Source organism: Myotis nattereri (genome assembly GCF_964212035.1).
Source record: "Myotis nattereri genome assembly, chromosome: 4".
Lineage (NCBI taxonomy): Eukaryota > Metazoa > Chordata > Mammalia > Chiroptera > Vespertilionidae > Myotis > Myotis nattereri.
The window spans coordinates 24,278,650-24,491,336 of record NC_138079.1 but is presented as its reverse complement, the minus strand read 5'-3'; the positions used below and the strand labels follow the sequence as shown (position 1 = coordinate 24,491,336).

General features: G+C 39.8%; 1 protein-coding gene across 3 annotated transcripts; it reads right to left on the bottom strand.

The window, feature by feature from the left end:
* Positions 1 to 41,689: 41,689 nt before the first annotated feature.
* CDH6 (cadherin 6) lies at positions 41,690 to 172,773 on the bottom strand. Of its 3 annotated transcripts, none has more exons than XM_081089708.1 (12): positions 172,633 to 172,773; positions 89,797 to 90,152; positions 68,455 to 68,749; positions 65,040 to 65,159; positions 62,876 to 63,043; positions 60,300 to 60,487; positions 58,168 to 58,421; positions 52,822 to 52,958; positions 50,273 to 50,394; positions 49,124 to 49,241; positions 48,744 to 48,995; positions 41,690 to 43,496 (listed from the first exon to the last, which is right to left on the bottom strand). In XM_081089708.1, exons 2-12 carry the CDS (start codon positions 90,022 to 90,024, stop codon positions 43,006 to 43,008), a joined length of 2,373 nt encoding a protein of 790 aa, XP_080945834.1. In that variant the 5' UTR covers positions 90,025 to 90,152; positions 172,633 to 172,773; the 3' UTR covers positions 41,690 to 43,005. The 3 variants fall into 3 exon arrangements, with proteins under 3 accessions (XP_080945834.1, XP_080945833.1, XP_080945835.1); XM_081089707.1 differs by lacking the exon at positions 172,633 to 172,773 and adding an exon at positions 172,386 to 172,502; XM_081089709.1 differs by having other exon boundaries at positions 42,339 to 43,496; positions 48,640 to 48,995.
* Positions 172,774 to 212,687: the final 39,914 nt, after the last annotated feature.

Here is a 212,687-nt window from a genome sequence, read left to right as displayed (position 1 = left end):
CCTCTCCTCTCCTCTCCTCTCCTCTCCTCTCCTTCCTTCTTTGCCCCCTCCATTCTTCAGGAGAAACATTCATGTGCAACCCTTACTACAACCTTGCCAAGTTAAGTAATTTAGAAAAACCACGGACCAGCGAGGTTGCTTTGCTTGCCTGAGATCACACAGCTAATAGAAGGCAAGGCTGGCTGGGATTCAAATTTATGTCCAAGGCACTAAAGCCCTTCTCTTGAGTAAAATTATTCAGCAGGAGCCTCCTGAGCTACAGGAGCCGGGAAGGCTATTTCCTAGAGAGTTAGTCAGGGACGGTCTTGGTGCCCCAAATCTCTGCCCAATGTGTGACTCAGCAGAAAATTACTTTTTCAGGACAAAAGAAGAAGAAGGAAACCCTCCCATTGGCTCAATGACTGGCAAGTAGAATCAGCCTTCAGGGAGGGCATCTGGGGACACAGGAAGGAAAGGTGGTTGGCTGCCCTGGGACTGGTAAGTGAATTTAGTAGAGGGCCCTTGCAGAGGTGTCCTGCTCAGCCAACAATGGCTGCAGGCACAACAGAAGCCCACAGAGAGTGCTCTAAACAAGAGAGAGAATCTCAGCTCAGCCCTGGGCGGGGAGCACATTCATCGGCTGGAATGGACCAGGCAAGAAGAGGAGGAAAACGAAATGATCCTCATAGCCCCAACCAGCCAGGCCTGTACTTCAGGCCCAGTAACTGATACCACAGTTCCACTGCCCAGAATTCCCAGGCATCGTAACTAAGAGGGGATCAAGTTTACTGTGTGGGTAGCATATAGTTCCCCCTGGCCTTTTTAATAGATCCATAAAGTCCTAGTTAAGGAGCTCCTCCAGGCACCATCATAGTAATATCTGGTCTGGAGGAGCCTTCCCGTGATTGCAGCCCACAGTCAGGGACACCTATGATTTCAGCAAGGTTATGTCTCTTCGGGCGGCTGTAGATTCCGTTAGCCTGGATCGCAAAATGCATTTCACGGTGGGTTCATAAAAGGGACACCGAGTGACTGAGAGGACCGTGTCTTCAAGCGATAGTCTCGCAGCCAGTGTGGCATCTCGTCTCATAAAGCTTTTTCCTCTAGTGTCTCTTGATCAAAGCCAAGGGCTTGACCCCTACAGTGCAGCTCAGGGCAGGCAATTCTGCAGAGGCTGAGACGCTCGGTTCAGCTCTGTGCCTTCAGCTGTGGACTGTGATCAAAGGAAAGCCTTTATGTGGCATTGGGTCGAGTATATCGTTACAATAACTGTCCATCAGTATAACTTTTTTAAACCTGAGGTTTTGATAAAAATTGGACAGTTGACAGTTTGGTGCTATATTTTTGGACAGTGTGTCAGTTGAGGCTAGAACAATGTCCTTTGGTCATAGTAAGTAAACAGAGGAGAATGTGGTACTATTTTATGAAATGGGAGTAGGCAAAAGACGCTCTGTACTTGGATTGATAGCCATTCGACCACGGCCTGGAGGCCAGCAGCAGAAAACCGGAGTTGTTCTTAGGAAATGGTTCTGGGGCTTTTCTGGGACTTGAGAAAAATGACTAATGAAGTCCTGAAAATGTTACTCGGCTGAACATGAGAAGAAGCTCTGGGTGTGTAACTGTCAGAGCAGTTGTTACTGGTTCCCCTCAGTGACCATATACAGCCTGGAGGACGTGCCCACAGATAACACAGTTTTGATCGAAGCAATGTTCTGATGCAACTGCCAGGATGCATTAATTGAGAGATGTACTTGTTTCAGTTTCTAAATAAATGACCGTGTTTTATGAGATAATTGGATATGAGCCAATTACATTTTGGGAGACGTTTGCCAAAAATGGTTTTAGTTGGGCCTTATAATTAATTAACTGGAGGTCCTCTGAATCAGAAAGGTTTGCTTGCTATCAGATGTAATTTGGAGGAATTTGGGCCATAAATCCTTGTCTGTGGGGATTATTCAACTTGAGTCATGGTACTTTAGAGAGGACCCGAAATGGAATCCTTGCCTCTAGCTTGAGTGACAAACATTCATGGACAGGACCAGTGAAGGCAGACAAAATATAAGAGATGACCAACACACACAAAAATATATGTGAGGGAACATTTCCCAGGCCCAACATTACCCAGAGGAAGTGGAATGCCATGTTAGTAAGTCCAGAAGCATCCCAGAGTCACAGATAAATCCAAACTAGAGCAGAATCTAGTTTGGGGAATCAAATAGTAAGGGCTACATATTGTATTTCTATCCATCTTGTTTGCACATTTTTGCTCATTCAAGGTATCTATAACATAGCCTGGGATGGGAGAGTCTTTTCAAGGAAAGGCCTCAGGTAGATGATGGCCTTCCAGAGTTCCAGGCTGTGGTCAACACCCAAAAGGCCATCTTTGTGCTTTGGGATGCTTCCGGGTTCCCCTCTTCCCTGCCTTACATCTTCAGCTCTCCACATTATAGCTCTGACTCAGAAGGAAGTATTAAGCCTCTGTAAGAAACTGCCCCGTGTAAAGCCAGGTGCTTACTTCCTTAGTTCTGCTCGCTGATCTACTGGCTCTCCTGGCCCAGGCTTCTTGTCTGAGTCTAGTTTCCAATGGGAAGCAGTGGGCTGAGAAAGGGAGAGCAAGAGAATGACTCAGAGCCAGGGAAATGTTAAGTGCAGAGACATAAAAAAAATTATGGACATGGAACCATATTTTATATAAGAATTAACACATTAAGCGCCCTGTTAGTCACCCGTGAATGACACTATATTTTCCGTCCAGAAGACAAAATAGGCTGGGCGCTTAATGTGTTAAATATTGTGTATTCATGGTAAATCCGAATCAAGAACTGGCAAAAAATGGTGCCCTGACCGGGAATCAAACCATGACCTCCTGGTTCATAGGTTGATGCTCAACCACTGAGCTATACTGGCTAGGCCCTCTTTCTTTAGCTTGAGAAGTTGTCACCTTCACCCCACAACATAAAAAACTAAACATGGTGTGTTAAATATTATAGGCCTAATGCATATTTGTTTTCAAATGCTTACCATAGCAGTTTTTTTAAATTGGTATCATGCTTTATTAAATTCGCTTTTGAAAACAAATTTTCTAGGGTACAGATATTTTTTTCCTGTCTAATGGGGGGACTGGAAACCTGTGCTGTTACCTGATCATTCAGAAATGCTTCTCAGTGCCAATTATTGATCTCTGTTGTTTGATGACCAAGACTTTACTGCCTATAAAGCATAAGTATACAGAGGATCGATCCAAGCGTTGTCCATCAGAAGAGCATGTCTTGTCTGTTGCAAAATGGTCGGTGTGACCATTTTATCACTAGGTTCCTCAATGCCTTTCTATTAGGATCCACATGACTCATCCACTTGATTTTTGTTTGGGGAATATTTTATTTCTGATGTGAAATTTGAAGTTTTAACTTATTAGAAAATCCTAACTTTGTAATATAATGTATTTCCCTTTCCCCCTTATTACCAGAGCATCACTCAAAACTTAATTATAATAATGGGGTAATCTCGGCCCTGGTAAGATGATTTCTAGAGAGGAACCTGGTTTGAATATGTACTTGCTGAATCCCTGAATGAATGGATTAGTTCCTTTGGACCAACTCAATTCCATTTCTGATATAAATGTCATATTTTATATTGTGTTTCAACTTATAAATTACTTTGGGTTATCTCAGAAGTAGACTGAGAATTAATCTTGAATTCAATCTATAAAACAAAGAAGCACACCGTACTCACTGAAACACAGAAGAACAGGGACAATGAGTTTCTTTGATTTTCGTGGCTTAATGTAATAATGTAATCTACAAGAGCACAATCAATGTGGGTTTCATCTCTAAGGTAGAGCAAGAAGAAAAATCACCATTTCACCATTTTTAATTCAGGGAAATAAGGTCATTGGAGGAACATGGTCTTTGAAGTCAGATTATATAAAAGGCACTAATGTTGTGACCTTGGAAAGCTAAATAGTTTTGAATCGCAGTTCTGTTGTCTATAAAACTGAAGGAACAATGCCAGGTACCTCCGAGGGTATCATATGAGTTAAATGAGATAAAAGATGTGAAGTCCTGCTCATACGATACGACAGAGCCAAGTGTTCAGGGGAATTCAGATCCCTCCCTTTCCTGTGAACAACATCACAAACAGAAATTCAATTATGGAAGAAGAAAGGCCATCAAGGAGCACTCAATTTTCCTTGCCTTTATAAATCAAGAGCAGATTTATGAGCTATATTTTGGTGTGGTTACTGGCAAAAACAAAAACAACAAGCACAAAAATCAGAGACAGAGCCTCATGGTTGTGCTGTGCTATCATGCCTGTAAAAGGTCCCTGGGCAGTTTTCGTTTGGCATTTACGATCCGGAGTTCCTGAGTCCCGTGAGGAAGACCACAAACCACTCACTCTGCTTCAGGTATTGACATTCCTCTGAGGAGCTGATATCGTCTCTAGGATTATTACTCATCATGACTGAAGTTCAATAGATAAATGAGAAGCAGCCAGTCTTCAGCCCTGGAAGTGACTCACTTCTCAAGTAACGCTCTCCCTTCCCTCCAGATCGGCTCAGAGACGCCCTGAAGCAGAGATGCGCATGGTCAGAGTGCCTCTGGGTCTGTCCCAGAAGCCTTTGTGGGTTATCTAATAGTACTGCACGGGCATTTGGCCCAGTGCTTTCTGGAGCTTGTCCTGCAAATTCCTGTAATTTGCACCAGGTCACTTGTTACCCATTTGTGCTGACTGAACAGTTTGAATCACGGGTGTGAAAAGGCAACTGAAGTAATAGTTAGCAGAGACCTTCCAGGAATGTGCGATTGTCATCCTGACCACGTGTAAGCAGGGTCATGAACTACATCAGCTCTTCACTTTGCAGAACACACACACACACACACACACACACACACACACACACAGAAAATATGTTTAAGAATAATTGGTCACTGTGAAAACTGCCTTACAATGAGAATCTGCAAAAAAGCAAAAAAAGCAATAAATAAATAAATAAATCTCGAATGGGTCTCCAGCCTTGTTTGTGGATATTTTTGGTGTTCTTTTTAGACTGATTAGAGCTTCCATGGTTCAGTGTTGCTCTCTACGTATGTTACATGTACGTTGCAAGTGTGGCATTCAGGTGCTTATTTTCCAGTTTAGCATTTCACTAATAGTCTGTTATTTTCCGCCTAGGTTGCTTTGTGACAATCTCATGCAGAATTTCCTCCCATGTGGCCTTTTCTCTTTTAGATTCGTCCTATTATCCACTAAAGAGTGATGAGATAAATAGGTGCCATCAAGTGACTGTAGGGAAGTAAGTGCCCAGCACAACCTTGCAAATACGCAGTTGTTGTCTCACCTGGGGAGCTTTGAAATGTGTCCACACTGGAAACTTTTTAAAGGGCCTGTTAAAAAAAACACTACTTGGTGTTGCATCTAAACAGTTCCCACAGGAGTTTGGTTAAAACTCTACTTGCATGAATATACATGGGTGTTTATAGAAGCAAGAAAGTGAACAGGAAATGGTTTTCCCCTTGGGCATGTCTCATGCAGGGTATGAAGCACAGAAGTGACCAGAAATGCTCGGTTTCTGCAGGGAAGCTGGCCAAGGAGCTCAGAGCTAGAACACCTGGCTGCTGTCTTCACCAGAGGCCGCAGCCACTTCCTGGGCATTCATTGCCGGGAGAAGGAACTGGAAGTCTCACAGGGACCTGGCCCTCTGGAACAGGAGGAGTGACTCTGTGGCTCCCTGGGCAGTATTTAGCATGAGGAACGAGGCAGGCTGCCAGTCTGGACATGGGAAGGTTCTTACGTGGAGTAGCTCGGCAGTGTCATCAAGAGCGTGGGGTGTTCCTCTTTCTGTTTCACTGTCCCCAGCACATCAGCAATGTCTTTTCCTACAGATGGCAGCGGGTATTACATGAGGAAGACTGCTTTTTAAATTTTTACTTTTTACCACGTGTCTATTATTAGTGCGCGTGCTTTCCAGATACCTGTCTCAGGAGATTTTCCCTAGAGTCACGTTGGAGCTCCTGAATTGGGCCTCATGGGCGTGCCTATAAAATCACTAGAAATGGGAATGAGACCATTGTGATCTACTGAGACCAAGATTTCCCAGCCTTGGCACTATTGACTTCTGGACCAGATAATTCTTTGCTGTCGGGGTGACTGTCCTTTCACTGTAGAATATTTAGCAGCATCTCTGGCCTCCACCCACTAGATTCTAGTAGCACCAATACCCTGTTGTGACAACCCACAATGCTTCCAGACATTGCCAAATGTCCCCGGGGTGTGAAGTCACTCCCATGTGAGAACTACCATCCTAGAGTAACTCTTATGCCCCTGGTTTTGCACCAGTAGGAAAGGGACTACAAACCCAAACATCAGTCTGGAGGGCATCCTCTTAATCAGTCTCAAGAGGAACCTGAAAGACAATGGCCATCCCTGAGTCTTCCGGAGAGCAGAGCGGGGGCAGAGGACTCTGGGAGCTGCATGCAGGGAGCAGAGTGGGAGGCAGGCTTGGCTCTGCTGGGATTTGATAGATGCAGTGCAGCTCCGACCTCTGTACACTTCCCATCCTGCTATTCCCCAAATGGCTGGCGTTTGTCCTGTTTTGGTTTGCTGGTTTTATTTTTATTTATTTATTTTTAAATGTTTTTAAAAAATATATTTTATTGGTTTTTTACAGAGAGGAAGGGAGAGGGATAGAGAGTTAGAAACATCGACGAGAGAGAAACATCGATCAGCTGCCTCCTGCATACCCCCTACTGGGCATGTGCCCGCAACCCAGGTACATGCCCTTGACCAGAATCGAACCTGGGACCCTTCAGTCCGCAGGCCGACGCTCTATCCCTGAGCCAAACTGGTTAGAGCTGCTGGTTTTATTTTTGTTTTTTCAGTTATTCTGTTTCTTTTCCTCCACTGTACATCAGATGGAGTGTTTCTTAGCTTAGCTCATCTGGCCCCAAGGAGAAGTAGCACACCAGTCAGGGGATAATCTCTTAGAGATGGTGGACCTCAATCTTGATGTAGCATTTGAATGAGACTGTGGGTGTCCTCCTTGGGGAAGGGATGAGTGTATTCTGCTTGTATATATGGATATGGAGGGAGGCCGTTGGCAGACACTATAAATTGAATTACTGAACATGTATTTCCAACTCCCTTCTCTGTTCCCTGTCTTTACTATAGAGGTTGTAAATGCCCACACTCACCCGCACGGCTAGTGGTAGCCACATAACATAGTCTAGCCAGTGAAGCATAAACAGACGTTAGGGAGGGCACTGCTCTAAGAAAGCATTCGCTTTATTCGTGAAGGAAACAGAGGTAGCCAGCCCCAGACCTTTCTTCCTTTTCCACTTCCTCCTGCCTGGACCACAGATGCAATTCCTGGAACTACAGTCATCCTGCAGATGAGACAACAGGCCCACATGCTAAGCATGACATAGTGGGAAAATAGATGGTAGGTCTGCCATAACCTCATTATTCACCTGATCACTTCTGGATTGCCTGCCTCGGGACTTATCAATAATTGAGTAATTTGTAAGTCAGGTATTTGAGTCATTATAAGTCAGGTATTCTTTCATTCGAAACTGAACACCGACTGATTTATAACATAAAGAAGGTAGAATGAAGGGGAAAGAGTGAAGTGAAAGATAGGGATGCTATTAGCCTTACATTCAGTGGGGTTGAGATTGTGACTTCAGCCTTTGCAATATGGTCTTCAATAGTATCTGATAAGTTCCCACCTACCCTCACTTTTTTAAATCCCAAGATCATTCCCTGACTAAGTATACTATATTAGGCTGATAAATTGTGGGTTTTTGCCTAGAGGAGGGCTGACAGAGCCACAAGCATCAATCAAGTGCACAGCTTTTGAGATTCTAAGTATGCTTTTGAAATTCATTGTCTTGAAATTCAAAGACTTAATTCGCAAGAACCAGCTTTTTGAGAAAGAATATGTCATTGAATTCCAAAAGCTGGGTTTTGAGAATTCAAAGAAAAATCTCTGAAGGAATCAAGGCATAAAAGTAGGTTCCTCTGAAGTGAGGAAAGAGAATTAGAGGTTTAGTGGGAAATCCAGTACTTGGCAATGTGCCTGTGTGGCAGGATAGTAAAAAGCTAGGAAAATGCCTTGGCGAGTAGAATGGCGAAACAGAGAGATAGCTGAACATCCTGCCGAGCATTTACAGCCAGACACAGAAGATCACCTCCCTAGGGATGGCATCTGGGCCTCCATTATATTTCAGCTCCAGGCCCAGAAAAGCAGCAAAACCAGGTGGGCGATGCCAGTACCAGCGGCAATGACTAATGATCCCCTTGCCCTGGTGATGACCAATCAGTAGAGACCACAACGCTGAAAGGGCACACCTGGAAAACTGATGAATATTCTGCTGAAATAATCTCCCGAGACCTCCCCTTAATTCTGCCTGCAAGAGAGAGATAAAAACCCTCAAGACAAAAACCCAGTGCCCACTCCTCCTCCCACCCCTTCTTCCCCCATAGGCACGCATCTCCTAACCTCTAAGGGACTTGCACTTAGGGGAGCAATGGGCAGTGGCAGCTGCTCCTGGCCTAAACTCCCCTCCCCTGAACCCCTCTCCAAAGGCCCCCTTTTTTTCTGACTTCCCAGTGAGCTAAAACAGCCCTCCTTGGCTCATTTCTTTCCTATGACATTTTTAGAGAAACGAAGCAGCCCAGCCTAGGTCCCTCTCCTAGCTTCTATGCTAAGCCCTTCCTCGTTTCACTGTCCCAGCTTTAATAAATCTACCCGCACAATCACCTCAACTTGTATTGTGAAATCTTTCCTGCATGAAATCCAGAGCCCCCACACTACTTGCTGGCCCTATGCAGACCCACTCAGGGCCAGGTCTCTTGTCCGGTAACACCTGTGCTCTGCCCACCACTCTCCACTGCAGTCCTGGGTTGGGAGGGGGCAGGTTGGAAAATGTAAGAGTAGAAAGGACATGCACTCCTCTTTTTAAACAGCAAGCCTCACAGAAGGCCCCTCAACACCTCACAGGGTGTCATAGCCATACAATGGGAATGACTAATGACTAAGGACAGGCCAAGGCAGAGAGGGCCCAAGACAGCTCTGCTGAGTTTCCTGTAACCCATAGTCATAGAAGAGAATCAGAAAACTGTTCATGTGCCTAGAGAGTCTCAGAATGGTTGCAGTGGCTAGTGGATCTGAAGAGAGCTCTTACCAGAGCATGGATGATACAAACCAGGTGGAGTAGGAACCAGGAGGTCATGGCGGTATCTCAATCAGCTTGTTGGGAGTCAACGGAGATGCTGATGACCAGAGATCCGGAGATGCGAAGGAGGACAGAGTTTAACCACAGATAGATGCCTACCTACCCCCAATTCTCCAGCACCACACAACTCCCCCAGAAATGACCTGCCCTCCCAGGAAAATGGATGGGAATGGAGGGATTAAATCTGACTTTATAGAGTTTAAATATGAAATGACCGAGTTTGTCTAATTGACAATCATAAAGATTCTGCTGGCTTATAAATGGGGTCTTTTAGTTACAGAAAATAAAATTAATCCTTTTTATGCCCAACAAGATGGCTTGAGAAAATGGAACCTGCTGCATAAAAAATTGAGGCATAAGTATATTATTTAAAGTCATTAAAAATAAACAAGCAAAGAAATAAAAATGGCAATAATCAAATACTCTAAAGAACAAGAGGTGGGAGAGGAGAGTATGGTTACAAAAAAAGTTAATTAAATCCTCGTTTTTCATTTCTGGAAGACAATAGGCTAAATATAAAATTTGATACATTCAGGAATCTCATATTCATGCTACTTAGTATTTTGAAGGTAACAATATAAGACTTAAAAAAACATTTAAGAGGTTGTTGCTTAGGAGAGGGATTGGGTATAGGTAGGAGACTTTCTTTTTATCATAAACTAGAGGCCTGATGCAAGAAATTTGTGCATGAGGCTAGGCCCTCGAAGCCCCGGCTGCCTCGTGACCCCACAGCCCCGCCCACTGCTTGTAACAGAAGGTCATTCTGCCATCCAGTCTAATTAGCACATTAACTCTTAATTATATAGGACTAGGGGCCAGGTGCACGAAATTCGTGCACTGGGTGTGTGTGGGGGGGGAGTGTCCCTCAGCCCAGCCTTCCCCCTCTCACATACTGGGAGCCCACGGGCGTTGACCCCCATCACCCTCCGATTGCCTGATCGGCCCCTTGCCCAGGCCTGACGCCTCCGCCAGAGGTGTCAGGCTTGGACAGGGGACCCCCATCTCCCCCCGATCACTGGCTCTGGCCCCCGCCCAGGCCTGAGGCCTCTGGTCCAGGAATCATGCCTGGGCAGGGGACCCCCATCTCCCTCTGATCGCTTGCTCCACCCCCCGCCCAAGCCTGATGCCTCTGACCCAGGCTTTAGGCCTGGGCAAGGGGACCATCATATCCCCCCAATCCCCGGCTCCGCCCTCCACCCAGGCCTGATGCCTCAGCCAGAGGAGTTGACCCTCATCACCCTCTGATCACCAATCACCGGATCGGCCCCTTGACCAGGCCTGAGGCCTCCGGCAGAGGTGTCAGGCCTGGGCAGGGGACCCCCAGCTCCCCGCGGTTGCAGGCTCCGCCCCTGCCCAGGCCTAACGCCTCTGGCCTAGGCGTCCGGCCCAGGCAGTGGGGACCTGCAGTGGCAGCGGGGGGCACTGCGATCGTGGGCTTCGCTTTAGGCCCAGGCAAGGGACCCCTAGCTCCTGGGACTGCCAGCTTCGACCGTGCCTAGCTCCCATCGCTGGCTCCACCCCTACTTCCTGCTATCACTGGCCAGGGCGGCAAAGGCGCCTGATTCTCTGATCATGGCTGGGGGGCAGGGCAAAGGCGGCCCCAGGGCCGCCTTTGCCCTGCCCCCCAGCTCTTAGCTCCCCCCTGGGTTTCCGATCACTGTCAGTGGCAGGGGGCTTCTTCCTGCTTTCCCTTTCGCCTCCCTGCATTGTGCCTACATATGCAAATTAGCCGCCATCTTGTTGGCAGTTAACTGCCAATCTTAGTTGGCAGTTAATTTGCATATAGCCCTGATTAGCCAATGAAAACGGTATCGCCGTACGCCAATTACCATTTTTCTCTTTTATTAGTGTAGATTGTTCTTTACTATTTGATTTTTTTCTTACAACATACTGGTGTTACTTTGATATAAATTAAACTAGAAAGAGGATCACCATGAACCTGCGTGTGTTTGTGCTATGTGCTGTAGCCATAAACACTAATAGAATATGTATACTAAGATAAAAGTACCCCTAAGTGTTCTAAGAATATGGTATACCTTGCTCCAGAGGGTAGCTTTGCAGAGCTCTGTAAGAATTCCCGGGCTTTATGGGCAACTGTGGCAACCACCAGACCAATAGGAAGTGGAAACTATGGGGCAAGAGACAGACCGAGGACAAATAACCCATGAAGCTTAGATAGATTTGTCAATATAGTTATTGTGAGAGGTATTTGGGTTTTCTTTTGTGAAATGTACCCAGAGTTTACAGTTTTTACACACACACACACACACACACACACACACACACACACACACTGGGTTTAGCTTGCACTCTAGCCCACTAATCATCATTTTTTTCACTTAGCCCTTGAGTCTCCAGAGCCCAGTGAGATCTCCCTTCCTTGCCCATGTTCTCTCATAGGCAGAGGCAGGGGGTAGAGGGCTTATGACTGAAACTGATGGTCATTTGACTGTGACTTCCGATGGGCGTAAGAAACAGCCCAGCAAATCTTTGTAATGTTGTCGAGCACACCCCTATGCAACAACACTGAGCCCACTTGTTTTGTTTTGTTTGTTTTTAGTCAAAATGTCTTTTGTACTGGCTCTGGCCAACAGGGCCGATGGAGCTGTAAGAGGAGAGATACATTCGGGAGCAGGTGAATTAGTGATATGGATCTGCATCCCCTAATTGCTTCTTTAGGCAACACATGCAAAATAGCATTTTCAGGATGCTACCAATTCATTCTCATAGAGTCTGAAGAGGCAATTAAGGGTTTTATATATTCTATTTTAAAAAAAAATGTTTATTGATTTCAGAGAGGGAAGGAGAGAGAGAGAGAATGAATGAGAGAGAATCATTGATTGGCTACCTCCTGCAGGATTGGGGATGGAGCCAGCAACCCGGCCATAAGCCCCAACCTGAAATTGAACTGTGACCTCCTGGTTCATAGGTTGATGCTCAACCACTGAGCCACTGTGACTGGGCGGGTTTTTTATATTCTTGATCCAAAATCAATTCAAGCTGGTTTATGACTGGTAACAACAATCAGTGGGATTAGTTAAAATTTCCAGGCTGAAAAATTTCCTGAAGTTATTTCATAAACTCTTGAAAATCAGAGAATGAGCTGAGATTTATTTTTTAAAAGTGATTTCAACCCATGACACCAAGGGTATAATCACACTCTTCCATAACTACATCATGGTTCCACCAAAGAAAACTCTCTTCATGCGGCCACAGGTAGGTGAATGGGAGCTCCTGACCTCCGACAGCACTATTGCACTTTCCCAGCAGCAGCATCTGGGAAGCACTGGGGGTAGGTATGTTGCTTTTGCGAGATCACAACACCTGAAAACTGGCATTTGCTTTCTGGCCATTCATCTGGCCAACCCGGAAAGGGCTTACAATTGGGGACAATACAGATAGAGGTTTAATCAAAATCAATCTCCATACAGCCCTAGCCAGTTTGGCTCAGTGGATAGAGTGTCAGTCTGTGGACCGAAGGGTCCCGGTTCGATTCAGGTCAAGGTCAAGGGCACGGGTATGCGGGAGGCACCCAATCGATGTGTGTCTCTCACATCTGTGTTTCTTCTGTCCCTTCTTCTCCCTTCTATTCTCTCTAAATATCAATGGGAAAAATAACCTCAGGTGAGGATTAAAGAAATCAAGCTCCATACACATTTTATACCTACAACAGGGTCATTTCGTTGTAATTCAACATTAGGATGTTTGAGGTGTTGATAGGTAGGAGTTGGAAAATCTGTCATTTAAAAACCGCCAGAAGTTGTCTAGTTCAGTGGAGGCCTCCTTTCTGAACAAGATGGTTGTTTTGTTCTGGGTGAACTGCCCAAATGGCCTGCTTAGTTGACTGAACACAAACACACCTAACCCTCTTCTATCAATCTGAATTTTTTCCTGAAACTCCTGCCATTTAGTGAAAAGCTGTTTCATGAAAAATATTTCCATTAGTTGTAATGAATTTTGTCCTCATCTAAGACTTTCAATTATCTCAGAGAGAAATATATCAATTGGATAATGAAAATATGGTTAAATAGTTAGTAAACAATAATTGTAAAATACATAGAACTTGCACATAAAATGTAATGTAATGAAGGTTTATCACCCGTTTTTTTCTCTGCACCATTTTCTTTACCAGTTTTTCAATGATTTTAGGCCTCATGGTTATCTTGCACGCAAACTATATTTAAAAATAAATTGAAGCACAGGAAAATAATATCTTTCAGGAAAAATGAAGGCTTAACAGGAGAGCACTTTGTGAGACATGGAAATGGGGCAAAGTACAACAGCATGAGGATTAGTGGAAGAGGCCACTGTTTCATTTCTCTTGCTCGGTATAGGTGCACCAAGCAAAACATCCACACATGTGCATGCTTCAGTTTGTTCCGGATGATATTCTCTAACTGGAAGCTGTTGGCCTGAAAGTTGGTGTGTCTTTGCCTGAAGGTATAATTTCAGAATATCACTCCTGTAGCTCATTTTTTAGTGTGTTTTGGGACACAAAAGTTATCATACTGACAAAAAGGAGTGGTAGGCATCCCAAAGATGTCCATGTCCTAATCCCCCAAACCTGTAACTGTGTCATTTTACATGGCAAAATCAACTTTGCAGATGTGATTAAGGATCTTCAGATAAGAGGATTCTTTGGGATTATGGGTGGGGGTTGGGGGTGAGGGCGGAGGGGCAACGTAATCACAATGGTCCATAAGAGAGTGAGGCAGGAGGGTTGGAGAGAGCCTGTGTGATGGTAGCAGAGGTCAGGGTAATGCAAGGGAGAACTTACTGGACAAGGAAGCAGACAGATGGTCTCTAGAAGCTGGGACAGGCAAGGAGATGGATTCTCTCAGAGCCCCTGAAGGAACATGGTCCGGCTGTTCCATTTTAGATTTCTCACCTCAAAAATTGTTACATAGCCTGGCCTGTGTGGCTCAGTGGTTGAGTGTCGACCCATGCACCAAGAAGTCACCGGTTCAATTCCTGGTCAGGGCACATGCCTGGGTTTCTGGCTCAATCCCCAGTAGGGGGTGTGCAGGAGGCAACCTATCAAAGATTCTCATCTCTGATGTTTCTATCTCTCTCTTCCTCTCTCTTTCTCTGAAATAAATAAAAGAATTAAAAAATTTGTTAGATAAATTTGTGTTGTTTTAAGCCACTGAGTGTGTGGTAATTCATTACAGGAACAATAGAAAACTAGTGCAAGTCATTAGTTTTGAAAAGAGTCATTGCAAAGTAGTGCAATTTTCAAGAGCCAGTAGGGCAAACTTGTTGATTTGACAGTCTCTATGAGGTGTAAGTCTGTGCCTACCCTTTATTCTATGCAGTCTCTTCATCATTGGCTAACATCAGCATCCACCACTTGGTTTTGTGATTCACTGAATGTTGTATTTTATTTTTAATTGTGATATAATTGATATATAATGTATTAGTTTTAGGTGCACAGCATAATGATTTGATATATGCATATAATGCAAAATGATTGCCACAAGTTTAGTTAACATCCAAAATTTTTTTTTCTTGTGATAAGAACTTTTAAGATAGACTCTTACAACAGTTTTCAGATGCACAATACAGTATTTTAACTATAGAAATTTATTGACTTCACCGAAAAGTATAAAATTAGGCCTGGCTCCAAGTACCATCTTACCCAGAAGTTTAAAATGCTACATTTCCCCATGATTGTTTTATTTTCCCTCCTCTTTATGCTAGATTTATCTTCAGGGTGGCTCCCCTCATGTGAACAAAATAACCCCAGGCAATTCCAGACCTGACACCCTCGCCACCACCTGAAAAGGAGAGAATTTGCCTTCTTGGAGTTCATGTGGAAGATAAGGAAGATTTCTTTCCTCAAAGCCACAGCAAATATCTCTATGCCTCATGAGCCTTAACTAGATCATGTCTTCTTCTCTAAACAAAATATCAAAACTCAGGGATGGGGAGGAGGGGAGAAGGTGAGGTAGTAGATTGGTTTATGTTCTACATGAAAACAGAAGAGGAATAAATTCCACCCAAATCACTGGCTGAGAATAGGAAAGGAGAAATTGTCTAATGAAAGATTTGGGTGCTGTTGGAGAGATGAGGTGAATCAATACATGTCCTCAATAATAGAGTACAATAAATACATTAAGATAAGCACCAAATACTATGGTGCTATAGTATCAAAAAGGAGAAAGGTTCAACCTTTTGTCAGGAGATAAGAAAAGGTTGTGTTAACTAGTTGTGGCTTGCCTATTTTCTACTTATCCTTAAAAGACCCACCTTAGAGAGGGGAAAAGATTTCCTTCAAAGTAGGAACAGAGCAACAAGAGCAAGGAGGCAGAAAACTGTGGAGTGGTATTATGGTGACGCTAATTAATGTAGCATGACTACAATACAACATGTTGGAGGACAGAGCTGAAAAGGGAAGTTGGAACCTTATGGTGAAGGACTTTCCTTGAATTCCAGCAGGAGTCATATTTAATTTAGAAGCCAGTGGGGAGCCATTGACAAGTTTTGAATAGGGGAAAGATATAATGAAATATGCCCATTGGAAATGTTACTCTGTCAGCAATTCACTGGATGAGTTGCAGCAGAGAGAGACACAAGTTAGGGAGACCAGTTTGGGAGCTGTTTTAGTATTCCCATGAAAACCCACGGAGTAGGTGACAGATAAGAAGTGGAAGGGAATGTTGGACGTGAGAGACTCAGGATGGTAGAATCTTCCTGGCTTGCTAATAAATTAGTTGTAAAGGGTTAAAGGAGGAGGATCAGTGGTGACATAGAGTTCTGATATCACCACCATGAGTAAGAAAATGGTATCATTCATGGGAATGGAGAACTCAAAAACAGAAGGTGTTTTATAGAGGGACAAGCTCCACAAGTAGGGAGCAGTAAAGACTGCCCGTCTTCGTGGCAGCTGATCTCTAGGTGCATGAAAAGCAAAGGGGCCCCTCATCTAGAATTCACCTCTTTTATGAGCAAAAGTTAGCTATGACCTTTTTCTACGGTGTCAGTTCATTAGTTCTTAACATCTCAGAGTCATAACCCAGGGGCAGAATCATGAGCCTTCCAAAGTATTGGGAATGGAGTGGGTTAGAATAACTTCCACTTTCCCCTAAGTAGGTTCATAATTGAAACTCTAGAGCAGTGGTTCTCAACCCTCTGGCCCTTTAAATACAGTTCCTCATGTTGTGACCCAACCATAAAATTATTTTCGTTGCTACTTCATAACTGTAATGTTGCTACTGTTATGAATTGTAATGTAAATATCTGATATGCAGGATGGTCTTAGGCGACCCCTGTGAAAGGGTGGTTCGACCGCCAAAGGGGTCGCAACCCACAGGTTGAGAACCGCTGCTCTAGCGACAGGTAGATGGAGATCCAGATATTATCTTTAGTGCTGATACAACCGAAGGAGAATGAGGCTTACTGTGAGGGTCAGACGAACATACTTAGCTAGCCCCTGAGAATTAAAACAACTCACGATTTACAGTCAGTGCTTGGGATACAGATTTTCTCCTGCAGGGATAGAGCCTTTACATGAAAAACTGACACTGTGCCCTAAAAGAACGGCACTTTCTCTATGTGCAGTCAGGTCCCAGAGAGAAGAGGGCCATCGTGGTCCATTTCTTTCATTTACCAATATGTCTTCCTCTTTCCCCAGGGAGGGCAGAGATGGGCTTGAGGTTTTGTTCCTCATGCAGAACTTGTCTCCCCTTCCTTCAAAGCCTGGTGTCCCTGATCCATGATGACCCTGAACTCTGGTTCTCTCCCACTCTGGCAAGACAGAGCAGCAGAGGAAGCCAGACCAGGCAGATTCCCTGGCTGCTCACATAAGGAGCTTGAACTATTTTAATTTATGACATGCTGTGGTCAGATTGGGGTTTTAGAAGGTTCACTTTTGTGACAAAGTGGAGAGTGGCATGTGGCTAAGTGTCAGACCTATTTTTGATAAAACAGATTTGAGACTGTGGCTTTAGGTCAGCAGTCATTAGGGCTTTCATGAACATCAAACCAGCAGGCTTTCCCTGGAAGCATATCAGGTGCGGGAGCTGAGGAAGCGCTCTCTGGGTGAGCAGACATCTGAAAGAAAGAGTGCCCAGAGCCAGTTGGAAATATGGCTGACACTTTGCTTCCATTTCTCCGTGTTATTTTTTTTTGTCTCTTATTTATCAGTTGGTTCAACATATGGAGGGGAGCGTATTGGTTTGTTAGGGCTGTTGTAACAAAGCATCACAGACTGGGTGGCTCACACAACACAAATTTATTTTCTTATACTTTGGAGGCTAGAAATCTAGATCTAGGTGTCATCGGGACTGGTTTCTTCAGAGGCCTCTCTCCTTGGCTTGTAGAGGGCCGTCTTCTCCCCCTGCCTTTACAGGGTCTTCCCTCTGTAGCTGCCTGTGTCCAAATTTCCTCTTCTTATAAGGATACCAGTGATACTGGATTAGGTCCCACTGCCTAATTTTAATTAATCAACCCATCAAAAGCTCTATCTCCATATACATTGTGAAGTATTGTGGGTTAGGGCTTCAACATATGATTTTTTTTTTTTTGTGGAGGTAGGGGAGGGGGAGGAATCACAATTCAACTTGTAACAGAGCGAATGGTACTTACTGATCCTCTAAAACTCCATCAACAGCCCCTATCCTGTCTCCCTTCTTAAATTCATTCTCATACACTATTTTGAGACAGATTTTTCCCCCCTCACTCTATTTATCTCAATGCCAAGAACCAAGAACATTTTAATCAGGGCACTGTTTAGTTTCGCTGGAGAAAAAGCAGGGCAGTGATGCTCAAAGGCTGGATCCCAGTAGGGGCAGGGCTGCTAGGCTATGCATCACCTGGATCTGGAGAGGTTTTAGACAGGCCTGGTGAGAACCTGACCCCCTGACAGTCGAGATGTCTGTAAGTCTCCCTTCAGAAACAGTGGGGAGCAATGAGGTCATCATTTCTCCATTCCTACGGAATGTGGGATTTGCCAAAATATCCAACGTCAACACTGTGTGTATATTTAGGTTCACAACTAACTATAAGGCCGTAATCCAGGCTTATGTTTCTTCACTAATTTTGTTGTCTGATATTTCACCCACCAAGTTTGAGCTTGAATGGTTTTCCCAAGGAAATGATACCTCTGGAATGATGGCTGATTTTATGGAATTCTGTTATTATCCAACCCGACTGAAGATTGTCATTCAAAGCTTTGTTCTGGGACATAAAACCTTTAGTATCTCCAACAGTGAAAGGAAGAACTGACAGATCCGAGGCAATGAACTACTTTTCTTGATCAGTGTGATGATATTAGGATGCTTAACTTGGATATATTGATTTGTCTTTGAGAGTGCTTTGTGCCACATAAATCTCAGAGAAATATCTGTAAGGAGCTGCCCCAGAAGGCCACTGCTTCCCTCTTCAGCAAAGAGAAGCAAAGCCAGGGAGTCATTTGTCAAAGTTTCCAACAGACTGGTCCATTTATGAACTGACACTGCATGGTTTCCTCTTCTGACATTCATGGGATTTTTAAACAAAGATGCATTTTATGATTAACCTCGGCAGATAGAAGCAAAGATATTTTGTCTCTTTTGACGTATGTCAGCTACCTGAATTTTAAAAATATCACCTTCAAGGAGAATCATATTTAGTCTACCTCAAAAATTCAGTTTACATGCACCATTGTTCAGAGCAATTTCTTACCCCCTGCGTCTAATAGCCAAATGACCACATTTGCTTTGAGGATGTGGTCATGCTTTGGGAGATTTGGCCACTGATGGAAAAGAACATTCTGGAGAGCATGTTTTTACCCACTGCCTTAGTTCATGGAAATCAGGTCTTAAAAATGATAGATGAATTTTACAATAGTGATGAAAAGTTTCATCCTTGTTCTGTATTTTGGAAGAGATAACCTCGGTTTTCTCATTTTTAAGAGCTATAGTGAAAAGAGAATCTTTTCTCTCTTTTGAATTGACTGACCTTGAGCAAATTATTGAATTGAAACTTAAATGTTTTCTTCTGTGAAAGGAGTCTGTGATGTTCATGTTACTAAGTAGGCAGTGTTAGAGGAAGAGGGGAGGTGGTTGAGCACATTGTTTATTTGGGAGCTTGGGCTTGGAGCCAGTTGCTTGGTAAATCTGTTACTTGCTGGTTGGGTGATGCTCAGTGTGTGACTTAATCCCCTAATCCTCAGTTTCCTTTTCTGTGAAGGAGACACAAGACATAATACTCCTTTCTCAAGAAATTGTTTGAAAAGGAAATGAAGTAATTTACAACATAGTGTCTAGCATACCATAAATGTGAGATCATGTTGATGATCTCATCATGATGAAAATAACAAATAACCATTAACTATCTAATTATTTTACTTCCTTCAATATACTAAGACTCAGACAGAAAAAAAGGGAAGGTGAAATCCAGAAAATTCAAACTCTGTCCTGGGCAAAATGGATTGAAATCAGACTCATGTAATTTGAAATATATCTTTTGAATATTCATATTCATATCTACACATACATATATACATACAGATACATATATAGATACTTATATAGAAACTAGAGGCCCAGTGCATGAAATTTGTGCACAAGTAGGGTCCCTAGTGGCTGCCGGCCAGGGGCACCTCCCTTCCCCCAGCCACCTGCCACCACCACTGGCTCCATCCCCTGGTGGAACTCCTGGTCGAACTCCCAGTGGAGGGGACAATTTGCATATTAGGCTGTTATTATATAGGATATAAAATATATCTATTTATACTCAGTTGAAGTTTCATGGAAGTTTTTAGTAACATCTTGAAATGTATTTACCAAGATTTTATAACTATGCTTCCATTTCTAATGCAAAACTATTTTCTAAATAAAAATTTATTTAGTCACAAGTACAAAATTGGAATAAGATTTAATAATCTCCCTTAGCAACTTACTTTAAGATTAAACTGTCCTTTCATGACTGCATTAACTCTTAAATCCTTCCTATAATGTCTTTATGTTTAGGCTTCAGTGGAGAGATGGGCTCACCATTCTCGCATTTATTTAAAAGTATTTCTGGATTTAAAAATATTAAGAGCCTCTGCTTGGAGTTAAAGATAATTGTATTAAGTTCCACTCTTTAATATTGACTGAAAGCAACACAGATTCTAACAAAAGAAACCATTTTTAATGAAGCCCAGAGGCAGACACAACCCCAAACTATGAAGAATTGCTTCTAAATATAGAGACATTTGGCCCCAATTCCAGGAGGATGCCCGAAGGAGATTCAGACTCCACAATCTACGCACACACTGCAGCGCCTTCCAGTAGTGGGTGAGCAGCTCAGGAGGGCTTCACCGGCTATCCCTTCCTAGAAACCATTCATTCCACATCCCACACTGAGGAACTGCAGACCAGATGGTATTGGAAGGAGAAAAACCCAGTAACTTTGTGGGAAACATCCTGGAGCCATGTAATGAATGGGAGTATAATAATACCACTCACAACAATATCAATAATAACACTGGCCGATATCTATTGAGTGCTTACTATGTGCTCAACACTGTTTTAAATGGTCTACATGTACCTACCCAGCTAATCCTCAGAGCAACCCTATGATGAGGGTACTATTATTATCCCAATCTTTTAAAAAAATATATATTTCCTTATTGATTTCAGAGAGGAAAGGAGAAGGAGAGAGAGATAGAAACATCAGTGATGAGGGAGAATCATTGATCGGCTGCCTCCTGAACGCTCCCTACTGGGGATCAAGCCCGCAACCCAGGCATGTCACTTGGCTGGAGTCAAACCTGGGACCCTTCAGGCCGCAGGCTGATGCTCCATCCACTGAGCCAATCCCAATCTTTCTGCTCAGTTGTAAACCCTGTACTCTTAACCTCCATGCCCGCCTGTGCCTCTATGGTGTGCACAGGGTCAGCTTTGATGAGGGGCTCAGTGTCAGTTGAGGAGAGTGAAGATACACGGCCAGTCACTCCACTGAACCTGTGGGTCTTCATCGCAAGCCACCGAAACTGCTGCTCAGGTCCCGAAGGAATGTGGGCCACTGCAAAGGCCCCGCGAGCTGGTGAGTAAGTGTCTGCAATGACCTGCTGGAACTTGGCTCCTGCTACCTTGGCTCTCTCCCCTTTCCTTCCTCCTGTGACTCCTGAGCAGAAAGCGGAACAAGATGGAGCTGCCCTCATTGAAAAATGAGCCACAATTAGAAAGAAACTAGCAGAGACTAATGTCTAAATATTTAAAAGGTAGAAGAAACAGGTGGTGTGAGTGGAGGGGAAAAAAAAGCAGTAAAAAAGGCAAATGGAGAATACATGTCAGAAGATGAATTAAATGGCAAAGTGAATAAAATTTCAAACACTTTTCCACCCAGATAAGAACAGAATTTATGGGAGCTCCATAATATTTTAAAGGTTAAGAAGAAAAACTCACAGCCATCAAAGAAGATTCGAATCTGTGGGTTGAAGGCACATACCATGTCCTTAGGTCATAGGACAGTTATAGTGGTAAAGCTGCTGGATATAAAGAATCCAGAAGCTCATATGGACCCAGCAGTTACAGTGGTACCTCTTGCACAGTAGACAGTCAACTAATATGAATAAACCAAGCCAGAAAATAAAGCAATTCAGCTATATCAGGGGAAAACCAAGTTGGCATTAAATTTCACAGCAATTGTACTAAAAAAGGTTGAGGCAATTACTCCAAAATCTTCAGGGAAAGAAAGTGTGTTCTGAGATTTTTATATTCAGTTATGTCGTTCAAGTATATAGAAAACAAACATTATTTTGACACACAAAAGAACTCAGGAAATATAATACTCTTCAGCTTTCGTTGGCAAAAATATATACTTGATTATGAAATCTAGCCCAGAGGTAAGAGATAAATAAAAATAAAGAGTTCAGGTATAGAAAACTGAGAATACTGATGTGAGGACTGAGACCATTTAAATATAGCAGCGAGACTAAACTCCAGGGAAGGAAGGCATTAGAAGAGAATGCAAAGGTTATAAATTGTAACAACATAGAAATGATGATCTTAGTACAATAATCAGGAGGTCAGAAGGAAGTAGAGATGGGAGGACATGTTCATCTCATTTCCTCTTCTTTCATTATAGAGCTTAAGAGATTCTAACACATGCTGATAATTCGAATTATGAAGGTTTAAGTGTATTATTTTAAAGCATAAAGATAACAGCAGAATAATTTGAAGTAGCAAGTTAACCAACCAAATCTGTATGTGGAGGGGTATGTAAATTTGGGAGGAGAGGTTTATATGATAATTTCCTCGTCTTCCTCAGTGGAAGTTTGTATGTATAGTTTTTTGTGATGTCAGAACTCTACTGTAGGCACAAGCCTTGGAGTCTTTATATCCCCCTGACATTCTCTTTGGAGACCCTTTGACTTCTCCATTTGACTCTCTGATTCTGGGTTTTTATTCAACTCACTGATCTTAAAATTCTTCTTGACATGATCTTAAAGGAGAATCACTTCTTTTAGTTCTGTTCTTGTAAGATGTGTAGGCAGGTTTTTAAAATGGCTCTCATGACCTTTGTGCCCCTTATGCTGCTCTCACGATTATGCGACGTCAGATGGCAAAAGGGAGAATATCTGAATGTGCCTAATCACATGAGCCCTGTAAAAGCAGAGTTTCTCTGGCTGGTGGCAGAAGAGAGATCCACGGCATGAGGACTCACGGCACCATGGGTAGCTTTGAAGATGGGAGGGGCCACATGCCAAGGAATGCAGGTGGTCTCTAGAAGCTGACAGTAGCCTTTGGCTGACAGCCAGCAAGTAATCAGGACTCCAGTCCTACAGCTGCAAGGAACTGGATTCTGCCAACAGCCTGAATGAATGTGTAAGCAGAGCCTCCACATAAGAGCTCAACCCAGCTGACACCTGATTTCAGTCTCAGGAGACCCTGAGCAGAGAGAACGTAGACACACCATGCCAGACTTCTGACCTACAGAGCTAATGAGTGGTGTTGTTTTAATTCACCCAGGCTGTAGTAATTTTTACACCACAACGGAAAACTAATGCACAGACATTGCTCAGTAGCTTAATTTTCCAGAGAAATATCTGATATAAATTCTGGCTGGGAAGAGGCCAGGGACTACTACAGCACTTTTGCAAACAGTGGCTAAGCCAAAATATAACATTAACTCTTTACTCCACATCTGCTAATCATCCTTGTAGTCACAGAAAGAGCTGGTATCCACCGTAGCCTCTACTTTCCGCTCTCCCTTATCCTCACATTCTGTTACATGGCCATCCAAACTATCTCTCTTATTTTTTCTCCTTGAATTGTCTGATTTAGAAAACTCCGTTACTTCTTGATTAAATTAGTGTAATAGCCTCCTAACTCAGGGTTTTACTCAACTCCCTACATTGCTCTTGTTTTGAAGTTTCTGAATCTCTAATTTGATTATGTCACTCTTTTATTTCAACTCCTTCAAGTACATCCTCTAGACCTCAGCAGAAAATTAAAACTCCTTGGCATCGTATTTCCAGCTTGAAGTTCTCCCACACTTATCATTGGCTCATCATACTGAATTACTTGTCTTTGCTACAATGAAGCGTATTTTTTCATCACTCTGTGCTTGGAAGACTACTGCCAATTCTGTCTGGAAAGTTGCTATTCATCCTTAAAACTGAATTCAAACATCTTGCCTTCCAGAAAGTGTTTTATGAGTTAGATACAGACACTTCACCCACATGGTCTCTTCACACTTAGATAGCTGGGTGTCTTAGTAGCGGCTTTCTTCCCTACATCAATGACAGACCACTTTCCCAACAACACAGACTTTAGATTTAGTCTGATGCAGATGTTCAGGTTCAAATGCATAACTCAATATTTATCACTGTATTAGTTGCTTGACCAGCTATGGAGCAGAGATGGGGCAATTTGCATAGGAAACTCAGAGTTGTCTGGGAAAGACGGTTAATCACTCCTCTATCTCTTCTCACTGGAATTTGAGTTTTTGGAGGACTTGGAATTTACAGGCTTGACCTGATGAACGTAATGGGAGGGAAGAACAACAGGATTTTGATATAATGCTGGTTTGAGTCAGAGAGAGATGTGAAAGTCTATTAGGTGCTGCTGAAATGGCCATGAACTGGTTAATCTGGGGTCTGCTCTTGCCCTGAGACGTGGCAATTTGGGAATGGAAAGGGCTGGTAATGCAGGCCTAGAACAGCATGGCCTGCGCTCATTTGGGACCTGATTGTTTCTCTAACCAGCTAATAAACATTTTACAGTCATTCATTTTTTCCTATTTCTAGTGAGTATCTGACAAAATAGATAATTCCATAACATTAAACCAATCTTTAAAAATTCAGGGTTGTATGGGTGAACCTTGAGAACATTATGCTAAGTGAAATAAGTCAGACAGAAAAAGCTAAGAGCCATATGATTTCACTCATATGTGGGGTATAAAACTGAACCTTATGAACACAAACAGCAGTGTGCCGGGGGGTGAGCAGGGAAGGGGGTCCTAATATGAGGTGACAGGAGAAGACTTGACTTTGGGTGGTGCACACATGGTGCTATATACAAACGTTGTAACTTAGAAATCCACACATGAAACCTACATGTTCATATTGACCAATGTCACCCCAATAAAATTTAGTTTAAAAAATTCAGGATCTTATATACTGTATTTCTGTTCATATGTTTTATCATACTTGGTTTTACAGATATAATGTGCATTCTCAAAGGATGATGAACTCTGATAATTAAATATGCTCCTTAATTACAAGTTATTTTGATACTTGAGAAAAATATTTGATACAGATCTGTTGGTAACGTAATTTTGTCTAATCAAATGAACATTCTGAAAGTTATAATAAAACACTGCTTTATCAACACATTTAAGGTATATTGTTTCCCTCCAAATTTGAAAATTATCGAAAAAATAGTCTTTCTCCATAGGAAATATATAAATAAGAAGTAAATATTAAAAAAGCACATTATCAGCCTGGCCGGAGTGGCTCAGTTGATTGAGCATCATCCTGTGCACCAAAAGGTTGCTGGTTTGAATCCCGGCCAGAGCACATGCCTGGGTTGAGGATTCGGTCCCTGGTCAGGGTTTGTAGAGAAGGCAACTGATCTATGTTTCTTTCCCACATAGATCTCTCTCTCTCTCTCTCTCTCTCTCTCTCTCTCTCTCTCCCCCTTCCTGTCTCTAAGCATGTCCTCAGGTGAGGATTTAAAAAAACCCAAATAATCCCCCAAACAAACAAAAAGCACATATCAAATAATAATTACACATATTTAGCTATATCAAATACTATTTTACACCAATAAAATACTTGAATATTTATTTTTTATAATTTTTATTTTTTACTCATTTTATGAATTAATAATTCATATGATAAAGGAAGGACATTAGTAATTTGAACTATTATTCTAGTTTTAAATTTTTACTACAAATGGGAAGAACACCTTTATTTTTTCAAAAGTTCCCAAGTGGATAGAAAAAGACAATAAATATCTAAGTCATTATTTTTTCTTTGAAATTTTTAAAAATATTTTCTTGATTTTGGAGAGAGAGGGGAAGAGAGAGGGAGAGAGAGAGAGAGAGAGAGAGAGAGAGAGAGAGAGAGAGAGAAAGAAACATTGATGTGAGAGAGCAACATTGATCCACCGCCTCCTGCACATCCTGACTGGGGATTGATCCTGCCACCCGGGCATATGGACTTCACTGGGCATCTAACCTCCTGGTGCATGGGATGAAGCCCAACCAACTGAGCCACTCGGGCCGGGCTAGACAACCATTTTTAACGAACAGTGCTCAGCCATCCTCAGCCTGAAAATATTTAACAACTCTTCCAGGATAAATAACAGTTCCATTCTCTTTTTATCTCTAACATGGCTTTGCAAAGAACGTTGTATGGAATAGGTGCATGACAAATGCTTTTAGACCAATAGATATAAGTAGCCAAATTCAGAAAACAATGTTTTCTTTCTTTCTTTCTTTCTTTCTTTTTTTACAAAGAGCTACAAATTCAGAAAGCAATCTTAATCCAAAATCTTTTTAAAAAATAACCTAACTTTTGAAATTAAAATACATATTTTCAAAGCTGCTGGATGAAACTTTCCCTCATCAGTTTTGATTGTGCAGCATTTCCCATGGTCCGCACTCTTCTCCTGAATGTTGTGCTTGTTCAGCACCATTCTCCTCTCCATTATCATGTATTCAGGAGAGATGAGCATTGCCTTTCAGTGTGTACATAACACTTGTCCCCCAGGTATTCAGGCTCTTTTCTCCTGATTAAGAAGCTCAGCTGCAATATTCAACACTTTAAAAAAAATTAATGTCTTTTCCTGAGTCACCATCTAATATTGTACTTTGGGATTTCAAGGTCAATGTGTGTGATAGCTCAACACTGAGCATCTTAACTATGTGGGATCATTGGAAACATGAAAAGAATGCTTTATGTACTTGCTATCTGAAAGTGAATGTGAAAGCATATAAAATTTAAGATACAAAAAGCTTAGGAAAATATTACAATTGATTACTCTTAGACACAGCTTGACATTCCTGAAGAATAAATATTAAAGAGTAACTCTTCTTCAAAGATATGAAAATTCACTCATTCAGGTATTCAATTCATTGGGAACCTACTGGGTATATAATGCAACTGGTACACTGATGGGTAGCAAAGATGCATATCATATCATGTTGTCCATTTCCTAGAGGACTTGACCAACAAAGCAGAAAGAAAGAGGACTGATTATTGTAAAGGATGTTGAAAGTTAATCTTTTTTTAAAAAATATATTTTATTGATTTTTCACAGAGAGGAACGGAGAGGGATAGAGAGCCAGAAACATCGATGAGAGAGATATATCAATCAGCTGCCTCTTGCACACCCCTACTGGGGATGTGCCCATAACCAAGGCACATGCCCTTGACCTGAACCGAACCTGGGAACCTTCAGTCCCCAGGCCGACGCTCTATCCAATGAGCCAAACCAGCTACGGCTGAAAGTTAATTTTTACGCACAGTAACATGACCAGGAAAACCTTTAACAACCTTATCCCCCAACGATACATTATATATTACTCACCAATAGCCAAGGATAATTTAAAAAAGACTCTTCAGTGGAGGAAGTGGACCTAGACTGTATTTGATTGAGGACAGATAATCTGAACACCAATGGTTTAAAAAATTTGCAAGTGAAATGAGATCAGCCTGACATAATAATAAAGGGTATGTTTTCTGAGATAATTACACAAATTTAAAGCAAAAGGTGTCAGTACAATGCAACATTGTGATCCCATGATTAGAGGGGGGATTTTGTATATATGGAGCTACTCATTCTCTAAGGACATAATGAATAGCCCTTGAAACTAAGGGAACTAGAATAATCCAATTGGTTACGGAAGAAAATCATTTAAAAGCTTTTTTCTATGAAGACACGATCTTTCAAGTTGTGAGCTAGATTGTCAAGAGACTGAAATTTTAACACTGCTGAATTATGTCACGGAATTGTTCTGTAAAGTACAGTATTATTATTTTCCCTACATTTTCTATGTAGCTTACAAGTTTGATGGAAAGGTGCATGGCTTTATATCACATTATATCTTTTAGTATTTGAACAAAAAGATGATTCAAACTTTAATCACAGGCTAGAGATTGGAGCTACTACAAGTTCATGGTCTTGAACATCAGCTTGGACCTTAATGTTACCTGGAGGATGCCTGGCAGGTGTGGTTCAGCGGTTGAGCATTGATCCAGGAACCAAAAAGTCACCGGTCAGGGCACATGCCTGGGTTTCGGGCTTGATCCCCAGTAGGTGACATACAGGAGGCAGCCAATGGATGATGTGTTTCTATCTCTCTATCCCTATCCCTTCCTCTCTCTCTCAATAAAAATATATTTAAAAATATGCTATCTGGAGGTGACTGGAGAAATCCTCTTGGTTGAAACTTACTGACTGAAGACAAAAGATACACAAATGCCGACATTTGGGTGCTCCCATGAAACTATTAGTTTCCTTCACCCTATGCTGAGGCCCATTAGCTGACCAAAGAGCTTCTAATTAGCTTTTCAGGACCTCACCATTAGCTATGAACAGACAGCTCATGATCATTAGACATCTGAGGAAGACCTGTAATGTGGCAACAAAGACCAAAGCAAACAGAGAAAATAAATTCAGAAAAAATAGAAGTAAGCATTGGGGAGCGGTAGAAAAAGTTTTTAAAAATTATCTATGACATCAGAGTGATGGAGAGTTTCTATCGTGATATCGAAAAAAAGAAGAGAAAGCTTACAGATATTACTTTACACAGCAGAGAGGAATTTAAGAATCACGTCAGGAAATCTGTGGCTGAATTATGACAGGTATACAGGAAACTAAGCAAATAAACACACACACACACACACACACACAAGCCAATTATTCATTTCAGGAAAAAACAGAGTTGAACAAGAAAGGAAACAAAATTATATACATTATGAGGCTCAACTATGAGCAATATTTACATAAGGTAATAATGTAAACTCAATTAATAATTGTGCTATAACTGTATTGGAAGAACAAGGGAGAAATGTGTGTGTGTGTGTGTGTGTGTGTGTGTGTGTGTGTGTGTGTTGGTGTTGCAGTAAATCCTTACTCTCCATATTGGGAAGTCAGTAGATAATGTTCAAAACTGTAAACCCAAGGAAGAGTAGTGTTAAGTTGAACCATCTGCAATTCTTGATATTAACCACTTTTTACCTACAAAAATGGCAATGTCTTATGATTCAACCTAATATAAGTATTACTTACAAATATGGAAGAACTATCTGGAAGAGTTAAAGGGTGAGTGAATGAGGGTGGAGTGGAAAGTTTTTGCTATAAGCTTTATAGAACTATTTGGTATCTATCTATCTATCTATCTATCGATTGATCGATCTATCTATCTATCTATCTATCATCATCATCATCTATCTAATCTCTATATATAAAGAGTCAGGGTCCATAACATCCAAAATGACAAAATGACCAAATTACTGCTGCTGCTGCAGGTGCCCAGACCCAGAACTGACTGCCGAAGGGGCTGCGAATCAGGCCCGAAGAGAGGCCTGCAGAGAGAAGCAGTGTCTGATCCGTAGCCTCCGTGGCAGCTGTTGCCTCTCTCTTTCACTCCGAGCCTAGCCAGCAGCCATGCCTCTCTTTCTTTCCGGCCTCTGTTGGGGCTGCTGATCAGGCCCGCCTCTCTGATCAGGCCTGTTGAGAGGCCCGGAGATGGTGACTGGTATAGGGACCGACCAATCAGAACCAAATCTGGGTGACGTGTGAGGAGCCAATTGCTGCCTAGGAGACAGAGCTTTTGACACTGTCATAGAAACCAACCAATCAGAACCAAGTCTGGGTGAAGTGTGAGGAGCCAGTGGCTGCCTAGGAGGTAGAGCTTTTGACACTGACTGGCATAGAAACCCCAAATCTGGGTGAAGTGCGAGGAGTCAATGGCTGCTTAGGAGGCAAAGCTTTTGATGCTGATTGGCATAGAAACTGACCAATCAGAACCTAATCTGGGTAAACTGTGAAGGCAGAACCTAAGGTAGGGGCTGAGGAGGGGTTTAAGGGCAACAGCTGTTTGGCATAAGGTGTAAGAGAGCGGTTCAATTTTTCAATGACCGATTTGGCAGTATAGTGCATATGGCTGGCTATCAGTCCAGATATAGGGATTATGTATTTTTGTCTATCAAGAGCATCTCCTCCAGATGAAAAAGGCTCCGCCCCTGCCCCATTTAAGCAATCCTATCCTATATAATCTATCTATACTACTAAAAGAGTAATATGCTAATTAGACTGGGTCGAATGGCCATCTTCCGGATGTTTGATTTCCCTTTGGACAAAGCCATGGTAGTGGGGGCTGAGGCAGAGGCCATTAGGGGCAATCAGGCCAGCAGGGGAGGGCAGTTGGGGGCAAGATCAGGCCGGCAGGAAAGGGCAGTTGGGGGCGAGATCAGGCTGGCAGGGGAGGGCTGTTGGGGGCAACCAGGCTGGCAGGGGAGGGCAGTTGGGGGCGAGAATTGGCTGGCAGGGGAGGGTAGTTGGGGAGAGATCAGGCTGGCAGGGGAGGGCAGTTAGAGGCAACCAAGCTGGCAGGGGAGGGCAGTTAGGGGCGAGATCAGGCCGGCAGGGGAGGGCAGTTGGGGGTGAAATCAGGCCGGCAGGGGAGGGCAGTTGGGGGTGAAATCAGGCTGGCAGGGGAGAGTAGTTGGGGGTGAGATCAGGCTGCCAAGGGAGGGCAGTTAGGGGCTATCAGGCAGGCAGGCAGAGAAGTTAGGGGCGATCAAGCAGGCAGGCAGAGGGGTTAGGAGCAACCAGGCAGTCAGGCAAAGGCAGTTAGGGGTGATCAGGCAGGCAGGCACATGTGCTGTTAGGAGTCAGTGGTCCCAGATTGCGAAGGGGATGTCCGACCATTGGTCGGACATTCCCTAAGGGGTCCCCGATTGGAGAGGGTGCAGGCTAGTCTGAGGGATCCCCCCATGCATAAATTTTGTGCACTGGGCCACTAGTCTATAATAATAAAAGTGTAATATGCTAATTAGACAGGACATCCTTCCAGATGACCTTCCAGACGAAGCCAGGGCTGTGAGGGAAGCCTGGGTCCTGGGTGCCAGAGGGAAGCCAGTGCTGGCAGCTGGGGGAAGGAAGGCCTACTCTTGCACAAATTTTGTGCATTGGGCCTCTAGTTTTAGTTAATATGCATATAAATATTAAATTAATAAAAGAATGAATAAGTGGCTAATTTCCAAATTACCTATGTGAAAAGAGCCAACTTTACTTTAGGGATGATTAGTAGCAGTAATTGATCTGATTGTGCTCACCTTTTCTCCTTTAAGGATTTCTACCTTTTTTAAAAAATGACTTTTAGGAGAACTTTCCCTGAAAAGACAAAAATAGTCTGTTCTAATAGCTCATTTGGAACTCTAATTGGAAATTCGGTTGTGTCTTCTTCCAATTAAGCTAATTAAAGTGGAACTCTGATTGGGCCCTGGGAGAGGAGAGGTTCCCTAGCTGAGACTCATAGAATAACAGCTGACTTTAAAAAGAGAAAAATAGAAGCAAATGCTTAGGAAGCCTGGTGAATCAACTCTAGAGAGATTTTAATGATTTACTTATTGATTGACACATGCAGGGAAAGTAGCCAGAAAAGTTTTGAAAAACAGGTCGGAGCGTGGAGAGCTTCACCTGAGGTTTTAAATTAATGTGTATGAACCACTCCTGGTACTTTAATTGGAAACTTCTACTCCTTTCTAGGGAGAGCACCCGTTTTAATCCCCTTATCATTGGATAGACAAGCCCATGCTTTGAATACAACAGGTAAAGGACGGTGGAAAACGTGTAAAAATATTAGAACTTTCATCTCTCCTGGTCTCTTCCAGAACCTTCCTTGCTAACCGGACTGACCTCTCCACAGCTCCGTGAGCATGCCTTTGTCTGGTTACCTCAATAATTTCGCTTCTATCTCAAAGTCTGGTGTGCATACAAATCACAAGGAAATCTTCCATAAATGCAGATTCCCAAACCCTGCCCTTATTTTCTTTGTAATGTCTTTGAATTCATTATGCACAGCACACATCAGTACCTATTTGCTCTCAGATGACCTACAGGTGAAAAAAGCCAAAATAAAAAAAAAGGAGGGTTTCAGATTATGTTTTCCCCTGAAAATGGTGGCAGAGTAAGTGGAAGCATACTCAGGACCGAACAGGAATTACAGCTAAAATATAGGAAAACCACCCTGAATAAGCAACTGAAAATTAGCTGGAGAGAACCCTGATAGCCAAGGATGGAAAGTGAGGACTGCATATAGACTGGCAGGAAGTGCGGAGGCGTGAGAGGGCGGGCCAGGCTCCCTCAGCAACTGAAGCTTCAGAAAGATATCTCAGATGTGGGGGTTCCCACTGAGGACTCCGGGGTCTAAAAAACTAGCTGGACTCTTCAACCCAGAGCACCAGAAAAGGAGGACTTCAAAATACAGAAGGAAAATTGCAAAAATAAAATCAACAAGAGTCTAAGGGCTCATATAATGATGTAATGTAAACCAGCAAACTGCAACTTGACTCACGTCTATAAGGTAAAGTGTGGGTATATTTTTATGGTTTAATATACTGAAGGTAGAGCCTCCAACTTTGGAATGCTACAGCCCTGATTGTTTCTGGGATCTGGGGATTTGCATTTTAGAGAAACATCCAGGGACTTTGCTGTGGGTTCTAACACTCTTCTGAGGCCCAGCTCAAGTCTCAATGCCCAAATCAACCTGCCCCTCACCTTTTCTGACTTGAGAGCTATCATTTGAATCTTGATGTCATTTTTACCAAATTCCAGTCAGGTAGATATATTTCTTTGGATCCAAAGGGACCTAAACAGTCTAGAGTTCATATGTTTATTGTTTTTCAATACAACTTAATTGTTAAATATATATTCAATTTGATTTAATTTTTGTAACTTTGCAAGATTTTTCATATAAATGTATTCACAAACCAGAAAACACTTTGTCACAATCCTCTTGATTTACGATAAAGAAAAATGTATCTTATGCATAAAATAGGAAAGTTCTCAACACATAAGAGAGGTTCAAAGGTCGAAGACTGGCTCAACCTTAGTATGTTTATTTTATATGTTTTCATACTATAAATGAGCACTTGTATAATGCTTGACATAGTAAAGCATAAGAAGACTGTTATAAATTAGCATTACATTGGAAATAGTGACATTCTGAGGTAACTTTCAGCTCTTTTTGAATCTCTGCGAAAGCCGTAAGTCAGGAATGAAGCAGGTGTCTCTCCTAAGCTTTTGATCCTGATACTCTGAGGATGAGACATAATGACAGTAACATAAAATATTTCAGATCAATAACCTTCAGCCTCCCCATTTTGTAATGGCTGAAAGGATGGACAGGGAAGGTGAAAAGAATTATTGTGTTTTCTTCCGGAATCCATCTGCTCTTCTGGCTCCCTCAGCAGCTCAGCTGTAAACTCAGACATGCCTCATCTTCCTTCAAACCCTAACTCTTCATGTTACCTCAGCCCCTGAGAACCGAGCTGGAATATCAGTGAAAGGTTGTAGAAGGAAACCCTAAAGTTGAGTTTCTGTTGCTCATAGGAATCAGGGTTTAAAACAGAAATTATGTTAAGTTATAGAAAAATACAGAAAATACATTAGTTTATTAACAAAGATTTGTAGCTACTGCTCTGCCATACCACCTAACTGGACAGTAGGGTTTTCCAGGGATAATACAGACACCATGTCATGGGGTGGGCACCTGGATTCAGTGGGAGCTCATGGCCAGAGCAGGTCTCCCTTCCTCCTCCTCCTTTAATCACGGAGTCTGAATTGCCTGTAGAGCAACAGGAAGTTCTAATTCCTTTCCTTTCTCTCTCCATCCTACAAAGGGCTTACCACAGTTTGATATTTGAAATATCAATGTTGTCAATATTATTACATAATTGATTAGAGCTTTTGCAGTTTTGGGTGGAGTTTCATATTTCTTGGGAATAATTTTCCTTGTGACACTGTTCCAATTTTATAATAGGAATCAGTTGGGTAATTAGGGTTAATAGGCAGAATTTTGCTTTTCAGATTCTTTTTTTTTTTTTTTTTAAATTCATGGAGCATTTGGCCTAATCTTATAGAGAGGAATATCTTAGCGCCTGCAGCCATCAGCAGAGTCCAACCTCATCTGAATTTGAATAAAGGAAAAAAGAATCCTTTTTCCCCCTTCCAATATTTCTCTCAAACGGATGAGATAGGATGGTGCATACACAGGGGGAAATGTGGGGATCAGTGGCAAGACTGAGTTAGAAGAAGTGAGTTTAATTCTAATTCCTGTGATGGGATCTAAGGAGAAATGACCTCACTTGGTGAGATGGGAGTGCTACAGCCTATTGCATGGGGCTTCTGTGAGAGTTATATGAAGTTGTAGATATGATGGTTATTTCAAAAGTGTTGTATAAAAGTAAGGCATTATTATCAGGTGGCCAAGCAAAATTAAAAGCTTTGATAAAACCCATCCTTTACTCACTGCAAGGAGACATTTTCTTACCAATGTGCAAACAAGACATATTTGCCATTGAAAGTGAAGTTTCTGAGACTAGATGGCTCAGGAAGCAATAAAGATGATCAAATATGTCAAGGGAGACATTTTAAAAAAGGGATAAGTATATTATAGCAGAAGTAGGAGACAATCTACTTCTTTTAAAGAGCCATATCTATTCATAGCATATTTGGAAAAGTATTGAATTCAGGAATATGAGACCTCGAAAAGTGATCTAAAGAGTCAGGGTGTCATTCAGTATAAAATGTTTAGTCAGGCAAACTAAGATTAATAACAGGAGATTAAATCATGGCCGTCCTTGAGGGAAGGATATGCACAGCGAAGGGTGCATGTCTGTGTATTCCTATCACCTTGATCCATGCCTTGCCCATAGTAGTTTCTCAAATGACTTTTGCAGAATGAATGTAAAGGCTGAGGAGTATACCTGAGAAGAGATACATCAGCCAAGCTGATATTATATCTGAATTGTTCAAACAGAGATACGTGCTGGTTGGTTCTGATTTATGAAATAAAAGTGTGAGCTAATTACAATGGCAGACAGAGCCTTTTAGCTTTCTTAATTATTCCAAATTTTTGACAATCTCAGGATCAGAATGCTCTCCCCAAATATCGGTGGTGAGTAGTCAACGACACTTAGGATGAAAGAAAACAGGTTTCACAGGAGAACAGAATCTCTTTGGTTTGGGATGGCAAATAGGTCAGCATTGTTCTGTTGTGATGGCTGCTGGGATTCTAAGGCTAGGGGATCTGTGAGTCAATTGATTAGCAATATCAGCCGTGGGTGCCCGAGTCAGGGATGGTACACAAACACTTTCTCAAAGGGGTTTCCGATTTGAACGTTGAATTTGTAAATGACCTCCTACGTCCTTTTCTGATAACAGCCTCATGATTATTATGCGACCTGGCTTATTATGGTGGCTAAAATTGGGAGGAATTGGGAAAGGTATTGCAAGATTGACAGACTGAAACTATGCTCACCAGACACAATGTGTTTGTGTGTGAATATCTCCCAGCCCACGTCCAGTTAGTTTGGGCCACATGACTGAGTTCTGGCCAATGAGATGTGAGCAGAAGTGGTATCAACCATGTATGGGCCTGCCCCTTAGAAACATCCTATATGATCAGCATCAGCTCTCCTCCGCTGCCACAATAAACCTTGGGGCATTGTGCTCCAAATGCAAAGCTGCAAGGGGAGAAAGGCCCACAACCACCCTGAACTTCAAAGGATCGAGGCACAAGCCTCATGGAGATGCTAGATTTTGTACTGTTGCAGCAGTAGAGCGAATGACCGTAATACATACCAATAATTACTATGGGTAGTGGTTTGTTATCGTGATGGGAAATGTTTGCACCAATCTGCTTCCTGAACTGCGCCTTTGAGACAGTGCATTGCACTGCCTGCCTATGTCACCATTAGGTCAGGGAGGTTTCCTAGATCCTGTGGGCTCTGCTTGCCCTGGGCTGGTGCAGAGCAGGGGGTGGGGTGGGACCATGTACTTATCCTTCAGAAAGTGTATTTCTAATAGCATCCTTCCTTTCCATGGATTTCTGTACATGACCAAGTTAACTTTAAACCAAACAGCAGAAAACAAAAGTAAAAACAAAACAACATCAAAACCTAGCTGCTCGCCCTAACCGGTTTGGCTCAATGGATAGAGCGTCGGCCTGTGGACTGAAAGGTCCCAGGTTCGATTCCAGTCAAGGGCATGTACCTTGGTTGCGGGCACATCCCCAGCAGGAGGTGTACAGGAGGCAGCTGATCAATGTTTCTCTCTCATTGATGTTTCTGACTCTCTATCCTGTCTCTTCCTCTCTGTAAAAAAATCAATAAAATATATTAACAACAACAACAACAAAAACCTAGCTGCTCTGGCATTGGTGAGCCTTTGTTTCTGGTGCTACGTGATTTTCCAAGCTGAGACGCCTCCAGGGACCTCAGCTGAGATCAATGGCATTGCTTAAACATTCCTCTCTTTTCTGTCTTTCTCCAGCTATTCTTCTTGATTTCTAATCTTCCTTTATCTCAATTTTGCTAATTCCTAATCCTCCCATACAGCCCTCCACTGGGGCAGACATAGTTTCTCTAACCTATCCACACTGTCATCTGTACCTCTCTGAAGACACCTCCAGGCCACCTCCTGAAGGTTACTATAGTTATGTAATCACAGTATTTACAGTACACTTATGGCGGCCCTTCCTCCTAGACTAGTGGTCGGCAAACTTCGGCCCCTTGAGTGTGGCTCTTCCACAAAATACCACGTGCAGGTGAGCACGTACAGTGCGATTGAAACTGCGTGGCCACACTCAAGGGGCCAAAGAGCTGCACGTGGCTCACAAGCCGCAGTTTGCCGACCATTGAGACCATGAGCTTTTGGAGAGGAGGGAAAATACAGCTATCTGGCTCCCGTGGAATATTCTACAGCACACAGCAAAGTGCCTACGCTGTATTGAACACATGAATGAATAAACAAAAATCTCCTTTGCAAAACTATGAATTCTCCCAGTTTAAAAATTATGAAATAGCCTCTGTAGAAATAGGAGGCACCTTAAAAAAAGGCCAAGCATGTAAAATATTATAGCTCTGAATATACAAAAACATTGTATTTACTCATAGTATCAGAATGCTGGATGGATTTTATTATTTCCCTCTGGTTTGGTTCTTGCTTTTCCTTTTCCTTTTTTAAATCTGAGGTCCATAGACAATTGCTTTTATGGGAGTAAAATAAAGGATGGAGATTTGGGATTGACAAAAATATAGAACTGTTCCCCCCCTCCTTTTTTTAAAAATATAAAGCAGTTACCATGAGGATAAACGGGTTTCTTCTCAATGCAGCAATTCCATAAATAATAGAGGAGTTTTTGTCCCACCAGTGAGAAGTTTGCAGGGCAGTGCCCACAACATATATATTTCTGGCTGGGAGAAGCTATGGTTTTACAAGCTAATTATTATATAACAAGTTGGCTTTCGTTAGCTATCTGGGAAGTTAAAACAGCAGGTTCAGAAAGATGAAGTGTGCATTCAGGTGTACATTTTAAAAACTCTGATTACAAACAACAGTTTGAGAGAATGGAAAAAAAAACAAGTTAGAAAAAAACAGTTTATTAAGTAATATCATATAAATAACTTGTTACAAAAATTGATCTGCAAAAGGCATATTTATTCTTTGTGAGAAATCACTTTTTAAATTGCATTCTTTGCAAATGTATACGTCTAAGAGAACAAAGGGAAATCAGAGAAGCCGTTTCAAGGAGCGTGTACTTGCCATTGGATTACAAGAGGCCTGGCCACAGTGAGCTGGAAGGTAGTGGTCTCACCCCTTCCTTCTGATACAGAAAACTTGCTCATGTAACCTGTGACGTCTGACCCTCTCCCTAACTAGGAATGTTGATGAGAGCTGAGCAGCGATTGTTTCCATCCGGTGTTCTCACTGCCGAAGACACGAGCAATACTGAGAAAAATGATATGAACCGAGCACTCCAGCCAGTAAATCTTCAAGGGTGGCATCGGCTTCACTTTGTACTTGGGAGTGTTTTTAATTAAAAACAATCAATACCCGAAAGCTTTGATTTTTCTGGGTTGAAAAATCACAAATCACAGTAGGAGAAAGCCAAATTGCCTTAGCTCGATACTACCGAAGACGCATGTAGCATTTATTATAAGGCCTATTCTTATGCAGCGTACTTTCAAAGCAATGAAAATAATCACAAACAAAAGAGTACAGTGGTTTGGAAGCGTTCCTATGTTTCTTCCGAGAAGATCAGTTTTACGTTTGCTACACGGCATTCCCCCTGGATGCCTAGTAATTCTATACATTTGATTCCTTAATAAACACTAAACTAACAGATCATAGAAAACTAAAAGCTCATCGAAGGTGCCTCTAGACATATTTACATGAATAGCACAGTCTCGCAGGAAAGACCAAGATCTCATTATAGTGGAAAGCTTTTTCCACAACGCTGGGTCCACGCCTCATTTGTCAAATTAACCCCATTTGAAGAGAAATTTGAGTTTGTGGTCCATGGGTTTTCAAAAAAAGAAAAAAGGAAAAGAAAAAGAATTAAGTAATTCATAAAAGCTCTTTTGAAATTAATCTAATAACCCAGTGGCTCTTCAGCTAAGTGCCTGGGTCCTGACTGAGACAGTGGGTAAAAGGCTCTGTTTCCATCTGACCTCCTTTTGGCACTTTCATCTATCTGCTGGCTCTGGTCGGGCTAATGTTCCCCCCAAATTAAAAAATGAAAATGCATCATAAATAAGGTATTACAAAATGGGGAGTAGATTAAAGATTGTCTCAGCAATGCTTAAATTAAATTGACGATGCAGAGACCGTAAACGTGTGGCTTTAAAAATGAGCTATTTCTTTATTAACTTTTAACAAGCGTGCAAGTCATTGTATTTCTTTTCTAAGAGGGTATTAAATATGGTCAGGGTCTGATATATTTTAGTAGGGAATTATCCCTTCAGAAAATTATTCCATAAAGATGCCAGAGGGAGATTCAAAATGCTGCACTCTAATAGCACTGAACTTTTCAGGAGACCATACGGGGATCCTGTATTCTCTGGAAAAGAAAGCTGCCTGTCAGACCTTACAAAATAGTTCATCCTCCGGAAGATCCACACACAACGCCTTGATCTTTCCTCTCTTACACTCTGATAAAGAAGGCTGACTTGTAGTGTTAATGTAAACGCAGTAGATTTTTCATCCCTTGTCACAATTCAAAAAAGATTTCATCTAGATAAAAACATAAAAGACAAAATTACACCAAAATGACCCTTTTCAGAGGATGCCTTGCAAAATAGTGGGGTCATGACTTTCTAGAGTGTTCTTCCAAAGTAATTACACTACTTCAAAATTAGTGACTAAGATATAGTAATTTATTCGGTGGTGAATTTCCTGGGGAAAATACACTTAGCTATACCTGATTTAAATATTTGGTTTGTTCTCAGGATTCCACTCTGTTCTCCTTTCAGCTGCATAGTCTTTTTGGTCCTTAAGTATATAGAACTGAGGAATGCCCAATCATAGTGTATGCATTATTATCTCCAGTAAAACATGCATTTCAAGACGAAACATTTGATATAAGGCCTTGTTCAGCAAGGATAACTAAAATTTATGTACTTGACAATGAAAATAATGGAAACATGCTGAAGTTAATTTGGATCCAAAAAGTTGAGATGCTTCTAGGATAAAGATTCAACTTTAAGAACTTTTTCATAACTTTTTGGGAGTGAAAATGAAAACTCAACCACAAGTTTTTATACTGTGTTAAAATTGAATAGAAAATAGAGTTGCCCTAGCTGGATAGAGCATCGGCCTATGGCCTGAAGGGTCTTGGGTTTGATTCTGGTCAAGGGCACATGCCTGGGTTATGGGCTAGATCCCCAGGGCAGGAGGTGTGCAGGAGGCAGTCAATCAATGATTCTCTCTCATCATTGATGTTTCTATCTTTCTCTCCCTTCCTCTCTGAAATCAATAAAAAAACATATAAAAAACAAGCAAACAAAAAAGAAAATAAAATCAATTTAAATCTGAACCTCCCTTTAAGCACCTAAACTGTAAAGCTAAAAAAAGCTCTGTAAAAAAATTATTTACTGTGCCTAGATCCCCTCTCTTATGGTTCTATGGAGCCATCTTTTCTTCTCCCCCATTAGATTTAGTTTTTTTTATTTGGGGACAAATATATTCTAGGCCTTTCAGGAGGAAGTGGCCATGAAGTGAAGGGGCTTTAAATGTATGCACAATGGCTGAATGTATTTAAAATGTCAGCTTACTCCAGTGAACATCTTTGTGGTTTAAAGAAATTCTTGGGGGTTGGGGGCTCAGAAAGACCTCAAAGTTCCTGGAACAACCTATAAAAGCAATCTGCTTATATTAACTGAATTTTAGTTTCTTAGTAATTAAAGCAAATATTAAAATTTTATCTCTTTCTATTTTCATACTTCTCATCACAAACATCTAATATCAGGACAGAGACAATGTGAAAAGTGAGCTGAAAAATCTTAATTTTTTTTCTCCAGTGATCAGTTGTGCTGCCCTGGTCCTTGACCTGATGCTTTGGTGGGAAGGAAGTTAGACCTGGGTGAAATAATGGAATGGTGATTCTTATTGTTTCCATGATGTCAAAGAGTCTTAATGGTAGGAAAATAGTACTCTGCTCTGATGCTAACAGGACCCTACTGCTAAATATTCAGCTCCAGTCTCAAATTATCCAATTTCTTAGACATTCACTTCATCATCAGCTTCTGTGGTAAGAGATTAAATAGTTATTTCAATATTTAGTCATATTCACCTGATCTTGGTACACTGACTGTATCATCTTTAGGATGGGATAAAATATCTGCCCAATTACATCTCAAAGACTCTCACTTATGAGGAAAGAGTAAACCTTACCCTTAAATATTGGAAGTTGCTAGTGTCAGCCCTCAGACTTTCCAATTAATGCCAAAAGTTCAAAAGGAAGACTTCTGCTGATAGTTTTCTTTTTATAGAACTTTCTTGATTCAATTTGTTACATGACATAAAACATTATGATAGGAACTCTTTAATTTTACAGTAAGTCATGTGATTAAGGTGCTGGTCTATTGCTATAGATAACTAATTCTTATTAACTTTACTAAGCTACCTTTTTCCATTGCTTACCTATGACTATGATATGTGTCACTTCATTACAAGGAAACCCTCCTGTAGTATTTTGTTTGCATTCCTATGTGTGTGTAACTAGGAAAAGAAAACCATAAAAGCAGGAAATAACCTAAGCGTGAAATACTTGTTAGTATACAGGGAAGTACTTTACTAAATAGGAAAACATTCAGGAAACACAAGGAATAACATGGTTGTAAAAAATTTTCCCTCTAAATGGGTAATCCAAAACACTACATTTCTCTAATTTTAAAGTTGCCATCTTTACTTCCTGGGTAATATCTCTATTTAAAACTTAACTAAATGACAGTGTGTTTCCAAATAAAAATTATGTGCTGATATGACATTATCCCCAAATGGATATGACACTAAGATTATCTGTAGAAAATTAGCATTAATTGAAAATAAATCTCTAAGATTAATAATTGAAGTCAGCATATTCTAAAGATATATATATATATATATATATATATATATATATATATATATATACAGAGCCTGTTTTGTTTTTAAGTTTTCAAAATAAGGATGTTTTTATTACAGTACTTTGGAAATTTCTGATGACTGCCCATGAAGATTCTAATGATAAAAGTCATTAGAACATCCACATGAAATAAATGATTTGAACCTGCCAAAAGGAATAGTTCAGTTCGGTTAGGTCTTCTGGATAATAACTATGATGCTAATTGCATAATTAGAGAAATAATAGATTTGGATGGATTGTACATTATCTTCTGTCATCATTTGAGACCATTACTTTATCATTGTTCAAAGACAAAGAGAGCAGAGTTGCCATGGAAATAAAGTTAAAAACAATGAAAAAATATTAATGCTTTTGAAAGCCAACTATCATTTTAATTATAATCTTAAACACTCTTGTTGTAGGGAATCCAACTTTTCCCTTTGTAAGCATTTTCCAAGCATGTCATATGTAGGTTTTCACCATGATTTCAACGTTCATCTACATCTATCACGTTATATAGATATATAGGTGTTTCTGGATGTGAAGGACAGGGTGTCAGGTTCAAGTGTGACTAGCTCTTACCACCCCATTAAACTCTGAGAGTGGGATTTAAGTTTTATTTAATCTACCTTTACTAATGCAACTTAATTTAGTAAGACGTATCTGGAGAACATGAATTATTGTACCTCACACTGCTACTTTCAAGTATATATTAGAATAATACTGACAACAACTACAGACAAGAAGTTAAAATTTATCTCAGAAAAGTTCCTTCAAGAACTTTTTAAACAATTAGACTTACTTGTAATTAACCTACTGACGGTTGGAAAAAATTCAAGTGATCTGTGGTACATTTGGTGGCCCAGATTTTAAAATATGCTAAATATCTCCTTTGTTAATATTATTAGCTATTTTCAATTTTCCCTTCTAGGGTACAAGGGCAAACTTTTACATGGCTAATATATAACAAATTATGAGTTAGTGGTAAGGAATGAGGTCTTACTTATTTTTATTTTTTTGGTTGTTTTTGAATGTCGCTATTTAATTTGCTCCTATTCCTTCAGAGGAATGAGAATCTCAAAACATTGGTGGATATCATGCTTAGAATAGTCACAGGTGTCAGAAAAAGTTCTTGAAGAACAAACAGGATGGGCAAATGTCATCTTAAATTCATTGCGACAGAAATACACACCCATATATATATATAGTTCGTTGTCTCCTTGTGAGCTGATATACCGGGAACTACTTCACGGTCGTTCCTCATATCTTTTACTAAAACTATATTTTATCCTTAAAGAACAGTCCTTCATCCCGTTAGCATCGAAAGGTGGAGTCAGAGCAGTCAGCTGACCTGAGTCGACGGGTGGAGTACAAAAGGCCAGGCCGGTGGGATGAACATGGTCCAAGCTTCCCCCAGGGGACGCGGGGGCACGTCCTGCTCTCCATCCTCTCCTCCAGCACGGTGCCTGCGGGGCCCACGTGGTTAACTGGATGCACTAAAAAATAAACATTTGCCTCTCGGAAGCTCATAAAAGTGTACTAGAAAAGGGTCTCTGCCATCGGAGCCACACGCCTGCAGCCATGGACTTGTTGAACCGGGCGGGACAGGGCACCCTCCAGGGAGCAGCGGGTCCCTGGGAAGAAACAGCCAGGTCACACAGTTCAGCATCCTACCGTCCGATGGAAAAGGCAAGGATTAGGAGTCCTTGTCGCTGTCGGCCCCTCCGTACAGGTCTGCGAGCTTTTTGAAGCGAGGGCCCCAGTCACTAAGGTAATCGTAGTCCTGGTCTCCATCCGTGGTCACCGACTCCAGCGAGCTCAGGGAGTCGGCCACCGAGCCGGTGCCCTCGTAGGCGTAGGTGGCCAGGGAGTCGTAGGGCGGGGCCGTGGGGTCCGTGTCATTTTCCTTCAGCCTTTGGTTAATGAAATCGCGGACGTCGGTGTTGTCTCGGGCGGCCGGAGTCCGTCGGGGTAGGAAAAGGGCTTCGGGCACAATGTCCCGGCGCAATTTGCTGTCCTCGATGGCCTCAGGGTTCCGCAGGGTGCCGATATCGAAGGCCTGGGTGTCCTCCTCGCCGCCCCCCTCGTCGTTGTAACTGACAACATTGTCTCTGATGTCCTCTTTGGAAATGATCAGAGGCTCCTTTTTCCGCTGCCGCCGCAGAGCTGCGAACAGCGCCACGGTCACTGGAAGCAGAAACAAAACAGCAAGGGAAGGGGAGGTTAATGTGCCACCCAGTGCCAGCCCGGAGGGAAGCCCGGGCGCCCAGGGCAAGTTTTAAAAGTCCTCTAGGCAAGTGCAGACTCAACTTTTACCTCTGTATGCGCGCATTTGCCTTCGTGCAGGATCAAAGCAGGACCCCAGAGAAACGGAGGAAATATTTGAAAGAAGGGCACCATTTAAGCAGAGGATAAAACATTGCCAGGTTTTGTCAGTAGGTCCTTTTTGCTTTGAAATTACGAACTGGTTTCAAGGGAAGGGAATAGAGAAAATGCTAGTAGAAAAAGAAAGCTCAGCCGGAGTGGGAGTACGGCAGGGAGAGTGCAAATTATGCTGAACACCCAAAACGATCCGAGTCTGCTTAGAAGCACAAGGCTGGCACCTTCCTTCCCTACGTGTGGAAGGGCTTGCATAACTCCACATCTAAAATAACTTTTGCACTGTGCTTTCTTTTTTGTTTTCCTGAGAAGAGTGTAAAATTGGTTTCAAACCCAAAGTAGAGATGTGACTATTTGCATACCTCTCCCACATCTGAGGCAACATTACAGATAATACCTGGAGAGACCCAGATACAATTCCGAAAGCCACTTTGGATTTCAGCCCATTTGAAGGGGTCAGGTCATACACATGCCAGATTATTTCTGTTCAAGCGAAACAAAATGCACACATTTACGTGGGGATGAAAAAGAAAATCTTTCAAAGATTCATGTTCTGCAAGCTTATTGCCTGGATATTCAGTCTTTTGATTTTTTTTCCTCCTAAGTCAAATTAGAGATGAAGGAAGAGTTGTGTTTAAATAGCTCCTGATGTTTCTTCCCAGCTGGCTGGCTAGAACACAGCTGGCTACCTGTAGAGACACACATCTGCAAATGGACATATGGGTGGGAAAATAAAAACATAGCAACAGCGTAGAGAGACAACAGCTACCCAGGGCAGAACACACCTTGTTAAACTGGGTTTGTGCAGGGGACTTTATTACAGGAAGTACCAATAACATATCTTTATTCTGTCATCCATAACATGGTCCCATTTTTAAATAAGCCATGAAAATTGAATTATCTCATTAAGAACACAAACAGCAGTGTGGTGGTTGCCAGAGGGCGGGGGGTGGGGGAAGAAAGGTGTCCTAATATGAGGTGACAGGAGAAGATTTGACTTTGGGTAGTGAGCACATGGTCCTATATGCAGATTTTGTAAATTAGTAATCCACACATGAAACCTATATGTTCATGTTGGCTAATGTCACCCCAATAAAATAAAATAAAAATAAAATAAAAGAAGGATTGATGAATATTTGTATCTACCTATATAGTAATGGATACATGCACACATTGTGTCTATACATTAACATTTTAGATGTTAGTAGTATTGATAATTGGTTACCTATTGAGAGGGTTCTATGTGTCCAGCACTGGGCTAAGTGTTTTACATACTGATCTCATTTAATTATCATAATAGCCTACAAAATAGGTACCATCATTATTAATTCCATTTTACATAGAGGAAGTTACATAGAGATGTTACATGTACAAGCAGTTGAAATCCAGGTCAGCCAGACTACAAAGCCCATACTGAACCATGCTTTGACACATGTTTGGATTATAGACCATTTCTCAAGGCTATACAATTTTGCCTTTTTCAAATGTGTGGTTGTATACATTGTCTTTTGCTGCCAGAGAGTATTCTGATGCCTCATTTGTCATGTCCATTAAGGGTATTTATTTATTCATTCATTCAATAAATATTTATGTAGTGCCTACTCTGTGTCAGGTTCAGGTCTTGGCACTATCAATAAAAAAATTGATCAAGGCCTAATAAGGTGGGCAGGTGGTGGTGGTAGAGGAGACAGAAAATAAACAATGTGCATAACAAATATGGAAAGTACTAAAAAGGTGATAAGTAGAGTCAGGAGGATGGGAGTGCTTCCATGCATGTTTGAGGGGCTATTTGTTTTGGGGGTAGATTGCATCATTGAGAAAGTGACATTCGAGCAAAGACATGAGGAGTTATCCAAGGAGCTCTCTGGTGAAGAGATAGAGGTAGAAGGCCCTGGAGAGAGAGTGTGCCTGGAGTGTTTGAGGAACAGCTAGGAGACCCTGTGGCTGGAGCAGCGGGAGCCAGGAGAGGAGAGCAGTAGGGAAGGGCCACCTCATGTGGGGTTATGGGTGCTTCTGTATGCCTTCACTTTACTATGGAGTCTGGGTAGGTAGAAATTGCAGGGCTGTGGGCAAAGGGATGCTCACAATCTACCTTTCTATACTGCCTTGCAGTGTGACCAGTGACATGGATTTGCAAAACAGAGGTTGTGAGTAAGAGCAGCCGTTGGGATTAGAGAATAGCATCAAGCTAACTCACTCTCAAAAAATTGAACTCTGATATCCATGGGTTTCTTCCATTATTGAAGGCAGGCATTTATCACTTCCTAATTCTCCCCCAGCTTAAGCTACCTACATCTTTTATTTTAGTTCTATGTGTACCTAAAAGTGCAGCTGTCTAGGAGAGAGAGGGCATATCCAGTCATTCAAAGGCATTTATTCACTGCCTAATTCTCCTACAGCTACCACTGCCTAGATCTTTTCTTAGTAGCCTGAGGCACATCTGAACAGAATTTCTTGATAGTATAACTGTCAAGAAGAGAGAGCTTTCCAAAGCTAACTTTTATAAATGGAAAACGTGTGATCTAAGCACACGGAGCAAAAAAGTTCTGAGAGAGTAATTGACCAAGGACATGCCCTTCCCAGTCACTGAGCCTCCCCCTTCCCTTACTCCTGTGGGCAGAAGACAGCAATAAAATTATTTTGGAGGAGGAGACCAGTGGACAAAATTGTGCTCAAACCTCACCATGTAACTTAGAAAGTAGCAAGGCATTGGGATCAGGTTTACTTAAAGGATTTGACTTGTCTAACTCCGTTTCCTTCTCTGAAAAGAGAAGCAATATCATAATGACCAATGTTGTTGTCAGGAATGAGTTAATTTATGTGAATGTTTTGCAAACTCTAAAGGACCATAGAGGCACGAAATGTAGCGGTTGTTTTACTGTTTGTTTTTGTAAATAAAACAATAGTTGCCACCTGACCCACTTTCTTGACTGCAGATCCCCTCCTATTTGGCTTTCCTTCTCTTATAAACTCTCAGGTTTACTTCCACTTTCTTCCTCTGTCGCTTCACTTCTGGCTCTCTTTCTGCTACAGTGGTCGGCAAACTGTGGCTCGCGAGCCACATGCGGCTCTTTGGCCCCTTGAGTGTGGCTCTTCCACAAAATACCACGTGCGGGCGCGCATGTACAGTGCGATTGAAACTTTGTGGCCCAACTTTGTGGCCCATGCGCAGAAGTCGGTATTTTGTGGAAGAGCCACACTCAAGGGGCCAAAGAGCCGCATGTGGTTCGCGAGCCGCAGTTTGCTGACCGCTGGCCTAGAAGTTACCTTGCATTCCGTAACTTCACAAAGAAAGCAGAGTGCCACGTGGAAGCACAAGGCTCATGGGGACAAGACCTGAGTTTGGAACTTGGTTCTGTTACCTGTTAGCTGTGTGACTGCACATCTTGGAGCTTCAGTTTTCACATTGAAGATGCAGATGAATATATTGCCAGATGGGGCAGAGGTTTAAGTGAGAAAAAAAGCATTTGGAAAGTATCTTGCTCAGTGTCTAGCTCATGAAGTGAGCCTAGTTAAAGGTTAAATCCCATTTTTCTTCTTTTTTAATGAGTATAGAGTGCTGAAGAGATTAGACAAGATGTGGGAGGCACTGAGGCAAATTAGAAGTAATGAGGAGAGAGCGAATTTAGTGGAGGGAAGGTATGGAAAGGGAGGGTAAAGGGGGCTGGTCAGGAGGAAGAAAGGGGAGGAGAAAATGGGTAGGTGATGAGGGAAAGGAAGAATCACCTCTAGAGATGAGAATCGCTCTCCTTCCATAGGCCATAATAGAGTCCATGCCCATCCAGTCTACCTGCCCATCCAGCCCTTCTAAAAATAACTTCTTTTAAGAAGTAAAAAATTAGAACTATTCATATTCTTCTCTTCCAAAACAGTTTTTACAGGCTCACCATTAGGAGCGCTGATTTGTCTTTGCATACTGTCGTTTTTATTTATCCTCATATCTTAAAATACTTTCCCCAAAGATTAGATGACAAAGAGAATCACAGCACAGTTCTGTAGCTGAGTTTCAAGGCTTCTGTTATAATTAGCAAAGCTGATCTGGAATGTGAAGCTCTTGAGCAGAGATCCCTAGGCATTCTCATTCTCTTCTCAGAGAAATGTAGGTCTTACTTTGCTCTTCTCAAAGTCACTGAACTACCCCCCCCCCACCCCGCCCCCCACCACTCCCCTGGGTAATCCAGGTTAACTCTAAGTTCTTACTTTTCTTTTCCCATTGTGTCGCAAGCTATACAAATCTAAGTTTTATTTTTGGAAGTGTTGCATTAGCTAATATTTTATTTCTTAGTTCACAACAGTCAAGGTGCTGCTGGATCACTTTGAGCTCAGCTTATGTGCTTAATCTGTTGGTCGGGGGTAAAAAATTTCATTTGAATTATTGTTACACCTTGATTTTTGCTTTTCTTACATTTATATCTTTTAGGTCCCAGGTTTATTTCCTTGGCCACAGAAGTTCTTTATTATCAAGATTCTGAGAAATAATAGATATTATGCATGGCAATTATAGAGCAATACTAAGAAGGTTGTTATTTAAGTGAGTTTAGGTTTGCTGGGCTAGAGAAAATTTATTTGCTTTTTGTTTTCCTGTATGAGAGAGAAAAAGTCATTGCATTCTTCTTTCCAGTTTCCCATTGATTTTTACGCTTGACCTTCATAGAATGGGCCTTCATCAGATACTCCGTGTCAGATGACTTTCATTCTTTAAAATTTAACAATATTTGTCAGGTTAAATATTAACCAACAAATGAAACGAAGAGGGTATATTTATGCTGCCCTCATATCCCTCTGAGATTCAGTCCCAGTCTGATAGGTAAGAGATTCTTTGGTGCAGTGGTTCCCTAGGTAGGTAAAAACATGGGTAAGTTCCACATCTGCTCATTCCCCAAAGCCATAGTCAAGCAAAAGCTAGTTCATGGTGGAACAACACAGATTCTCAGCATATAACTCTACTCACCTAGATTAGGCTGTATGCCTTAAGTGGGGAGGTGGCTAGAGTGTCACAGTAAGAGAGTGTGCCCCTCAGCATGGGGAGAGAGGATGCAGGGAGAAGCAGTTTACCTAGTAGGATCACGATGCATAGCAGGATGGCCACCAGAGCCCCCGTGCTCAGGCCCGTGGGGTGGACGAGGGCCTCCGCGTGGCAGGACTGCATGTTCCCATGGTGGTCACATGCACAGACCCGGACAGTCACTGTCCCCGTGCTGCTTTGCACTGGGTGGTCGTTGTCTGAAATGACCACAGGCAGGAGATAGGTGCTCATCTCGTGTCTATTGTAGCCATTTTTCCGCGTTAAGATTCCCGCTGTGTTGTCTGCAACAGGAAAGCAAATTGGTGACTGCATGTGGATACCGCCTCATGTGGTGGATCAATTGGGAGGGGACTAGAGGGATATAGGTACAGGGGTAAGTATAGAGATAAAGTCACGTGGCCTCATTTACCTTTGTTGTCATGGATGGTAAAGTTGGAACCACTGGCTGCTTCCGGGGCCAAATAGAAGGAGAATTGGTGCCCACTCTGAGGGTCATCCTTGTCAACAGCTCGGAGGGTCTGAATCAACTGAAACCCAAACCACAAAGCTGTCAGAAAGTTTTGTAACTTAACGTGTTTCCTACAGTGTTGCAGTAAATTGCTCAAGTTTTAATTTAAAAAATGATAGCCTCTATAAAGTTTACAATGAGTCCACTCTATGCAAAGAACTGATGGGTTGGAAATAGCTATAGCTAATCCTGGTGGTGAGGCTGTCCTGTAGGAAGTTAGCAGCAAGCCTGGCCTTCTCCCACTAGATACCAGTAGCACCCTCTTCCTTGTGATGTCAAAAATGTCCCAGACATTGCTAAATGCTCCCTGAGGGACAAAAGTCACCTGGGTGGAGAAACATCAGCTCTAGGGTGATACAAAGCTATACAATATCACAGTGATCTGTGACAACATTGTAAGTTAAGAACATGGAGGCAACCGGTGGCCAGCCTGCTGAGAAATGCAATCTGGGCATATACAAAAGCCATCAACTTGCAAAAAAAGTTGAAAAGAAAATTGGTACATAAAACACATAACTTCAGCTGCCCACGTTAGCATGCATTTTAAAAGTGCACTTCTATTTTGACAAACTGAAACATAATTTCTATATCACTGGCAGAAAAGACCTATTTCAGATGGGGACATGTGTAAGGCACTCATGAATGTGTATTACTTGTACAGATGGGCAATGTAAGTGAGTGGAACTATGCATCATAGGAGTTTGTAAAATATGTTCTAGCGATTACTTTCCAATATGTATGGTAATTAAAACTATCTGCTTACCAATAAAGATTTTTCCAATAAAGCTGTGACTAATCTACTTTAATGAAACCTTAAGGCTGATTTGGAATCAGCATCAGACTTTGAGACTGATGAACTTCCAGTTCTTAAAAAGTGTTTGTTCTCTTTGCAAGTTAAACATTCATCCTGGTTCTTACCTATAGTATTAATTTTGTTAGCATTCGCTTCATAGATAATTCAAAACTGGCCCTTGGTTCTGTTTATCATCTGAATTATTAGAGGATCTAAATTAACCCAACTAAATTAATTTACTTTCGTATGAAACTCACCTGATCTGCTTTTGCCTTTTCACAGACAAAGGTTTCATAGAATTCAGCAAATTCTGGGGCGTTGTCATTGACATCTAGAACTTTAATATAGAGAGGTACTCGGCTGCTCTGCTTTGGATTATCTGCAACATGACAAAATGAAAGGAAGAGACATTTATATGTTGGTCACCAGTCCCTTTTAGACAATAGTCACTCACTCCTTCTTCCTCATTCATGCACAGACTCCCCAAGACTGCTGTGAGTACCAGAGAGCATTCAGTACCAATGTAGTCACAAAAAAGTAGAATTAGATCGTTTGGTACTTCTGGTCCATTAGGTACACCTGAGGGAGATACCTGGGAGACACAGGTACGTGTGTTGATGGAGTATAATTGGGTAATAAACATCAGAGTACAGAGAAAAGCCACCCTACAGAGGCCCTTTAGAGCCAGATTTTAAAGTTAGCTAAGGAAGCAGGCAGGTGTGGAAATGTGGACAAGGGGTCATGGAGGGGGTGAGGTGGGGGGATGAGTGATTGTTATTATCTTAGTTTTTTAGTGTGAGTGCTAAATAAGAGCTGGGCATTGTGCTAAGCACTTGGCTACATTATCTTCCTTAATACGTGCAAATTTCTGAGACTACTGCCCCCCTTCTATAGGTGAGGAAACGGAGGCACAGAAAGGTCAGGTAATTTGCCCAGAGACAGTAAGGAGTAGAGCTTAGATTCAGATTGGGGTCTGTCTGACTCCAATGCCCAGGCTGTTCATAGTGTACGATAGAGCAGCAAAGCACTCTGATTATCTTCCATGACAATCTCCTGGGTAGTGTAGTAGACAGGTTCCTGGTCTACGAATCAGAAGTCGGAGTCTCTAACCTCAGCTTTCTTCTTTCACTTTGCTCATATGTCTATTTGTTCACTCGCTTGATAAATATTTAGGGAGCATCTAATATCGAATTTGTGCCAGCCACTATTTGGAGTGCTGGAACACATGGGGAACCCAACAAAGATCCTGCTTCCTGAAGCTCTATTCTAGTGCGGGTAGCAAACTGTGAACGTATAAAAATATAATGTGTCAGATGGTAAATGCTATGGAGAAATTAAACAGGGAAAAGGAGTTGGAGAGAGATGGATGTGTTACTTTGAATGGCTTGACCACGGATGGCTTCTCTGATGAGATGCCATTTGTACCGACATGAATGAATAAAGGATTAAACCATGTGAATATTTCTGGCTCTCTGGATAGAGGACATAGCAGGTGCAAAGGCCTTGGAGTAGGAGTAAGTGACCTGGACTTAAGCTCTTGGTTTTGCATAAACAAAGGTAGTTAAGAAGGGCAATTTTTAAGCTCCTTTGTGTCTAACATTTTGCTCTCACTATTCTTCCAAAGTTAGAGATGCTGAAGATAAAGTTTTGAAAGGTCTTTATTACTAGTGATTTCAAATATATCGTAGAAACTGTAAATCTTAAAAAACAGAACATTTTAGGCACAAAGCTTAAAAAATTCCTGATGTTATAGAAAAATGGTTCTTTCTGGTGGGAAATGATTTCATAATTTCAAAGCTTTAAATGTGCCCTATCATTGATATCCACATTAGTCCCTCCACATAAATTCTGAAGAGCTAATACTGCCATAACAAACTGATAATGAGGAGTTTTCATTGCTATCAAAAAACAATGCTTCATTTTACCCATATTGGTTATTTATTTTTCTACTCAATATCCTTCAGCCACTCAAATCTCATAAGTTATGCTGACAAAGAATGCTACTATAATATACCATTCGATATGGAATGTTTCACACCAGACACCCAACTGAGTTAAATTTTTTAAAATAAAATTTTTATACAAAGTGAAAATCCAAAAACTAAAAAATATGCCATAATTTAGTAGAAGCCTATTTTTAAACATTTAAGTAATATTTTTCAAGATCATTTTTTTTATGCACTTAGTCCTACACATTGTGTTTACATTGCGCAATGTTCACTGTGTATAATCATTTTATTTGAAGCCTTCTTTTGGCACTGATTTTCTTTGCCTTAAATTTCATAGCGACTGCCATAAAATTCATCCTAAACACTTTATTGTGCTGCTCATTTGGTGTACCATGGGAAAGTTAAAATTTATATCTCTTAATTCTGTAACAATTGAAAAATAGAAAATTAGAGGATGAATATCCAAGAAATTTTCAAACAGTGCCTACTTTTTAGAATGTATTTGATCCCTCCATCCCCTGCCTCCCCCCCCCCCCCACAATGTCTAACCATTTTAAGCAGCTCATTTTTTTTCCAGCTGTTTCTGCAATATTCTGGTTTATAAGCTTTTTGAAGTCGAATCCAACATGTACCAGTTCAACCCCAGCTGACACAGATGCTTTCCCATTTTATTGTTTCTAACCTGCTGAATTTCCACAGTTGCATTTGTGAATGAACCAACATATGTCTAGAGGAAACATTATTGCAAATCATTTCAGGGCTCTTTCCTTCAATATGTATTGAGCAGGGCATGCTTCACCAGCCCTTGCTGGGACGTTCAGTCAATCAAGGACAGCATGGTATGGGGTTGGACTTACTGATCTCCGTTGCTATCACTGTAATGTTGTGCCACAGCAATGTTTCTCGGTCAAGAAGTTTCGATGTAAAAACGGAACCATTTCCAGAATGAATGTTGAATATTCTGTCCAGATCTGTGTGTCGATCGACAGAATACCTGGAAATGCAGAATAGAATTTATAAAGGCTTTTTTCTTTGTATTTGTTATTCTCACATCCTAAAACTGTTCCCAGAAATCTGTTACATGAATTTTTTTTTTCTAACAGTAGCATATATTTGAATATCTATAGCTTAACATTAAGCAAAATATTCTGAAAAATTAGTTGTTGACAACTGAGGTCTTAATAGTAAACCCACTAGATAAGCTGCATGGTTTTGAATATCATCACTGAAGTTTCTTTTTAAAAATATAATTTGGGCCAAGTTTGTATAGTAATTGTTATAATAACTCAAGTTTTTAGAACCTCAGAACTTTAATGTGTGTGCGTGTTTGCATGAATAATTGGGATTATTGGCTATTTGTTTAATATTTATTTTATTTTGAAAGTTATGTTAAAAGAAGCCAAAGATGGGTAGTGTGGCTGAGGTTAGTGAGGCAGGGTAGGGGTTGAGCTTGGGAAGAGATCCACAGTTGGACTGTGGAAGGATGGGCTGGCCATGTTAAGAAGCTGTGACTTCTTCTAAGAGCGATGTAGCTCTACCGACGGATTTTAAGCAGGAGTGTCATAATCTAAAACACATTTAGCCAAGATCTCTGGTTGAATCGAGGAGAATTGAGGAAATTGGTTGGACGGTTCTGACACAAACTGACAGGAATTTTGAAGAAGAGGATTTGGGGAAGATCATAAGTGCCAGTTGGGACATGTTGAGGAATAAACCCTGAGAAAAGTCTGGATTGAGGTTTCTAGTCTGATGCTCAAGGTGAAAATCTGGGCTGAAAATCTAGATTCCCTATTCAACTCTTCAGGAAGAGAGTGTCCTGGGAAGGGAGAATAACAGCGATGACATAATCACTCAGAGGAAGAACTCTAAAACAGAGATGTGCCAGACTAGGACAGGGCCCACAGCAGTGAGGAACTTGATAGATGTTTAAGGAGAGTTTGGAGAATTCAAAGAACTCCAAGAGTGTGTCTTAGAAACCAAAGAAGGAAGAGTCTTCAACATGGAAACTGACAGAAGACTAGTAGATTTTGAGAACTGTTATCATCTTTATAAATTGATCACTAGTTTTTGGAATAGCTGTGTAAGGGGGAAAAGTAGTACATTCTGTTTTATGGGGGGGGATGTTAAAGAGAAAACTCAGAAGAAAGTTGATATGTTAAGGTCATTAGGAACAAAAACTGCCCATTTTAGCTGGATTCTCAACATTTTTATCATGTTGGGTGATTTAAAAATGTTGGCTCAGAAGAAATACAATTTAAGTAAATGATCTAATTAGTCATACACATGTGAATTTATTATAAATGCTCTAAGAAAAATAAACCCTTATTACTAATGTGTATAATGTCCAATATTCTCTTTCAGTTAATTATTTTGTTTTAAAATATAACTAGTGAATTATAATAAACAAGATATTTTAGCTTAATAAAATCTATTTTTTTCATTTAGCAGGAGTTAAAATAAAACATACATCCAATTATTGCAGGCTGTGCAAGCCTGGTTTTAAAGAGAATGAATGGCCCGCCCAGTGTGGCTCTGTGGTTGAGCATCTGACCTATGAATCAGGAGGTCACGGGTTCAATTCTCTTGTGGGTTAGATCCCCAGTGTGGGGCATGCAGGAAGAAGCCAGTCAATGATTCTCTGTCATCATTGATGTTTCTATCTCTCTCTCCTTACCTCTCTGAAATTAATAAGAAAATATTTTTTAAAAAAGAGAATGAATAAAGATCACAGTGGATCTATATTTATCAAGTTGGGTTAGAATTTTCATTTCAATTTATAGAAACCTAATGTTTTATTATCAAAAGGATTGAAACAGATGAAATAGGTCTTATTTTTCCATTTATGTCATGAATCAACATTTATTAAGAATTTAGGCAATCGCATTGAACTTGCTCGATCACCTTCATTTTTAATCTGAGAATGATAAATATTTACATACTTAATTAAAAATAATTAATAATAAACCAATAAAAAAGAAAATCTCAATATTCATAGATTGTAAGAAATTTAATAATTATTTACAAATATATATTTTTCCTCGTGAAATACATCAAGCTTAAGATGTGTTGCCTATTGCCTTCATAAGCTGTTACAGCAGTAATCTTTTCTTGTTCTCTGCCTCTTTTTATCTTGCTATAGTTTTAAGTTTTACAAGCAATCATATTTTCCCATCAAGCCTTGACATAAAGGGTACAAAGTGAGGAACTTCTAGTCGAAGGCAGCTTTAGGTTTTAAAGAAAAATAACTTATTTTCTTTAAAAGTAAATACCAAAATGTATATATTTTTTCTTTAATTGGGAGATTTAAAAATTAATAGAAAACCTAAAATGTTTATATTGTTTAGAAAAGATGGTTGCATGCAAAGCCTTATTTATTTGTTGTTTTTCTTTCCAAATATTTCCAGTTTATATCCAGGCCATTTACTATCCAGTCCCATTAATTCTAATTATAACTTGATGAGGAACAAGGTAATCAATCCCCCCATGATGGTAGCAGATCATTCTGCTAGATAGTTCTTTTTTTTTCTTTCTAAAACTTTATTATATTCTGTGATAATTCAATAATTTGTCTTCTAATGCATCTTCAAGTCAGGAAGATTTGAGGGTTAGGAAGGAAGTGTGCATGCATGTAACTTTTCACAATATGGATTCACAGTGACATTTTATAAGGCTCTTTCATGGAAATCAAAGGTCATTTGTGATGGTTATTGGATGAAAATTATTTTATGTTATTGAAGAGTTAAAGATTTGTGCCTGCATAATGATACATTAATGTTTGGGGGGAGGATTCTCTAGCATTAGTTGTAGACCTAGCAGTTCAATATATATGGATGTACTTTCCTAATATAAGAATCAATTTTATGCTATAAAAGGAATCAATGGCATATGTACTTATATACCAATATATTTATGTGTATTTCTATCCTTAAATCTATATTTATACATCAAATCCATATCTAGCAAGGGAGGGCTAGCAGAAGGAAACTTCAAAATTAGCTGTCAGCCAACCTAGTTTGGCAATCTCCTTATTTTCACAAAACATAATATAATGCAGTGAGTAAAAATGATATTCGGTATAAAAAGAAAAATAGACATAAAAATTCAGCCTAAATTTCCAGAAGACGTTATCTCTTCCAGTGAAAAACAAGTTGACCTTGTCAAGGAGGTAAGCGATGCTCGTATTTGTCAACCTCAGTATTAGCACTTTTAAATTGGTCTCGACATTGACTTGCTAAGGTTTTTTCCTCACACAATTAGAACAAACTTCAAGTGAGAGAATAGTTGTTCAAGTACTTAAAATTATTTGTGTTATAAGGTGAAAGCCATCATTCATTTTCCTTATTAATAACCCTAATGTAAATGGAGGAGCACTTGGTCCATGGAGCGCTCATGCAGCTACTTTGGGTTGACCACAGTCCAATTCAAGGAGTCTAGATATTCCAGTAAAACGATGAAACAACAGGATTTAAAATTATTCTCTGAAAGTAAGCCAGGCATTTTTGTGTTTTAGATTTGGGACTTGCCACAGGTTTCATGTAAACAAAGGGTTCAAAGGCAATAAAGTTAGAAAATGACTGCCTGAGAGTCTCAAACTCTTATCTGCAACAATATTTTTCCTGCACAGCCAGTGTGATCCTTTTAAAAAGTACTTTTGGATTAGGTAACGCTTCAACTCAAAGCTCTCCAATGGCGTCTTACCTCAATCAGAATAAAATCCAGTCTTTTTTTAAAAAAATATATTTTATTGATTTTTCTCAGAGCGAAGGGAGAGGGATAGAGAGCCAGAAACATCAATGAGAGAGGAACGTCAATCAGCTGCCTCCTGCACACCTCCCACTGGGGATGTGCCCGCAACCAAGGTACATGCCCTTAGCCAGAATCGAACCTGGGACCTTCCAGTCTGCAGGCCGACACTCTACCCACCAAGCCAAACTGGTCAGGGCAAAATCCAGTCTTTACTAGGGCTACAAACCCCTGTAGGACTCCACCAGCCATCCAACCTCCTGGGGCCCCACTCCTATCAGTCTCGGCTTCACTCACACTCTTCCCTCTTCATAGGCCTCCTTGCCATTCCTTCTGCGGGCCCAGCATTCAGACCTTACCCTTGCTTTTTTCTCTTCTTGGAATGTTCTTCCCCTAGATATCAGCATGGTTCATCCCTTCATTTCGTTCAAATATTTACTTAAATTATTTCCTACCAAGGCCAAGCCTGATCACACTATCTAAAATAGTTTCCTGTATATCTGCTGTCTCCATACTGTCTTATTTTACTGCTCACAATTTATTTTTACCTGACATACGACAATATTTAGCGGTTGCTTATTTCTGTCTGCCCCAGTTAGAATGTAAGCTCCATGAGATCGGGACGTGGTATCATTCTGTTTCCCTGATGCCTGGCACATGGCAGGTGCCCTGACGAGAATTTATTCGGGGACACACTGTCAAGACGTCCTCTAGCTTCTCAGTCTGCTTGCTTTCTTTATGGGGAGTCATTTACAAAGTGATATTCTGGTATAGCACTTTTCTCATGTAGTCAACTAAGCTACTGGGTAAAGGCTGGAGGTTGGTTTACTTCCACGCTTTCATGCTAAGGGTCCAGAATCCGGAAGCATCAATGTCTCAAAGAACAATGAGGCTTTTCTTGAAACATGGTTTACAACTAAGGTGTAAAGGAAGCACAGGGAAAATAGAGCTTACACAGTATAAATTGGATTCAGCTCTATTCATTTCCCCAGGATTTCACAGACATATATCATGAAATGGTTCTCATTCTTATCCACTTCTGCAGAAGAAAAAAAATTATGCATCCAAATGGAGCAGAATTCTGTCTCAAAGTGTTACACAATAGGTCTTCCACACTTGAAAAAACACTTTTACAATGCTTTCTCCACACTACTCTGGAGCAAATGTAAGATCTTAAAAAAAAAAATCCCAGGCCATTCGGGGGTGTTACCTTATACCACTTTAATGTAGGAGCTCCTTATAGCTCATTTTATGCCCCCCAATTTTGTTTTTAAAGTTATGCTGCTGATAAAATAATATTTATGTTGAGTAAGGAGATGAAAGGTGCTGTTTAGAATAGTTTTTCAAGAAGATACTACTGTCAACTTGGATAAAAAGGATTCATCTTTTCCAACTTGCAGACATATTTGACTATAAATCCACTGAACCTTATGAAAGATGTGTCTCATAAGTGCTCTTACCTGACAGGGTTCCGGGCAGCATCTGGGTCTTGGGCTGTGACCGAGCCTATTGCCGTGTTTATCTGAGCGTCTTCTCTTATTTGCAAGGTGTAGGCTAGTTTGCTGAAGACGGGCGGCTCATCTACATCTTCCACCATAATTCTCACCGTGGCTGAGTCTTTGAATGGACCCAGGTAGAGAAAGCGGGGTTCAATGTGAGGGTTGGAGGCTTCCACTTTGAGGGTGTACACTTTCTTCTTTTCAAAGTCCAGGAGCTTGGGTGGGAGGGAGAGGGAAAGGGACATATTTAAAGCAGCCAAGACACAGAAAGGCAAGATATGAACTATTTTTTGTGTGAAAATCACTGATGAATGAAGGGGATCATATTGCTTAGAGACATCACCACACAGTGTGATGCTGGGCTAAAGCCATGGGAGTTCACAGGGCTCACAGTCCTGATGAAAGTGGGAGCAGGGTGCAAGGTGCAATGGTCAGAAAAGGGGACCTGGAAGCAGGAGTATGTTAGTCACCCTTTAAAATAAATCCTTCTGTGTGACTAGAGGGAGCCATACCAGGGACAATTTGGTGAATATGTGGTAGATTATTCTAGGTCAGGGGTTGTCACATCTAACTTTAACCAAACACCAAATGAGTGTTTAAAATTTGCCAATATCTGGGCCCCACCCTGGATCATTAAACCGCAATGTGTGGGGTGTGGGGTGTGTGTGGAATGGGAATTTATACTGTTACACATCTGCCCTAGTGATTCTAATGTGCAGCCAGAATTGAGAACCACAGGCTTGCATCACGATTCCCTATTCCTCATTCAGATAAAATAGATTAAAAATGGTGGTGGTTTTTTTTTCTTTTTTCTTGTTGCATGAGGCGATAACATATTCCAAGTGTTATCTTGATAAGGGCATTGGGCTAATTACTTGCCAAAGAAAGTAATGATCAGTGTTGTCAGAGGTCTTTAGGAAAAGCCTCTCTGCTTCTGGAGACACAGTGAACTCGAATGCTTCTTGCTGACTTTTGGTTTTGGATAATAATATGACAAGGCTCACTAGGAACACAATTAATCAAGACGTTCGAGAATGTGATTTAGTCGGCTAGGCAAAATTTCAGTTTGAATCTGATAAGGCACCAGAAAAATTAAAAAGGTTAATGGACACTAATGGGCTTCCTAATTATATTATAGTGTACAACATTGGTCTGAGTGTCACTTAAACATGCTTTATTGTGTTTCCAGTTATTAAGACCTGTACTCCAAAGCTTAAGAAGAAAACATATTCTTGTTATTTACCTTTCCCTATACTTCATTATGCCTGCACATATAACAGTGTGCTAAAGGAGAGAGAAGACATTGATGAAAGAGAAATCAGTAATATAACCAGAATTAATATTATTTTTAGCTTCAAAGCAAAAGGTTATGGGTTTTAATTTTTGTCACACTTCTGTATAGTACTCTGTAATACTAGAAAAATGATGCGGGGATAAATGGTGAATAAATACATAGAGGACAAACAGGAATTCAGAATATACAAGATTTATTATTGTGTTCCAGAGAGAAGCTAAAGAGCGCATAGGAAATTTGTGTTACTTAATTTATTTTTGTGGTCTTTATATCTCCTCTCAATCTAATGAAGTTCATTGTTACCATTGCTTGTATTCCTTTTCTTCAAAGCATGTAACAGAAATCAGAGTCATGCACATTTTATTTATTTATTTGCTTCCTTGCCTCTTTTCTCCCTATACTAGAAGTTCCATGAGAGCAGAGACCAGCCTGTTAAATGGACCATTAAACCTTATGTATCTAGAACAGTGTCTGCCACTGTTTTTTCACATATTGGTTCATTTCTATTATTTATTTTAGATACTTTTTTGTGTATCATTTATGTAGATTATCTACTTCTTTAGGAGGCCCTTCATAAAATTTATTGAAAGCATAAATGAATGAATCCATCAGATTATTGAGGACCCCTAAAGGCCAACCAAAGAGATCTCAACGTACTTAGACTTGGTGTTTTAGAAAACTGATTAGTGAAAGGAAAATCCAGAGGAATGTTCATGTGAGATGCGATTGCCCCCAGTTACTTGGGGCTCAGAGAAACGTAAATGCATTCATTTGTAGGGAATTTACCCAATGGCATTACCTTTTTGACAGTGATAATCCCTTCCTGGGTGTCCTGGTCAGTGATGACATCAAACATGTCCAGCCCCTCCCCCTCGGTAATGCTGTACTGAATCGCAGCATTTTCTCCCACGTCGGCGTCGGTGGCTTTGATCCTGCCAATTGATGTACCCGGTGGAGAAGACTCAGGGGTGGTAAACTGGTATGTACCTATTAATCACCAGAAAAATATAAGTCAGACGCAGACTAATTTGTACGCTATCAGAATAGAAACGAACCCATTTCCCGACAGTTCTTTCAGGCATCACTGTGGATGCAGGCTGATTGGTGCTTTTCTTAAAATAATGAATGGTGCCCTATACCTCTCCATCTTTACTTTCATGATGGTTAAGAATATTTCTTTTGTTCCATCCCTGTCTCTTTGCAAATGGAGAACACTTTTCTCATTCTGTACATAGGCTCCCAAGTTTACGGTGTGATTGTGAGAAAGACTGAGCTGTTAGGGGCGGCTGCACATTTCCAAGCCTCCTGTGTATGTAACCCAGCAGAAAGAGTAGAAAAGAATTTAACCTGAACTGTGACTTTAAGTCAATTACTAGGGCTAGGGTTTTTTTTTTTTTTTCTTGCTGTCATTGCTAATAATAACTGAAGGTGAAAGTAAATTATAGCAATTTAGAGAATGTATCCTAGCAGACATTTACTCAAACATGGAACTGGTCTAGTCGCAGTTAGGCATACAGATCAATAGACTGAGAGATAAAGCTCTTCATTTTTTCTTTTGACTAAATTTTTCGTTTAAGTTTTGTTTATATTATTTTTTCTATGCATAGATTTTACCCATTCTTGAATTTATATTCCTAATTCAAAACCCATATTTCATAGACAGGCACTTTATGTTCTCATGTTGCAAAATTGGTTTAAGGAGACTCTACGTGAATTTCAGTCTAGATCTGCTAGGCCAGCATGCACTAAGGCCCCAAAAGTCAAACAAATAAATTCTCTCATCCAATACATTTTGCCAAGCATTCATGCAAATTGTTTTGAAAAAGAAATTGGACTATGACACACCTAGAATATTGTCCTTGAATAATATTAATCCACTAAGTAATGGGCTCATCCTTGGTAAGATGATAACAGTCCACAGTTTTCTCTGGTGTATTCAACTTCCATTTGGGGTGCCTCCTACCCCTTTCTCTATTCTCCCCTCTCTTGCCTCTGTACATTATTCACTAACGATCACAGGCTATCCAAGGAGAGAGGAGGATGACATAAGGTACCTGTGGCATCAAAGTGCCCATCAGTCCTTTTGTTATCCTTCCCCAGGGCATTTCCATATGGAAAAGGGGTTGTTTGGGTTAAGTTGTTGGTGATCCTGATTTTTTTTTAAAAAAAAGTATTTTATTGATTTTTTACAGAGAGCATGAGAGGGAGGGATAGAGAGTTAGAAACATCAATGAGAGAGAAACATCGATCAGCTTCCTCCTGCACACCTCCTACTGGGGATGTGCCGGCAACCAAGGTACATGCCCTTGACTGGACTTGAACCTGGGACCTTTCAGTCTGCAGTCCGAGGCTCTCTCCACTGAGCCAAACCTGTTAGGGTGATCCTGATATTTTTACTTCAGACTTCTGGGGGATATTTTAGGATTCCTAAATTTTTTCTCCTACTCATTAAATCAGAAATTATTTAGCTACTCTGTTTTTGCATTTAGCTAACTGTGATTAATTAGTGAACAAAAGTAGAGAAAACAGAAAGATTTCCTGTTGGTCCATGTGGATCTCCATTATATAAGAAGCCCCTATTAGCTGACTGGCTTTTTAAAATTCCATGATTGAGTACGTGGGTTTTCTGTTTAATAATGGGCAGCTGATTTCTCCTGGAAGACAAGAGTCAGGTAATTTTCTGAGGAGACCATAGTCAGAAAGGAATTTTGTTCCTGGGAGAAAAATTACATTATAACCAGTACCCACTGAGGTGCTAGTGCTCTGCTGGATACAAGGTGGGCATTTGTGAAGGCTGGTTTTCCTTCTTCTTCCTTCCTACATAATCATGAGAGTTAATAGTTTTGGAGATGGTTTTCGGGATCTCAATTAACCATAATGTAGAAAACTATTTCTGAGTATAAATGGATTAAGTGCACAGTTATTTCCACAGATGTATTTTTAGAAACAGTAAAATGATAAATCCTCCTCTTACGAGGCTTCGTGAGGATTTAAAAGAGATTACATGGCTGATTAAATTCACAAAATATAAAGTCAAATTTTTCCTAACAAATAGCAGCATGCTTGAATGCGTATGTTCTGAGCAAGCAAATTTATGTCTGTGGTTGTCTTTTTAATAAGGAAAAAGGAAACAATGATGTTGCATTTGCAATGACAGCCATATCAGAAATCGCTCGGCTAATTTCCAATTCAGGAACATAAATGTTCACATCTACTGAGTGTAAGCATTGTCAACTCATTCTTAATAAAAGTGTCAGTTCTCACTAAGTTCATTAATTCTGACAATTAATAGCAACAATCGAAAATAAATATCATTCTTCAATTTAGAGTTTTACAAAAGTGCCCTGAAGAAAGTCATCATTCAAATGCTCTTACTCTGGGGAAACCGGGGAGGATTGTCGTTGACATCGGTCAGTGTGATGTTCACTGTGGTGGTCCCAGATAATCCCCCCATCTGGCCGGCCATGTCCTTGGCTTGAATCACCACTTGGTACTGCTCCTTGTTTTCTCGATCCATGTTGAACAAAGCTGTCTTGATGATACCTATGGATATGAAATTCAGAAGTGGAAAGGAATATATTAAAAATACTTTATGGAGTCGTTTATTTATGCAAACACACAGATTTTTCACCCACAATATGCATAGCACTATGCAGATGTCATCGGTGACATAAAAATGATTATAGGTAGCCTTTATACTGAAGGAAGTGAAAACCACATAGGGGAGAGAGATGCATTTAAAAGAATCACCTACAATACAAGAAGAATAAGTCAAATCCTGCAACCATGGAGAATGTAAGTAGTATAAATATTAAGTGTTATAAGATGACACAGCGAAGTGTAACTTGGCGTGTGGCCCAATAGTATACCACCGAAGTTGCTTGATATATTTAGGTGCATTAGGAGGAGATTGTTAAAAGAAAGCCATATACATGAACTGTCACCGGAGTTTCACTTTACTGAATTGGCTAATTGCTCAGCAAATATACCCACCATAATGAATGTTCTCAGGATTTTCTAAACCATGAAACTATGGTTTAACTCCCCCCCCCCGCCCCCACCCCCAGCATCAGTTCTTTCATAATCATCATATTGTGTGATCCAAAAGATTTTAAGATTTCCTAAAGCTGATGTGAACATTAGTTCAGCTGGCCCCAGCAGTGACCAAGATTCTCAAGTTAGGTGAAGTTTACCTCATTGTTAAGTAGTTATAAAATAATGAGTTGGAAGAACTTGTGAAAGTTTGCCTAATTTCTTAGGTAGGGTTCATGCTTAAATTAACAACATTCTTTCAAAAATCACTGGAGAAGACTTTTAACTCTCTCTGGTAGCACATTCCAGTGCGGAACAGCCATGAAACTGAAAAAAAAAAAAAAATCTTTCTTGTTTTTAACAATACCTCAGAAAACAGGTCAGCTTCTTTCCTGCAGTCCTGGCTTCATTGAAAGTGGAGCTGTTATTTCTGTTCTCCAAACAACAGTACTTCTATCTAAATACCTTAGCCTTGTGTTCTTTAAGTTGAATAATTCTAATTTTTTCATCTTCATTGTTTTTAAACTCGACATTTTCTTTCTCCTTGGGCTTCTTTCCAAGTTTATTGCCCCTCTTAACCCATCGATTTCCAACTGAATGTAATAACCTAGGAGGGTTTTGAGTTCTACTAAGAATAATGGAAGCTTGAAAAATGTTTCTAAGAAACTCCACTCCTATTATGACAACAAAAATAAGTGTAGAATTTAAAGACAGTACAAATGATGTTCACTAAAATGATTCATTATAAGATAGGACGTTATTTTGTGGAGAAAGTGCAGAAAAAGGAGGTGTTGAAAAAAAGAATTCCATTAAAGCAATCCACTTTATTAGGGCTATCTCAGTCTGGATGGGGTAGACAATGAGGTAACAACACACAAAACAAAATCTCAGTGGCTAAATGCCATCGAAGTTTGTTTTCTCATGCTCTGAGCAGGCCAGCAGGCAACTATACTCATCATAATACTCAGATTTCTGGGCTGGAGAAGCATCTCAGCATTGGCTCCCATCTGGGGTCACTCTGGCAAGTGGAAGGGCACATGCTGGAGTATACACCAGGTCAAAAGATCCACTTGGAAGTAACTCACATCACTGCCACATTTTATTGGCCCAAATAAATCATATGGCTACATCTAGCTTCAGAGCATGGTAGAGAAATGCAAACCTACCAAATACCTAGAAAAAGAAGAATTGGAATATTTTTAAACAGCCAAATAGCTATCAGAAGGGCTTGATCTTTTAGCTTCATCCCAAACTGGAAGAAAAAAAATAAAGCAATGTGTAATTGTTTCTGAATATGCCATATATAAAAATAGTGGATGAAAGACCCATTGTCATATTTCTTGATTAAAAGAATCTGTGTGTTATGTTTATATTACTGGTATTTGGCAGGCAAATCTAAAAAAATTCAATCACGTGGATTGTTTTTTATTAAAAAATATGCTAGCTTAGCCAAGCATGTCAATTAAAATTACAGATTGTAAAAAGGAGATAAAAATAGAATTCTAACCTGTTTCCGATTCAACTGAGAAATAGGGCTGCCCCTGCAGGATGCTGTAGACAACTTTAGCACTGTTCCCATATGTTGGGTCGTCAGCATCGGTGGCAGTGACTTGGACAACAACTGTGCCTGTAATGACAGAACATGAATTGAAAACACAGTAAGGGCCCACTTCAGATCCCAGATAGGCACACATAAGAGAAAGCATGATCTTGCTTGTGTCCAAAACTATCATGGCAAGGCAGTGGGGAACTTCAATAATATGCGAGGTTAAAAAGGCTTGGATCCCTCACTCTGAAGGAAAGTGACCGCCATTTATAAATACTGTAAGGATTAGGTTAAAGGGAAGCATGGGAATGATCATGACTTTGGATGGAACTGATCGCAATCCATCTCCAAAGGTGGGATTTGATTGGATTCTTGCTATGGCACTTCTTTTAAGTTATCCAGGTCCTAGTCAATCCGAATCTGGCATTACTTTGTCCAGAGGGATTTGTTTAGGAGTTGTCCAATCAGGGGGCCACTCATGATTTTGCTGGAAATTCTGTCATTTCTACTGGACTAGAATGTGCTGCAGAGGAGCCTGAAAATGCAGTCGCTATTTAGTGACATTAGAGATGGCAGCCTGAGAACAAAGCTGAGCAGAACAGAGAATTTAGGGAAAATAGAACTCCAATCAAACCATGTCTAAAGCCTACTTCATTTCTGGCCTTAAGTAATGTGACCACTAAGTACTTATATTGTTTAAAGTAGTTTGAATTGAGTTTTCTGTTACTTGCAAATAAAAGCATCCTAAGTAACAAATCTACCTGATAATTCTAAGAGATTGAAAAGCCTTGAACCTTAAGTGAGGGATTAAATAAAGAATTAATTGAATCAACAGAGGATACACATCTGGTACCTGTAATACCCCAAAATGATCATAATTAAATGTACAAAGAAAACTGTGGTGTTTTAGATCAGCACTCTTATTTTAAGGAACCAGAGTTGCCTAATAACCTTTGAAGTATCCTTAACATCCATAAAATTCCATGCAAATGTTTATGTATATGCTTGCATATATATTTCACTGAAGTTCCATAGATTTTTATCTGATCGCAAAGGGGTCTGTGACGTCAAAAAAAGGGTAAGATCCTCTGATTAAGATCATTTTTGTGGCCGACTTTTAGAATTCCTGGTAGATAAATAGTAAGCACACCTCCAAGGTTCTGTCTATGAACAGGGCAGGGAAGCTACATTTAGGGAATACTAGCATTTTTCCATTGCGTGGGTACTATCTAACTACATGTATTAAACAAATATGCTGCACTGCTAAGGTTGGCTGCTCTGGATGCAGCATGTTGGTGCCTGAGATAGAACACACACCCTTTTAATTCAATGAGGGACTTGGGGAGAATGAGAACATCATGATTTTAGAGTGAGAGCTAATAGCAGAAGTCAACAAACACGTTCTTATTTGACATCAATAAAAATTTAATAGCTTTTACAATACGACTGTCTGGACGTTTTGAGCACTTGTGAGTAGCCAGATGTTGTACTGGGGCTGTGCACTTGTTTTCTCTTTTTGTCTTCACCTTAGAGTTGACATCTATTAATTATTTGTTAGAGATATAAAACTGGAGGGTGAGAGAAATCAAGTCATTTACCTAAACCACACTGCTGTTTGTTAGTAGAGGTAACTTCAAACTTAGGTCTGTGTGATACCAGAGTTCATTTTTACATTCTGCTCTTGTTTCTTTATTTAATTTCTTTAAAATGCTTTTATATATCAGAATAATGCCATGTTAATTTATAATAATGATGAATATCAAGATTCCCATGCCTGTGTGCAAATTAGAAAAAGACCTCCCTTTCTCAAAATATGTTTCTGTTAGCCATTCCCAAATATTTGTACTACATATTTAACTCTATAATGGCTTCAAATGAAACAGAAACAGACTCACAGATACAGAGAACAGACTGACAGCTGTCAGAAGGGAAAGGAGAAGGGGTCTAAATGAAAAAGGTGAAAGGATTATCCCACAAACCTTATAGACAGATAACAGTATGGTGATTACTAGAGGGAAAACAGGGTAGGGGGAGGCAGAGGAGGGTAAAAGGGGGATAAATGGTGATGGAAGGAGATTTGACTTGGGTGGCGAACACACAATACAATATACAGATGATATATTACAGAATTATACTCCTGAAACCTATATAATCTTATTATCCAATGTCACCCCAATAAAGTCAATTAAAAATTATCTCTCTATACAAAAAAGTCAATGGTACCCAGAGAGTTGTTCAGTGACAATTTGCACATCTGCTTACGGTTGTCCTGGGTGGTATTGATGATAAGACTATCCTTTATTAATTCTTTCTGTCTTTTACCACCAAATGGAAAAATATTCTTCCTAACAAATCTTCCCTTTAAAAAGAATTCTAATTCTCCTCTTTACTTGGTGAAAATCTGTGATTTTTTTCAAACAAAACAAAGTGGCTTTAAGTAATGGGATGAGCAACTTCTTCGTGAGAAAAATTTAGATGTTTTACAAGCATTTCCATGGATTAATATTTTTAAAGTCTCGGAACTTTGGACTGAAACAGCTGTGATATATGACTCAGAATTGTAGAAACATTTTTATTATGTAATTCAGCTCTTCTGAATTTGAGACTGAGTGAAAATTAAAATAACCTTACATGAGTAGTTTAATATTTGTCATTGTCTCCCACGAAGTATATTAATGTGGCTAAGAATGATGTCAGTAGGATTTTTTTTCTTAGTTGAAATTCTGTTTACCTTCTCCCAGTCTAAGCAAATTAAATGCACAAATATTAACTTTAAAATTGGTAGAATTGTGCACAAAATATTAATTTACCATATTAATGTAATTTACTAATTTCCACCAATTAGTAAAAGATCTCCCTTAGACATCCTCTGCATATTTTTTATGGATTGAAAATAAGTTTTCTTTGAGTCTCTTCTTTAAATATACAGTCACTTAAAGCAACAGTCATTACTCTTTAGTCTGGACTGTACATACAGGCTTTTGTTTTCCACTGGGGAGATTCTTACTTGGAGCCTTAATGCCAGTAAGTGCTCAGAGAAACAGAGAAGGCTGCTGTTTTCCAGCCCAGGAAATAGAGCAGGAATTTAGGGTGGGAGAAGTAGATGAGATGGCTCTCTTTCTTTTTCCTACTCTCACTCTACCTTCATCTTTAGAGGAAATGCAGTTTTCTTTAAGAGGATAATAAAGTGAGACTAGAATAGTATTAGGAAACACGGGGGTACTTACAAAAGGGACATAAGTAGATGGTTTAAAATTGGTACTTTAGAATTTAGCATCTATATTTATTCAATCAGTAAGTTTCACGCATAGGATTCTTTGTTTAGTTGATGAACTGGAGGAGAAGCATTGCCTGGTTGAGATCATGTCCCACTCACCCACGTCAGACATTTCCGGAACGGTGGCTGTGTAGACCTCCTTGGTGAAGATTGGTTCGTTGTCGTTGATATCATGGATCTTGATGACGAATTCAGACTCGGGCTCTACAGGAATCCCTGTCTTTTTGTTCACAGCTTGAGCTCGAAGGATGTAAGTAGGTTTTTCTTCCCTGTCTAACCTTCTGGTGGCTTGTATATCCCCTGTGTTTTCATTGATAATGAAGAGATCTCCTGCTCCATCTCCTGAAAGGATATATTTAAGTGATCCATCTCCTTTATCCTGGTCTGAATGTAACTAGTATAGAAAAAAAATTAAAGAAAGTAAAAATCAAACGTGATTCTAAACTGTTTGTCTTTATGATGCATGCTTTCATTCAATCCTTTCTAAGGGATGCAGTTCTTTTCTTCTACTGTGACTTCAGTCCCCCATAGTAAATACCATTCATTAATGAACATGTTTCCTTATAGTCATAGAAATTTCCAGAACTGAAACAGAGCTTGGAGAAAATGTAGTAATCCTTATTTTGAAGAAGGGAAAACTAAGAGCCAGAGTAATCACAAGGCTGGCTGGAATGAAACTATTTTTTTCTACAGCTTTTAGATTATATTAATACACTCTCCTCCTCACTTTTATGTATGTGGACACACTAAAGAAGCAATATATTATAAAGAAAAGGATTTTGGGTTTTGAATCAGAGAGACCAGGGTACACTCTGCTTCTATACTGAATTTAGGGGAGCTAGCAAATCTCTTTGAATCTAATATAATGGAGACTATAATCGATTTTCTACATGAAATTTATGTATTTATTTATGAATCAATGAATGAAATCTAACTTGAAGCATTTGAAAAACATCTTAAGTACCGCTATGGACATTGCCTTGAAAACTGCGGACTAGATCATTTACAAGGTTACTTGGAATAAGAACATTTAACACTTAGATTTTAGTTTAATATGGGAAAGGACCACTTACAAAGCAGAGCCGCCTAAAATTGCATAATCTGCCTTAGGAAGTAGTGGGTTCCTGCTCCTGAAGGTAATCAAGCAGTGACTCTAATATGGTTAAAGTCGTGGCAATGGGTCAGGTAAAGGGTTGAATTAAATGAATGTGAAGAGACCTTTGACTTGGAAGAGGATGATTGTAACTTGGAAAGTAGCCCGTGTTACCTAATCCCAAAGAGTATTTCCAAAGAGTTGACTAGAGTATCCCATAGGTCTTCTAATACAACCCTTATTTATAGATTTCCCAAAAGTGCTCTTTACTGAGAACTATTTTCAAACCCGTTATAATATCAGCTACATACAGACAAGTTAGTTTCAGTGGGAAGGCTGCTAATCGCTACCTTATTTCAACTTCATTTAACCAGGGTATGGGCCATGTTACAACAGTTATGGCAACAATAGCAAAAGGTAAACCAGCTCTGTGCCCTCCTGATTAATGCTGTATGGAATGCTCACAGTCTAGACACAAATCTAAAAATAGAATTTCAGGGTAATAAAGGGATCCTAAGAATAATGTAACCCTGCCTTTCTAAAAGTGTATCACATGGAATGCAATTTATATAAAATGCTGACTCAAAAGGGTTCTGTGGTCCAATAAGTTTGGGAAATACTTTATAGTCTGCCTCTTTCTTGGCGTCATCCATTGCCCATTAACATATGAAAGACTGAACACAGTTCAAAATTATATTTGACTTTATTTCATCTAGCTTTCCTGAGTTCTTTTATGTAAAGAAGCCTTTTTGGGAAACATGAGCTAATTGAATCCATCACCGCAGAGTCAAGAAAACTGAAGTTCCCTTTTATGTAGTGTTTTCCAAATCACACAGCTCCCGTGAAAGCGTCAGAAGTATAGAACTAAAGTGCAAGAAGAGGCCTTCTAGACTATTGGGTGCAACCTCCCGGTTTTTAGAGATGGGAAATTGTGTCCAATGCCACACAGCTAACGCTGGTTAATAGCGGGGTTTGAGGAAGAGAATATTATTCATACAATTAGTGGCCTTGAAAGCAGTTTGACAGAAATAATGGAAGATAAATGCGCATGGGGAGGAAATTGCTTAGAAGTGAGACAAACGCAATAAGAAATGTAAAACAAGAGCACTCCATGATTTGTGTAATGTGATATGCTAAGAAAACGTTGAAACCATGATTACACAGAAAGAGCCACTGGGGAACATTTAACTCTCCACCATCAAACTCTAATGACTGAAGTGAGCTCTTAAAAAGCTATTTCATTAGCTCATGAGGAACGCAACCAACATCACTGCCCATTGGGTCCTGGCTCCAGGGCAGCCATGGTTAGCGCCCTGGCACAGTGCTGGAGCCCTGCAGCCGCAGCCCTAAGTATAGGTCTTGCTCATTCTATTTCCTCCCCAAATATAGGATCCTAGCAGTCAATTAACCTCCCTGTGCCAGATTCCTTATCAGTAACACGATGATGATAAGAGCTACAGGACAAGGCTGTCATGAGCATCTAATTAAAGCCTGTATATAAATACCACATTAAATGCTATGTAAATGTGATAAAAGCACATATGAGTTTATAAATGACAAAGCTCCTTCCAAATTTAAGAAATCATTACTATTTTAAACTCTCAGTTCATCATAAGCATGTTTCTGCTCTACTTTTGACTTTGAGAACTTTGTTGTAAGGACTTTGAAAACCCAATTTTGCAAATACACAGTGTCTCTAAGGTGAAATCTGTTATCAACACCAGTATTCTTCTACCAGGTGGCAATTGCCAGTTTCCCATGTGATTTATTATATTCTGCATTCCACTAGATTATAGACTCCCCTTGGCCTGTTCTCACACCCCTCTCGATGGTAATTGTTGCACACTCAGTAGGTGAATACCACATCTGGCCACAAGATTGATTCAGGTAAAAGTAATCAGAAGCTTATTTTTAGCTGTCGGGAGAGACCATTTCGATGACTTATAGAACAAACACCCGAGACGGTTCGGAAGAGCAGCAGAGACACTAAGTAAGAGGGTGAACAGGGATTGCTCTGCCGATCCCAATTCTGATTTACCAATATTTGAAACCCAGTGGGAAAATGCACCTCTTCACTCAGGCGTATGTGATAAAACAATTTAACCTCATCCCCTCCACCTGCAGGGTGTGTGTCTGACGGGGTGCAAGGCAACAGGAACCTCAGAAGCTTTTGTATAATTCTTTCCCCACTTCCCCCAACCCCCCTTACCTTGAACTCCCCCGGGGCCCAGTTCTTTTCTCTCTTCTTGAGGAAAAAAGGAAACATAAGACATCGGTGCTAGTGAAAGGGGTGGTGACAAGCAGACATTAGGGGTTTATTGAGCACTTAGATTTTAATTGGATTTTTTCTTTTGTGATGTCATTCATCACGGCCACTGTAAAGGCAGAAGTTAAACAACAACAAATAAAAGGTTGTAGGCTGCCGGAGGCATGTTCTTACTAATTTCAGTTGAATGTGGCTGTTCCATTAAGCTTAATCATCTGGTTCACTTTCAACGATTCACCATCAAGTAAAAATTACCCGCTTCCCTCAGAAAGGCACATCTCATCTGACGCCGGCGGGACTTTTACTACATACCTGTGGCATTTGGTTTTAGAAGGAGCTCTTGGTCTTATTTGTTTTTCGGTTGATTTATTATTATTATTTTTTTAAGTGCATCACCTTGACAAATTTGGGTTGGGGACGTGGCCCCATGGAGAGTATCACCAAAGCAAATCTTAGTGTCCTCCATCCCCTTTCTCACTTGATTTTAAGATAATTCCATGTATCAAGAATATATGTTCCTAAAGTTGCCAGATAATTTAGCAATTATTACCAAACATTAGGCATATGGTCCAATCTGAGCAATATGAGGGAGGAATACAACTTATTGTCTCAGTTCTTAAATAAATTTCTTTAATAACCAATGAAACCTCAATACAATTATGTCACTTGTATTTGCTGAAAAGAGCCAAGAAGTTATAAGCATATTAAGTACACTGACCATTGTAATTACACTAGGGACTGGGACAGAAGACACCTGTTAAGGGTGAAGAAGCTACAAGATTTTACTGAATCATATTTCAAGTATCACCCCTTTTGCAGAAACTAATGAATAATGTATGGAAAATGATCCATTTTATGGAAACATTGTTCCATAACAAACATGATTTAACTGTCAACCAAGACCATTTAAAAACACTTATTGTCTTGAAGAGGCAACAAATTAAAAACAATACCTGTCTTCTACAAACTTGCAATTTAGGCTCATAAATACTCATATGTAAAAGATACCGAATAAAAGCAGAAATTAGGTAGTTAAGTACTTTAAGTATTAGGAATAAAATAATAAATGAAAAGATGGAGAACAGCATGGAAGGAAGTTATAAGTTGGACAAGGTGGAGTCAGGGAACGTGTTAGATCTTTGATGGTTTCCGAAGAGTTCTTGGAGGAGTTTAGATTTACTAATGGGAGAAAAATGATTTAGCAACCAGATGAGGGCATGGCATGGTTTCAAGGTTCAATGTGGGAGAAAGTCAAAGGACGCCTTGAGTAGGTGCCTGGGCTAATAAAAGTAATAATGTCAGCTAAAATAGAAATACTCTTTCCCTTGAGTTGCAGGATCCCATATTTTCTCACACTGCACTCAGATATGTAAGGTTAGATGCAGCTTCCTTATTATTATTATTATTATTAATCTTCACCTGAGGATATTTTTCCATTCATTTTTGGAGAGAGTAGAAGGGAGGGGGAAAGACACAGAGAGAAAAACATTGATGTGTGAGAGATACATCAATTGTTGGCGCGAGGGTGGGGTGGGGGTGGAGGATAGAACCTGCAACTGAAGTATGTGCCCTTTACCAGAAATGAACCCATGACCCTTCAGTCCATGGGCCAATGCTATCCACTGAGCCAAACCCGCTAGGGCCTTTTTTTTTTTTTTAAATAGCTTATCCCTCAAGCTCTAATCCTATTGAATATTAGGAACTCTAGGTTGAATATTGAGTCAATAATTTAATGCAATTCAATAAAGTCTGTCTGATTCAATAATATAGTCTCTTTAGATAACTCTTTTAAATAAATCCTGGTCTTTCTGGTTTCAGCTTTCTTTGCTTGCCCCTGATCTAGTCTAAGATGACATCTGGGTGTATGAAAAAGAGAGAGCCACATGGCCTGAACCAGAGGGAAATTTGGGGCGTTTGGAACCAAAGGTAGTCCTTGCACTTCCTTTGGCCTGCTAGTCTCTAGCCTGCTAGTCTCTCATCCATTACTTTCCTTAGTGGTGTCTGTGGTTCTGGCAGGTGGAATCATGACCTCAGCTCCTTAAGGTCCCAGGTGACCTGCTCTATTCTCTTCTCCATAGGCCCTCATGTCTGACTATGACTCCTTCATTGTCCTTGGTTGTAGCTAATGAGTTGCTTTGTCCTTGGTAGGGACTGTCTATAGGACCATCCACCTTTTTCTTGCCCTGGAGAAGCTTTGGAAGGCTCCGGGGAGCTAAAATGAGCTTCATCCTCACTACATGATTTCCCCAAAGGGAAAGGAAAAGCCGACTCCCCATTCACCTGTACCCACAAACTTGCCCCTGCTCCCTGGCCCCCTTTAAGGACTTCAGAGACATTGTCTCAGGGCAGTAAAATGACTTCAAATACGCACAGGGTTGTGCGTGTGCACTTATTTAGGAGCCAGAAATGTGAAATGCCTCCCTTGGCTGCAGGAGTACCCCACCACATGTGTTTGGTGACGAGAAGAGCTGATTCCCATTATAAAATCTGAGAGGAAAGCTGGGATGGAAGCGTGGCCTGCAGCCCTGAGCCTGGCACCAATAATTTTTGGTGATGACATTTATACATGACTAGAGGCCTGGTGCATGAAAATTCATGCACTGGAGTGGGGGGTCCCTCAGCCTGGCCTGCCCCTGTCCACAGTCTGGGAGCCCTCAGGGGCGGGAGGCAACCTGGCGATCAGGAGAAGGCAGCACCCCATCACAACTCTGCTGCTGCCACTTCTGGAAGTGTAAGCCTCAGCCGGCCCTGGGCAGCTGCCATCTGAGGTTTGCCTGTGCCTTGGGCCGGCCCTGGGTGGCTGGGGGGCTGAGGGGACTGGGGGACTCTGGAGGCAGGCGTATGGAGGGGCCTGGCCTTGCCGCGTGCCTGCCACCCCAGCAGGGCTGAGGGGACTGGGCGCCGCCATCTTGTGGCTGTGGGTGCTGCCATCTCTGAGTATGTGGCAGTCAATTAGCATGTTCCCTCCTTATTGGCTGTGGGTGCTGCCATCTTTGCAATGTTGTTGAGGGTCAATTAGCATAGTCCCGCTTTATTAGATAGAATCAGTGAGTTTAATTCTAGCTGGCCAGACCCATCTTTTGATTCATTGAAAGGGCTCTAAAAGAATCTGGAAAATCTCCTTTTCTCTGACAAAACCTAGGATTGGGCTATCTCTATATCCTATGTTCTTTTTCTAGTTATGCTATGTTGCCTCTTGTAATGACCTGAAAAATTAATTTCTTCTATACAATGTAAATAATTTTGTGGAAATTTTCCACTTTATAACAGTGGGAATATTTTATCTTTAAAGTGTTCTTTTATATTATTTACTAGAGGCCCGGTGCACAGATTTGTGCACTGGTGGGGTCCCTTGGCCTGGCCTGCGGGGATCGGGCCAAAACTGGCTCTTGGACATTCCCCAAGGGGTTCTGAATTGCGAGAGGGTGGTTGTAGGGCAGCCGTGGGCAAACTACGGCCCGCGGGCCAGATCCCGCCCGTTTGAAATGAATAAAACTAAAAAAAAAAAAAAGACCGTACCCTTTTATGTAATGATGTTTACTTTGAATTTATATTAGTTCACACAAACACTCCATCCATGCTTTTGTTCGGCCCTCCGGTCCAGTTTAAGAACCCATTGTGGCCCTCGAGTCAAAAAGTTTGCCCACCCCTGTTCTAGGGTAACATACCGGGATTGCGCTCCCTCCTCTCTGGTTCTGGGTGTGTCACCCGAGAACCACAGCTGCCAAGTCACCACAGCTCGGCAGCACCTGTGTTGAGCATCTGCCCTTGGTGGTCAGTGTGCATCATAGCTACCGGTCGGACTGTCTGCCCTCTGGTGGTCATTGCATGTCATAGCTACTGGTCGGACAGTCAGACAGTTGGACAGTTACTTAGGCTTTTATATATATAGATCATTTGGGAATTGGTTTGGCTGGGATTTGGGAAAATGGTAATAGCAGGCATTTATTAAGCCTGTAGTATGGGCTAGAAAATGTGCTAAATTTATTATATAGATTAGATATTTTTTTACTCATTATGAATCTCTTCCTAACCCCTCTACACTAAAGAGGAAACTGAGGCAAGATAAAAGTTAAATAACTTTTCAGTATCATACAACCACCGGCAGCAGAATTTGAGTTCAGGCAGTCTGACATTCTAGTCTAGTCTGTTAACTACAACACAAGTATTTTTCTCTCGATGTTTACATCCACTTTTATGAATATTCATTAAAGGCATACTCTGTACCAAACAATATTTTAAGTGCCGAGTTATAGAGATCTAATGCAGAATTTTCCAACCTCTACACCATTGACAGTTTGGGCTGGGTAACTCTTTGTAGAGGTACCTGTCCTACTTATCGGCATTCTTGACCTCTACCTACTAGATACCTGTAGCAGCTTTCAAGTTGTGACAATAAAAAACGTCTCCGTATATTGCCAAATGTCCTTTGAGAGAACAAAATTGTCTCCACTGAGAGCCACTGATGGAATTCTGTATCTATCTACTATCTATCATCTTTCTCTCCTCCCATCTTTTTTTTTTTCTTATTATGTACCTTATAACTTTAAAAATTCATTCAAATTATATCATAAAGAGTTCTGCATTTATAGAGATAACACATGACCCCACTCAATTCCATCTTTTATGTTTTGTTAGATTTAATAGCCACTGAAAAAGACGTGTTATGTGGAGGAGAATTTTTTGAAAAAGTTCTAAAAGTGAAAAAAATTTCAATCTAAACTCAAGAAAAATTTATTCATATCCTTGACATTTATCTTTTACACTCAGTACTTTGAATTTAATGTCAAAAGTAACAAAGTAACTAGTAAGTGAACAAAACTTTAGGTTGTAGTAGATGTAGTAGGCAGAATAATGGGTCTCCCAAAGAGGTTCCTGTACTACTTCTCAGAACCAGGGACTATGATCCCTTAAAGGTAAAAAGGATATACAGGTGTGATTAAGATAAAGCTCTTCAGATCGGGACATAATCACCAGAGTCCTTTTAAGGGAAGGCAGGGAGTCAGAGAAGGAAATGTTCAATGAAGCGGAGAGATTGATTTGAAGATGCTACACTGCCGGCTTCGAACGGGAAGGATGGGCCCACGAATCAAGGAATGCAGGCTCAAAGGGCAAGGGGAGGGATTCTCCTAGCGCCTCCAGAAGGACACCTTGCAGACACCTTGGTTTTGGCCCAGGGAAACCCATGTTAGACTTTTGACTTCTTGAATTGCAAGATCATAAATGTGTACTGTTCTAATTCATTAAATTTGTGTAACTTGTTAACAGCAGAAATAGAAAACGATGACCGTTGTTTCTTATCTCTGGGATTCAAGGTGAACTGAAACTGTATATGGTTTCAGTTCAAGAATCCCAGTGAAGAGGGAAGAAAACTAACCTTTGGGGACACTATGTGTCTGGTACTGCTTAAGTGCCTTGTGTGATAGGTACATCAACTAAGTCTCATAACAACTCCAGGAGACAAGCATTACTTTCTCCCTTTTTTTTTTTTTTTTTTTCAGAGAACCTGAGGCCAGGGAGGTTAAGTAACTGACTGAAAGTTAAGGGCAGAGCCAGGAAGGATGCCAAGATCGGCCTGACTCCAAAGTCTATGCTCGCTCACGTGAGCACATACTGTCGAACAACACTTTCCAGGATGATTACAAAAGTTTCCCGATTCCTTGTATTTATTATGTTAGGCCCCAGGCTAAGTTATTTGTAAATTCTATTGGCACAAATGATACAAGCTGTCATAGAGGTTATTGTTCATTTTGGACTTATCAATTAAACAAATGCCTTTTGGTTTATTCACTGCATGTAGTTATTTCCCCCAAAAGGCATTGTTTACTCCTGCCTTGTGCTTGGCTCTGGATGTCCAAGGTCTTCGGCAGATGAAGACATTAGTCTCAACTCTTGCTTAGTCTAACATTTTCATTTTCAAAATGCCAGCGGTAAATCAAGTTGAGAGCCAGATACCCAGTCAAAAATTGATTTAGCAAGGCACTGTAACTCACCAGTTTTAATCCTGCTTTTTTGCCTCATACTGTAATCTTTTCAGCAATTGACAAAGCTAAGGATACACACTCACACACACACACACACACACACACACACACACTCCCCTTCTTTCTCTCCCTTTCTCTGAAAGTGTTAGCTAGCTAGCTTAATTAGGCAGGTTTAGGTTAGGAATAAAAAAGGGCCTATGGGGGAAGGAATACAGAATGGAGACTTGAAGATGCCAGGGTGTTTATCTTACTTATACAGAGAGTAGAGAAATGGAATAGGCAAATAGAAATATATCTGACCCCTGCAATTAAAAACAGCCATAAACCAAAAGGCATCTCGAGCCTGAGCCATTAGAGTTACCGTAAGTTAGACCAAAAGTAGCCCTGACCTGAGTAGCTGGGAGGGCCATGAGATAAGGCTTTCTCTGCCAACACAACTGGGAGAGCTATAAGATAAATCAACGGTGACTCCAAGCAACAAGATAAGGGGGAGAGAGAATGGGGGACACCACGTGGGCTTTGAGCTTTGAAAGCTAACTCTATGTAGCACAATGACCAATAAGAAGGGGCAGGTTCAGACAAAGAACTGCAGCCTATGTAATGCCTCAAGACAAAGAGAGCAGCGGTCACCCTTCTCAGGGGCCCCTCTGTCCGTCCAGGAGGGACAGAGTCTCAGGCTTAGAATTTAGAATTAGGTTTTAGAGGTAGCGTCTGCCTGCAATAAGGTTTCTGTACTTTTCACCTGTCACCTTTCATCCGTGGCTTCGTTCTTCAAAACCATCGAGACAAGAACCCGGGAACTCAGGGCATTCCAGTTCAATTTTAGCGTTTCATCTCTCTCTATCTCTGACACTACATTTGGAAGAAAATATTTATAGATAAATGCAGACATTTAAGACACAAGAAATCAAGCAGCAGAGTTTTAAAAAATTATGTTTCTCACTGGCTAATGGACTTTTCCTCAAATATGTTTTTCTTCAAAGATAAAAATCATATTAGATATAATAATGTTATGTTGACTCTTACTTGGGCTTTAAAAAGTTAAAGCCATGTCTTCATAAAACAAGTAGTTTACTTGAGGGAGAGACTATTTTTTATTCAAATTCAAAGCTCTCAAGCATCCCATATGTGCTCAGGAAATGATGATTAAATTGAATTCTGTAACCTACTCATACAGTCAAGGAAATAATGGTGAGCATTTCTAGGAGAGAAGATTATGAGTTCATTTATTAGATTTCCTTGCTTGGGAACTAGCATATACATTCTTAAATGATTTGAACAATTCTTTTTTTTTCTTTAAGGGAACTAACTGTGAAACAATCAGTGAAGAGAAATGTGAACGGTCCCAATGGCCAAACTGGGTAAGTGTCCTCACAATGATGAACTTTAGCGCTCCAACCCCTAAGCCTGTGTGCTATCATTTCATGTGCCCACCATATCTGAAATGGCTCTCTGCTATGTTAATATCTTAATAATATGGTTTTAGGGAAGAGTGTCTGATGTAACCATATCAGAAAAGCTGGATTCTGGCTTCCTCAAGTGGAGGCATGCTCCCGTGAATCTCTCTTACATGTGAGAGAGCATGCCCTAAACTGTAGTGCCTGATACAATGTGAGATAACATCATCACTGCTCCTTATCTCATGACCAGTTGTCTGCAGTGAAACTGCTAAAAACGATCCATGCTGCCTCCACCTGCTAGGGGATGTCTTCCCTTGTGCTGTGTGTCCATTCTACCCCCCCCTCCCCCCCCTTAGAAGTTGCTTGATGGTTTGCTTCACACTGCCACATTATCACTGTAAAACTGAAGTCAGTGATGTGTAGACTGCTGAAAAGGAGATAAAACTGAACAAAGTACTGCCACTCAAGTTTGCCCAAGTCACCTAATTTCTTTAATTTTAAAACTACATTTCACTTTAAGAGGCCGGTGGATCGGTAATCACCAAGATCATAGCTTTAACACAGGGTAAATAGTCCCCCCTTTTATTCTTTTTACATAATACACATAGGTGGGAGGATGGATAGAACACTCAAAATACAAATAGGATCAGAAAGTAATTTCTTATAATCCATTCTGCCTTGCTTTTTATTTTTTAATTTTTAAAAAATCTTTTATTTGGAAATAATCTCAAACTTAGAGAAGATGCAAAAAAAAAAAAAAAAAAAAAAAGCTTTACTTGATTTTTAAAAGGGACGCTCTCTTCCTGGAGGGTATTTGGAAGGGGAGCGTGGGGGATGTAGCCCCAGGCTATAGATTAAGGAAGGCAATGAGCCAGATTCTTATGCTTTCCAATTTATGAAAAGAAAACAATAAAAGCATGCTACAGTTTTACATGTCTGTATTTTAAAGCAAATTTTCTTTGCATCTCCTCTTTTATGTTTCTCTTCTGAATTGTACTTAACATAAATAGTAGAAAGAATAAAGATGAGATTATTCTCCAGAGATGATGATTTTTCCTGTGAGAATTAAAATATGTTGATTAGAAGAAAATATAGTTGGTAAAAAAAGAATTAGTCATTATATAGAATTTTTCTCTCCCTGTATTATCACATTTGTCTTGATCGTTGATCTATTGTGAATCATTGCAATCATCGTTCTCAGGCCTTAAATGATTTCTCTTTTACTGAGCACTCTGTACTTTCTTAGGAATTTTAAGAGAAAGAAGTTTGTTTTCTATTGGTTAACTCTGGCTTTTTCTCATTTTGTTTCAAACTTTCTTCTACTGAGACCCCAAATAATGTTTGGCTTTCATTTGTAAAAGTCTTAAAGGAGCCAACTTTTATGATATGATACTACTTGCTATATATTTCCTTTTTGTCTTTCTTGTTAGTTCATGCACATACAACTGTGTTGTCTTTAGTTTCTCTGGTTTGCACTAAGGAAGCTTGAGTTTTATCCTATTGTATTGTAAATTTTTGTGTCACTTTGATGGGAAAATTTCAGAGGTAGTTTCCATGGAAAGACTTTCATAATAAATTTGGTTTATATGTTTACTGTTTATATATTCTTGAACTTTAAAGACTAGATTTTCAGTTGTCAATTCAATGACACAAAGCACCACCAATGATATCCATATCAAACCATTCACGCCAATAAAGTGGGAGGCAGTTTTCAGACAGTATAGCAGATTTTCATCTTTTGTGGTCATTGCAGCTTAATTAAGGAATACTTGGCCGTTTCCAATGTGCGAAATCTGTGCCAGGCACCTTGGAGGATGCAAAGATGAGCAAGATGTGTAGCCTAGGGCCTTGCAGAGTTTACAAAGATATAAGTATTCAAAGGTATAAATTTAATATCTAAAGTACCAATCGAAAGAGCAGTGCTGGGATCCAATATAAAACACTACTCAATTATTGAAGGCCAAAAATTCAACCTTAAACAAGAAATTCATTATTTTGCTCTAAAATGTGAAGCATTCAGGGTAATTAAACAAGTAAATCAAGAGTAGTTTTCCCACAATAAAACTTTGATTCAATAATATAAGGAGATTGTAATGTCATTCCAACTTAATTATGATAACTCCAACTTGAGATATTAGGATGCCTGAAGTACTATAGTCATTTTTTGAATTACCGGGACACTTAACATTTCACAGTAATTTAAATAATATAAACTCTAAATTGTGGTGCAAACTGATGCTTTAAAATGAAATAAATGATAAGCAGCCTTAATAGGAGGATGAAGAAAAGTTACCAAGATTGAACACAAATGCACACTAATGTGATCGTAGTGTGCGTTTTATTTTTTGTTCGGTGGGGATAATAAAGAAAACTTGGTATTTTTATGTATGCTTAGCCTTCAGAATTGCGGTTGATTAATCAATCATATTTGCAGATGCCTTAGCTGCTTTGACACCATCTCCTGACCCATGATGCTTGGCTTCCCTGAAGGAGGCAGAACCTTAGTGGGATGTTCTGGGCACCTTCGGTTCTTCCTTCCCTTCACCTTTTCTTTCTTTGAAGCGCACTTGGTAGCAGGGAGCCATCCTGCCTGGTATTGGTCTTCCCTTAGTTTCCTATGATACACCAGGCCCATTCTAAGCCCTTTCTGTGTATTAACTTATTTAAGCCTCACCTCAATGACTTTATTACTCCCTTCATTTAACAGTTAAAGAAACTGAGGGCAGAGAGGGGTTAAGTAACTTGCTCACCATACCTAGATAGTCAGTGTAGCTGTGGCTCAAACATAGGCAGGCTGCCTCTGCTATTAACTTTGCACTCTGGTGAGTAATTGTTGAATGAATGAAAAGCATTTTCTTTCCAAAGCTATTCGAAAATGCCATAGCTGAGATAACTTCTTCAATTGCCTTCTTAACTCCAATATCTGTTCCCTCTAGTCAGCATTAAATCCCACATCCAGAGTGATATTTCAAGCTTTTTGTTATGCTTTTATTACTGCCCTCAGGTCTGCTGAAATACACCAATGCACCTAAAATATTTATTCATATATTTCACACATGTATACGTTTTAATCTTTTAAAGTGCCTCTCTTTTCTTGTGTACATGCATTCTCTGTGAATGGAAAACTGGAAGAAACTATAAATATTTTTCCAGTGAGATATTTTGGCATGCTGCTTTTCTTCTTATTGCAGGTTGCATAATTTCAAATTTGATGCCTCATATTACCTTTGAGAATACGTGTTACTTTTACTTATTTATCAATAATGGCAATAAGAAAAAAAATCTCTTATTCTCTTCTGGGGAATTCTGTACTTTCCTTCAGCCCCTTCTTCAATTCCCGAGGGAAAGATAGGTTCGGAAAGAATACTGGCATACTTAGCATGCTCATTGGGATTATATTGCATTGTCGTCTTAATAACTGACTGCATGAAGGCTTATAGGAAGGGGGAGTTGCTACCAGCAGTCTACATCTACACAAAAAGAGATGCCTTCTTGAGTTTCCAATGACACATTAAGATCTAAACATAATCCCTAAATTTGATGAAGGTTATAAAAGGCAGAACCCCTATCAAAAACCTGTTTATTTTTGGTAAAAAAAAAAAAAAAAGAACATTAGGAAGATATATTTAATTTTGACTAGAGAGGTACTGCCCTCTAATAGTTAAATTTATAATTCTGGTTATAATATATACTTGTCTTGTCATATTTAAAATAATGTTCTAATGCTGTCATTCATATCAATGGAAATGAAAAAGACTGTGGTTTAAGAACCTATTGACTGTTAATTACACACATATGTTAGGGATTTTTAATTTAATTTTTTTGCAATAAAATTCAGTCAAAATTGTAATTAGGGATTTTGATTTTAAAAGAAATATAAACTAGATGTGGACACTCTGAATATTTGCTATGGCAGATCCATAATATGATAAAAAAAATGAAGAACTCTGGTGCAAATCAAGAATTACACGGTTCAACAGTAGTACAAACAAGTTAAGGCAATCAGTGAAGAACTACTTAACAATGTCCATGGGCTAGATTCTGGGGGATTTGTTATAATGAGCATGTAGAGTCTCTATAACCTTCCAACAACCTCTAGCTCTGTTTGACTGGTAGAGCGTGGAAGTAAAATAGCTCAGTGGGGACAAAAAGAATCTAAACCCTTAACTCTCTTTTATTCACCTTCATCCCTTTATTTTTTTGAACAAATTGAATTATAAGCAGAAAGATATAGGATTCCACAGGCATAATGACTTGGAAGTTGGAGGATTCTGGATTGGGTCATTGTTGGCTTTCTGTACTTTACTCTGTGTGACCCAGGAAGCTGAAAGTTGCCTTTGGGTTTGTGACCAAGGCCAGACATTTTAACTGTTTTGCTCTCTACATGAGCAACTGTGCAGAGAGGGGAGCTCGCGACTCGGGGAATTGCTATTAAACGGGACATTTTCTTAGCATCAGATGGCAAACTGAAGCTTTTGTCACTAAGGCATTGGAATTAGTTGGCTGGTAGTAGAAACAAAATGAGGATTACTACCAATATTAGCAGTTGGGAAGTTACTTCTTGAGACATTTTAAAAAAGGACATCCAACAAGCAAGTGAATGCACGTTCTCTGAAATATACCATCAGTTGAAATATAAAAGTGTTAAATGGCTGAACATTAAATTTAAATGATGAAGAAGAAAGATGTGCTCAAGGCACTTGTCCTGCCTCAGGGAGAAAAGATTGCAGGTCATTGAAGTTTAGAGAAGGTTATCAAGAGAAATAAAAAAAAAAAGAGACTTTTCATCATGATGACCCAAAAGACCAATAAGTACATATCTAATTTTAAAATCCTCACATGTAACTATTTTGAATGTCACTGATGTGTTCTGGAAATTAAAATAAAGCAAAAATAAAAGGAAGACACAAAATATTCACGCAAACATATTTGGGTAGCTCTTTAACAGCAGTCTTTAAAAAAAATTCTTTCTCTCTCTCCTCATGGCCGCCCCACAGCAGGTTCTCAGTAGGTATTTGTGACATTGAATTGAATTCTATCATTGAACACCAAAGTATGTTGTGTGTCTGTTTTTTCCTTGGTGCCTTGCCCTGGCTCTGCGAAGCAGTGGTGTGTGCGAGTGGGGAGATAACTGAACAGACAGAGGCCAACTGCCAGGTTCCGGCAGTGTGAGACTTTGGATTAAAATACCGGACTGCTCTGAGCCTTGGTTTACTCATCTGTAAAACAGGGATATAACTAACATGTGGGCTTTAAGGCTGCTGTGAGGGTTCAATGAGATAATACACCTGAAGCACTTGGCAGCGTGTCTGGAACAAAGTGATGCTCAGTAAAGGCTACTGTGATAAGGCTTTCACCGATGATGCTGTTTGAAGTTAACAGGGGGTTAAATGAGTCTCTGAATCACCCATCCAATTAGCACCAGGAGGTTTCTATTCTTAAGTTTATGCTCTTTTCAGAAAAAAAGAATATAATAAAGCAATATTTTAATTACCGCATCTTTTAAATGGTCTTTCAGAATGTATATAATATGTTGCTTTATGTTGACTGATTTTTGGATCATGTAATTATAGGAACAAATAATTATTCATCCCTCATTATAAAGGTGTATTTGGCTGACAACTTTTATTTTTATGGGCCATTAAAACATTACTGTCCAATCATCCTAAGAATATTGGCTTCGTTGAACTGGGTAAATACTAATTTTAAAGACTCAAGAGAAAGACTTATTAAGAAGACGTGTACATCAGAGTATCAAATAGAAGCCACATTTCCCTGATATTTTAAAAAGCACAGTTACCAGTTTTGGGGAAAGCTCTGCCAAAGAAGACCATCACCAACTTCCAAAAAACTAGCATCAGAAAATATCTATGAAAATCTACGGTTCACCAAAGTCCATGAAAACAGATCTCCTGGTAGGTTACCAAAAGTAGGAGCTTCTCGAACGCTTCTAATGGAGATTAGTTTTAGGTGCACATTGTGTGGAAGAAGAGAACAAAGAACATTGTGAAGGATCAAGTGGAGGAGACAAGAAAATTAAGCTTCGCTGGGGTCTGTTTAATGACAATATGTGAATCTTTTGCCTCATATTGTGCATAGTTGTGAGGTTTAAAAATATATTTATCTATGTTTTAATGCCTGTGCCTCGAACATCTAATCAATACCTGCCTCTGTTCTTCTTTCTTATTGAGCTTAATCTCACACTATAGACTGATTGTCACCAAGGAATTGCTACATTACCTAAAGCTGGCAGGAAGGCATGGTGTTTTTCTGAAAGTGTGAAATTATGATGCTTTCTTCTTATTTTTCTATAAGCCAAAAATAACCTAATTAGATTTTGTATTAAATCGTACACTCTTCCCTGAAAACCTGGACGAGAAAATATGCACCTCTTTCTGTTTCCTGTGCCGGCATTAGTGATTCTAATAGAATCACGGTCTGATTCTGAATAGAAATCTCTGAACCTTTGGCTTTCTCTCCTTTGGCATCCAATTATTTGGGAAGTCCTGGTAATTCTCCCTCTGCTGTGCGAGCTGACACCTTGAAGCGGTTCTTCAACATCATCACCTCCTTCAGGAAGCTCTGCTGAACCCCGCTCCCAGTTGGCCCTCTCTCTTATATTTCCATCAGACGTTTATCACTGAACTTGCCATGTTGTGTTATAATTATTGCCGATAATATTCTCCTAGGGCAACGATTCTCAAATTTTGTCACATATTGGAATCATAAATTCATAAATACTTAATTAAAAACCAAGTCAATCAGAATCTCTGGGGAGGGGAGACCCAGGCAAAGTATTTGTAAAAGCAGCACTTGTCAAATTTGAATGTGCATACAGTTCACCTGGGGCTCTTGTTGAAATGCAGCTTCTCAGGTGGGGCCCAAGAATCTGCATCTCTAATGAGTGCCCAGGTGACATAGATGCTGCTTATGGTAAATCAGCATCCAAATATTCATGTATTTTAGAAAAAAATCACATTCCTTATCTGTATCTGTATCTATCTTAAGCTCACAAACTCTTACCCAGTACAGGACCACTTCTTCCTACCTGGTTACCCCTACCTGCCACCACCATTCTAGGTGATCAGAGTTTGGGTTGTTAATATCTCAGCTGTTCGCAGTAAGTGCCTCCCTGCCTAACCTGCAGAGTCCATGTTTGTGTCTCTGTTCATCGTATGGCCATGAGTGAGATGCTGAGGAGTATTAGACAGGAAAAGGAGGAAGGTCTTACTGCTCTCGCTTGCACTTCAAGTTTTAAGTACGATCTTGTCTATTCACTTTACTGTCATCCAGCCTCCAACTCTGTCTTCTCCTGCTTCTTGGATGCTCATGTGACCCTATCTTTTTTTTCTCTTTGGACTCTCGACAGCCCTTTGCTCCCACACCAATTCTCAAATTTTCCTTGCTCCACAATTGTCACTGTCATCTCTATTGACTTAAACCCAGAATAACTGGAACCAATGAACACAAATACAAATACAAACAAATGTTTATCATGTAAAAACACTTTTCTTCTACTTTAAGTGTTATTTGCTCAACTGCACTACTTTTCCTCAGTTAACGCTTCTACCCATTACCTGTACTATTAATCTTTTCAGTTTTAGGCCTCAAGAAGAGGCTCTAAGTAACTATTTTTTACCAGGGATAAGGTTCAGTTAGCCTTTATATACCTTTACATGGGAATCTGACTATTGTCTAATGGTTCCCAGAGTGTTCACTGAGGTACCTTGGGGTGTAGCAATGAACTCACTGTGGCACCAGAAAAATGTTTAAAAATTTCCAGGGAAATAATGCAACAAACCCTTGTCTCTGTCAGACATCTTGTGAAGTACTAGCTCAGAGTAGTTCACAGTTTCAACAGTAGGTGGTGCTACATTTCTTTTGATGATGTTATGTATTTATGAAGCTGCCTTGCCCCCAGCACTGTAGCAGAAGGCAGGTATATGCAAAAATCAATGTGGAAAAGGAAACGTCCAGCCTGAGAAGTTGTGCAGTGCCCGGAAGGCACACACCTTCCATTAGTAAGTAACTGTGGTTATTTAAGAATGAAATACAATTTTTTTTTCTGTTAACTGATGCGTATGTTTGTCAAACTGTTATTTGTTTTTAGAACATAAATACTTAGTAAATTGTTTGGACCTAACTATTTCTTTTGACCTAAGGACACCGTGAAAAAAATGATTGATACATTAAGGACATTGTGAATTGAGAAAATTTGGAAACTTTGCTATTGCCTGATCTTGAAAAAAAATTTTGTTTTCAAAAGCTTCTTGACCCTATGGATCTGGATAGTCTCATTGGTTTCTGTTTTATTCCATATTTATTAAAAGTGGACCAACTAGTTGCTATATGAGGAACCCAACCCGTTTATTTTATTTTATTTATTTATTTTTGTCTATTTATTTTTTTTCTTATTGTGGCACGAAGCACATTATAGTCTTCCTTTTGTCTATTGATGATACATAACTCCAAAGGCAGATTTGGGAAAATGCCCTATGAATAGTGCACGAATACCTCTCACACACATCAGATGAAGCAAGGCTGCCCACTACTCAATCCCTGCCCTTGACTTTCTTCTCCAACTAGTGCTCTCTTCTGTGTTACAGCTTCCTGGAGGTGGGGGAGGGGCAGGCGAAGGCAAGGCAGGGAAATTTATCTTGCTGCTAATAAAATATCCCAATCCAACCAATCAGATTGAAGCTGTGACTGTAAAGGGATTTGGCCTCTCTCCTTTACATTTCCCACCCATTGAGAGATCCATCAGTTACCTCATTTTACTTTGGAAATGATATAAAAATCAACATTCCACTTCTATGCATTATCAATAAATGTAATAGAGAGCATACAGTGGGTTTTTCACCAATAACAACTTCTTTATGCCCCTACTATGTGCCAGCCACTAGTTCTCATCTCACTTAAACTACACGGCAACTCCAGGAAGCAAGGGATTGCTGTTTTCTAGATGAGAAGCTGAAGCCTGGAAGGTTAATCGCTGGCCCTGGGCCACAGCTCACGACTTTTCCCTGAGGCAATACTACTTCCCGCAATTATAATCCTAGAGCAGATTCCTAGCCGGTTTTGTTCACTGCTGCTCCTAGTGTCCTGAAATAGCCTGCCTTTCTTTAAAAATGCATGGTATTTTTGTTGTACAAGGGCATCACCATTTGAGAGGAAAAAGCAGAAAAGAGAAAGAGGAGGGTCAATTAGACAAAATACTTGAAAAACTTCTATGACAGTAGTTATTTGTATTCTAGAAAGTGCTTTAAAGATGATAGGATTATTAATGTTTCTACAACCATTACCCTAAATTTTAATGCAGCGCTATTCAAATTTCACAAGAGAAACAGAGAGAAGTACAGGCACGCGGACTGTCTTCAGCAGCCGCACAGCGTGTGAATTTCACAGCAAATACAAGGCTAGGCCCTTGGGGATCTGTGTTGATGTTCACCCCTTCACCGAGTACTTCCTCTCCTACTTTATTCCATATTAATTATTCACTTCATTGGAACTAAGCCTGGTTACCTCAGCCCAAGCCATGGCTGGCTCTCCCTCACTGATAGTGGTAAATACTTAAAGAGACTGCTCTGCACATGGCTCTTCAGGGCTATTTGACAACAGATTGAAGTGTGACCACACAGCCCTTGGAATCTGCAAAATTTATGCAATTTGCAGACACTACTATTGATGTCTGAAATCGTAGCTGCAATCATAAACGAAGATGTTTATCATCTCTGTTACACACTCATCCCCAGTTTGTTTACGTACAGGGCGTGTGACGATGATTTTTCTTATCAACACCATATGATGAAACACAGAACTCACAAAGTTCAAACCCTTATCCCTGGCTTTTTATTTTTCACATCTTTACAGTATGCAGATATTCTGCAACACGAATGGAGCTGATGATAAAATGTCAGGGAAACTCAGGCTGACAGCGTAACCAAGCTGTTTCCCTGACTCAGCGCCAGCCCTGGCTCGGGGCGATCAGAAGCAACGCCTCCTCATCCCACTTTCTGGAGTCAGTAAAATGGTCAGATGATATTTGGAAATAGCACCTCCCCATAACCATTTGTCTCTTCTGTGCACCTCGCCATGGCTAAACCACAAGTCTTTGAAATGCCTAGTTCTTGCCAATGAGCTGAGACAAGACAAACTGGCAGCAGCAGTCCCAACAGCCAACCTAAGGCGGTGGAGGGTTTTGAGGGCAAAGGGCTCCATTAGGTCAGAGAATGGCCGGCACTGTAGGTATCAGAGTTAAGAAATAGTTAACTTGAACCCGGCCAAAGAACAAAAGCTCAGAATGTTTGCTTTCAGACGGAGAAAAAGGGACCTGCCTTTCCTTACGGCTTAATCGCTCTGTTCCTATTTTTAATACCTCCAGCTTCATAGAATAAGCTGGGCCATATTTTTCCAGCTACAGTAAAAATTAAAGGATTTATGATAATCCTGTGCGGATGGTTGTGGGTGTTTCATTTCCCACCGGGGCATTTCTCTCTCTTTGTAAGAGTGCTAACATTTCTCAGCTTCTTGCCACAGTCCTCTACCTGAAACGACTCGAGTGGGAAAAGAACTCTTACCAGATAAGCAACAGTTCTTACTGCGTTGAGGACTAGTGCACATCCTCCCCGTCTGTCTGCTAGCAGTTAACTTCTTCAGGCTTTTAAAACCACCATGTCAGAGCACCCCATGGAATCCTACCTTGCCCACATACTGATTACCGGATCCCGTGTATTCCTCCAGGAGAAAGAACTGATTCCACATCCAGCTCCTTTTCGAACGGTTCAGCTCATGCCTGCTGTTTCCAGAGAGCTCCAGGGCCCTTTTCTTTGCTGGGAAACCACTAGTCCTCTTAGATAACGGAGTTGAGAAAGTTGGGTAGGGCTGACCAACCCAAAAGAGTAGCAAGAAGTACCGGTAAGTTCTCATTCTGAGACACGGTCCAGGCTCTGGGCAGCGGGGCGCCTCTCCTTGAAGCTCCTTTTGTTCACTGCACTGTATTCAGCGTCATTCCTCCTTTCTTCCTGAACGTTCTTTGTGTGCCTCTCAGAGGCTATCTGGAAAGAATAATAACATATCAAGTGTTTTTAGAGATGCTTAAAATTCAGTGTTAGAGTAAATAAGCTCTGGCAAAAGAAGACAGACATTTAAATAGCAAGACAACAAGAATAAGTTGGCTATCAGTTTCGAAATGAGGAAAAATGGTCCTTTAGATGTGCTAAATGGAAGGCACAGGGCCAGTAGGAAGCGGCTTGTTTTCCTTCCTCCTCTTCTATCACTTAAAAATCCTAATTTAAGTGATAGCGTTGCTGTAGGTCAACCTGCCAGAGTGGCTGATTTCAGTACTCTGGGCACCTGGGCTGAGATCTAGTGAGAAGAAATGAGTTTGTGTTTCTGATTCTACAGGGTGTCCCCCCAAAATGTATACACACTTTAACGGCCAATGGCTCAATTTTGAAAATGGAATGTATTTTAATAAACAATGCCTTTATAATTATTCAAAATGTGTGTATACATTTTTTGGGACACCCTATATTTGCATATTTACCCTCATGAACAAGTCTAAGGCAAAGAATATTACAGACAGTTTCAATTCAATGGAGAGCGGATAGTGTTGAAATTTTGCTAGAATGTAGTGAGTGTCTGTGATGTGTGGACAAGTCCAGGTAGAGCCTGTTCTACAGTCTCTTGGCTTTGGAGATGAGCTGATAGAACAGTCTGGGCCAAATAAGTTTGAAAAGGCCATACACCTTCTCTTCAGAGTGCATATTAGCATATTGAAGTTTCTGAAGTGAAATTTTGTAATGATGATGGTAAGTCTATATTTAATTCAATATTTCCCATATTTAACCAGGACGGTGCATAGAAGAAGCAACAGGAAAGCCTAGGCTGGGCTGCTTTGGCTCACTGAGAAGTCAGAGCAAAGAGGGCCTTGGAGACAGGTTTAAGGGGGTTAGCCCGGTCTGAGCTGCCGCTGCTCATTGCTCCCCTAGTTACAAGTCTTGTGGGGTCCCTTAGAGCAAAGAAGTGGGGAAGGAAATGGAGTGGGCATGTTCCCCTGGGGGAGAGTGTGTGCCGGGTCCTTCATCCTGAGCATATCCATCTCTCTCTTGCAGGTGGAATCATAGGGGTGCTCTCAATAAAATTTTTATCAGCTTTCTAAATGTGCTTTTTCAGGGTTGTGGTCTCCACTGACTGATTGGCTGGTGCCAGAGCAGGGGGCATTAGTCACTGCAGTTGGTCCTGAGCCACAGAGACACTTTTCTGATCTTGCCGCTTTTCTGGGTCTGGAGCTGAAATGCAACTGAGGCCTAGATGTTATCTTTTTGGCTTTAAAGTCAATCTTCAGCCCTAGCCAGTTTGGCTCAGTAGATAGAGCGTCCGCCTGCAGACCAAAGGGTCCCACGTTCCATTCCGGTCAAGGGCACATACCTTGCTCACAGGCTCCTCCCCGGCCCAGGCCCTAGTCAGGGCGCATACAGGAGGCAACCAATCGATGTGTTTCTCTCACATCGATGTTTCTCTCTGTCTTTCCCTCTCTCTTCCGCTCTCTCTAAAAGACTAATGGAAAAATGTCCTCAGGTGAGGATTAACAAAAAACAAAACAAAAGTCAATATTCATTCCTTAAGGCTTTCCAGTGATATGCATGCAGTGTTCAGGCATATCTCTCTTAGGCATGACATTCCAGTCAAAGTCGTGGCTAATAAAACCGCAATTGGAAGTTGGTCTTATTGAGTTCATGCAAGAAGTGTATTGCCATGAAAATAATAATACTCACTCATTAAGAGTTGCCAAATCTGGAGGGATTAGGTAGGGAGGAAAATATAAATGCTTCAATATTGTTTATGAGGGTGTAATTTTTTTGTTTTGTTTTGTTAATCCTCACCCAAGGATATCCCCCTACCCCCATTGATTTTTAGAGAGAGTAGAAGGGAGGGGCCACACAGAGGAAGAGAAACATCAATGTAAGAGAGACACATTGATTGGTTGCCTGCTGCACACACCCCAACTGGGCATGCACCACCCAGGCTGAGGATTGAGCCTGGATTGAGCCTGCAACTGAGATATATGCCCTTGACCAAAATTGAACCTGAGACCCTTCAGTCTGAGGGCCGATGCTCTAACCACTGAGAAAACCATCTAGAGCTATGAGGATATAATTTACCAAATTGCTGTAGGGTAAAAACAAGTTTTCTTATATATGGAAAACAAAAGATTTTAAAATCAGCAATATTTTGAACAAAATAATAGAATTATAATTATGCTCAGTCCATTCATTCCCACAAAACCAATTTTTGTTTATTCTGATTATTTGCCAGTATTTTTATTAATCCAGTTATTTCTTAGCGTTCTATAAATCATCTAGTTTAAAGATATGACTTGTTTAGAAACCTGTAATTTAGAGGAAGTCAGAGTCCCTTTCATGGACCTTTCCAAGGATGTAACGAACATATTTGCAAATGCATCAGAGCAAAACAATGACTGTCTGTAAATGACACAACTTAGAATGATGTGGTTATAGACCTGATTATTATGCAATTGATAAAGAACTCTGTTTTTCTTTGTAAGATAAAACTCTTCAAGATAACAATTTCTTGGTAAATAATAATTACTGTGAAATGACTCAAAACCCACATTTTTAGGTTTTATACACAATTTCAATATATAAAGAACAAATAGTATGTAAGATTTAAAAATACTACATGTGCGCTCTGAACATCGAAAACAATCATAGACTTCCAATGTGTGGACCACAAACACGTGGAATACGATGCTGGATGCCTCCACAGGGCCATCACTCTTAGCTTGCCCGGTGTCACTGACAGGGCACCTGAGAGTTTTTTTGTTTGAAGTTGGCTTTGAATTTTGCAAGTTCCTTCTTAAGGCAGGCTGAAAATTTTAGGACATCCATTTTAATAAAAATATATGTATATAATAAAGCATAGTTATTATTACTATTATTATTGTTATTTTATTTGGCAAAGCTTTCCATGTAATTTTAAGCATACTAAATAGCCCCAACTAGCTCAAAAACTTCTCTTTATAAGGAGAGAGAACTAATTTTTGAAGCATTCCAGGGGCCCATTGGAATAACTCAAAGTCATTTCTCAGTTAAAAAATATTTCTTAAAATTTAAACTTTGGTAAGGCTGTCAAACAACCAACCAAAAGATTATAATATACATTTTTTTATAAACCCAGGTAAAACAAATACATATTTTATAATAATGACTTTAAAAGATGTTAATATAACTTAAACTGGTTTTAACATTAAATATTTTTTCAAGAACACAGGATCCTGATTAATCTATATAAATATTTCATTTCTTAACCAATAAATATTATACCCTAGTTATGCCATGTGGAGACAGAAAACACACCACATATAATACAGATGAGCACATATCACATAAAGACCATACACATACTCAAAATCATCCAAATTACTAATTTCTGTAGAAAAGGAACAAAATCTTTTTCATTTGCTTTTGACAACTTTTAAGAAGACTGTAGAAGGTTGGCTGTGATCACAAATCTTTTTCCCGTTTAGAAATAACCAGCTTTAGAACAACTTTTTCTTTCTTTTCTTTTTTAAAAAATTCTTTTATTGTTTAAAGTATTACATATATCTCCTTTTTCCCCCATTGACCTCTCCCTGGCTATCCCCATCCCCCCCCAGCACATGCCCTCGCCCCCCTAGTGTCTCTGTCCATTGGTTATGCTTATATGCATGCATACAAGTCCTTTGGTTGATCTTTTACTAGCCCGCCCCCCCCCAACCCCCCCCAACCCCCCCCCCCTTCCCTCTGCGGTTTGACGGTCTAGAACAGTGGTTCTCAACCTTCCTAATGCTAATGCCGCAACCCTTTAATACAGTTCTTCATGTTGTGGTGACCCCCAACCATAAAATTATTTTCGTTGCTACTTCATAACTGTAATTTTGCTACTGTTATGAATTGTAATGTAAATATCTGATATGCAGGATGTATTTTCATTGTTACAAATTGAACATAATTAAAGCATAGTGATTAATCACAAAAACAATATGTAATTATATATGTGTTTTCCGATGGTCTTAGGCAACCCCTGTGAAAGGGTTGTTCAACCCCCAAAGGGGTCGCGACCCACAGGTTGAGAACCACTGGTCTAGAACAACTCATTTTCAATCCTTGTCCTTCAAAACTGCATTGCCATATTTTATAACTTCTATTACCAAACCATACAGTTTCTTTTCAATTTTATTTGAATTCTTAACTTTTAGAAAGGTGTTTTTTTTTTTAGTGACAACTAAAAGTAAGCAATTAGCATTGTTTAGATTGGCAAATACATTTTATGGCTTCTAGAAACATAGGCTCTTTTATTGGCAAATACTCATATCTGTAAGAGACATCTAACAAAGTATAACACATTTATTGATAGCTCTAAAGCTATTTTTTAGCTTTTTTAGTAATAAAAGGCCAAAAGTAGGTGAACTTAAGACTTAGCTAGCAATCAGTATTTACCAGCTGAAAAAAGTTAATTTGTTGCTCAGATGACTAAGGTTTTTTTTTTTCCCTTTAAAATAAGAATTACCTCTTAGAAACTTGCATTTAAAAAAATGGTACCAGTAAGATTTGGTGGCCTTTGAATTGTTTTTGGAACCACAACTCTGGCCCTGTGAAGATTTCATTTGTAAAACCAGGACAGTGGTTTTCTAATATCTCAAGAATTGGGTTGCCACCCAAATGTAGGCAAAGAACTGACCAATTTATTCACTCATTTTTTGGAATGCCCCCCCCGCCCTCCTCCAAAATCTGGGTATATTTTTCTTCCAGGTTCTGTAGCAATTACAGAGAGATGTAGTTTACAGGTAGTACATAGCTTAGGGTCATCCCTAGAGCAAGAGAGACTTGGGTATATGGGACCTCTGTCCATTTCCCTGGGACTGGCAAATCTTACAAAGGGCTGGATTGTTCCTTAAGGCCATAAAGATTTGGACGTAGGGGACCTCAGTCCATTTTCCCTGATGATGGCAGAAAAGATCTAGCTGGAGAATGGTGCTTTATTAAGGTTTCCATTCTCTGGCCAGGCCTCCTGGTTCCCTGGTTTGTATCGGGGCCATGCTGTATTGCAAAACAAGACTAATCTTTTTTTCTTTAAGGTCTGGGAGTCACATTTTTGACCAGTGCTTGAGGATGCATTCTAGGGGAGAGTCCTGAGGAATGGAGGGTTGGTTTCCCGTCTGGAAGAGAAGGGAGAAGACTATAGAAGAAACAGACATCCCCATTTTACATCCCCTGCCTATAGCGGGCTTGAAGGAGTGTCCCCTGCTTCGTGCCCAGGGTTCCAGACTCAGCTAACCTGCCCCCAGTCCTGTGCGAGAGACTGAGTCCCTAAACTCACTGATGGGATCTTTCTCTTCTCAGACCCCTTGCTGCTGGGGTTTGGGTACACACCCCAGTCTTGAGCAAATGAGCTTGCCAGTGCCTCTCTTATCTTTCCCACTCCTCAAGATGTATAAGGAAGCCTAGCCGGGCAGTGCCTGACATCAGGGACAAGGAGCTGACTCCTTGTTGTCTTTTCATTAACTTTGGAAACTCCCAGAAAAGGTGGGGGACCCACTGGAGACAACAGTATGCAGAAGAAGTTGCCATCTTCTGCTCTGGGGCCCTCTTTTGTCCCATTTCAGTTTTCTATGACCCTTCTCTACAATAGGTGACTCTGCTTTCTACAATAAAAACAGACCCCCTACAGGAGTTTCCCAGCATACCCTATTTAGTAATTCTGTGGTTTTGCTCCCCGAAACCAGTAGGTAGATTAATTGGAATAGGTTAGAAAGGCCAGGACCATGTTCTCTTAACAGTTAAATTAAATTCCTTTGCAAACCCATCGGGACTTTTATCTCTTGAGTCATCTCAAACCCTCCTCTGTGCCTCAGTTTCTCTCCCCGGCTTTCTAAGACAGCTGTGAGGATTTGGAGTGCTAGGTAACCAACCTTTATGGGCACTCACTGGTTGAGTCAAATAATTAAAAGCAGTTGAGTTGGGATTCCCTGTGGGACTCCTGCATGTCCTGAGGTATATCCTCTGACTCCTCCACAGAGCTTCTTAGTCGCCTAAGAATGCCTACGATTTGGGCTGGAGAGAGGATGTGTCCCTCAGCTTCATAGTTCAGCCCTCATTTATGTGGTAAAAGGTTTTATTCAGACCCTCAGAAATTCCAATTGAAAAGCCAAAGTTAGAAACCAGCCATCCATTTTTTTTCCTGTCCTTAGATATCTTGACCCTTATCTATAGCCTAGGTTCTTCTCAACCCTTAATCTTTAGATCTATCTTGAGGATTTCAAAAAAAAAAAAAAAAAAAGCTAAAAAGCCCAAAGAGAGTCAGCATGAATTTAACTCAGCACAAAGGAAGGAAGAGAAAGGGAAGAAAAGAACATCTTTCCAGCCAAAGGGCAAGATCTCTCTCTCTCTCTCTCTCTCTCTCTCTCTCTCTCTCTCTCTCTCTCTCCCTCTCTCCTGTTAGAGCTAGTACCTGACAGGGAAAAGCCATGGGGAAGGGCTTTGTGTGATCTTACAGTGTCCCTGGGTGCATGGACATTGGCTGGCGGTCAGTGGGGTGCCTTTTCCTGGTCCATGACCAACTCATCCCGTCATAGGAGTCTTCTAGCAGTGAGTGGCCTAATGGCTTTTAAATGCTCATCATGTGCCCACACAGCGTGGTAATCGAGAGAGAGAGAGAGAGAGAGAGAGAGAGAGAGAGAGAGAGAGAGAGAACCCATGGCCAGAGGAGAAGATGCAGGGAGGAAAGAGAACACAGTGAGTCATGTCCTTCAAGCCAAGGTGGTGAGGACGACTGGCTTACCAGTGATAAAACAATCCGAGTTACAGTAAGAGCAATTTGGGTAGCGGCACCAAATATGTTACCAACAAAGCAATGAGATCTCAGGTCTTGTCTTCTTGAAGGAAAGATTTCAATCAAGAGACAAAGTGTAGCAAAGTAAGTATTTATTTGCCACAGCAAAAATAAACTTAGGATAGTGAAGCAAGGAAGGTGCATAGGAGAAGTAACAGGAGAGCCCAGGCTGGGCTGCTTTGGCTCACTGAGAAGTCAGAGAAAGGGGGGCCTGGAGAAGGTTAGGGGCTTAGCCTGGATGAGCTGCTGCTGTCCATTGCTCCCCTAGTTGCAAGCCTTGTGGGGTCCCTTAGAGGAAAGAAGTGGGAAGGAAGTGGTGCGGGCATGTTCCTCTGGGGGAGAGTGTGTGCTGGATCCTTCACCCTGAGCATATGTATCTCTCCCTTGTAGGTAGAAATCTTAGGGTAGGTGTCAGGGGAGGGGCTCAATGGAATACGTATGAGTTTTCCAGGTGTGCTTTTTCAGAGGCCTGGTCTCCACTGATTGGTTGGTGCCAGGCTGGGGGTCATTAGTCAATGTAGTTGGTCCTGAGGCAGTCATTGCATCACTTGTGTGGTTTTGCTGCTTTTCTGGACCGAACAATTGCATTCCCAGTCAGGACACAAGCTCGGGTCCCAGGCTTGATCCCCAGTGTGGGGTGTGCAGGAGGTAGCTGATCGGTGATTCTCTCTCATCATTGATGTTTCTATCTTTCTGTCCCTCTCCCTTCCTCTCTTAAACCAATAAAAATGTACTTAAAATAAAAAAAAAAATTATTGGGCCAGATTGTTTGGCAAAAAGGTCACAAATTGGTTTACTATTTTTTATAATTAAAGTAATATCTTCTTCTATCTCCTTCCTAAACTTTTCCATATTTCTTGAAAAAAAAATCTAACAAATTACTCCTTCACCTTACTGTTTGATATAGGAAAAATATTTTCATAAATAATATTAACAAAAAATAAAGTGCTTTATAATGTAGAGCATAATAGCAATGAAACTGGTACTGTTGGTGGTGGCAGGAACCATACCAGGTGTTAGACCGGTGGGGTCAGACCAGAGCTGTGTTCAGCAACCTTGGTACTTGAGTTCTGGCTAGGAAGGAATTCAGAGCCAAGACCCAAACTCCGAGAGAACATTTATTTGGACAATCACAGAGGTAGAGGAAGTAATTTGTAGATGAAATGGGCTTAGGGAACCAGTTTTAGAGTCAAAGTAAGGGTCCTTGGAGCTTAGACGTGAAGAAGGTAAAGGTGACAGGCTCAGGGGCTTGCAGAGGAGAAGGGGAGGAAGGTATGCAGAAGAGGAATGTGCTCCCGGGAGAGACAGTTCGGTCCTCCCTCCTAAGGGCATAAGGGTGGAGATTTTAGGGGAGGTCTCAGGTGAATATCTCAATAGAATATTCAGCAGTTTTCCAGGTGTGTCCTGTGAGGATCTGAGTCTCCACTGATTGATTGGTCGGTGCCAGGGTCACTATCGATTGCGGTTGGTCCTGAGATCCACCGTGGCATCACTTGTTTGTTTTTGCTGATTTTCTGAGCTGGGAGCTGAAATACAACTGAGACCTAGATGCTATCTCTTTAGGGAGAAAAAGTCAGGGCATCCAAACTACCTGCCAGTGATATGCTAGGGGAGGGAAGGCCACCTTGGGTATGAGGTTCTACCCTACAATTACTCATTGCTAGGCACCTGGGGATTTCTAGCATGGCGACCTTCTGTACCTGGCCATCGTCCTAGCTCGGCTCGTATCTATCTAACTTTAGAGTACACTCTAAATAAATGCAGATAAATAAACGTTTTAGGTAATCTGGTCAGTAATTTTGTTCTCTTTGTCAGAAAAGATTTGTTCACTTGTCTCCTATTATTCTACCAGGTAAATGTGTATGTGATCAGTTTTTCCCCCACTCAGCAACAAGTAATTATAGCCACTTAAGGCTTTGTGAAAGCTTTCTGTTGGAATATAAGTAAAATATTTCATAAGGTTCAGCATTTGAAAACCTTTATTCCATTATTATGCATCTTCCTGACAGCAGGCTGGAGAAGTTGAAGATTCCAAAGATGAGTAAATTAGTACTGTGACAATTAGTCACCCTGGAAAAATGCCAGGCAACAGAATGCTTGCCGGCACATGGCCTTGGTACAGGTGTGGAATGACTGATGCTCAATTAGGTAACAAGGACTCTTCTCTCCTCGTGTGGATGGTGAATAGAGGGGACTGAGAGAGCGTCTGGAGAAACGCCTTCCTAAGACATCTATTGATTCATTAACAGGAGAGATTGAACTGAGGTGGTGTCAGTGGGAATCACATTTTTCTTAATTTCCCACATTCCTCATTATTTGCATAGACAAATCCTGCGGTAGAGAATTCCCCGGCCGCAGCAGCACTCCGAGAGCCCCATGGTGCTGGCAGGAAAGGGGGGTACAGAGAATGGAGGTGTCAGCTGTTTAAAAGGCATACTCCTAAAGGCCATTTTAAAGCAAAATCTATCCTTGTGGGTGTTGTGTGCAAACTCTACAAGCTGTTGCCACTTGAATATTAAATATTAGTTGTTTTTAATAGCACAGATACCAAATGTCAAGTATTTCATATATATATATACATACATATATATATTTTGCTTAGTTGGTAATGAGCTTTGAAAGTGGTGCAGATTTAAGTAGTGTTTCTAAGTGTGCTAGAGCTAGAACATCTAGTTTGGCTATATCCCACCTCTTTTTGGATTAGCTTGGCAGGGTGTGTCCGTGTTAAAAACTGCATATGCAGAATTACTAAAATTAGCACGGTCCACTCATATTTGGTGTTAGCTATTTAGAAGGATATGTTTCCCTGTGAAAGTCTATGGTTAAAAAAATACCCAACAAACTTGAAACGGTTGAGTATATAACTTCACAATTCTCATTTAATACTCCTTAATCGGCAGGATTGCACAGTGGTTGAGATTATCAATGCTGGAGCCGGACTACCTGGGTTTAAATCCACACTCTGCCTATTTGTTTCTGTGAACTTGGGAAAATTGCTTAATCTCATGTACCTTAGTTTCTTCTTCTGTAAGTGGGGATAATTACAGTAACCACCTCATAGGGTTTGTAAAGATTAAATAAGTGATTATAGGCAAAGCACGTAGTAAGGTACTAATAAGCATTAGCTGTTGCTATTATTAATCCTATTGTCATTGCTACTATTATTTGCATGGCATGCATGGATTCCATCTACAGCACAACGCAGATGTCTGCAAAAGTGGAATAATTTCCCTGGAGGCTTAGTTTTTTATTTTTATTTTTCAGGAAGCATTTCCAAGCAAGTCAAATTCTTTTAAAACTAAAGAATGGAAGCACTTTTAAAATTAGAATTAGTCCACTTGCTAATTGTTTTCCTTGTGTGGACTTCAGTTGAGGATTTCACAGGGATGGTGCATCAGAGAAGGCAGAAGCTCTGTGCCCCGCGCCTGCATGCAGAAGAATGTGGGCAAAAAGGAAAGTTCGCTGGAGGACAGACTCATTTATAGAATCTCTGTGTTTTTTTCCCCTTTCTGTTTTGCTATGTTATGGTTTTCACAACCATCTTTATTCAGAGCTAGCTTCACTTTGTCATTTTGTCCTGGTGAAATGGTACTGGGCAAACACTTCCTATAATTAACAGGTTGACATTATTCTAATGTTGTATCGGATAAAAATTTGATATTGTTAAAATGAATGATATACATATATTAGATTTTACTTAATCTAAAAGCATGGGATATAAAACAAAAAAGCATACCGCAAGCATGAGCTTAGATAGGAAAAAAACAGGATGCTTTAGGTGAATGGCTGTAAGTTTCAACAGAAGAAGCCAACTTCTAGAAATACAGGAAAGTTGCTAACTGTTGAGCAGTCAAGATAACAGTGTTTCTAAGTGTGCTAGAGCTAGAACATCTAGTTTGGCTATATCCCACCTCTTTTGGGATCAGCTTGGTAAATAGTAATCAGATGGGCTCACTCATTTTAAAGATGCCAAGGAGTAAACCAAGAGGACAAAGACCTGAGAGCACATATAGACACCTAACTTAAGAATAGCAGGCAAGGCTACTCCATCAGGAAAGTTACTAGTAGATAGTGGAAGAGGAAGTAATGCCAAACAAAGTAGGTATTGTACTTTTTGCCTCCACCCCCCTCATGGGCAAATCAGTTAGAAATATCAAAAACTCTATAAAAATAGGGCTCAAACTGCCCAGTGACAACCTAATGACAGTTTACAATGGGCTAAAAGATTACTTAATAGACCACTGGATCTGTCTTTTTTTTTTTTTTTAACTTTCTATTTCTTCTAGGCTATTGTTTGTATTTTCTCAACTTTGATGTGCAAAGTGGTTAATCCAGAAAAATAGTTAAAATATTTGCAGAAGCCTTTTTTTAGTGACATGTAGAATGTAATTAGGATATTCCTGGGTAGCAGGCAAGGCTCACACTTTGAAAATTTATTTGCCTGACAGTCAATATGCATATAGACTTCAATCTTCACAGGAGTATATAGTCCAATCCAACTTTTATTTAATGCATTCCACTTAGGAGGAGCCTAGGCCTCATTAATTCAGGTTCTACTAATTTAGAATATGTGCTAGTTAATGCAGAAGCTGGGCTGAAGTTTTCCTTTGATTAGCAAAAGCTTTTTCCCTAGATTTTTGGAAATTAATAATGCAAAAATTTTTCATAGAGATAAATAAAATGAGAAGATACACTACAATGTCTTCAAGTTCCCTAAAGTACTTTGGAATCATCTTTTATTTGCAAATAATTATTACACTAATTAGAAAACTTCTCTATTGATTGAATTGCTTCCCTAGTGACTTATGTTTGATAACAGTCTGAATGACTCACTGTATTATCTAGTTTTGAGATAGTGATTCTATTATACTATTTACAGGCAAACAAATAAGTAAATATTAAACAGATTTCAAAGCTATAATTACTTTAAAGTTGTAGAATTCAGACTTCACATGCATTTATTCTGGTGTTCTTGATTAATTCTAATCAGTACAATATTATTATAATGCTATCTGAGCGTACAAATTAAACCAAACACATTCATTCTTCGGTGTGCACAGCCTTAACTTGGGTATTGAAAGAACAGTAAACATTCAATAAGGCAACATTATTAATATCCTTTAACCATTTACCATAGAGAGAGAATGTTTTAAAATCTGTTATGAAATAATTTCTTCAAATAAATAATGTTGTATATAAATATTATAGCATAATATTTTGTATGATGCTACTCACAGAAAACATTTCTGAAAATATTGTCTACACATAAGTCATCCTAACCCATTGGCATAACCTATTAGCAATGCTTTTAGCATATGTATCGTAAATCCCGTATTAAGTTCTGGTATATTTTACCATATTATCTCATTAATGAAGTAGAAAACAGCTTGTTATTTACAACTATGTAACATTTCTCCTGACTCTATTGTATTCCAACTTAGCCTGAAATCCCTCAAGTCCCACACTGTGTTTGGGTGCAATGGGGCGAGGATGGTATTTACTCCATTGAGACCTAGCAAATGAAAGAAACAGGACTGTGATATCAGGATGAATTAAACAGAGTGAGGCCAAAGGGACATGTCTATCTACAAGTAAATCTTTAAAAAATATGTATGTTCTTTATTCTGAAAGAAGAGTTTTACAGCCAATTAAGTGAGTTCAAGATCAATTTTCTGACCACCTAAGACACTTTGTTTTGAATAGGTTGCCACCTGGTATAAATAAAAATAAGTCTGCAGAACGCGCTGATCGTCTAGAAGTGGTGACATAGGGATAGAACCAATTTACAATTTTTGGTAGAGATTTCACATGAAGTCTTCATTTCTAAACCTCCATTTCATTTTTCTGTAAACGTCAAAGTCACTGTTGAGGAAAATTGGTTCCGTTTCGTGTGTGTAATGAACTCCACTGAAATGTGTCAAACAGCTTTGGCATCGCTCATCACGTAGCATTTCTCTGGTGCCAGTGAATCATTATGGCAACTACCATCAAGTGATGCCTGATGTATGTTTTTTGTAAATGTTTATATTTGTGGATAATTTGTGAATCTGTTTGCAAACTGATGTGTTTCCAAATGATGCTATGCAATGGTATTACCCTCATTCTAAAATCATCTTCCACACATTGCATTAATGAAGATAAAGTCAAATGTGTTACAGCACATAAAATGGTGTTTCATATGTAGCTGAAGCTCAAGGCATATTGGTTGATTTGAAATACTCACTTGGGACAAAAACCCCCAAAACTTGAATCAGAGGATAAAGACAAAGTTCTTTTTCCACATGAGGGGAAATGACCAAACTCTTTATCATGAGAGGAGGGATTAGAATATGGTTAAGAACAGACTCTGGCTTATGAAAGTCAATCCTGGGTTAGAAGCTCAATCCTGTCCAACCCTGGCTGGGCAAGTAGGGGACCAATGTATGTGTCAATTTTTTTTTATCTATAAATGGGATGATGCTGACAGTACCTATCTCACAGTTTGATTGTAAGTATAAAATGAATAAACTCATGTGAGGTGTTAGCTGTTAAGATGGCCACAACTACCTACGTTGTCAAAGAATGTCTTAGGAGAGGACACGCATTGGCTGTCCTAAGGCTAGTTTACCTCTTGTGCATTTCTTGTTTGGCCTCTTACGGCTAAGAAATTAAGCCAGTCACTAATCCTGAAAGATAAAGATGCCCATTTGTGGATTAACTTGCAACCTCAGAAGATCTGGTGACATTTTTATTTGTGGAGCGGAGGGAGTTGCCTTCAGACGCAGTGCATGCAGGCCCTTCCCCACAGCAGACCTCATTGACCTCTTCCCACCACCTCTGTTTATTTGCCATTTGTCACCTCACTTTCACTGTGCCTGCTTCATGCCTTTGTCCGCACCGCCTGGCTGCTGAGGACCTCTGGGCTTGTGGATGCTGTCTTTTCCTAAAAGGGTTACTTATGAGACCCAAGGAGGAGAGAAAGCATTTTATACCTTTAATTGCTATTCATGGCATGCATTTTAAACATTTCGGTAGCAAACTGTAGGTCTAAGTTGCCAAACTGTATGAAAGACTTGGTTTCATATTACACCTTGTTTGTAAGCTGGTCTCTCTGGCAGGCAGCTACGGTAATCCTCTTGGACATATTGCCATTTAAGACAAAGAAGCCTGAGCAAGCCTGTAAGATGTTCAAACCCACTGGCACATCAGTGAATGGTTTCTATGAGTATGTTCTTCCTTCAATAGATGGAGGAAAGGGCAGCCTGAGAGTACTGTGTGTGTGTGTGTGTGTGTGTGTGTGTGTGTGTGTGTGTGTGAGGGGGTTGCTCTTTCTGGGACAGCTGGGGACAAGGATGCCTTAGTGGGTATGAGGAGTTCAAATAGATTTACCTTCATTAACTTGCAAAATGAGTCCCATGGCCGGACTTACCATTAAGTCGTTGTGAAACTTGGCCTGTCACAGGTGGTTTCTAAAGGCTCATACTTGTGTACAGTGTTATGAAGAGTAGTTACTTTTGCTGATGTGATGTCTAAGCCTCTTACCAATGACGTGAAGTCTGACTCATAAATAATATTAAGAGTTAATTTTGCTGTGTTCCAGCCCTGCACTCACTAGGTGCTAGCTCTGCGCTAATCACATCACAAACATATTTTCACTTAATTCTCACGGCAGTCCTGGGAGGTGGGTAATATTCTTAAAATTTCTGCAGAGGAGAAACTGAAGCTAGGAGAGAGAAACTTGTCCAAGGTCAACGCACGTAATGAGTATGAAACGAAGCCAGATCCTAGCCCTGACATCAGGCCGCGGAGTTCTCACCCCCCACCCACTCTGAGGAGTCACAGGCCAGGCTGCTGCTCACGATAAGCGCCCAATATAGCTGTGACCTTAGAATTGAGTCCTCACAACTCCCTAAAAATATAACAGCAATACAGGTCTCTGAGAGGTAAAAATAGTCATCACAAAGCATACGAGCAAAATAAGAACAGCAAACAGACGTTTGCTCTGTGCCAGGTAATGGAATAAATGCTCTATAAATAAACATGTAAACCTTAAACAGCAATCCTTGGAGAGGCAGACCATCATTCTTATGCTCCACTTTAGAGACGAGAAACACAGGCTTAGAAGGACTGGATACTTGGCCCAAGGATGCACAGCGAGTGGTTGGCAGGACTTGGATAAAATCCAGCTAATCGAGAGGCTCCAAGACATTCACTACCTCATTTGTATTTTGCTCATGGAAACAGCACCTAGCTTTTATTTACTTTCATTTCAGACAAAATTTGAACAGATCTATCATCAGGTTTCTAAATCCTCAGCCAATTAGAGGGATGAGGTAAGGGGTGCTGGAGGCGGGAGTACCGTTAGTGGGCGGGGGCAGCTGAAAGGCAGCAGATAGAACAGAGGGAGTTGAGACTGGCCTTGGGGAGTGACGACGTGCTATGTGCCTATGCCAAGAACCGTGCCTGCACATAGTGACGCCAGATAAACATTTGTGAAATAAGTGAGCGTGTGGATGAATGCATGAGCGACTGAATGCAAGAATGATTAAACACATGCATTGATGATGGTAATGACTAATGATCGTAAGAGTGGACATATCAATACTGCACAGCACTGGAGGAAATCCAGCACATGAATATTTATAATGATGACCCTGCACCATTAAGAAAAGATCCAGTTCTTTCGAATGCTTGGTTTGAGAAGGCATGGAAATGGAGAATAAATACAAGCAAAATGACTGCCGATGTTGCTATAGTGGCATTGAGAGGAGCTGGGTTTGAGGCCTGACCGTCTTTCTCTCTCTCTCTTCCCATGTTATCCACATCTCTGAGCTTTTGTTTCTCATTTGTGAGATTAGGATTGGTGTGCTAATGCCCAGGGATAGGACAGCACCATGGTTAGATGCATAGAGCCAGTTCGCCCATTCGTATCCCAGCACATAAATACTTAGTAGTCTTGAGAAGTTGACAGGCGGCTTGATACTATGGGCTTCAATTTCCTTCAAGTTTTGGGTCATAGTGGAGCACCTGACAAACAGCATCCCTCTATTTCTTCCAAACTCCGAAGACATTAAGAAATAAAACAAAGGAGCTTTAGATGGAGACCAAAATATCATCTTTATTACTACAATTAAAAACCACCCGGTTGGAAAGGTAGCTTATTTTGAGAGCCCAGCGGGCTTGCTAAGTAAGCCCCATTTTAGACAGAGTCTTTCTGGAGTCGGGGTTACATTTTACTTTGCTACTCAGGATAGCAGGCTTCACTTCTATAGTTCAGAGCCAGAGGGACGGACTTTCTGCTCCCACCTCTGGCCAGCGCAGGTACAGAGCATGGAGGTCTGAAGAAAGCCATTGGGAGGAATCCGTTTTAATTCCTATGAATTAAAAACGCTCATTAGAGAGATCAGTGATCCTGGGGGACAGTAAATCACCTGGGAATTACCAACAATTCTTGTATTGAAAGCTTTGCTTTCTGGAGTTGTTTACGGTCTCACTAAAAGGGAAAAGTATGAATAATTTAAAGATGGAGAGTTTGAAGCTTCCCTTAAAATATTTTTCACTTCAGGTCAATCAATGAATTACAGACAAAATGAATTCCTTTTCATCTCTCTTAACCTTTCCCACTACACACACACATGCACACCCACATCCACATCCACACCCACAACCACCCACGCACAGACAGAGATATGGCAAAGGGGTAATTATCCAGATATTTAATGTGCTGTGGACAGTTGTCAGTTAACATTGAAAAGCTACAATGGTGATTCTCACCCAAAAGGCTAGAACTATTTACAGAGGTGTAACCCTTTGCACCAAGTTATGATGGGAAACAATAATCAAAGCGCACTTGCTATATGGATAGTTTCATTCATACAATGTGTTTTATCTAACACTTTATTTGCAGAGGCTTCCTAACCTAAATTAGAAGCTTCTCATAATATCCTGTTGAAATTTAATTGAAGAAATGTTATATAACAATTGAAGGGGCACTGCAACTTTTATTGCTTGATTGGTTGATTTGAGGGAGAAGGGGAGAGAGAGAGAGAGAGAGAGAGAGAGAGAGAGAGAGAGAGAGAGAGATTTGTTGTTCCACTATTCATGCATTCATTGGTTGATTCTTATATGGGCCCGACCTGAGATTGAACTGCAACCTTGGCTTAACGGGATGATGCTTTAACCAACTGAGTAACCCAGCCAGGACTGGTACTGCACCATCTAAAGGTTTATTCCCAGAGACTAACTAAAGTAGAAGGGGCCTGTGAAGGTGGGGACACTTAACTAATTCAGGCTAACGTTAACTGACCATCAAATTAAACTTGCACTAGACAGAAAGAAAACGTGTTTGAAAGGGCTGCTGGATGTTTCATCAACTTTGATTGCCTTCATTTAAAAACTTTAATTAGAACCTCTGTTTACTTGAGTCAAATTGTGCATAAAATATCATGCAAAACATTTTAAAAGGGAGTTTTAATTATACCACTAAAGAAATGCCCTTGTTCAATGTTTACTAAACACCAGCCAGAATAAGTTAATTAATACATGTTTAAATAAGTGCAAGAAGAAGGGAAACAGAAAAATAATCACATTCATCTTTTGTCAAGTTTTACTGCAGCTGTCAGAGAAGTTCAGTTTCTAATTTCATGACGGCGCTGTCACAGTGGACGTGTGTAATTATAAACCATGGGCGCCAGAATGCAGGGAGAGCAAATTCCCTCTGCCCATTGTTGTTCAACATAATCGTGCATTGTTGCTTCATGTTCTACAGTCATCGAATCAAGCGCTTTTCATCTATTCATTTACTCCATGGTAGAAAATCAGGAAGTTGGGATGCTACTTTTCAAATAGGTCAGGATATGGCCTTTTGATTACTTAAAGCTACAGAAAAATACTTTTCAATAGAAAAAGTATAATGTGTACAAAAAGAAAAATGCTCATGATGCTCAGTTTTTAGTTCTAATTTTAATATGCTACCAACTTTTTGACTTTATCTGTTTTAGAATCCCCATTTCCCCATTTATTAATGTAAACTGTAATTGCCTGTTAGTAAAGATTAACATCAGAAAGCAACTGATAGTTTACTAAAAAACAACATGAAATAATCTTTCTGTATGTGCCCTGCTATCTCAGTAGCTTTATGAAAAGATCAGGAGAACAAGTATTCAAAGTAATTTTGAAATCTGTTGGAGACAGAAACTTGCACATATCCCATCAAAGATCACTACCATTATTTTATTATTTATTTATTTATTTATTTATTTATTTATTTATTTATTTATTAAATTTGTTGTGGTGACATTGGTCAACATGAACATATAGGTTTCAGGTGTGGGTTTCCATATTACAGAATCTGGATATTGCACCGTGTGCCCACCACCCAAAGTCAAATCTTCTGTCACCTTATATTAGGACCCCACTATCATTATGAGAAAATTATTCTCTTTAGCATTCCTCTTATAGTTTGTTCCTGCATTGCCGGAATTGGTTGCCAAATTCTCAAATCCTCTACGAGCTACAATCTGTGCAAGTCTGGGAAATGACAATGACTTAGGAGTAGGCCTCCTTTGGGTGTTCTATTTGAAATTCCACTGATGGGCCCGGCCAGGCCAGTTGAGACAGTTAAGTCTCCATTGGTTTGTTATAAAAATTAAATATGATGCCTTATGTAAAACACTAACTGCATTATTATGTAAGCAGGCAATACATATTAGCTAGTGTTGCTTTTGTTATCATTTCTTACCAAGAGCTGATCTTATGCTGTGAACCAATAGCTCTTATAACAATCTGCAGCCCTTGTGCCAGTTAATATTATAGTACAAAACATTTAAGTCAAAATATCACAAAAGACATCCTACTTACAAAACAAAAAAACAGAAAACACTTTTCTTCTCCATATTATTTTTCTTTAAAGAGGAAAACTTTATACCCAGAAAAAGGCATGTTTGATACTTAAGCATGCCACTGACTGCTCTGTAATTTCAGCTGGCGAGGGAAATAGAATTTCCTAATGTATTTTTTTTCTAATAAAATGAGAACCTGAAGTGCTGGTATTTTTGCACACCTACCAATTATGAAATGAGTTTCTCTGGATATGAAAATTAAGCCAAAATATAATTTAGTCCTATGAACTACTGTCAAACTCAGCTGTAGTTCCATTTGGAGAATTAGGAATTATTATTTGATTAGTGATTGATTAATGGACTTTAAAGTAACTGCTTATTTTTTTTCACTGTACAGAAGAATAATTCTGTAAAATTAGCATTTTTCTTCATATGAAGAAAAAAATATCTGTACATACATTTATGTATATACATAGTCTAAAACAAGTCCTAAATATATCTATATCTATATCTCTGTCTATATCTATCTATATCTATATCTATGTCTATGTCTATGTCTATGTCTATGTCTATATCTATCTATATCTATCTATCATCTATTCTCAACACCTTAAGAGCACCTTTGAGAGTCAAGTGTTTGACATCCTGACTTTAGGATGCTGCGGCATTGTCATTGATGCAGATTTCTTTCAGGTGACTGTAAATAAAAATCAGGTTCTGTGGTTATAAATACCCCATTTCACATTTTCTTTAGCAACAGCAAAAAATTTCAATTAATTGAACCTCAGCCAACTACAAATAATGCCAGAAGTGCAATACTCGGTGCTCCAGGTCATGGACAACCATTAATTAAGATGCAAAGGATCAGCATTAAAGGACCAAGTACAGATTTTTTTCCCCCCAGATTTTTTTTTTTTGATGGGTATGGACTGAAATATCTATAAAATGCAGACTCAGCTATATGGGAAAAGAGGGAATTGGGTATAGTCTTTATTTTGCTTGCTCTGGAATTTTTGATAAAGTTCTGAATTGTCATTTTTGAAAATGAAAAAAAGAATCTTACTTCAGGATTTTTATTTATAGAAAAAAACCCCCATTTGCATCCCATGATACTTTTATTTTAAGAGAACACCAATTTAATGCTTTTCCACTGGAGAGATAGGGGAGAAGACTAAGATCTGTTTGAAATAATTAAAGCCTCCACATGTGAAATTTGCAACTATGATATACCTTATTTAGACATTTCCTCCAAATTGCTGAGCCTAATAGAAATGAATTATTTTCAAGAGACAGTTCACAATCTTTAACATTATCTAGATTTTTGGGGCAGTATAATTGTGTGTGTGTGTGTGTGTGTGTGTGTGTGTGTGTGTGTTTTACTGTCTGGAATGTAGATATTTCTTCATGTTGCTTTATAGTGATTACGTTCAAACAAGAAGGACTCTGGGAAAAAGATCAGTACAACTTGTTAGCCTCCAATTTATCACCCACCTGTACAAGATTTAATGGTTGTGTTAACCCGGAGTCTCAAGAATAATTATAGTCTAAAACAAGCCCTAAATGTAAAGAGATGAAAAGAACTATATAAAAGGAAGGCTGTCATGAAATAGAAATTGCACAAGCAGGGAGCTTTCATCGTGTTGAGTAAGTACTTTAGTATGGAATTTAAAAAAAAAATGAAGATGTCTAGTAAGTTGGATGAAAATAAAATATGTATGATTAGCAGGGAATACTTTGGACCAGAGTAGTTGGATATGCGTCAAAAAAGGACATAGAGGTGTGTTTTTTTCCCTCTCTCAAGTCATTAACCAGCTTTAGTTCACAGGAAAGTTATTTCAAACACTTGCTTTGAAAGACTGCTTTGAGGTCTGCTTTTAATTTGAACAGTTGAATAGTATGGTATTCATGCCAATAAATCTTTTTTTCTTGTTTTAATATCATTAGGAAGAAAGCCTCCTAGACCAAAATGAATCATGTAATTGCTTAAAAGGAGAAATATATAACATACATAATTAATAGAAACTTTGAAAACAATTTCCCTATGTGGGCTAACCACCTTTGTTTATTTATGATGGACTTTTCATTTTAAAAAAATGAAACTACATGGAACCATATGAAAAAATCTCTAGAATAAGATTTTAGCAAATAACCGTCCCCTAGGCCCCCCCCCCCCCACCCCTACCCCGCCCTGCCACCAGCTCTTTCTCTGGTTATATCTGTCTTTTCTCGTTATATCTGCTCCGGGTGCAGGTCAGTTTTACAGGGTCCTTAATTTGCTAATACAGTTAGAGTAAGCCATGCTCCCTAAATCTGAAAATCTCCCAAGAACAAGATGGGGGCATCATAAAACATGAGTCATATATTCTCTAAGTGCTTTGAAATTCTTCTTATCTTTAAATGCTCCCACCCTGAAAATACTTGTTTTCATGAAAAGTTTTTTAAAAATAGAACACCACTTTTCATAGCTCAACAGATTGCTGTCTGTGTGCACAGCCATGCCTAATGCTTATAACCAAAGAGAAATGACTTTGGCACTATCTGTTTGATGAGAGATTGTTATTGCATTTGCCCTGTGAGACATCAAGCCACCTGCCACAGCATCGCTGGATGTTTTTTGTCCAATCACCTCCAGTCAGTGTGGAGATAGGACACCAATGTGCCACTAGACAGAAGTAGCTGAAAGATTCTGGCTAAGAGAATGGGCTTTGGAATTGGCCAAGATATAGGTTGAAAATTTTATTTCCTTGTGTGATTTTGGACATAACCTTTTTAAGTTTTAGGCTTTTCACTTTAAATTGAGGATGGTCATATTCGAGTCTCAGGGTATATTATTGTGAAGAATGAATGACAGGGTGTACAGAAGGAGTAGATGGGTAGATACTAGAGGCCCAATGCATGAAATTCATGCAAGAGTAGCCCTTCCTTACCCTGGCTGCCAGCACTGGCCTCCCCCTGGCACCTGGGACCCAGGCTTCCCTCACAGCCATGGCTTTGTCCGGTCTAATTAGCATATTACACTTTTATTATTGTAGATATATATATTGGTAAAGATCTGATGAATTGGGGACTTTTGAGATACTTTTCTTTTCTATAATAGCTTTTCAGATATGGTAGCTATCTGATCTTCAAACTTGTCTGTAGGGATTTCCTGAGTAAAAATCCCTCTGAGCGATAAAGGCAGGACCCAACCTGAGAAATTTACTGTAGTCTTCCTTTTTATTGTCAACATGTCTACATATTTTGCATTCTACTCAGTAATAAGTCTAAATTACCTTACTGTTAAAATAATCTTCACCCCTCAAGTCTTCTTGTAAATCAGATGCTCCAGTGTTACCCTCATGCTGTGACCTCTAGCACTATGTCAGGCATAAGAATAGCCAGCCTGGGGCTCACTGGAGAAGGACCAGATAACCTAGATTTCCATAAACTCTGCTTTTTACTACCTTTGTACAGATGATGGCTGACCACCCCATCTCTTTCAAAAATGAAATATAGGCAGGATGGATTATGGATTGTCCTTATTCCTTTATGGATGATATTCCCCATTTTTAGTTGATTTGGCTGAGAAATGGAGTACAATAGGTAGAGAATGGAGAAAACAAATTTCTATTCCTTAGTAAAAAAAAAGATGTTAAATGGTAAAGCATATGCCAGTTTATGTTGCCCCCTACACATCCCTATTTTGTAGTCCATTAAAAAAATATTAACCAAGAGGTCACTGTTTGACTCCTGGTCAGGGCACATGCCCAGATTGTGGTCTTGATCCCTGTGTGGGGTGTGCAGGGGGCATCTGATCAATGATTTTCTCTCTTTCCCTCTCCCTTCCTCTCTGAAATCAATAAAAATATTAAGATAACCTTAGATTCAAGAAGGCTGCTATAGAAATTATGGCATATGCTCAGTAGAGTTTGAATCTCATTCTATGAGTCATGGGAAAATTGTGAGTGACTTTGTAGATTGAGGAGGAAGATTAAAAACATGCTTTGGCCCTAGCTGGTTTGGCTCAGTGGATAGAGTGTTGGCCTGCAGACTGAAGGGTGCCAGGTTTGATTGTGGTCAGGGGCACATACCCAGGTTGTGGGCTCGATCCCCAGTAGGGGGTATGCAGGAGGCAGCCGATCAATGATTCTCTCTCATCATTGATGTTTCTATCTCTCCCTCTCTTTTCCTCTCTGAAATCAATAAAAATATACTTAAAAAAACATGCTTTGGATGACTGGCTAAGCAGACAACTGGGTGCTTTGCTTAGACTTGAAAACATTTCTTGTAAGTGAAAATCCATTATAGTAAATCATTGTTATAAGTAAAGAAATAATCAATCCATGATATAAATAATAAAATCATTGTTTGTATCAGTTCTCAACCTTCTGTCACTCTGATAGGTTAAACAACTACTCAACTTAAAAATAAAACCTCATAAGGTTCCCTACTCACCATTAGCCCTTCCAATTCTGTGAGTGGGGATACAAAGGCTGAGGAAATCACAGAGGGAGGATGGTGCTTGTTAATATTTCATCCTGGATGAAGAACCGAAGGTAGATGAGAGCGACCCGGCAGTGGTTCTCAACCTTCCTAATGCCGCGACCCTTTAATACAGTTCCTCATGTTGTGGTGACCCCCAATTTCATTGTTACAAATTGAACATAATTAAAGCATAGTGATTAATCACAAAAACAATATGTAATTATATATGTGTTTTTCAATGGTCTTAGGCGACCCCTGTGAAAGGGTCGCGACCCACAGGTTGAGAACCGCTGGGAGAGAGGGAGGGAAAGAGAGAGAGGGAGAGGAAGAATAAGGACAAACTCTGTGATGATCCATTGATCATTATAACTGGGGGAAGGGTCAAGATTAAAATGTAAATTTATCTCCGGCTGTCTGGTGACATTTGATGCAATGGAAGTCATGTTTACTTGTTCCTGGGGCCCATGCTTGGCCTTCCTTAACTCATAGATGGGCTGTCATCCCGATGCAGTGGTTGGACGTGTTGGACACAGGCCATGATCAAATCAAACCTGGCTCAGTGTAAATGCCCCTCCTCAGCTAGAGCTTGTTTCCTGCTGGGAAGGGATGTAGCTCTTCTGCTCCCTCTCTCGAAGCCCCAGCCCCCAATTCATTAGCTTTACTTGCTGTCCCCTGTCCATGTGAAGCTTTTAGGAGGGGTAGGGATAAGGTAATGGGACAGTTCTTTATTCTTTCTTGGCCAGTCAGATTGTTCAAGCTGATGTTGCTGGGTGGCTCAGGTATACGATGCAAATGGACTTTCCTCTTCTGGGGCTCTTTGATGGGCTCCTCAAAGGTTCACTACCTCTAACTCCTCTTCTACAGTTCCCTCCCTCCAGGCATATCTGATTGCATTCAGGATGGCCTAAGGGAATCCTTCCCCAGCACCTGGACACTGAGATTCTTTCTCTGAGGTCAGCCTTTGCTTCCAGGCAGCCCTATTATATAGAGTCCAAGATAACCCCCTGACATTTCTTTCCCCGTTGGCCCACAGGTGTCCTTAGCAAGCAGGAACCCATCCATAGCCTGACAAACTCCGGACCAGGGAAGTAGAATTCCCTTGGCTCTGTCACCTAAGTAGTAGTTAGCCCCTCTCTCTGACCCCATTCCACTGCCTACTTTCTCTCCCTCAGTGTGAGTCAGGAACTAGTCCCCATCTGTGTCTCCCACAGCAGGGAACACATCTCACAACTCCCAGGGTGGTCCCATTGACCTGCCCTTCATATTGACGTCTCCCTTGATTAGTATTGGAGGCTAGCTGCTCCTCTTACAAAGAAGGGTGGGGACTTAGCAAGGACAGAGCCCTTCAGGTATCTCATCTGAAAATCCTCACTCTGACCCTTTTCATCTCCGTCTGGTGAGGTTTACCTTCACACCTTTTATAAACTGTGCAAGTGATGGGAGTGGAAGCCACACCCTTGCAGCCACATTATCTTGGTAACTCAGTTTCAACTGAGTTAGGAAGCGTCTTCAGCCTTATCATACTCAGATCTGGCTCAATTCAGTTAGGAAAAATAAGCAGAACCCCCATGATAACTAAAATAAAAAAATATGAACATGTCACCAACATTAAGTCACTGCAACACGTTTAACTTCTCTGGCAGGTAATCCAGCACTTAGTTAGATTTGACCATAAAAACAAGTCTGCACAAAATCAGTCTGAAACTGTCATAAAAAGAAATGAACTTTAAAACTGTATCCAATTCACACCATGAACTTCTCCTTTAAAAGTGATATTTATAGGCTTGGTGCCAACCCTGTAAGTGAAATGTGAAGCAAACATTGCCTTTGCACATTTTTAGGCGATGCCTTTGATTATGTTGAACAGAGACTGGATAACATACTGGTTTGTTTTAAAGATATGGAGCAGGGTCCCAGGTTTGAGCGTGACTGTGTTTACCTCTGGGATTCCAGCAGGTCTAGATGTGCCTGGCAGACTCCTGGGATCAGCCAGCCCAGAGTCTGTGAGTGTAAGACACCGCGATGCCTCCCAGGAGAGGAATCGTCCTCAGGGAGGGAAGCGTCAAGTAGACAAGTTTGAACCCGTGATGAAGCCTCAGTCATCACATGAGAAGGACAATTCTGAGCACAGTATGATGCTGCCATTTGGTTTTTTGTCGCTTAGGGATTCAGACCTGAGTCCTAGGGAGGGTAGGACTGCAAATAGAAACTGAAAGAGTTATTTTCACTAAAATCTTCTGAGACACTGAGGATTCAGCTGACCTGATAGCCTCAAACCTCAATCCCTCCCTGTGCCTCCTTGGCTGGAAAAAGCAGCCCCTTCTCTGTGTTGAGACTGATGCAGTCTGGCTTGAGACTGCCTAGGAACCCAAACTGGGATAGTTACCTTGCAAGGGGATGCTAACTCTCATGGCCCCCACAGTATCAAACCTCTTTGCCTCAGCAGGCTGCATGGGCCAGTTACAACAGCTGACCCCGGAGAAGAAGTTTCTCACTTGAAAAGAACTGCAAGATTTTGAGGACTCTGTTTTGGAGTGTATTCTAAGGGTGTTATACCAGGTAGGGAGGAACACAATTATAGATTGGGCATGTGTTCACGTGTCAAAGAGTTGTTCTTTATAGGCTGGTGATGAATATGGCAGCGCTACCTTGAAATGGGCTTCTTAGATGCTGTAGTGACTAGCAGGGGTGGGCAAACTTTTTGACTCGAGGGCCACAATGGGTTCTTAAACTGGACCGGAGGGCTGGAACAAAAGCATGGATGGAGTGTTTGTGTGAACTAATATAAATTCAAAGTAAACATCATTACATAAAAGGGTACGGTCTTTTTTTTCAATAGTTTTATTCATTTCAAACGGGCCGGATCCAGCCCGCGGGCCGTAGTTTGCCCACGGCTGGACTAGAGCCTGCCAGGTCAGACCTTAAGAGGCAAGGTAGACATAGCGTCATCACAGATACCGGCCAGAGTGGTGATCAAAGAAGGGTGACCTGCAGAAATTCTTTGGGGGTGGCTAATGGATCATAGTGATTTTAGGACTGAAATAATCTATTAAGATCTCCCTTGATCTGTAGAGCTGAAAAAAACTCCAGATTGAGCTAGCAGAGTCACTCCATATAGCCATCAAGCTACTTAAGCAAATTCGAAGACTTGAGGCAATTCCTCGATCTAGAAACTGTGCATGAAGAAGTTTGGAATCTTTGAGATCTGATCCTTATGGACCCCAGCCTTCCCTGAGTGACTTGTAGCCATTTACATGAGCTACTGTGTGTAGGGAGAGGGAGTGACTTCCTATTCTTCACACTGTCGATGGTAACATATCTCTGAAACTCCACTGCATTGGTATTGCTTTTGGTTTGCTTTGTTAGAGAGAGGGATCGTCATTTACTTCCACTTGACTCTTCTCATTACAATGCTCGCATTCCAGGAAGCAGGGAGCTAATGTCAGGATTCGGTCCCTGGGTTTACCTATCCCAATTGTGTACTCAGTAACGGAGTTGGGGTGGGCTGTGGACCCTGGGTCTGAGCTGAGGAAAATCCTGGGGCCCAGACACTACTGTGGTCCACTGGTCACAATGGGGGTATGGGGAAGTGCAGGGGAATATGGAATTTGGGGTCAAGTCTACCTTTCAGTGGGGCCAATGGGTCCATAGGTCTTGGAACACAAACTGTGTTTTTTTGTTTTTTTCTCAGTGGAGGTAGTAAAATTGAGTTGCTCTATAAACTGATTAGAATTAGGGAGGCTTTGCTTGCCTGGGACTTCTTCAAAACCTTGCAGCTTAAGCAGAGAATGAATGGGGGCATCATGCACAGATTGCTACACTGTCTACATATTCCAAAGAAATTCTTACCATTCTGTAGGGAGGACCAGGCAGCAACTAGGTTTTAGGTCAATTCTATCAGATCTCTTCCCTCCTGGGTACAGATTTGCTTTCCCTGCAGCCATGATTCTGCCATGGATTTACATTGTGATATTCGCTGTCACAGCAAGCCACTCAACATTGCTCTGAATAAGAAACTTCTTTTACAGGGAAAAAAAGAGCAAAGCACTGGATGAAAGACCATGGGATTTTCTGATTTTTACTATGAACCCTATTACCTTGAAGCAGCTGGACTTAAAGAAGAGTGGATTGGTCTACTAAATCTCAGTTGTAACAACAGTTGGGAGACCACATTGTGGAATCCAGTTACTGTCCTAGAGGATGTGCTGATCTAGTGAACAACGTGGCGCGGTTTCTCCGGAAACACAATACCTGGGGGGAGGATGGCAGCTCTCATTATTTCATCTAAATTTCACTTGTAAATATTTTATTTCCCAGCCCCACTGATTTGAGGTTGGCTGGTTTAAACATCTCATGACACAAATGGGAACTGCCTCCACTAAGGGTCATAATAGTGGGTTCATTTAATTGCATGCTGCGACTGCCACCTGGTTGTTGGGCTCTTCATGCCACTGGATCAACAGGGAAAAAGATGTCCCTGTGCTATGGGATTCATCCTGATTATCAAGGGGTGGGGTGGGGTGGGTCATAAGGTTGGTGCTTTGTCATAGGGGCTAAGAGGAGCCCGGGGACCGTCTGAAAGAAGCCTGGAACTGCCATGAAATGTGGTGAAAGTTCATGGAAGAGTGGAATAACTCTATGACAGAGCCTGTAATACATTCACCAAAACACATTTCTTGTTTCCTCCCAGGCACAAGGCCACACTATAATTTCTAGCCTGCCTTGCAGCTAGATATGAGCATGTGACTGAGGTCTGTCAAGGGAAGCATTATATGCGACCTGCAGGACTAGCCTTTAAACACCTCCCACACAATCATCTGCTCTCTCTTTTCATAGAGGCCAAATGCGGAGAATTCCAGGGCTATAGCAGAGGGTGGAGCTCTAGGTAGAAGAAGCTGGGATGCCAGAAGGCTGACATCAGCTGGGAAAAAGACACCCTCTTTGGACTTAAAAGAGGAATAAATGTTTACTGGGCTGAACTGCTGAAAATTTCAGGTTTGTTTGCTATAGCAGCTGGCATTTCCCCAACAAATTACAAACCCCTTAAAAAAGTGTGATTTGCTCATGGGTCAATGGCACACTTCCTAAGAAAGCCTGGCCATAGGCCTTTATGTCTATCCTAGAGGCCTGGTGCATGGATTCGTGCACTGGTGGGGAGCATGGCCTGTGGGGATTGGCCCCCTGTGGGAGCAGCCGCTCATCCTGGTTAGCCGAGTGGCTGTGGACCTACCCTTTGAGCGGCTGCTGAATGAGGAAATTAGTCTGAGCTGATATTTCAGGCTAATGCCTTGGGTAAAGGCATGTTCTGTGTCCTGGAGGAACCTGACAGAGAGCTTTGCACCCCAAAGCCACTTGGTGAATGTCCTTGATGGGTGATGCCAAGTCAGTGACACCATCAGGGATGTTCAGGGCAGCCATACTCCAGGATCCTCAGCCATCAGGACAGCCTCCCCGGAGGGTCAACAGTCACATCCCCTCTTGCCATCCGCCCATGCCAGCTCCCCACGCTCTTTCTAGAACACACCTTAGAGGGCCTGTATCAGCTGGTGGGGTCAGGCCGGAGTCTGGATTGTCTCAGGTATTTGATAGGTGCAGACTCGGCCTCACCCTGGGCCTGCTAGTGGCTGCTCCCACTGAGGGAGCAGCCGTTGATCCTGGTCAACTGAGTGGCGCTACCACTGTGGGAGTGCACTGACCACTAGGGGGCAGTTCCTGCATTGAGCATCTGCCCCCTGATGGTCAGTGCATGTCATAGCGACTGGTCGACCAGTCACTCTGGTCGTTCTGCTGTTCGGTCACTGGGCTTTTATATATATAGATTCTATCCAAGGGGGATGTTTTCTGGATGAGGGATCTAAACAGCTATATATGTGGATGAGGAGATCAAAACACAAAGGTTGGAAAAGGTTGAGCTGGAGTGGGTCTCTCACCAGCAAATTGCAATTGATGGATATTTGTTGGATGCCTGAAAAACTCACACTTGGTTTACATGTGAGAGCTTCATTTGAATGCATCAAAAATGTTGATGGCCAAGGGATACCATGATCTGTAAGACAAAGATACACTTGCTTTGTCCATCTTTCTCTTCTCTGTACCTGGTGAAGAGGATCCAGGACTAGAAGACTGATGAGAAGGAGGAGAGAAAGAATCTGTCTCTAAACGAACTTCCTGGTACTGCAGCCTGATTGAGGCTAAGGAAGTCAGAGAAGTGTTGGTCAGATGTGACACTGGAACTTCCAATTGGACAGGACTAGATGGGACTGTAACAATAACAAGGCAACCAAACGTTATGGAGTTTGCCCAAGATAAATAGGGTGGGAGAGATTCAAGAGAGTATGAAAGAATGTAGCAGCTGAAGAAGAAAGAAAACCATTTTGTGAAACAGAAAACTGTTGGACTCTGTGAAACACGACTTGGAGTGACAAGATAGTTACACACTCTTATTTTCACTCTGTTGCAACATGACTGTGGAGCATAATCAAAATGAGTCTGAGCATTATGTCTTCTAATTGTGGGAGAAACCAATTCATATTAATGAATAAAAATTGCTGTTCTGCTTCTTGGTAGTTGGTGGGCTGTCTGAGAAAAATGAGGTTTTCATAAGAGAGGGAGGGAGAAACTGTTGGTAGAGCTGCTGCTTATCCTATATAATAAAGAGCTAATTTGCAAACGGTTGTCATGCCCTCGTGCCCTCGCACCAGGGCTGGGGGGACTTGAAGCTGGTCCGGGGGACCTGAGGCTGTGCCCCCCACCCAGCACTGGGCCGGGGGACCTGAGGCTGTGCCCCCCATCCTGTGGGGCTTGATAGGGGTGGAGCTGGCTGGGTCTGGGTCTCACATGATTTCGAGGTGCACGCAGGTGAGTGGGGACTTGACTCTGAGTCCCACGGCGTGCCCCAGACTCTGACAGGAGGGAGATTTTCATATACATTTTACTAATTTTCTTTCATCCCTGACACTTCTATTATAGAGAAAGGGCAAATAGCAATATTAAAATATTTCCTCTAATTAATTCCCTTTTAATGTGCACAAATTTCATGCTCTGGGCCACTAGTGGGATTATAAGGTGATGGTGTCATTTCTTCAGCAGCACGTTTTCTGCTCCAAGAACAAGCTACCACACATTGTCTCTAAGTGAAGGTCAAGGTGCCCCAGGCACTGATGTTGGAACTATTCCCTCACTGCCTTCCATGAACTAGTGCTTCTGGTCTGGAACACTGCAGTTGTTCCTACCTCTTTCCCCCAAATTGAAAAAAATATATATATACAACATTAGCATTTCCTAAAGTGTGTTCCACTGGAATCTAGTTCCATGGGATGGTATAAGTGCTACGGAAGGAAAAAACAACTCTGATCAAGTAACTTGGATAAATCTGGATTGAACAAAGGGGAAGAGGTTTATTCTTTACCACAGAACTTCTCACAGCCTTTGTTATGCTAACATGCATGGTGGAGCTCCTGACAGAGATCCAGAGGGTAGAATTTCACAGATTTCTAAGTCTACAGACCCTCTTTTTACCACAGATTGTCTTAGAGAACTGAGTGCTCATGGGTCCATGCTTTGAGACTTGCTGGTCCAATTCATTTCCCCCTTTGCAGAAAAATTCACAAGTAATGAATGATGTGAATAAAAAGAGAAAGACAGTGAAATTCTTTTCATTGATCTAAAAGACTATTTGAAGAATTGTCTGTGTTAAAATTATGTGCTTTTTTCCTGGACTAGAGAGAGGGCAGATCATCCCTTGATAAAGTGGAGGCTGGAGAAACAGGAATACATGTTTCATCCCAACACCAAAGAGCTATGGGTTTCTCAGTGGCTCTTCTAATATATGACTTTTGTGCAAGCGAGTTTTAAAGTGAATGCTATGCCTTTGCCTGGTCATATTTTTCACTTTTCATCACATGAACCTCCTTTAAACTGCCCACGTGGATAAGGGAAGCAGCATTTACAAGGTACACGTTTCATTCTAATCAGGACAGACCCTAAATTCACCTTGCTTTTAAAGATGGGTTTATTAGCCATTCATTTATAAATATTTGTTTCATATTCTTCTGGAAATGCTCTATTACACCATTTCACATCTTTATGCCAATGATTTCTGATGAGCTAAATTTTATTTTTAAAAAATTCTGAATATAAATGGAGAAATAATCTTCCCCTAAAAGAATATGGATTAGCAATATGGATTTGGTAATCATCTAAAGTGTGTGACCAATAACTAAATCAATTCTCATTATTCCTAATATAAAACAAGTCTGACCCGCAGTCAGGAAACTAGTTTCTATTTCCCTGTGTTCCTAATAAGTTCTGTGGCCGTTGGCGAGTTTCCTCATTTCTTTAGGCCTCAGTTTATTCAACTGTAAAATAAAGGGGCTGGCGATGATATCCTGCTATAAAATTCTATGATTCTCATACAATTTTTTTTTTAATTTCCACTTTTAGCAGATTTCAATATGCATCTGTCACTGTGATGCCTGCAGAGGAACGGTTATGATTTCTGGAACCGCACATCCATGGGATGTTGAAATAGATGACCTAAATGGAAACACACCCCATTATTTCCTAAAGTATGAACTGGCCTTGTTCTTCTAGCCCTCAGTAAAAATTGTGTTTGGGCATTTGTCACTTTCCCCCTAAGTATACATAGAGGAAAAAAATGTATGACTCAATATTCAGGCTAACTTTTAACTTCTGAATATCCTCCAATGCAGTTAAGGATGAGATTAAGAAAGAACTGATAGATACACAGCTCAGGGAAGAGGCAAACATTTCTAGAGCGCTGTGCTGGCCAATGCAGTCGCCACTAATTACTTCTATCTATTGCACACTTAATATATTGCTAGTCTAAATTGAGATCTGGGTAAAATGCAAATTAGATTTTGAAGATTTGGTGCAAAAACAAACAAAGAGTTACATGTCATTGTAATTTTAAAAATATTGACTACATGTTAAAATCATAATATTTTGGATATATTAGGTTGAATAAAATATATTATTAAAATTAATTTGTTTATTTTTTTACTTTAAAAATGTGGCTATGAGAAAAATTAAAATGATATATGTGACTCTTAGTATATGGTGGCTAGCACCTAGCTAAAGGATGCTGTTACGTTAACAAACGTAAAGATGCTCCAGATGTCAACTCTGAATTCCACTTTATCCCCATGGAAACAATCAATATAAGTGCGTCCAAACTTAACTTTTAGGCTCTGTTCCAAAATTTCATGTCATTATTCTCTCAATTAGAACGTTTTTTACATTGAAACAATATTATGAAAGACTGATTAGTTTGCCAGCTCAGCTCTAGAGCGTATTTTACCTTTTATTGCAACTACAACATTAAATACAAGCAATGAAAATACTAGGGAACTGTACTCTGAAATTGATAGTAATTTTAAAAAGTAAAATGAAATAAATATTTTTGTTTGAATTATTTATGCTTGAGTTAATTCTGTCCAAGCAAAGGAGAAATATGAGGAGATGGAAACCTTCATTGCGGCCCTAAAGAGGACTTGTGGACATTTTTAAAGATTTAAATCTTTTATGTCTGTTATCACTTCAAAACTTACAGTCTTAATTATCTTCTTTATTTTTTTACTTGTATAGTGTTTATTGCATCCAAACACTATTCTAAACGGCTGGGGTCCAACCCCAGCAGGTCCAGGGGTCCCCAAAGGTGTGGATGGAGTCGGCGAAGAAGGAATGACACGGAGACAGCATTCAGTTGATCAGCAGCCTAGCCAGGATCTCCAGCAAAGTTCTGGTCTGGATCTCCAGAGAAGTTCTGTTTAGGATCTCCAGCCAGGTTCTGTGTCCATGGTCTCTTGCTAGGTTCTCCAGCCAGGTTCTCCAGGTTCTTCAGCCAGGTTCTGTCCAGGTTCTCCAGCCAGATTCAGTCACCAGGTTCTAGTCAGGTTCTCTTGCCAATTTCTGTAGTCAGGTTCAGTCCAGGATCTTTTGCCATGTTCTCTCGCTAGGTTCTGTCTCTAGGTTCTGAGGCCAGTTTCTGTCCAGGATCTTTTGCCATGTTCTCTCCAGCGAAGTTCTTCTGTCCCTAGAGAACGTTCTGTGTAGGTTCTGTGCCTAGGTTCTGTCTCTCTCTCTGTGTGCTGTTGTCTTGTTACAACTGTATTTATACCAGTTGATTCCAATCCTATCAATCTCTATTTCAAAGGTTAGGGCGTTTCTTATCTCCATTCCAGGGAGTAAGGATTATGTAGCTTAAGCATGATTGTTCATAGTTAAAGTGATTAATTACCCACCTGACATTTAGTTAAGAGGTTTTATTCCCTCCCTAACTTCAGGGGAAAATCCCTACCTGGGGAAACAGCCTTTCTCAGAGACCTTGGTTAAAACACATAGTGCCAAGAAGGTGAGCAAACATATTAAGAACAGTATGCCATATATGCCAGGTCCCTTGAAACAGCAAGCATGGACCGGCTCCCGGCAAATTCCCCCTTTTTTATTGCACTAAACCCTTTACTTAAATGAATATATTTGTTCCTCGTAATAACCCAATGAAGTAGGTATTGATAGCATTTCCAGTTTACAGATGAAGACATTAATTTACATTTGAGGAAGTAGATACACCTTCTTACTTATTGTCAGTAAATAAATAATCACCATAATTGCTTTGATCTACAGCAATGAAAACAAAAGGGAAAGAGAGGAAGAATTTAAGAAGATTTCTTCTTGGCTACTTTCCAGGGGATAACTGAAGCAAGAACACTTGCTTTGAGGTTGGGGGAAAGTAGAACAGCTTTGGGGTGAGAGGGGGTGGGGACAGAGAGAGACAAGGCCTTTCTCTGAACTAGTGCTCTGCAATGGGCACATTTCAGTTCTCAGCCACAGGGTTCTATAATAGCAACGTCATTTCCCCATTTGATGTTTTTTAGAACACTTAAAATACACAGTACAACTTGACTACTTTAAAGCAAGCTACCGCCATCTGACAGTTATATCCCAAACAAAAAAATCCTTAAATGTAAACTTTAAGATAATTTAAAAAATCACCAATAGCTGATGAATTAATCAACCATGTCTATGTACTGAAACCTCCATAAAATAATCAATTTGTCATTTATTAAAAATATCAAATATAGGAATACCTAATGATTTAAGTGGTCCTAACTAATACTTTCCCGCTTTAAGCTTTCACTGATGGGAAGAACCCCCCAAAAGAAAGGATTTAACATCGATTGAGCATCTTCTCTGCACCAGGCATTGTGAGAGGTGATTAACATCTTTGGGCTTCTTAACCATTGCAACCACCCTGTAGGATGGATGTTATCTGTCATCCTTTGGCTTGGAGGGAACTGAGACTCAGGGGTTTCTGGGAAGTTGCGGAAGCTGCTCACAGTTGTGCAGTGAGCAATGAGATCAGAAATGGATCAGTATCTTAAAGGTGACTTAAAAGTCTATTTAGCTTTGCTGCTTATCCTGTTTTGTCTCCTCGAGAAAATATGAGGAAGCACATTGCATGGAAGAGAGTTGTGAGTGTCAAACATATTTCACACACACAGAAATATCAGCAAAAAAAAAAAAAAAATCAAATCTATTTTTTTAGCTCTGTATCAGGAATAGAAAGTCAATTTTTAATTATATGGGTAAGATTGACCAGGGGCTAACATATCAAAAAATGCTGAGTTCAGGGTTGGAGATTAAATAAGGAGAGAGGCACAATTTATTTCTACTTGTGAGGAATAAACTTCCTTATGGAAGAAAGAGACTGGAACCTTTTCGCCTCCAGCCCGCCTTTGACCCTGAGGTGTGACGTGTGATCTCTCAGGACAATAAGTGAGTAGATGGTGGGATAGGATGGTCTCAAGTTTACACCATACATCCTGGGGTGCTGGTCGGGTATGAAATCAGGTGGCTGTCACCACGTGATGAAACCTCCATCCTTTTGCTCAGGACATAGAATATCCTTGAGAGTCTACTGAGGGCTCTGTTTTGCCCTCTGGTATTGTGCCTGATTCATTCGTTTCTAAATAGCATGTCTCCCATTGCTAACCACGTATTAACCATTATTCCTTACTAGAAGCCCAATGCACGAAATTTGTGCAAGGGGCTTGGCCCTTGCAGCCCTGGCTTCATCCGGAAAATCATCTGGAAGGTCGTTTGGCTGTCCGGTCTAATTAGCATATTATACTTTTATTATTGTTGATGCTTCCCTTACCTTGTTCGGCTGCCTTAAATCCCCCTGGAACAAGGCAAGATTTAAATAAATGAACTGGGTTCATTCATTCTTAAACATGCTATCTTGCCAAACAGCTATTTTCTTGCAAGTTTAAAAGGATAAGATGGCTAAACAGATATATAGTTTTCAACATACAAATCTATGTGGATTTCCTTCCAAAATGAGATAAATTTTGCTCTTTGCCAACTTATCAGCATGACTCCACAATACTCCCAAGCATCAGAAATCACACTGAATAAGGCACTTGCTGTGATGAAAGACAGCTGGGGGAGCGAATGGTGCCTCGGGACCCTGTTCTCCATTCAGAAGTTGGGCACAAATATTGACATGAAATCCCAGCAAGAGAGGCCAGACTTTCCAATTCTTCTGATCAAAAGAGGCTTCTAGCTAACACACTCAAGTTCAGAGAGAGGACACTAGGAGACAGGGGGAGAGGGGAAGGGATCCCTTCTAAGCAGAGCCTTTGTCTTTATCTCCCGAAGTGTCCCAACAGATTAAAAGCAACAAGGCTCGCGAAAGAAGTTGGGGGGGGCTTAATGATGTTTGTGGTAGGGCAGAGCATGTGGCAATGAACCCCAACACATGGCTGAGACTGAGAAGGATTGTGTACACCTGAAAATGAAGTAGATTGGATGGAAATTTGCTTCCTTTCCCCCTGCTTCACATACCTTTATTCACACTGTGTTCTCACCGTTTCTTCATTAGGGGAATATGTTACGATACTTCAGGGTGTCATTACAAACTAATCTAAAATAAAGTGGAGTGGTTTGTTTCACTGAAAGACATCTTGATTGAGATGGTTATTAGTAAACTACAAAGTGCAACGAGGATAATTGGTGTGAGCAATATCATTCTTTAGTGATGTTTTCAAATTTTCCCATGAATTCTCCTGTAATTAGAGAAAATTACTTACATTTAGCCAATTGAATATAGAAAAGAAAAGTTGTTTGCCAGAGTATAAAATTGCTATTTATACTTAAACCATTAGTAATGTTTATACTTCATAATAAATTGTTAGGTATTTTTAAACATCTATTTCTTATTGAAAAGCCTGATAAATGTTTTCTATAGTCCAAAACATGAATGGCAAAAAAAGAATAAATTCTTTGCAAATTAAAAGTGAATAAAACTGCAAATATCAACCCTATTAGTACAAACAATAGTCATAAATTAATACAAATAAGGTGACTAATGTCCCAGAATGTCCACAATCTCCTTCTTCTAATAAAAGGTTACAAAACAGGTATTTTATAATGAATTTAAATTATATCATTGTCTTAATTAATATACTAGAATGTGACTGAAGTACAGCTTCTTGCATGTATTATAGTATATTCAGTTCTTGGCATTTCATTTGGATTAAAAAATACGTTTGGAAATGAGATTGTCTTTCATTTGTTTCTTGAAAATGAAAAAATTATTTATTTGGTTTTATTGCTATAAATAAATTACTTATTTGAGACTTGTTTCTCTAAAATGAAGGTTTTGGGCAATCAGTCATGCATAAAAGTTATTTTTGCCCACTTAGTCCAGTAGCTGCTTGCAGAGAAATTGTATGAGTAGTTAGTTTTCACTGTCATTATGGCAAACTGGAGACAGAAGAATAAGGGAGAATAGTAGAAATCAAATAGAAGAAAACTCTAAATGTACCATGAGGGCAGACAGCAATAAAACTGTCGACTTCAAAATGAAATCATAGGACAATAATTCCTTCAAATATATGGGCACGGAGGAGCCACTCAAATCACAACATTATTCTTTTGTTGTTGTTGGCTCTGATATAATGTATTGGCTGAAAAAGTAGAATTTTTCTAACTTTCTAATAGAGCAAGAAAATAAGTCTTATGTAGCTTCAAAAGTGTAAAAAGTATATATAACTATAACTATATATATCTATGTAAGTATATATAACTATATATATAGTTATAAATATACATAGAGTATATATTAGTGTGTACAGTTCTATGTATAACTATGCATGTCTGTACATGCATTATACTATATAATAAAGAGGTAATATGCAAATTGAAAGTCACACCCTTGCATAAGATGGCCACCCCCATGTGGTCACAAGATGGCTGCCACAAGATGGCCAGGAGGGGAGGGCAGTTGTGGGAGATCAGGCCAGCAGGGGAGGGCAGTTAGGGGCAACCAGGCCTGCAGGGGAGGGCAGTTGAGGGCAATCGGGCTGGCGGGGGAGCAGTTAGGTGTCGATCAGGCTGGCAGGGGAGTGGTTAGGGCAGTGATGGCGAACCTATGACATGCGTGTCAGAGGTGACACGTGAACTCATTTTTTTTGGTTGCTTTTTCTTTGTTAAATGGCATTTAAATATATAAAATAAATTTCAAAAATATAAGTCTTTGTTTTACTATGGTTGCAAATATCAAAAAATTTCTCTATGTGACACGGCACCAGAGTTAAGTTAGGGTTTTTCAAAATGCTGACACGCCAAGCTCAAAAGGTTCACCATCACTAGGTTAGGGGGTGATCAGGCTGGCAGGCAGGTGAGTGGTTGGGAGCCAGCAGTCCCAGATTGTGAGAGGGATGTCTGACTGCTGGTTTAGGCCTGATCCCTGTGGGATCGAACCTAAACCATCAGTGGGACATCCCTCGAGGGGTCCCAGATTGCAGAGGGTGTAGGCTGGGCTGAGGGATACCCCCACCCTTGCAGTGCACGAATTTCGTGCACGGGGCCTTTAGTGTGTATATATATATATATATATATATATATATATATATATATATATATTAAGGTTAATCATCATTATAATAATGGAGGCCTAAGAAAGAAGGTCTGGAGCCTAAAAAAAGGAGACAAACTTATCTCTATAAACTCTGACTGAATACATGGGCAGGGTGTTGGTGAGGGTTGACAAAGAAGAAGTGAAACAAAGAGGTAGAAAGGAAGGGAGGCTGATGCTCAGTGATTTATAGTTACATCCCCCAGTTGTCAGGAAACCAGTGGTGGACTGGAATGCAGTTCCCCACCCACTTTCCCTTCCCTTCTAGATTTATAGGGTTCTGAATGGCAGACATTAGAAAAACAGCATCTTAGCTCTCGGCAACTTTCTCTTGGTGTCATTACTCTGGGGACACTTTCCCATTTTTAATCTGTGATAGTTGTGCTGAATTTGAAGATCTGACTTAATTAGGAGACACACATGCACTTGATATATGTGATAAGACTTTGACGTCATGGCACAAGTCATTAAAAAATACAGAGTCTTTTTGAATTTTATCCCAGTGTATAGAAATGTTCAAATCTACATATTTCCTTTTCTAGTATTATTTTAGCATAATATTTGCATGTACTTAAAAATTTAGTGTGTCATAAGTTTTTGATATAACATCAGAAAAGACTAACATGAAGAATAAAATTATACCCTTAAATATAATTATTAAGCTAGAGGTTTATAAATCTCCAGACTTTTAAAATATATTTTGTCAAAATATTTATTAAGAATACACTTTAAACAGGATAGCATTATGAAAAAGAAATTTTGAGATATTGCCTATCACTATAATTTTTCCATTCATTTAAAAGCTATCAGAATTGAACATTTAATGATTTAATCACTTGCTGAAGATTATTTTTGTCTTCTTAGTATGCCACAGACACAGAGTCCTGCCCTGTGGGCTTTAGGTGTGGTGGAGACAGGCCGCAAGATGCACAGGAAGGTAAGGAATATATTTTTGCATCATTGAGAAGGCCTGTGCAGACAAAATGGGCATGGTAAATGGATATTGAGTTACAGAGAGCAAGGGGGGGCTATTTTATATAAGGTCAAGGAGGACCGCTCTATGAAGAAATTGAAACCATGACAAGCCACTCGTGGGAAGAACCGGTGGAAGTTTCCAGTAGAGGAACCAGCAATTGCCAGGCCATGGAGGAGGAAAACTTCCCATGGTCTTAACAGAGCAAGGCCAGAGTAACTGAAGTAAAGTAGGAAGGGAGATGACCAGAAACTGTAATGAGTAACAACAAGTAATAATAAAAAAACAGGGTAAGCAAGGTTTGGTAGTTAAAAGGCAAGTGTGTATATGTATGTATGTGAGTGCATGCATGTGTGTGTGTATATATATCTTTGTATGCACATGTACGCAAGTGTATATTCAGTTGTTCGTTGCATGGTAAGAGTATGGTACAGTGGATTTGGATGGTCTAAGTTTACAGAGCGACTCTTCCATGTTCCAATTCTGTGACCTCTGAAATGTTATGCAATCTCTTTGGTGCCTCAGCTTCCTCATCTGTACAATGAGGATTATTAAAAGTACCTACTTTGAAGGGATGCTGTGAGGATTAAATGAACTAATACATGTAAAGCCCTTTAAACAGTGCCTGGCACATAGTGTATGTGGCACTGAGTATAATTGCTGTGTAAGTGTTCCTTTTACAATTTCCTCAACAACTAGCATTTTATCCAAATGAGTAGACTATATTGTGATTAGTAACTCCAATGGACATTCTCAATCAGACTCGCTATTTCTTTACTGGCCACTCATATCCATTGACTTGGAAACCTAGTTTAAACTTTCATTTGTTTCTGGAGTATTTCAAGCTTGAAGAGGAAACCTCTTCTGCTTCTCAGTTGGGACAACTCAGTGGGTAGAAGGTGCAGCCAGAAACGTTTCTAGAGGTGAGGGGCGCATTACACATGTGTCCACTTGAGGGAGCTCCGAGATCTTTCTCAGTCTTCTTGGCCCTGGGACAGGGTGCCCACCTCACTGGGTTACATACATTGTGGAAGGAAAATTTAAAATGTCCAGAGTTTAAGTTTGGAAAAAAGTGCTGGGTAGTAAAAATGATACTTTTACTGTTTCCAGTTATGTATTTAATTGAGAGGAACAGAAACACTTTTTTGAGAAGTTCAAACCGCTCAGCTGGAAGCATAGGAATTAGCATAAAGTGAAATATTTATGGGAGCTTAATACTGTTTAAGACTCGTTTTCTCCTTGCCTTAAGACAAGAAGTCAAATTAACCATTTCTAATTAAAGAGTTGGCAACAAAGTAGGGCGAGGCCAGAAGTGGAAGCTAAATGGTAATGTCTTAGTCGTAGAGTGCGAAATAGTTCTTTGACATAGAGGTCACGGATGTGGAGATATATATGGATCCCCGTAGAACAAGAGAAACAAATCAGGGTGATTTAAAAAGAAATAAAATCATGGTCGGCTTACTGCCACTGAGGTCTACAACTGGACATCATAGTGCCCCTCTGTCTCTCTATGTCGGTAGTTCAGCTACAAAGGAAGCATACATGCAATTTCAAAATGAACTGGGGTTGCTTTAAATATGACACATGGGAATTCTGGCCCAAAGGAATAGGCATCCATTAAGGATATGGAAGAGGTAGGAACTTCTCAAAGCCTAATGAAGACACAATGATTTGCTTTAAATACTAATTTCATATACATATTTTAATTGTCATTGCATCGTGAGTGAACTGTTAAAAGAGTTTGCACATTTGGCTCTTAAATCACTATAGGTCGAGTCATCTAAAGATGAAAATGAGGCAATGGAGACTGCTACCCAGAAGAAAAGGACTATGTTACCTTAGAATATACTTTCAACAAATGAAAACTATAATTAAAATATAATCAGGTGAGTGGAAGTAAATTAAAAAGAGCATATCACACTTCCAGAATATTCTTTATATGCTTAGATATTAAATTTTAAAGTTTGATTGCCTTAACATGGCTTTAAGCATTTTACAGAAAGATTCATGTTAATCTTTTCATTTACATTTCATGAAATTTCCTGCAATTGTTTGTTAATTAACACAATCTTTTAACCTGGATGGTGTACTATATTTTTAAGCCACTTTTGTATGCCGCTCAAATTTCCCTTCAGTGTTATCTTGATTTTGACTAAACTGAATAGATTTGTGCTGTGTGAGAACAGGATCAAGATTATGCTGCAAACGGTTTTTAAAATCATTTTCTTTATCATTTCCATTTTTCATGAAGCATTTGTTTCCTTTGCTTTGCCTATAAGTGTCTTCTCTTGTTTTTCATTACCTCAAGGTCTTAAACACCTTCTGTTGATTTCTTAACGATGAAACAAGACACTATGCCTGTTGAGGAAACCGAATGCTTCTGTATTCTCTCATAAAAATAATTGAAAGTGTATTTTAATGGTGTTTAACATATGAAGTTAAATACATACTCAGGGAGATTGCTTCTCTGGCAGGGAGTGAAAATAAGCCAGGGTTTTTGAGATTTTTCTCAGCCTGTGATGGCCACACAGACAAGCCTGCCCACTGTCTGTTTATACAACATCCATCACCCCTTAGTGCGTTTTCTGTATCTTTTCGGAGCAGTTATCAAAGGGGCAGAGAGGACTTTCTCCCCAGGTATATTGAGCTGGTCTTTTAATTTGCAATGTAGACCCTAAACATTACCCTGAATGAGCACTTGGAGGAATATACAGGCCCCAGGCTTCTTAACTATTGCTTCTAAGTTAGGACTTCAGGGCTTTCTGTGCAAAAGAGAAAGCAAATTCTTTTCAACTGGGATATTCTGCAATGAGTGGGATCTTTGTTATCCTGACTTTGTTGTGGAGACAAGACACAGTGGTAGTAGAGATAGCATTGGCAATTAAACTCAAATACTGTGTTCAAAGGATGTGGAAGATAGAATTTAATTATGAAACAGATAACACTACTCAGTCATAATTGTCATACCAGCATTCAAGCCAAGGGCCTGTTAATCACCAGCCATGAGAATGGATAGCAGAACCTCTGATGTCACCAAGGGCAAAAAATATCAGGCCACAGTTTCACTGCATCTTTATAATCCCACTTAGGAACAACAACAAAAAAATAGACACTTCTTATTTGCCCTAATACTAAGTGAAATATTTATTCAGTTGCTTTGATTGTAGGCGATTGGATTTCTCTTTTTCTTGGTTGATTCTTTCCCTAAGAAATCTTTAGGCGGACTCTGGGCTTTCTTTAATTCTCACACATATTTTCAGAGTTATAATTCTTTTTACATAAAAAATTAACCACACTTACAGGTTTAGCCAATAATATCAGGGGAACTAGAGACCTATAAAAGCTTCCAAATTGGCACCAGCCAGCGAGCCAGAAGAGCCGAGTTGCCGTAACAACTTGTTACAAATGCCTAACAGCTCCGAGAGAAAATATTTTCCTGAGATTCCAGTTCCTCATCTGTTTTGCTTTTCTGCAAACTTTTCAATTATAATGAGCAATATGCCTCATTTCCTATACACCAATCTAGTTGGGCCAAACATTTCACTTCTAACTAGTATGGTGACCAAAGTGGAACACAAGTCATCTGTTATATAGAACAGAAGACCGCAGGACTGGGAGTAAAAAAATACTTGCTTTGCCCCTTCTTCCATTATCACTGAGTTAAGCCCCTTAACAGTCCATGGAATCAATTTTTGGAGACGGGGTGTAGATTAAGAAAGATAACATGGTTAGGGCAAGTTGGTAACCTTGGAAATACCATACAATTGCTGGTTACATGAGATTGGAGCTGTGGCATCAGAATGACAAAGAACTAACCTTAATGGAACACCTACTAAAGGTCTGTTGGTATACTAGGTACTTACATAGCTATGATTTTTCTACATGTTACAGGTAAGGAAACATGAAGGGATTAAATAACATGCCTAATCATAGAGCTTTGTTATTGGCAAACCTGGGATAGGAAAGTAGGTATATCTAACCCCAGGATTATACTTTTTTCCATTCCTCCCAGTTTGGAATCAAGGTGAATGCAGCTTCTTCAGATTATTCAGCTCCTGAGGCTGGCATGGGAAATTTGTCATGAGCAGAATAATTGTCCCCTAAAGATGTCCATGTTCCAATCCTCAGAACCTGTGAATATGTTACCTTAAATGGCCGAGGGAATTTGCAGATGTGATTAAGTGAAGGGTCTTGAGATAGGGAGATTATCTGGGTGGATCTAAGTGTCATCACAAGTATCCTTATAAGAGGGAGGCTGGCATCTGAGAAGGAGGTACGATGTGAGCAGAAGTCCAAGAGCAAGAGATATGAGGATACTACACTGCTGGTTTTCAAGACAGAGAGAGGGATCATGAGCCAAGGGATGCAGGTGACCTTTAGAAGCTGAAAAAGACAAAGAAATGGATCCTCCCTTAGAGTCTTCAAAAGGAAAACTGCCCGGCTGACACAATGACTTTAGCCCAGTGAGATTTCTGACCTATGAAATTGTAATACAAACAATTGTATTGTTTTGAGCCACTACTTCATGGTAATTTGTTACAGAGGCAATAGGCAGCTTACACAGGATCTTTCATGGGACTCTCAAGCTTTGCTTGTCCAGATGTTGGGTGGCTCAGCTAGAATCCCTTAACTTAGGAGGTGGGTGGACCCCAGAGGCCTGGCACTTGACATCAGGAACTGTCTGAGAAGCACACTGACATCTTGTGGCTGGGATGGGATCTGTATTTGCCTGTTTAGAAAAATGAAGTTGGGGTTGAAGGCCATAGAGGTGTCAGTTTGGGAGGAAGCCTTGCCTGTGAGGGTTAGTAGGAGGTGAAGAAGTAACTAGGGTGCTGGGCTCTGATGCACTGCCAGGGAGGGAGCAGGTGTATGTTTCGGATCCTTGGGAAAGAGCCAGAAAATGGTTCTGTCCCAGAAAATCTAGAACAGTGACTTCCCCAAATTGCAAAGCATATAACCCCCTAACAGGTGTATTTATTTATTAACTAGAGGCCTGGTGCACAAAATTCGTGCACAGGGTGCCCCTCAGCCCAGCCTGCACCCTCTCCAATCTGGGACCTCTCAGGGGATGTCCGACTGCCTCTTGCAATCTGGGACTGCTGGCTCCTAACTGCTTGCTTGCCTGCTGGCCTGATCACCCTAACTGCCTTCCCCTGCTGGCCTGATCACCCTAACTGCTCTTCCCTGCTGGCCTGATCCCTAACTGCTCTCCCCTGCCAGCTTGTTCCCCCTAGCTGCTCTCCCTTGCCAGCCTGATCCCCCTAACTGCTCTCTCCTGCCAGCTTGATAGCCCCTAACTGCTCTCCCCTGCCGGCCTGATCCCTAACTGCTCTCCCCTGCCAGCCTGATCACCCCTAACTGCCTCTGCCTTGGCCCTGCCACCATGGCTTTGTCTGGAAGGACATCTGGCCTAATTAGCATATTACCATTTTATTAGTATAGATTATATCCATGCACTTCTGTATTAATATACAGTATGTGGTATTGAACAAACACAAATATGAATTGTAAGTGTATGTGACAAAAATAATTTTATAGAAGCTCAAATATTTTCTTCATAAACCCCAATGGATTATCTTTCACATTCACCAGGGAGTGTAGAGCATGAGGGAGGTTTGGAAATGTGATTTGATGGGTGGAGGGTACCCCCTTCCTTTCTCTTCCCTCATCTCTTGCTCAAAGGGTGAGAAGAAACCTTCCTTCTCTCTGAGTTTGCACGTGACCTAAATGGAGAGACCTTGAGCTTGGGAGTTTGAAGAGCCCTGTTTTAAAGGAAACATGTCTGCAGGTAACACATTGTGCTTGGGAGAAAGGAGTGCAGTTTCCAGGGAGGAGTAATTTTCAGGCTTTGGGATTATGTGATTTGAACAGACTCACCATTTTCTTATGAAAATCATGAGATCATATTTCTTCACATTTGATTCTGAGGAGCATAAAATACTGCAAACTCCTTAATTAGTTTCACAAAGTGATTTGACTGCATAATAAAATGAGGATTGTGGGATTTCCATGTTCTCATCTTTCTTCTTCAAAGGACTAATTTTCTACAACATATTTGCAGTCCTAAACAATTTCTGAAAATAAAGACAATACTGAGTTTGTGTCCCTGGTTTGTGAAAGGGTTTCACCAGTTCCAGAGGAGGATGAGGCGGCAGTTTTCCTGCCGTCAGCCATCCTGCGGGGAGGAGCAGGTCCAGGAGATGGGGACTCTGTGGGAAGAAGCAAAAATGGACTTGAATTTGGAAAATGGGTTCTGATCACAAACTTCCCTAACTTGCTGTGTGAGCACAGTCAAGTTGCACAATCTCTCTGTGCCTGCTTAGAAGAAATTACGACTTATAATCCATCCTATTTTATACCCTGTTTATGAGATAGCAGAATGTATTTGTGTGTGTGTGTGTGTGTGTGTGTGTATGTGTGTGTGAAACTAGAACATTTCCCTCCTCAAACTTTCATATCCAATGGGCTACTCAATTATATTGAAGTTGAAGAGCATTAAAATTTATTGGAGGAAAAAACCCCACTTTAGTATAGTAAAAGTTTAGGGCAGAACTCATGACTCGATATCTCTCCTGCTAATTGTATCTGGGGTATGGTGAACAGAGTCAGTATTTGGGATGTGAATCTTGGTCCATCTACTTATGAGTTATGCAAATTTAGAAAAGTTGTTAACATCTGTACTATTCAGATTCCTTACTCACAATATGAACAAAAATCAGTATCGTCATAAACATCTGAACATGTAGCATCATTGGTATAGTGAATGGCTAGTATGGGCTCTCACGTTGTGTTTCTAGTAGTAATAATATCATCAAGCCCAAAGGATACAGTACTTACATCTCCCACGACTCTAAGGGATGATGTAAGCTTTCTGTGTTTATTTTATGCAGTCTCTTCTATAAACACAAGGCCCAAAGTCATTTATGCATTAAAACAGAGCAGTTAGAGCAGAAATCAAACCATATAAAGACATGATTACCAGAAAATCATTCACTGGACAGATAGCTCCTTAAAACAGGGTCTCACAGCCTCAACACTATTGACTTCTGGGCCAGACAGTTCTTTGTTGTGGAGCAAGCATGTCAAACTCAAAGGCTAACATGGGCCAAATAAACAAGGTTTAAGTTTATAGAGGCCACAAAAAAACAAAAGCTTCAATTTTCATAGAAACGTAGGTTTATTTCGATAGAGACATGCTGAATACAAGGGGCTGAAATAAATTAGTCATTCTTAACATAAAATAATAGAACTTTTTAATAAAAATTAATATTTTTTCTTGAATATTAACTTACCAGACACTGAATAACTGCCAAATTAATAAGCATAACTCAAATAAACCCATTTTTCTTGTTCTCCAAAAGCGAAATATTTCCTGTTGTGCACACCAAACAAGTCAGTCCAAGACTAATGACATGGCAATCAGCTGCTAAAATATTTGCTGCTAGTATTAGTGGAGAGAAATGGTGCACCTGCGCATAAGGCAGGAAGGGAAATGAATGCAACACAATTATAGTAATTAGTCATTAGCAAGCATTGTAGCTCGTTATTAAAAATTATGTATAACAGGATATGGTAAAAATTGAGTTATGAAATATTTATTTAAATGTTTCTTGCGCACCGTTATATTGGCTGGGTGGCAAAAATATTCATTGTGGGCCACGAGTTTGACATGCTTGTCATGGAGGCTGTCCTTTGAATGGTAGGATGTTCAGCTGTATCCCTGGCTTCTACCCATTATCAGCGGTTCTCAACCTGTGGGTCGCGACCCCTTTGGGGGGTCGAATGACCCTTTCACAGGGGTCGCCTAGGACCATCGGAAAACACATATATAATTACATATTGTTTTTGTGATTAGTCACTATGCTTTAATTATGTTCAATTTGTAACAATGAAATTGGGGGTCACCACAACATGAAGAACTGTATTAAAGGGTTGCGGCATTAGGAAGGTTGAGAACCACTGCATTAGATGCTATAGTACCTCCCAGCTGTAACTGCCCCAAATGCCTCCAGACATTGCCAAATATTCCCTGGGTGCAAAATCACCCCAGTTGAGAACCACTGCCTTAAAATTATGAGCTAAACAGTACAGAGAACTAGACTGACACATAAAAATGGTGAGATTACTTGTTATATTAGTAAAAACTAAAAGCACTAGTGAGTTGAAAGCTTGTCTCTGGAAACTTGGTGTTTCATTCTACCTCCAGCTATCCATGGGACTTTAAACAATTTACTTAACCTTGCAACATTTAAGCTCTCTCATTTATGAAATGGGGATAATAATCGTACATGTCTAACAGGTCCTCGTGAGGATTAAATAAGTGAGATAATGTCATGATTTGGGCCCACAGGAGCAGTTAGTACAAGTCGGTAATCGTCTTTCATTATTATTTATCGTTGCTACTAATACTACTGTCACCACCACCGTCACCATGATAATCATCATCATCGATAGATCTTCTCTACACAGCACTGCTCCATTTCTCAATAGAGTATGGCTTTAAAAATAAGTATTTTGGAAAACTTTTTAACTCCTTCATGGCATTTCAAACTTCAGCCTTCTAAATGAAAGACTCATCTAAATATCCATCCTTTTATTTTTTGACTCATTCATTCATTAGTAATCATATTGCACACAGTTAAATATGCATTTCATCCAGAGATGCTCCAATGCAACATATACCACCAAAACTGAAATGCATTATCAATGGAAGTTAACAAAAGACAAATCATTCTATAACATGCAAATTAGTTTTTTTAAGAATTAAACACTGAGAGCTGCACATTTTATTTATTTATTTATTTAAATATATTTTATTGATTTTTTACAGAGAGGAAGGGAGAGAGATAGAGAGCTAGAAACATCGATGAGAGAGAAACATCGATCAGCTGCCTCCTGCACATCTCCCACTGGGGATATGCCCGCAACCCAGGTACATGCCCTTGACCGGAATCGAACCTGGGACCTTTCACTCCACAGGCCGACGCTCTATCCACTGAGCCAAACCAGTTTCGGCGCAAGAGCTGCACATTTTACAAAAAATTACAAAAAAGAAAAAAATGAGAATTTCATTAAACTATTTAAATAAGATACTGGATTTATACAACTCCTAAGTTCCACATTAGGAAGCACCTTTATGATTTCGGGAAAGGAGGGATAATGTTACAAGGCTCCTGTTTTTCTAAAATCCTAATTTTATTAGCAGTGAAATAATTAATTTGGGGACAACAAATTCTTTAAGGAGAAACAAATACTAAGTTGGAGCAAAGCAGTTCAAGAAAGGGAGATAAAACTATATCAAGGAAGTCTTCAGAGCCATTTTTATCCCCTGCTGTGACAATGCATACTAAAATCTGCTTCATTTTCAAAGGGCTTTTAAACAAATCTCCACTACTCAAAAGACAAAGGTGGTATCAATGAGCTTGCAGAAAAGTCAACTGGGAAAGAAAACAGGGGATATTTTTTTCAGGTACTGAAAGACACTGCATAGATTGAAGGAGTGAAGAGATTACTAAAAAATAGGTGTGTGTGTGTGTGTGTGTGTGTGTGTGTGTGTGTGTGTCTGAAAGAGAGAGAGAGAGAGAGAGAGAGAGAGAGAGAGAGAGAGAGAGAGAGAGATATGAAGGTATTGTAGAAGAAAAAATACTTCATCATCTAAAAAATAAGGACTTTGAAAGATAATATAATCTCTCAAATATCTAATGATCATGACATTAATCAGGATAATGCATATACACTAAAAACAGAAGATAACCTAAATATATATTAGATTGACTTAATTTCATTTTTGCTATGTGCAATTAATGAATAGAGGATATGTGGAATTAGTTGGACTTTGATTTAGGTTATAAACCTATCATTAACTAATTGTGCCACCTTAAATAAATTTCTTAACTTCTTTGAAACTTTTAATTTTCTCAACTGTACAATGAATCTAAATATTTATATGTTTATATCTCAAAAGTACTGAGAGGATTAAGTGAAATAAAGTATACTAAAGGATTAGCATTGAACTTGGCACCCAAGAGATGATTCTTATTGTACTGATATCTGAGTCATTGAAAGAAAACACTTTCATCTTAAGCCCAATTTAATGTACTCTTTTGGAATTTATTAAATTAAAAAAATTTTTGTAGCATTATCTCGGGCAAAATAAAAAGCACAAAGTTTAATATGTATAACAAATAAAGAAAGGACTTAGCATTTTTATATCTAATTTGCTCTGATTTATGTGCAGGGCTAACTTTTATATCTATATGAATCATTTTTACAAGATGGCAGGATTATATCCTCAGAGTAAGGAAAAATTGGTTTTAAAGAATGTTCATTTGATGTCAGAGTTTGGTCATTATATATCTTATGTTAAAAGCTATATATTTCAAATATTAAAACATCCCTAGAAGTAGTAAATATTCCTATGCAAAATGTTATTTGGGACATTTTACAATTTATTTCTCTTGTAAGGAATTTTATAGAAAATCTGGCTTGGGAAGTCTTACCTATTCTTAAAAATACAATGGGAAAGGCATTTCATAGTCTTGTGGAAAATGTTAATAGGTAAAAAAGAAAGGCAAACTAACATACTGAAAGCTTACTATTTGCGAGTGAGCATCCCCAGTGGTTTTGCATATGGTTTCTCATATAATCCACACAACAAATACAGCACTTCTGATCCCTATATTTATACCTGAAAGGACTGAAGTTTAAAGAACTTGAGAACTATCTGTCTCAAGGACTCATAACTAGTAATGGTCAAGTTGGAAATTTAATCATTTGTTGTATAATAGTCTACAACCAACGCTTTTCCTGCCACATCACGGGGCCTTTACTTAACAGTCCTCCCCCAATATCTCAAACAAACAACATTCCTATTGAAATCTGTTAATTCACACTTTCCATAAGAGGGATGACATTTATTCTACTTTACAGATGAACAAATGAGGAATAAAAGAGATCAACTGCAAGATGACACACAGCATCAAGTTCTATCATTACACTAAGTTGGATTTTCTGGTTCCTTCCAATTCCTTCCATGAGTCATAGATTTTTGGTGATGGCCATCTGTCAGGTGTGATTCATAAGATGTTTCGTATAGGCCAGTGGTCGGCAAACTCATTCGTCAACAGAGCCAAATATCAACAGTACAACGATTGAAATTTCTTTTGAGAGTCACAACTTTTAAACTTAAACTATATAGGTAGGTACATTGTTATTAACTTAATTAGGGTACTCCTAAGGCTTAGGAAGAGCCACATTCAAGGGACCAAAGAGCCGCATGTGGCTTGCGAGCCGCAGTTTGCCGACCACTGGTAGGCCAATAAAAATATATTTAAAAAGGTAAAGTCTTTGTCAATGAGATTAATTTTCTAAAAATCTGGAGGACTGTTCCCACATAATTCGAAGATTCTATGACTTGAAGATGTTATGCATTAATTCTTTCAGAATAGAATTAAAGTTGGTTTCGGATGACCTACATATATGTGGACTGAATGTAAGATCAATAATAGGTTTCTGATTTTGGCTCACATAGTCAACTCTATTGGTATGTAAGGAGAAAAACTATTGATTCAATCCACCCAATCAGAAGTGTTTACTTTCTAAAGGGTTCTGGCAGTGAGCTGGAGTGCTGGACTAGTGAGTGAAGAGTGACTGTGGACAAACTGAGTTGCTGCAGTTGACAAAGGACTTCGTCAATGTGCAGCCAGGCTGTGCTTGCATAATGAACAACCAGGACATCTATTAAATCAAATCCTGTTCAAGAGATTCAATTTGCATGTCAAACTACGTGGTTTCCATTGAAATGTCTTCCCCTCGCATACCCGTGTTCAGAACAGGGTGAGAATTCAGGCAAGACAGCATAAGATCTTAGCCAAAGCCTAGGAAAAATCCAAAAAGGAAAGAAAACATCCAGACGATTTTAAGGATAACACCCATAAAAAAAGATCCCTTCAGTTCTTAAACTGGATCAAGCATGTTCCTCCCTCAGTCCTTACTCATGCTGCCCGCTTCCTGGTACTCTCTATCCACCTTCATCTCACACCCCCAATTTTTCCTTAGTCTTCTTCCTTTTCATCCTTCAGTTGCGAGATAAATTATCACTGCTTCAAAGAGGCCTGCCATGACTTCCTTATCAGAGTGCATGCTCCCCAGTTATTCTTTATCATTCCATCAGGTCTATCTCCTTGGTAGCACATATTATAGTTTTTAAATGACATACCTGTTTATTAAATTATTTATTTGCCTACCTAATTTTCCTTCTTTTATTGTAATTTTCTCAAGGGTAGAGGCTATGTCTCCTTTATTCACCAATGTGTGTGTACTCATCATCTAGCTTAGTACCTGGTGCTTAGCAATGCTTCATAATGAAATGATGGAACAGGTGAGAGAATAAATGAATGGAGAATTTGATCACCCTCACTTTAATCAACTACATTAACATTATGAGATAACATCAGATCCACGGATTGTGATGGAATGTGTTTATGAAGTTAAAATATTCCAAACACTTTTAAATGCATTTAGCATAGCTGTTGGAGTTGGTCCTGCTTCCTGAGTTCTCACATTAAAAATATCAGTTTTTGCATTGATTTTGGCAATACATACAATATTATCTCATTAATTAAGAAAAAAAAAAGAAAAAGAAAAAAAGAAACTAGTTAGTAAGTAGAACTTTAATGGTAGGTCCACACCTTTTGGTGCTCTCTGATAGGGATGATTTGCCATAGGAAATATAAAGAATTGCTTTTAATTGTGACTTTGGAAGCTTACAATCCTATATAATAAAAGCCTATTATGCTAAGTGTCCGGTCATCTGGTCAGCTGTTCAACCAATCAAAGTATAATATGCTAATGATATGCTAAGGCCACTCAATTGCTTGCTATGATGTGCACTGACCACCAGGGGAAAGATGCTCTGACTGGTAGGTGAGCTTGCTGCTGGGGTCCAACCAATACCCTGGAGCTCTTCCGCTGTCCCTCCCTAGCAGGCCAACCTCCCAAGTCCCTCCCCAGCTCAGATCATGCACTGGTGGGGTCCCTTGGCCTGGCCTGTGCCCTCTCGCAATCCAGGACCCCTCAGGGGATGTCAGAGAGCAGGTTTCAGCCCAATCCTGCAGGCCAGGCTGAGGGACCCCACTGGTGCACAAATTCGTGCACTGGGCCTCTAGTATAGGAATCATATTCCTGCTCTGACTTAATCATCTTTACTATACAAAACTATGGGATAAAAGAGAGGTGGATTTAGGACATTTTTTAGCATGTATATAGTTTTCATATTTAAGACTTATGTACTACAATTTGTGTATAGAAACTAACTGGGGAACTGCAACTTTTTAGTGAGATGTTTAACTGGCTGCCTATTTCATTATTGTTAGAGTTGCTGAAGAGGGAATGTACCAGGCCAAAGTGGTAAGGGATTATACATTCATTAGGTCATCTGGATCCCAGATGGGCTGAGCCCCAAAATGGCTTCAGCACCCAGGGATGGGGAGGCAGAGATTTTAAAGGACTCTAGGCAGGCTTTATTCTGGGCGGAGAATTCTTGGGGCAGGTCCGATTCTGGGGAAGTCCAAAGAGGTGAGATAATGGTCTTAGCAAGTGGAATGTGGTCTAAGCGAAAGGAAATGTCTGTTGTGAAGTGGCCTAAAGGTCAATTCCCAGGGGAGGGGTATTGATTCAATTATTTGATCAGACCTAACAATTATATTCTGAATCTTGATAAATAGTGCTTAGGAAGCAATTTGAACTTTAACAAAAAATACTTTCTTTATTAATTTGTTCATTAATTTACTCAATACTTACTGAATGCCTACTGTGTCCTGAGGCATTGTTCTAGGTACTGGGGACCTATCAGGAAACAAGCTCCAACAGGTATTTTCTCTCATGGAACTTGGAATCAATCAGGGGAAACAAAAAATATACAAGCAAACAAGTGAGTCAAGATCATTTTGGGGTGATGAGATAAATGAAATGAGGTGATGTGTTGGAGTATCTGGGTGAGCTACATTGAGCTGAGACATGAGTGATAAGAAGGATGCAGTTATATGTTGAACCTGGAAAGAGAGGCTCAGAGACAGAGAGCATCAAGAGCTAAGATGGTTTAGTGCAGGGGTGGGCAAACTTTTTGACTCGAGGGCCACAGTGGGTTCTTAAACTGGACCGGAGGGCCGGAACAAAAGCATGGATGGAGTGTTTGTGTGAACTAATATAAATTCAAAGTAAACATCATTACATAAAAGGGTACGGGTTTTTTTTCCAATAGTTTTATTCATTTCAAATGGGCCAGATTCGGCCCGCGGGCCGTAGTTTGCCCATGGCTGGTTTAGTGAGAAAGGATGTTCTAGGGCTATAGGTGTTGAAGATATTATAGTGAGAAAAGGTGGGATAAGTTTGGTGTATTAGTCAGGGTTCTCCAGTGGAACAGACCCAAAAGGATGCCTGCCTATCTAACTTTATCTATATCTATCTATCTATCTATCTATCTATCTATCTATCTATCTATCTATCTTCTATCTACCTACTTATCTATCTATCCTATATAATAAAAGGCTAATATGCAAATTGACCAAACAGGGGAATGACCGGTTGCTATGATGTGCACTGACCACCAGGGGGAAGACGCTCAATGCAGGAGCTTCCCCCTGGTGGTCAGTGTGCTCCCACAGGGGGAGCGCCTCTCAGCCAGAAGCTGGGCTGACAGCTGGAGAGTACAGCAGTGGTGGCGGGAGTCTCTCCCGCCTCCGCTGCAGCACTAAGGATGTCCGACTGACAGCTTAGGCTGGCTCCCTGCAGTCAGTTGGACATCCCCCGAGGGCTCCCCGACTGTGAGAGGGTGCAGATCGGGCTGATGGACCCCCCCGAATGTATGATTTTTGTGCACCGGGCCTCTAGTATTTATATAAAGGAATTGGCTTATGCAATTGTGGAAGCTTGGTAAGTCCAAAATGTGATGGGATAGACTTGTAGGCTGGAGACTTAGGAAAGGGTTTTAGTTCAAGCTAAAAAACCATGTGCTAGCTGAATTCCTTCTTGCTTGGGGCTAGAGGAGGAGGAGGGAGTGCTAGTCTTTGTTCTCTTAGGGTCTTCAACTGATTGGATAAGGCCCACCCACATTATGAAGTAATTTGTTTTACTTGAAGTCCACCAATTTAAAAGTTAATTTCACACAAAAATTGCCTCCATAGAAACACCTAGATTTGCCTAACTATGTAGGCATTGTGGCCCAGCCAAGTTGACACATACAATTAAATATCACATTTAGGAAACAAATAAAAGTTAAATGTGACTGAAGCACAGTGTATCAGGAAAGGGGTGGTAGAAAACGAGGACAGTAAGAGCAGAGGGAGCCAATGAAGCTTTTGAAGCAACATGAAAAACACCTTCGGATTTAAATTTTACAGATAACTGTGTCGAGGCTGGAATTCATAGAAGCAGGAGAGAGAAATTAGGGAGACAAGTTAGGCAGTTGCTGTGGTAGTTTGGACAAAAGGAAACGGTGGTTTGGATGCAGGGTTCTGCAAATGGAAAGAAGAAAGCAGAAGGATTTGGGGTACACTGGGGAAGCAGAAATGACTGGGCACCAGTGCGCTGAATGTGGGCTCACACCCAGGAGTCTACTGCTCCCCCAAACCTGGAGTAAGATGGGGAGGAGTGGGAGGCACTTATGTAGGAATTTTCTATCAAAGTAAATGGAAGTGGGTGTAGTTTCTTTAAAACCAGAAAACCCTGTGCTTTCTCATGTACACCAGTAAAATAGGTTCTTTGTTAAATGGATGAAATTGCAGTGCGTTTGGAATTACCTATCTATGTTTTACTTTAATTAACTATAAATCTTTAAGACGTGAGATAAACCTCTTTTAGGTACAGTTTTCTTTCAGCTACAATTTTAAATACAACAATTGGGTATTGTGTTCTTTTGTTGTGTGAAGGTACCTGCTTGCTTATAAAATGTTTAATTTCATCATAGGATAATATATTATAATTAAGCTTAAAATAGGGAAGGTTACAAAAAGGTATTGCAAGTATATTTCAAGTTAGTATTTTCAGGATTATAAATGCTCTGCAATTTCAAATGTATTATAATAATATTATTGAATAATTTTGTTATGAAAATTAATTAAAATAAACTTTAAAACTTTAATGACAGCGGAAAAAACAAATGCCTTCTCTACTTAAGCAAATGAACTTCTAAATGCCCAATTTCAGTATCACCTATACTTACACTCAACTTATAACTCTATTTAAGCTAAACATATCTTAAAGGTCTCTGTACTCTCAAAAACTGGTTTAAAAATTTTTTGGGAGGGATTAGATCTATCTAAGTAGCAGAAAAGGAAGCCATGTCTTCAATCCAAATATTAGTCAAATAGAGGTAAGGCTGGGCCTGGGAGTCAGGTATGTTTTACTTGCTGCTGGGAACTCCATACTACAGCTTGTGTAAACCCTGGCCAACCCAAGGAGCGTTCAACCTCCACATCCCCTACTCTTTACTTGTTACCTTCCCCCCTAAACATACAGCCCTTTGGGGTTAAGGAGAGTGTCTTGTTGATCATAATATCCCAGTAACTGGCATGGTGTCTGGGCTAGGGACTTAACATCCCAATGCTGGCATAAATGAATGATTTAAATAATAGTGTAGAATATCTGATGGAACTTGTAAACATGGGAGACCACTTTACTCTTCTGGTGTAGGAGAGCCCAGATTTTGAAAAAAGTCAATAGTCCTGAAAGAACTGATTCTCTCAATTCACTTGTGAGTATCCAGCTATTTATTTTGAAATATTGTAGATCCAGATTTTCAAACTGAATTGTGACAATTGGTTGGTCATGAAATTAATTTAGTAAGTCTGACAAGAATTTAAAAATAATTTAATGGAATACAATATAGTAGATGGATAGCTTTGCATGTAGAAAGATTATTATTTTGGGGGGTAAACTCTTCTTCATTATAAATGTATGTGAATGTGTCTATTTGGTTGCAATGTAAAATGTATGTCTTACTGTGGTTTGCAATTAAAGTTAAAAAGTTGGTGTAGATTTTAAAGTTGAAATGACCTTTCCTTTTTAAAAAATAAAGGATACAAGTTTATGAAAACTGCCGAATAATAAGAGACAGGGACTATATGGGAAAATTAGGCCATATTGACAATTTAACATACACAACATAGAATAAATGGTTCTAATCTCATTTAACAAGTAGTATATAGTGTGCACTTGTAAGTGCCCTTGGCTGAGTAGTGTGAGGAATATAAAAATGCCTAATAGAAGGACTGTCTGGACTCAAAGAGCATGAGAGCACCCAGCACAAGGGCTATAGGTTTCTAGCTATAGCCTTTAATCAGGAAAAGGTAATGGAAATCTTTTCCTCCTCTTCTCTGAAGTTATGGCCATCTATTTCCACATGTCATAACTCAGGCTCATAGTACTACAGTTAAAAATAAATGAAAAGTTAATCAGCATTTGTGGGTTAGCCTAGGAATCACACTGTCACTTATTATATTTGGTATACATGGACAACTGACTTCCAACTGGATTTTTGGTATCAAGCCTGTTGCTAAGTTGGACGTGCTTGTACAATTTTGTTTTGATTTTTTTTGTAGCAGGACTCGCTATATTAGAGCAGGAGTTGGCAGACTTTTTCTCTGAAGAGCCAGATAGTAAAGATTTTAGGCTTCGCAGGCCATACATGGTCTCTGCTGCAACTATTCAACTCTGTTATTACACTGTGAAAGCAGCCATAGATAATGCGCAATTGACTTGTTCCAATAAAATTTTATTTATGGGCACTAAATTTAAATTTTATATAATTGTCATAAAATACCACTATTTTCCTGACTTTTTCCCCACCATTTAAAAATGAAATGAGAAAACCGTTCTTAGCTTGCAGGTTGTTAACAAAGCAGGCAATGACTGGATTTGGCCTGAGCCATAGATTGTCAACTTCTGTATTAGAGCAACAACATATTTTTCCCCCCAAGAGATTTACTGGACTGGTTTTGTGCACCCGAATCAACAAAATTAACATAAGATTGCAAATAAACTTCTTAAGCCCAGGAATGGGCTCATTTATTTTTTTGAAAAACCCCAAGGTTTTGAAAAACATGCCAGATGTAACTTCTAAAAATGTATAGAAGGCTGGCATAAATGAATGATTTAAATAATAGAGTAGAATATCTGATAGAACTTGTAAACATGGGAGACCCCTTTATTCTTCTGGTGTAGGAGAGCCCAGATTTTGAAAAAAGTCAAAAAGCCTTCCTCTTGCTTTGTAACTATGTTTTACTGTACGGTCGTTGTGAGGAAAAACAGGTTTTAGGTAATCTGTTTCCTGGTTCCCACGTGGAGCTTCTTTTTCTATTGTTAAATTGGATGATCCAAGTTTGATTTTATGAAAGGAGCTGGCTGGTTTCCGTGTGTGTGTGTGTGTATGTGTGTGTGTGTGTGTGTTTGGGGTGGGGGGACTGGGAGGATTCAGGAGTCACAATTTTGCTTGCATACAATAATCATTAATAAAAAATTATTAATAATAAAACATTACTAATTAAAATGGCCCACATTTATTGAACACTTACTATGAGCCAAGAATTGTGTGATGGCTCTATATCTCATTTAATCCTCCTGGTAATTTACAGACGTAGGACACTGAGGGAAAGTGACTGTGGCTGAGTGATTTACTCAAGGGCACATGACTGGTGAGAATCCAGGGAAGGCTCTGACTCCTAAGCTTAATCGCCACCCTGAATCTGCCAATAGGTGGCAGTTCTCTTTAGTTTAGACATGGGAACATTAAAACCACTGTTGTAGAACAAACCTACAGCCAACATCATACTCCATGGGCAAAAACTAAATCCACTCCCCCTAAGAACAGGAACAGGACAGGCATGCCCACTTTCACCACTCCTGTTCGATATAGTACTGGAAGTGCTAGCCATAGTGATCAGACAAGTAGAAGAAATAAAAGACATCCAAATTGGGAAAGAAGAAGTAAAACTGTCATTATTCACAGATGACATGATACTATACATAGAGAACCCCAAAGAATCCATCCAAAAACTACTAGACTTAATAAATAAATTCAGCAATGTAGCAGGATACCCCAGAAATCTATGGCATTTTTATACACCAATAATGAACTCACAGAAAGAGAAACTTTCTGTGAGTTCATTAAAAAAAAATCTCATTTACCATTGCACCAAAAAAATTAAGATACCTAGGAATAAACTTAACTAAGGAGGTAAAAGGCCTGTACTCAGAAAACTACAGGACATTGAAAAAAGAGATAGAGGAAGACATAAACAAATGGAAGAACATACCATATTCATGGATTGGTAGAATCAACATCATTAAAATGTCCATACTACCCAAAGCAATTTATAGATTCAATACAATCCCCATTAAAATACCAATGGCATATTTCACAAACCTAGAATAAACTCTCCAAAAATTCATCTGGAATAAAAAAAAGACCTTAAATAGCCACAGCAATCCTGAGAAAGAAGAACAAAGTTGGAGGGATCACAATACCAGATATTAAGCTATATTACCAAGCCACAGTTCTCAAAACTGCTTGGAACTGGCACAAGAACAGACATATAGACCAATGGAACAGAACAGAGAACCCAGAAATAGACCCAAGCCATTATGCTCAATTAATATTTGACAAAGGAGGCAAGAGCATACAATGGAGTCAAGACAATCTCTTCAATAAAAGGTGCTGGGAAATTTGGTCAGATACATGCAAAAAAAAAAAAAGAAAAAGAAAAAGAAAACTATATCACCAATTTACAACATACACAAAAACAATCTCAAAATGGTTAAAGGACTTAAATGTAAGACAGGAAACCATAAAAATCTTAGAAGACTTCATAGGCAGCAAAATATCAGACATATGTCATAGCAATATCTTTACTGATACAACTCCTAGGGCAATGGAAACTAAGGAGAAAATAAACAAATGGGACTACATCAAAATTAAAAGCTTCTGCACAGCAAAAGAAATCATCATAAAAAACCCCACAAACAAACCAAGAAAGACCACTGCATGGAAGAACATATTTGCTACTATTTCAGATAGGGGTTTAATCTCCAACATTTACAAGGAACTCATAACAACTTAACAAAAGGAAGGTAAACAATTCAATGAAAAAATGGGCAAAGGACCTAGTAAGTAGACACTTTTTGAAAGAGGACATACAGAAAGCCAAGAGACATATGAAAACATGCTCAAAGTCACTAATCATCCGAGAGATGCAAATCAAAACAACAATGAGGTATTATCTCACACCTGTCACAATGGCTATCATCAACAAATCAACAAATGACAAGTGCTGGTGAGGATGTGGAGAAAAAGGAACCCTCGGGCACTGCTGGTAGGAATGCAGACTGGTGCAGCCACTGTGGAAGATAGTATGGAGTGTCCTCAAAAAGTTAAAAATGGTATTCCCATTTGACCCAGTAATACCACTTCTAGGAATATATCCCAAGAAACTAGAAACACCAATCAGAAAATATGCACCCCCATGTTCATAGCAGCACAACTTACAATAGCTAAGATTTGGAAACAGCCTAAGTGCCCATCAGCAGACGAGTGGATTAAAAAATGGTAGTACATCTACACCAGTGGTTCTCAACCTTCCTAATGCCTTGACCCTTTAATACAGTTCCTCATGTTGTGGTGACCCCCAAATTCATTGTTACAAATTGAACATAATTAAAGCATAGTGATTAATCACAAAACAATATGTAATTACATATGTGTTTTCCGATGATCTTAGGCGACCCCTGTGAAAGGGTCGTTTGACCCCCAAAGGGGTCGCGACCCACAGGTTGAGAACCACTGATCTACACAATGAAATACTACGCTGCTATAAAAAAGAAGAAACTTTTACCATTTGCAACAGCATGGATGAAACTGGAGAGTATTATGCTAAGCGAAATAAGCCAGTCAGAGAAAGATAAATATCACATGATCTCACTCATTTGTGGGATATAATGATTAATATAAATTAATGAACAAAAATAGATCCAGAGACAAGGTAGCACTGAACAGACCGTCCAACCTCAGAGAGAAGGTGTTGGGGGGGGGCATTAGAGATCAACCAAAGGACTGGTATGCATGCATATTAGCATAACCAATGGACACAGACATTGGGGCAGTGAGGGCTTGCCCTTGGAGGTGGCGAGGTGGGGGGGTCAATTGGGGAAAAAGGAGACATATGTAATACTTTAAACAAAACAAAGAAATAATAAAAACAAATAAAAATCAAATAAAATATAAATAAATTAATTAACCAAACTAAAAAAAAATCACTGTTGTGGAATTAGTAATGAGTCTTCTGCACACTATACATAGAATTTGCAATTAACCTAACTTTAGTAGTGTTATATCCTATTGGCTGCATCTTCAAAGCACTGATTTGCTCCAATCAGCATTATTTTACATGGTAGAATGGAATTGGCCCCAGGCTGTTTAGTTATATATTTTTTATTACCTAAATGTTAATGGTTTCCCCCAAACATCACTTTCACTGCATTTCTAAAGGCATGTTTTTACTAACAAAATTAAATGTTGTAAATTATTTCAGGGATCCAATATAGGAGCTATAGTATATTTAAGCATGGGTTGAATATTATTCACATGCACAGCAGTTTATTATAGCTCAATAAATGTAGTATCTAATTCTATGTGATGCTGTATTTAAAGGATTTAAAAAGTCATTAAATATTTTCAATAAAAAGTAAACTATCATATAAAGCATCACTAACTAGTTGATTGGTACTTACTAAAGTACTTTCCTTCCAATTATAGTTAAAATCTATTAAAGTTAATGATAGACATCATTCAAGAGAATATTCAGAGAGAATTATGGCAGAAAAGAATTTCGAGTTCTCATTTTTGCCAATTTATCCAAAATTGGGTGAGACATGTCCTCAGCAGCAGGACTATAATTTCAATTGTAGAAACTAGATAAAAAACAATTAAACTTAATCATTCATATGTGTGACTTGATCCATTTCTATTGGATTTCATGAATGAGTTAACACGAATTGTAATGCTTTTTACATCAAAATTTCAAACTTTTTGAAGCTAGGCATTTTGAAAGTAGTGAGAGGAGAGTGATAGTATAAAATGATTCAAAATAATCAGTTCTTTTAAAACAAACAGACAAACAAACAAACAACGCCACACAAAATTGGCAGTTCATCTGAGTGACCAAAACTTTACTAGGACATTTTTCATTAATTTCAGGTCAATATTTATCTGCAATCAATAAATAAAGGCTTACAGAAATGAATTCCATTGTTTACCTTGGCTTTAAAATGTGATTTCTTTTAGATACAACACAATTTCTTTCTGATCCTGTGCAGATGGGCCTATGCTAATATGAAATGGTGCCTTAGAAAGGTTATTTCTGTGTTCTGCAGGGAGCAGTCATCCTTTGACCTACATTCAATATGTGGCACAGATCTGATTGTGCCGCAACCATTAGCCTCATCCGAAATCCCTAGTTGGAGGTCAGAGCTCAGGTCGGGGACCATCACTCTTGAGTGTCAGAGCTAAACTTAATGTCTTTTAAAAATATGTGGATGATATTTTGTTCTCTGTAGGATGTATGAAAATGGCCTGAGAATTTAATCCTGAAAAAAGTTCAAAACAAGAATGGTTTAGTTGTCTGACATGTCCCCATGACCTCTTTCCGAAATCATCAGCATTGCCCAGTGCATTTGGCTTTTCCCCTGCCTGCTGTCTAGCTGTGTGTGTGTGTATGTATGTGTGTGTGTGTGCGCGCGTGCACGCGCTTGCGTCCTTCTGTGTGTGTCCCTCTGTGTACCTTTCTAGTCATCAAGACACCGTCAGATAAACCATGGTCCTTTGAAAATAGGTTGTCTCCAATCCTGCTGTGCCAGAACCCAGGAAGTCACAGAGGGCAGAGAGTTACAGAGGAGGGCTTGGGCTCACAGTATATGGAACAATGGCAATTTCTATAGTGCCAGTGGGCAGGGCAAGGAACTCTTCTTCTGAGCTGGTGCTGAAACGTTTAGCAATCATTCTCCAATGAGAATTGGCAGTCGCTTGCCAGCATGAGATGTTATGTCAGCACAGGTGTCAGGGAACAAGGGAGGTTTCTGAAGGAAGTAATTGGCAGATCAGTTATGGCCAGGGAAAAAGAATCGCGCTGGGGAGGACAAGCGGGAGGGGGCAAGGCGCTACTCAGCAGAGAGCGTTACAAGTAATTTTTAACCAACATTATTTAAGAGCTTTGGAGAAAGAGCCCCCTTTCCCAGAGGCACCTGCTCACTGACAGGGCATCAGGAAAAGAGGAAACGACTTCCGTAAAGGCTTTAAAAAAGGACTTTTAGAGGCAGTTAAAAAGACGTACAATCACGTTCCATGTAAACCTCTTTAAGGAGCAGTTTACTGCCCAGGCTGGGCTTCTTTCACTTCACAGTCTGCTGTTTTCCTTTACCCACCATCCCACCGCCTCCTCTCCAGAGCCCTTCACACAGAAGCTGAGCAGCCTGTTTTCCGCCTGAGCTCCTAGCAGGATGGAGACACAAGCAGCTAGTTCGCTTGTGTGAGGTCCTGAGATGTAGCTTTAATTTTAACTCTTTCATCCTTGCAGTGAAATGCACACCGCCCCACCTCTGAATGTCTGTGGCATATACTGTTTGGAAGATTTTCCAATGGGCATGTTACAGCCTTCATTATGTACTTTCATCGTTTGGGTTCTAATGTTCTTTCCCGTCATTCATTACCCAGCCTGCAAAGCAGCTTGCATCTGTGTTTTCAGAGTTGAAGAAAATGCATCCAAAGTGTCCCCCACCAGTTCTTTTTGAGAATTTGCTTGGAGATATGAAATGCTCATTGAAGGGAACAGGAATTCTATTCATCATTGTATCTGCTGTAATTAGCACATAGTAGGCAAGCAATCAATAATTGTTGAAAATAAATAAGAATGAATGAGTGTATGAATGAATATCAGAAGAACAGGAGTAGGGAATAGCAATGGGAGATGTGTAGAGGCACAGAGTTGGGCTAGAAAAACAGCTTTAATCAGCTGGCAGCCTTGATTTCTAGAATTGTCACTAATTTGCCCCAACTTTTTAAATCCTATGCAACTACTTTATTCCGGAGTGTTTTTCCAGAGAGCAGTATTTTAGGCAACAAAGCCAGCGAGAAAGAGAACCAAATCAAGAAAGTGTTGTCAAGTTAGCCACAACTTCATGGCCCTAGAAACCCTATGACACGCATTTCAGGACTGTGTCTCCTGGGGAAGAAAGGGAGAACCATTTATCCATGGGCTCCCACCCCCATTTGTCAGAGGTTCACTCTCCGGGACAAATAGCCTGCACCTCTGGCTTGTATGTGGTTTAGCATGAAACAGGTTCCTGTGGTGTCTCACTCTGTGGCATCAACAGAAAAGTGCCAGAGCAGAAGACAACGTGTGCATGGCACAGGACTGACCATCAGGTTGCTCCTGCAAGAAGCCGGTCTGGACGGGTGGAGAGCTGGTCGTCATAGCAGCGGCTGGAATGGGAGACAGGTGAAGCCAAGGAGATCTGACATGGTGCACGAGCAGTATTTGATACAGTCCCTCAAAAACTAATATACTACATCATTGATGGCGAACCTATGACACGCGTGTCAGAGGTGACACGCGAACTCATTTTTTTGGTTGATTTTTCTTTGTTAGATGGCATTTAAATATATAAAATAAATATAAAAAATATAAGTCTTTGTTTTACTATGGTTGCAAATATCAAAAAATTTCTATATGTGACACGGCACCAGAGTTAAGTTAGGGTTTTTTAAAATGCTGACACACTGAGCTCAAAAGGTTCGCCATCACTGTACTACATGTAGCCATTGGTTGTTTTTAGGAAAAACATGTAAAACCACTTACATCTGAATTTGTAAATTGAAAACTAGGATGTTAAGTATTGTGGTTAGTAATGTAAATTGAGTGTACCATTAGTAAAATAATGTCATTATAGAGTTAGAGAAATAGAGAATTAGCCTCATCTAACTGTGTGTTTATGTGTCTTAGTTTTGATCAATATGTTGTTTTCAAGAGGCCTTAACATTGGAAGCCTGCCAGGAGGGACCTGTAGGTCTGATGCTTTCTCCACTCATGTTAGGGGGATGACTGTGCAAAGGAATTAGTCTGGGCTTGGCTCAGAGTTACTTGGACCGGATTTCTGGGAAATCTAATGCTGGCTACAGAAGTGCCCCAACTGATGAATGTAGGGATGAACCACAGCCTCAGAGCGAAAGCATTTCGGATAAACTTGTACCAACACGAATGGTAGAGTATGTGCACGTTAGTCTTCCACGGTCTACCGCAGTGGACCTCAAACTTTTTGTTTGCACATCAATTAAAATACTGAAAAATCTATGCATTTCTTGCACATCAAGTTAACGCTAAAATATTTTGCTCAAAATTTAAGTTGTTGAAAATGTAATTTCTGGCCAATAGTAAATATAAATGTTAACATTAAAACAAATTATCAATCACTTTGAAAATTGTGGATGAAAAAGGGCCACATGCTAACCTGACTAGCTCAGGGAAGGCCTGCGTGGCGGCCTTGCAAAGACCAGAAATAAAATTAATTAAAACTTTTTAACTAAAAGCAGTTTATGGTGAGTAGTCATGTCCTAGGCCGGCATCTTCCCCGACAAAGATCAATCTTTATCCTAACTGAGCCTGTCTGCTGTCTTTTTGCAGCTACGATAACATATCTTTGGAATGTCAGAGTAGTTTTCCTTTTTCCAGACCCCTCAAAGCACAGGCACCACTCTGCAGAGACCACAAATCCCCTCATTGTTATTGAGTTAATTGTTGACTGCTAACTATCCTATACCCACCTGTGTAAAAGAAGCATGTGTCTTTCATTTTACTTTTTATCCAATCCCTGCTTTGCTTTCTCCTGCCTCCCTAATATATCATCAGTGAATTTCATGTAACCCCCTTATGCCTCCTCCTTTGATTGTAATGTATAAAATAAGGTGCAAAACTGCCATTGTCTGGAGCATTATCTCAATCCAATTGTTGACAGTTTGGTTCAAATAAACTCACAAAAATTCTTCACAGGTTTGAATGTTTCTTATGTTGACACACTCCCCTCCCCCCCCAATAGAATCTTAATACAAGAGCCATTCAGAAGCCAAAATGTCTCATACGAATACATGTGAACAAGCTCATTTTAACAGTAAAAAATTGTATGCCATTCCTTTTCTTATTGAACGTATTTTCATTCAACTTCCCCCAGATGTTTTTAACTGAATGGTAATTATTCTTCTTAAATGTCTTATATCGATCCTATGGACTCTGCAAAAATTATGAAAAGAACTTGAAGTTTGAAATGAACATTTTTCTATAAGTCCCTAAGAAATACATTTTTTTTCCTGAATAGATTTAGCTATTATCAGTATGACCCAAAGCAACTTATTTGGCACATTTTTAAACTTCTATAATTATACTTATACCCATAAAAGTTATCTTTATATGAAAAAGGCTCATGCAAATATATACAATCCTTCATTCCAATTAGCCCAAGAACAATCCCCATGGACCATTGCCAGGTGATCCAGAAGCAGGTGCAGGTGATGCAGAGGCCAAACTCCCGGCTGCCGGCGATTATAGGAGCTCGGCTGGGCGATCCCGCGTGACTGCACGAGGGCGCTGGGCACCAAGCAGGGCCTGTGCTCCCCGAGAGAGCTCGTCCTGGGCCCCAAGGCCCCTGCGGAACCTGCAGCCCATCTCTCAGGCTCAGCAGACTAGGCTCTTTCCAGAAAGATGATGCGTGCAGTGCCCGGGAGGAGCCACTTGACCAGAACTCTCTGGGCCCTGAGACCCAGGACCGGAACCGCCCCCACCAGAGCCAGGCGGTCCAGGGGATCCCCTGGGCAGCAGCCAGGAGAACCAGGCTCTAGGGCTGCAAGAGCTCCCCTGGGGCGATGCCAGTGCCCTGAGCGGGCAGGACTGTGTGAGGGGCAGCCAGGGGCGCCCAGCCATGGAGCGGCAGGGAGAGGGCCTCAGAGATGCGCGCACCAGTTTGTGTTGGCGGAGAGCACCCCAACAGCCCCACGCGGGTGTCAAGTCAGTGCCTGCCCCTCGGGCTGAAGCTCCAAGCCGAGCAGACGAGCCTCTCCACACCCAGTCGCCCCCATGGGTCCTCAGATGGTGAGTCTGACCGCGCGCACCCCACCCCCAGCCCTTTCGGGGTTCGCTGTAGCCCAGGTCTCCTGGGAAGCGCCGGTGGGTTCTCAGAGCTGCAGGTGTTGCGGGCTCCTCTCTCAGAGGCCGGCCTTCAAAGTTGTTGGTGCTCCACGTGGGGGAGGGAACTTTCAAATGGTGCTGCTCAGGGAGCAGTTTCGGGTTCTGAGTCCCCCCGGCTCTGGACCGCTGCACAGGGATGGGGTTTATGGCAGGATTGTGCCCCAGCCTCTCCTATCTGCTTCCACGGGGCTCTTAGAGGGGTTGCTGCGCCCTAAGGAGTGTTTTCAGAGGAAGTTGTTGCATATGTAGCTGTGGATTGGTGTGTTGGAAGGGATGGGTTTGGGACCCTCTTGCATCACCATCTTGAACTGGAACCTCATTCCCCTTTGATTTGAGGTGTTTGGCAGTGGAGGGGGAGGCGGTGGTGGGGGTATTCTCATGTGAGTGCCAGGACTGCTTCGGGTGCCACAGTTATGATCTCTTGCTTCTCCCCAGTCACTACCCCGGAACGAGGGCAGGCTGGCCAGCAGCTTAGCATAATATCCACAGGCCATGACAACAGAGTGATGAACAGAATTCGCATCTACCATTTTTACTTCATTTTGGCTGCGGTTAGTTCACACCTTTGCAAGCCCAACTGAGGGGAGCAGCTCGGGTTGCAGATTTTCTGGGGAGCAGCGCTGGAGAGGCTCTGAGGAAATTCTGAATTTCAGTCGCATTTGCCACATTCACGGTGTCAGCCAAAACACGTTTGAGTGAGAAGTATTATGGGCATCGTGCCCCCAGTGCCACATTACACTCGTGACATAAAAAAATGCTGTGCCTCATTTCACTTAGTGAAATTTAAAAAGGAAAAAGCTTGCAGCTTGTTAAAAAAAAATGCCCAAGACCCTCAAGCTGATTTAAAATTTGTAAGAAATAATGGTAACAACAGTAGCAGCAAACAGAAACACCTAACATGTCGGGGGTGCTGCCTGTGTGCTCAGCACTCTGCTCAAGTTCCTTTCAGCAGCATCTTAGTTACTCCTCAGAACACCTTTATGAAGTTGAAACTGCCATTCTCCTCATTTTATAGGAGGAAACTGCACGAAGAGAAATGGCCAACAGGGTCATCCATCCAACTGAGAAGTTATTGTACCTGCACAGTCAACCTGCGACTCTCATTGTCATGCAAAAGTAGGACAGTGTAAGAACTCAATGATGAAAGGGATGACCCTTTTCTTCAAAGTTTCACATGTAACTCATCTAACTAAATATGAAGCCTTTATGGCTATGGCTCCTTAATTCTGCCCCTAAATTGATAGGAAAAAAAAAAGAAAGAAAGAAAGAAAGAAAAAAAGACATTTTTGTCATAGCTAAACATTTGCAGAAAGATGCACCCACACTGAGGCAAGGTCAGCTCTAAGGGAATACAAATAAGATTAGGACAGAAATGTAAGCTTTTAGGCTGTATTGCAGGATGTCTCAGGGATAGCTTGTTGTGTGGCATACATCACATTCACATACATGCATTTGTAAAAATAGCAACCCCACTACCCCACTTTGCCCAAAACTATCCAGATAACAGTGGCAACAGTATCCTGCTTTATAATTATTTCTCCTACTGTTTTGACTTGGATTTAGATAAGCATCTGCATTTCAGCTTATTTGCCTTTCGAATAAAACCTAAAAGAAAAAAGTATTCTTAAAGAAGAACTTGAGGTATTTTTAGAAACAAGGAGAAAAGAAAATTGTTTGTGGTGCTATTTTTAAACCCTTCTTAAAGCTTTCTTAAAGCTCCAGTGGTTAGGACAGTGCTAAAGGCAAAAATGGTGCTTAAGGAAACACTTCAGAACATGCTAGGAAAGTTAGAGCCCAAGCCAAGCCCCGAGATCGAGGAAAGTGCTCATGTGGCCTGGTGTCCTTGGACTCTTTGAAGGTTATTTCCTAAATGAGACGATGAGAACAAATGAAATTATACTTTCCTTCCAGCTAGTTAAGCTTCAAATCCCCGGATGAAAAAAAAAGTTTTCTTTTTTGGACAGTGATGTATTTCTAGTCAGTCCATTCCCAAAACAAATACACCAGAAACCCACTTCGTGCACAGAGTAAAAGAATAGATAGAAACAGGGGTCCTTCAAATGGTTCAGTATCACTCCAGTTGCCATTTTGCAGGTAACCTCACTTGATGGAATAGGTGAGCTTTGGCCTTGTTACCTATTACCTCTAACACCATAGATTATTAAACTGAATCCCATTTGAATCTCTCACTTACAGAATACTTAGATTTTCACTCGGAGCAATGCTGACTCCAAGAGACTAAATTGTAGTAGACGGTGTTAGTTGATTACTCAGCATCCCTTTCTCACCTTCTTTCCTCCTAATAGAATCCTGGTTTTGTTCAGGTACCTTCCTCTCCTTTTCCCCGCTTCCCCCAGGGCCACACACACCAAGGGAAGCTGACCCCAAGAATGAATCTTTAGTCTAAAAAAGCCAATGAACACATGGAATTTTGTAGCAATTAGTGATGTATTAAGAACATTCCTATGACTTAAGCGGGTTCAGCGGGTTTGATGGGCACTAACTACCCTTCATCCTTGATTGTGAGAGAGGTTATTCTCTCTCTTCCTGCTTAGACAAGAATAAGGAAGTAGATAGCCCCACTTGCCACTGGCAACCGTCTTAAAGTCTGAGGAAAAACAAGGGTTGAACAACTTTGATGCTGAAGGTAACGTGATGGAGAAACAGAAAGATTCTACCTAAGTTTTTGATCACACCACTCATCTGTGCGTCACTAGGAGCCTGTTTCACTATGGGCTCTCTTTTCTGTAAAATATATTTTATTTATTCCTTAATCCAGTTGGAATGGGATTTTTCTCTTACTGATAGCTCAAAGTATCCCTAATACACAGGCTGAAAACACTTAGTGAGAACGAATAAGAAGTAATTAGATCTTTAGGATGCTGACCATGAATTACTGTAGCTTGTTTTTTTCTGATCGTCTTTCCTCTGGTAATAGGCTTACTTATTGGCTTCTCTTTTACCCCTACCAGTTTAATCACTTCTGAAAAATCCTTTAATTCTCTACTTATTATTCTGAAGTTGGGGATGTGAAGTGTGGGGGAGGACTGCCCCTATTCAGTTAGATTACTTGTGTTAATGTGAGATGTTACTGATTGAAAGTGTTAAAGGAATGGTGCAGAGGCAGAAAAACAAGTGGTGCATAGGTTGGGAATTGCATTTCTAATATTTCAGAACTCATAGTTTCTACTCCTTTTCCATGGAAGTTACAATTTCCCATAGTGCTGAGATGCAATAGAGAAAATTTCCAGAATGTACCATGGTACTTATTTTAGGCTAGGAAGTGTGCTTATGTAAAATAAACTAACTTAGATTGATCAGTAAGTTAAAAATACTCTATCTGCCTTTGACTTCAGGAAATATAAAGAACATCACCTAAATCTCTCCACTTCATTTCCCGACCTTACAAAACATTTGGCATACTCAGGGCTTAGCTGAACTGCATATTTCATTGCCAAACAGTATTCATGAAGACACTATTACATGTATTGACTGCCACTTAAGGAATGAAACAGGACTACATAATCAGTTGAATTTAGTTCAATCTATTTTCTACAGCCATGTTCAAGGTTATAACAAGGTATATAGAATCTGGTGTTAGACTTCTTATGGAACCTCAAGAAACATTTTCAGGGTAGGAATTTAAGGGGAAAATGATTTGTTCATAGAACATGTACTTAAGAGTGTTCTGTAGATTATTTTGTAGATTCACCTTGATGTAGTACTATGGATGGATAATAAATAAAAAGATAATCAAAAGTTTATAATACTAGTTTACACCAAAGAGAAAGAATATTCAGCCTCAGTTTGCAACCTTAACATATAAATAAAAACTGCAAACAATTCTATGCTATGGAGTAGAGTGACCAAACAAATGTCAACTTTCAGTAAGAAATTATCCCAAATAAAAAATTCAAGTATTGCCTTAGGAGACCCACCACTGATAGGGTCTGTAACCCTATTTCAGATATTTGGCCAAAGTCACCAAGATCATCCTGGGTTCTGTAGTGTATAAACCTTTGGTCTTGACTGTCTAAGAGGCTGGCACCAATTTTCTTAAAGTGTATTTCCACACTGTGTCCAAAGGAAATCAGATTACAAGAAAAGAAAATTAACATCCAACATGAATAATGTAAAAGTATATAAATGTAGTCCAGAATTTAAAAATGAGCACTCTCCACTTGTTCTTTCAACAAACACCTAATGTGTTCCTGCCATTTGTAAAAAACAGTGCTTATGTCTTAGCTGTAAAAATAAGACCCGGAGGCCTCATTAGATGCTTCCAATGTGATAGGTGAGACCTAGACACTACCATAGAGACTTTTGAAAAGATGTATTTACAGCTGCATTGAGGCTAAATAAAGTCTATTATGGGATCTTGCAGGATAGTTAAGTGGAGGTGAGGGAAAGCTTCCTGGATAAATGGATTCTTGACCTCTTTCCTAAAGATTCTATAAGATCCAGTAAACAACCTGGACAGGTGAATATTAGTACCAAGCTTCAGTGTCAACATAGCAATGGTAGATCCTAATCTATTTCGTGACTAAAAGACTCAATCCTGACAGAAATCTATTTATTCATTGAATACATTTCTAAGATGGCAGTTCCTAACAGTCACATTTAATATTAAATACATATTGTAACCAACCTGGTGTCAAAGCATGGTGGCATCCATGGCACCCAGTACAATACCTTGCACAAAAGTGTTTATTAAATGGTTATTGAATCGAAATCCTGTTGCCTAAATTCTAAATTTCAGCTAGTCTTCTTGTATAAAAAGATTTCTTGCTGAAATGTATTTCTACTGGCCAGTACAGTGGGACCTTGACTTACGAGTGTCCTGACTAACAAGTTTTTTGAGATAACAGCTGTCTCTGGCTGATTTTTTGCATTGAGTTGACAGAGTAATTTGAGTTAATGAGCTCCTTAACGAGCTCGGTCTCGGAATGAATTAAACTCGTAAGTCAAGGCCCCACTGTATAGAGATAAGACCAAATCTAATAAACTCTGAATGTCCTAATCCTATATAATAAAAGCCTAATATGAGAAGTATCCAGTCATCTGGTCAGCTGTTCAACCAATCAAAGCATAATGTGCTAATGATATGCCACGGCCGCTCAACTGTTTGCTATGACATGCACTGACCACCGGGGGAAGATGCTCCAACTAGTATGTGAGCTTGCTGCTGGGGTGTGGCTGATTGGGACTGAGCGAGATGGGCAGGACACGCTCTGGAGCCTTCACACTGTCCCTCCCCAGCTGGCCAACCTCTTGCATCTTTCCCTGGCCCCGAGAGTGCACCAGTGGGGTCCCTCAGCCTGGCCTGCACCCTTTCGCAACCCGGGACCCCTCGGGGGATGTTGGAGAGCTGGTTTTGGCCCTATCCTGGAGGCCAGGCCGAGGGACCCCACTGGTGCATGAATCCATGCACTGGGCCTCTAGTGTTATATACAAAACTAATAAATATTATAGAATGAATAAATGAATGAACGATGAATCTGAACTTCAGACTTTCTCCTGCCAGGTTCCTCTTGGGACCAACAGTAAGCGATTGCAAGACTGACTCAGATTAAGGCAAAGAGCCAGACCTAAAGCTGACAGGCTTTTGTGAGGCTGATATCTGCTGCTTTGGGCTGTCATTAATTGACCTATTGTTATGTGACCATACTGATAAATCCATTGAGGGATGAAAAAGAAAGATGTATTTTCTTGTTTTCTTTCTAATTATATTTTAAGTCCTGAGAAAATATGTACATTGCATGTGTTGTGTATCTTCCTACACCATTGACATTCTTTGATTTGACATACATTTGAATCTATCATCTATCTGAGTATATACATATACATATATATCCATACAGAAATAATAAGCATAAAAGACATGGGAGTGTAATAGTTAAGAGCATGGGCTATCAAGTCAGCCAAGACTGACAAGTACTAGCTATGTGATCTTGGGCTAGTTGCTTAACCGTACTGACCCTTATTTTGACTTTAAAAGTGGGAAGATAGACAGTATTCACTTCAGAGTATTGTTGTAAATATTAAGTTCATGTAAAGCAATTAAAATAATGCTGGTACGTTGTAAGTGCTCTCTAATTGTTAGCTTTTATTATTATCCAACTCAGTTTCCCCAATAATCTTTCTTATTTTTGCTCAAGTAACAGATTCAAAATATCTTAAAAAAAATACACAAAACCATAGGATTATTTGAATGAGAGTTTGAAAAACTCACTTAGCAAAAAAAGCAATTGTTTTATTTATCATAGAAAATATATAGTAATATACAAGGGCACTAAAACTGTAAAAGAAAACAGTCTGAGAATGAACAGTATTTGAATTCTAAAAAATATATTGAAAGTAAACTCAGAGGCATTTCCTGTTGCCAAGCACAAATTAAGAATTAAAAAATCAAAATGACAGACCTGTTAATCTACTTAGGAAGGCATAAATTGTTAATCAGGCCCCGGGCAACATTGCTTAATACCCAGTTTAATAAAGAGTCTGCCTAGAGGAAGAAGAGGCCTGCTGGCCGGATTTTGAAAGCTGGGCAGCTCTACTTACGGGCTGATCCCTATAGCTCTCAGGACACCATTGATAAGGTTTCCTTTGAAACTGGCTCCTTTTAAAGGAGTCAGAATTATGAAAAATTATTAGCATGGGATAAAAAAGTTATATTTTTCCCTGATATGAATGAACTTGAAAAAGAAATAAATTGGAAATATATTTAAGAGAATCATTCGCATATGTATGAGAATTCCACCAGTAAGCATTTATTGAGCCCTCACTATGTGCTTACATCTGCTAGTGATGCCTTTACCTAAAAACTGTGATCTTGAGATGGAGAAGTGATGTTTTAAAGCCATTTTCTCCCCAACCTGGATTTACCTCCATCATAAGGCATCTTAGATCAGCTGGGCTTTTGCTGGGCAGGGAATAAAATAAGGAATTTTCCAGTAATCTTTGCATCATTTTTAGGAACATTTGTCAATGAGGTAAAAACTAAATTGGAAAGTATTCAACTAGCACATCATCTTCTGAGCAGTTGGAGCCTCAGGGTTGCTTCTTTGAATTGAGCCCAAATTTCACTCCTTGCTTTAAAGTCTTTCTTCATAGCATCACGGAGAATAGCTCTTTCTTTCTTAGTTACAAAGCAGGGCAAGGTTGGCCCTCATTTTCTGTGACTAGGTTCTCTAACTGGCCATGATGGAAAGATTGTCATAAGGAGAAAAAAGAAAAAAATAAGCCATTTAATAACTCATTTCAGTTTAGTGACAATTTGGGAAGCAAGCATGTGCTCGATTATGTTCAGAATGCCCAGGGTGCAAAGCCAACTTCTTGTTCTTCAGTGCCCAATTAATCCAGCATAGGGTTTCAATAATTTCTCTGCTCTCTGTCCACTACATAAAATCTTTCATTACATCACATTAAACTTAGTCGCTTGAGAGCATTTCACTCTTATGTTGCTTTCAACTTCATATTTTAAATACATTAACTGTCCTATTTAGCATTCTCTTTGAGAAAGTGGTTATTCATATAATCTCTAGATATTTTGCAGTGCCCTCTCCTCTACTGTAGTCTTCACTTTAATACTTTTTAGAACACAAAGCACATATACATTTAAATTCAAGGTGTGTGTGTATGTGGAGGGGGGGGGTAGGTGGGAGAATTTTAAAGAAAAACAAAAAAAACACCCTGGTATATTTGGAAAGATATTGTGGAACATAGTATCTGAGAATTAAAAGCAAATCTAAGAAAGAAAAAGAGGTATCATGAGAACATTTTAAAAAATATAGGACCTATGTTTGGCATGTCTGCACTTATTTCAAAGGCAGTTTGCCTGCAGGTAAATGTACATTGAATGCAAACATTATTGCAGAGCTGGTACTTTCTGGATCTGGAGGTTTGGGACTACGTCCTCTTGGTGACACTAATCAGTAAGTGACCCCTTCATTCTGCTATCTTAATTGACATCTGCCCCAAACATCTATTTTTTTTTTTTATAAAAAGGGAGATTTGAGTCAGAGAAGGAGGGAAACTGTGGCACTGATGTTTATTATAAGGCCTCCCTCATAGAATTAATTCTTTAGGAAACACTGACAAAATCCCAACTAGATAGTTTTAAACAAGTAGTTTAATTTGAGAGTAATGGCTGGGAGGTACAGTAGCTTGACTTGGTTCAATTTAGAATTGGGCAGTAATATAACAAACTGGGTGGGTTTTATTATTTTGCATTGGTGATTACTTAGTCTGACCACATCATTTTAATCTGTGTTAAATTAAAACCTGTTGCTAATAAGAGCTTAGAATATTTTATTTGGATGTGAAATTGGGCGGTTTCATACATTTTATAAAATGGATGATAGTAGACTAATGAAACTCTTTTATTTTTTTCAATCCTGCAAAGGAGGTTTAAGCTTTGTAGCTAAAAATATGCTAAGCTCATTTTCATGACTGAAATCTATACAATATGCTAGAAGGCAATTGGTTTTTGAAAAAAAATGCATAACTTAAAATATAAATCAACATCTTAGAAATTTTGTCCAGTTATATAAAGTTCACTTTTCGGGGAAAAACACCCTTTTACAATGGATATGGTTAAGCTGAGTTTTCTTTAACTTGTCAAATTAGATATGTATAAATTTTAAAAGTTTTTATTTTCCCTGAATAACCCACTTTGCAACCAAGTGGGCAAATTCATTGTTTATGACACATTCTGGCCATGGGCTTGGCAAAGCATATTTTTACAGGACCTTCAGTAAAGTCGAAATTGTATTAGTATTCATATCTATAAGGTTTAATTAAGGGATCCAAAGATATTTTTTTTATTGCTTAAAGTATTACAAAGTGTATTACATATGTCTCCTTTTCCCCCCGCCCTTGACAAAGATATTTTTTGATTGAATGACTTTAGTTTGTTGTTTTGGCTATTTTAATATTATTATAATTTTTCCTTACTTTTCATTTATCCAAATAAGCAGGAAGAGAACCAGGTCAATAATTTTTCATCATGAAGTTATTCATTAAATAACACAGTGGTCCTCAGACTTTTGGATTTCATGGAATATTAATAGTTTTTTTTTTAAAGGGGGAGATTGACATGGGGTTGTTTCTTGCCAGGTTTCAGTTTTGTTAAGGGAAAAAAACAACATAATCTATACACACCCTTTCATGAAAGAATAGACATTTTAACTCCAAAGAAGTAGGAAGGAAACTGTTTGAGTCCTTTAAATGGAATAAATTGAGATTTATGAAACATTGATTAGGTTCTCATTTTGCATGTGTGACCACTCACCAATAAAAATTTTTTTTTCCAAGATGGACACAAGAGTTTGGCTAGTCTGAGGAATCACTAGTTCAGTTAAAACTCACTCAAAACTGCCATCAGACCATTACACATAAAAACAGAAACCTAAATTTATCATGTGTCCCCCTAGTACTGGTCAAAATTTCAAAGGACAATTTTAATTCTTCTTTGCAACAGGAGCTTTATAAAATGGTATGAACACATGGAATTCCTAAAGAAGCCTGAATCTTTATTTTCTCCATAAGTGTACTCCTTCATGGCATATTTATAAATAGCAATATTGTAGATTTAAATTTCCTTGTTAATTTTTAATGTCAGACTTAAGTGGAGATGGTAAAAAGCAATACCACTCAACAACTAGAAGTTAACTTACAGAAGAGAGAGGTGGAGATAAAAGAACAAAATGTATTTAGTATATCCATGGACAAGCCACTTCATCTCTCTGGTCACCATTTATCTCAAATGTAAAGGACAGGTATTGGGTAAAGTCATCTCTAAGCTCCTTTTTGTGTCTCACATTCTGTAATAATGCTTCTAATGTTCTAAACTGTCCTTGAAGGCTAGATTAACTATATGACTTTTTGAATGGTGGCAGTAGAAATAATATAGTTCAATGAGAATGGCTCATCAATATCAACTATATATAATATTGTATTAAGAGAATATCTTCCTTCCTTCCTTCCTTCCCTCACTTCCTCCTTCCTCCCTCTTTTCTTCCTTCCTTTAATATTTTTGGTGAAATTTTACTTGGTAAAGAAATAATTCAGAACAAATACTGAACTATGATGGTAATGAAATAACAATTGTGGTTATAAAAGAAGAAAATTATTTTTACTCATGAGATAAGGATGAAATAAATACAGTCTTACTAAACTTGGCCCACAGTCCCCACTGCTGTGTATAGAGTGAATATGCCAGATGCCCTCAGAGGGTGCTGTGAGGTTGGGATGCCCCTTGTCAATGAAATGAACAGCTATCATTTTTAGCTACCTTTGTGAAGTGCCCCCTCCAATGTGAGGCTCTCTTTGAAGGCAAGAGAAGATAATTTATTCTCTTATGAAAGTACCATTATTATGCTGAAATGGCCCACACAATCCTGTTTACTACAAGTATAAACTCGAATGCACACTTGCAAATGGTTTACAAAAAATGACTAACCTACAAACATTTCTGCATTGCTCTGATCAAAATAATTGAATAATTCCCATGCCCTCTGTTGCTCTGTATTTCTCAGAGTCACACTTTTGCTTCTAAGATACCACAAGTGTTAGTTAACAGCAAATTCATTAAGTGCTTGGCTCAAACAGAAAATCCCTGGAAATTTAAACTAAAAAAGAGCTAAAAAAGGATAAAAGTATAACATTTTCCTTTGACCTATTGAATAATTGTTACTATACAGAATGCACGTAAAATACTTAGAACAGTATGTGACATGTTGAAAAGCTCAGTAAAGGTTAACTTATTAATGTGTACTTTGTAATTGTGAGCATTATTTTATGCATATATAGAAAATTTGAGCCCACCGGTCACTTTTTTATTATCAGGTTTGGTGGGCTGTCTTGCTAGTTCAGTCTTTTATCATGATATACACATAGGATTCAAATGGGTGACATATTTGGTCTGTATCACTATTGTATACTTTGGGTTGTAGGCGTCCAGAGGACCCATTGTATATCCATTTAGTTTGTAGGACAATAAAGGTAATGGAAGGAAGAGAGTTCATTTTCTTTGAAGCACTAAGAAAATCTCTTTCTTTGATTCTCAGAGTTCAGACCACTTTTTTTTAAAAAAACAACACACACTCCTCTAGTTATTTTATGATACATGCAGGATCAATTCCTTTAGATGGCCATTTTTTAAAGGTTAATTTTCAAATTTTCATTCTGTGGTAGAATGTTTATAAACATGTGGTAACATGTTTATGAACATGTTACTGATATAATTATGTTTCTAAAGTTGTATTTAATGGTAGTAGTATTTATAAAGTAGAAAATGTAACCTGTACAAAAATGGCAGTTTTGATTCTACTTCTATTTCTATGTTTCCCTCATATGTAAAAATTCACCTTCTTATCTCTTTTCATTTTGCTCACCTAGACACCTCAATTTATTTTTTTCTTGCTGATTTCTATTCCTATGACTTATGAGGTCTCCTGTATATATTTTGGGTGATCTACCAATTTGGGAAATTGTAGAAAGAGAAAATCACAGTGCTCTCTCAAGTGATAACATATGAAGATCAATCACACTCTGTTCTGTGGTGGCTAGCTTTATATCCCTCGCCCCCATAACTTGTTCTCCTCTACAAGAAAGCACTCATATTGCAGGAGAACTTGGGACCCATGCTGCCCATTTATACTGCACGTCAAATGTAATAGTAACATTCCGGCTTTAATTAAATGCTTCCTCTTAGAAATCTCAACAAGTTGATCTAATTAATAGAGGAAATGAGTACCCAACACTGATAGTGTAAAGATATTAAACAGATGAAACCAGGTAAAATAATTTCTAATAATCTGTGGGGAGGGAGGACATAGTACCCCCTGCATATGTGTCTACTCTACACTTATGGATGTGTGCTCAGGGCGTTCATCCTCCAGTAAGTTTTCTTTGTTGGAGGAGTTAAAATTTCCTGGATAGTTAAGTCTTGTTCAGAGTACTGGCTGTATCTGGTCCCCTCTGACCCAACCATTTTGGCTTAAAGGGCTTGTACTCCATTTTACTTTTGTAGTAAATGAAGGTGCACCACCTTTTCGAAGGGTTATTTGTACTTGTCCCCTCTTACCTTATCTTCTTACTTTGTGAATGATGAGGTTACAAAGACTCTATACATTTGGCTCTATAGTTAATTAGGGAGAACTTGAAGTTTCTCATATGACTGCTTTGAAAAAGGGAGCATTCCCAGGAATAGGAACTTTAAAAAATGTAGGCCAGTTAATCTTTATAAGTGGAAAGCTCAAACAAAAATATTACTGTTCAGATCCAGGAAAGTGCCTCAACCTCTCATCTGTCTTCAAAATGGAATAAAAATCCCAACGGAGGGGGAAAAAAGAAAATAAAAGAATGAAGAGGAAAAAAACCAACCCAAGCCCTATATTTTTATAGTTCGTCTCTAATTCTGTTGGAACAGTGTGACAACTGGGTGCTCGGTGTGTGTTTTTTCTTTTGTTCAGCAATTTCCCTATTAGCATGATGTTCTTGAGGCTTTGTATTTAGAATCATTATTCAGAAAAAGAATTTAAACCAGAGAAGGTTTGATTTTCTACATTTTCACCTTTTTGTGAAGCAAATCAGGTGAGCTCTGTAGACACTAGCTAGGCTGAAACACTATTAAAAATGCAATTCTGACGGAGGCACTGCTTGTTATTTTTATAAGTGAGACCCTAATTCTGATCGACCCCAAAGAATGGGCTGCCATGACTAAGCAAGCAGCAGAAGGCGACTGGCTTCTGCGGATGTTATCTCATTTGGAACACATTTCAAACTTTAGAACAGATTTTTAAATTGGGAGTTGAAACTTGCAGACTGTCAGCAGAAGAGGCTGATTCACTCCCATGGAACTATCTTACTTCAAGTTACAGAGTTTTTAAAGAAGTAGGTTGTGATACATCCAAGAGAGATATAAGAATCACCTTCCAAAATAAGGGTGACGTGTCTATCTAACACATCTTTTGGACTTCCAATGTATGCTTATTTGAATCAGGGCTTCTTTAAATTAGAAACCTCTAGCTTTGTCTAACTTGTGATTGTTCATGGATCTCTGAAAGGTTAATGAATTGTTTTTCTTAAAATATTTCTTTAGTGGTGGGGGTTCTTCATGTGCAACTTTATGAGTTACAGCTTTAGCACCATTATTATTATTGGGTAAATTTGAATGGAGGAAGGACAGTCTTGACAAGGTCAGGAAATTTTATATTGCTGGTGATGAATTCCTTGCTTTTATTTGGAATCATAGAAAAGTTACCGAAAATCTGGATACCCAAACAACTGTGCACATACTCTCGAATTCCTTAAATTAGAGGAACTACACAAAAGATGCCCATGATAATGATTTTTTGACCTGGCTTGAGTGTCAAAATAGCATTTAGAGAATACGATCTTGTCTATGAAGAAAAAACTGTTACATGCCTATTATCGTAGGTAACAAATCAATGATGCAACTGAACTACAGAGAGAGATGCATGGAGTGACCCACTAGATGTCCCTTCCAACTAAAAAAAGTTTCTGTCATTCAAGAGTAAGTTGCCTTAGGAAGTTGGCATTCGTGACTGCAAAGCAAGTACGGGCCAGAAGAGGGGACCACACGTTTCAGTTTCACTTCCTTAGGAAGATACATAGTTTTATTCAGAATATCTGTCATATTTGATCTTTTAAAAAAGTCCTTCTATGGGACAATCACTCAATTAGCTCTAAATAGATAATCAGAACTTGTTTTAACTTATGATGCATTTGCAATAAGAAAGTAGCTTAAAAAAAAAAAAGAAAGAATAAGTGTCTTTTGATAGCCTGGAACTGTAGTTGTGCTTTCTAGAAATTTTAGCAGTTTCAAGTATCTCAGAGCGATATTTTGCAGGATAGGTTTTTTATTTTTATTTTCATAAGTAGGAAGAGTGCCTCAGAGCAAGTTTTTACTTGCAAAGCTGATGGAAGTGGTGGGTGGGGGAGGTAAAGTACATGTTTTCTGATAGTAGGCAACTTGGTAGAAAATGATTTTGCTTCTATATATTATCTTTGTAGAGTTAGCATTAAGAAATGTAATTGCAATAAATTGATGTAAAAGCCAGAGAGTAAAGGGACTGAAAGTCCCTGTAGAGACACCAGTCTGTCACTTGCTTATAATGGCAGCGGAAGATAATTGTAAACTACAGTATAACTAAACCATTGCCATTTTCCTTCAAAAATGTGCTGCTACTTCTCATGTTTTTTTTTTTTTTTCTTTTCCTGAAGAAATTGGTTACTTCCTCTGCTTCAAAAGTATGCCCTGAACCAGCAAAATAGGTAGGAAAAGATCTGCCTTTTGTTTTCCCCCAATGCCTGCTTAATTAGAACACACCAAAGAGCAAAAGTGGGTGAGATACAATCCTGTGTGATTGTATTTCCCAATAAATTGTGGGGTTTCTTTTAAGTTTGGGAGCTCTGCATGGAAAATCTGGCCTCTGGCATAAACTTTGCCCTCCTCCTTAGGACACAATGAAGACATCTGCTGGGTCATATCCCCTTCCTTCACACAACTTGCTTTCCGGCTCTCCAAAAGAGCAAACACAGAGCCATGCAAGTGCCATTACACAAAGGATGATCTCAAGCTAACCTGGAAGAGATTTATTTTCCCAGAAGTAGAATCCTAAGGGTTTTCCTTTTCAGGTAAAGGTGTCAGCAAGAGAAGAAAGGAAATCAGCAATCCTTGCCCACCGTTTGTATAAGCATATTTGTTATTCATTCTCAGAAGAGTTGTGCATTGACTAGGTAGGTCCTTTTCCAGCACAGGGAGGAGTTGGCACCTCCTGGACAATGAACACTCGGAAAGCGCATATTTTGCCTGTGCATCCCTCCAGAGCAGCCATGCAGAGCAGCATTCTAGAGGGCAAAACCTCTTCTTTCCCACTTATGTGCTTCAGGAAGTGGAAGTGAAGATTGGACAAGTCATGGGCCCAATACACCTCTTTAGTGTGAATATCATAATTAACATGTCTTTACAAAAAAAAAAAAAAAAGAGGGAGAGAGAGAAATGTGTGTCTATTCCAGACGATTAAACTTCTAGGTTCTCCACTGTTCTCGGTAGTTAACTCAGGTGAGCAGCCCCGTGTGCTCGCAGAGACCTGCATATAACTCCCCATAAAATATGGATTTTATTGCAGCAGTGACAACACTTCTCAGCACCACGCTGACCTCTCCAGCATCTCCCATCTTAAAATCTCCCGCAACTCGTGGCAGAAGAATAACTACAGAAGTGATCTCAGCTCTGCGACTGCTGCAGTGCACATTGCAACGGCCCCTGTGATTAAATTCCCGGGTCAACAAGCAAAGCACGCCGAGGCTCCGCTCTCCTGCCTCGGAGACCCAACCCCGGGCGCACCCCGTCTGCTCTCCACCCAGTCCGGCAGGCGGTCCACCCCCCGCTTTGTGCCTCGCCAGCCAGAGAGCACGGGTGGGCGAGCTGCGTTAACGCATGACTTCTCCCTGGACAGTGTGCTCCATTTTCGGAGTCCAGTGTTGGACTTTTCTTGCCATCGGAGCATTTCTGTCCGAGCGAGCAAGCAAGCTAACAGTTTTCTTGAGCCCCGTCTCTGGGCCAGATCATCTCTTTAGCTTAAGTTTTCCTTATTGGGAGCAGCCAAGAGTTCTCAAGCCACCCGATGTTCTGCGTTACTCCAAAGCCAGGGAACGTAACTCAGCCAAAGCAGCCCCTGCACAGACCCTGGTGATGCGGCAGGTGGAAATAAATCAAGCCCCAAACGGCCCTGCGGGTCCTGCACGCACCAGCGCCCTTGGTAATTGACCAGCCAACTTTGCAAATGCCGGCGCTGCCCTGGAAGCCTCTGCCCGGGAGAGAAGGGCAGCGGGCTCTTCCGGCGCCCCGTTACCTCGCCCCCCTCCAGCCCCGAGCGGATCCGTCTTACCAGGAGGCGGGGGAGCAGCGCCCAGGCTCCCCGGGAAGCGGCGCTGGTCCTGGGCAGCGGAGGCAGCGCCCGCTGGACCCGCGTGCCCACCCCTACCCGGGCTGGCAGGCTGAGCATCCCTCCCAACTCCGGCGCGCAGCTCCCACCGAGAGGGCTCTTTCTGATTGGCTTCCATCAAAGCGATAGAATTAAGGCACCGAAAAGGCATGCACGGCCGCCACCCGCGGCCACCGGAGATCGAACCCACCTCTGCTCGCCTTCCAGCGCCAGGAGACCCCACGACCCGCCCAGGCTGCTCGCGCCGCGGCCGCTGCGCTCCCCACTCTGCGGTTCTCGCTGCCGCGGCTGGAACTGCAGCTCGCGGGATGGGAAGGTTACGGCTCGGCTCGGGAGAGCTGGCTCTTGTGGGCACACACTGATTTGCAAGTGAATGAAGTGGGAGGGAGCAAAGAGAGGAGGACTTTGTTAGCGAGGCCCAGCGCCTGCCCCCACCCGCCCCCTCCCCTTGACAGAATGACTCCCTGTGTCTGAAGTCCTGAGCAATTCGCTCCCTTAACACTCCGGCAGCCCAGGCTTTCCTTTCTTTTTCTTTCTTCTTCTTCTTCTGTTTTTTCTTTGCGGGGTGGGGGGGGGGGGGGGGGGTTAAGACATACTCAGAACTTAGGTGACTCTGCCTGCTCCCTCCTTTATACTATCGGAAGGCAGGCACCCTGTGCTCACAGCAGCAAGTCTGCTGTTCTTATTTTACCGAGCGAGAGCGAGCAATTACAATTCCCAGGGACACAGTGCCTCCTCCGCTATCAGTGGGCCAGCTTCGTGTTACCGCCCGCAGAACGTGCACACATGTAAAACCAGCCCGGTCTCCCGAGAGAAGGGCACGGATGGCTTTTCTTGACAACACACACAGGCGCCCCCCAGACGCAAGCGGACATAGTTCGGAGGAGGCTTTCCTTCTCTCCTGCCAGGTTTCTACATAGTCCTCTGATCTCCGTGACTCTTCCCGAGCGAGTAACCCCGGGGTGCTGCAGCACGAAGCCATGCTTCCCTGGGTTTGCAGAAACACGTGAAATGCAAACCCTTCAGGCTCACCATGACTTAGGGCTGATTCCATCTTTCTAAGTGAGTTCATAATACAAGGCTACCCAGGACTGGTAGAAGAGGGCTGTGTAATGATATTCAAGGTCTGTTGAACTGGTTTAGGAGCTTTCAGGAAAGTTCCTGCAGTAGGATGACCTCCAGATTAAACTCTTTGGGGCACATCGTTTGAATAGCTATATTTATAGTCCTCCCCCAAAGTAATTTCTAATATTGGGGAGCCCAGCTGCGAAAAATCTTAATCATGTCAAAGTATTATTAAATGCGAGTAATGGTTTTCCGAATAGGAGATGTAGACATGATGGAGCCAGGCACTGCTGGATTAGGAAAATTAAATCTAATTACCACAGTGATCGCACCCGGGGTCAGCAGCCTCCCAAACCAGCTGTTCGTGTGTCTCTAAGTTCACGGGGAGATTTCCGGCGCATGGTGCTCTAAAACAAAAATCCGGGCTCCTTTGGCCTCGGAGTAGTTAAATTGGTTGGAGGTTGGTCTCTTTCCCAGCTGAGCTTTTACTAGAAAATCTTTTGTTTCTCCAATAGAAGTCCAGGCATTTAAATAAAGCCCAAATCAAAGTCTTTCCTCTAGGCAGTCAGTGCTTCAAAGAAGTGTGCATGGAATGGCTTAGCACAGATGTTCCACACATGCAAGATAGAAAGACTTCGAGTTTCTTTCTTGAAAAGATCTTCCCCTAACGAAGAATTGCCACCAGAAAGAGGCTGATCACTTGTTCATGCAGCTCTTTAAACTCTTGTGGAGAAAGAGTAGGCAGAAGAAAGCTGCTTTTCATCCATAGCCCATTCCTCAGATTATGAATTTCTTACACACTTAATTGGGAATACTAGCTCCTTAACTTTGAATAATCCTTTACTACTTACAGAGTACTTTCATAGACTGTTTTATTTGAGTCATCTTTCAACAAGTGGTGTGCTTTCCCCCCAGTAAGACAGAGGACGCATATTGATGAGATGGCACAGGTTAAGTAACATGTGCAACACAAGAAACCTGCTAAACAGAAGATGCAGAAGTATGATTCGTAAACTGTGTGTAGGTGTGTGTAGATATAATTATAAGTATGCCAATTAAATGTCACATTTTAGGATTACCTTTACAGAAAGATATGCAAGATTGACTGATTTTTATGGTAAAAGTGGGATAATGGTAAAGTTGATATTCTACCCATTGCACCAGTTAATATCTCACAAAGGAAATCTCTAATTGTTTGCAATACACTATTCTTCAAACCCCATTAAGTCACATATCAAAGGTGATTAAAACAACGACTTTTCCTTTAAGAGTGGATAAACAAACAATTTGCTTCTGGACAGTTCAAGTGGCAGCATTAAATTGCATAAAGGATAGCACTTAAAGTATTGTCTTTCTTAAACATTTTATTTTTTTTAAGGATAGCACTTTCATACTAAAAAACATGTTTTGTGTGGTTTTCGAGGATTTCTAGATACATTTACCACAACAATTATTAGTTTTTATTTACATGATTCATGTAAATATTCAATTATTTTATTCTCATTTTAGAGATAAAGAACTACTGAGCATTGACTAAGGTTAAATGATTGCCTGTCATCACATAAGTACTGTTCCAGTTCATTCTTTGGCACACCAAAACATGCCGGCAAGTAACAGAAGCTAATCAGAAATAGTTAAGCAAATAAGGGGGTCCTGCTATCATCATGTAGTGTCCTCTCACGAACCTGGAGGGAATTCTGCAGGGCCTCCGAAAGGCCTGGGAGCAGACACCCAGACTCCACTCTAGCTGTAGTGCTACTTTCTTCTCTTGACTGGGCTTCTGCTCCTGTTTTGTCTGCCTCCTCTGTCCTTCAGTCCACAGGGCAGAAGAGCACCACCCACAGTTCAGAGCTTACCTGTGGCAAAAGGAGGGAGTTTCTCTTTCTGCTACATTGCCAATTTCTTGGAAAGTAGCTCTGCTTGGTCAGGTGTTTCTCTGGACTGGTTGGCTAGGGCTGGGGCAGGAGGAGGCAACAAGGTAACCTACAGGATGGCTCCCCTAGGACCAAAATGAGGGGCTGCAGCTAGGGAGTGTCCTTGTGACCTAAGAAGACATTTCTAAGGGTGTGTCATTCTCCATATCCTCTTGTTTTGTTTAGTAATTGGGTAGCATCTCACCAGTTTTTAGGCTACTTCACTATTTTATATACTTCAGTAAAACATACTTGTATTTTTCTCCTTTTACAGCTTACAAAGTTTCAATGTTAAAAAAATACTTCTTCAAAGACCAATATTAAGGATATTAATTTTGATGAGGGCTTTCTCAACTTCCACTAAATCTCTCTTCAGATGATTAAGAGGCTATCTTATTCTTGTAATGGGGATGCATATAAATAAATAATTGCAAGTTCTCTGACTTTCTTTTCCATAATACACATCTGTATGCAATGATGATCTGATAAAAAAACATTTTCATGATCATCAACTAGTATTCCTGATTAGAAGAAAAAAAAAAAGTTCACTTTCAAAACCACATGCCTAATTGCGAATCTTGGCATGGATGGTTTTGATTCAGCCAGTCCAAATCTTCTACCTAAAATTTACCCTAAATGTGTTGCTGCCGGCGAAAGCACAGACATTACAATGCTTATTACTTAATCATCATGCATGTGCACAAGTGGACAGATTTCACTGAGAAATCCATGTCTGTTCCCCACCTCTGTCCTGTGTGTGTGTGTGTGTGTGTGTGTGTGTGTGTGTTTAAGGTGGGAAAGAGGTTTAAACACTCTGGATATTATTGAACTGAAACAAAGGAGACAGGAAACCTCGATGGAATTCCCCTTTTGTGAGTGCCATAGACATCTCAATACAAGCTAAAATAAATTCACACAAACTTCATGTGCTCATCCAGGTTTTCTAATCTTGGGAGAGTTCCCAATACGGTATTTAAAAATGGGTTGGATCCCAGGATGCATTAAGACATTTCTCTCCTGATCTTTCTATTTGACTCATCACTATAGGTAGATCACAATAGCCAGGAGATTTCCAAATGACGGAAATGCACAGCAGCAAAATGTTATTGCCCTACACAGGACATTTCAGTACTCTGGGCATTTCAGGGTAGGTGGGGAAGACTTCATTTTTTACTGAATTCTTTTCACATTTTATTCACTGCTTTGTGATGGAATCTAAATTTGCTTGCTCAGATGTGTATAACTCATGTATGGTGCGCTGCACTATGCCGCTGAAGAGGCATGTCCTTGTTTAGAAGAAACAGCTCATTGGAGGATATGAAATATGTCAATATATTCTTTGAAATAACTGGCCTATATTTAAACCACAATAAATGGAAATAGACCAGAATAAACAGAAAATTCTACACTTGCATCCAGAGGGAAACATTGATCTGTTTTGGTCATCATTTTGTCTCCTGGTGCTCAAAAAAGTGCTTGGTACTTATTTGTATAAATAAATAGAGATTCAGACAACCTATAAATGGATTCAGTAGACAGAAACTGGAGATGGTTCATAGATGTAAGATCCTGCTTATGAACTAAAATCAATAAAACTGGAAAAGGGAAGGTTCAAGTTGGCCATGAACACTCTTCAAATACTTGAGGAACTGCCTATGGAAGAAAATTAGACTGGCTTTTAATGTGATAGAAGCTTCAGTTAGTATCAGCTGGTGAAGCTACTGGATTATTACATTTCTTTGATTCTGAGGTACCCATATTTTCATATTTTAACGTCTCTGAAATTTTGATGCCTCTTACATTTGACATGATGAGAAAGCATCATGTCATGTTATAATGGGCAGTGCCTCTTCTTTCTTAGTGACACAAACCAATGGTAGTAAGTGAACTTACTACCATTGACTTCTTAGATCTGATTACGTGCAGATGGTAGATTTCATCTCACCATATGGAAGAATTTTCAAGCTATTAGTGCTGTTCAAGATGAAAGGTACTGTCAGCTTTAGGATAGAGAAGGCTTCCATCCCTGAAGTCATTCTACCACAGACTGACAAACAGTTATAAATGAACTCAAGCATAGGATTTGGGATTGAATGATCTTTCACATCTTTGTCATACTTGAGATTCTTGAATTTTGATCCAACCTCCTTATTTTAGTAGATGAGGAAAAAAGGATCACACAGGTTGAATGCTTTGTCTAAAGTCACACATCTCATCAGAGGCCAAAACTGGACTATTCATATCTCTTATTTCCCAATCTGAAGCTCCTTTCATTTACTATTTATCCTTGTTTTCTCTGAGACTCACAGAAAATGTGTAGATAATAATATTTTGAAAAGAGCAATAGCTAATATTTATTAACTGTATACAATGTTCTTTACATGTATCATTACATTTAATCCATCTGACAGCTGATGCGCTAGGTATTATTACCAGATGAGGAAACTGAGGAATGGGAGGTACAGTAATTTTTTCTAGGTTACACATTACTATGAGTGAGAGCTTAGTCAGGGGTGGGCACTGTCTGGCCCTCGGGCCATATAAGGCCCATGAGGTCATTCAGCCTGGCCCTGCCAAGGCATTAGGGGTGAGTTAATTAAGTGTTTGACCAAATATAGCAGGCTAATTTTTAAGTTGATAATTTTGTATGGCCCACGAATGACAATATAAATATACAAATGGCCCTTGGCAGCAAAAGGGTTCCCCATTCCTAGGCTTAGATTCAAGCACACACGTGGAAGCGAGTTCCTGTACTCTTAACCACTACATAGGGGCTTACAGATTCACGGAATTTACTGGGGAATCTATATGTGGTGATGTGAAAATCGAAACCTGCCGTAGTCCAAAATGTCTGACTTTAAGATAAATGTGCTTTGGGTGTTACATTGCTATCTTCTTTATCATTTGCCTCAAGGTACCTGGAGAACAGTTCCAGCTCTCTCCTGCATTTGTGTCCAAACAAAACCGTATGTGCTTTTGTTAAATTTTGGGGTCAGCAGAAAGCTTACTGAAAAACCAAGTAATTTACCTCTCAAATCAAGAAAATTTAGTTTTATTCCCTGCCATTCGAGTGCCCAACCCAGGCCGATTTCCACTCTTTCCCTCTCTGTGGTATTCAAAGTTAAGAAAACCCTTATTTCCTGACCTCTATTTCTGATTCATCGTGGGCCCTTGGCCAACTGTAAAGACACTTCTAACTGGTCTTTTTGAGGAGAGTTATCTTTGTGAACTTAACAGCCCTCAGGGACAGTCTTATTCCTCAGAGAGGAATCCTTCCTAGGGGACCCAGCAGAATTCTTGGTTACAGTTGAAGTCTTCCCTTTGCCCCTGGGACTATATTTATTATCTCTCTCAGAAGAAAAAAAACCCTGCAAAATAGAAGCTGCTGAATGTTAATTGATAAGAAAATTGTTAAAAGTACTTTAGTTAAGAACATTTTGGAGATAATTTTCCAGACTTCATAATATTTAAAATATAAAAAACTATTTTTATACATTTGTGGTTTATTGAAAAATTGTGTAATCTTGACTACCCCTTACCCTTTGGCCTTAGTTTGTTTATCTGTAAAATGAAGGTGTTGAAATAGTTTTCTACTACAGTAGTTAGTTATTCTGGCCTTTTCTTTACATCGCTATTTTGTTTATGGCCACTAGGGGGCAGAGGCAAGGCCTTTCTTTACATTTCTAATTTGGAATATGGTCTTAAAGAACAGCCACAGGTTATGCTTACATGCATGCGTACAAGTCCTTTGGTTGATCTCTTACCTCCCCTGTCCCCAAACCTCCCCAGCCTTCCCACTGTCATTTGACAGTCTGTTGGATGCTTCTCTGCCTCTGTATCTATTTTTGTTCATCAGTTTATAATGTTCTTTATTATCCATAAATGAGTGACATCATGTGGTATTTTTCACTGACTAGCTTATTTCACTTAGCATAATGCTCTCCAGTTCCATCCATGCTGTTGCAAATGGTAAGAATTAAATTAAACATTAAACCTTAAAAAAAAAAAGAAAAGGAAAAAAAGAACAGCCACAGGGATAACCCATTTTTCTTGAGATATTGAATATTTTAAAATGCCTTTTTATTAATTAGTATTAAACTATGTTGTGAACTTGTACTTCTTTGTAAAACTTGAGAACTTGAGGAAAATGATTATTACTATTTCTATGACCACTGAAGTCTTTATAAGTATAATTATGTACCTCCATGAACATTACCATGTAGAATTCACTAAGCTCATTAAAAATCACAGATCCAAGACTTTTTGAAAAGTATTACAAGCCATGATATTTTAAGAATGCAGATAAATACATTTAAAGGATATGTTGAAAATTTTCAGTGATTGTCAAGGTTGATAATAATTTGCTAATATTTTCAGAAACTAGAGTGAAACTAGAGCAACACAATAAGAAATTTCTAATTGCAAAGTTGAAAGGGAACTCACTGTTTTATAACTGAAAAGGGTCCATAATACATACTGATCGAGAAACTAACATTTGTTGAACACTTACTATGTATTGGGCAATGTGTTAAAAACTTTGTTTATATTTTTTTGATTCTCTCAACAACTCTGTGAAGAGTTGCTCTGTCATGCCCAGGAGTAAATGGAGATTTAGAGACTTTCATTATTGGGCCTGTCACTCTGCTGGCCTGTAGCAGAGTGGAGTTTTGAACCCAGGCACTCACATTCACCAGAGCGGCACGTGTCCACACTGGTGATAGCCTGGGTTACATAGCCCTTCTAGATTATAAAGTGCTTTGTGTTTACTACTATTTTGTGTGCTTACTACAATTCTCTTCAGTAGAGGATGCGTATATTATTAGCCTTTGTGTTTTCAGGGCAGGCAAACTCAGAAAGGTTGAATCCTGAGCAAGAATCTGCAGTTTGACTTCAACAGAATGCACTTAGAAACAAGAGTTTATCTTCAACAATTAGAATTAGAAGATTTCTAATTCCTGAAATGAGCTGTTGATTTTTAAATGCTTATAGTTATAGTCTAGTTGCTTCTAATTTAAAAATCAGGCTGCAAAATTCTCAGAAAGCTTGAAACTCCCCATTTTTGAACATTAACAATCATACCATTTATCACATGCCTATAATGTGCTGGGCATTACAGTGGGTGCTTTATTATGGCCTTGTTTGATTCCTCACAACAACTTTCCAAGGTCAATATTAATCTCATATTACAGATGAGGAACATGTACCACAAAGAGATTAAGTAATTTATCTGAGGTCACACAGCCAGCAAATGCTTGGATATGAACCCAAATCTTAAGTATAACTTGAACTCCATATACTTAATGAGGTTCAAGGTATCAGATTTGTTTGAAATGGTTGTGATGACACTTTCTATTCTTAGATATAGATATGACCCAAGCTGGTGAGAGAGGAAGCCTTTGGCTTTATGTGGATATGAAGATGTATATGCTATAGAAGAGGTTTCTGCTTGTCTGTTTATTTTGAAAAAATAAGATCCTTTTGTGAAGAATAAGGCAGGTCATATAATAAGTTTGGGCATTTGTCCTGCAGTGATTGGTCCTAAGCAGTGAACATGGGGGTTGAAATGCAAGCACTGTCTGCTGATAATAATACCCAGTTATTCTATTAATGTTTTCCCCCACCCCCAGATATTAAGTATTAAAAGTATTTAGATTTAATACTTAATATCTTTGTTTAGAGTGAAAGGAGAAGGAAGCACAAAGCTCGCCTCTCCTCAGACCCCTCAGCCTCTTTGAGATGCCACTGGAAAAGGAGGGGGGGGGTGTCTGGTACAATTATATTGCAGTTCACAAATAAATCGATGGTCCTTCTTCAGAGGGTTTCTCACTTTAAATAACTGATGATACAGATAAAATTAGACTAAGACATAGCATAATGTTACATATTCCTGAACAGATATATATTTGGTATATTTTATCTGTGATAGTTTGTCCATGAGGGTGTTGAATAAGTGCATGAAAATTATATTGTGTGCTTAAAGATGGTAGTTTCACTTGTTATTTTTATTTGTGCATTTATTTACAAATGTATCCAGTCTTCATCTATGTTTTATCAAAACTTACTTGCAACAACATTTTTGCACCAAAAATGAATATATTCTTGAGGTGTGACTTCTCTCATGCATGTGTGTAGTCAGACCCTCACCCCCATCGCACTTCACTCCCCTGCTTCTGCACTCAAGACTTGCCACTGAGTGAGGCAAAACTATTAGGGAACTTGAATTTTCTGTGCAGGTATTGCAAGACTGCATTTAACTGTGACATTCTAGTTTGACCTCTTCATTACTTCCTGTCTCTTCCTTCTTTTCCCACCCTTGGCTTGGAGCATCGAGGCTACCCCCAAAAGAAAATGATTATGTGATTATGATCCCAGGAGAAAGTAGTTGCGGCGAGTCTTCTAAATCATTTTTGGGCACATCTCTTATTCCACTGGCATTCATATGGCCCCTGATTACAAACATGCAGAGTTCTTGAAGATTGATTAAACATTAAAAACACAGCAGCCTTTTGCATTTCTAAATGAAAATCATTAGAACAGGCTATTAAAAATGGCAAGAGAGTACATAGCCTATGGGATGAAACATTTAAGCTCATATTTTTCTGGTGCAAGTTTTTATGGTGGAAACCGTGTGCGAAATATTACTCAGTTTACACGTCCTTTGAAACCCTCTGCATGTTGCTGTCTCTGTGGCGTTTTACTAAAAAGTTACAGTGGCTTCAGTGAGATTTTGTGATAAGTTGAACTCCTCACAGCTTGATCCGTCCCTGACTTTGTAGTGGAAACCACTGTTGTTGAGTGGAACACAGGTCGCTAGTTGCTCTGCTGGACCTGGCATTCGACCCAAATGCCTCCTGTTTATTTCTAGCTGCCTGGTGGCTCCATTTGATTGCTCTTCTGATGCATGCCTCTGAATATAGACAGAGGTGGGATAGTATTTTGGGGTTCAATATCTAAAAGCACAGCTTAATGATCTGGACCTTCCCAGAGAGCAGATTTCCTGGTTTGTGGTTCGCCCTCTTGGAGTGGAGACTGATGCAAAGATGTTGCTGGGTTTTATAGGCTGGCCTCTTGGGATGTGGCAGCTTGCCATGATGCCATCAGTTTAGACTAATGATTGCACAGAATTCTCATGAAGCAGATGGCTACTCACCACAATATTAATATTATTTTGCTTTGTACATTTAGGGAAAAAAGTCATTTCCACAGTTGCAAAGGAAAACCTTGCTTAGATTTTATAAAGAATGATCTGCAACAGAAATAACATGCTGTCAAGACCTGTTTTATATGCTTTCATTATCAGTGACAAATTGTGATATTAATTCTATAGCAAATTTGTGCTTGGGATTTTAGCATCATGCTCAGCCATTTCCTTCCCCTGCATAGCTCACTGTAGAATAAAATGCTATGAATTTTACCTTGGAGGGATCAACAGCTGGATTTAAATGTCATCCTGTAATTTGCTTAGAGATACTATTGTTTATAAATTTGAAGAGTGGATATTTTTTGACAGGATTCAGAAGGAAGTGGACGTTGGCTGCAATAGCTTAGATAATCCAGGTAGCAGAGACATGTCTGCCTGGATTCCCCTCATAATGTAGCCAAAACAAAAGAAGTGTATTTTGTTGGAACCAGTCAGGTAATTACTCCTGTGCTGTTTTGTTTTGCTGATGACATTCTGGTGGTGTGTGTTGGGAGAGATGATGGTGACAGGCCAGTTCATGCTGATGGAATGGCTGTCCTGTGATCTGTGTAATTCAGCACGGAGTGCCAATCATTATTTTATTGTGATCAGTGTTCTAGACTTCTGTAATGCTATTTTCAGGATAACTCACAAAGGTAACTCAGGAATGACTACTATTAGGGCACTAGGGAATTTAACATGACTTTGCCTCAAGCATAAGAATTTTAAAATTGGGGACACAAGAGTGAAATGGAACACTTGGCAGCAGTGTGTACTTCCTGTTCATTTCTCAGTCTCGACGCCCAGCGTAGGCAGACATGGGGTCATTGTGTATAGCTTTTTTTTTTTAATAGACCAGATGTTTGAAAATGGTTTTTCACTTGCTTGGTTTTTAGATTTTTTGAATTCCTGTGAAGTCTTAAAACATAATGTATAAAGAAAAGAAAAAAACACCCTCAACTAATTTTTTATCTAGTAAACTAATAAAAGAGACATAAAATCATCAAAAAATAGGAAACGGCTCATGAATAAGAATAGAAGAAAATCCTATCTTTGCACAGAAAGGGTTGGAAGGAAGACTGATTAAGGGACAATAGTCTTATTCTACTTAGGTCTATTTTGAACTGTTAGTAATTCATTTCCAAATCCAAAATAAGAAAAGTAAAGCCCTATTCAGTATCCAAACGAGTGTTCCTTAACAAACCATCCTTAATTACATTCGACATCTAGTTTTTGACCATTTAGCAGTTTTTCAGCAATAAATTAGAAGGACAGGAGGTGACATGGTGTTAGATGGAAGTTTAATGACAGTGGAAGTGACAGCTGCCCTTGTGTGAAAAGAGAACAACAATCACCACAAAAAAGCAGATACTGAGGGTTATTATAGCAGAAACACAATGATGAATTCTTGCAAAGGTGACTCTGAAGTTTAAGAAAAGTTAAATTATAGTCACTTTTCCTTAGAAAGCTAGTAATGACTTCTTTAAGAAGCTGATGAATGAGTTAATGGTGAAGTTTAGCGTATGAATAAGTGTGCTTCAATAATTTGTAAAATTCATTTATGTGGAATAGTAGATTTCCAATGATGCAGTTCATTAGGTGTCTTTGTATTTGAGTTGGGTCATATTAAATCAAACACTCTATCTCTCCCTGGGTAGTGATACAAGGAATACTGGTGTGGGTCAAATATCTGAAATTATTCACTTGGAGATTCATTCCTTTAGGCCTTGAAGCCATTTTCATTTTCACAGTCCTCCTGTTAAAATTAAAATGCCTATAGGGAAAGAAACTGTACCTTGGTAATACATGGGTATTACATTATTGGACTACTCTGGCAGTTAAATACTATGAGGATTTTATGCAGGATGAGTACTTATTCATTTCTTGAGCTAAAACTATCTTGGATACCGAGGAAAAGATTTTGGAGGTAAACTCAGCTTCTTTCAGTGCTATAGGACAGTTGTGCAACTTTCATTTTCACCTTCCCATGGAATAGAAATCTTTCAAGCTTGATGCACTGGAAACTTGGTGCTAGCTCTAGCTGATAAATTGATCAGTCACTCTTTTGGACTAAATGACAAGCTTGCTGATACTACAATTGCAAAATAAACCTTTCAATTAAAGGACACTTGATATGCAAGGAGAACTAAAAAATGATTGACAATGTTGCATACAATTGCTAGAGAAATAAGAAATATATGCAGTTCCAGCTAATATATACTGACATGGACAACTATGCTTCTGGTTAGTAATAACAAGAGAGAAGAAGAGATGGAGACTGCAGAAGGCGTGAAAGAGATGCTGTGGCTGGTGTGGAAATCAGGTGAACTCTTGGCCACATGGCCCGCCTTGTTTAGAGAAAGCACCGATGATAGGCTCTACCAACCTCAGTTCCATGTAGAAAAACATTCTGTAGGAGGATTGCTCAGTTTTAGGGTAACCATCCATTCTAGTTTACTTGGAATAGTCCCAGGGTATGCATGTTGTACTGGTGTAATTATTATTAGTGCCTTATTTTACTGGCAGATGTGCTTTGACTTGAGCAATAAATTACTATGTGGCCACTCCACTTAATTTTGAGTAAAACAGAAGAGAAAAATATGGAGCCAATTTTGGAACTGGTCATTCACAGATAACCTCTCTCACAACCTCTTATTTCCTTACAAGGGAAATAATGAAAACATACCTGACAGTCATAAGTCTAGTTTCCTACCTAGTAAAGAAATGACATCAAACCCTACAGCAACTTCAACCTTTCCCCTTTACTGCCTTTATGTTCTATGGAGCCACCTATGTTCACTATGGAATTGATAATATCTAGGAATTGATAATTGAAAGATGAGCATTCTGGATGAGAACTGTGGAAATAAACAATGCTGGACTTCTATGTTTATATCTGACAGTGTATCATCCAGAAATAGGAGGGGAAAAGTGAAGTCCAGAGAAATGTTAAAATTCCCTGCTGCATCTGGCCTGAGCACTGTTCCTCCTTGGCAACCCACCCCCACTTCTAGCTGGCGAGGTTGTTGAAATGAATTTATCATCCTTTGGTAGTCATTGACACTGACAGCAGTGGACAGTAAATTTTTCACACTCTTCATGAATGGGTCTGGAAAGCAGTTTTAGAAATTTTCAAAGTGATTTTTGGGGGCAATATTCATTATATCAGGGACATATCCTTGCAAACATGAGGAACAGAAGAGCTAACTCTCAGCAATCACACATAGTTGCTTTTAAGGTGTTTCTGGTTTTAAAAATCCTACTTACTAACTTTATATTCACTCTTATGTGACATTGGTATGTTTTTTGCTATTGGCTCTTGGAATGTGTTAGTGTGTAGTTATTTACCCTTGGTGAAGGCAATTGAGGGATTTCTGAATATTGTGCTCACCTAATCGGACCATATCTTATTGCATTTTTGGCATCAATTCAGTGCCTTCATCTTTGTCTTCTTTTTTGCTCCTACCATGAAAAAACTCTTGAGGAAAATTTTGAGGATCAAACAGGAGGATTCCACAGGGCATAGTACAAACAGGTAGTAGAAATATGACAGATATTAGGAGGACACATGAAGTATGGGGTGAAGTGAAAAAGAAGAACTTAAGATAGTGACGTGCAGGAGTGTAGTCCTTAGGACCCCCACTTCTGGATGTAGGCATGAAGAGAACAGTGTGTTAGCAAGCGTTCCAGATATTCCATCAAGTAAGAGGGGAATGTGACTCCTCAGCAAAAGTGAAGTGGTAGCAAGGACCTCTGATTACTAATACAGTGTAGAACCCTGGATCTAAGTCCTAGCAGCTCTCCCTAATAGATCTGTGACTTTAAGCAGATTGTTAATGTCTCTTTGCTTCAGTTTCTTTATCTTAAACTGGACATAATTGCAGTATCCATCTAATAGGGTTGACATGACTCAGTCTATAAAAAGAGCTTAGAAAAGTCACAGGCACATAATGAGCACTCAGTAAATGTTAGCTGTCTAAAAACACCCTGACTGGTAGTTTCTGGCATGATCCTCTCCCTCTAGTGATGTAAAGTGTAACCGAACATTGCTGAGCCAGGCAGGACTTAGCTAACAGGACAGGCAGCAATGTAGGCCTGTTAACGATAGTAGTATTTCTCTGTGACAGTGTGGATTCTCAGCTTGAGTTCACAGTTCCTGGCCACGAAAGACAGAGTGCTGAATGATTACCAAGTAGAATGGGACATTTATGACCAAAAGTCTAGGCATCCATTGGGAATACCAATTGGCCCTAAAGCAATGATTTGTTGCCCTTTGATGGTAAGTGCTAGGAAAACAAAATATCTCATCTTTTCTTGTTCTCTTCTTGTTCACTCTGTGTCCTTAGAGATGGTGCTTAGTGCTAGGGAGAGTGTATTATCCGCTTCTAGTGAAGGATAAACTATTCCTTATAACTGGTGTGTCTCAAAGTCCTGTTGCTTACCTTCTTAAATCTAAAGCATCTTGAACACTGATTATGCAAGTGAAACAGACTCTCCCAGTTTCTCATATCAGTGCTCAATAAGCTAGGCTTTCTTGAGTGTATCTAGGACTGTGCTGAGAATAATGGGCTTATCAGACATTTTCCCACCCTCAGTGAATTTACAGTCTACTTGTGAAATAAAATAGTGTGCTTTTAAAGAATACATGTTTTTATTGATTTCAGAGAGAAAGGGAGAGGAAAAGAGAGATAGAAACATAAATGATGAGAGAGAATCATTGATTGGCTGCCTCCTGCACGCCCCACACTGGGAACTGAGCCCCACAACCCAGGCATACGCCCTGACTGGGAATCGAACCTCAACCACTTAGTTCACAGGGCGATGCTCAACCACTGAGCCATGGCGGCTGGGACAATATTAGTGTGCTTTTGAATATTATACTGCTGGATACCAATGCAATTACTGTGTGCAAAAACAGACAAACAAACAAAACACCTTTCAACCCCTTCTTCATGTGTGTTCCGATAGTGCAGCCCTTCCTTTCTGACTTGTCTTAATTCACCATCCTGGTAGCACAACACCTAATGCAGTGCACTGGCTATGTTTGCAGTGTTGTGGGTGACTAATGAGGCTGGTAAATTAATCACTCCCTAGCTTGTTTCTGCCTGAATAAGGAAAAGACCCTGTTTTCCACATGCTTTTGTAATTTGTCTGCTCTTACATAACATTTTTGTACCTGAATTCTTAAGTGCTATTTTTAACACCTTGATTTAGTTGTAGTTTTTTAAACTTCCTTTTTTTTAATTTTAAAAAAATATTTGAGGTCATCTATGTGAGATGCCTATTACAGTGTCTAAGACACAAAAAGTGATCAATGACAATTAATTCAACTTAATCATACATGTTTGTTCTTCCATATACACTTCCAAATCATTCTTTTCAATCATGTAACACATCTAAGTCCATTTCCTTTCCGTGCATTTATTCTCACATATGGAAGATGAAAACTAAAATGGGAGGGGTATTATCTCTCTCCCCTAGGAAGGAACACAGGCCCAGGTAGTATATTCTGTGGAGCAAGAGTAAAAACAATAAATGTCGGAATATACTTCCCATTAATCAGGTAAAATTATGTTCCTATGTTCACAGCTTTGTATTTTATTGTATAAATTCTGTGCTCTTTTCAGTCAGTGCTGCTGATTGTACTGAGCAATGGTCACTAAAGACTACTTTTCGCTTTCCATGCGGTATTCCTGACTTGTACCCAAAGGCTTTCTCTTAGGTAACTTGCTCAGTCCTTTCAGAGCAGCAACATGGGACATCATTTTAAAATCTTGCAAAACCTCAGGTTTATACGTGGTCATATTATTTGTTTAGTCTTTAAAAATACTCTTTTTGTACAAAGTAACTTTCATTTTTTTTCTTTGAACTGGACTATAAAACATGGCATGGCATGAATTGGATTGTCATGATTCTTCCTCAAATTTAGCCTTTCTTGTCACTGGCAGATTATTTTTTACCTCTTGGAAGATTAATTGCATTGTGTCATTCATCTCAGAGTACTCCTTTGAGATGAAGTAAGAAAATAATAAATATGGTTCTACACACACTTTAAAAATATATACTTCTTTTATTGACTTCTGAGAGGAAGGGAGAGAGAGAGAGCTAGAAACATCAATGATGAGAGAGAATCATAGATTGGCTGTCTCTTGCATGCCCCCCACTGAGGATCGAGCCCACAACCTGGGCATGTGCCCTTGGGGGAATTGAACCCAGGACCCTTCAGTCCAGAGGCTGATGCTCTATCCACTGAACCAAACCAGCTAGGCCTCTACATACACTTTTAAGTGGGCGATTTGTTAGAAGACTATGACCAAAATGGGAAAAAGGCCATCAGTTTCTGGAGGTTTCTGGCGCTCAGGCCTGACTGCACTCTGGATTTGGTTAGAGCGCTCTCAGGTGGGCAAGCTGAGGTCCACCTTCCCCTTCCCATCACAGGCTTCACCAGCTCTGATTCTCTTGTGCATCCACCAGGCTGCTTTGGATGTATATTCAGATCATTTGGCCATTTCTATTACAGCATCCCCTGGGGATACCAAAAGACTACCAATTATAATTTCATTTAGAACTTGTATTAAATGGAACAATCTCTTTTAATTTTACCAGACAGTGAAATTAATTCAGACTTTAAAAATATTAATCTGAATGAATGAAGATGAAGATATATAATATTAACTCTTCACTTTAGAGCTTGCTCTCTGTCCAATATTAGAGATGAACTCTGGCTACAAAAAAATGCCCACAAAACAATCAGAAGATTGTGTTATTTTCTTTTACCTAGAGGACTGGTTTGTCTTTATTTGTGTTGGTTGGTAGTAAAACCCAGTGCCCAGGAAGATGAAACACTGGTAGAAAGTCCTCAGAAATGGCTCAGAAAATTTATCCCATTTAGACCTCATCTCTGATGAAGCACAGCCAGTATACAAATACACGCTCTTGTCAGCAGCACACAGTGTTTGACACTCTTCAGGTTTCTATTATATTATACAACTACTATCCTTTTTGCCAACTCTCAATGGACAATTAACTATCTCACTGAATTCTTATCTAGTTCTGACTAAAGGCCAATTATGAAAACTTGTGTTAACTTGAACCTTTGGCTATTACAACCCTCTGTCTTTTGTAAGATGGTCATGATAGGCTTTTAAACTCTGAATCTTTTATTTTTTTATGTCCTATTGATGTGAAGCAAGCAGTGTAAGGTCCAAAAGAAACTGAGATAGAAGAGAAGTAAGGATTGTTTGTGATTTCAGTTCTATAACTGCATATAGTAAATAATGATGCATTCAGTAAGACAAATTGGAATGAGAAGGCAGGAGACATAAAAAGTACCTATACATCCCTTTTCTGTAACTTTTTTTCATATCTAAGACATAGGCTTTTATTTGGAGGAGAACTTATAAATCATGCCAGAGGCCGTTGCACTTAATGCGATGTCTGTATGGGTGACCAGTTGGCATGGCAATGATAGATGGACTCACACAACTGGGTCTGGTGGTTCAAATGTAGTTCACTTTGGCAGTGACTAAAAGTCTTTATGATCCAGCAATTGTTCAGCGACCTGGATGAAATGAATTGGTCTCTTTCCCAGTGAATAGCTGTCCATGTCAGAAGACTAGAATGTAACCGGTACTAATTGTCTCCCTGGTTGATAGTTTCCGAAACAGAGTTAAAGAGGTCATAAAGAAGGGTGACGAAATGCTCTGTCTTTTCACACCATCGCTTATTTATTGAGCTCATTGCACCAGGTCATCCCATATGCTAGGCAGACAGGAGGAAACCATTCATTGTTGCAACCTTAGTTAAACCGAGCCTATCTTAAATGACACGTCTTCAATTCTCTTGATTATCTCTGTGACAAAAATCTTTATGCACGCCAAATCTAGTCCAACACCTTCACCCTTAGGGGAGGAGGGACAAAAACAGAAGTAGTGTTAAGAGAGAAAGTAGTCTTAAAATGACAAATGCTTCTGCTCATTTAGAGCAAAGTCCAGATTTAAAAGATTTGTGGAATTAGCTTCATAGTTTCTTTATAATTACATCCCACTGTGTTAGAGTTGATTTAAAATTTATTCTCATCAATGCTTGTCCTTCAGGACCCATTAGAATATTTTTAAACTTTTTGTCCTACATAAAATGAAGTCCAGAAGAATTTTCCTGGGATGGGAGAATTAATAACGTGAAGATGTTGTTCTCTATGAAAGGAATTGAAAAAATAGAAGTCAGTCCCAATCAGCATCCACACAATTGGTGTAAAGTCCACAGGGAAAAATTCCAAGAGAGTTAATAATAATGAGGTACACACAATAATATTAAAGAGATAGTGCAATAAAATAATGTGAGACTGGAAGTTAAATAGACAAACAGATCAATGGAACCCAATTGGGCAGTGGCCACATACACACATCCCCACATATGGGAAGTTAGTATTTGTTAATCATGGTATTTCAAATCTATGAGATGTTTGGATAATTGAGCATTCAAAAGAAAAACAAAATTGGGTTCCCCCTCACACCATACACAAAAGATAGACTGCAGATGGATCAAAAGTCTAAATATAAAAATTATAAAAGTGTTTGTGAAGAAAATGTTTGTGTTTGGAGTGGATTTCTTAACTAAAATACAGAGACCAGAACCCATAGAGGAAGCACCATGGCCAGATCAGAGTACATAAAGATACCAAATTCTGTAAAGGACAGACAATCCAAAGTAAAAATACAAACAGCTAATGTGAAAATTGTTGTGCCATATATAACCGGTGTAGGTGACTAATATTGCTAATATTTAAAGAGTTTTTCCAATACAGTGAGAAAAAGTATTTACTACTTAGTAGAAAAATGGGCAAAGGATATGAACAGTTACTTCAGAGATGAAGAGCTGGAAAGGACTGACGAACAAATAAAAAATTGTTCAGCTTAAGTACTAACTAAGAAATGAAAATTAAAACAGTATACCTTTTTCTGGTTATTAGAGTGGGACAGTATAAAGAAAATTGAAAACATTCTGTACCATGCTATGCTGAGGCATGAAATTGACCTTTCATTCTCTCCTGCGTTGAAGTGAATTTGTAAAACCTTTGGAGCTTAGTTTGGTAATAAATGTTAAAAATTTAAATGCACAGTTTCTATAGCTTAGAAATATCATTCTAAGGAACCTCACCTATAGTTATAGGTTCCAAAGCATATGTTTGTGCCCATCACAAACATAAATGTCCACTAATAAGAAAATGGTAAAATAAATCACATCACACCTGTACAAAGGATTCTGTATAACCATTGAGAAGAGTGGGGTAGAGTTATGCACACTAGCATGAAAAAATGTTTTTGCTATATTGTTTAGTGAAAAAAAATGTGTAGTATAATGACAGTTCTTTAATCTTTGTGTGTTTGTGTACATTTCTGTATATCTTAGGAAGATATTGCGAAGTATGTGTCCCCAGTTATTGGAAAGTAGCGATAGTTGAAAAGATGAGTGGGACTGGAGAAGCCAAGGTGGGACCTTTACTTTCATAAAAAACTTTGTTTGAAAGGATGCGAATATGAATAATTGTCTGGACTTGAAATTTTGGGCTTTTCAGTTAGATAGGTTTTTGCCTGCATAGTAACACCATGCATATACTTGTCAACTCCTCCCCCTCCCCTTTTTTTATGTTAAGGCCAAAGCAGGAATTATCATTAGTCTGCTCACCAAAGGAGCAATTAGACCTGGCTAAGTAGGCCATTGACAGTGTATAAAGCACCACCACGGGTTCGAGGGTGCCACATTCTGGAATATAGATAAAAGGAAAGTGACCATTCAGTGCCTGTTGGGAGAATGTTTGCCTTCCTGTCACTGATGCTTAATTTCAGTCATTTGCCATTGGTTCCTTTTTTTTTTTTTTTAATTCTTTGTTGTTTAAAGTATTACATAAGTCTACTTTTCCCCCCATTGACCTCTCCCTGACCACCTCCATCCCCCAGCACATGCCCTCGCACCCTCCCCCTCATCTGTGTCCATTGGTTATGCTCATATGCATACACACAGTCCTTTGTTTGGTTCCTTTTTTAGAAATGAATGCATAATACCTATAATATATAACTCTCAGTAAGTAAGTGTCAATTTTGCAAAATTATTGTCAGTTGGAAAGCTAATTTAAAAAAACCTTTGGGTTTTAAATTCAGTGTTTTAGTAACATGTGGATATTGTTAAAATGGGAACATCTTGCTCTTTCTTTTTGGTTGTATTTGCACTTTTTCCTGTAAATAGCTTCAGTAGTTCATGTTGTCAAATTGGCATTTGAATCAAGGAGGGAATCTGTCATCCCCTCAAATAAAGAAGTGTGGCAAAATTTCCAAAAGACTAAAATGCAAAACTTGCTCCTATATTCATCCTATATAATAAAAGATTAATATGCAAATTGACCGAACAGTGGAATGACCAGTTGCTATGACACATACTGACCACCAGAGGGCAGATGCTCAATGCAGGAGCTGCCCCCTGGTGGTCAGTGCACTCCCACAGGAGGAACACCACTCAGCCAGAAGCTGGGCTCACGGCTGGTGGGTGCAGTGGCTATGGTGCGAGCATCTCCTGCCTCTGCGGCAGCCCTAAGGATGTCCAACTGTAGCTTAGGGCCGCTCTAGCCGTCATGTCATTTGGACATCTCCCGAGATCTCCTGGACTGCAAGAGGATGCAGGCTGGGCTGAGGGATCCTCCTCCAGGGCACAAATTTCATGCACCAGGCCTCTAGTGTTTTTTATAACAAAGCATAGAAATGCACTTTCTGGTTTCTTGAAGTGAGGAATTACTTTCTAAGATACCAAATTGCTTGAAAAATCACTTTTTCCTCATTCATTATTCTTTTTCTATCTTTAGTATAACAGTTTCTGTTACTGGCTTTTGCAACAAGTTTCTTATTTGTTTTTACTCAGCACACATCAAACTAGATATTTATATTTTGATATCTAATTTTTTTTTTTTTACCATGACCAGTATCCTAATTTATAGCTATGACGTCAAATTGATATCTCCCATATGGGAGATATTTTATTACCAGACTGTATGAGAATGATTCTTCTGTTTATACCACAGCTTTCTGTTCTCATTTCTTCTAAGGAACATTTTTCTTTTTCATAGGTAAAATCTTAATTTAAGGGATCAGTGATGGGGAGTGATTATGGCATTTGCTCAATACTAAGCTAGTGAGAAGGAATTATGGAGATCAATTTCCCTGAAAAGCTGCTTTGACTTGCTAATCTGTTACTAAAGATTCTCTAATATTTTAGTTCTGTAGCACCTCTTGGCTTTCATAAAGTAAAATAAAACATTTACCTCTGACCTCTTTACAGTCTGTACAACTCCCTGTATACATGAAAGGGTGGAGACTGGTAAAGAGAGTTCCCACCTGGTGGCAGGACCGGTCTTGAAAGAGCTCACCTCTTGCTCAAGGGGAAGTGGCCAGGAAAAATGATCTTCATGTTCAAAATTATATTCTTGATCTTCCTGCTAAAAAAGAGAGAAAGGAGCCCTGGTTGGGGTGGCTTAGTTGGTTGGAGCATTGTCCTGTACACCAAAAAGATTGCAGTTCGATTCCCTGTCAGGGCACAAACCTAAGTTGCAGGTTTGATCACTGGTCAGGGCATATACAGGAGACAACCGATCTATGTTTCTTACATCTCTCTCTCTCTCTCTCCCTCTCCCTCTCCCTATCTCTAAAAATCAATAAAATTATATCCTTGGTTGAGGATTAAAAGAAGAGAGCGAGAGAGAAAGAGAGAGGAGATAAAAACATAAAAAGCTAAGAAAAGTTAAGTTGAAATCAAGGCAGATTTCAAAAGACACTTATAAGTGGACATGTATATAACTACTAGAGGCCCAGCACACGAAATTCATGTGGGGGTGCGGGCCCTAAGCCTGGCCTGTGATCAGGGCCATCTTCCCCCGTTGTCCACACCAGGCCCCGCCCCCCACTGCCATCCACCCCCGGTTCCCTGTTTGCCGTCAGGTGATCGGTGCCTGACAGCTGGGGAAAGGGACTGAGAGGTTGGCTCTTCCTGCCTGCTCGCTGGCCCCGCGCCCACCGTGGGTGGCCATCAGGCGATCGGACCCTGCCGGCCAGGGAAAGGGACCAAGAGGTGGTCAGTGCACCTCATAGTGACTGGTCCAATGGTCGTTCTGGTCATTCTGCCTTTAGGGTCAATTTGCATATTACCCTTTTATTATATAGGATTTTATCCATGGGAATAAAAGTTAACAATTGTAAAAAGCACTTTGGGGATAAATTCATGAGATTTAGTGGTGGCAATTCAGATTCTAGGCAGGCAGGTCCTTGATGTCAGCTTTGGAAGTAGAACAGCTTTTCTGGCTAAATATCAAGAGCAAGGCACAAAACTGTTGGAACACATTGAACTGATACTTCTGAGTGGACCCTAAATAAAAATAATTTATATGTGTCTTAGTAATGAAATGATGCAGACATTATTTTCAGTGAAAAGCACTGTGATATAATAAAGTTTGTGGAAGCATTTACTAGTAAGTCTGGGTTGAGGAGATGTCTGTGCAGAGCAGCCTGTTGACAAATAGAAGCTTAACTAAATCACTCATTGTGCAGGGACTAAGGGTGATGGCCACTTATGCCAAGGGGCATCCAGGGCCTGCTCACTGGGGTGTGTACAGCAGTGAGCAAGCTTAAATGACTCGGGTGTTCAGAGAAGGATCACAGCCATGAACAAGAGCTGCTGTGCACCTGTGTGGTTCGGCAAGGAGCAAAAGCACACACCACCCTCATTCCCCTGCGTGCTCGGGAATTAGGCTTCTCTTGTCTGGTTTGCATGTTTATTGGGCAGGAAATGATCTATGATCTATCAGTTTAACTTAGAACTTGTATTTTCGATGGAACTGACATTAGGTTAAAAAAATCAATAAAGACTTAAAAGATAAAGTAATGTTATCTTATTGACAGCTATCAATAATGGATAATGAGGCCTTAGTTTGCACTTTCTTGAACAAATAATGACTTGAGCCTGTCAATAGGTTATAAATGAAATTCTAATGATGTAGAATTTTTAGCTTGAATTTCAGTCTTAGACATTCATGTAATGAATATGTGGAAAAGTGGCAATTTGAGTGTGAGAATTCAAGTATGTTTTAGAAACGTTTTTCAGAGATGAAATGGTTTTTATTTAAATGCATAGAATAATATTATTATAATTTCCTTTAAATTTTTTATTTTTGAAAGTATTACAGATATCCTTGTTTTTTCCCCATTGACCCATTCTAGCCTGCATCCACCCCCTGCCCCAGGCTTTTGTTTTATTAATTTTTTTTTTACAAATAGTTAGATTTTTAAGTAAAAATACTTTCCCCCTTTGCAAACAGAACTATTGCACATGTATATGTGAGTACATGTGATATGACACAGATTTTTTTCCAGTTTATAGGACATCATTATAAATGTATTGAGAAGAAAGGAAATATAAATTGCTCAGGCAATCTAATAAAATTCAGTTAGAAATAATTGAGTTTAAGATACTCAAGTTAGTATCAGTTCAAGATAAAAATACATTTTTGTATTCTGTGCAAGCAAGGTCACTGTTATAGTTGCTATTTTTTCCCTGATGTGGTTTAAAATAGAAGAGGAAAAGTACAACTCCAGAGCGCTTTCCATTAGGTTAGCTTTCTAGAAAATTAGGATCCTCAGAAAGGGAGAGATGAAATAGATTTTTTTAAAAAAATTCTCTCCTCTGTGCTTTATTCATAATAGCCAAAACTTACTAGTAATTAAGATATTCTTTAATAGGTGAATGGATAAACAAACCATAGTATACCCATGCAATAAAATATTATTTGGGATAAAAAGAAATGACCTATTAAGCCACGTAAAGACCTGGAATTTAAGATACTTAAATGCATATTGCCAAGTGAAAGAAGCCTGTCTGAAAAGGCTGTACACTCTGATTCTATTTGACATTCTGAAAGGCATAGAGATGGAAAAAGATCAGTGGTTTCCAGGGGTAAGGGTGAATTAGAGAGGAAGTAGGAAATAGATGGAGCATAGGAGATTTTTAGGGCAGTGAAACTACTCTGTAATGGTGGATACATGACATTATGTATTTGGCAAAACCTATAGTTGAAAAAATGGATGAAATACTATGAATTAGTATATCCAATATTTAGAAGAAAAAAATGAGAATTGTACTGGGGAGATTATGCTCTAAAATAAAGACAGTGATTTTTTTTTTTTCTGACTGGTAGCAGACCTTACATTTTCTTTTATACATTTTTAAATTTCCTAATCCTATATAATAAAAGGGTAATATGCAAATTGTCCTCTTGAACTCCTGAGGGGACACTTTGCATATTAGCCTTTTTATAGATATAAAAGCGCAATATGCTAAGTGTTCGACTGTTCGACCATTTGACCAGTCGCTATGACGTGCACTGACCACCAGGGGCAGACGCTCTGACCGGTAGGTTAGCTTGCTGCTGGGGTCTGGCCGATGGGGATTGGGCGAGACAGGCTGGACATGCCCTGGAGGCAACCTCCCGCAGTCCCTCCCTGGCCTCTAAAATATTTCTTCTAATTTAATTTCCTTTCAGTGTGCACAAATCTGTGCACCAGGCCTCTAGTGTCTATATAAATCCCACTATTCCTTTGTCCTGATCATTATCCATAAGTAATTATTCCTTGTTTTGTATTAACTCTAATATATATTTTTTCATAAGTCATATTGAATACTTACTGTCTCTCTCCAGGGTTTTTCCCTAAGTAACAGTAGGTTCTTTAAAGCAAGGAATTTTGACCATTACCTTTGTATTCCTAGGACTTAGGAGGGTACCTGGCATTATAGAAGGCTCTCAAATAATGTTTCCTAACTAGAGCTCAGTGATGAAAGATGGGTTAGGATAATACTACTCAAATTAACCGTGAATTATGTAAAATACACAGACTCTGATGAAAAAGCAATGATTATTGATTTGTTATATGAAGAGGGAACAATAGGTTTGAGGACAAATATTACATACTTCTTTTAAAAATGTATAATTGCTTATCATTTCCAAAAAGTTCAATAGAAGTCCAGGAAATTAATATATGCTTCTCGTGTTATTTTTTCTCCCCATTGCATTAGACTATATGTAGCAATAATAGCTCTCTATAGAAATATTTGATTCAATTATATAAATTTCTTGGTCTTAACGATGCTTATCAAATTAGTTCATTAAAGTAAAGAACATCTGACTAAATTTCCAAGTGCCTTCCTGAGATGAATTGAGAACTTCATGAAACTAAAGAAAAAGAGTTAACTACTTAAAAAAAAATCAGAAGAGTTTTTCTCAAACTTTGTTCAAATATTTTTTGGTGAGTTTGGGCAACAGTGGGTAAGGGGCTCTGGTACTCGGGTTAAGTGCTGATGTGCTTCTGTTTGGAGAAGTTCAGCCAACCAGTTCTATAAGGGGAACATGAGGAGAGAGGCATTGCTGTGATGGCAGTGACTGGACTGTGAATGGCATGGGTAATAAGCTTGTCTGAATCCTTGGTGACTCAATGGCATGCTTTACTTGCTAGCTTTCAAGTGTGAGTTACTGCTTCACTGCTGGCGACAAGGCTCACCTTTTCTTGTTTTTCTTCTGAATGCACTCTGCAGGAAGTAAGAGCCACAGCTCGCCTTGGACATTCCAGAGCCTGTGGATTTAATGGACGTGGGGAATGTGTTCAGAAGCTTCCCGTTTGGTGATCACATCCTTTGTTCTTTTGTGTATGTCCTATGTGAACTTTGCTCCAGACAAATTAGCCCAAGGCAAGGCCTTAAAAAGAGATTCCAAGAAAGACACAAAATGCAAGAAAAGGGAGTACTCATTTAATTCTATTTAGTTTCTAGTTTTAGCCGAACATTTATCATTTTCACCTTTAATTCCTTCTAAGAATGTTAGTAATTTACAGCTTATTTTGTTATGAGAATACAATAGCTCCTTTTCCCTAAAGTTTTAAGTACTGGTCAACTTTAGGAGCAAGAAATTCTTACATTTAATGGGGGAACAACTTGATCAGCATGCCTGCTTGAAGTTTTTACTGTCTGTAATTTGAGGCAGCAATAGGTCTAAAGAATAGTTTCCTTACTAACCTGGAATAATTTGATTACTTTGTCAAGTTAAAAAGATAAGCAAGAATTGTGATAATAGTTCAGGATAAAAATGTATTGTATTCTAGAATTAAAAAAAAAGTTGGACGGTCAATTATGTAACACAAACTTTGTACCTCTCAGTATAATATTTATTTGTAAGTGTGACAGTTTTTTTTCTAAAAGAGGTGAGTGACAAGAAGAGGACCTGGTTAAGAGCACTGTGAAATGGCCAAGCTGTGCATACATTGGAGCACATGTCTCTGCTTCTTATGGTCCCGAGGGAGACTTGATAGATAAAACACGGTCTGTGGTGCAGGCTTTTCAAATATACACAGAGAGCTAGAACAGCAAAGAGGATAGAGCGAAGTAAGCAGGCAGGAAATAGAGGGAGGGAAAAGTCGGGGTAACGAAGAGTATGACAGTAGAATAAAACAGGACAAAAGAGAAAGATGAGAGAGGAGAGACTTATCAAGTCCCTTGTAGTATGATCTTGGAAAGAATAGTTAGACCATCAACTTGTTAAGAGATTTATGAATGGGCCGGCCACACAGGATTTGATAATTTGAAACCTGCAGATATCTTAAGTAATGTTACCTTTAAGAAATCGGCAGTACCATGCTGTCTCCTTCAACTATGAGCCTCTTCTCAAATATCTTTCCTGTGAAAAGGCTGGAACTCAGAAGGCTTGTGATATGCTATCCCATATTTTTAAAGGCCTATCCATATTTTTGATTGGCGACCCTCAAAATGCCTGCCCACTACAGTTCCGATCTCTGAGGGAAGGGTTGCTGTTCAAAAGGGGCAGACTCACTGTGGGGCTTTCAGAACTCCACAACTGAAGTTGTGTCACACAAGTTCCCTCCACATCATACATCTGCGAGTTTAAATTCATGGAAACCCATTCCAATACAGTGAAATTTAGTAATAATGGAAGTGGATACAAGCTACTTCAACACAAAAGGATTTATCTATATTTAGGGCTTGGTACAGCACACGGATACAAAAATATTAAATCGCCAGAAAAAAAATTAGTAGTGTTGTAGAGGATAGGAGAAGACAGAAAAGAACAAAGGACTTTTCTTGAATCAAATGCAAATGCAAATGACCTGCAAGATTCTGCAAACAGTCTTTCTCCTGACAATGAGATTCATGCGGTGAAATCCATTTCTGAGACTCATTAGCAAATGCTGTGATCTTGCTTAGTTTCTACAGCAGCGTCTGTTTTTTTTTTTTTTTTTTTTTTTTTTCCAAATTGATTAGGAGACCTCTGATGTGGGAGAGCGAATCACTGAACTACCCCAGGTATTTCTGTAATTGGTTATCATGCTTAATTACAAATGTTTCAGCACAACCAATTTATTCTGGAGTAGATTTTTCTTGCCTTTCCACCGCTGCTCCTGCAAGTTCTGTTTTCTATTTTCAAGGAGAGAGAGAGAGAGAGAGAGAGAGAGAGAGAGAGAGAGAGAGAGAGAGAGAGAGAAACCTTCTCCTGTGCATGTTTTGGTTCTTAACAAAGCAGATTAATGGATTGATAGCTTCATTCAAGGCATTCTATCAATAGTAGTAGTTGAAAATGAAATAAATGGGAACATGTATGTATTGGTTTGTAGTGGAAAGTCACTCATTGCAAACGATTACCAATCTTTCCTGGTTTTATTCTTTCCATTACCTCGTGCTGAGAGCTAGAAGTTCAGCCCTCTTTCCTCTCTCACCCTGTGATGGTGCTGGCTGACCTTCATGTATTCAGCCCACTGGCTCCTGAGCTCATCAGAAATAAATGGACTAGAATAAAACAGACGAGGGCTCCACATAGCACTGTTCATCATCTGGCGATCCTAAAGACCTGAGCAAGTGGCTAGTTGTCCTGGCTGCAGGCAGGGCACACATTACCTTCTCCACAGTCTCTTACCAACAGCCTGGAGCATTCCAGAGTCCAATGATGGGAGACAGGACTCTGGCCAGGGCACTGGCTTCCTGCCCCCTGCCTCAGCCCTTCTGTGAGGATCTGCATGAACTTTGCAGCACGGAAGAAAGATGGCAAGACCCCAAGTGTAACATCTTATCGTTAGAATGAGATTTAAGAAAATGTGGACATTTCTTTTTCCAGGACCTTCTTGCTGGAGGCCACATGTCACAGGGGCACTGCTACCCATTCAGAAGTGTCTGCTGCCTGTGCTGTGACAGACACTCTGGCATAAAAGCAAAACACACCTTACCTGATGCCAACTTTGATTTCCATCTCGGTCTTGCAGATTTAAAGAATTATCATCATTAAAAAAAAATGAAGTAACCATTCAAATAAAGTGAGTTCTAAAAATATTCCTACTACTAAAGAATGGGTGATGTTAGATTGGAGTTAGTTTGATATCCCACAGGTGAAATTTATTGGGTTCGATGGGAAGTTATAAAGAGTTGGTGCTGGGAGGACTCCTGGAGGTAAATAAGGCTAACCTCCTCAGCTTCCAGATGACCAAGGTCAAAAGAAGTCCAATGGTTTCCCAGGTCCAGTAGTGGCAGAGCTGAAACCAGAATCTAGCTTTACTTCAGGTGTAGAATCTGCTTGATAGAAAAACGTTTTCTGTTTTCTTGTATTCACAACTACCAGCCTCCTCCTGTATAAAAAATGTTCTTGTCCCAGCTGGGTGGCTCAGTTGGTTGGAGCATCGTCCTGTACACCCAAAGGTTGCAGTTTGGATTCCTGGTCAGGGCACATATCTGGGTTGCAGGATCCATCCGTGGTTGGGGCACATGTGGGAGGTGGCAGATCTAGGCTTCTCTCATTCCTCTCTCTCTCTCTCTTTTGCTCCTTTCCTCTCTCTCTCAAGTCAGTGGAAGCATAGCCTTAGGTGAGGATAAACTTTTTTTTTCTGCCTTAAAGAGTAATTTCACTTTGCTTTTGTTGTGGCAATATATAGGTATTACTGATAATTGCACAGAATATAATAAATGACAGGGAATGGCATTGTAAGTTTTTCAATATTCAGAATCTAATGAAACTATTTGTACTGGAGTCTTGAACATTTGAGAACACAGAGAAAGCACATTTCTTTGTGGCAAACATATCTATTTTACAGTTCCCAGTGTTTACTACCAGCATTTCAGTAAACTTTCATAAATCATTATTGAGGGTGAGAATTAATTTTAGGAGAAGTAGCCATTGGAAACATTCACACATATGTGTGAGAAAAACATTCCAAATGGGGATTATATAGTCACTGAAGGAAAAGCTCTTCTGTTATATTAGAGCTGCCAAAAGAATTCAGAGCTTGAAAGATCCAAATGACAGCAAAGCAGATTGAAGCCATCCTTCCCTCTCCATTCTCCTTTCTTTATGCATTCAGGGCTCTGCATCAAGAAAACTTGTGTGCAAGGGGTGCAGAGGAGATCCAATTATACAGAGCTCTAGCTAATGTCTGATGTTTTAAGTACTTTTCAGAATTTTTGTAGGTCACTATAGCATCACCTCTCAATTTCTCAAAGTAATGAGGAAAACCTTGGAATACATGACACCTATACCCATAGAATGAAGTAATTAGAATTCATTACCAATTTTATTTCAATGGCTAATTGCACTTTACACTCTTATATAGAACAAAAATCTGGACAGCTGAGTAGCCGCCACTATAATTTATTATGTGAATATGGAGAGACTGGTTGAAGGCAAGATTTTGTTGGCCCAATGAGTATGCAAAAATTTGCACACAGTTTGATGAAAGAGCCGTGGTCCACTTAAAATCATACATGACACAGTGGAAGTGGGGAGTGGAAGGGAGGTTCTTGATCAGTAGGATGGACACCCATTAAATTTGAGGAGCATGGAACTGGCTGCCATGAGAAAGGTGGTGGTGTTGGCATTCATTTGCATGTGCATGCACTCTGACACCTACAATGGGCCTAAATGGGCATGAGAAAAGATTTGAGAAACTTTATATCACTTTTGTCTATTGAGGATAATGAACTAGGCAACTTTCTATTTGAGGGACATACCTCTATATTTTCTGTTCTGAGTCTTAGGTGGCATTACCCTTTGTTTGAAAACACCAGAGTGCTGCAGAAGTCCATAAAATCAACTCATCCCATTCTTGCCTCTCTTGCATTGCCACATCGATGTAACACAAAGAAAGAAATCTGATTGATATTTTTACTCCTGGAAAATTTCTGGAGTCCTCTAGTAATCTAGGCACTGTACTAGGTATTTCAGCTTGTTTATTGAAAACAAGCAAGAATCAGAAACATACAAAAAAATATGAAATTTGGGAAGGATATTAGGACAACTAAAATGTGTAGGTATTGTGTAAAACCATAAGGTATTATGCGTTACCTCAGGGCTAGTAAAATTATTATTGGAAGTCTTCATGACTCTTAGGCCTGAGGGGCAGATGGAACTCAGAGAGAGAGGACTGGCTGTGGGAGTTCTGACTCAGGGGAGGGATACAGTCAGTGAACAGTAAGCCTTTAGAAAAAGAGTTGGGGGAATAAAAACTTTTCCCCAACTCTCCTTCCTCCATCCCATCTCACGCTGGGCTTTCTACTGGCTGAACTCAACTGGAACCAAAGGAGAAGGGTGCTTGTTGATGCAGTTCATAATGGATCAACATTTTGATATACAGATCAGGGTGTAGGTCAGGGGGTCAAAAAGAAAGGGGAGGTATTGAGGATACTGAGACTGTATGCTTCATCTGACTTCATTGCTTAAACAGCCCAGGGAGGGGAGTGTAAGGCAGGATTTCCACTTGAAAACAACAGAAACCAACTTTGGCTGGCGTAAGCAGGGAATGATGTTGAGAGCCTTCTGCAATCACTGGGTCCTGGAAAACCACTGCTCTTCACTCTGGATTTCTATCAGAGATATTACTGTTGCTGCTATTCCAGAAACTGCTGAAGTTACCTTTGCAGCCAGAAATTCTTCCTCATGGACCATTTTTTGTTTGTTTCACCAGCTGCTGATACAAACCTGGGGTGTCTGCCTGTCACTGGCTGAATGTAGGCTTCCTAACTGAGCTTTGCTTCATAAGAGGTGGCAGACAGAGCAAGTACCTGGCATTACTAGCTTTCAGTAGAGGGGCAGTGCCTCTCACTAGCACTTTTAGGCGAGGAAGTCTCCAAATTTAGGAATGGGGTTCCAGTGAAGGACGGCCAAAGAGCATGACAGATGTTTACTACAAGTAGGTTTTATTAGCTCCATTTTACAGATGAAGGCTTGAGGTTCAGAGAGGCTAAAAACTTGCCAAATTTGCAGCTTTAGTTGGGAATCAAATCTCAGTGTAGTTTTGGCTCTTTCTACTATGTCAAATTTTTTCTCTACTCTTTTAGACAATTCAATCTGATTCCCACTTTAGTGATTTTTTTCTTTTTAAGATAGCACTGGATATTTTTTTGAAAGTGCAAATGATTCTAAAGTTAACTTGGATAAAGAAACATGTGAGAAAAATATCAAAAAAGAAAGAGAAAAAAGAATACTGAGAGGAGATATGCTTTCTGAGTATTAAAATGTAATAAAATGCTGCAGTAATTGAAATAGTGTGCTGTAGGTATAAGGATACGCAGATTAACACAATGGACTAGAAGTTCCAGAAGTAGATACACATAATATAATACTCCAGTATGTGATAAAAGTGGAATTTTAATATAGTAGAAAAAGGGTAGATGAAAAATGTGTTTGGACAACCTGCTAACCATTTGATTTTTTGAAAAAAAAAAAATTACATGTTAACACTAATGAGTTCCAAAGGCATTAAATGATTTAACATAAAAAATGAAAAAAGCACACGAAATAATGTGTAGGTGAATATTTGTATAATATTGATTTGTATAAAGCATTTCTAAGTAATGGAGGCAGGGAGAAAAAAACTATTGCTAGATCGTAGTATATTAAAAGTAAAAACTTCTACATGGCAATAGCAATATAGACAAATAATCACAAGGAAAAATACTTACCAAAAAGAAGCAAAAGGGTTACTAGCCTTTGTATGTAAGGAAACAATTCACAGAAGACATGAAAATGGCTGATTAACATATGAAAGGATGTTTAATCTCATGTGAAGTAGTATTCAAGTAAGTTTACATTACAACAAAATTAGCAGAAATTAAAGCAGTTAAGGATGTCCAAGGTAGACCAGTGTGTGTGTGTGTGTGTGTGTGTGTGTGTGTGTGTGTGTGTGTATGTGTATTTTTATTTTATACTATTCTGTTCTGGGTCAAAATAAGATTAATTTTGCTGGAGAGTTACTTGGCTGTATACACTAAAACTCTTTAAAATGCTCTTTGACATAAAATTTCTCTTCTAGTAATTTTTCAATATGAAATAGTTCAACAGACATATAAATCACACAGGGATGAATATTACAGTGTTATTTTTAATGAAAAAATTAGGAAAAGTGCTACTAAATATTCATAAACTTAGGATAGCTAAATGGTTCATGTCCATTTATAAAGCGGAATACTGTTTAGTCATGAGAAGGTAGCTATCTATTTATTGATATTAAAAGAGATGCATGTTATATTTTTAGTTGAAAAATGAATTAAATACTATGAATTAGTATATCCAGTATTTAGAAGAAAAAAAATGACAATTGTACTTAAAAAAAAAAACAAACCCTGGGAAGATTATGCTCTAAAATATAGACAGCGATTTTTTTCTGACTAGTAGCAGACCTTGCATTTTCCTTTATCCATTTTTACATTTCCTAATCCTATATAATAAAAGGGTAATATGCAAATTGTCCCCTCAACTGGGAGTTCAACCGGGTGGGGGGGGGGCAGTGCTGGCCTGCCAACGGCCCAGGGCCCCTCCCCCGAGCCAGCCCGGTCCAATCAGCCCTGATTGGGGTGGGCCAGCCAGCCCCCACCCATGCACGAATTTGTGCACCAGGCCTCTAGTTCACTTATAGTAAGCATTGATAAGCATAATTAAAAAAACAAAGTTTTTTTTCTATTTTGAAAATAATGAAAAAAGGTATATAATATTAAGCAACATATAAAGACTAATTTCATGTTCTCATTTTATATTTTTGTTTAGTATAATTGTGTGTGTATGTGTGAACAAGAGTAATATAAAGCTAGAAAGAGGCAAGGAAGAGAGAAAGATGGAGGAGATAAAGAGTGATTTGTCCTGATTTGTTGTCTTCAGGGGGTATTGAGGGAGAGAATTTATTACTGTAACCTGCATCTAACTCCTGCCTTTTACCCAGAGCTGGTCCCAGTCCTCTTCATAACTGGTCTAGAATACTGTGGCTCTCACTTGCCCTCTCCCAACCCCTCTCTCCTGTATCAGTGCTGAGGTGAAGGGAGATGACCAGAGACCCCCAGAGCAGAGGGACATGAGCAAGCAAGAGACTAGAAAAACTTCTCTTGATCACTGGATATTGCACTCTTTTGCTCAGGAAATGTGTTGACTTTTGAGGGGGGTCAGAGGAACAATATTTGGTGAAAATAGAAGAAAACAAGGGATTAGGGAAAGACACTTGGGAGGGTTCCTGAAATGTGATCAGGATGGGTCATTGAAGGCCTGTCATCCTCACACTACAGGGGTCAGTGCGCCTTTAATATACAAATAAAGTGATTTCAGCTTCCATGCTGTGCACTGATAGGGACCTTGAACCTTGAAGCTTCCCAATATGTTTAGATGTGGTCAGGGTGTCTGTACCCCAAAGCTGGGACAGCTCACACCTCTCCTGCATTGGTGAATGCTGCAGCCTGACTCCCAATGTCACTGTTGACCTCCTGAGGCTGTGCTTTCCTACCATTTCACTCCATACAGGCACTACCCCTCTTTTCAAGCCTGCTACAGGCAGCAGCTTTAGAATAGGGCAGGAGAAGGGGGGGGGGGGTGGTGAAGAAATGAATCAATATGATGCATTCGGCATGAGGTCTAGATATTTCTTAAAATTGATTGCTATTTAGAAATCCTTCCACCCCCCCTCCCCAGCTGCTTTACAGATCCCCTCTTCCTTAAATTCTGGGACTGGTATCCCTCTCATTCGGGGGCAGAAACTTAAAATAGCATTTCGATATGGAGGGGAGAGGAGCTAACCATTCATATCCAAAAAAATTCCTAAGCTGTTTTCTTAAATGGAAGAGCCATTTTCCCCTGGAGATTAATTACACTGTTCCCATGTTTGCAATAAGAATTGGTTAAATATTCTGTTTTTTTTTTATCCTCCCAATTTATAATACTGGATTGGGACAAGACTGAGGAATGGTCAAGGTATTCTTGGGATCTTTATTCTGTCATGAGATCTTTCTTAATTCTCAGGGGCCACTCCATAGGCAAGGTTAATTTTAATACCAAATAGATCTTCACTTGGGACAGAGTAGAGAGCCAACAGGGCCTCACATCTGAGAATTAAGTGGCTGTTCTATAACTGAATCAGTGGGGAGGGGCTGTGAATAGACAGAAGGAAGACATTAAAAAAGTGCAAAATGGAAAGGAAAGAGCAGGAATATCTCCTCTCTCTCTCTCTCTCTCTCTCTCTCTCTCTCTCTCTCTCTCTCTCTCATATTAAGGAAAAGAAAGAACAGAGAGTCAGGCAATGAAAAAAGGAGGAGCTGGGTTCAAGTTCCTCTCTGAGTACTAGACTTAGAATGGATCATAGTGATCTACTACAACCCGAAATTAATACAGATATGGAGACAGGCTTAAAGAATTTGTGTCACTTGCCCAAGGCCCTTCAGTTAACATAGATCAGAGACTAGAATTCAGATCCTACAACTACCAACCCAGTGATGGTTCTACTAACACATATATTCTTATAGGAGATATTAGACCAGCCAGATCATCACTAATTAATGAAATAACGTGGAACAGATATGGACATTAGTACAGCAACATTATTAATGATCTCAAGGGTTTGAGATTACCTTTTTTTGAGAACTTCACTACCTTTTATTTTCTCTAGTTTTTAATAAAATTTAGTAGCTTTCTTTTTTTCTAAAACAGAATACTGTATTTAGGAAAGTACTTTCAACATGAGAGGACCCTAGTAGTAAGATAAATAGGGATCAGTTCCTAAATTTATAATAATAAAAGTGTAATATGCTAATTAGACCAGACAGCCAAATGGTCTTCTGGATGTCCTTCTGGACGACCTTCCAGACGAAGCTGGGGCTGCGAGGGCCAAGCCCTTTGCACGAATTTCGTGCATCGGGCCTCTAGTAGTTGAATAATAATCTACTAGGAGCACAAATAATAGAGACCTGATGATAAAAAACAATTTTCTTGAGCACGCATATTCACGTTGGAGGCTATATGTATCTGCTCCCAGCTGGAAAAGATCAAAGGGCCAAAGTTCAAGAGACAACTTCAAAAGGCAAATCAGCATTTTTTGACCAAGTTGGAGCACTTTGCATATAGGCAACTACACAGCAAGAACAGCAGCAAAGGGATCTGCCAAGCAAAAGGAAGAACATTTAAAGCAGGAGAGAAATAATTTTCTAGCAAGAAGGGCTGTGTGATGATGGTTCAGCTGGTGATCCATTATGCCTGTTAAGAGGCCAAAGAGAACTGTAGATCTCTGAGGTCCATGGGCCAGAGGCAAGGGAATAAGGAGAGGTGAACACTGGAATAAATGAAGGGCCGTAACAGCTGAAAGGGGCTGATGGATGTGCTGTGCACCTCAGAAGGCAGAGCTCTCAGCAGGAGAATAAAGCGTGCAGCAGAGCAGAGCTTGCTAGAACCACACAGTTAGGGAACTGATCCTCTAATAACCTCTTGTTTCAGGACTTTATAATATGCTATAAAAAAACAGTCTCTAGACTAAAACCTGGCATGACCATACTTAACTGCATTTTACTGCCATCGCACAAATCCCCGATTTGCTGTTACTTTCTCTTAAATAGGGCTGGCTCTATTTTCAGCATTGCAGGTGCCAAGATGTTTTGTAAAAAAATTTCTGTAGAGAATAGGTTTGATTTTTTAAATACAGAAACTGGATTTCAATTCTTAAGTTGAAATACTGGACTAGGCACCAAGGACTTTTGATTAAATCATGTCTATGTTCAGGCTATTAATTTCAACTCGAATGGTGTCTTCAGATACAGAAATCACTTGAAAGGCAGAGATATTCAGTCTCCAATATATGAAGGTCATCCAATAGCTAACTCTCCTCAGTGGCTCTCATAACAAAAATTTTAGGAAGCTTTGAATTCTCATACGTATTGGCAGTTCCATTTACTATCAAGAGGGAAAATATTTTATTTCATAGAAGAACCCATTGATACTTTAAAAAGTAGGTCCAATAAGAGACACAGTACTTTACATGTATATTTCAAATGTTGCAACTATCAGTAATGCATCTTACACCTTCACCTGATGATTTTATTTCAATGGTTGGTTATAATTATAAGCTCTCTATTCTATACTTTGAAATCGGGCTAATTAGCAATCTAGTTAAATGATTGTGCACAAATTCAATGTCAAAAATAAAAGCCAGATCATTTTATATCTGCTCTTCTTCTCTGTAGTGTTCTCTATATCAGAATCAGTTATAATGAATGAATTATCAATTCACCAATCTCCAAATATAGTCTTTTCCTAGGTACATAGGATATTCACAAAGTATAGACAAAATAGGCTAACATTATAGAACATAAATTGAAGTAAAAAACACATAACTAGGGAACCAAAAGCTGAATTAAGCAATTTACAATATTTCATATTTTCTCAGATTTGTCACTTTGATAGTCCAACTGTTCCAGCTAATTATTTTCAAAGTGAATTGCTATTTACACTTGACTCTTGGTTTATTTACTTTCAAGTTAGAGGCTTAGCTTTAAGCAGATACTTTCATTTCAAAGGTCAAGTTAATATCTTCCCCTTTTTTGATGAAATAGGGGCTAACCATGCTCTGCCAGGGAAGAAAATTTTGCACAATGGGTGGAAAACCTTATCTTTTTTCCAACTTTAAGCCACACATTCTCTTTTCCTTCCTTTTGTCACTAGGGTCAGTATGTGAAGGATTAAAAAGTGCCCTATGCTTTATTACTTTAACAACTCAAGACGGAGAGTTCGGGAAATAGACTAAGAACAAAAAAAGATCTCACTTGTACATGAATTCTTTGCAAGCATTTGGATTCTGTTTTCAAGGCTGAATTCTTTTACTTTGATTATCTGAACTATGAGATGCTGCCTTGCTTTTTTCAGAACCCTTCTTGGGTTCTTTTTGTGCATTTTGAGGTGTGCAAGTCAACTGGTATAGCGATTAAAATTTAACTGGTATGCAGTTGTTTTTGTTCAGTTTTCTGAAGTATTCTGTAGAATAAAGTTCTAACTGGGATTTGTTTGCATATGGTGCACTTGAAACATATAAAATGGGAGCGTTCTCTAGCCTGGGTGGTAGCTTTCTGGAGGAATGCTTTGAGTTGAGTCTTGAACATTCAATATGAGCTGCCAACGCATGTGTTTTTTAAATTATTTTATTTTCACATGAATTCCAGGCTGAAGGCACTATGGGTAAAAGTTTTCACAGGTAAGAAAATGGTATGGTATGTCCATATAATTTTGTGCTGCAGGAATGTAGGGTATATGTGTGTAGAGAAGGGGAATGGTGCAGAGGAGAAAGATAGGGGATGAAGTCTGGTGGCTCCAGATGTGTAATGGCTTTGCCAAGGGAGTGTGCAGGGGAAGGAGGAACTCTTTGAAAGACTTTAGACAGGTAACCAATTGCATATGGTTAGACCAACTACTGAACATGTTGCCTTGTAGCCCTTTGAGATCTTCAGAATTCATTTTTTATACCACCTAGCAGGCTGCTCTCCTGGCTTTATGAAGTGATAATCTTTCAACCAAATAGAACAGTTTGCTGAGATTCCTGGTGGCAGGGCTCACCCTTTCTGGGGACTGTACATTTCTTTGGGCCTCTCCTTGCCTTTTCCCCTTCAGTGCTTTTTACATGCCAGATGCTTTCCCAGATATCTTGTCAAACTATTGTATTACTAGGTAAATCGAAATGAAAATTATTCCTCCCTGTTATGTTTTTGCATTTGAGTCTGAATCCTCAGAAATGGCTTTCCTGGAGGAGATTTCAGGTCCATTGCAGCCATGGAGAGATGTGAGCTCTCAGCTCATCTCAAACTAGGCCATGTGAGTGACGACTTCAGAGACACTGGATTTGGTGTTAATCCGGTCTGCCTGTGAGAGGCTCACCATTACACCTTCTAAAACCAAACCTGTGTGAATGTGTATTTAGATTTAGCATAATCATAATGGTGTGTGCATAATTTCTTTTCTTTCTTTCTTTCTTTCTTTCTTTTTTTTAGTTTGTGCTTTCTAGAATCAACTAAGAAAGCTCTGTTATTTGATCCAGCTGATGTTCCCTTTCAGACGGCTGCCACCAGCATTGCTTGGCCACTTCCTTTTTATTTCCTATTCCCTTTTAACTGTCTAGCTTACTTTGATATGATTTCGCCTCTCTCTGTAATGGCAACGAGAGAGGATGTTATTTCCCAAGGCCATGGCATGATATGCCTTTTAATTCATTTTAGGCTTATTACCTTGCAAATGTAAGAATGAATTAGGGTTCTGTTTGCCTGGGCCAAGCATATTTTAGACATGCTGAAAGGTGAAAGTATGCATTAGACCACATGTATGCTTGAAAGCCCCATTCTATGACAGAATTGGTTGTTAGAGGTTTGATACCTGGGTCTGCCACTTTTCTGCTTGTGCCTTTGGATAACCCACATCATCTATCTGCTCACTGCGGTTAAAGAGTAAAAAGAATATAATGTCACCTTCCTGAACTCCCACGGATGCCATGAGCTTTCATATCAGGTGTGAAAGTTGCTTGAATTCCATGAATCCCATGCAAAAATGCTTATAAAACAGCTTAATAAAAAATGGTAAATAGAGAGCATATTTTGTTTTGGAAAACAATGTGTGTTTTTTAGAAACAATATTTCCACAGCACAATTACAGTTTAAAAATATTTTACTGTGACTTCTGGATCTTATTTTAACACATGATTTAACAATATGCTGTGATTTTGACAGCGTTATATATCTTTCTCTAGACATCTGTAAGACTGTGCTGTTAATTTGAACCTAGGGAATGGATTAGGTCTCCAGTGAATATTGCCACCACTGGAACCTGATGTTCTATTAACAATCCACAAAATAAAAATCACAGGTAATGCTACTGTATTGTGGAGCAACTCTTTCCAGTAGATTCTAGTACCTATTTTGCAATGCACTTTTCTTTTCTCAATTATTTCCTCCTGATTGCACTCAGCTTCTGGCTGACCTATTGGTAACCCCAAGATAGGACACAGCATAACTTTATAGGATACTCTGTAACTTTAGGGGGAGGGGGGAAGGTTTTCAATTAACACAGAGACTGTACATTTATATGAAGTAATATGCACAGTGAAGTACCCTTATATTCATATTTATAATTCCTTGTTACTATATATCTCCAATTCTCTGTGTGTCTGTCAGATGTGGCAATTTGCCGTGGGTACTTTCACAGGAGAGGGAGCATATGGTCAGCTCCCTAGATTTGAAAATTCAGACCATATATACCCACTAGTGAAATGATTTTGGAGATTATAGAGATTGCTTCCTTCTCTCTAAAGACTAGAGCTGTGATTCCCAACTCCAGTTTCATCGTCCTCCAGGGTAGCTGCAGTCATACCAGAAAGTGGCATGAAAATTTTAAGACAAAATTAATTTTAACTCATTTTAAATTAAAAACAAATGCATGCCAAACTGTGCAGTTAAAGAGGGGTTATCTTGACATCCAATTCACGCCATGTTAAAGCTGAAAGAATCCATTCTATTCAATGCATGTTGTGCACGCTCTAGCCAGGAACTACATGAGATTTGTTCCTGGGGTGGCCCTACTGAAAAGAGCAGGCCGGGGAGGAAGAAGTTCATTCTTCTATAGAAAACCCCGTTTCCAGATTTTCTAAGTAAGACTAGAAATAACCTCCAGACATTGTGAAGGAGGCATGATTATAGTTTAACATTGACCCCTGTTTTCTGGTAAATCTTAGT

Coding starts and splice junctions, on each gene's coding strand:
- CDH6 (XM_081089708.1), bottom strand. CDS start 90,024: ATGAGAACTTACCGGTACTTCTTGCTACTCTTTTGGGTTGGTCAGCCC. Junction 65,160..68,454: donor TCCGGAAATGTCTGACGTGG/GTGAGTGGGACA, acceptor CTGTCATTACAG/GCACAGTTGTTGTCCAAGTC. Junction 63,044..65,039: donor CTCAGTTGAATCGGAAACAG/GTTAGAATTCTA, acceptor TCATATCCATAG/GTATCATCAAGACAGCTTTG.